The 243793-nt window shown below is 48.2% G+C and overlaps 2 protein-coding genes across 10 annotated transcripts; one reads left to right on the forward strand and one right to left on the reverse strand.

Moving 5' to 3' along the window:
* Positions 1–61156: 61156 nt before the first annotated feature.
* ZNF618 (zinc finger protein 618) lies at positions 61157–226393 on the forward strand. Of its 9 annotated transcripts, none has more exons than XM_037059104.1 (16): positions 61157–61318; positions 153594–153637; positions 171281–171540; positions 182928–183005; positions 183614–183652; positions 188220–188309; positions 189227–189262; positions 189356–189433; positions 195992–196051; positions 196606–196695; positions 207719–207958; positions 211526–211609; positions 213698–213742; positions 214723–214800; positions 218193–218294; positions 218907–226393. In XM_037059104.1, exons 1-16 carry the CDS (start codon positions 61286–61288, stop codon positions 220421–220423), a joined length of 2874 nt encoding a protein of 957 aa, XP_036914999.1. In that variant the 5' UTR covers positions 61157–61285; the 3' UTR covers positions 220424–226393. The 9 variants fall into 9 exon arrangements, with proteins under 9 accessions (XP_036914999.1, XP_036915000.1, XP_036915002.1 ...); XM_037059105.1 differs by having other exon boundaries at positions 211529–211609; XM_037059107.1 differs by lacking the exon at positions 213698–213742.
* A 2788-nt stretch (positions 226394–229181) lies between these two features.
* On the reverse strand, positions 229182–243117 carry AMBP (alpha-1-microglobulin/bikunin precursor). Its single transcript, XM_037059114.1, has 10 exons — positions 242783–243117; positions 241381–241523; positions 239535–239611; positions 238584–238700; positions 237977–238078; positions 237129–237175; positions 232140–232221; positions 230706–230873; positions 230209–230382; positions 229182–229354 (listed from the first exon to the last, which is right to left on the reverse strand). The coding sequence occupies exons 1-10, from the start codon at positions 242894–242896 to the stop codon at positions 229323–229325; spliced, it is 1056 nt and encodes a 351-aa protein (XP_036915009.1). The 5' UTR covers positions 242897–243117; the 3' UTR covers positions 229182–229322.
* Positions 243118–243793: the final 676 nt, after the last annotated feature.

A 243793-nucleotide genomic window follows, 5' to 3' on the forward strand; every position in this document is an offset into this window, starting at 1 on the left:
CTGCTCCTGTCCCGGAGGGTTGCTGTAGATTGAATTGTGTTCCCCACGAATTCCTATGTTAAATCTCAAACCCTCAGCATGACTATATTTGGAGATGGGGTTTTTAGGAGGCAATTAAGGTTAAATGAGGTCATAAGGGTAAGACCCTAACCTGATAGGACTGGTGGTCTTCAGAGAAGATGAGAAAGCGACCCCTCTTTCTCCAAGGAAAGGCCACGTGAACACACAGAGAATAGGTGGCATCTGCAAACCAGGAAAACAGAACCCGAACCCAATGGGCTGGTGTCCTGACCTCAGACTTCCAGCCTCCAGGACTCGCGGAAGATACATTTCTGTTGTTTGAGCCACTGAGGCTATGGTACGTCCTGGTAGCCCAAGCTGACTAAAGGGTCTTGTGATCTTTTCAAGCTTTAAGACATGAAGGCATTGTGGCAAGAGGGAAGGACCCATCGCCCATCTTACGGGTGGTTGGATGAATGGATGGGTGGGTGGATGGAAAGCTGTGTGTCTGTCTAATTCATCCAGAGTTAGGGACAATGTCCGCAGATCGACGCTGTTGTGGTGACGGTTCCGTATCCATCTTGGCAGCTATTCCATCATTTCCCCTCAACTTCATGGATGACTGAGATCGTGGGGAAGAGGCTTCCACAGGTGGCGAAGAATCCAGATGGTTCTCAGTGAGCAGTAGCCTTGAGTGCGTGGTCAGCAGATTAACATGCAGTCCTGCCCCCTGAGGCGACTCTCAGAATTGTTCGTGACTAAGCAGACACGCGGAAGGACCACAACCTGAAATGACTCTGATGTGTGCCTTCAGTCCTATAAACCCCAGCTCTGATGTTCGGGGCAGGGTGTTTGGGAAGATTAACCGCTGTGAGAATCCTTCTGGGGGCACTGGATCCAGGTCTGGCTTGGGAGTTAACAACCATTTTCTGCATGCCTACTGTGGGGAAGGTCCAACAAAGGATGCTGGGGACACAGAGGTGAACAGAACCCCTTCCTGTCTTCAAGGAGCTTTGAGTCTGGGGGAGGCGTATGAAGCCTCCACTGTCTGTCCTCAGAAGCTGGGCAGGCTCATTGAGGGTCTCTGCTGACCGCCGCCCCACCCTACCGGCAAACCAAAGGAAGATACATCCCTTCTTTGACAAGGAACAGAGCACCAAAGGGGACAGAAGACCATGTCCCTGAGGACAACAGGCTCCAAACCCAAGAACAGCTTCCAGCGTCATGTCCAAAAGGTTGAATAAACAGAAATAAAGGGTCAACACTGGAGAAAATTAGGACAAGTTTTGTGTTGGGGGGTGTAGGGTGGGGCGGGAATGAGGAGTTAAACAGGAGGCAGGGTCCGAAGAAGCAAGCGGGCAGAGGGACAGAGCTGCCTTTTAGGGCATCAGACACTGGGATGGGCAGGAGGCCAGATCAGCTGGAGAGCAGTAGCAGCCACTGCTTGCCGAAGACCGTGTACCCGGCACACGGGGCCACGCCACATGCATAAGATCAAGCCTGACAACGCCTGTTCAGCCCAGCGCCAGGTCTGTGGAGGGAACTACCGTGTGACCTGGGTTGCATTTTTCCCAATTTTTTCACTGAAGATGAGAAATTAAAGGTCAGAGAGCTAAAGCTTCAATCCACCGGTCACACCACACATTGGCCTGAGCTGTGATTCCTGCCCAGGTCAGTCACGTAAGGTCTGAGCCCTTCACCTGCCTTTCTGCTGCCTCCCCAAGGGGCGGCTCCGGAACAGGCAGAAGCTCCACCAGGCCTCTCTGAGTCGACTTCTCTTTCCTTGTCTATGAAATGGGTTGTTTGGCGATTGGGGATGGAGTGAACTGATGTGATGAAGAAGCACTTGTCAAAAGGGGCGTAGTGTCCGACTTGGCCAGCGTGACTGCTAGTGGAAGCAGTGCAGGGAGAACCGTCGTGGTCGACATGACAACAGCCCTCAGTCTGTGCCCGTCGCCGCTCGGAGTCTCACTCCTGCCTGATGTGATCCCATTTGACTGTTACCCCAACCCTAGGAGGCAGGGACAGTGGCCTTCACTGTATAGGCACAGGCCTTGGGAAATGTCCGCGGCACCCCACAGTGGCCCTCTGGGTCGTCTGCCTCCGCAGCACAAGCTCCTCCCCACTCCGGTCTACATGGCAGAGCAGAGAGAAAGCCGGCCCGGTGCCCAGAAAGGCGGTGAGAAGCCTGGCTCTGTCTGATGGTTCTGTGCCCTTTGGCAACTCACTGAACCTCTCTGGGACTATTTATCTCTTAAATGGAGATTTAAATGCAAGTGATCAGCTCACTGGGGCTGTTGGGAGGGTTTTAAGACATGATGTTCATAAAACACTCAGCCCCATGCTTGGCACATGGAAGTGCTGGATGAATGGCAGCCACTGTCAGGAGGAGGTGGAGGAAGGCGACGGGGAGAAAGAGGAACAGGAAGGGGAGGAGACTGAGGATGCCCACGACCTGCTCTGACTTGCCTCTATTCCTGGCCTCCTGCCTCGGCTCAGGTGAGCCGGTCTGCCAGGCAGCCATGGGTGAGACAGGCACAGCCACCCACAGTCCCCAGTCAGGGGCTCCTCTCCATGCCCTCCTGCCTCCCTGCCGGCCTCTTCCTTTGTCCCAACAGCCCCAGAGCCCAGGCCATCGTCTGGGCCTATAAATCAATAGGCTTTCTGTGGCCATTTGCAGAATCAAAGGCATCGTCCACTCCAGATAATGCATCAGGCCTGAGAGGCCAGGGGCGGGGCTGTCATGTCCAGTCGGTGAGGAGCAAAATCTGTGTCTCCTCCCGGGCCCCAGTGCTGGTGTCAATGAAGGCTGCCGCCTGGGTCCCCTGCATGAGCTAACACAGGGCAAAAGGCATAGGGCAAGTGACTGTAGCTGCTGTGCATGTGTGTGTGTGTGTGTGTGTTTAGTTACAGAGAGAAATTTGTTGGGCTTTTTAATTTTGTTTGTGTTGGTGTGTGTGTGTGTGAGTGCGTGTTTTTCCAAGAGGCCATCAGCATTCCGGTAGCATCCTGAGAAATTCATCAAATTATTTAACCTTTGCTGGAATAAATAATACATGTGCTTTCTCAGGATTTATTCTGATTAAGCCGTTCTGGAGCAGTGCCAGGCCTGAGCCCGCCCCAGGAAAGGCAGGAGGGTGCTGGTGGCACAGGACGGAAAATCAGGAGGCCAGCTGAGGGCTGGATGGGAGGGGGCCAAGGAGGCGGGAGATGGACCCCCGTGAGCCCCTCCAGGATGGTTGGATGTAGAGGGAGAGGATGAATTTTGACAGCTTCCGTCTCCCCACCTGCAGGCTGTCTGCCTCCCTCTTGGCCTGCAGAAGGAGGCGCAGTGTAGAGAAAGCTGGACTTGGGATTCAGAGCTATGGCTCAGACTGCCAGGTGACTGCTGCCTGTGTGTCCGGGAGGCCTGGCTTTGTGTCCCTGCTCTGCTCTCTGCTAGCTGCGGGCTCTGCCCTCTCCTGGCATCCCTATCCCGATGCTCTTACCCAGATGGTGCCTGTGAGGTACAGCATCTACTGCCTACTGAGTGCTCAGTAGGTATGAGCTCGGCACATACGAAACTGCTGGGATGTGACCAGGTCCTTTAACCTACACAAGAACCGTTTTGTATGGCTCAACCCATTCATCCATGTAGTGAGGAAGACCACGCTAACAACCTGTGCTCTAGTCTGCGTGCCTTCAACAAATAACCTAATTTAACTTTAGCCCCATGAAGACTGCACATCATTTTACATATGGGGACACTGGGGCCCGGAGAGGTCAGGGGACCTGCTCATGGTTGCCCAGCTGACAAGGGGGCCGAGCTGGGATTTGAACCCAGGCTAGCCCCAGAGCTCCTCTCAGTGACACAGGGTGATGTCACTTCTACTTTGCCTTCCCTGGGAGGACGCTGCCACCCTGCACTGGGGTGAGGAAGGCACAGAGAGAGGCTCTAGCTTTCCAGATTTGGTAACCTACATGGAGGGTAAGTAGTCAGCGAAGGCGATTACTAAAAAATCCGAGCCCATCAGTGACACGAGATTTGCAGGAACCTGATTTCAGGGACAAGCTCTAGATAAACTCCTGGGACACTGGAAGAAAGAAATGGTAAGGTTTGGGACTTTTGCACACTAAGCAGTGTCGGGGGATCCCAGAAAGTTTCCCAAGATCACCCAGGAGGCAGCTGTAGAAGGCGCATCTCAAGCAAAAGCCTGTGGATTTTAGTAAAAGGATCCGCCTCCTCTGCTTGTTCTGGTCCGTGCTGAGCACTCAACATAAAAGCAGATAGCTCTTAGAGGCTGGGATTCCGCTGGGGTTGCCATGTTGAACGCCACCAACTGGGGAAATTAAACAACAGAAAACTGTGTTCTCACACTCCTGGAGGCTGGAAGTCCAAGATCAAGGTGCCAGTGGAGTTGGCTTCCGGTGAGGCCTTGCCTCCTGGCTTGCAGATGGCCTGTTGCTGTGCCCTCACATGGCCTCTTCTCTGCACATGGGCACTTCTGGTGTCTCTTCCTCTTCCTATAAGGACACCACACCAGTCCTAGTGGATTAGGGTCTCACCCTTTGACCTCATTTAACCTTAATTACCTTCCTAAAGGCCCTATCTGCAAACAAGCCACCTTGAGGGTTATGCCTTCAACATAGGAATTTTAGTGGAGCAAAATTCAGTTTATAGAGGTTAGTACAGGGGAAGGCTGGATGAGGCTGACCTGACCCCAGAGTAAGGGGAGGGGCCCAGGAACCAGGCCACCCAGCCTACCCCAGACTAGAGGCTCCGTGGCCCTAGCCAAGTCCCGTTTCCTCCTGGGGACTCAATTTCCCCCACTGCCGAGCGGGTGGTCGTCCTTCTCCACAGTCCCTCTAAGCCGTAACGCTCTGCAATTCTCTAGGTGTCCACACGGCCAGGGAGAGTAGGCAGGGGCTCTGGAGGCCCTGTGTGTGGGTTCAAATCCAGCTTCACCACTGAGCAGCTGTGTGACCTTGAGCAAGTGGCCTGATCCTGCAGAGTTTATTTCTTTATCTGTCACAATGAGGGTGGTGGTAATTCCCACCTCTAGGCTAGTAGGTTTGGTTAACAAGAGGATTCTGACAAGGTTTCTCACCTGGCTGGTAGTGGGGACTCCCGAAGCAGCAGCTGGTGGTCAGCAAGTCCAGGGTGGCAGAGCGCTGGTCTCAGACTCAGATGGCACAGAGGAGCGTCCCAGGCAGGAGACAGCAGGATGCTGGCTCACCCCGCAAAGCTACCTGGGGTTCAAATCTCAAAGCTCTGGTCACAGAGGACCGCAGAGGACCTCAATATTTCCACAACTGCCTGGTCAGCTCCGGTCTCTTTCTGAGAAGCAGAAATGTAGGGTTGGAAAGATTCTCCATTGCCCAAGGATAACCCCAAATAATCTTTCTTGAAACTACATATCATTTTCCTCTTAGAGAAACAAAATCTCTAATTAGAGTTTTCTCTGAATGGCATCTCTTTGAAAAAAAATTAAAAATGTATAAGCCCTCCTGTATCCTGTATGTATATTTCATTGCTGCATAATTGGGATCTTTGTCAGTAACCTAGGTAGCGGACAATAGCCTTTTAACCCGCTACAGATGCGAATGGAGGGAGACGTTTTCCTCCTCTTTGCTCCACAGTTCCAGCCAGAGACTAGAGAGCTCCCTAATAAGTATTTATGTTGAAACCCTTTTTGGGGAGCGTGGGGAGAAAGAGCAGCTGTAGCACAGTTGAAAGACGGGGCTCTGATTACAGTGTGCCAGCAGAGGGGGGGGGATCATTTTTAGAGCGAAACAGTGTTAATCAAGTTAATCACAAAACCCGTGCTATAATTGCTTCTGCTCTCAGACAAAATTTTACTTTTATCTAAATTACTAAAGTGAGGAGAGTGCAATCCACTCTAATTTAGCTTTTGAGCTAAAGAGAAAGCGTGTGTGGAAGGCTGGAGAGGTTTTTAAACATCAGGAGAACCCACGCTATGGAATTCAACTCTCTTTCTCTCCCTCCCTCAGTCCTTCTTCCTCCAACTCAGCTTAGCCCAGGAGCTCAGGTCTGGGATCTGCCGCTTAGGGCTGTGTGAACAAGTTACTTCACTTCTCAAAGTCCTCAGTTTCTTCGTCTGTGAAATGGGGCTGATACTGGCACCCACCTCCACACTGTGTGGCGGAGTAGGTGGAGTAACAAAGACAAAGTTCTTAGAACGGGGCTTGGTGGAGACACGCACACATGCAACAACACTCAGGAAGGGCCAGTTGCTATTCTCACCCCTCAGTTCTCCTTCCTTCTTTTGCCTCCCTTTGCCTCCTCCTCCTTCCTCTCCTCTCTCCCCCGACTCCCACCTCCTGTCGTTAAACACACGCTCTGTAGGGGCGTGACCTGTCTTCAGGGAGCTCATACTCCGGTTCTCGATTAGTTCAAGTACAAGGCGAAAGTGACTACAGAGAAGTATTGGGGTTGGGACCGGAGGGGATCCCTTTTTCTGACGGGGTAATCAAGAAGGGCTTCGTGGAAAAGGAGGCATTGTAGCTGGGCATTGAATGACACTACGGATGGGGAGTTAGGAGGGTGAGGAAGAGAAGACTGGGACCCACACGGCAGACAGAAGGACCAGCGTCAGCAGAGGTCTGGAGGGGGACGTGCAGGAGCAGCCAGTACAGGGACGCTGAGACAGATCTGTGTGGTGTCGCGTGGGACTCCGCCGAGCATGGTCCTAAGGACAGGCTGAAGCTCTCGCTCTGGCCCTGTGTGGCCTTCAAGTTTCATCCCGCTTCCCTTCCTCAACTTCCAGGAGACCCCAGGCTGGATCCCACGATCGCCATGCGTTGAACCATACATAGTCCTGTTGTTGTTGGCTGGCCTAGCCCCCTGCCCTCCACCAGCTTCCCTCTCTCCTCTTTGGGTCTCCCCAATTCACGCTTTGTCCAAGGAGGAGCTGATGTCACCCAACTTGCCCAGAAACACAGATTAGAGAAAACACACACAATTTAACTGGCAATTAAACAGGCTCCCCTATGTAATTAGCGTCAAGACAACTCACAATTACTACAGGGCGCGCCTGTGCAGCCGAGGCTGCACATTTGTATACAGCGACAATTACTGGGCTCTGATATCTTAACAGGAAGCTGAGGAAATCTGTGAAGCCATTTCAAGGAGGCAGGCCATCCTATCCCTCTGCACTGAAAATAACTCCTTTGTAAACGCAACTGTAAGATTGAAGAGTGAATGCTGGAGATGATGCCGGAGAAGAAAACTATTCTGTTGGGAGTGGCTGCTGTTTTGGGATGACTGATTTCAGGAGACTAACTAGCTGTGCCGTATTAGGAATAACAAACACAACTGATCGAGGGCCTCCGTGTGCCAGGCCCATTCATACTTTAGTGCAGAATGGCTCTCTTACAGCGAGGGGGAGCTGAGATAAGGGGGTGAAGCAGCTCACCCAAGCTCGCAGAGTGTACAAGGTCAACAGCAGGATATAAACCTGGGTCTGACTCCAAACCTTTGGGGCAAGACCATCTCACAGGCAGCTGCTCTGTGCTGCCTGGCAGAGCTCACATCCAATGGCAAACCTTCATTAGCAAAGCACGAGGCAGAGGCCCAGAGGGGGATGGATTGCCCAAGTCCAGCAGCAAGAGCGGGGCTGGATCCCAGGTCTCCTGCGCCTTACCATCTGGTCCTTTCCACTGTGTCCCTTGGTGTGTATGGAAAATGAAGTCTGGAGGGGGTCGCCGAAGAGTGACCCCACTGGTAACTCCATCTCTCCTGGAACTGCTTCCCTCCCAGGGAGAGGGAAGCCTGAGATGGCTTCCGGGTCATCAGATTCCATTAACTTAACCCAGACGAGAGAACACCTGGGAGCACTGAGCACTGAGCCATGCACTGGGCACTCAGCAAGCATTCTCCCTCCTCTTCCCTTCTAACCCTTCGAAATGGGCCCTGTAAAGTATAGCAACTATTCCCCTAAATGAGGAACCCAGCAATCAGGAACATTTAGCCAGACTTAATACACTAGCTAAGTTCACCAGTGAAATCTAATAATCCAAACCATTAGGGCAAATTGGTGGCTGTATCAGTTAGCTATTGCTATGTAACAAACTTTCTCAAAGCACTCAGGAGCTTAAAAGCAACAATTCATCTTCACCGACCCATCTACTGGTCACCTGAGGTTTGGCTGATCCAGGCTGGGCTGAGCAAGGGAGCCTCTTTTTCTCACTGCAGGTCTGTGACTTGCTGGGCACCTCCGCTCCACGCACGCCTCAGGCTCCTTGGACCAGCAGGCTGGCTGCAGCAGGATCTTCCCATGGGGATGGCAGAAGCTCAAGGGTGGGGACATAAACACGTGAGGAAGGTCTGGGATTGATTCTGGCACAGATCAACTTCATCTACATGCCATTGACCCAAGCAAGTCACACGGCCGAGCCCAAGGCGCATGGTAAGAGTGTGGGTGCAGGGAGGGGTGCAGAACTGAGTAGGGGCGAGAGGCACTCATTTTACCACAGTGCAACCAAACAGTTAAGTCATTTGTTTGTTAAGGAATAAAATCAGTATCTGTATCTGATGAGAAAGGACTAAAGCTTTAATTTATGACTCTGACAAATGAGAATAATTACCATTAGCTCACAGGGCTGTTATGAGATTTAAATAAGATCGTCCCCATAAGTTACTCAGCTCCGTGACTGAGGAGTCGTCTGCACTCAACAGCCATCACCAACCCCAGGGTGACAAACTTGGTCTGGTTCATCCACACTGTCCTTCCTAGGAACCCCCTTCATCCCAGGCAAACCGGGACGGTTGGTCACCTCAACTGTCCCCATCACCAAACTAATATGTCATCATCTACATTTGTCAGGCAAACTGCCAGGACCACGGGTAGACAGTCTGGCTTAACCCTTCCAGCCACCCTACTCAGCAAGAAGCCACTGTTTCGCTGCTGTGTCTAGCTCTCAGGCAGCGTTAGCAAAGAATATAAAGGATAAAAGGTGAACTTTTTAAATGGGCTCTTTCTAGGAGCTAATCATCTAGTAAAAAAGATTTTTAAAAAGTACACACGTAATAACAACAACATTACAAGAGAGAAAATGATCCTGGTAAGTCCAACTTCCCCGAGGATGATGAGGCTGGGATTTCTCAAAATTAACATTCACGCTTTTCCAGGCCGTGGTCCAGGCCTGCTAGAACCTGGGCTGCAAAGCAGGAGGGGAGCGTGAATGGAATGCGCTTGGGTCATCCCCAAACCATCCCCCCAGTCCATGGAAACATTGTCTTCCATGAAACCCATCCCTGGGGCCAAAAGGGTTGGGGACTGCTGCTTTGTATCCTGTCTTGTTAGTCAAGGTTAAGAGTTTGGCTTTGGAAACTCAAGGAAAATTATGTCTGACATGAATTTCCTTGACAAAAGGAATTTGACTTAGTTCTCCCAACGGGAGTCTTTTTTATAAATATCTTTGTTTACAAATTGGAAAACCTTTACCTGAGCTGAGGGCTGGTAGAAGCTGTTCAACCATTCTGCTCCCCGAAATCTCGGGAAAGAAGAAGAATCGGTATTCAGGGCGCTCTGGGTATTGTCGACACTCCCCCACTTACTTAGAAATAAATACTGAATCAAGTTATCCGTCCCCATCACTCATCTCTTTCCTTGCAGTGGACCCTTTAATTTGATGTTTTCACTGTTTTTGAAAAGTCGTGGCTGGAGTAACATGTCACCAGGAGCACGACAAGCAAACGAAGTGGCTGCCGTGGGGGGCCAGTTTTGCCCTCGGCTTGGATGTTTCCTGTGGGAGCGAAATCTCAGAGGGATGCCCAGGTGTTGCAGGTGTATTGTGGTTTTCAAGAACATCCTGAAATGAGCGTTGGAGTCAATGCCTCATGACCTCTTCCTGTGGATACCAGAGGGTTCCATTTGCCAGATCACAATCCACGTGCCTTTTAGTTAAGGGAGGAGCTTAATTCCTGCTCCTCCTCACCAGAGCTCTGGCTCCTTCTCAGAGACTCTGGGTTCATTCATTCGTTCACCAAACTTTTACCAAGGAGATAGACAGGCCTTCTCTGGAGAGACTAAGCTGGACACACGCCTGAATACTGACAAGGCAATGCCAGCCCTGGGAGAGGTATGGGGGAGCGCATAAAATGTGTGACCAGGGCTGGGGAGGGAAGGGGACAGGAGTCAGGGAAGACTTCTCAGAGGAGGTGGTATTTGAGTTGAACCCAGCGCATCACACAGCGCTTTCTACATAAAAGCAGGCATTGTGCAGAGGAAAAGAAGGTTCTGAATCCCACGCTTGCTTCTTACAGCTGGGGAGCTACAGGCAAGTCATCCAAGTTTCTGGGCTGAGGGTCCACATCTACAAAGTGTGTGGTGACGGCTGCACCTAACTCATGGAGGGATCATGGGAATTCAGTAAGATGTGTATTGTGCGTTCAGAACACTCAAGCAGTTATTTAACAAACAGGCACTAAGAGCTCATTTGATGCTGGGCACCATGCTGCGCAGAGGGATTCTGTGGGGGACAGAGGCAGACCCAGGCTCTGGGATGACCACACAGCACCTAGTACGTAGGACAGGTCCGGTAAATGGTAGTTGTTGTTGCACCCACTAACCCGTGGAGTCAAAACAGGGCCCAGAAGGAAGACCACCCACATGGCCACAGATCCACCAATGACCTCCACCCTCAACGAGGGGCGTTGAATCGAAGTCACCGAGGCCACTCCACATGGGAGTGAGAGCATTGGGCTCTTGAAAGCAGGAAGGTAACCCAGCTGCCAGACAGCAAACTCCAAACACATGTCAGGCTCCAGGTGGGAAAGAAATTTTGGTGGGGGAGGCTCAGCAATGTTCCCGTTCACCCCACATCAATGATTCCCTGCCCCCCCCACCCCTTTATAACAGTGGCAGTGATGGCCGCTGGCCGCTGAGTGCTCACAACATGTGCTCTCCTGGTCTGATATGAGCCCGATACCCTGTGAGGGCCTTTATTTTTTGTAATTATATTTTATTGATTAGGCTATTACAGTTGTCCCAGTTTTTCCTCTGTTGCCTCCCTCCACCCAGCACCCCCCACTCCCTCAGGCAATCCCCCCACCCTTGTTCAGGTTCATGGGTTGTGCGTGTAAGTTGATGACTCCACTTCCTATACTGTACTTTACATCCCCATGGCTATTCCGTAACTACTAATTATGGACTTCTTAATCCCCTCACCTCTTCACCCTCCTATCTGGCAACCATCAAAATGCTGTGTCCACGATTCTGTCTCTGTTCTTCTTGTTTGCTTAGTTTGTTTTTTAGATTCCATTATTGATAGATATGCATGTATTGCCATTTTATCATTCATAGTTTTGATCTTCCTCTATTTCCAATAAATCCCCTTAACATTTCGTATAATAATGGCTTGGTAATAATGAACTCCTTTAGTTTTTTCTTGTCTGGGAAGCTCTTTGCCCTTCGATTCTGAATGATAGATTTACTGGGTAGATCAATCTTGGCTGTAGGTCCCTGCTTTTCATGACTTTGAATATGTCTCGCCAATCGCTTCTAGCCCGCAAAGTTTGTGAGGTTTTTTTAAAAAAACCCGTAGCTCCCACGGTTTAGCAGACATCAGACTCACCAGGAGGGTCTGTAAAATATTCTCAGATATTCTGATTCAGCAGGACCTCAGAATTTGCATTTCCAGGCAATACTGCTGGCCTAGGGGTCACTGGTTTATAGCATTATTCCCATTTTACAGGTGGGGAAACTGTGACTTTGAGAGGTAAAGTGACTAGCCCATACACACAGCTAGAAAGAGGCAGGGTCCACAGCATGACAAGCCGACATGGTCTGCTTAGGAGTGAGGGGTTTTCTGGGATCTGAGCCTTTTGGTGCTAAAATCAGGACAGCAGCAGGCAAACTGGGGAACTGTTTTTAATCCTAATTTCAACCCAGGCCTGAATGACCTCATGGTCATGTCCAGGCAGCACTGTGGATGTTACAAAGGGCTTTTACACACATTAATACTGCTGCTAAGATTATTAATAGCCACTATTTATTGAAAACTAATTATATATTGCCAGGAACCATTCTAAGTGCTTTCTGTATCCAAGATCACTCTGAATTCTCATAATAGTCCTAAATGTAGAAATTATTATTGCATATTACAGTGGTAAACTGGGGCCTAAGAGCGAGGCAATTTGTCAGGCTACAGAGCTTCTCCCCTGAGGCAAGGCCCTCGCCCTAGGCTGCCCAACAGTCTTGAGGTCACAGGATGGCCTGGGTGGGGAGAGAGGCCCAGGGCTTTCTCCATTGCTCAGCCCTCAATTTCCAGAAGCAGGTTGGACTCAGGGAACAGGGTTCTCAGGATAAGCGAGACCAGTCCTCACCTTCGGCAAATATCTCCTTAAAGCTTCCAGAGGACCAGCTGGGATGGAGCATGAACCATGCCTGAACCATGGTCCCACGGGCCACCTGAACTGGACCCTTTGCTCAGGACTGTGTCCTCAGCCCCTGCGGGAATTTGGGCATGTTACCTCCTATCATGGTTCATTTCGTGTGTCAGCTTGGCTCGGCCACATACCTACATATATGGTCCTGGGAAAACATTCTTTAGAGGAGATTAACGTTGAAATCAGCCAACTTTGAGTAAAGCAAATTACCCTCCGTAATACGAGTTGACAGTCTCTCTAGGAGAAGACTGATGTCCCCCGAAGCAAAGGTAATCCTGTCAGTGATCTGCCTTCAGATTTGAACTTCAGCTTCAGACTCGAAAACTGCTCTTCACCGGGTTTTCAGCCAGGTTTTCAGGCTGCCAGGCCGCCCTACAGATTTTGGACTTTCGGGGAGGGGTCCTACCCGGGGTCTGTCCCCTACCCCATGCCTATGGATATGTGTGACACCTGGGCTGGAATCAGAAAGCCAAGTTCAGTCAGGGCCACATTTGTGTTTCAGAGACTCTGTGGAGCATTGGGAATAGGAGTGACATGCTCACTGATTTATTCAGCACACGTTGTCACTGTTGTCTCCTCTGAACAAGCATCGTGGCAGATGCTAGGGGCCCCGAGGGAGTAATTCAGAATGGAATGACCAAGGAACTGGGTAGACAAGGAACAAGTGAATAGATAATGACCAATGGTGCCAAGTGTCAGGTAAGAAGACAGGAGCCAACAGGAAGTTCCTCGTTTCTAGGGAAACCTCCCAGCTCACACTTGACAAAAGAGGAGAAATAGCCAGCTCAGGAGTGAGAGGAAGGGTGTGGAGGGAACAGCATGTGTGAGGGCCCTGAGTCAGAAGGGAGTCAGAGAGACAGAAAAGATGGTCCAGAGGGGCAGGAAGGGAAGTGTGTGTCAGGGAGGAGGCTGGAGAGCCCAGCTGGGACCCCAACACACAGAGTCTGCGGGTCTCTGTCAGAACTTGGGATTCTATCCCGAGGGCGCTGGGAGGCATTGAAGGGTTTCAAGCTGGGGACAATAGGGTCTACTTGAGAGTTGCTCTTTGTCTCCAAAGAACCTGGGTGTTCTGGTGGGTGGAGGAGTGGGGACCGTGGAGCATGGTCCCTGGGAGCCTGCCTTACTTTCAGGCAACTCCCAAGTGCACACTGGGGGGCGCCTCCGAGGGATGGAGAGCCAGAGCGGATGGCAGGGCATTCAGCTGGGTCAGGAGATCTGCAGAACCCAGGTTCCCCACTGCTTCCCTCCCCACCCGCGCCCTTAGTTGGCTGGGCCCTGGAATTGAGTTGTGGCATCCAGCCGCGTGTGGTGCGTGATTGTAATTAAGGGTCTGTCAATGTTTCTCCTGGAAAGGCAATTTTCCGCGGGCGTCTGGGTTTCTGCCTTTCTTCCCTGGGTGTGGAGGAGTCCAGGCAGAGCACGCTGACTGTGCATGCGAGACTGATCTCGGGGTCGTTATGTGAGTGTTAATGTTCCGTTACAATATACAGTAATGAATTGGGACTTTCAGAGTAATAGCGGTTTGTGCTATGGGCCAAAATGAGTGTATTCATCTTAATTTTTAACCTCTATTGCCTTGGAGAAGCTTCTGTAATTAAATGTTTGGTTTTGCCAGTGAAGAAGAGGAAGGCAGTTTCCTCCACTGGGTAGAAAGGGCCTTCCTACTTTCTCCCGGCAACAATCCTGACGCCACTCCTTACCCACAGGTGCAAGAGAGTCAGATTTCAGTCCATTGCGAAGAGGAAGGGATGATGACCACACTCATCTGGCCATAGGCCCAAATTCTTTTCGAGGTGGTAAGTGCCCCATTGCTGGTGGTATTCAAGCACAGCACGTAAACCACTGAGCCATAGAAGGGGAGCCAACATTAGCGATGGGATTAGTATTTTCAAGGTGCAGGGATTGCTGGATGGGACTTGCACAGGGGCATCTTTTAGCATAAGCCGCAAGGAAGGTTATACGGGAAATATATCACGGATTTCCAGAATTTTAATGGCGCCTGCCAGCCCACCAACACAGCGTCCTCCTCTCAGGTGACTCACGCACTCTGCTCCCTCCCAGTCACTCATCCCTGGGAGAGGCCATGCAGTTCGGTTGTCCGTGTCATTGCATCTACTTCCAACTAACAGAGCCAAAGGTTCTATAGCTTAAGTTCTCAACCTCAGACTTGTTGCTCTTCTGACTTGCCCTCCCAAGGAAAGTAGGCGAGAGAGCTAAGAAGAACTCAGGGGAGTATGTCCCTTCTGTGTTTCCTATAAGGGGCAACCTCGACACAGGATTGGCTCTGTGCCTCCTTCCCCACCTCAGGAATCAGATTCCAGCAAATGTCAGCGTGTTTTGGAATTCCTAGAATTCCTTATAGAAAGCTGAGGACTTTCAATGGCTTCCTGGCTGTGTGAAGAAACTGAAAGGGAAAGCTGGGCTCCTCTGGGGAAAAATCTCCATGACCCCATGCTGACCTTTGTTCAAGGAGCTTTCTTGTTCCTTATCCCATGTGTGACCCGCCCCCCAGAGGCTCCTGCCGGGAGACCCCATCCATAAGGAGTGTCCTGCCTATTTGCTTTCCTGTCTCTCTCCCTCTAGGCCTGTGACTTCTTCACTCTCCGTGCCTCCGCTGCCAGCTCAGTGCCTGGCACAGGGTAAACACCCTGGAACATTTGTGGGATGGATGGACGAGTGAATGAATGAACTGCAACAGAGGTCGGAGCTGCTTTGCTGCACCCCTCCCCCTGTCTCGCCTCCCGAGGTCAGTTCAGACAGTTTTCCAGCCTTTCCTCCCCCTCCCTCTTCCTCATTTAAGAGCCTCCGATGGCCCCCAAACCATAAGGTCTGGTGCACATGCCATGCTCCCGCGCTGACCAAGCCCTTTCATATCCATTATCTCATTGGACCCGCCTGTTTTAAAGTCAGGAAACTGAGGCACAGATTTCTGGAGCAGGAGATGACTGAGAGAGGACGCCAACCCTGGTCCTCCCGTTCCAAGTCCAAGGCCCTGGTGACGACGCATCCACACATCTGCCATGTCCAGGACCGTGTCCTCAGAACACGGCAGATCATTTCTGTCTCGTGTGGACCATGCCCACGACGGTCCCCGCCTTCCCTTCCGCTGTCCTCGGAACTGCCGCAGGACTCGTTTGTCAGGGCTTTTCCTCGGTAGGCAATTACCTGAGTTCATATGGTTAATTGAAATATTCCTTTTCCTAGAGTTTTAATTCATCCGGCATAGTTTCAGGAACCACAGATAATAAGACCTAATTTATAATTAGGGCTTATCAAGAATCAGCTAATTTCTAGACCCCTGATTCCCAAGGAGGGAGCGTGCAGGGTGGGGGCCCTTCTTCCCTTTCCAGGGAGTTGCTGCCCACAAACTCCAAGAGGCACGTGGGGGGGGGGGGCCTAATTGGGAGCTGGCCCTCCATCTCGGACAATTTATTAATTGGATTATGGGAAGTCTCAGGCCCCAGGCACATCCCGAGGAGGCACCCTTGCCTTCCCTGGCTCACTGTGAGAATATTAGGCACAAAGATACAAGACCTGAGTTTTGCTGAGTCTTTCAGGAGCTGGGAGCTTTTAAATAAGTCCCTGAGTACTGCCTAGCCTCAGTTTCCCTGTCTATACCACAGCCAAGATCACCCTGCCCTCCTGGCCACTCAGAGTTCTCCTGGGAATTTCATGCGATGACGGGCCGGTGCATTTCAGAAGCTGTCGTAATTTCTTCTGGGGCACCTGTGCCTGGCATGGGCCTGAAAAACAATCAGAAAACAGTGTCCCATCCCAGGCACCTGTGCCTCAGGGAGGCTGAGGCTGGCCAAGATCTCACAGGCAGGTTGGGCTCTGCCTTTGACCCCGGCTGATCTTCTGCCTGGTTTCTTGAGGCTCTCCTTGCGCCTGCAGGTCCCAGGGGTCTTGGATTCTTGTCCCTCTGTTGCTTACCTCTTGCAAACTCCGTATGTCCCTGGAAGCTACTCAAACACCCACTCACCTAGACCGAGTGTTGGGAAGGGGAGACAACTCTGGAATCATGCAGGGCTCACTTCAAACCCGTACTCTACCCTTTACGCACTGTATGTCAAGTTCTTTTAACCCAAAGAGTGTGACAAGTGACAGAAATCTAATTTGAATGATTTCGAGCTAAGAAGAAATATTGACTATGGATCTAAAAATTCTAGAGGGTCCAGCTTTAGGTATGGCTGCGTCCAGGTGCTCAGTGATGGTGAAGAGCTCTTTTTCTCTCTCCAACTCCACTGTGATTTTCTCTATATTGACTTCATTTCTCAGTAGGTTTTCAGCAGTGGTGGGAAGGATGGCTGCGGCCAACCCTGGTGAGGAAGAGGAGGTAGAAAGAGCTCACTACATAGACTGAACAGGATTTCCATGTAGCAGGAGAGAGTGGTTCTGTAAAGACAGGGACACTGGGAACACAAAAAGCCATGTATCTCAAGCCAGTCACTCTCCCTGTCTGATCCTCTGTGTTCTTACTTGTATAATAGTATTTCGATAACAATGTTGCAGGACTGATATATGAAAATCAATTGTATTTCTATATACTAGCAATGAACAATCCAAAAAGGAAGTTAGGAAAACAATGCCACCTATAATAGCTTCAAAAAATATTTAGAAATAAATTTAACAAAGGAGTGTAAGACTTTAACACAAAAAACTATAAAACATTGTTGAAAGAGATTAAAGAAGACCTAAATAAATGGAGACATCCTGTATGCATGGAAGACTTAATATTGATAAGTAGTAGTTACTCATCAAATTGATCTGTATACTCCATGCAATTTCTGCAAAATTCCACCTGCCTTTGCTTCAGATATTGACATGCTGATCTCCAAGTTCACATGGAAGTGCAAGGAACCAAGAATAGCCAGAATACTCTTGAAAAAGAAAAGTAAAATGGGAGAACTCATAACTTCAACTTTCACTTGCCAATTTTAAAACTTTCTACAAAGCTACAGTAATCAAGACAGTGTGGTACTGGCCTAAATATAGATACATCAATCAATGGCATAGAATGAAGTGTGCAGAAAGAAATCCACACATCTGTGGCCAACTACTTCTCAACAAGCACGTCAAGACGATGAAGTGGGGAAAGAATAGCCTTTGTAAGAAATGGTGCCGGAACAACCGGCTCCCCACATGCAAAAATACCAAGCGGGACCCCTACCTCACACATTATTGCACGGATCATAGATGGAATGCAAGACCCAAAACTACAAAACTCTCAGAAGAAAACAGGTGTAAATCTTTACGACCTTGGAAGAGGCAATGATTCTTAGATATGGGGCCAAAAATATAAGTGACAGCAGGAAAATAAATCATACCTCAAAATTTTAAAAAATTGTGCTTCAAAAGACATTATCAAGAAAGTTACAGAGATGATGGGAGACAATATTGCAAATCATATATCTGATAAGAGAATTGTATGCAGAATATATAAAGAAATCTTACAATTCAATAATAATAATAACCCAATTAGCCCTGACTGGTGTGGCTCCATGGGTTGGACGCTGTCTCACAAACCAAAAAGTTGGTTCGATTCCCTGGTAAGGCACATACCTGGATGATGGAGGTTTCTCTTGCACATCAGTATTTCTCTACCTTCTTCCCCTGCTTTCCTTCTCTGTAAAAATAAATAAAGTAATTTTAAAAAGGTAACCCAATTAAAAATATTTATTGTTAAGTGATCTTTAATTAGAATATTTTTCTTCGGAGCTCTTAGCTCGCTGGGAACTCCACTGCACCGCTGTGGATGTCGTGAGGGTTGCGGCATCGACATCGCAGCCCACAGACTGACCGTCCCCAGGATCTCTTTAGTGGTTCCAGAGAGTTCTCTAGCCAAAGATAGGTGCCGCACCTGTTGGGCAATGTTGACGATCTCATCAAAAGTAATATTTCCACTGTGCTTAATGTTTCTTTTGTTGTTGTTTTTTGTTGTTGCTGTTGTTTTGCTTCTTTCCATCTCGTGGTGGTTCTTTGAGGGCTTTGAGGATCAGGGCAGAGGCAGAAGGCACTGCCTCAGTCTGGGCCTGTCTGTTCTGAATGGTCAGTTTCACTGAGATCCTCAGATCCCTCTAGTACCGGTTGCTTTGGCAATGTCATCACCCACTTTTTCTGGAGACAAGCCCAGGGGGCTGATCTTGGGGGCTAGGGCGGTCGTGGCACCGACTTTCCCGGCCGCTCACCTTATGGTCATGACTTCGATCTCATTGGAGTCGAACTTCGGTGGCTTGGTGGAGGTGGCTGGTGTCGGATGAACCTGGATTTGGGTTGATGGAAGAAAGTTGCACCTTCACCGCCTCAGAGCTGAAACCCAAAAGTTAAAATTGGGTTTTTAAGCAGATATCAAAAGATACGAATATACATTTCTCAAATATGTGCATCTTACAAAGAACACATGCAGGTGACCGCCGGGCACCTAAAACGGAGCTCAATGGAGCCTTCGTCATCAGGGAAATGCAAACCCGGCCCGTGGAATACACTTCACATCCACCGGGACGACCATAAGCAGCAAGATGGGCAAGAAGAAACATTGCCGAAGATGTGAAGAAACGGGAAACTTCACATGTTGCTACTTTGGAAAGCAGTGTGGCAGTTCTTCAAAAAGTTAAACATAGAGTTACCATGTGACCCAGTGATTCCACTCTCAGCAATTCTCCTCCCAATTTCAAGATAATGGAGAACATGTGTCCACGCAAACCATGTGTATGAATGTTCACAACCGCATTATTCCTAACAGGCAACAAATAAAAGCTGCCAAATGTCCATCCACTGAAAACTGGATAAACAAGATGTGCTATATCCATACAACTGAATATTATTCAGCCATAAAAAGGCATGAAGTACTGATAACGTGATACATGGAGGATCTTTGAAAACATCACGCTCAGTAAAAGAGTTTGGTCACTAAAGGCCACATATTCTGTGATTCCATCTATATAAAATGTCCAGATCTGACAGATCCATATCAGGAGCGAGGAGATAAACAGTGGTTTTTAAGGGCTGGGGTGGGGGGAGAATAGGGGTGACCGTTAACAGGTGTGGGGGTTCTTTGTGGGGCAGTGGGATGTCCTGAGATTAGATAATGGGTACGGTTGCACAGCCTGGAAATATGCTAAAACCACTGACCTGCACACTTTCAGAAAATGAATTGATGGTGTAATGGTTAATTTTATCTGTCAACTTTCCCGGGACATAGCTGCCCAGATATTTGGTTGCACATTATTGTGGGCGTATTTGTGAGGGTGTCTGGGAAGAGATGAGCACTTGGATGGGTGGTCTGAGTGAAGCAGTTCGCCACCCCCACCCCCCCTGTGGGTGGCCAGCACCCAACCCACTAATGGCCTGACCAGAACAAAAAGGCAGAGGGCTGAGTTCTCTCTCTCTCTCTCTCTCTCAATCTGCTTGACTACTTGAGCTGAGGCATCCATCTTCTCCTGCCCTTGAACCAGGACTTACACCATAGGTAAGGTTCTCAGGAATGGGAACTTGTACCAGAACCACAGCACTGGCTTTCCTGGGCCTCCAGCTCACAAATGGCAGATAGTGGGACTTCTTAGCCTCCGTGGTCATGGGAGCCAATTCCTAATAATAACTCTCTTTTTAAATATTTCTCCTAGAAATATACATACATTTACATACTTGTTATATCTATACCCATATCTCTATCTATATATCTGATTGGTTCTAGTTCTTTGGAGAACTCTGACTAATAGAGACAGCATGTGATTTATACCTCAATAAAGCTGTTATTTTAGAAATTGGTAGCAAACATCCACCATACACGGTAATAGTGGAGAAGAAATGAAGTGTTGACTCAAGCTCCTAGCAGAGTGCTAGGCACACAGTAAGTGCTAAGTGTTAGATCATTTTCCTTTCCAAATGAATACTCTGGGCTCCCCTCCCCATCCCCTCTGGCCCCCAGCCCTCTTTAAGCCGTTCCACCCAGTTTCCAAGGCACAAAATTGAGGCATTCCACAAAGAAGGCTGTGCAACGCTCGACTACTCACAGAGCAGCCAGGGTCATGATTAAGATGGCTGGGCTGGTCTTCCCTGATATTAATGAATAAGATATTCATTTCCCTAAGAATGCATCAACCTCTCTAGCAATCCTGGGAACATAGAGGGAGACAGATGCAGCTCTATTAATCCAAACAGGCCTCACATCCACTTTGATTCAAAGGTTTCATTCTGGTCGCTTTCCATGAAGAGGATGGTTTATTAGTTGGCGATGACAGGCTAAGTGAATTCAGGTACTGGGTGTTTGGCTAAGGATGACGATGAGGCTATTTTAAGTCACTGGAGTTCAAGGGTGTCTGCCTCAGAGCTTTTGTTTAAATTGATTCGCAGTCCCCCACACTTGACCTTGCTGTATAAAATAGGTCCAAGGGGGGGAAATAAAAGAGCTCAATTCTAGCCAAGGGAGCAGACATGTCCCAGCCCGCCTGCCCCTCCCCCACGCCAGTGAGCCCACACGGCCTGGCTGACCTTGAGTGCCGACTTTGACTGTGACACAGCCACCACTCAGCAGTCACAGGCGTCAGAGAATGGTCCAGCAGGGTGATCCCCAGAAAGGAAAAGGATTACTCATGGTCATGAAATGAGTCAGACAAAGACAGGATTTTAATCCAGGTTGCTGTACCTCAAACTCCTTGAAACTGTTATAAAACTATTTAACCAGTTGCTACTACATTCCAAGTACTCTCTAATGCTTCATTTATGTTAGTACCCTTAATTCACACAACAGCCAATGAAATTAAGTACTGTCTGTAGCCCCATTTTATAAATGAAGAAACTGAGAGTGCTTGTTTTCCATAGAACTTGAATAATTTGCACCAAAGTGGCAGAGATGGGATTTGAACCCAGGGGCTATAACACTAGAACCAGCCTCTTAGCCATTACACTGTACTGCCTGTCTCTGCTTATTGCATTATGAAAGAAAATGAGATCAGATTCTGCTGGGTCTAAGCTGGACAGTTCAGCTGCTGCACGGACCAAATTAACCTCGTAACTGCGGCATCCTCAAACCACCTCCTGTAGAGTGGAGCCGGAGGACGTCGCTCTTTGGAACGACTTCCCCGACTAGTTTTCTGGAGTGTCCAAAGCAGGACTGGCTAACCAGTATGAAATGGGCTACACCTTACAGTGTCTCCTGGAACTGACCGACTCAGCTGTTCCTCCCCTTCTCACCTCTGAACAGTCAGATATCTGCTCCCCTGCTCCTGTCTTTCTGTCTTTAGCTAAGCAGCCTGCTGGGGTTTGTTGCTCAGGACGGGCAGGAGCACTGGACTAGGAGTCAGGGCATGGGTGTGAAAATCCTGTGTGTCCTTGAGTGAGTCACTTACCCTCTCTGGCCCCCAAATTTTTCGTGTGTAAACTGGACATAAAGGTATCTGCTTTTCTCACAAGGCTGTTGCAAGGGTTCAGAGAACCTGCATGACATGGGTGGGTTTTGAATGGTGGAAAGGACCAAGGGTTTAAGCGGGTATTACGGAGTCCACAAAAGATGGAGTGTAATGAGAGGCACTGGCCAGTAGGTGGCAGTGCTTCAAAGCAGCCTGTGGAATGCCTGAAGGAACTTCTGATTAACCCATCTTCCTCAGGTACATGAACCTTAGCTCCCCACCCCATACACACACCTAAAAAGGGGAAAGTGAAGTTCAGAGAGCAAAAGTGCCACTTCCAAGGACCCACCATAACACGCTGGCAGAGCCAGGATCAGACCCAGGTTGAGCTGGTCTCTGAATGTCTTCCTTCATTCAACTCCCATTTCTTTCTTTCCTACTGGGTGCGAATGCTTCTGTGAGAGCTTTCCCCCCTGAGTTTTATCGCTCAAGGCTGGGGGAGTCCCGCCCAACCTGGAAGCCCGCCACCTCCGACCGCCTGCACTTAGTGGGATAAGTACTCACCCAGCCTCAAGTGGACATCAGCAGAGAGAGGTGATGGGCTAGAGGCCAGGAGACCCTTGTTCTAGCCCCAGTATTGCCTCCAGCTTGCTTTGTGGCCTTGGCCTCCATTAGTAGGTCAGGAAATCAATTCAGTGGGTGTTTAGTTGTAAAAGGATTTTTAAAACACTAGTGTGTATCTGCCATCGTGTAGCTAAGCACTGTTTTTTTAAAATTGTTCCACTTTTACATGTGCGTGCATGAAAATCCAGTGTGTACGTGTGTGTGTGTGTGTGTAGTGGGTTCTGCTATAAAAGTCAATTTGTCTCGTGTGTCACAGCCTCACAGTTCTGAGAATCCCACCTAAGGGCTGTCCTAACTCTTTCTTCTTCCACCTAGTGTCTCATGTCCTTTGCTGTCTTCTCATCTCCAAGATGGCCCTCAACCTGCCCAGGTCCCTGGATGCCTTTCAACTTTCAGCCTCAGCAGAGGCAAGGGTTAGCAAACTCAAATCCCTTATTTAATACACTGATATGTGCACAGTACCGTTTTATCCTCAATGCAGTCGGTCTCATGTGCTAGATAGTCCCAACTTCGGATGGAAAAACTGAGGCTTCAGGAGGTGATGTGACGTCCAAGACCTGGCAGCTAGCAAATGCTGGAGGCAGGATTTGAACTAGGGTCAGCCTCACCCTCAGAAGTTGCTGAGTCCGCTGCCTGGAGCACAGAGAGGGCTTAGGGGCTCCTCCTAAGGAAAGCAGTAACCTGTCTCACCAGCGCTTCCATTTCTCTTATTCCGAGTCACTTTTATTTTCTCTCTCTCTCTCAAGTTTGATTGAATTTACACTTAATGAATCCAACTTTGTCATTGAGGGGATGTTGGAGCAATAAGGCTTGACAAGGCTTGAGTGATGATGCAATTGGCTGCTCAGGGAGCCCTGGCAGGCCGCTGCCTGGAGCCTGGAGCCCTCACTGCGGCCTCCCCAGAGTTCTGGTGCACCACTCAGGCCCCAGGGATGCAGCCTGACTCCCTGAAAGGAGCATGGCTGGCCCGGGGCCCATCACTTTATTTAGGCCAATAGTTCAGAAGTATCCTTCAGATTAGAATGGGTAAACCAGGTTGGGGAGGGGAGGTCATCAAGATGGGAGAAGTGGGTGCCAGTTCTGCCACTGACCTGCTTGCTCCACGCTCTTGGGTGAGTCACTTCTCTTCTCCGGTCCTCCGTTTCTCCATCTGTAAAATGGGGCAATGGTCTAAGTTTGCCGTTGCTTTATAAATGACAGGAGGGAGGCTTAGGCTCTTATTGGAATTTTAAAAGTGGTTGTTTTACAGCAAATGAAACTACTTTGAAGTCCATCTCCTGTTCTTTTGTTTGCTGATAGTCAAGGGCAGCTCCACAGTCTGAGGTCCCCTCGTCCTGGGAGGAGGGGGTGTGGGAGAGAGGGAGGGTAATCATCTTTGCTCAAGGAACAGAATGAAAGATCAAAATTTTTATTCAAGTGATCTCACTTCTGTTAGGAAAAACAATATATGCTCAGGAAAAGGGTGAGTAGGAGAATACAGCCGAATATTCAGTCAATTTCCCCCTAATTCTTATCTGAAATTTTAAACCTTTTTTATCTTTAATGAACTAAAACACACATACAGTGGAGTGCACAGCACATGAATGTTGAGTTTAACAAATCACTGTCAAGCACACCTGCGTGCAATGACCTTCGTTGTCACCCCTCGGAAGCCTCTCAAGTGCCCTTCGCCACAGAACTGTTCCTGTCCCGTGACAAGCGGCTTTTTGTTTCTATTTGTCACTGTCTTACTACCTAAGTGAGTGTTCCTAGAGAGTAGTTTGTCCCATTTCTGAAATTTATAGTGATGGAATTATGCTGTATTTTGTGGGTGTGTGTTTGTCTTCTCTAAACCAACATGTTTTCAAAAAGTACTCTTGTTTTGCCTGTGGCTATAGTTGGTGCATTTCTGATGCTATGTAGTAATACATTTTAAGTCTATACTCCAACTCATTTACCCGTTCTAATGTGTCAGTGGACACTGAGTTGTCTTCCATGTATTTTTGACTTTTCTACAGCGAATGTGTCATTTCAGGTGGACTATATGGATGTCCATAGTAGGTGTTCAATTAAGATTTTTCAACAAATGGCCCTGGCCAGAGTGCCTTGGTGGGTTGGAGCATTGTCCCATAAGCCTAAAGGCTGTGGGTTCAATTCCCGGTCAGGGCACACGCCTGGGTTGCAGGTTCAGTCTTTGTTTGGGGGGCCAACCAATCAACATTTCTCTCTCACATCGATGTTTCTCTCTCTCCCTCCTTTCTTCCTCTCTAAAATCATTAAGCATGTCCTTGGGTGAGGATAAAAATTTTTTTTGAAATAAATGCATGGAAAGTGATGTCATTTTTATTAATTATAAAATAAGTTTCCATGGTACTAGGGTGGTTGAGGCTATGAACAAAGATAGAGCAAAGGGGGAATTTTCCAGATTTTCAGATTTTCCCTGGAGCTCAAAGGAGACACATCAGGTTAAAGAAGATTGGTGGATGTCATCTCTATTACCTAGAAAAGCCTCAAGCATATCTGGGTGTCCCATTTAAAATAAGAATAGGGTAATATTGAAAATGAAGAAAAACTCCAACAATCGTGGTTTTAAATGAACGATTAGAGAAAATTAAAATTTACAGAAGGCATTGTAGTGAAGTAGACACAGCGATTAATTAGGAATCAGAGGAGCTGAGTTTAACTCCTGACTCTTTCATTGGTGAGCAGTGGGCCCTTGAAATAGCCATCCTAACACCTTTGCCATTTCAGATTTTCTTTCTTTATGTATTTATAGAGAAGGGGAGGGAGGGAGAAGGAGAGGGAGAAAAACGTCAATCAGTTGCCTCTTTCACAGGCCTAGCTGGGGACCTGGCCTACAACCCAGGCATGTGCCCTGACCGGAAATGGAACCAGCGAGCTTTTCGTTTTTCAGTAGGACTCCCATCCCACCAAGCCACACCAATCAGGGCACTTCTCTCAATTTCAGAGCCTCAGTTTCCTCATCTGTAAAACTGGGCTACTCCCTCAAAGAGCCGGTCAAGTGAAATGGCATTAAATGACTGCGTTTTGTCGATCTCAGTAGAAATCGTGGAGATTTTCAATGAAACCACAGGACAGAAAGCAGATCTTTTAGAATGTCCATTGCCTAGCCTGTAACTTCAATTTCCTTCCCGTCTAGCACAGACCACCCCCTGCCTGAGACCAGAGATACAGGAATGGGGAGGCCCCGTCTGCCTGGGAAGCAGGGAGAGTAGACCAGTGTGGAAGGACAGTGGCCCCTGTTAATTAGTAGGAAGCTGACTTAGTTGGAAAGGTTGGGAGCAGGAGCGAGAAGAAGAGACTCCCTGGTCACTCCTGCTGTCCTGTTAGCACTATGAGGGGAGGGACACTGGCCATGCCAATCCCATAGCTGACACTCCGTCCTGAAAAAATAAAAGTAACAACAGTATTTTTCTAACCAGATTTTGGAAGCACATCCTACCCCACGCCCCTCACCTTTTTGATCAGAGATCTTTTAGAAACGCTCACAGAGGCTTTGAATCCTCCTGAAGTTCCACGAGGTCTGGGAAGGCCTGGCGGCAGCCTTGCACTTGAGCAGAGCTCCTGACCTTCCTGTTTTTGAGGAGTTGATCTCTTTGGCAGTCTGGGGAAGCCCTGAGATTATTCCTCAAAATAATGTTTTTGTTTTTATTTATTTATTTATTTATTTAAAAGATTTTATTTATTTATCTTTAGAGGGGAAGGGAAGGAGAGAAGGAGAGAAACATCAATGTATGGTTGCCTCTCGTGAGTCCCCTGCCGGGAACTGGCCTGCAACCCAGGCATGTGCCCTGACTGGGAATCGAACCGCGATCATGTGGTTCGCAGGCCTGCGCTCAATCCACTGAGCTACATCAGCCAGGGCCAAAATAATGTTTTTAAATGAAAACAATGCCTATGTATTTAAGTGCCTATGTATTATTTGATGAAACTATTTTATAGGATTGCAAAGAAAAATCAATTACATTGAAATAAAGTTTTCAACATTAAATCAACAAATATGGAAGATAGTAATAGATGTATTTCTTTATTAATACATTAAATAACAAGCTCTAGCAACAGGCCTAACAACCGACACGACTTTGAGATGATGATGAACTGAGATGATAGTGCAAGGTACCTGCAACAGCTGTACTGTGGTAGGAAAACATCTGGGATTTTTATTGGTGACACATCACAGTTCTGCTAATGTGACCGTGGTTTGTTGCTCACATCTGGAAGGGAAGAAAATGTTCAATTTCAGGTATGAAATTAGTGAAAATAAAGAAAAACAGATATGCATATTTTCCCCCACCCAAGGTTGCAGGCCTCCTGAATGGTAACCGCGCCTCAAGTTAAGGGCACCAGCAGGTATTTGAAACTTTTAGTTCATAACGAAGTGGCCCACACTGCATCCCTGGGTCTTTTTGGAAAAGATGTCTCCTTTTACGGACACATGAACGCACACAAAGACTCAGCATCTGTGGAGCCCAAGGTGGTGGAGGGGCACAGAGCAGGGCAGAGTTGAGGACAGGGAAGGTCTTACAATGTAAAAGACACCCTGAAAGTATGAATGTTTGGGTCAGGTATCCCAGATACCCTCCCCCACCACCCTGCCTCTCTGACACCACAGCCCCCAAGTCCATATCACACTCTACACTGGACCACCCAACCACGGCTCTCAAACAGGCCATTTTAAGACCATTAGAAGTAACTCAGCTAGTACACAGAGGTAAATTCTGTTTTAGATGCTTTGTAAATGAACACACACACTGCAAACCAGTGACCTAAGCTTACTGCTTTAGGTCTCAGAAAACAGGTTTCCCTCCCCCACCGCTACCACAGACACAACCCTGAGGATAATAGTAGGCAGGAAAGAAAGAAAGATAATAGCAGGAATAAACAAATTAGGAGGCACAAAAACAGTGAAATCAATAAATAAAACCAAGAGCTGATTCTTTGAGAGAGCTAATAAAAAAAGACCAACCTCTAGCAAGTATAATAAAAAAAATGAAATCAGAAATGAGAAAGTGATTACAATGATTCATCAAAAAGATTAAAAATATTGAGGGGGGTATGATACATAATTCCTTAACAAATTTGAAATTATCAATTAAACAGACAATAGTCCACAAAAATATAAAATAGTCCAATTCACGCAATAAACAATGTAGGCTAGATCAGCAAATGAGAAAGACTCTGAGGGAATGAGAAATTTATTAAACAATGACCCTCCCCACCCCCTGAAAAGGCTGCTCGCACCCACCCCAGAGTCTCTAGAGAAATCTATCCAAATGTTACAGAACAATGCATTTCCGTGTTACATAAATTATTCTTTAACATAGGAAAAATGGCTTTTTAAAAAAACTGCTAATTCATTTTGCAAGGCAAACACAGTCCTGATTTGAAGCCTTGATACAGAATTTTTTTTTTAAGGAAACAGGATCCAATATCGTTTGAGAGTACAGCCCCAGCCAATAGTGTTCAGGAGCACGTTAAGAGACAAAAACGCCATGGCCACAGAGGTTTCTCCAGCAAGGCAAGGGAAGTTCAGCCCAACGCAGCACCCCAGATCGATAGACTGAATAATGGGGACCATGTGATCATCCTAACGGATGCCAAAGAATGCATTTCAATAGATGTCAAAACAGTTTTAAAAATAGGAATAGAAGGATATTTCCTGAACATAAAGGAGACCTATTAAAAACCAACCCAGCATCTTTTAGAATAGAAAAACATTAGAGATTTTCCTGTTGGAAAAGGGAGCAAAATAAATAAGCTCTCTATCACCATTATTATTTAATATATATTGATATATCTTGCTGATGTAATAAGACATGAAAAAGAAACCATAGGGATAGTTATTAGAAAGATAGAAAGCTTCATTAGCAGATGACATGATTACGTCCTTTAGGAATCTTATGATCTCATTTAAGCTACCATTAGCAGTCATACAAAAGTTCAATAACTGGCTAGATACGAATACATAATAAATATTTTAAAAAATCAATAACTTTCTTAAATAAATGCAATAGCAAGGCAGGAAACAAATTTTAAAATGAGACCAGGTTCACGATGAAATATAATTAATTATATATTAAGACATTAACATGGCATACCAAAAATTTTCAAATTTTCTTAGGAAGTGTAATAGAAAAATGTACGTTTCTCAACTGAAAGTCTAAATACTTTAATTGTTTGATTGTGTGATTCGAATCTCAAAATGATACAAAAGGATTTCTTACAGGTTTGACAGCGTGTGTTTTTTAAAAGAACAGGCAAAATAGCAAAGAGCATTCTTTAAAAAGAGCAGTGATAAAAGAGAACATTTAAGTACGTCATTAAAGAACAGTAGCTGAAATGGCGGGGGGGCAGTAAGTAGAGCAAATCAGATCAGTGGCTTGATCAGGCCAAGTGTCCAGAAACAGACACGATGACATATAACACAGGCGCCACAAAGTGTGTGGGGAATGAAGTACCAGGTAAGGAAGGAGCTGGATGGTAGGTAATCAGAGAAAGTAGTTTATGTCTACACATTATACTCAATACTGATCTAGAAGGGATTAATTTTTAAAGATTATAGAAAACGCAGTAGAAGATAAAATGGTATATTTATTCCATCTAAGAGATCATTATAATAGGCCAAAGAAATATAAGAAATAACAAGGAGGAAAAAGAGAGAATAAACTACATTAAAATGCTAAATATATGGATACACTAACTATGAGAAAAAGAATACACTCAGGAAAAGATTTGTATCATATGGCTTTTTAACTATTTAAAAAAATATGATGTTTTTGAGACTCTAAAGAAAGTTAGGACTCTTTCACATATATCTACAGACATTCATACCCACAGAAACACATAGGAACACACAAGTACATGCACATTGTCACACACATACACACATAGACACATACACATAAATGGTAGGTACACTTGTATAGGGCTGGTAAACTCCTTAAGCCTCTCCTTGGTCCCAAGGTTGAGAATTACATCTACATCTGCATCTACCCCTGGCTGCTATGGCTCAGTGGATTGAGTGCTGTCCTGTGAACCAAAGGGTTGCCGGTTTGATTCCCAGTCAGGGCACATGCCTGGGTTGAGGACCCCAGCTGGGGGCTTGTGAGAAGCAACCACACATCGATGTTTTCCCTCCCTCCCTTCCCCTCTCTCTAAAAGTAAATAAATAAAAATCGTTTCAAAAGTAATAAAAAATTTAAAAGAATACCACACCTAGACAGAACAGAATACATTAAAATATGTAAGAACACCCGAAAGCCAAACAAACAAATGAGTAAAAGGTATGACCAAACAATTTACTGAAAAGAAAATCGAAATAGTAAACATAAAGGCAAATGATCAATAGGCATAAAATATGCTGCAAGTTTTGTCTACTAAATTACCAAATCGGTATGACACTGATTTCAAAAAGCAAACTAACGCTGATGAGGTTTCCGGAAAAATGCCACACTGCTGGTCCCTTTTGAAAAGTCACTTAAAATACCTAACAAGAGCCCCAGAACATCAATACTTCTTGACCTAATTGCCCCTTTTCTGGGAATTCATACTGATGAAGTACATCTGACGAACAAAGGTGCCCAACAGCGTTCACCACACCATGTGTGCATTGTGTTCGTGGACGCCTCTAAATCGTAAAAGGAGGCAGCTAGACAATGTTGGAAATCCACACAACGGAATGATGTGTTGCCATTAGAGTGAAAATGATGAAACTAAAATGATAAGATATGCTAAGTAAAAAGCAAAATTGTATAGTCTGCATTATAAAATGATGGTGAATGCTAAATTTATTTTTTAATTTTCCACGATGTTAGACACCCAAAGTCATATTCCATGTGAGGCGTGGAGAGGACACAATACTATAATAGAACCTGAGAAAGAGAAGAGTCTTCAAGAGCTCATGGGGCTGTGACTCAAACCCAAAACTCTGGACTTCATCTGGCTGCGCACACGAGCTGTTTGAGACAAGGAGGGTCCTAGGAACTGCTGTGATGAACTCCAAGTTCCTTTTCCTTCCTTTCTCTCTCCATTTTCTCTTCCTTCTTTTCTTCCTTTCTTTCTCTCTTCTTCTCCTTGCCCCTTTTTGGAGAACTATGTCATTCTTATACTTTACGATCGTTATTCAAGTCTACTATCTCCCCAGTGCCATCAAACACATAAAACGTTCAACATATCTGTGTCAGTGTTGGAATGCAAGAATATTTAAAGTAATGTGGCATAAACACACACAAAATGAGGGAGATAAAAGTCCTCACATCTTGTGATGCAATCCTGCTCTAGAACACAAACACCACGCCCGTCTTCCACAATCACTGAATCTCTAGCATCTGGAACCATATTTGGCACATAGTAACTGCTCAGTAAATATCAGATGGGTGGATGCATGGATTGATGGATTGAAGAATGAGACAAAGGACCACCTAAAAAGCAAAGAGTAGCAAGCCTGAAAACCTAAAACTCTGGATAGATCATGATTGTGGAGGCCCATAAGGTGGTCAAGAAGAGCAAATCAAAAGATACTAGGAACTGCTACACTCAGATGTTAGAAACAGACCCACACTCGGAGCAGCTGACAACAGCATTTGCCCACCTCCCTGTGAGGTACGCTGAAAGGTGGTGCACGGAGGTGGACAGTCAGACTGACTAGAGAAGAGGCATGGCGTCCCCTGCTAACTCCAGTAACAAAAGCAAAATATGCTCCGTTGAGCACTGAATGTCCCTGACCCGTAGGGCCTTTTACACTTCCCACTGGCATCTGGACCTTAAACCTCATCCAGTTGCCTGGAGTCAGGGGCAAGCATTGCAAGTGAGCCAGGGGGCAGTGAGAAGTGAGCTAATCTCTGGCCCAAGAATAGCTTAGAGAACTGTCTTCATGCTCACACAGATGGGGGGTGGGGAGGGAGGGACGAAAGGGTATACTCTACAGAGAAGTGAGCTTCTGTGCCAAATGACTGCCTCACCATCAGTTACAAAGTACACCACATGATACACCAAAGGCCCCAACTCACCAACCAAACCTTCAAAAACGGAAAATTTCTCTTTTCCTCCACATTGGAGAGGTAAAGAACTGAACTTGTTTCTACTCTGACAGACTTCATTTCCAAATCCAGACCTGCCTGCAAAGAGTCAGTAAAACAAGGACAATCATCCAGTTGCTATGTTCCCAGCACAAAAGAAGGAATTAATGCAGATATACAATCTGAACAAACGTTCCCTAATGCTATAGACTTACTCCAGGAAGCAGAAGGAAACATTGTATATCAAATACATATTTTCCATGAGAGTGGAGAATATATTGCATTTATGAAAAGATAATTATCTGAGATAAGACAATTTTACTTTAAGATGAAAACCGTGATTACAGAATTTTTAAAGGTAGTAGAGGCAGTGAAGAGCATATTAAACATTGAAGAAAACTGCATTAATAATTTAAACTGTCCGTTGAAAAAAATCTGCTAGAATTCAGAGAGATGCATAGTGAGATGAAAGAAGATGAGCAAAAACATCAGAGTAAATCTAAAAGCAGTAATAGCAGTTTGAGAGAAAAAGCACTCACCCAAAGCAGGTAAAGTTAATTAAAAGAATCCACATCTAGACACATCCTGGTGAAATTTCCAAATGTCAAACATACAGGAAAGAAGTCAAGAATGAATAGGTTCTGAATTTTAAAAATAGGATCAACCAAAATAAAAATAAGAGAATACATATAACTTCTGAAAGAATAGAAAAAAATAAAGTAGAAAATGTGAAACATATAACCAAAGACTGGGAAAGAAAACAAGAAACAGTATTAAATACAATGACAAAATTAAGAAAAAAGGTATCAGTCTTCACAAAAAATGTAAACAGGTCAAACTTCTCTATCAAAAGACAAAGATTAGCCATGGCCAGTGTGGCTCAGTTGGTTGGAACATCATCCTGTAAACCAAAAGGTTGCAGGTTCGATTCCCAGTGGGCACATGCCTAGGTTGCGGGTTCAGTCCCTGACTGGGGCATGTACAGGAGGCAACCAATTAATGTTTCTCTCACATCAATGTCTGTCTGTCTGTCTGTCTCTCTTTCTCTCCCTTTAAAAAACAAAAACAAAGATGACCATATTGAGTGTAAAAGCAAACTCCACTTAAACCAAAATAGTAACGTTAAAATAAAGGAATGGGTAAAAAATATTTATAAGGCAATTGGTAGTTTGCGAAAGGAATATAGGGACAATATGGACATAAAAAGTTGAATTCAACCCAGATTTTTAAATAGGATAGGGCTAAATTATTTGATGCAAGTAAAATCTTCATTTATGATGTCATGAAGTTTAGGCACTCAGTAACACAGCATTACAAAAGACAAAGCAAACAGCCATGCTGAGAGGTTTTACAAACACTACCCACACTTTTACTTCTGAAATGATGGAATAACTGGAATCAAACTAGCCCTTCTCTTGCAAACATGCAGAAAACTGAATGGAATATATGAAGCAAGTTATTAGGCAAGTCTGACATCCAATAAAAAATTACCAGCCATGTAAGGAAGCATAAAAATACAACCAACAATGAGAAAAATCAGTCCATTGAAACTGACCCAAAACTGCTATCAACAAGTATACAAGGACATTAAAGTGTATTATAACTGTATTCCATATGTCCAAGGAGCTAGAGAAAGTAGAGAAGTAAAGTGTACATGTGGTTGATATTAAAAATGACCCTACTCAACCTTCTAGGGATAAAACTTGCAATATCTGAGATGAAACATACAATGGTTGGTTTAACAGCAGTTAGACATTACATTAAAAAAGATTAATGGAGTTGAAGACAAAGCAATAGAAACTATCCAAAATGAAAATAGAGGATGCATTTTATGAAGTTACTACTACTCTTCTACTAAAACCAAGAAAAGACCAGTACCAAAAAAAACCAAAAAACAAAACACAACCAAAACCCTGCAGAACACTATACCCAAATAAAGCTTAAGTCAAGAACAAAATAAGAGTGCACCTACAGGCTAGAAAATAATTACAATAACACCGTGTATCAAAACTTAGGGACTTTGACGTACAACTCAGAGGATAATTCATAATTTTTAATGTTGTTTGTTATGAAACAAATAAATAGGTGTTTGTCAAAAACAATGAGAGGCAAGTGTTTACTTTCCTGACTTTCCGAGGATAGTAGTGGATAGTAGTTGGACCAAACGATAGACAAAATAAAAAGGCTTAATAGGAGAATCTGGGGAATGAGATGTACCATTGGGGCTTTGAAAAGTCCTTATATTACAGTCAAATTTTAGCAGGCTTTTTTGGTGGGGGAAAAAATGACAAGCCAATTCTAAAATTCACATGGAAATGCAAGGGACAAAGAATAGCCAAAATAACCTTGAAAAGATGAGGACATATAATTCCCAACTTCAAGGCTTAGTAGGAAGCTACAATAGTCAAGACAGTGTGTTACTGGCACAAGGAGAAACACATAGATCAATGGTATAGAACTAAGAGTCCAGAAATAAACCCATACATCAATGGTCAAATGATTTCCAATAAGTGTGACATGAAAATTAAATAGACAAAAGGCAGTCTTTTCAACAAATGGTGCAGGAATAATATGGGTAAGAATGAAGTTGGACCTTTACTTTACACCATATACAATAAATTAAATCAAATGAATTAAAGAGAAAATATAAAGCTAAGTTATAAAAACTCTTAGAAGAAAAGGTGTATATTTTGTGATTTTCTTAAGCAATATTTTCTTAGATATAGCATCAAAAAGCTCAAACAACCAAAGAAATAGAAAAATTGGACTCCATCAAAATTTAAAACTTGTATGTTTCAAAAGAGACTATCAAGAAATTGAAAAGAAGGCCCTGGCTGGGGTAGCTCAGTGGACTGAGCGTGGGCCTGCGAACCAGAGGATCGCAGTTCGATTCCCAGTCAGGGCACATGCCTGGGTTGCGTATCAGGTCCTCAGTCAGGGGCATGCGAGAAGCAACCACATATTGATGTTTCTCTCCCTCTCTTTCTCCTTCCCCTCTCTCTAAAAATAAATAAAATCTTTAAAAAAGAAATTGAAAAGATAACCCATAGAATGTAAGAAAATTTTTGCAAATCTTATAATTTATGCCTGATAACTAACTTGTATCCAGAATATATAAAGAACTTCTTTATATCTAACTCAACAGTAAAAAGACAAATAACCCAATAGGCAAATGATGTGAATAGGTTATTTCTCCAAAGAAGATATACTTTAGGGAAATGTTAATAAAACTTTAATGAGATACCACTCCACACCCACTAGGATGACCATAATTTAAAAGGTAGACAATAATAAGTGTTAACAAGGATATGGAGCAATTGAAATCCTCATACACTGCCGAAAGTAATGTAAATTACTTACCTCAAAGGATTAAACATAGAGTTACCAGAAACTCCACCCAAGACAATTAAAAATATGGATTCACACAAAAAAACTTGTACATAAATGTCCAGCATTATTTATAATAATCAGGAAGTGGCAACAACCAAATGCCTATTAAGGGTGAATGGGTGATAAAAATGTGATATAGCCACAATATGGAATATTATTTGGTCACAAAAAACAATGAAATATTGATATATTCTAAAATGTACATGAATCTCGAAAATGCTATGCTAAATGAAAAAAAGACAGACATGAAAGGCCACATGTTATGTGATCCCATTTATATGAAATCTCCAGGATAGGCCAATCCAGAGAGACAGAAAGTACATTAGTGGTTGCCAGGGGTTGCGGGGGAGGGAACAATGGGAAGTGACAGCTTAATTGGTGCCAGATTTCTTTCTGGAGTGATAAAAATGTTCTGGAATTAGATAGTAGGAATGGCTGTAAAACTTGTAACTATATTAAAAACAAGTGAGTGGTTCATTTAAAAGGGTGAGTTTTATGGTATTTGAATTATCTCTCAATAAAAACATCTACACCATTAGGAATAATAAAGCAGTTTTAACCAAAGATATAGAGAAAAAATGCTATTTTTAAGGACATATTTCATAGAAATTTTAAATACAATGCTCAAAAACAAAAAAAAATTTAACGAGCTAGATAATTTTATAAGGATATCCCTTCCTGGAATAAACTGAAAAAGAAATGGAAAACTTGCATGAACTAGAAACCATAGCTGAATTTGAGATGACTGTCCAAGAGTCATACCAAAAAGCCCTAAATCTCCATTGTTTCATCGGTAGACACTGCAAATTCAAGTTTGATAACACACATAGAGAAGAAAACTAATAACCAGTCGTGCTTTGGGTTATGGATATAAAATCTCTTAAAAAATAAAAGAATGATTGGATCCAGATGTACATTTGAAAAAAAATACCCTACCACCAAAAAGAGCTCATTATAAAAATAAAAGGTCAGTTCAATAAAAATTCACTACTATAACTAATCATATTAATATGTCAAAGATGGGAAACCATAGTAGATTATATACTTATGCAATATAATTTTTTAAAACCTACGTCAAATCAAATGTCTACTTTATGCTTAATGACATTGCAATAAAAAACAGAAAGGAGAAAACAAAGCCCTTAATTATCATTGTTGCTTAACTTCATTACGTAAGTGCCTGCCGAGGCAATTAGATGATAAACTATACCAAAATGTAGTTTTTCATTTGCTATAATGGGATACATTAAAATATTTAACAAAGTGTTTAGTAATACAAATTCACTAAAAATGTTAAAATTTAGTCCCTTTTTCTCTCTAAGGAAAGAAACTAAACTCTGTATATCATAAAATTGCCTGTAAATTAATAGCAGTTATAGTTAAGTTTTTTCATCAAATCATTCTAATAATCTCCAAACCATTTGTTGATTTTTTAGAAATTGTTGATGCAATTTTTAAAACAACACCAGCATAATTAAATGATGTTTTCTCTAAGCTATCATCTGACACAAAGGCACACCAAACTCTTTCAACAACTTACCATTAATTGGTAGTCTTTGAGACTTGGTAAATGAGTCTCTCTTAAGGTCCAAAATATTGCTCATAGTTCTGACTCATCTCTAAGCTTCTGCTGAATTTACAGCAACTAATTTAGAATTCTTGTAGCCTGTAAAATATTTGGCTTTCCATGTATTTAACTTCTATTATTAAATAAGCCATAAAATTTACTATAATATTGCACTTAATTACAAAAGTCACTTATCAATCTTCATTTACTTTTAATTCATAGAGCTTCATAAACATTATTTAGCCAAATGACCAAAGCAACACGAATAGTTTAATAAATTAAGTAATACAGTTTATTAAAGAAAAATACGTTAAAATTATTTTAACTTTCGCCACCACATGACTAATGCACTTTTTATAATTTATCAATTTAATGTATTTTCTTTTTAAATTAATACTGTATCTTATTTAAAAGGGCATATTTCTTTAGTTCTATAAAATCTTAATTTTCCTTTAGTTTTATATGTTCAAACAGTTTTAATTTTGGGGCATTAAGCTATCCATTATAGTTTAAACTTTCCATTAAAATAAAGATGTTTTTGATATTTTAATTAACAAATTAGCTTAAAGTGAAATCCCTTTTTCAAAAAGGGCAATCTTCCAATTGTTTGCTCCTCTCACACAATTTTTGTTCAATTGATAAACTTGATATCATTCTCAAACTATGACCCAAGAGTTATATTTCTCATTGTCTCAATTCCAAATCCTAAGATATATTATAAATTTGTCCTGACACTATATGATGATAAATTAGGAAAATATTTACAATTACTTACTCACTTTATGCACTTTATTGCATCATCCAGGGATAATTGAATTCAGCAACTTGGACAGTGCCAAAGTAAAACATCCAAAAAATTTTCTAAATTTTGGCTGAAAATGTAGACTCTCTTCCCTAATTACTCACAGGCACTGTTTATATAAAACCTAATAAGGTTTTCATGGAAATATTTCTTACTGAAACCATTTTTCTTATGTGTCAGCAATAAATTTTGATAAATTATTTCAGATGTCATTCCCTCCTGCTTCATAAGATCAACAAAAACCATTAAATTATCTTCAAAGCCTTGAATTTCACATCTTAAGTAAATTATTAAAACTATTTTATATGAAGAAGTTGAGGCTTCATCAATAATGATTGACATTTTACTGCCTTGATTTATACATTTTCCAAAAATTCATTTTCTCATTTCAGTAGATAAATATTTTGCAACAAGCAAGTACATAAATTCAGATTGCCGTAAGTCTATATTGATATTGCTTCTCTTTGAAGGTCTGTTAAATAAATAGTCCATGTTTGACAATGTTCAATTATTTTTAGCCATAGGAAGACAAACAACCCACTTAAAAAATGAGCAAAGGACTTGAACAGACACTTCTCTGAGGAGGACATACAGAGGGCCCAGAGACTTATGAAAGGATGCTCAGCATCACTAGCTCTCCGAGAGATGCAAATTAAAACCACAATGAGATACCACTTCACACCAGTCAGAATGACCATCATAAACAAATCAACAAACAACAGGTGTTGGAGAGAATGTGGAGAAAAGGGAATGTAGCGCATTGTTGGTGGGAATGCAGACTGGTGCAGCCACTGTGGAAAACAATATGTCATTTCCTCAGAAAACTAAAAATGGAACTCAACTGCCCTTTGACCTGGAAATTCCACTGCTGGGATTATATCCTAAGAACCCTGAAACACCAATTCAAAAACACCCATGCATCCCAATGCTCATAGCAGCACAAATTACAATAGTCAAGTGCTGAAAGCAACCTAAGTGCCCATCAGTAAGTGAGTGGATCAAAAAACTATGGTACATCTACACAACAGAATACTATGCAGCAGAAAGATTAGAAGGAGCTCCTACCCACTGTGACAGCATGGATGGAACTGGAGAGCATTATGCTAACTGAAATAAGCCAGGCATTGAAAGACAAATACCACATGATCTCACCTATAAGTGGAACCTAATCAACAAAACAAACAAGCAAGCAAAATATAACGAGAGACATTGAAATTAGGAACAAACTGAGAGTAATTAGAGGGGAGGTGGTGGAGGGATAATAGGGGGAAGAAACATGTGTAAAGGATACAAGAACCCCCAAGGGGGTTGGGATCAGTGGTAGGAGGTGGGGACAGCTGGGGTGGGGAAAAATGGAGACAACTGTACTTAAACAACAATAAAAAAGATGGTACTTTATAGTTTTTCATTTGCTTTATCAATACCTTGATAATTTTTTCAGAAAATTTTATTATTGACAATGTTTTCTATATGAAACTTATTTTCATATTTTTATAATTTTTCTCATCAGTAAGAAAAATTTTCCTATATTTAAACTATGAGTTTTAACAGAACATGTTGCCTTTCTGAGGAAATGTGGAAGTACTGTCTTCCAACTTTTAATTATACAACTTCTGAGCACTCTTTGATTGTCCAGGCCACACTTACACACTAACAACATAAAGCCACTCGTACTATTTTTTATTAAAATAATCTAGTTGTTTTTATTCCATTTACACAAATTTTAAGTTTCATTTTGCATTTGTTTTACATAGTGCCAAACTGTATCCTGGGTTCTGGTTTCTACGTAACATCAGAAGCTATTCCTGATATAGTTCATTATTAATATCATTTCTTCTTTGTACTCCCACAGTCAGAAGACCCTTTACTTACAATATTTTTTTTTTTTAATTTATTTATTTATCTTTAGAGGGGAAGGAGAGAGGGAGAGAAACATCAATGTATGGTTGCCTTTGGTGCGTCCCCTGCTGGTAACTGGCCTGCAGGGAACCGGCCTGCAACCCAGGAATGTGCCCTGACTGGGAATCAAACCGCGATCTTTTGCTTCGCAGGCCTGTGCTCAATCCACTGAGCTACACCAGCCAGGGCTACTTACAATATTTTAAAAGAATCTTAAGAGACTTATCCAAACTCCTCTGTATCTTTACTCTGGGCTATAGGTTTACTATTTAATTAGAAAGCCTTAAATTTAGAAGCATCAGAACACTGCACAATCACTACTTCCAATGAATTATAGCATACTGCAAAGAAAACCTAAAACTATTTAGAAGTGAAAACTAAACTATTTAGAAGTAGAGGCGATTACAAAATTTGGGCATAATAATGAATGAGGAATTTTTCTAAAGCAGTGGTCCTCAAACCGTTTGGTTTCAGTGCCCTTTTACAGTGTTAAAAGTGATTTAGGACAGCCTTGGACCTTTGTTTATGTGCATTATATCTACCGATACTTATGATGTTAGAAGTTCAGACTGATAACTTTTTATATTTTGAGTTCAGTTAAATATAACAATAATCTATAGAATGTTAACAGAAATAACAATTTAATGAAAAGATAATACTTGCCAAAATAAAAAAAAACAGTGAAAAAGGGGTCATGTTTTACATTTTGCAAATCACTTCAATGTCTGGCTTCAGAGACTCCAGGTTCCTCTGTGTTTCGTCTGTTGTGATCTCACACATCCACAGCCTCTGAAACACTTAACTCGTGTGAGAATGAGTGTGAAAAAGGCAAATGACAACTTAGTATCATTATTAACAGTATGGTCCTCACAGACCCTTGAAAAGGTCTCAGAGACCCCAGGGGTCACCTACCTGCCCACAAGTTGAGACCCACTGTCCCAAAGTGTAGAGTCCTTCCTAAAGTGTGGGTTGTGCCATTGTTCTGCTTCTATGAAGTGGGCCAAACCGGCTCCTCTAAGCATATGAGAAAAGATTTGACCACATAATATAAAAAGTACATGAAAATAATGAATAAAAGAAAAGAAGAACAAAATGGTAAGAACACGTTGAACACTCTAGCAGAAAAGTGAACAGCAGAAGGTGTTTGTATAAACATGTGACCAGTAAGCATCAGAAAAGATGCTTAACTCAGTTGCAAGTTAATAATAAACATAAAAACAAGATATCAGTTTCCAGCTACCACACTGGTCAAGATTAAAAAAGATGATGACATCTATTGGTTAGCGAATGGAGAAAGGAAACTGTAAGCTGGACCAATGGTTTGGAATAGGGTGGTGGATTTGGAAGGATTTAGTCAAGTTCTTAAAACATTCATAATCTTTGATGCAGCCCTCCCATTGTAAGGAAATATTCAGGAAGGTTCATAACAAGGAATGTTCAAGAAGCTCTTCACAATGTTGTCTCTATCAATAAAAATATCAGAAAATGGTCAATCATAAGGGTTTGATATATGCATATGTATCATATTATAAGAGTATAGCATATTCATATGGTGAAACACTATGCTTTCATTAGACATGATATAAATATGTATTTATTGACTTGGAGACAGGTCCATGATATAATAGTGAAAGCACAATTCCAGGCAGCTCAAAGAATTCGATTTCATTGTTTCTGAAAGTATATTATTTACATATTTATATTATATATAAGTGTAAAAAGTGTTGAGCTTTACAATAAAATACCAACACTCATAAACTTTAGAAGTAAGCTTAAAGATGGGTTTACTTTATTGCTGATTTTGCTTTTGCACAATTTTTTCAACATTGGACATGAATGGCTTTCACAACAATAGATCTATGTTTTAAATCTTCCTTAGGCTGCCACCTCACTAAGTTTGGTCCTCAGTACTTCAGATAGGCAGAAGGAGTGGCGCAGGCTCTTGGAGACTGTGTTGTTTGTGGCTGATACGAATGGTGTAAACGTGCATTGAAGGAAGGCTGGGTGGGTGTCTGGGTGTCTGGTGGGGCGGGAGCCCATGTGCCGCCTCCTTGGGCTTTGGGGAAAGCTCCCTTGGAAGCCCCAGACTACCAGCCGATTGGGAGTTACCTATGTATTGAGTTGCCCCATTGCATGGCTCTGTGGCTCTTCTGTCGTCTCTGCTGGGGCATCAGACACCAGTCCCTGAGAGTGTGGGCTCCACACCGCCTGCTCAGCCCTCTGATTTCATCATTTGTTTTGGTAATGCCCAACCGCCACTCTGCTTCAGGTCCCACAGTGCCCCTGAGAAGGGCACCTATGCCCATGCTCAGTTCAGGACTCAGATGTTCCATCCTCACCAGGCCCGTTGCTCAGAGCACCACCAAGAGTCACAGCCCCCTACACTATGATGGTGTTGAGTTCTCCAACTATTGTTGTTGAATTGTCTGTTTTTCCTTTCAATTCTATCATCTTTTTTTGTTTCATGTATTTTAAGGTTGTGTTATAGGCATATATATATATGTGCAGATATATATATCTGCTAGGCATATATATATATAGGCATATACAGGCATATATATATATATGCAGATATATATCTGCTATATTTTCCTGATGTATTTATCCGTATATTATTATGAAATGGTCCTATTTGTCTCTACTAATATATCTTACATTAAAGCCACCTTTGAGTCTAAGGTGTGTCTTTTATAGAGAGCGTATACTTGGATCACACTTTTTCTTTTTTAGTCCAGTCATACATTCACTTCCTTTTCAGGAGTGATTACTCTGACTGAGTAATCAGACCATTTACATTTTGATAGATAGGCTTTACATTTGCTATTCTTAATTTGCTTTCTATAGCTCTCCTATCTTTTTTGTTCTTCTGTTTCTCTTTTACTTCCTTATTTCATAGCAAATAAATATGTTTGTGTACCATTTTAACTCATATGTTTTCAATTATTTTCTCATTGCTCACATTGGGATTATAACATGTATGTTAATTTTTCATACTGTACTTAAAATTACTCTGAACTCCATTCTGGTAAAATACAGCAACTTTGCTGTGATATATAATATAATATTTGCTGTGATATATAGCTCCATTCCCGCTCTTCCTCCTTTGTGCTGTCATTGACATATACATACCTGTGGGTAAACCTAACAACACAATGCTAACATTGCTTTATACAATCTTATATATTTTTTAAAAGTTAAAAAAATGAAACAAACAATAGAGGTAGATCTCATATTGACTCTTATTTTAACTCTTGTTACGTATTTATCATTTCTGATGGTTTTCATTTCTCCTTGCAGATTAAACTACCATTAGGTGTCAATTCCTTTTGGCTTAAAGGACTTTTTATTGGATGTGGTAGGGCAGGGAAGGTCTGAGAGCCATCAATTCCCTCAGCCTCTCTGTTTTTTGTGTTTTTTTTTTGAAATTTGGGAGTATATTTATTTAGCTTTCACTTTTTAGGGAGTTTCGTTTAATATAGAATTCTCTGTTGACAATTCCATTTTTTGTTTTTTTAAAAAATATTTTATTTATTTATTTCTAGAGAAGAAAGGGGAAGGAAAAAGAGAGGACAAGAAACACCATTGTGTGGTTGCCGCTCGTGCACCCAGCACTGGGGACCTGGCCCACAACCAAGACGTGTGCCCTAGACTGGGAATCGAATCAGCGACTCCCTGGTTCGCAGGCCAGTGCTCAGTCCACTGAACCACACCAGCCAGGATGGTTGACAGTTCTTTTCTTCAGTACTTTTAATATGTCCTTCTCACTCCATTATTTTACATGGGAAGTCAGTAATGAAAGATATCGCTGCTTTTCAGTACGTGCCAAATCACTTTTCCCATTGTCTTGTCTTTCAGCACTTTGACTAGGAACCATTTAGGTGTGGATCTTTTTGTGTTTATCTTACTTCAGATTTACTGAACTTCTGGTATATCCAAATTAATGTTTTCCTTAAATTTGGAGTTTTCTGCTCCTATTTCCTCAAAGAAAAAAATTCCCCCTTTCTTCTCTCCCCTTGCATTTTGGCACTGCCATTGCAGGCGTGCTGGTAGGCTCCATGCTGCCCCACAGGTCTCTGCTACTCTACTCATTTTCATTCAGACTTTTTCCCTCCCTTTTCTTCACTGTCTTCCAGGTCACTGATTCTTTCTTTGGCCATTGTGAATCTTCTGTGAAAGCTCTCTAGGTGAGTTTCCCATTTCAATTATTGTATTTTATTTCTGAATTTTCATTTGGGTTCTTTCAATAATTCCTATCTCTGTTGAGATTCTGTATTTGTTTCTTTATTATTGCTATGCTTTTATTTAACTTTTAAACACAGGATTTTTCCAGTTTTTTTTAGAAAACATATTTAAAGCTGCTTTGAGGTGTTTATCTGCCAGTATGATACCTGGAGGCACTCAGAGCCAGTGTCTTTTGTTTCCCCTGTTTCCTGAGTATGGCTCACACTCCAGTTCCTCTGCATGTGTCATATTATCTTTTGTTGTTGAAACCTGAACATTTGAAATAATGTATTATAACAAGCCCAGACAGTACTTTTTCTCCCTGAAAGTTATTATCCTTAACTTTCTTATTTGTTTGTTTAGTAACCTGCCTGAGCTCAGTCTGTGTCCCCAGCAGTGTGCAGCTGCTGATATCTTTGGCCAGGTGTTTTGTTTTTTCTTTTTAAGCTTGGCTTCCTAAGGGTCATCCCATACCTATGCAACTTAATAGTCAGCTAATCAGATAGGTCTGTGCTGAAACGCCTCAAGCAAGTAAGGCTCCCATTCTCTGCTGAAATAGGTGTATAGTTCAAAGTTCATGTCATTTTAAAGTCTACCTGGCATTTTATTTTCCACTGGCCCTTATACACGTGTGAGCAGCCTTAGGGCCATTCAGGATTGTGTGCATTGATTGTGTCCTCTCTGGCTTCTGTTGCTTATATGTGTAGCCTCAGCCAGGAATATGGTTGGTGCGACCATGACCATGGTGTCAGACCAGGAGAGCTATTGGCCCTCCCTGCTCACCTGCCACCCGGGTGACTTCTTCCACCAATGCTGGTGGGTGGATCCTTACCATTCCAAATTAAATGCATCCCTCTGATCTCAGCAGTGCAGCTGCCTGGCCTCATGGCCTGCTCCATCCTGGCAGAACCTCAGGACCAAATAGGCTGGACGGGGGTGGAGGTTCGGAACAGCACAGGCACGAACACCACGGTTCCATTGTCTTATAAAAGTTCAATAGATTTTCGAACACAAATGCTTCTTGGGTTGGTGTATGACTTAAGCTGCTTTCCAGAGGATTGGAAGGGTCATTTTGTCAGTTTGTCCAACTTATAGTTACTCTTTGAGAAGAATATTTGCTGATGTCCTTATTTGTCCATTGCCTAAAGTCTGAACCTGAGGCTATAATTTTAGAATCAGGTTAAATGTTCTTAGCATGTGCTCTTGATACTATACCATGTGGTCTCCATTATGCTGATTTAGCATCTGACAAGTTTTTTTTTTTCACAAGTATTAACTTTATTTAGTGCCCAGGACAATCCTATAAAAAGTTTTTATTACCCTAGTTTTAGAGCTAAGGCGAGTGAGGCATAAGGGATACTGAAGAGGGTTATTTGCAAGTGAGAAAATTTGGATTTAGAGAGGAGAATGCTCATTGGCCAAGGATGTACAATGAGTCAGGGACTGTCGGATCCGGAATCTTGGTCTGCCATTTCCCAGCTAAGGGGCTTTGTGAATCACCCTGCTGCACTCCTTAGGGGGATGATGGGGGATCAGAGTACCCCTCCTCATTCCCCCACCCTTCACCCCTATCCAGACTCTTCCCTATCCCCACGCCCATCATGGCCTTACTTGTGTAAAGCAAAAGCACAGGTCAAAGGGCACTAGGTAATTGGAACTTCCTGTCCCTAGAGGGCGCTGCTCCTTCTAGAACCTGAGCACAGGTTGCCTAGAAAGGTGACTTAAATGTTAAAAGCATTCTGGATTACGGCAATTGCGTGCATTCTTTAGTTCTAATTATAACAGGATTAATGTGTCTTTAATAGGTGACTATTAATAATTTATATTGTTATCTTTATAATATAGTTCTGTTTAACATGTCCACTTTCGTCACTTTTCTCTGGGACTTTCCCTCAACTCCTGGGTTTTATGGTTGGAGTTGGTAGCAGTCTTCGAGATCCTCCATGAGTGGGGAGTCAACAAGGCAAATTTTAGAGAAATACTGATCTGTTTCCAATGACAGGAGATGCCACAGACTACAGTATTGAAACGAGTAGATATCTGTGTATCATAGTTGCAAATATAAAATAAAAAGCCTTCTCAACATCTCTGAAATTCCTCCAGCCTCATAAATTAGGCTATTGGATTCTTCTGGTGACAGATCTCATCTTTTTGCTGTGGCTCACCTTGACTAGAAAGCCTAATGTTTTGTTTAAATAAAACTTTCAAGTTCAACATGGTACGTGGGCCGAACACTCTCTGGTTGCCCGTCAAGACCCACTCTCTCTCCTCTTTTCTACTTTGCTCTGTGCCCAGGAGGCTGACCTCGGAGGACTGCATTAACTAGCTCCCTTGCCCTCTGGCTTTCAGTAAATCCGACCAATGGGAAGAACCAGCAGGAAACCCATGCAGGAAGAGAGAAAGGCTGTATTTATTTCTCCAGCTCTCTCCCTGCTACTGTGGTTTGGCAGAGATCATGCTCCTCCTATTGGTGGCCTTCTCCTATAGCTAAAAGTCTCCCAAGGCCCAGGTAAGGGCTTTTTCTCTTGCCCTTAGCCCAGGGGTACAAACGGTTTTGCTAGTCTCTGCTGCTTTGCCAGCCCTGCTGCTTTCCCTTAACACTGCCCTCGCTTCTGTAAGTAGGCATGTGATGAACGCCCCTGCCTTCCACTCCTTTTGAGCGCTGAGACCAGCTGGGTTTCTGACTGACAGAGCAACCCAGGATGGATAAGGAAAGTGGGGAGTCCTGACGCTTTGCTCTTGGTCTTAGCTCCGGTTCTCCTTTGACAGGTGGTCTTGGGTAAATCCTTTTGATTTTCTGGTCCTCCTCTGTAAAAGGATCGGCTGGACGAAATTAGAGTGATTTCCAAGTTTTTTCCTCATGTACCTCCAAAAGGTACGTGAATTCCAAAGGAATTCTAAAAAACCACATAATCTCATATTTTAAAAAGTTGCCATCACAGTTTCAAATAGTTGTAAAGGTTGTAATGTCCTGCATATCATAAATATTATTTTATTTAAAAATGAAGCCATTATATCACTTTTTAAAATATAGCCAATGGAATTTAAATACCATAGTCATTTTATACCCACCATCATCCATTTTTAAAAAATACATGAACAAACTCTTAACAGCTAGAAATGTTGCAATGTTCTTCTCTCTCCTTTAAATCATTTTTCCATTCTACCTCCCCCACGGAACTTTATAGGAATGTAATATATTTCTCTGCCTGTGAGTTTCATGTAGATCATTGTGGCTAGTCTCTAAACCAAAACTGTTCCTAGATGGTAATCTTAAAATATTTGTATTTCCTCTGATTATAATGCTGTAAGGGTTAGGCTTGTTTCTGAACTGACTCATCAACATAATTAATTCTAAGATAGAGTCGATCAAAATTTTGATAATTGTTAAACATAAAAAGTAAAATTAATGAGCATCTGTCTTTGAATTAGATGGACAGAAGAGGGGTTGTGGTATCATGGTAAAAGGAATCCCTGCTCCCCAATATTTGGAGGGACCCCAGGTTTGGTGTCTTGATGCCCCCCTGCACCCCACCCTGGCCCAGGCTTTTCCACCCGGGGCAATGCCCCACAGTAAGAGTTGGGTGGGTGAGGGATCCACTTTTATTTTGTCCCATGGGAGATGGGAAGGTAGCTGAGAAAGGAGACTTAGGAAGGAGAGCCGGGTTCACCTGTTCACATCGAAGTTCTCCGACCGGTGAGATGTAGGAAGTCACCCACAAGGGAGCTAAGAGTCTAGAAATGGATTCTCTCAAAACTCTCCATGTAGGCGACTCCTTGGAAATTGTATCTCCACTAGATGCACCTCTGAACCGGAATGCCACGGGGCGGGTGCCCCTGGCTGGGAGCGTCCACTGAGTCCCGTTTACTTTGGAGGGTCGGTCTGGAGTCAGGGCGCCTCCCCAGAATGCGCTGCTGTGACTGGGACCACACCCTTCACTGAAGCTTCAGGTCTCCCTGTCTCCTCACCTGTAAATGGGGGATGCCTACAGCTCTGTCTCGTGGGGAGTCTTTAAGAATTAATCGAGGTGATGTGTGGGAAGCACCCGGTACGTGGTTGACAGTACACCCAGAAGGCACCCTAGGGTGGTGGAGGTGGCGCTCAGCTCTGACCTACCTGCTGAGTGTGATCTGCTTTCCTTGGTGTGAGCCTCCCACCTCAAGGCCGTTGTACGTGTCCTGATGTCTCTCAGGTGAAAAGCAGAGTGATCCACCCTTCTTAGCCATTTTGGGTGGCGGGGGTTGGGGGGAGTTTTGCTATGTATAGAGCCTTTTCCCAATATTTCCAAAAGATATCAGTCAGTATTTATCCATAGATGGAGACCTCTGCTGTCTGGGGAGGTGAATCATTCTAGTGCACTCTCCTGGGAGAGGGAAGGGGCCGTGGAGCAGGAGGTTCAGAGACCAGTGGGGCTATCTTCATAGAGCTCCCGGCTTCTCAGAGAAAGAACTATAATCAGGCCATGTGAGCCCAGAACAGGACAGTTCCTGCTTCCCAGGAGTGGGAATGAAGCATATATCCACCTACACCCTCCTGGCAGAACCAGGGTTGCCTAGGGGTCAGTTCTGCACCGGGAAAGCCAATAGTGGAGTTTTTTGCCTGAGAGACAGAGCCAGGAGGCATCGATATGCCAAGAAGTTGCTGGGTGAGTCAGTGTTGCCACTGGCCAGCTCTGATGTGACTTCTGTGCTAACCCCACTGCCCAGACACCGGGCTTAAACAATGGCTGCCCTGCTGACTGCCGCTTTGCCACCCGAGTGGGAGTGGGAGCCTCCGAGGGCTGAGTTCTGAATTCTCAGTTTCCTTCCCTACTGACACAGAGGAAGGCTACTCCTTTCCTTCATAAAGAAGCCACTCGTGCCTCTCGCCCCGGTTTGGTTTCAACCTCTTCACTCTCTCCCAGAGCACAATTTTAATTTATAAAGTCTTGGGCAGCTTTAGCTAAATGACTTTTTTTTTACTTTGAAATTTAATTTTGTTCTGACGTTTTTTGAGAAGAAAGAAGACGGGTGATAAATGTGGCAGACTGATTGTATCAACGTCCCCAGTTCTTTATCCCGCCCTGTGTCCGTGCCTTGGGCCTGGTAACGGTGCAGGATTCTGAGTCTGGGCCCAGCAGCATGACTTGTTTGGGCCAACAGATGCTAATAAATATGATGTAAACAGAAGCTTGGAAAGTGCATACACAGTTGGGCCTGTCTGCTTTTCTCTTCTGCCATTGCCAAGTGGAAGTGCTTGGGCTCGCCTGTTGGAGGATGAGAAACATGTGGACCAGGCCCAGGTGGCCCTAGTTGTCTCAGCCACAACCAACACAGATCAGCGAAGAGCCAGCCAACCCCAGCCATGTATGTGAACAAGCCCAGCCAAGGCAAGAAGAACCTTGCAGCTGACCAGGAGGCTCATGAACTAAATTTGTCCTTATTACTTTAAGCTGCCGAGTCTCAGCACTATTAGTGATGCAGCCCTGTAGTGGTAAGAGAGAATAAGCTCAGTGGCAGACTCACCCTCCAGCAGCAGTGTCCGATGGAACGCTGAGCCCTGTGCAGCACTTCCCAAGGTCTCTGCAAGTGGTGATAAGGGGAGGAACCTTATCGGGGGGGGGGGGCTGGCATGCTCCCACTATGCAGGAGGGAGGTCTACATCAATGAGATTCAGGGTAGCAGAGTAAATATGAGTGCAGGCCCCATGGTCGGACTCCAGGGCCCAAGGCCCAGATGCACGTAGGAGCTCTGTGTCCTTGGGTGAGTTTATTGGACCCCTTTGGTTTCCTTATTTGTAATGCAGGGAAGATAATGATACTACCTACCACATCAAGTTGTAAGAAGATTAATGGTTTTAATGCCCTTGGAATAGCTCATTGTAAGTTGCAGGCCAGTATTTGTTAAATGGATGAATGAATGAATGAGTGAATGAATAAATAAACTGTGACCTCATACCCGCAGGCTAGCTAGTAACGCCTGGGGAACCTCTGGATTCCATTTGCCTTTTGGTGGGAAGGGCACATGTGAATGGTGGACAAGCTGCTTCTCATTTCACAGAGTCAAACACTGACTTCTGGAGAATCGAGTGCATACTCAACGGCTCTCAAAGATCTGGAAAGAAAGTTTTCCTTCGGAAAAGTTCACTCTATTGTGTGACTATCCTGGGCTTAGGTAACTCGCCTTCCCAGGTTCTCGGGCAACGTTCCACATGAGATTTCAAGAAGGACCCCAGAAACTATGTTATCCGTTGTTTAAGAGGCTGGGAAGGACTTCCGGTCCAAATTACTGAGAGGAAGGTTTTTGGGGCAGAGAGATGTAATCCTCAGCTACTTGAAAGACTCAGCTGAGAATGTTTCTTGCTCTGAAGACTCTTCAAAGTCATAATATTTTGCAATATTTTTTAAAGAAATAGATGCAGGTCAAAATGTTATGGCCCTGCTCTGGTAGGGAAGGCACAGGCACGCACGCATGTGTGCGTGTGTGTGGAGAGGGGTCTGTTCTTCTGAGTGAGAGTCTCTCCTCGGCCCAGGGGAAAAATGAGCTTATCACCATCCTCTTGCTGAGTTCTCTGACCTGCTCTTCCCTCCCTTTTTTCCCCCACCACAGACATAGGTCCTTACCAGAGCCTTCACGGACGCATAGTTATAGAGATCTGAAATGTCTGGAGCTGAAAGAACAAAACCACCCCCATCCACCCCAATATGGGAAGCAGAGTGCCCTTTATCTAGAATTTAATCAGGTTTGTGTTAGCAATAACGTTAAAGCTTTAACAGGAGCTCCATGTTGCCAAGAAGGGTACTGTTGGTGGGCAACTCTGGGCAAGATCCCATCCACTTTTGGCATGGGGTCAACAAAAGGTGAGGGGAACCTGCCCGTGGAGGGTGCTCTTACAGAGTGAGAAGGGTCTGAGGACCCAGCAGTGATGTCAGGGGGTGAGAGATCACCTCTGTTGTGGACCCTGGGAAAGGTCCTACTTAATGAACCACTAAAAATGGCACCTCCTATTCCACTCTTTATGCTTGTGTTATAAACTTCCCCAAAGTGTAGTGGCTTTAAACAACAACCATTTTATTACACTCCTGGATTCCGTGGTCAGGCATTTGGACGGGGCACAAAGGAGATGGCCTGTCTCTGCTCCGCCATCTCTGGGACCAGCTGGGAAGACTCCAGGCTGCGAGGTTAAGTCACAGTCTGGGAACTGACATTATCCAGAGTCTCTTCAGGCACATGGCTGGTGCCACAGCTGGAGACCTCAAAGGCTGGGACTGAGAATGTTATCTGTTGCTATATAACAAATTATCACAAGCTTAACAGCCTGAGACAGCACATGGTGATAATCTCACAGTTTCTGTGGGTCAGGAATCTGCTTTTGGGTCTCTTGTAAAGCTGCAAGCAAGGGCTAGTGTGTCACTGAAGGCTCACCTGGGGAAGCACCTGCCTCTAGGCTCACTTAGGGTCAAGCTCACACGGTTGTTGGCAGGACTCAGTTCCTTTCGGGACCTTGGACTGAAGGCTGAATTTCAACTCTAATTGGCTGTTGACAGAGGTTGTCCTCAATTCCTTGCCACATGGAACTCCCCGGCATGCAGCTTGCTTCGTTAAAGCCAGCAAGGTGGAGAGTCCACCGGGCAACAGAAGTTACAAACTTATATAACAATTCCCTAAATGACAACTTATCACCTTGGCCATATTCTACTGATTAGAAGCAAATTACCCATCTCACCCTCCCACAGGGGGAAGGGATTATGCAAGGGTGTGAACACCAGAAGGCAGCCATAATTGGAGACCGTCTTAGAGTCTGCCCACCAGGCTGCCTACCGGAGTGGCTACTCGTGGCCTCTCAAGGTGACTTAGCCTCCTCACACCATGGCAGCCTCAAGGAAGTCAGGCTTCTGAGAAGACGATTCAGGACTCCAAGTACGAGCTGGTGAATAAGGTGGAAGCTGCTTCGTCCGCCAGGCCTCCGCCTTGGAAGTCACTCAGCATCACTTCCACAGTGGTCTATTGGTTGAAGCAGTCACAAGCCCCCCCCCCCCCATATTCAAAGGGGAAGAAATTTCTACTCCAGTTGTTGATGGTGAGAGGCAAGATCACATTGTGGGAGAGAAGACAGGATGGGAGATCTTGTTGTAGCCATTTTGGGATTCTCTTGGGGAAGGAAGGGATGACACAATAAAATGTGTGGCCTGCCATGGGGGACCATCAAATTTACTAAACAACGATGCCATCAACAGTGAAAATGAATGCTGTAAGTAATCACGCTGGGACAACAGGCCCAAATCAGAACTGTTCAGGGAAAAGTTCTGCCTCGTCTGTCCAGCCCTGCCCACATTCTCCCTGCTCCTGCAGCCTGGGTGGAAGAAGCGCCGCCCCATTGGCTGGACTTTGCCTGGGAGCTGCTGGGGAGGGGGATACTTGGTGTGATGAGCACTGTGGTTCTTCACAGCAATGGGGCTAAGAGCACCACAGCGGAGCCCGAGAAAATAAGGAACAATTTAGTCAGGAAGGTGACCCAAGAAGAATGTAAGGCAAGTCCCTTTTTCAGTTACTTAAATTGGTTTAACAAAACAAATACAAAGAATATGTATTGGTTCACATGACTAAAAATTCACACAGCTTCAGGCCTGGCTGGATCTAGTGGTTCTAACGATGTCATCAAGACTCTGTTTCCTCCCATCTCCAGGCTCTGTTTTCCTGTGTTAGTGAGTTATATGCAGGCAAGCTCTTTCCACATAGTAATCCATGGCTCCTCTAGACTTAAGCTATGTTCTCTCAGTAATCTCAATGGGAAAGGGAACTTTGCATTTACATTCTTAAAACTGAATCTCATTGCCTTGACCTGCTATGTGACCATTGCTGAACCCATTTGGGTTCATACACTGATTGGCCTGGCCTGGGTCATTTGCCAATGGTATCCAGGAGTGAGTTACGTGAGCAACTCCACACAAAATACAGACTGAGCATGGTGAGGGTTCTGTTCTACAAGGAACATTATTATCCTATCACTACAATGAGGGGGCAATTGAGAACAGATGCCCTCTATAGCCCTTTTCCCAATCAACTAGAAGAGAGTAAGCTTTAGGAGGGAAGAGAGCAATCGGCCTTTAGATTATAACTGGACTGAAGTTAATCCCAGCATTTACTTCTCATGAAAGCTCTGTGAAATCAGTTCTCTCTTCACACTTTGACACATGTAGACGTGGCAGCAGATGGAAGAGTAGGAGGGGACCTGTATCAGGAACCTGTTACCACAATAATGCTGTGTAACAAACCACCCCCAAATTCAGTGCTATAAAATAATATGCCTTTACTTAGCTCACGAGTTTGTGGGTTGGGGATTTAACCTGGGTGGTTCTTCTAGCCTCCTCTGAGTTCTCTCATACTCTGGGGGTGTTTGGCTATTGGCTGGGGGCTCACACGTCTGATGGTCACCTGGGGCGACTGAGTTTTTTCACCTCTCTCTCCTATTCTTCCAGCAGGCTAGCTTGGGCTTGTTCTCATGGTGAAGGCAGAAGTGTAAGCACAACCCCAGTTGCACAAACACCTTGAAAGCCTCTGCTTATGTGAAATCTGCCATCATCCCATTGGCCATCTTGTGGCCAAACTCAGAATTGAGGGGTGGGGAAATAGGCCCCACCTTTTCAGTGGGAAGAACTACAAACTCAGGTGACAGAGAGGGATCGCTGCAGGGAGCTGTGCGGAGTTGAGGCTTCTGATGCAATCAGTCTCTCATGAACGAAGCGGGGAAGTGCAACATCCCATGATCCTTTGAGGTTGCTAAAGACAGATGTATGGGTCTTGTTTTCAATAGTCCTGGATGGATTAAAAGTCAAAAAGGATTCATCATCATTTCTACCTTTATTAAAGTAGCTTTTCAAGTGTTCCTTTGTCATCTGCTATAGAAAATATTACGGTGGTTCCTCAAAAAATTGAACATAGAATTACCATATGATCCAATGATTCCCTTTCTGGGAATTACCCACAAGAGGTGAAAGCAGGGGCTTGAACAGATTCTGTGAACACAAAGGTTCACAACATTATTATCCACAATGAAGCCACAAGGCAGAAACAGCCCAGTGGATGAATGGATACACAAATTGTGGTATATACATTCAATGGAATATCACTCAGCCTTACAAAGGAATGAAGTCCTGACACGTGCCACATCATGAATGAACCTTGAAGACATTATGCTAAGTGAAATAAGCCAGACACAAACCAACAAATATCGTGTGATTCCCCTTACAGGAGGTACCTAGAGGACCTCGAGGAGGTCACGGAGAGCTGTGTAATGAGTACAGAGTTTCCGATTCGGATGGTAAAATGTCCTGGCCATGAACAGGCATGATCATCATATAACAATGTGAAGGTACTTCTGGTCACTGAACCACAAACTTAAACAGGGTTACAGCGGTAAATTTCATATTATACGCATTTCACCACAGTGAATGAAAAAGTTGTCTCTTCCATTGATGTTGATATTTAAGAATTTGGTTGCACAGAGAACCCATTGGCTAACGTTTTTGCTGCCTAATCTAATGTATGTAATAGGCTGAGTTGGCCACACGGAAACCCTTAATTTTGTCCCTCCCCTCATGGACCTCATGGTCAAGTTGGGGAAGTGGAATGTTAAAATAATCCTCATTAGCAAGGCCCAGAGGGTTTACAATTATTGTATAACGCAAGGCAAGTTGGGTGCCATGCCAACCAATGGGCCAATGACTGCTAAGAAGTGGAAAGGTGGGGGCTTGTTAAAAATACAGGTATTTGGGCCCCTTCCCAGACTTATTAATTCAGAATCTAGGGTCTTGAGAGTGTAAGTAGAGGCTGGGATATCTGTCTTTTTAACAAGCCCCTACCAGGGGATTCAGAGGCCCACTCAGGATTGAGAATCCCTCTAAAGCACACACTGTAAAATCAATTTAAAAAAACTGTTTGAAGGATTAAATCTTATTGATGACACTGATAATTGCAAAAATTTTTTCCTTGGTGGAAATAAGCAACAGAAAACAAAACTGACAAAGACTAAAGATGCACACAGTATAGATCACAACTGACTAAAAATTGATGGCAGAACCTAAATCTGCTTTGACAAAATGTAGATCACAAAATCTGCCTGGGAAAATTGGACCTGGTAGGAATAATGGTCACAAAAGAAAACTCATGTTGTTAGAACAAGATAATCAGCAAAGTCCGATGTGGGCAAACCACCGATCAATGTATCAAATTTTGTTGTCAAATACAAGATGAAAATGATTCATTCTGATGAAAGTACAATGATTTCTGTGTAGGCTTCTAGCTTTTCAAACATTTCAGATACATTACTTTTCTTAATTTTTATTTGAAATAATTCCAAAGTTAAATAGAAGAGTTGGAAAAGGAGTATACAAAGAACTCTTGCACACCCCTTACCCAGATTCACTAATTGCTAATACACAGTCACATATTACTGTTTCATCACATGTACATGACATACACACATAAACAGGTGTATGTATAGATTTGCATGTAATACATACATCATTTTTATTCTTGAACCATTTGAGAGCTGGCAGATGTCATGTCGTTTTATACCCAAAGTGTGCAAGAACATCATCTTACACAACCCCCAAATATTTGTCTATTCAGAAATTTAACACAAGTACAGACTATTATCTAATATGCTACCACATTAAAATTTCACCATTGGCCCCCATCATGTTTTTTTTTTACAGCATTTTTTTTCCCCACTCAGATCTAGGGTCCAGTTCCAGGCCACCCTTTGCCTTCGGTCGTCGTATTTCTCCAGTCTCCTTTAATCTGAAACACTTCTCAGCCTTGCTTTGTCTTTCATTATGTTGACACTGTTGAGGAACGCAGGCCGGTTGTCCGGTAGAATGCCCCGGTCTGGATTTATCTGATGTTCCCTCCTGGTTAGATTTGGGTTATACATTTCTGGCAGGAGTTCTATGTAGGCACTGTTGGTTCTTCTCAGTGCCTCCCAACGGGAGGTACATCATGTCCATCTGTCCATTTACTGGTGAGAAAGACATTCTGTTTCACCCTCCCGGGCTCACTCTCTTCGTCTGCGCATGGAGACCACTGAGGAGCGCAGTGATGGCGTCATGGCGCACACATGCTCCACCCACTTGGCAACTGTGCCACAAGGACACAAGCCATTGAGATCCCATCATGGTTAGCAGTGTGATCACTAATACCTAGGATACCTACTGTGTGCTGGCATTCATTTTCTTTTCTAACCCCCATATAAAACATGCATGCATATGTTATTAGTCCACTTAACAGTTAGGGCAACTGAGGCTGAGAGACAGGAATGTGATGTGCTCAGACTCCGCTGGCTGGAAAGGGGCTGAGCTAGGATTCGAACCCAGGGTGCCCTGAGTCCAGAGCCTGAGCCCTGCACTGTGCCACACTGTCAGATCTTCCCGTTGACAATTTACCTTGTGGCAGGAAGGACAGATTCATGCTCCACTTTGGGGGCCTCCAGGTGACATCAGGAGAAAACGAGATGGGTCAGCTTCTGCCATTGTCCTTCCATGTCCTTCCTCTGCTGGCCTGAGTTCTTTTCCATTCTGAGATTCAGCCGAACTAAGGTCAGGATGGCTGCCATGCTGGGGACATAAACTGCTAGACCGGGGCAACTGTCTCTGAGCTCACTCTGCTCCCTTCTCGGCTGGACAGTGCTGCTCCAATGAGGCGACTCCATCGCCCCCCCCCCCGGGAGGCCTGAATTTCCTTATGTTTGTGTATATTAAAGCGGAAACGGGCTGGCACTAGTACCAATCACGACCATGTGTTGCTGTGGCCAGTGGGGCTCAGTTGGTTGGGAGTCCTCCTGTAACTGAAAGGTTGTGGGTTTGATTCCTGGTCAGGGCACATGCCTGGGATGCAGGTTGGGACATGTATGAAAGGCAACCGGTCAGTGTTTCTCTCTCACACCAATGTTTCTCTCCCTCCCTTCCCCTCTTTCTAATATATATATATATATAAATAAAAGAAAGACAATTCCAGGGCCAAAGCAAGATGACTTAGAGAACCTGTCGCTTTTGATTCCAGTCACCAGAAAGTTCTACAGGGACAGCCAGGGCACCGCGGGGAGAGAACGGTTTAAGTCATACTGGGCTGCCACGGGCTGGTTTGGCCAAAGACTTGAGCCTCCAAGTTCTTATCCTTAAAACAGGGGTGGATCGTACCTTGCCGGCCCACCTCAAACAAGTGTATCAAAAAAAGAATACTGCCATCTTGTTTGATAAGTCGCTAGGAGATTTTACAAGGCTGGATGGTGTGGTGCTTTCCCATTTTATAGAGACTTGGGGAGCCCAGGTCTTCCTGGAGGGGTTGTCACAAGTAACCACTTCCCTCCTGGTTTAGGCTTAATAAAGAAACCCGGCTTGAGGAAGAAGACACTGTTTTGTGAAGTCCCTGCCTGATTCTGTTCCACACCCTTTAGAACCTACTGTTTCATGCAAAAGGCATTTTCTCCACCAAGATCTACCCACAAGGTTTGAGCCAAGCCCCAGATTCTCTTTGCAAACCCAAAGGCCATTATGATGGCAACTCTTGTCTCCTTGTTCTCCTCACTGCCTGTGACATGAGCTGGGCATATACTTAGCACCCTCATTCAACAAAATCTCGCCATCGTCCAGCCCCCCTCCCCCGCCGTTACCCAGATGTCTCCAGACTCCAGTAGGAGGAACCCTACCTTTTGAGTGTGCCCGCGCCTTGGGCCCTGAGCCTGGCGCTTCACACCCCTGACCTCAGCGAATCCTCACAGGCCTCAGTGGGGCTCAACATGTGAAGGGCTGCCCTGCCCACCGTACCTCCTTCCCCTGGGGTGGGTCTCGGAAGTCTCTCTGTGCTAGGGGACCCTGCTCCCCTTGGTCATTCATAACCGGCTCCTGTGGCACCTGCACCAAGCTTGGTCAATCCCATCTCTACCCTGAGAATCTGGACCAGAACCCAGAGACACCGGTCAGCCGCTGTGGGCCCTGAAGGGACGCTGGGGCGGCCATCTAGACTGTGAGCCCAGAGAAGCAGAGGATGCCCACCTGGGAGAGGTGGTGAGGGGGTTCAGAGGATGAGAGGCAGAGACAGAGAGAATGAACTGGGGCTCAGATGGCAAGAGCCCCACGGCCCACTGTGCTGACAAGAGCAAGCCCGTTCCTGGTGGCCTTCTAGTGCCTAGCTCCCAACCTCCTCGAGGCTTCGTTTCATTTTCCCTCCTTGGGCACCGCAATCTACCTCCTAATTTAATAACACCTTCTTCCTCCTTCTTCTTTTCTTCCTCCTCCTCCTTCTTTTTTTCCCAGTTCAGTGCAACTTTGTTACCACTGGTTACAATGGAAAGAATGCTGGTACAACTGATAGGTTTTAAATCCCCATTTTACAGACACAGAACCTAGGCTCAGGGACGAAGCCACCAGCCCAGGCGCACACAGCTAGTCAGAGGCAGAGGCGGGAGACACGTGTCTCTGTGAGTCTGATTGCTGACATGCGTGGAGTACGTTCTTTATGCCAGGCATTTTCCAAGAGCTTTACATGTGTTATCTCATTTCATCCTCAGAGCACCCCCATGGGGGAGATGCTGTTGTCAGCACCATTTGACAGATGAGGAAATGGAGGCAAGGGGAGGCTGAATTATCTGCTCAAGATCATGTAGCATGCAAGGGCCAGAGCCAAGGTTGGAACCCAGGCAGTAGACAGGATCTTAAAAATTAAGCAGAATAGGTGTTAACGCGGCAGTGCTGGTTCTGGGGGCAGCAGGCTGGGCATGGCAGGGGCCAGAAGTTTCCAGAATTTGATAAATGTAGGAATGTTGAATTAAATTATGGATCCGTAGGGAACGGGTAAGCCCTTGGAGGTCCCTGCTGGACTATGTTTCTACCTAATGTAAGTGTCTGTTCTTGGCATCTCTGACCAATGGTCATTCCGCTCTGCAATATGGTACCTCTGTTCCATCATTGAACAGGTCTGGTCTTGTCCCCTGGGCTCTCACTAAATACTCGGCTCCTCTCCCTGTCCTTCCTCCTCTAGTTAACCCTTAGTTAACCTTCTGGACGGGGATAAATCACAGCTCTTGGGCGACTGTGGAGTTTCCAGTACGGTTTTGGAAATACGTGCGTTCACTTAGAAACTTGATTTAAACTTGGAAACTTGATTCACTTAGAAACTTGTCTTGAGGAAGACAGCAGGCTCAGCTCTTGTCCCCTCAGCATGCCCTTCATGGCCCAGGCAGGACAGAGTGAAGAAGGGACAGACCCTTCAGGGCTGAGACCCCTGTGGCAGACGTGCCTGTCCAAGCTGGCATTGAATGCACTCTGGGCTCTCCAAGGGGATGTGCCGAATGAGAGAAGGCACAGCCCTGTGGCCTATGGGTATTAGAGAAGCAGAAAGGGCTTGTGATTCTGGAAAGAGGAGGCCGAGAGGGACCCGGAAGGATTTCCCTGGCCAGAGGTGCCTAGAAGCAGGCTGCAGGCAGGTCATTCCAGGTTGGTGTAACTGACCCTTTTGAAAAAAATGATGAAAGGGAGAGATTTTTCTCCCCTCAAAGTGTGTACATAGACCTACATTTGCTTCAGACACAAATCGCTTCACTTGTGAGTTCCCAAACCTATTCAAGGTCTCTATTTAAGAACCTGAGCCAGAGTGGCCCTGCCATCTGATTTCAGTCCCGAGAGGAAGGGTGCTGCTACCTAGCCTTCCAGCAGCATGTTATTCCTCCTGGAGTCTTCGCTGACACCATAGGCTGAATAGGGCCCTTCCTCCTTCTCCTGCACCTGTACATTTTACTGTATTGCAGTGGTTTTTTAGAAAAATGTGGTCCTTAGACCAACAGCTTTAGCATCACCTGGGAACTTGTTAGAAATGCAAATTCTGGGTGGGGCTCAACAACCTGTCATTGCACAGGTTGTCCCTGCAATACCGAGGATCATTCAAGTTTGAGAAGGGCTGCTGCAAGCAATCCTTGGCTCTATCATGTGTCGGCCTTACTACACATATAAAGTGCTGGGCACATAGTAAGTTCTCAATGAATATTAATTGCATCACGTTTTCCCCGACTCCCAGCAAAGGCTTCCCCGCCCCCCCACCTTAATACCCTATAGCTCTGAGTCCGGTGACTGAGATACGTTATTTGGGTCCAGTTTCTTTCTATTCTAGGGTCTAAGATCGGGCTTAGCTCCCCTAGGCAGAGGGGAGGACTTGGCCTTGAGGAAGGTGCCCAGAAACCTTCACACAGGGATGAAGCCAGAGACATCAAGGCTGGTCATCTGTCCAGGTGACAAGTCCTCAGCCACCTGGTGGACGAGAGGCAGGCAGGCAGGGGGCTGCCTGGCCATTGCGTACATGCCCAGGGCCCATGGGAGCCCAACTCTGCCAAGCTGTGCAGGCTGCCTGGCTCCCCTTGGTGCCCATCTTACAGAAGCTTTGGCAAAGGCTGCCGAACCTCTGCCAGGAACATCCTTGCCAGGCTGGCAGGGAGGGAAGTGGACACTTTTTTTTTTTGTAATGGCTCTCCAAAGTTTGAGAGGTAGGGGAATGGTTAGAAGATCCCTCTTAACCTCGAGCAGGTGTGTGTGTGTGTGTGTGTGTGTGTGTGTGTGTGAGAGAGAGAGAGAGAGAGAGAGAGAGAGAGATCCTGGTAACACTGTCTCTTAATGCTATGACTCCTATGCAGGGCTGCGCTCCCACATTTTCATTCTTCAGAAAGAGGAAATGTCTTCTCTACAGTCCCTCTGTTTCCTGACATTTAAAAAATAATAACTTTTCTAGGGAGTGCACAGAAAAAATTTCTGTAAGCTTTTTTGCCTCATATCCGATCCAGCGTTTTACATTTATTATTTTTAAGGTGGGGTAGCGAAAACATACCTGTTTATCCTTAATTTTCAGTGCTTTTATTTAAAAAAATAGATAGCTGTATTTTTCTCTTGGTCAGTGGTGGGGGGTGGGGAAGAAAGCATCTTATATGAGCAATTTCTAAAATTTTTACTCTAAAAATTAATCTTTTGTGGGAGATGTAGGCTGGACCCTGTAATCCCTCCTGTCTCCTTAGGGAGCAGATCCTTCACACTTAACTTTTTTTCTTTTTTTAAATTGACGTTTTGGGGCAGATGAAGAGGAGGACAGAAAAAAAAATCCCCTTAAAACTTCCCAAGTCACAAGGAGGCAGTTCCTCAAATAAAGAAAAAATCTGATTTTGTAGAGTGTTGGATAGAATTATTCTTGTTCACCATTCATTTCACATAGAACAGTTTCTCAAGTTTTTCTTTTGAAAATAAACTTGGTTGGGGCACATAGGAGGGGGCTACCCCCCTTAACCTTTAACCTCTCTTATCTCACATAGGGCCATTTCTTCAAACTTTTATTTTTTAAATCAACGTTCATAATTTTTTTTTACTGGGGTAGGTAGAAATACTCTGCTCACCCAGCATTTCATGTAATTATAAAGCAGCTCCTCAAATATTTATTTTTAAAACCAATCTGTTTGGGCGTCTAGAAAGAGCCCCCTTAACCCCTCTTGTCTGACATAAGGCCAACTCTTCAAACTTTTATTTTTAAATGACATTGGATTTTTTTGGAGGGGTGGCAGGGGCGATAGAAATACCTTCATGGAGTCTTCCGATTCTTCCATAAGGCCAGCTCTAGAAAGTTTATTCAAAATATCAATCTGACTTTTTGGGGCTGGGTAGTGGGAGTAGAAGAGTTCCCATTAACCCCTTGTGTTCCACGGAGAGGCGGCTCCCCAAACTTTTTTCCCAACGTGAAAATGACTTTTCCGAGGGGCTGCAGAAGGCGGGGAGGGCAGAAGGGCGCTGGGGGGCGGGCCCCGGGGGCGCGCGGAGGGCAGGGCGCGGCGCGGGAAAGTTTGGGGNAGGGCTGGGCGCCCCCCCCGCGCGCCCCCAGCGCCCCCGCCCCCCCGGCCTGAGCGGGGCGGGCGGAGGAGGGAGCGGCGGCAGCGGCGGCAGCGGCGGCGGCATTGTGCGCGCACCAGCAGCCCGGCCCGGGAGGAGCAGGACGCGCCGGGGCCGCCTCCTCCCGCACGGACCCATGAACCAGCCGGGCGGCGCGGCGGCTCCGCAGGTACGACGGGGGGCCGGGGGCATGCACCGCGCGGGGGACCCCGGGGGCCCGGGGCCCGGGGCGCTGCGCCACTTCATTGCAAAATTTGCCAAATGCAAAGTGCCTGGGCACGTTTGCGGGCTTTTTGTGGGCACTAACGGGAGGGTCAGGGTCTGGATAGCCCCCACTTCGGGCGCCGCGGGGTGCGAGGAGGGTGGGGGAGACGATGGGGTCTTTTCGGACCCCCAACTCGGCGCCCTCTCCGGCCCCGGGCTCGGACCGGAGCCCAGAAAACAAAGCGGTTAGAGAACAGAGCAGCCATTTCAGTTTGGACAATTCACATTTTGCAAAAATGCAACCCCTTCCAGCTCTCCCCCCTCCCCTCCAAATTTGCAATTTCTCCCTGACCCTCTCAGCGCTCCGGGTTCCTGATGACCCCCCGGGAGGTTTTTCCTCTCTGGACCCCCATCTTTGCAACAATCTTTTTTTTTAAGGCCATATTTTCCTTTCTCATTTTTTTTCTAATTTTTCTTCAAACGGTAGTTTTTTCCCATTAAAATGACGCCACCTAGAGGATACTATTTTGTAAATAAAAAAAGAAATTAAAATTGAAAAGAAATATTTTTTATTTCTTATTTTTTCAAAAGTTTGCTCTACAAGGCAGTGCAGGGGAAAGAGATTCTTTTTTTTTCCTTTTTGGGGTGAAAATTTTCACTTTGACCTTCCCGGGAGCATGAAGACAATTTTTATTTCTGAAGCCAAATCCAGATAATATGTAAATGAAAATTAAGCTGGAATTTGAATGAATTCAGTGTTTGAAGGGATGAAAGCAAAAAGCCTCCTAAAACCAAAGTCATTTTGGTTGCCTAACTCATTTTAGTTTGAGAAAAAAACTAACTGGAATGAGGCAAAGAGGGAAATTGTTGAGTTTAGGGAAAGCTGGGAGAAATTGGCTTTATGAAGTAATTAGAAATTGTACTTCATTGTAATTTGGAACTTGTGTAGCTTAGCCGGCAAAAAAGACTAATTTCACCATTTGGGAATATTTAAGTTTTTCCATTTCCAAGAAGGAAGGGTTTAAAAGAGAAAATAGACCCTAAAATGTTGGCTTTGGACACACCCAGAAATTGTAGGTGGTTTTTTTTTTTAAATTTTGCATTTACATTTTACTGCATTTAAATCCCAAGGTTCTGAAGAAAAACAGAAACTGGAAAAGTTAGAGTGAAATCCTCTCATTTTTTCCATGTGTATGTTGGGTTTTGTGTTATTTTGTTTTGTTTTGATGGAATAATTAAGAGTGTTTTCTGATTTTGTTTTCTGTAAGGTCTAGGCATTTCTTTTTGTTGTTGTTTTATTCAGAAAATGTCAGACACCTTTCCTGAGCAATATTAAGTGGAAAAAATGTAAATGCCTTGCATTATACAAATTGAGTAGCCCACAGATTTGTAGGAGAGACCGCCATTAAAATAAGATATGCATAATTAACATTATTATGAAAAAACTAACAGTGGATTCACAGGAGCTCATTTTTTATGACATACAACTGAATCAGTTGATAAAGACAAGGGTTGAGGAATTCTTGGAGGAAGAAAATTTTCCCTTTTCTGTGGTTGCTCACTCTTCCAATTTGAAAAATTTATTATTTTAAAATAATGCAGATTGGTTTCAGACCTCTCTGATTGTGATTTGGGCTGGGTAGTTTATTAACACTCGCTATTTTTATTTAACAAATTTGATTACTTTCAAAGGGGAAGAAAAATCCATTAGCCTTTATCTTTTAAGGGTGTTTGTGATTTTTTTTAAGCACAAATTTTACTGACTTAAGAAGGAAAGATAAAAAGGGAAGGACAGAGGAAGGAGATGGAAATTCTGATTCTTATCCACCTTCCCTTTTGGAACACTTACTTTGCTGAAAAAAAATGAGGTAAAACACCAATTCAACTGATTCTGGCATAAAAATTCAATTTTATTTTTGAAGGAAAAAAATCAAAATACAAACAAAAGCCAAACCCAGGGTTCTTGCATTTGGAACACGAAAGCACATGTGCAAACAGCATTTGATGTATTTTTTGGCCTTAAAATAGATCAAGTGAAGGTGAAACAAAAAAAAATTTTTTTAGAAGGCAAATATTGACTGAATTAAAATTTAACAGGTGAAAATAAGATACCCACCCAAAGTTGGAGGGTTATTTGTGATGAATTTACTATCTGATTGAATTTGTTGGGGGTTTTGAACCAAAAACAAAAACAAAAAAAGTTCTCATTTTTCTGTCCAAAATGGTGGGGGGGGATATTGTCAGCATTTGCAGCGTGGGGTCTTGGGTGCGGAGCTGATGGGAGAGTCATGCAGGGCTGGGGCAGGAAGCCCTGTGCCCCCTTCACCAGTCACCAGATGTGTTGGAAGAAATGGTAGCCCCAGTCCATGGATTCCCAACCCTGTTTTGTAGAAATTCAGATTTCTAAGGGGACATGAATTCTGTGAAATATATTTGACAGTGGCAGAGGTTCGACATTTCCCATCATCGCCGTTGCATTTGGGAGATTTTATTTTTTTAGTAACAAAATCCTTCAGGGCTGACTGGCCACATTCTGACATATTTGGAATGAGCCCTTTTTTTTTTAAGTAGCATAATTAAAATTTTTTTCTGTTGAATTATTTAGGCCGATGTCTAGGACGGTCAAAGAATTTATAATTTCCAAGGGCTCTGGTGGCCTCAAGAGACAGTAGGCCTGAGTTTAGCAAGAGATAGAGGAGAGCTATGCCCTGGGCTGGGGAGGGTAGGTGGGCACCCCTACCAGGCATCTGAGAAAAAGTCAGGGTTGTAGATAACAGGTTATTTCTGGCACAAGGAATGAAAATAATTGCAGCATGTCCCTTTGTGTGTCCTGCTCTCCTGACACGCAACTCGGATTCCTTCGTTCCATTCTGCTGAAATTTTGTTGTCTCCATTTTAAAGGGAACTCCTGGCCAGAAATTGGAAATCATTTTTGTTTTGTAGACCTGTTTTTCCCTTAAAAAAATTGTTTATTCTGATCATGTTTGTTGTAGAGGAAATAGAGGTGCATGATGGTACTGTTGGAGGCGGGGTCAGTTTTCTTTTGTTTCTATTGGCGTCTCTCAGGATTGAGATCTGACCTGGGCCTTGCCTCCTTCACCTCCTGTTTTAGATGGAAATGTGACCAGAAATGGATATATGAGCTAATTTGTATTAGCCCGTGTCTGCTCACCACACGCTCTTAGAATATTGGGCAAAAAATCTGGCAAATTGGACTTGAGGGGTGGTAATTTGATGATGGGCTGAGTTATTTTGGTGAAAGGTCATTTATACTCACTTTCACAGTAGAGACTCTTATTACTTAATGTTTTGCTTCTCTGCCTAAGGAGTTTTTTTTTTTTTTTCTAATAAGGTTTGAAATTTCAAGGGCCTGCTTTATAGCTTGACTTTGGACCAAGCAAGGAAACAGGGTTTGCTTATACTCCAGTCCTGCACAGTGGTGAACTTGAACAAGGCCTCTTGCTTTTGCAGAAGGAAAGCAACAAAGATGGCTGGTCAGTGGAAGGCTGACCTCTCCCTGGTCCTAGAAAATAAATAGCCAATGGTTTGTTTCATTTGAGAAACAGAGTTTAAAAACTCCTTCGATGTCAGATACAGTTTTTCTCCCTACCTTTGACTCGGCTCTTGGAATGCTGTTTCCTCTGACCTCAGAGCCCTCCTGTGGTCTCCCTGGTAGGGCGATAAGAACTTCCTTGCTGGGTTCCACTGGATGTGTAAACCTGACTTTTCATGGTCATGGTAAAATTTGAATTTTTTCTGTGTCCTTGAAATATTTTGTGTTGGCTGTGTCTTCTCTCTGCTGAAGTAAAGTGAGGTACGTTTGTGGGTTCACAGGAGCCCCAGCTTTCTCACAGTCTTGCTATATGACCTTGGCCAGATCATTTATTCCTTCTGAGCCTCAGTTTTTGCCTTTGTAAAATGAGAGCTTGGGATCAGAACAACGATCATGTGTAAGTAGGTTTCATTGCTGATTCTGACTCCAAGCTGCCTGGATCACAGTGTTGAGAAGGATTCTGAGGTCACATTCATACGCCCATATTCTGGAGAGAGGGGTGCAGTGTCTATCCACAGAATGGGGAGTGTACCTCTTATTCACCATACCCGGGCTAGGCTGTGTCGTGGCCCATTAGTGGGTTGTGAAATCAATTTAGTGCATCACCATCAGCACAAAAAAAACAGCACACAAGGGAACACAAAACAGCAGAGGTGTAGCACAATACTGAAGGTGATGTTGTCTGGTGAAACTTCTGTTTTATTTATACTTGCTGACGTCTGTCATGATAAGAAATGGAATTGCTCTGTGAGTCGCAGTTAGAAAGAGTGTGAAAGGTGTGGACTGCGTGATCCACCATGATGTGCCGCAGTTACACTGTATGCTTGTGCTCCAGTTCCTCATCTGTTACCCTAGCTCACTTCCACGAGAACCCTGTGGGGTAGGTGTCCTGTGCCACATGTGTGTCCCCTGGTTGAGCCTGTCTTCAGAGCCACCTGTGAAGTCTCAGCTGTGGGGTGGTCAGGCTCGCCCCGCCTACTGGTTGGCCTTGGATGAGACCGTAAGGGACGGGTGTTACAGGGAAGGCTGCATCTCTTCCAGATTTTCTTGCTGGACAGGAGATTTTGAATCGCTCGGAATCCCTGTCTTGGTGGGAGGGAGGACTGTCATGGTTACTTTTATTCCTCACTTATACTTCAGGTTGTCAGAGGACTCTTTCCGGAGTTAGAGTTCATGTCTATGCTGTATTTAAATTTTAATCAGACTCTGTATGCGTGTGTCTATATTTTTGTGTGCATGCACTTCCTAAACCCTCTAGAATTGCGGTATGAGTCTCTTCATCTTTTAAATAGACCAGTGGTGTCCAATAGAAATATGACTCGAGCCTCATATGACTACATATGAGTCACATATGTAGGTTTAAATTTCTAGCAGTCCTTTGAAAAATGTAAAAAGAAACATGAAATTCATTGTAATAATAGAGTTTATCCCAATATGTCGACAATACTGTCATTTCAGTATGCATTAACATAACAATTATGAATGTGATATTTTACATTCCTTCTTTGGGGCGCGTTAAGTCTTTTCTGATTAGCCGCGTTTCATGGGTTCAGCAGCTGCACATGACTAGTGACTTCTGTACTGGTCAGCACCGGGTTAGACCAGTATTCCATCTGGTCGTTCCTGGGTGGTCTCAGAGAGTTGGTGATACATCTTCCAAAGCTCTTGGTTTTGTTGATGGGACTTCCTTCCTGAGCCCTATCTGCTTGGGAGGCATTTCTGATAGCTGATAGCGGTGATGAGTCCCATCCACTTAGCCTCTTCTGGCTGAAGCGGTCCATACTTCCCTTTTATTTGTCCCAAAGCAGTCTTCTGCCAGGGTTAGGCCAGAATGCTGTAGTTTAAAGTGACAGACCATGGCTAGGAACTTCAGCATGTGTGCCATTGAAGTTGAGAAGTGCAGGAGACAGTCGGAGGAGGCAGGTTTTAAGTAAAGTATGGCCTGAAAGGATGAAGAGAAAAGAAGGCAGCAGGTGGGTAGGACTGGGGTTGGGGTTGAAGAGGAGGAAGAAGAGAGGGCAAAGGTGGTTTGTCAGTGAAATTCATTTCTGAACTAAACATGAAACCACAAGGAAATTCCCCCAGGGTAGGCCTTTAGGTCAGAAGCATAGACATTTTCTGACATTCAGTTGGTGAAATGGTCAACCAGATTAGGGACTGAAAATCCAGCCTCATCGCACGGTGAGCTTTGTATTGCTTTGGGGAAGTCACTTCTGGTTTTGGAACCACAGCTTCTGCATCTGGAAAAAAGGGGGTAATGATCTTGACCTTGAAGGGTTGTTTTGCAGTTAAATGAAATGCCACATGTGAAAACACCCAGCCAGTCCTTAGAAAGTGGGCCTTGGGAGGTTGGTCAACACCTGTCCGATATCTCTTGACCCAGTGGCCAGTGGGTGTCTCCATTTGGGGAGATTGAGTCCCAATAACAGCAGGTCCCCCAAATAAAACTCCTCTGCTTATCTTTAATGGGCAAAGTTAGGTAGCAACAGAAAAGGTATGCTTTCTCGGTTATTCTTTAAGACAGACCAGGATAAGACATCTTGTGGGCCTTCCGCATCTTTCTTGCCCAAGGTGTTCTCAATGATTTCATTCCAGGGTTGCTCTAGCTCCTCCGAATAGTTCTGGGTTTGATTCAAAGCCCATGGCACAGTGTTTAAGAGCCATAAATCTTAATCCTGGGCAACTGTGCCCCTTTGAGCTTCTTCTGATGCTGGGCCTCCTGTCTCTAGTGCCCTTTCCCTCATTCATCTCTGCTCAGTGAGCAGCCAGACCCTCTAGGGATTGCCTGCACGTGCTCTCCTGTGGAGCCCTCGGAGCCTCCCCCGGTAGAGTTCGTCTCTCCCCGCTCCGCCAGCTTCCAGAGGCCCTGGACTCACAGATGAGAATTGGTCGGTTGCATTTCTGTTTCTCTAGCCAGCTCGTGAGTTCCTTGAGGGTAGAGATCATGGGTTATTCATTCTAGGGTCTGGCACAGAGCTGCAGCTCCATAACTATTTGCTGACTTAATTTGATCTTTTGGAAATAGCTCAGACTAGTAGGGTTTGAGCCCAGTGAAGAGTTGGTGGTCGCTTTGAGTTTGGCCGTTTGGTCAAAGCCTGTGTTGAGGAGGGAGCCCCAGCACCTTTTCTTAGAGCCGCCTCCCCTGGGAATGATAAAGCAGAGGGGGCTTGTTGGATGGGAGTAATACTTCTCTGACTTCACATGTCTGGGGGAATTTTTAAAAAGTTCCCACCCCCTTCGCTCTGCTGTAGAAGCCATTTCATTTAAGTGGCTTGGAGGCCATCTAGGACCAACATCTGGATGGCCGACTCGCAGGTGGGGTGAACGGGACTCAGCGTTTCTAAGTAGGTGGACATGGGGGAAGCCTCGAGGTGGAAGGGGTGCGACGGTCCTCTGCGTTTCCTGTAGGAGCCGGTCTTCCTGGCCGTGGGCCCAGGACCTGAATGTTATGGGGCCATTTGCAGAACCCCCAAGGCACGTGGGCCCCTTAAACATGAAGTAAGTAACTGTGTGACTTGATGGGCAGCCAGACCCCGTCTTTGGTTGGTTTCTGGTTAGCAGATGCCAAAGATGAAGGGAAATTTACGGGAGAAAACTGAGAACGTTCTGTTTATTTGCTTAATCTTTTGGGGGTAAGTTTTATAAAACACTGCCATTTTTAACACTCAATGTGTGGATGGGCTCAGCAAGTGAGCACAGGAGCCCGGTTTGAGGGAGACCTTATTCCTCAGTGGTCGTGTTCCCATATGCTCCCGTTTCGGAAATTGGGGTGTGTGTTACCATCGATGGGCTCTGTCAGCACGCTGTTTCTCCCTCTTATTTTTTCTTCTCAAAAAGCTGTTATGACATTGATGGTGTAGCTAGCATCTTCGAATTGAGGGAATAGAGTGTCTTGTTCATGTTCCTGGTGGGGTGGATTGTGACATTAGGAATCTCCAGTTACACATTTTTGTATATTTTTTTAACCTCACTTACTTCCGGGCTTGGCTTCTCCACCTGTCCAGTGAGGCAGGGCTTCACCGTGGGAAGAAGCTTCTGGGACTCTGAGTTAGCATCCCTTTCTTTTTATAACTTTGCTTTTCTAAAAGGTGTACGAGGCCAGTGGGAGGAAAGAGGTGATGTGTTGTACACAGTGGCCCTTCTGAACAGCCACATGCATGGGCTGTCCTGCCAGCAGCAGAACAGGAGTTTCCNCTGTTTCTCCCTCTTATTTTTTCTTCTCAAAAAGCTGTTATGACATTGATGGTGTAGCTAGCATCTTCGAATTGAGGGAATAGAGTGTCTTGTTCATGTTCCTGGTGGGGTGGATTGTGACATTAGGAATCTCCAGTTACACATTTTTGTATATTTTTTTAACCTCACTTACTTCTGGGCTTGGCTTCTCCACCTGTCCAGTGAGGCAGGGCTTCACCGTGGGAAGAAGCTTCTGGGACTCTGAGTTAGCATCCCTTTCTTTTTCTAACTTTGCTTTTCTAAAAGGTGTACGAGGCCAGTGGGAGGAAAGAGGTGATGTTTTGTACACAGTGGCCCTTCTGAACAGCCACATGCATGGGCTGTCCTGCCAGCAGCGGAACAGGAGTTTCCAAGGGGGGGGGGGACATTTCCAAGGGTGGGAAGAGCAGATTGAAGTTCAGGGGCAAAGCTTGGCTCTTCTCTCTGCTCCATTTCCCTGCACTTGTTTTCTTTGTCTGTGAAGTTGGGGTAGAGGTGATGGTGATGATGATCCAAGGAACGGCACAAGATTCTTGTAAAACATTGTGAGGGATGTGAGGAGAAAAGCTTTGGAACAGGCAAAGTGCTTTTCATGTACAGTATGTTATTTGTACACCGTCTAATCCAGGAATGGTAAATACTCAGCTCCGCTCCCTATTTCCAAGCCCGTGGCAGACATTGCTAGTTGATCATGCCAGTCTTTTGCATTGAGTCTGGCCAATGGCCTCAGAATCCTCCTTCGTATAGTGCTACCAGTGAGTGGTGTTTAGCATGGGATGGGCATAAAGCCAGTTTGTCATTTTCGATCTAGTGCCTGTCTCTTTCTCAGAAGTGCGGTGGAACTGCTTGTCCAGAACCTCGGTGAATAGGCAGAGGTGGAACTTCCAGCCTCAGATTTTGCAGAGCTTTCTCCTTACTATTTGCACATACATCGTGTCAAAAGGAATTAAAGCTAATTTGGTCTTGAGAAATAGAGGCTCCTGACTGTTATAATTAGATACCCTCGGGGCTGTCATCAAAGCAGGGCTGGATGACCTGCTTCCCGGCCTGATCCCGGAGTGATCAGGTTTCAAAGGGGAGATACTGGTGGCTGGGCCACTGGGTGGGGCAGGCGATGTCCCTTGTTCACTGTTAGAGTGCCCATGACGTGACAGAGGGGCAGGGAAGGCCCTGGGGTTCCTGGAGGGGGTCCTGGGTTTGCCCTGAGTTTGCCGTTTGACATACTGTACGTCCACAGATCAGTTTCTCAGTCTCTCACAGTCTTTATTCTGCATCGGGGAAATGGGATGGAATAATCTTTCACAAGAATGAAATGAAATAACCTATTTGAAAATGCCTTTTAAACCGAAGCCCTAATATGTGTTATTTTTTAACACACGTTCATTTCTGTAACTAGCACTAACTATTAGTGCTCTGTTGGGTAAATTGTTTAAACCCAGAGTCACAGATGGGTGCCCACCAGGTACTTTGGACGTCGCTCTAAGGTTTAAAAAGTTTGGAAGTTTGAGACCTTGGAAGGGTGTGTGCTCTTCTGTTTGATCTGTTCCCACGCTGCTCCCGCTTCAGCCACACGTGTGACCTGCCTGGCCCCGGGAAGCACTGGCGTTGGGGTCCCCTGACACAGCCTCTGTTTGTCTGTCTGTGAAGTGGGAGAACAGTCCACCTGTAAACCCCGCCCCAGGCTTCCTGCAGGCGTCACGCAGCAGACCCCAAAGTGTGGCATCAACAGTGAAATGAAGGCCTGGAGAACCATGTTGGCGGTGACAACTCCTTTCTTTTCTTAAAAGGGAGAGGAGGGAGGCTGAGGTGAGGACGGTATTGAGTCAACAGAAAAAGGATATAAATATTTTGGCTGACAAAGCAGAAGGAAGCTTCATATATATAAGCTAAGGAGAATAAATGGAGTCAGGTGGTGCTTGGCTCCCCAGTCTGCCATAGAAAACACAGGAAAACCTGCTTTCTAGTGAAATAAGCTCTGTGTCAGGGGTGAAATCTTCGATTCCCAGGGGCCAGCCCTGGTCCTGGGGTGAGGGTGGATGTTGTCTGTGGGGCAGGGGGGCTCCCAGGGAGAAGCAAAACCTGATATCTTCCCCATGGATGGAAATGACTCCTGTAGGGTGGAGGAGGCCTGAGTGTCTCTCCCCCTGCAAGCCCCCCGGGCTTGCTGGTGACACTCAAAGTCAGTAGCTGTTTTGGCCAGCTTACTGGTTGTGTTATTGTCCAAGACAGCACGCCTGAAGGCTGAGCCATTCCTACCTCTCAGCTTTGAGCCTGTGCCAGACAAATCCCCACCAGCCCCAAGACTACGGTAGATAATTATGGATATGAATTTTCATAGGGTGACATTTTGTGGAGAATTTGTGTTTTGTTTTATTTTGAGCTCCAAGTTCTGTGAGCCAGCCGGACATAGCCGGGGCACTTAGAATACCCAGGAAGAACAGGTGAAGACATTTCTGGATGCTGGGGGGAAAAATTTTTTTTGTAATGTTATCAATTGGGAAAAATAACTCTAAAAATTTAAGTGTGTTTATACGGTACTTTCTTATAATGTATGCTGGAAAAGCAGAAAGTGAAACTGATCTGGAATAAAACTGAAACTGGCCTGAAATGATGCCTCAGGGAAAAGAAACTTCCCCTGGGTGCTGCTGCTGGCTTGAGGTGGAATTTGCTGGGGGCTTGCCTCCTTTTTTGGATCAGAGGAGTCTAGAGCTGGAAAGGTGGACAGGGACTATCTGAGCTTGTGCCGGCCAGTATGCGCTGGTGACCACAAGGCACAGGTGTCTCTTTGCTGTTGAACTGCGGCCACCCTGGATCGGGATGTGCTGTGAATGTCCAGTCGGCACTACTTCCTATCGGCTTTGTAGGGAAGAAATAAAGACTGTAAAGGATCTCCGTAATAATTTTTAAAATATTGATTACAGGTTGAAATAACATCTTATATAGTGGGTTTAAGTAAGATGCATTATTAATATGAACTTCACTATTTACTTTCTTTTTAATCAACGAGGTGACTAGAAAACTTGAAATTCCCTATGTGGCTTATGTTGTATGTCTATTGGACTGTGTGGATTGAAGCCAACCTGTTCCCCTCAGAGATGGGGAGTGACTTGCTCAGAAACACACAGCGGCTCCACCAGGTGACAAACTGGACAGATTGCAGGACTCAGTCTGGGACTGAGAAGGATGATGAGTGGTGTAGGCATCACTATAACCGGGTGGTTAGAATGAAGGGGTAATGGGAATTTATGAAAGACACAGGGTGGGGGGAGGGGGGAGGGGAAGGAGAGAGAGGTGGAGGGAGGGAGAGAGAGATCGAGATGAGTAATAATTCGAGAGGGAGTTTAAGTTCTTTCCCACTTTGCTCATCCATTCCCCTAAACATTAATTAAACACTTAGGAAGGAAGAAAGTGAATCTAACAAGGTCAGCAAGAACAAATCTGAAAGATTACCCCCAACAATTTCTCTGCTTGCCAAAAAATTTCAAAATCTGTTTTCTGCAAAGTCTTTGGATTTTAACGGGTTTTTCTGAAAGAGAGCACAGTGCAGGGCATAGAAACCCAGGTCACATTAGGGACTGTGGATTTGGGGGTCCTGGGGGGTCTGGAAGCCATTCTGTTGGGAAGTTGTGTCTGTTTTCTGTAATGGTTTGGGAGGCAAGGCTTCTAGAAGACCCAGAGGGCACACTGCCATAGTGGGCAGAGCCGGTAGGGTGGGCAGGTCAGTGGCAACCCTGACCACTAACCTGGTAGAGAGACTGGGGCAGGCGGGGCTAGCCCCAGAGGGAGCAGGGAACCTCACTTGAACCTGGGTCTCTAACTTTACAGCCCAGTTCTGCGCTTAGTGCTTTAAAAGGAGTTTGAGCCCTGTGTTAGAAATTCAGCCTTCCAAATTTTAATTTTTTAATTGGGAATGCTTTCTGTCAAAAGGCTTATGTTTGGGGTTCTTATTTATTTTACTTGATTTTTTGCAAAATAGAATTTTTCTGCCTTGAACTCTAATCATTACCCATTTACTGAGTGTTTATTATACGCCAGGTTCTGGGCTAAGCATTTAACATCTATTATCTCATTTAATCAGCCTGGAGACTAGGTTTTTTTGTTTGTTTGTTTGTTTGTTTGTTTTTTAATACGAGGGTATTGAGATTCAGAGGTGAAAGGAAGTGCACAAGATTACACAGCTAATCCGTGGCAGTTGGATTCAAGTTCAGATAGTCACCAAAAGCCGGCTCACAACATTCCCTTGAGTCTTCCAAGCCCTGGCACCAACCCAAGAGCAGAGAAGACTTTAAGATGGCTATCCCCGTTTGGTAGTTGAGGAATAACTTGGGCCAGGTGTGCAGTTGGCGACTGGGCTGGGACTTGAGCCCAGGTCCTTCAGATGCTCCGCCTGTGCCCTCGGGGGTTTGTAGCGAAGCACGGTGTCTCGGGAAGTTGACGTCCCCACTCTGTGGGGCTGGGGTCCGGACTCCCAGGCTCTCATTCCTCAGCTCCTAGCCGTGCCCCACCCAGCGGGTTGTGTGTTCCCTGAGCGCAGAGCCTTGAATACCACATTTGAAAACAGTTGCAGAAGGTTTGCTGTAATTAATTACATTTGACATACTTGGAATCGGGGCTTCCTGGATTCAGAATGCAAATTTATGCCCAGACAGATGTAAGGTATGCTTGCAGCCAAGAGCTCTGGCAAGTCCCAGCCAGGGCCTGTGGCATCGCTCGCTGCCCTGGTGGGACTGCCGCCGTCACAGGCGGTGGAGTGGCAGAGGCAGCGCTCAGACTCCCGATCCTGGAGCCCCCCGCAGGCTGCTGGAGGAGAGTAACCTGGGTCTCAGTCGGAGCCCTGCTCATAACTCAACCATGGTTTGGGGTTGTTTATTTTCCCTTTTGGGGCCTCAGTTTCTCCTACTGTCCAATAAGCACTTGGATTAGGTGATCTCAGGAAGTATGTGCTGATAATTTGTTCAGGGGCGGTAGGACAATTACTCAGAGTTGGAGTTTGGAGGGTAGGTTTTTGGAGAAGTAGCGTGGATAAATAGCTGAGGTGAGAAAGCCCTGGAATCGGGAGGAGAGAGCAGGCGGCTGTTGGAACGGATGAGAGAGGCGTACAGGGCCTCATGTTAGCACAAGATGTGCTGATTTCCAGGGCTTCTTGTGGAGAAGTCATCCCTTCAGCACCGCTCCATCCTCCCCTGCCACACGCTTGTCCCCCGTCTCTGTTAGACGGTTATTGCCTTGTACCAGATCACCCTGCAACGTAGCGGCTGAAGACGATAGTAATTATTTATTGTCTCTCGTGGTTTCTGTGCGTCAGGAACTTAGGAGGAACTCAGTGGGTTGATCTGATTTAGGGTCTCTCTATGGTTGTGGTTATGTCATGGGTCCGGCTGGGTCATCTTAACGTCTTCTCTCATGTTGGGTGCTGAAAGCTTGGAAGACTTGAACAGCTGAAGTTCCTCAGGTATCCATCTGTCCATCTGTATCTGTATCCATGCACTTTCCAGCATGGCCTGACTTCTGTATGGTGCCGTGAGGCTCCAGACTGCGTGTTCTAAGGGAGAGAGAGTTGAGCATGACTTAGCCTTGGCAATCATGCAGCCTTAACTCCCACCTTAGTCTATGGGTTGAGGTGATTACAAAGACATACCTCAGTTAGGGGGGAGACGTGACCCCCAGTCCTCCATGGAGTTGTGCCAACCTCATGTTGAACATGTCGGGTAGGATATATATTCATGCGGTCATCTTTGGAAAATACAGACCATACTGTTTGTCTATCCATCAGTCTGTCTGTCTAGCTATTTACCTGTCCATCCCTCTCTCTGCCCAGCCCCCATCCACCCAGTTTATCTTTCCATCCTTTAGATGTCTGTCCTTCCTTGTGATCATCTGTTCATCCATCCATCCCATTCATCTGTCTCCTTCAATTACCTGACACATTTTTGGCACCTAATACATGACAGGTATAGTTAAGTTCTTTCAGTAATTAGCTCCAATGGAAGAACGAGACTGATATTTATTGAGAACCTACTCGTTATTAGTCCCCTTACCCTCAAAATAACTCTATGGCATAGAATTATTGTCAGCTCTGTTTTACAGGAATCTAGGACACAGAGAAGCTAAACAATCTGCCTGAGGCCATTCAGCTGGTTAGTCTCAGAGCTAGAACTTGAACTCAGGACTTCCTGACCGCACCATCCCTTGCTATCTCCATTCTGAAATGGCTGTCCAAGAGTTGATTCTCTCTGTCTCTTTTTTTTCCAGCTAAACCCCAAACCTTTCTTTTCTGATTAATTAAAATAACACATTCATTACAAAAACTTCCAAGCAGTATGGAAAAAGTACGCTTATTCTTTTTAAAAAATCACCCCAAATCCTATGGTAAAGGAATAACCAATCTTCACATGTTGGTGAATATTAGGCAAGCCCTCTCTCTGTTTTATACAAACTGGGAGTGTGTTCTGCTTGTTGCTCTGTAGCCTGCTTTCTTTTTTTCTTTTTAAACTCGTGGATCTCTTCATTAGTAGATCTGAATGAGAAAAATATGTATATATACACATACATATATTCATTCATATTTATATATCCAGGTATCCCCAAGTTCATTGCCCTGTTGGGTTTCGGTTACTTCTGATCTTTCTACACAATGTGTCTCACCGGGACGGCAGCCTTCCTGGTTCATCTCTAGAAGGATGAGTGCCGAGTCGCGTGTGGTCCCCTTGTACGAGTGGCACAGACTGCACTTCTGCTTGGAGATGGCCGGTGCCCCTTTCACACGTGGTGCCCTTGCCTTGTGTGGCCGGCGTTCTGCGTCTTTGATGTCCCAGTGGGTAGACAAATGTGATCAAACAGCTATTGGTGTGTTTTTATTAGCCACTTGCATTTCTTCCTTTGTGAATCTCCTATTTCAGCATTTTGCCCTTTTTTTCTCTTGGGGGTGCTCATCTTCACCTTTATTTTTTTCCAAGGCTCTTTGAATTTTATAGATAGGGACTCTTTGTTATTTAGGATCCAGGTATTTTTCAGTAGAGTTATTTCTTTAACTTTGTCAATGTCATCTGGTGGTGGTGGTGGTCAAATAAAATGTTTATGTTTTTGGGTTTTGGAGTCTGTCTGTATCGTTTGGGCGTTAGGCTTTAAAAGACTTTCCCACACTAAGAATCGGTAGTGAAAAGGCTGCCTACAGAATGGGACAGAATATAACCAAATCATATAGTTGATGATTTTCAAGATACAGGAAGAACTCCTACATGCAACTCCGCAACAACATGATAACTTGATTACTTAAAAAGCGGGCAAGGCTCTTACACAGGTATTTGTCTAAAGAAGATACACGAATGACCAACGAGCATGTGGAAGTATGTTCCACATTACTAGTAATCTGAGAAATTGAAAGCCGCAACAGGTAATTACCTCACCCCCATTAGGACAGCCTCTATCAAACACAAGGGCAGAAAGTAAGTAGTATTGGCGAGGATGTGGAGAAGTTGGAACCTTTGCGTACTGTTTGGTGTAGCTGCTGTGGAAAACAGTTCCTCAGAAAATAAAAAATAGAATTACTATATGATCCAGCAATCCTACTCCTGGGTGTATATCCAGAAGAATTCATAGTAGGATTTCAAAGAGGTATTTTTTAAAAGGCTTTTTATTTTTAAAAAAATATCTTTTATTTATTTATCTTTAGAGGGGAAGGGAAGGAGAGAAGGAAATATCAATGTATGGTTGCCTCTCTTGAGTCCCCTGCTGGGAACTGGCCTGCAACCCAGGCATGTGCCCTGACTGGGAATCGAACCACAATTGTATAGTTCGCAGGCCCGCGCTCAATCCACTGAGCTACACCAGCCAGGGCCTCAAAGAGGTATTTGTTCACCTACATTTATTGCAACATTATTCACAATAGCCAAGAGGTAGAAGTAACTTGTATCCATTAATAAGTGAATGGAGCCCTGGCTGGTGTGGCTCAGTGGATTGAGTGCTGTCTGGCAAATCAGAGGGTCACTGGTTTGATTCCCGGTCAGGGTGCATGCATGCCTGGGTTGCAAGCCAGGTCCTGGATTGGGGGTGTTTGAGGGGGAACCAGTCGGTATTTCTCTCCCTCTCTTTCTCCCTCCTTTCCCCGCTCTCTAAAAATAAATAAAATCTTAAAAAAAGAAATGAATGAAATGGATAAACAAAATGTGGTATACACATAAAACGGAATATTATTCAATCTTACAAAAGAAGGAAATCCTTGTTTTATGTCCTACAATATGGATGAAGCTTGGGGACATTGTGCTAAATGAAATAAGCCAGTCACAAAAAGACAAGTCCTGTATGATTCCACTCACAGGAGGTGGGTAAAGCAGTGTAACTCATGGAAACAGAAAGGAGAAAGATGGTTGACAGGGGACCAGGGGAATGGTGAGATGTTCAGTGGGTGCACGGTTTCACTTCTTCAAGATGAAAGATTTCTAGAGATCTGTCCTACAGCACCGAGACTACTGAGCACTACTGAACCGGACATTTAAAATGGTTAAGGGGATAAAAAACGTTAAACATGTATGTAACCTAACAAATCAACAGTTTGTTGTCTAGGGACATAAGTAGTCATCCTTTTTTGGGCAAGGATACATTCCACGACCCCCAGTGGATGCCTGAAACCACGGAAGGCACCAGACCCTTTATACGCTCTTTTCTCTATACAGACACACCTTTTCGCCTAAAGGAAGCACTTTGTGGCTTCTCTCTGGCATACCCGAATTGCCAGCATCAGTACTTGAACTTGACGACTAACACTAAGTAAAATAATTGTGACTTGAACACCAGTCCTGCAGTGCCGCGGCAGGTGACTTGATGACTGAGAAGGCTACACAGTGACAGATACACGGGTGGTGTATACAACCTGGATGTACTCACCTTCTGGGTGGGATGGAGCAGGCCCTTGAGACTTTGCCACACTACTCAGGATGGCATGCAATTTAAAACTTATGAGTTGTTTATTTCTAGCACTTTCCATGAAATCTTTTCACCGGTTGACTGTGGGCAACTGAAACTGGAAAGTGAGACCGATGGTTAGGGGCACTCAAGAAATCTCATGCCTGTATTCCGTGCAAGAAGTGTGTTATGAGTTCTCATAATGGAGTTGTTTCTAACATTAAGACCCTGGGAATAAAATGGAGAATTTATAAAGATACCCTTATTTCTTCTATGACTTTGTATAAGTTTTGTTTTCTTACATCGAAATTATTTATCTGTCTGGATCGTATTTATTTTCTAGGAGAGTTGTAAGGATTAAGCTTTTCTCCCCCCCCCAAATGGCGAGCTATTTGCTGTAATTGAATGACCAGCCAATAACTGAATGATCCATCTTTTAACTCTTGAAATGCCATCTTCATCTTACATTAGATTTCCATATCCTTGGGTCTGTTTCTAGACTCGGTTACATTCCCTGCGTGTACAGGGATCATGCTTTTTCATTTGATCACCTTAAAATAAACGTTAACACTAGAATTGTGTCTTATGAACACACTTATAAAATAGCATATGAATGGTCACATGGGGCGCTCACCAAGTTGGGGCCGTTTTCCCAGTGAGCTCCTTCACTGCACAGACTCCTTGCTACCGAGTGGGCTCAGGGCCATTATGGATACAGAAACAGGTTCAGTGAGTGGGTCACTTGCCCTGGGTGGCTCATCGGTGCTCTCATTTACCATGTCTGTGAAGTGGCAGCGTGGAGTTTGGAGCCTGGGTCTGTCCTGCCTCAGAGCCTATGATCCTCTAACAGGATTCCGGGTCTCGTGGGTGCGTGGATGTGTTTCCTTAGGGGCCACACACACCCTCTCTTCCATGCACCCAGCACAGAGTGGCGCTAGTATGTGCTTGGGGAATTGCATGGGAAGCAACAGTCATGGCTTATTTGAAGCAGGATTTATTAAATGGATTATTCACTGGCTGCAGTTAGATGTATGCTAACATGTGTTTTAATAAATTAATTTTAAATAGTTAAACTAATGATATTACAGAAAAATCAGAAACTAAGGAAGTAAAAAGATAATGCTGAGTAATTCTAGACCCCTTATATTCACTATTAAAATGTGGTGCATTTGAATCATAATATATCAGAGTATTTGCCTACTACCTTTTCCTTCTGTCTTTTCTTTGTCTTCCTAATCATCATTTTTTCAAAACTGCATGATAGTTACAGAAGAGAATGAACATAGTTTTTTTTAAATCCTCACATAAGGATATATATATATATATATATATATATATATATATATATATATATGTATGTATTAGAGAGAGAGGAAGGGGGTGGGCAGAGAGGGAGAGAGAGATACATCAACATGAGAGAGAAACATCGATTGGTTGCCTCCGTACACACCAGGACCAGAAATCAGACACTTAATCAACCTAGGTATGTGCCCTGACCTGGAATCGAACCTGCAACCTTTTGGTGCATGGGATAATGCTCCAAGCAATTGAGCCACCCAGCCAGGGCCAAACATAGTTTATTTAACATTTAGGTCGGTTCTCATTCTTCTCTTATACAATTACACTGTAAAGAACGTCTTTATAAATAAAATGCTCTGATATTTTAAAGCCATCCCTGTTGGACATTAGTTGAACACATTTCCCCATATCCTGCTCTTTTTGGGGTATTCATTGGTCATAGGCTCTGGCAACCTCTGTTGATTTGGAAAATAAATATGGTAAATTCTTTTTAGTATGTGTCATTGACTGTTGTGAATGGGGTTCACATTCAATGAAAAAAATCTAGAATATACACAGAAAAAAGAGTCCACAATTGTACACCTCTCCATGATATCTTAATTTCATGTTTAACCTTCTATCAGTTATTTACACAAACATTACTGTATTTTTCAGACCATAAGACACACCTAGGTTTTAGAAGAAGATAGGGACAAAATTTTGAAGCTAAAATGTGGTAAAATATTTAATAACATAAATAACATAATATTTCACCGATGCAAATGTAAACAGAACTCAGCAGCATTAACAACCGTTATTCCTCCCAAATTTGGGGGGGAAAGTTATGTTATAGTCTGAAAAATACGATAATTTTTCAGTAAATTATTTTTAATCTCATTAGCCAGAATTCTCTAGTAACTCATTCTTCTGCATTTTGGCAAGTACTCCATTTTGAGATGATGATCCTTACTCTTTTGAGATTCTAAACATCTTCTGAACTTAAGCCATCTCCCAACCATCTATTAAATATTTGTTTTAATGAGTTAACTTTATGAAATTGTCACATGTAGTGACCACCGTGCTGGGACAGTTGCTGCCCTTGATAGGTGCCAAGGTGCTGAATCAATGTGAATTCTGTGTATAGACATCAGTCAAGTGCTGTAGGAAGCGTTCAGTGTTCGAAGACTGGTTGCCAGGGGTGTTTGGTGGAGGGAAAGGTGAAGGTGAAGGGAATCCAGGGCAGCTTCCTGGAGGAAGTGGCATTTGAGCTTGGCTTTGAGGGACAGGTAAGATTTGAGGGTCTAAAGATGGGTCTGTGGGAGGAAAGGGCTGGAGTGGAGCATTTTGGGCCAATGAAATAGCATGAATCATCAAAGAAAGGTGAATTTAGCTATAGTGAATTTTTAGTGTTGAGTATACCGGGGTGGGCAAAAGCAGGTTTATAGTTGTGAGTACACAAAACAGTTTATTCTTGCATTGCTTATTTATTGCGTAATGATTGTTTTGTATTAACTGTAAAGTTGCTTTTGCCAATCCCCATATTTTGTTATAAATCTAATTCTTTGAAAGCTGACGAATCACAAAATTGTGCCTGAATGTGGTTATCCTTTATGTGGGCCCACCAAAACGTTCACTTAACCAGAACTCTTGTCTCTGAGGGGGTGGGGGGTAGGTGAGAGGGTCAGAGAGAGAGAATGTGTGTGTGTGTGTGTGTGTGTGTGTTTGTGTGTGCGTGCACGCCTTAAGGGGATGATGAGGATGGGGAAAGTCAGGGGAAGAAACCTAGTCTTAGGTAACCTGCCCTCAAGTCAGGACAGTATTTTAACCTTGCAAAGTGATTTTGCAGTGGTCTCATTGCTTCCCCCAGTGTCCTGGCAGAGCTTCAAGGCCGGGACTCGTTCGAAGTCTCAGCAAGGCGAGGCAGCGACTGTCCCTCTGACTTTCGTGACTGACCCACAGGAAGAGGTGCGTTTTATGTCACCACCTGATGCACTCGTGTGTACTCTCGTAAGGGAAAGCAAAGCAGGGGACAGTATTCAGCTTAACTACTTGTGAAGCATTCTGATGTCTTCTGTTCCATTTTATTTAAGAAAATCGTGAGGAGGGTTGGGGTGGGGGAGCAGTGGGGGGAAAAGGTAGACAACTGTACTTGAACAACAATAAGATTTTAAAAATGGGAAAGAAACGCTGACTGTGGTTCATTTAAATTGATATTAAGACCCAGCAATGGCTCATCACCTGCTGTTTGAAAACTGCTAGCCTGGGGGCCCCTGAAGAAAGCCTGGCCACTGGATTCTCCTGCTAGGACCTCCCAGCTGGGAGCAGGTAGAATCCAGAGGCCTTTTCCAGTAGATAAGGGACAGGTCAGGTCTGTGTGGCCTGTCTGGCTCCCCAATCCTCACGATTAGTATTGTGACTTCCCATTTAAGACGTGAGTATGTGAGGCAGGAAGCTGCAGAGCCACCTGTTTCCTAGGAGTGATTAGAAAGCTCAGGTTCCAATGAGCCCCAGAAAGCAAAATCATTATTGGAGATTATCTTGGGTACGTATAGGACTGTAGGTCTTCTTTTTCTCTTTTGGCATGTATTCTAACTTTTCTTTATTGAATGTGAACCCCTTTCATAAGAATAAAGTGGGTCAATAAAACATTTTTGAGGGGTTTGCTCTATTTCTTTTTCAAATCAGCAGATTTCTCAAGTTTAGTACCAGTAAATGCCTACGTGTGAATGGTAGACATTGTGTGTGTTTATGTTCTTGTGTGTATTATGGAAATTTGTTAAACTAGTATCTACCCATGCTCCAATAATTCCTCTTTGGGCATATATCCAAAGAAGAGGAATCAAAGTATACAAATATAAAAATATTCGATACTCAAAGATGTCAGTTACAGTGTAATTTTACAAAGGCTGAACAGGAGGCCTGGCAGGAGTGTGCCGTGGGATGAAGTGCCATGGGACTAAGTGCCGTGGGACTAAGTGCTGTGGCACGTGGTGCTGCTCTGGCCCAGGAAAATCAGTTACTAGGAGCTGCTCAGGTAAGTGGCACAGCCCAGTGGCTGAGGAAGTGCACTTCAGAGGCAGATTACCAGATGCGGAACCCAGATTTGCTCCTTTCAGCCCATGTGACTTCGGGCAAATTATTTAACCTCCCGTGGCATCAGTCTTCTCATCTCTAACATGGGTAGATTGACACTTAGATGGGTAAAGACGAAGAGCACTAGAACAGTGCAAAACTGTCACTAGGGTGAAACTGTAATTATCCATAAAATGAAAAGGGATTGGACTTCAGAGATGTCCCAGGCCTTTCACTATGATTTCCAGCTGTGGTTGGTTGGTGTCTGTTCTGTGGGTAGACCATGGTGGGAAAGAGATGCCGAGATTGGTTAGTGACGTCTGATTACAGACACCCCCATCACATGTGGGGGTGGCCTAGCTGACATTTTCTACTCTTGGGCTGGAGGGCTTCATGGGCCCCACTGCACCCATGGCTTGGTGCTTCTAAGGGTTATAAAAGGACTGAGAAATGACCAAAGATGGGTGGCTTTGAGGCCCTGTTTTCCAAATGTATGCATTAAAATCTCTCAAAGCTCTGGTAAGTATAAGAAGGTGGTACTGGCATAGGCATGGACACGGGTACATGAGCTAGATCACAGTCTAGAAACAGACCCAGCTGTGTGGTAACATGGCTCTGGTACCACCCTGTTTTGGTTAATGTTGGTTTTAGATACATATATATATATATTTTAAGATTTTACTTACTTTTAGAGAGTGGGGAAGGGAGGGAGAAAGAAACAGAGAAACACCAATGTGTGTGGTTGCCTCTTGTGTGCCCCCTACTTGAGGACCTGGCCTGTAACCCACATATGTGCCCTGACTGGGAATCAAACTGGTGATCCTTTGGTTCTCAGGCCTGTGCTCAATCCACTGAGCTACACCAGCCAGGGTGGTTTTAGATATTTTAATGTTAGGTAAACGTCTCTCCTAATTACTTTCCTCCTCACAACTTTCATTAGTCTCACTCATATTCTCCTAGATAAACTCGAGAGTCATCTTTTTCTGACGTAGAAATTGTCTGTAATTGTAATTGTATTGCATTTATGCATTGAACTGAGCAGGAAGGACATTCTCACCATACTGAGTTTTTCTGTCCAGTGACGGGGTCTGTTTCTCCCCTTGTTCATGTTCCCTTGTATGAGTTCCCTGCAGTCAAGTTTCCTAGTTTTCCACATGAGTTTTGGACATTTCTAAGCATATTCCTAGATATTCGATATTTTTGACTGTAGTTGTAAATGGGATACTTTTCCTCATTGTATTGTATATTTTGCCTAATTAATGCAAGTATGTAAAAAAGCTACCGGTTTTAATGTTGCTTTGCTAGTGGAAAACTTTCAATGTTGGCTTTTTAGTTCTAGTTTCTTGTGATTTCTAGGTAAGTGATAATATCAGATGCGAACAAGACTCATTTCCCTTCTTCTTTTACAATATTGTGTTGTTTTTTCTTGTATTATGAGTTGACTAGAGCAATTTGAATAATGGCAGGGATAAGAAATAACAAGTATTCATGTATTGTCTAATTTCTCTTTGTGGGAAGGATTGTACTGTTTTGTAATCCAGCATGAAGTTTTATTTTCGTTTCCGATATGTATTCTTTATCGCTAAGTAAACATCCTTGTGGGTTGCTAAGAGCTTTTTCCTTTTTAATTTTAATCAAGATGGAGGTGAGTGGTATGATTTAGGTGTGATTTTTTACTTTTCAGTATTTGAATTTTTATTTTGCAATGGAGTGTGAACCATCCCCTCCCCCACTATAAAGCTACTTAGTAATGAGAGGGGGGGAAAAGGGATGATGAATTTTTAACAAATGCCTTTTCATTATGTACCCAGATGGCCATATGGTTTTCTTACTTTGATCTGCTGATGTGATGAATTATATTAATAGATTTCCTAATATTAAACCATCCTAGAAGGAACCCATTTTGTTCATGGCGTTTCATTAGTTTAATACATGTTGGGTCTGTTTTGCAGTGCGATTAATTAGTGAGGTTTTTATTTTTAGTGTGCTATTTTTGTCGTTTTTTTTTTTATGGGGGTTATGCTGGGACAGTGGGTATCAACTGGAAATCTTTCCATCATTTTTAGTGATCTGGAACAAGGAGGATGACATTTCAAATTGTGTACCTGTTGGTGGCAGCCACCGCGATTTCTGTGTTGAGGAGGATTCTGAGGCCCTGTCATGTGTAAACAATTGACAGAGTAGGAAGTGAGTGTTTAAGCGTGCGTGCCACATGTTCATCTGCAGCCCTTGCCAGGGACTGTTTACACCGCCTGGGGATTAGCTAGCTTTTGAAAGTTTAAGAGGACTCGCCTTTATAACTGCCTGTCTTGTTAGGCTTTTGGAGATAATTATTTTCCACTGTAATCCTTTCGTCAATACTTTTTTGGCTTTTGCTTTTTTTTGAAGTTGTTTTAGTTATTTATATTTTCTTATCTTTTTTTATTTCGCCAAGAATTTGAACTTTCATTGAACAGATTTTTTTTTTTTTTAAGAATTGGCCTTTGCTTGGTTATATTTCCTAATCTCATTTTCTTGTAGTTGTCTTTTTCCTCTTTATTTTTTGTTGAATACTAATATCCAGGCCTATTTTTTTCTTTTTTACATTTCACCTCTTAAAATTTTAAAGTCATTTGTCAATTCTAATTACTTAAAACATTTCCATATTATTATGTGTATATTAAATAAATCTGTCCTGCTTTCTTTCTAGATTTTAATTTTTGAATTGAATTCTTAGCTCTTCAGATATATTTTGCTCTTTTTTTTTTAAAGGGAGGGAGAGAGAGAAACATCAGTGTGTGGTTGCCTCTCACATGCCCAGTACTGGGGACCTGGCCTGCAACCCAGGCATGTGCCCCAACTGGGAATCGAACCGGTGACCCTTTGGTTCACAGCCTGCGCTCAATCCACTGAGCTACACCAGCCAGGGCGTATTTTGCCCTTTAATAGCAACAGTGCTTAATCAATGAATTTTCCTCCAAGTGCACTTTTGGTCACATCCCATGGCCTTACTCTAAAGTACTGTGACTATTTTCTCCCTGAATACTCTATAATTTTAGTTTTGCTGTTCTCTTTAGAGTAACGATTATTCGAAAGTATAAGGTAAATGTTTGTGTGATCCCCTTCATTGCATTAGTTTTTATTTTTATCCATTTTTAGTTTATTGTGAGAGAATGTTGCTAGTGATGACTTTGCTTTTGGTAATCTATAGAAATTTTTACATTTCTCTCAGAATATTAGCTTTTATATATGTTCAATTTGCTTGCAAAAGAAGTAAATTCTGTTTTTTTGAGTTTATTGTTTGCTATACACATATATTTCTCAATTTCATATATCACTGACATTTTTAATTACATTTTCAGATTCCCTGTAGAGCCCTAATCATATTGTTTTTCGTTAATTATTTCAAGAATTTGAGAATCTGCTAATATCCTTCAGTTCTATAATGTTTCTTTTGGTTTTACCTTTTGTTCATTATATGTTGCTTTATAGCTTCTTTATTTAACAGAACTATACCTGCCTGTTACATTTTATTTGGTATACATTATTACCCTTAGTCTGTAGAAAATAAGCTCTCCTTGACCTGCTTTATGCTTTCTACTTCGGTTGTCGTTTTTCTAATTTTGTAATGCATTTTCCCGCTCTCACCTTTAATTCTAGTGATTTCTTTTATAGAAAGCACTTCCTGCTTTCTGTAGTTGGAATTTACCTGGTATAATTTTATGTATTTATTTTACTTCTAACCTTTCTATGCCCTTTAAAAAGTAGCTATATTTCTTTCAGATAGCATGTAGTTTTTTATACTTAAAAACTCAGCTTGAGTGTCTATGTTTTTAATATGAAATTTACTCCTATTTATATATATTGCAATACCTAATGGTTTTTTTATATCTGTCATCTAATTATAGCTTTCTTTTTTTCTAAGTATTTATGTAACTAAGAAGGTACTTTTGGTTCCTTCCCATGTGAATGGCAACTTGGATGAATTGAGAGCATTTTGGGTTACACATTTTATCTCTCAGTGTTTATCACTCCATAGATATTCTGCAGTCTTATGTTTGTTGTTCCTGTTGCAGAAGATAAATCAGAGGCCACGTGGTATTTTACTTTCGTGGTCGATTGCCCCAGCCCCCACCCTACCCTTCCTGAATTCCTGTAGAATTCTTGCTCTCCACGCTCCATAACGATGGTGGTTATATGATTACAGCTGTTTCAGAACAAAGTTCCATAAATAAAACGGACCATCATAGCCGAAGGTTCGGTACACAGTTGCATCCATGTAACTCCTGCCCCTATTGAAACAGAACATTTCCAGCCCAGACTGTTTCTTTGTGTCGTTTGTCAGGTGCTGCTTCCTCCCACAGAGACCACGTCTGTTCTTGTTACCTGCAGGTTAGACTAGGTGACCTGGTCTAGGACTCCCAGTACCTCCTGTTTTCATGCTCCTGTGGTCAGCCTCTGGGGATGGGGAAGAGAGCAGGAGGTGTTAGTGGTCCTCGTGCCCTTTGCCTCACAGGACTCCCCTCTTTCAGCTTTTTGCAGGTCTGGAGTTCAAAGTCAGGTTCTTTTACCACTGCCTTTGGTTTTCGTTTTTATTCTGTCCTGCTAGTATTATAAAGGAACCTAGTGAAAAAGTCCCAACACTTCTCCAACATTTAAAAATCATTGCATTGCCCTGACTGGTGTAGCTCAATGGATTAAGTGTTGGCGTGTAAACCAAAGGGTCGCTGGTTCGATTCCCAGTCAGGCACATGCCTGGGTTGCAGGCGAGGTCCCCAGTGGCCGGTACAGGAAAGGCAACCACACATTGATGTTTCTTTCCCTCTCCTTTTCCCCCTTTTTCCTAAAAATAAATAAAATCTTTAAAAAATCTCATATTATACTTAACGCCCTTCTTTTGTTATAAAAGCAGTTATTCATATATTAAAAGTTTGAAATATAGAGAACTAGAAGAAAAGAAACCCATCACTGTTATTTAACTGCATAATGGCGATGAGCATTGCTCTGTGTTAACTGTATCTTTTTCTGTGTACTTTATTCCTTTGTGTGATTTAACCATCATCACAGTGCATAAAACTGCATGTCCTGTTTTTTTCACTCAGTGTTGAAACGCCGTTATTTTTCCAACTACGCTATGAATGGCACAGTGGTCATTTTTTGTTGGCTCTGTAGTAGCAGTGCTAGGGGTTGTCATTTGTGCCTGGCGCTGTACTAAGTCTCGGGAGCCCATTGCATCCTCACAACATACATGTGAGGTGTGTGCAGTTACTCCCATTTTACAGGTGGAGAAATTGAGGGCAAAGGAAATGTCACGCATTTGGTGAGTAGGAAGTCCAGGGATCCAACCTCCAGATAGTCTAGCTCCTGTCTTTAACACTGATGCATAGTGTTAAATTCGTCATTGCTACGAGTGCACCGGGGAGTGATCTCCCCCCTCCATTTCACAGATGTGTAAACTGAGGCACAGAGAGGGAAAATGACTTGTGAGGTGAGGCTACAACCCAGGCTCCTGTCTCCTAGTACCATCTTCTGCCCCTGTTTCTGGAGACTCTTCGTTCTTCCTTGGGGGTTCCTGCTTTGTCTCTAGTTCTTCCTCAGGGTAGAATCATCCCCTCCTTTTTTCCAAGCTTCTGGTTTTTCTTGCATTCTCATTGTCATCCTTCCAAACAGCCCTCAAGTCTCCTCACCTCTCTGGGTTTTAGTTTTTTTGTCTTTGAAATGGGCATCTCCTCTCTCCGATTCCTACCTGGGCTGCTGTTGCTTCATCCCCTCTCTTGCGGACTTCGCCAGCCCAGTGCTTTCCCAGACACTTGCAGGGAAGTGCACTTGCGGCTGAGCTAGCATCTGCTTCCCCATCTGGTCCCAACTTTTTCCTTAATTACCCACTGAATTGGCTCTAACAAAACGCTGACAACTTGAATGAGACATTAGCTGATACATCAGTGCTCATGCCAGAGCCTCATGGGCTTTTCCAGGATGTGACAAACCAGGTCCTGTGAAGCCCCGTGTGCCGTGGCTGGAGTCCCCATCCAAGCTGAGTGGCGGGCCCTGCCAAGGTACAGGGTTCTTGTGGAGTTCCTAAATGCCACCTTCTAGTGGCCGGACCCAGGCGTTCGTGTTATGATTGGAGCTGGGTCATAACACGGAAGTTTGGGGTTTTGTCCTCTCCTGTCCCTCCCTTGGTCCCTAACCCTTCATGTCATTTGTTCCGAATTACTCTTCTTCAGATGCTTTTTGTTTTGTTTTGCTGCAGCTCCACATTTCTGACCGGTCCGGAAGCAGCAGGGCTAAGTGTGCATGGGGGCGCTTCTTGGCCTCCGGTGCCTCCTGCAGGCCTTTTGGGGCCTGCCTGTTTTTGCATCCGCGTGAGGGGGTCCAGTGACGTGTAACACTGGCTTTGATTCTGACTTCTGTGACCCTCAGAAGAAAAGGCAGGACTTCTCTTTTCTCACTGCCCGTGGGTAGAGTCAGAGGCTGCCTGGCGGGGGTGAGGGGCACGGGCTCCAGGGCCAGCCAGTCTGGATGCAGGTCTTGACCCTGCCACTTCCTCCGGGTGACCCTGGCCAGGTTGTCCAACCCTTTGTGTCCCGGTTTCCTCTTTGTAAACTGGAGATCAGAGAGCCCCGTGAGTTCATTATAAAGATTAAATGAGGCGGTACTTGTAAAGCACTCAGCACGTAATCACTCCAATGTTACCTGGTTCCCCACCACCCCACGCCCCTTTTAAAGCTCACCTGTGGCAGGTTAAGTCAGTTATACTCAGTTTAGGGTGCACATTCATTTTTGGCTCATTACAGTCCCCCTTCTTGCTTCATCCAGCTATTTCCTTGCATTCCCATTTTCCCTCCAGCTCCGCTCGTCCTCATCGCCAAGCCATTCGTCCTGCGTCTTTACCCTGCATCTTTTTGTTTACAGGTGTTCTTGCAGAATGTGTGCCATTGTTCCGTGTGCACGTTTAAAAACTCACATGCGTGTTATGGTGCCTCGATGGCACTCTGTTCCTGACTTTTGTACTCAGCGGCAAGTGCGTGGGGTCCATCGTGGTATTTTTGGCTGCTTGCCGGAGGCAGACCCCTCATTTTACCCAGTCGCCTCTCAGTGACGGGCGGTCAAGTTCCCTTAATTTCCCCCACCCCTAGTACAGCCGAAGTGACATCCTTACGCATGCGCCCACGGGGACTTCTGTGAGACCTTTGTTACCATGTGGCCCCAAAGGTGGAATGTAGCATTGAATGAAAGGGAGAGTATTTGAAGGAAGTGATAGGAGTCGATGTTTTCATTCCCCGAATTGAGTAAATCATAAACAGTGCTTGGCCAATGAAGAAGTTGGCTGTTGGGTTCGCTTTGAATCCTAGCCAAGGACCTCTTCTGTTTTGTAACTGCGTAACTTGAAGTCACACGGATACAGATTCTTTGGAAACAACTTGGATAATAAAGAAGTAAGTAGGATAAAGAGTAAAAATAGAAAGGGCCCCTCCACATTGCCCCCATCCTCCTAAGCCCCATTTCCTGTAGGTAAGTGCTAGTGATGGCGGAATATTCATGCCAGGTCATTTCATGTTGCATCTGTGCCTGTACGTCACAGGCACAGATGCGAACCATTCCTGCTGCGTGATAGCTCAGCTTTTCTCGCTTTGTGGGATGTCCTGAGGCCTTTCCATATTAGCCCCAATAGATCTGCTTCAGTTTCTATCTATGGTCAGTATTTCGTTTTGAGGACTGGTTTGTATAACTACCCTAGGTTTGTATAACTAGTGCCCTTCTGATGGGTATTTTGCTTGTTGCCAGGTCCCTGGCTACTATAACCAGAGAACCACCCCTTCTTGTGCTGGTGACGCATTCTTGTAGCTTTTGCACTTCTTTATTTTTGAAAGGTATTTTTGCTGGCTATTGCATTCCAGGTTGGCAGTTGTTTTTTTTTCCTTTCAATACTTTAAAGATGTTGCTTCATTGTTCTTTGTTTTAGTTCTTGGTTTTAAATTTTTGATGAGACCTTGGCTGTTATTCTTATTTTTGTTCCTTTCTGTTTCCTTTTTTAAACAATTTTGACTGTTTTTTAGATATTCTCTTTGTTTCTGGTTCTGATTTGATTGTGATATGCCTGAGACTAGTTTTTCTTCAGCTTGTCGTTCACTGAGCCTCTGGGTCCACAGGGGGAGACAAAAGGAGGTCTACAGTTATCCATGCCGAAAACTATATCGTGCCAGAATGAATAATAATAGGGTAAACTCTGCGTTTCAGGTTTGCCCACCCCCGTATAGTTTGCACCAAACCAGAAACTTGGGGTCGTTGTTTTTTTAAATTATCTCTCCTCTCCTTACTCCTACTCCTTTTTTCTTGGGCTCCAGTTGCATGTGGATTTGACCTTCTGAAGATGTTCCAAAGCACATCCATGCCCTGTTTACCTTTGCTTATCTTTTTTCTCCCCCTTTCATTGTCAGTAGATTCTTTTACTGTGTCTTCAAGTTCATCCATCTTTTCTTTGTNCTGCGTTTCAGGTTTGCCCACCCCCGTATAGTTTGCACCAAACCAGAAACTTGGGGTCGTTGTTTTTTTAAATTATCTCTCCTCTCCTTACTCCTACTCCTTTTTTCTTGGGCTCCAGTTGCATGTGGATTTGACCTTCTGAAGATGTTCCAAAGCACATCCATGCCCTGTTTACCTTTGCTTATCTTTTTTCTCCCCCTTTCATTGTCAATAGATTCTTTTGCTGTGTCTTCAAGTTCATCCATCTTTTCTTCGTTAGTATCTAATCTGTTCTACATCCTAGACCTTGTATTTTTCATCTCGAGAAAGTTTGATTTGTGTCTTTTTACATCTCCTGTGGGCAAGCTTTCTCTAGCTTGCCCATGTTTTCCCTACATTCTGAAGTGTATGGAGTATGTTAATGACTTTAAAATCTATCATCTATGTCATTTCTGGGTCTCTTCCTATTAATTTGTTTTTCTGCTTCTTCAATGCGTAGTCCTTTTTGATTGGCAGGCACTGTGAATTTTACACCATTCGGTGCTGGCTGTCTTAATATTACTTCAGATGTGTTTGTGTTTTGTCATGTAATTGCTGTTGTATTAGTTTCTTGTTGCTGCTCTATCACGTTACCACAAACTTACTGGCTGCCGGCCACATGAATTTATTTTCTTATAGGTCTGGAAATTGGAAGTCCCAGAGGGGTCTCTCTGGGCTCACATCAAGGTGTTGTCAGGGCTTCGTTCCTTCCGAAAGCCCTAGGGGAGAATCCGTTTCTTTTCCAGCTTCTAGGGGCTTCTTGCCTTCCTTGGCCCGTGGCTCCATTTCTTTATCTTGAAAGGCAGCAATGTTGGGCTGAGTCCCTGCTGTATTGCCACCTCTCTGGTTCTCTCTCTTCTGCTTGCTTCCTTCTACTTAGAAGGACCTTGGCCTAGGGCCTAATCAGGTAATTCGGGATAATCTCCCCATCTCAAGGTCATCTGATTAGCAAACTTAATTCCCTTAGCATGTATCCTACAGAGTCACAGGTCTGGGGATTAGGAGGTAGACTTCTTTATTGGGTTTGTGGGGATGGGGGGGAGGGGATTAATCTGCCCACCACAGCAGTTAAACTGTTGTGGATGACCAGAGCAGTCTTTAGATCTTTAGAATAGAGCAGGGTTTGGCAAACTGTAGCCCAAGGGACAAATCTGGCTTGCCACCTGTTTTTATAAATACAATTTTCTTGATACACAGCTATGTTTATTCATTTATGTATTGTCGGTGACTGCTTTTAGTCCACAGTGGCCCCCCAAAACCTAAAATGCAGTCTGGTCCCTCACAGAAACGGTATCTGGTCCCTTGTCTAGAGATGGGTTTCTCCACTCTTGGGGGCGTATCTTTCTGAGTGCTCGATCTGATGCCCTTTGTATTATGAGATTTCTCCACTTGGGCTGTTGGGAATGCGAAGTTCCCTTAGCCCCGCGTGAGCTCCAAGCAGCATCCTGCCAGGTTCCTTCTGGTGGTTCTTGTTCCTGGCTCAGGCTGTTCCTAACGTGCCTGTGAGAATCGGTGCTAATGCAGCTGAAGAATCTGAGCTCGCTCTCTCGGCACCCCTCTTCCCTCTGGTTCTCCAGCCTGCATAGCTGGGCTTATTTCTTACCACAGTAGAGTAGTTCCAGTGGAAAGAGAGCACCTTTCCAACAGTTTCAGCCAGAGTCCCAGGGAAGGCTCTCATTGGCCCGGCTTGGATCACAGGCTCATCCCTGAGCCAGTCACAGTGCCAGGAGGATGTTCTGTTATGATTGGGTGGATGTGGGTCATTTGATTCTCTTCTTGGAGTTGGGGGCTGGAGAGAGCCCATTGAAGCCACTTAGATCATGGGTTCCTGGAAGGGTGAGATAGTCTGTTTTGAAAAAAGGGATGCTGAGTGGGTAGAAACCAAACTGTGTCCACATCATGCCTCTGGCTTCTGACAGCAAGCCTAGCCACTCCAGCCCTTGGAGCTCCATTGTTCCTGGTTCTCACAGGTCTCTTTGGTGCCTGCTCCCCTGAGTGGCTTGCCTCATTTGATCTTGGTTTGACAGTGGCATCTGCCCTTCCCAGGTTCTGGCCATTAGCTCTTCTTTCTCACCACCTGAGGCAGGTGAGGCTTCCTGGCTTTTGCTCTCGCTTGGTAGAACTGAGTCTGGCCTAGAACGGTACCATATTGACATGGAGCAGATTGGAGGAGATGTCAGCACGGGAGCCCCAGTTCCTCAGCCCCAGGGTGGAGCTGAACCGCTCCTAGGAGGTTCAGTCTGGGAGAGCAAAGGAACGTGTGTGTGTGTGTGTGTGTTGCATGGTGAGAGAGAACCTACTGTGCTGTGCCCATTCCATATCTGAGGCTACTGAGCAAGTCTCGTCCCCCGTCATCGGCACCAGGAAACAAGGGCCCCGAAGGCTGGGGATGCCCCTGACCTCCCTCTTTCCTCATTAATAGACGACTTTTCTGAGGGCGATCAGGGACCTCCTGCACTAGGGTAGCCGGCACCTGCCAAGCCTGTCCTCTGACCTGCTGTGTCTGGATCCTAGGGGGTGGGTGAGAGGTGGGTGAGGTCGAGAAGCCGAGCTTTCCACAGGTTCCCCAAGCAGCGCTCACTTTTGCACACTACAGGGGGACTGCCTCACTCGGGTAACTCTCTTCGCGTGGGCTGCGTTTTTCCTCACCTGGTTTTTCTTTGAAGAATTTTCCTTTCTCTGGAGGGGTCTGTTTACCTAGTTTATCCAGTTTTGAGGGTTTCCCGGTTTCGTATTTGAACTGATCCTTTCAGAATTGGGGAAGGGGGGGTGAGGTCACTATTTGACCTTGGGGGAGCCAGTCTGAAGTGTGGGGGCCCTTTCTGAAGGTCAGCATTACTTTCTCCACCTAGTGCGTTCTGTGTCCAAGACACACACTGGAGATAACACGGAAAGGAACGCTGACGCAGAGTGTGTCTACATTCCTTACTGCGACACGCTGACCCCCAGAGCCAGCCACCCATCAGGATTGCTCACCAGGCTGGGGAGGCACAGCTGGGTCAAAGGAGTGAAGTCTTCGGCTTGGAGAAGCTCGGTGACTCGTACGGCAACGTATTTCATTTGTTCTTGAGTTGAGACCCTAAAACTGTAGAGAAAGACAGTATTTTTACTCACTATGAGATTTCAAAAACCATTTTAGCCAAAGAACCCTTTTGTGGACGAAATCTTAACATGGAAGCCCAGCTTACATATTATGCTTACAGTGTATTACATAAAAATTATTTTTAAAATTGGGGAGGGAGGTTGAAGTCATGACTGTCATGGGCCCTTGGCACTTTTGCTCTTGTGGGCTCCTTCCTCCATAAAAATATGAAGAAGTACATTTCATAACTGCATCGGTTATAAAGAGTATATTAACATTATATGTTAAACATTTTCTCTGACCTAAAAGTTCAGCTTCTTTATTCTGATTTTAAAAGAAATTAAAGCATGTTTGTGGGACCCTGGTGCTGGGGAAGGCGGCTGAGGAGACAGGTCCTCACCTACCTGGCCGCCCCCAGGGTGCCTCTGGAAGCAGGTGTAGGCGTGGAACCCGGCTCGAAGGCCATCCATCCCACAGACTCATCCTTTGTACCTTAGCAGACATCGCCCGTCAGTTTGCATCACTGGGGAAGAGTTGTGAAGTATCACAGTGAGGGCGGAATGTGAAGTCATTCTCTCCCCTCCCCCGTCCCTGGAACCCAGGTCTTATTCTTCAGTCTGTTAAGCATCGTTCCTACCAACCGATTACCTGTCTAGCTTCAGCTTGAACCCTTCTAGAGACAAGGGCCTCATTACTGGGTTTGAGTTCTTTCTGGTCCAGCTCTGTAGGACTTTGTGGCTTATCCCCTACGCCAATGAATCCTTTAGTGCCTAAGCCACTTCTGGGCTGGGATAGAAGTCGGGAGACTAGGATTTGAGGCACAGTTCTGCCCATCTGCTGCTGTGTGACCCAGGCAAGGACCTCTCCCTCTCTGAGCCTGAGGTGCCCATTTAGGAATGGAGTGGGTTGGACATGATGGCACCTTCCACATCGCTGTTGTGTGATGCTGAAGGGAGACCAAGACTTGTCCTGAGCAGCTGGTGGTACCCATAGCCAGGCTGATTCTGGGATGTGGAGGGCTTGTTGGCTCTTGTTTGGAGGTCTGTGTCCCTGTTCTCCTGGGTCCAGATGGAGCACTATCATGTTTTTTTTTTAAAAAAAGATTTTACTTATTTATCTTTAGAGAGGAAGGGAAGGAGAGAGAGAGAGAAATATCAATGTATGGTTGCCTCTCATGCATCCCCTGCCGGGAACTGGCCTGCAACCCAGGCATGTGTCCTGACTAGGAATCAAACTGCAATCCTCTGATTCACAGGCCCACACTCAATCTACTGAGCTATACCAGCCAGGGCGTATCATGGGTTTTTGACAACCAAAAATATGGGGACAAGGAAGGGGAATGGGCATGTGGCTCGAATGACCGCTCTACTCTTTGTCCCCACTCTGCTGCTGATTGACTTTGCCTGAGATTTAGGAAAATTTGGCCATTCCAGAGCCCAGTGGGCAGCCATCCAGTGCCCATGCCGGTTGGGGGAGGGGGAGACAGGAGGCTGGTGTGTTTTCTTCCCTGGAGCTTGCTGGGGTGAGTCGTCGCAGAGTGGGAATGATTCTTCCCCTGGCCATCCTGTCCAACCTCTCCCAGGCCTCTGGTGCTTAGAGGAAGGGTGCTCCCATCCATGCCCTGCCCTCTGTGCTCATGGACCGGACTACTTTTGTGACTGCCCCCTGCCCTGCCCCTGTGCTTCCCTTCATCCTGCCTGACTAGATGGCTCTCCTAGACCCACCTCCACACCTGGTGCATGTTGTTCCTCCTGTGGGGGGCGTTGGTGTGATCGCTTTCCAGCACACCAAAAGAGTGGGGCGCAGGATGAGCCCCCATTCTGCCCTCTAATCCAGCTGCTAATCCGTGCCCGGTGTTTGCTCACCTGGTTCCTGCTCTCCACATTGTAATTATTGATTCCTGCATGTCCGGCTTACCTACCACCCGCTGGGGTGAGCTTGCCACTGAGCACCAGCTTCAGGGGCTTAGAAGTTCCTGGAAACATTGACTTATTACTGGCTTAATGAGTGTGTCTGGGAGAAAGCGTGAGCATGTGAGGTGCTGCACAGGACATCTGCGTGGCACCGGCTGAGTTCTTTCTCTTGGGTCTGTTTTTTCAGGGTTGTTTTGTTTCTCACCGTTAGTTTTGACTTAAATAACTCATCTAATGAAATGCCAAGGCAGAAGTGGGTTTCATAGGCAGGTTTGGCTGAAACTGCCTCCCTCCATCCTTCCGTCTCTCTCCCTTCACACCTACTGTGCGCAGGACCAGCCACCGAGAGAAGCCCAGATTCTGAGTGAATTCCAAGTTAGTGAAGAACCTTCTGCTCTCTAAGTGGTAGCTTCTCACTGAATCTTTGTTTAAAACAAAGTTTGTTTTACTTCATTATAAAAAGTAGCACATGCTCTTTAGAGAAAAAGTTGGAGAACAGAAAAGTCTGAAAAAGAAAGCCACCTATAGCCCCTACCAGATGCTTGCACTTTGGATGTTTTGATTGTCTTCCTCCCCCCCCCCTCCGCCTCTTCCCCTTCCCCCTCACCCCTCCTTCTTCTTTAACCTATAGGTCCTACAGTTAAAGTTTATCTCCTGTTTTAAAAAAAGCTCAGCGTTATACAGTGAGCATTTCCCAGTTTCATGGGTGCTGCATGGAGTGTCTGTACTCTGGTTTTACCCAGCAGTGCCCTGTCTGGGGGGTGTCGTACTGCTTCTGGCTCCCTCTTACATAATATAATGCTGTGCAGGAGACTAGCTCGAAGTGGATGGGCACGTGTGGGCTGTTTCCCAGACTCCTCACCCAGAAGGAGTGTCAGTGACCACCCAGGGCCCCCCCCCCCCCGCTCCAACTCCAGTGTGTGTAAGTTTCATCTGGAGGGCTGGTGAAAGCAGCTCTTGGGGGGCCCCACCCCAGGGGTCCCCATGCAGTGGGTGAGGGGGATGCTCTGGAGTCTGCATTCGCCCGGCCTCCCAGGGGGCTGCAGGTTCGGGGACCACCCTTGTCCTTGTCGTGGCATCACCCAGCTCCCCTTTGAGGCTGTGGAGATGAGCCAGTGGGGGATGGGTGGCCAGTTCCCAGTCTAGGCCAGCGGATAGCTCCCATGCTGGGACACTGCCCCTGCCCCTTCTGCCCCTGTCACCTGGAAACCTGCAGGAGAAGGCAGCGTTCTTTCACACAAGGGGGTCCCCTCCATCGCAGTGTTGCTGGGGTGGGATTTCAGCCTCTCAAGACAGGCAGATGTCGGGTACAGACGAGTGCTCAGCACTGGGGTACAGGTAGGGTCAGGGTAAGAGCTAGGGTAGGAAAGAAACTGGTGAAGACCCCGATGAATTATCTTAAATGAGAGTGACAGCCTTTCTAGGACACAAGGGGTTAAACAGGCGGCTGGCACAGCCTCCCCGGAGCCAAAGGGGGAACTCAGGAGTAAGTCACGACTGCTAATTAATTCAATTAAACTACTTTATAGGCTCCACTGGTGTCAGTAAATTGTTAAAGTCTATTAAAAATTGGTGGAACGTGATGAGGGTTTGGGGCTGCCTTGTCACCTTCCTACAGTTCTTGCCCCGCAGTGGGGTGCACTAGAGGAGGGGGAGTTGGGGGTCCTGTCTTGAGGCCGCCGCCGCCCTGCTGTGCAGGCTGAGGCAGATCCCTCCTCTCTCAGGCCTTGGTTTTCTCATCTGCACAGTTCAGTCACAGACTGGCTCTCGAGCACTCACCTCCCCCTTCGGCGCCAGAGTTGGGATTTCCCAGTCCCTTCTGGGCAGAGGCAGCTATCACTGCCGATTCGAGGCCTCATTTTTGCCCTTCCTTCACTCCGAGTTCCTCTGGCCAGTTTCTAGGGTGGATGGAAGGGCAGCTGACCCAAGGTGGGGGTGGGGAGGTGCAGGCCCTGGAAAGAGGGGCATGAGGAGGGTGGCTTGCACCTAACACCTACCTGTGCTTCACCCATGCTGTGCTGAGAGAGGGGGAAGCTCATGGCTTCTTCCGCACCTGTTCCACGCTGGGAGTGGTGTCCTCTTCCACCTGGAGGGATGAGGATGCTGAGGCTCCCCGGGTCAACGCAGCCTACCCACAAGGAAGTGGTAGAGCTGGAATTTGAATCAGGGCTGCCGCACCTCAACGTCCCCGGGCCTGACCTCTTCCTTCTGCAGATGTGTCTAAAACTGCATCTCCCAGCCAGACCTACAACGTGCAATATTGCAGTCGTGAGGGAAAAACACCAGAAGTGTTCTTGTTCTCTGGCCAGTCCCCAGACAGGAGGAGGTAACATCCCTGCCCGTGGAGGTGTTCAGTGTGTAAGGATAGCTGGAAGATGGCTGAGATAGGCCTCTTAGAACCAAGCTCCTGCGAGGAATGGTGGGCGTGGCTGCTGGTTTCTAGTTTTAGAGCAGTTTGTGGTAAGGGCAGCGTGGGAATTCAGGAATTGCTCTCTGGTGCGTAGACACTGGGACGGCTAGCTTGTCTTCCGTCAGACCTCATCTTGTTCAGCCAAACAATAGGCTGGGCAGGGCCGGTGTTGAGGGAGGGTGGCTGTGGTCCTGGGTTCGAGGATAGCATCAGTCATTGACTCATCAGCTGTGGATCTGTTCTTAAGCAAGTCCATTCCTCTCCCAGTTCTCAACGTTTAAGCTTGTTCCCTCATTTCCAAAAGCTGTGCAGGCAGTGCGCTCCAATTGTGGTCTGTAGGGAGCGAAGAAGTGGGGAGTGGATTTAGGACTAGGTAAACCTGTGAATGGAGCTTGCTCTGCCATTGGACCTTTAAAGGCTCTGAAAAGTCCCGCGGTAAAGAACTGAGATTGCCCTAGTTGGGTAGCTCAGTTGGTTGGACCACCGTCCCATATACCGGAAGTTTGTGGGTTCAATCCCTGGTAGGGGCACATCACATGTACAGGAGGCAATCTATCGATGTCTCTCTCTCTCTCCCCACACCCCACCCCTCTTCTCTCCCTAAAGTCAATAAACATATTCTCCAGTGAGAGTTAAAAAAAAAAAAAAGAAAGGAGATTAACTTTGTTTACTCAGCCTCCCCGAGCCCAGCCACACTTTTCCTCCCCAAACACACCTTTTGTTTAATGACCTGCTGGCTGGGGTGAACAGACGAAGTCAAGTCTCAAATTTTACCCCAGGAGAGAGCCGCGTTTTTAGGGGGTGGTTTCTCTGGTTCTTTTTTCCCTGAGAACATCCATTCAGTAGATTGGGCCCACCAGCACTTGGCAAGGTGGTGTCTAAGCCCCTGAGGATCCCAGAGCCCTTCCATTGCCAGGCCTTCAGGATCTGGAATGTGCACTGCCCGGTGTTCCCTTTGCGGGCGTTTATCTGCAGAGCACGCTGTCGGTGGGGGTTGGAAGTCGCGTGAACGCGTACTACAAAATCCCAGTGACTCGGAGCTGCCAGTTTAAGAATTTGTGAACTGCAGCTGACCTTTTCAAATGAAGGGTTGCCAAGGAAAACGCTAGTGTAAACCAGATCTTCAGGGAAAGAAGTCCAAAGTGTGTAAGGACTGAACAATCTATTTTTAAGCCATCTGAACGCTCTCATTGGAATATAAGCACCATGCTAATTCTAAAACACCTTTTCTGTTCACAACTGGTATCAACGAGATGGGGGGCTGGGTGGAGGAGGGGAGCAGTGTTTTCACGGTTAGACCAGAGGCGAAGCTCTGGCCACAACAGCCGACTTAGTTGCCTGTCTAAAAAAACTCAGATCTCCCGCTTGGTTCTACCGCCCGGGTGCCTGGGCAGGTTGGCCGTGCGCTCCCTCCCACTGGCGGCACTCAGCAGGAACAGGTGGCACAGGTCTCCCAACTCTGGACCCCAGCCTAGTTTGCTCACGGGAGGTACTGGCTCAGCCCCTGACCCACTGAAGTTCACAGCCCTGCCTTTCTTAGAATAATTTCCCCAGTGTTGAAGAGCACAGCAAGTAATTGCTCATTTCTTCTCCATTGACCGTGGAGGCATTCCTCTGCCTTATTCAGCAAAACTTTCCAAGGTAAACAGTTTCAGCAACAACAAGCTGTGATTTATTGAGCGCCTACTATATGCATCAGGCTCTGCAAGAAGCTGGAATTGGTGTTGAGAACAACTGCCTCCTGGAGCGTGCCATCCACCACGGTGGCCATTGTGGAGGGCTTCTGGAAGGTGCTTTTCATCCACCAGCCGCATGTCACCTACAGCTTCTGTCCTGCCTGCCCTACGTGGGATGGGGCTTTTGAAATGGTGGGCGTGGCCCTTGCTCTTGACCGGCCATAGTCAGAGAGACAGGATGAAGGGAGAGGTGAGCTCCTGAGAAGTCAGGCTGTTGGCTCCTTTTTTTTTAGCTTCGGGGCTGCTGCGCTGTGGTGGGAGGAGAGAGGGGCCTCAGATGGGACAGGGGCGGGGTCAGGGACACCTGCTAGAGGAGATGTGTGACCTTGTGATTGATATTGAGGAAAATGCGGAGAGGAAAGGAGAGGTCATCCTAGGCTCTAATGAAGAGGCAGGTTGTAACTGGGGAGAGGCTTCATATGCAAATGGTATTTCCAGATGCCTAAAACCTCTTCTGGGGGAGGATGCAAGTAGCTGGTGGTCTAGTGAACAGTGTTTGGGGGGCAGTGAGAGTGTCTGGGGAGGGGCGGGATGGAAGGGGTGCGGGGGTGAGGAGGAGGAAGGGAAAGAGAGCAGTTGGTGGACAGATGGAGAGACGAGCAGCCAGATCCTGGGTTCCCTGTGGAGGAACCTGAAAACAAGGTGGAGAATGTTGCCGCCCAAGGAAACGAGAAGCAGGTCTCAAGCCACACGAGGGCACAGGCTGTGTCTGTCTGTCCATCACCGTCCTCAGTTCCCAGCACAGGCCTGACATAGCAGGTGCATGTTGATGCTTCAGTGTGTGCGTGAGTGAAGGTACTTAGTATTTATCACATTTATCTTTATGCAGTGTTATGAGGAGACATTATTATTCCCTTTTACTGACGGAGATGGGCTGTTACTATATGCGTACGTGTCTGTGTACTGTGGCTTTGAGGGGAAGCATGGGATCGCCAGAAAGCTTTTTTCTGGTAACAACACTGTGAAATACTGATCAATTTGGTTCCATTGTGTGACCCAGGGACAATTTTACTAGCAGAAAATATGACCTTGTTATACGGCTGTAATAAAAAAAATCCCAGGTTGAGCCAGGCCCAGAAAACCAAGCCGCCGACCACGTGGACAGGACTAGCCGATTCTCCATCTTTTTACCAGGGTTGGTTTGCTGTTCATTCCTTCATGGTACCAATGAGGAGCTCGTTACACAGTGGCGGTAACAAGTCCCAGCAGAAGATTTGTAGAAAAAAGCTTAACACCGAATTCAATTTGCTGCACTCCTGCAGTTAGGAGTCGTCCTCTGTTGTTTAGTTGTGGGCGTGAACTGTTCCAGTCTAGCCTGGAAACTGTTCCCTGGGGCAGTTTTTTTTTTTTAAGTATTGATTTTAGAGAGAGAAAGGACGGTGAAGAGAGAGAGAGAAGGAAAGAGAGAAAAAGAAACATCAACTAAAAAAAGAGAAACATCAATTTGTTGTTGTACTTATGTAGGCATTCACTGGTTGGTTTTTGTATGTGCCCTGACTGGGGATTGAACACGCAACCTTGGCGTATCAGGACAATGCTCTAACCAACTGATGCTCTACCCAGCCGGGGCCCCTGGGGAAGTTGGGAAGCAGAGGCATGGTGTGATGAATGGGTATCATGATACCGCACCAGATATGCATGTAACTGTGAGGATATGTAAGGCGTGCAGGTAGGTGGCAGGTGATCCCGGGTAGATGGCGGGGAGGTGAGAACTGCTGTCTCCACGGTCCCTCTCAGGAGGAGAGCATCTTGCCCCGCTGACTCTGTTGTGTTGCAAGATGTGTGCCTTTCATACAATACGGTCCAGTGATTTGAGCCAGCATCTTCATCTGGTGCCCGACCTGAGCAGCATCGCTCCGCTCCAACTTTTCATTTTGAAAGAATTTCAGACTTGCAAAAATAATATAGAGAGTTTCCATATACCTTTCATCTAGCTTCCTCAAATATTAACACCTTACAGAATTATTGCATAATGCTCAAATTATATTAAGAAGTTAATATTAATGCAGGAAATTCATAATTATGCAATGATATGAGGTAATCATAAGACCTTATTCAAATTCCGCCAGTGGTCCCACTGGGCCCTTGCTTGGTCTAGAGGGACAGATCCTTGGCCTGCCTCTGAGCGCCATGCCCTTGACCCTTTTAAAGAGTCCCAACTAGTTACTTTGTAGATCACCCCTTGGGGGTGTGTTGGATGTTGCTGGGTCACTGACTCGGGTTATACAGTTCCGCCAGTAGCACCCCAGGGTGAGGCTGTCCCCTTCTCAGTGCATCACAGCAGAAGGTACAGGGTGTTGATGTGACTCATCACTGGCAATGTGAACTTGGAACTCGGGTTAAGGTGGTATTTGTGAAGTTCTCTGTAAAGCTACTCTGTTACCCTTCATATTAAGTATTCTGTGGGAGGTACTTTGTAACTATGCAGGTATCCTTTTTCCTCATCATACTTTTTGTGCACTGATTTTGGCATCCGTGGATGATTCTTGCTTGCAATAGTTATTATTGTAGTGCTTTCGAATAGGAACTTCTTACTTCTTACTTACATTTGAATTCTAATGTAAAAAGAGCTCTACTTTCTCATTTACTTACTCACTTATTTGTGGCAGTGTAGACTCCTGGGTGCCTAAACTGATACAAACATAACAGTTTTAGACTTATTATATGGATTATAATGCATTGCTATCATTCTTTGTTGCTCAAATTATTCCAGATTTATCCAGAGCCCCACCTTTGTGCAGGTTCCTCTGCCCTAAGGACAAGTCCCATCGTCTTTGATGATTGTCTTACACTCTCCAAGTGTCCCAGCCGCATCGCGCACTGTCCCTGCTTCAGTTCAGGTATCCACCCTGATTCCACAAAGGAGGGCAAGTGTTTTTGTCATCTCGTTGTACCCCTCACGCTCACAGTGTCTGGCACGTGGTAGGGTCACAGCAAGTAATCTCCAGATGCATGGACTGAATGAGTCCTGGAAAGGGAGACTGAGTAGGCCAGGGCACTGAGGCTGCAGCCCCCTCCTGGGGAGCCTGAATTCGAGAGCTGGAAAGTGGGGGGAGGGTCTTTCCCCCGTTTCCTCTCCTTGTGCCTTAGGGTAGGGGCTTACCAGTCTCGTTTTGCCCCTCGCAGCCTGTTCTCAGCATTGTGCAGTCTGAAAAGCAGCCTGGGGCATCCCCGATCTTGTAGAGCAGAGAAGGCCAAGAGTGTAGAGCAGCCAAGGGAAGCAGGCTGGCTGGAGAGTGAGCTGGGGCTGGCAGAGCCCAGACCTGCTCCCTGACAATGACTCGGTGAAACAGCCGCCACAGCGGGCCGGATGCTCCAGTGGTGGCTGGCAAGGGTCTGGGGCCCCACTGGTGGGTGTGCAGCTGGGGGCTCCGAGAGCCACTTCTGGCCTCCCGCGATGCATGGGCCTCGCTTGAATATTTTATGAGTTTTTCTTTATAAAAGATTAAAACTCAGTCACATTGGCTTTGGAAAAGGCTGTCTAATCAGATTTTTATTTATGAGTTGGTTGTGTGTGTGTGTGTGCCTCTGAAGAGGAAAACTGGCCGTGAGGCTTTCTTGTCATCCATTTGGGCAGACCTTTATGCTGGGAGCGAACTTGGCCAGTGGCAGCCTTTTCAGAGTCCAGAGGCCTGGCTGGCTCTGGGCCATTGTGGCCGGCGTCCTTTGAGAATGGTGCTGGTCCCTTCGCGAGGGAGAACTTTCTCCAGGGGGAGTTGGGGATACTGATACCGCCTTGATTCAGAAGTTCAGGTTTGCGGAGCTCTTAGCCATCTGCATTCTCACCGATTCTGCACAGTGGTCCTGGGAAGCGGGCCAGGCAGGGATGGCTGTCCCAGTTTGTCGATGGAGAAACTGAGACCCAGAGAGAGGGAAGTGACTGCCTCTCCATAGTGCTAAGGAGTCTGGAAATCACGAACATTTGAAAAAAATGTCAGCGCCTGAGTGGAGCTGCAGGGGTACCTGAACACCAGCTGCCAGCCTCTCATAGCTCTCCTGGGTCGTGGGCAACAGCCTAGGTGTTCTGCAGTTGAGGGAGCTGTGGGAGGGGCAGGAAGAATAACGCTGTTTGCTTGGAGCAGGTCACCTGGGAGGGGAAGGCAGTGAGAGCTTGCCCAGAACCGGTATTTGTTGAGCACTTACTCTGGTGATCTTACTGTGGGGCAAGGGCAGGGAGAGATTCCAGCAGATGTTGGAAGACCACCTGTCAAAGACAGCAAGCCTTCTGTGGTCTTTGGTTAGGGATGCTGGGGGCCTGTTTGCTCAGCCTGGGGTGTAGCCAAGCATTTGCTCAGCCTGGTGCACCTCTAGCTTAGCACTCAGCATAACTAACTCCCTCCAGGGCAAGGTGGCCCAGAGCAGGAAAGGCACCCACTCTAGCATTCTTTTCCATCGTTTGCTCCTCATCTGAGAAGTCTTTATCAAGCGCCTGCAGTAGGCCAGGCATGGTCTAGGCATGTTCTCTGGGATGAGTGAGACAGCAGGACCCCTTGCCTGGTGGGGTTCAAGGTAGTGTAGTAGGCAATATGATACAGGGTGGGGCAAAAGTAGATTTACAGTTGTTTGTGTGGAAAATAATACAGTAATTAGCAAGTAATAATACAAGAATGAGCTCCATGTTTCTTGCACTCGCAACTGTAAACCTGCTCTTGCCTCCCTGTACGTATGGGCTCTGATGGCGGAACTCCAGGCTCATGTGAGAGGCACCCTTGTCTGCATGCTGTGTGTGTTTCATCCTCAGGACAGCTCTGGGAGGGAGGGGCCGTCGCCATCTCCATTTAACTGATGAGGACACTGAGGCTAAGCGGTCGAGAGCCAGGGTGGAGCCCATGCGCCTAGCTGCACTGCAGGGAGGGCGCTGCCCAGTGTTTCGGTCAGTCCCTGGCGGAGCTGGGCTGGAGCCGGGCTGAAGCCTTCCCATCACCCCACCTCCCCACCTTGCGGCGATCTGAGTGAGCAAGGGTGCTGAGGGCCTGCGGCCAGGGTCCCTTTCCATCTGGGCTGGGCAGAGGCCTGGCACCTGGTTGGCCCTGGCTGGGCACTGGGGCCTGTGCAGCTGTAGGTCCAGAATAAGGAATTTCTGTTGGAAGAGCTCCCAGGTACCCCTGGGTCCTCCTCCCTTAGCCCTTGGTACCCCAGGGTCTGGACAGACCTGGTTCAATCAGTGGCCGTGAGGATGCTGAAGAGAGGCCCAGAGGCCTCCCAGCTGTGTGTGTGTGCGCGTGTGTGTGTTTTGGGAATGGGGATCCCTGCAGAGTGCAGCTCATACCAGACACACTTCTCTCTGCTGCTGGGAGAAGTCCTATAAGAAGGCACTAGAGTCGATTTTGATTTTTCACTTGTTTTCAGCCTCGATTTACTTGCTTATTAGATGGGGATAAGCAGGCTCACATCATAGGGTGGTCATTAGCTATTCATATCCGGTAATGGATGTGAAGTGCCAAGCACAGTGCCTGGGATGGGAAGAGCCACAACAGGACCATTTGTGGAAGTATTGATGGGGTTTTAACCGGCGGCGGGGGTCTGCAGGGAGCCACGGGGCTAGTTGTGGCTGTGCTTGGCCACATGTTTGCATCCCACCTGGCTGAGGGGAGAACTCTCTCGCCAGGTAGACTGTTTCCTGGGTGGGAGTCAGCGTGAGTCCATTAGGAGTTGTGTGGTGGGCTTCCCTTGTTAGCACGCAGGCTCTACCCAGGCAGAGACGGTGGCTCTCCCTTGGTGGTCCTGGCTGAGAGCCTGGCACAGATCAGGCACTCGACTGCTTTGCCTTTTTTAAAACTTACTTGAACGTAAAGCTTCATTTATCATGAAGGTTTAGCATCTGTCAGCCCAAGGCTGGAGTCCCGAGTCTTGTTTCTTCCACTGAATAACTGGCCAACGGTAGGTAAATCACTTCCTTCTCTGATCTGTTTCCTCATCTGTCAAACTGGGTCAGTGTTGTGCCTTGAGATTCTGCTCTGAGGCCAGAGATCCAGAGAACTGCTCCTTCCCTTGGCCTGTGGGGCTGCGGGTGTTCCTGTCCCCATCCAGTCCGATGGAAGGCTCCTTCCTGGTGGTAGCAGCTGAGAATCCAGCCTGTTTTTCCAGAGTCACAAAACACCTGCTTCTGAAGGAGAAACCCCAGAGGCTGGTGGGGTCAGGGGTCACAGTGCTCAGAAGCGACAGAATTGGGAATGTGCTGTGACCTCCCTCGAGGGGAGAAGGGAAAGGTCTTTAACAGCGTGTGGTTGGAAGGAGGAATGAGGGACAGCCAGCTCTCCATTCTCCTTGGGGGAACAAGACTTTCTGAATTTCACACTATCCTGAAAGTTTCCCACAAATCAAATCCTTTTTTTTTTTCCGGACTACTTTCTGCATAAAATATTTTTATGACAAAGCTTTTTACAAAGCAAGAAATGCATTCTGTAAAGTGAATCATCACCTCTGACGTTTCCTTTGTATAAAGCTGGCCTTTCTTATGTTGTGATTTTTTTGCCTTTTTTTTGCTTCTATTATTATTTTTATTATCCAATGTAATACATGTTCACTACTGAACAGTTAGGTAGTTCAGGTGAACAAAAAAAAAGGAATAAAAAAATCAAAATGGCCCATAACCTTCCCTCCCAGAGGTAATCACTCCATGTGTTGGTATTTGGTGTATTTATGTACATACTGAAAAGACATAGGGCATGTACACAATTTAAAGGCTTATCATTTCAGAAGTGTTTACTGAGTGCCTACTACGTTGCACAGTGCTAGGGAGAATTAAGGCCCAACAAATGGTTCAGTTCCTCCAGGAGGCAACTTATGTAGACAAAAAGAAAGAAGTAAAGTGGAGTGGAAATGGGACTGAGGAAAGGCCTGAAGTGGATGTGAAGGTTGCCGTGGGCTCTGAAAGCTTTGACCTGACTCAGCAGCCGTGGTTGGGTGTGAAAGGGGCTGCATGGGGCCGAGGGAAGGTGATTTGGCAGCTGCGGGGAGAGCTGTGGGGAGACACTGTCTGGAGAAAGTGGTGGGGATCGGTGGCTCTGTGTGTTGGGGAACAAGGCTGTGTCTGAGAGAGTGGTTTTTATTTTTACCCTCATTCTAGGGTATGTTTGTTATTTTTTAAAAAGAGATTTTAGTTAGTTATTTTTAGAGAGGGGGTAAGGGAGGGAGAAAGAGAGGTAGAGAAATACTGATGTGAGAGAAACATCGATCAGTTGCCTCTTGAACGCACTGGACCGGAGGACTGAACCCGCAACCCAGGCATGCTCCCTGACCGGGAATTGAACCAGTGATCTTTTGCTTTATGGGAGATGCTCAACCAACTGAGCAACATCAGTCAGGGCCATTTGTTGAATTTTTTTTTAGAGAGAGAGGAAAGGAGACCGAGAGAAAGAGAGAGAAACATCAATGTGAGATGTGAGAGAAACATAGATCAGGTGCCTCCATTGAACCCACAACCAAGGTATGTGCACTGACCAGGGATCGAACCCATAACCTTTTGGTGCACTGAGTGATGCTGTAACTGAGCCACCCAGCCAGGGCTTTGTTTGGTGTTTGTTTTTCATTTGTGTGTTTGGCTTATTTTTAATTTTTAATTTTATTTTAATTGTTTTAAAATAAAGTATAGTTTTCTGCCTTTTTGGCTTCTTTTGTTTTGCACATGCATTTCCAGTTCTGGCCCCATTTGTTGAAAAGACTATTCTGTACCGAATTTTCAAAGATCATTTGACTGTAGATGTGTGGGTTTTTTCTGAGCTCTCTCTTCTGTTCCATTGATTATTTGTCCCCTCTTTCACCAACACCATAGTCTTGGTTACCGTAGCTTTACAGTGAGTCATTGATTATTTGTCCCCTCTTTCACCAACACCACAGTCTTGGTTACCGTAGCTTTACAGTGAGTCTCAGAGTCTGGGTAGTGTAAGTTTCCTGACTTTGTCCTTCGTCAGTACTGTGCTGGCTACTGCGGCCTTTTGTCTTTCCACATACACTTTAGCATCCATAGCCTTAAAATAACTTGCTGGGATTTTAATTGGGGTTGTATTGATTCTATAGATTAAATTTTTAGAATTGGCATCTTAACAGTATTGCGTCTTCCTTCCATGAGTATAAAATATATCTTCATTTATTTAGGCCTTTAATTACTTTCATTAGGGTTTTGTTGTTTTCTTCATATATCCTGTACATATTTTGTTAGGTTTATCTTAATTCTTGTTTTTCTTGGTGTTAATATAAGTGGTATTGTGTTTTTAATTTCAAATTTTAATTATTCATTGTTACTCTATGAAAACTATTGACTTTTTAAATACTACTCTTGTATTCTGCAACCTCCTATAATCACCATTAAGTCCAGTTTTAAAACATTGTTTTTTGGGGGGATTTTGCTATCAATAGTCATGTTATCTGTGAATAAGATACTTTTATTTTTTCCTTACTGATCTACATATCTTTTATTTCCTTGTCTTTCTTATTGCATTAGCTAGGATTTCCAGTGATGTGAATGACTGAATAGGAGTGGGGAGGAGGGGACATGTATCTAGTTTCTTACCATTAAGTGTGAGGGCAGTTGTAGGCTTTTTTGTATGTGCTCTTTATCATGTTGAGAAAGTTCCTCTGGTCTGTTTTCTAATATTTTTTTTTTTTACCATGAATGGGTATTGGATCTTGTGAAATGCACATCTCTTGATATGGGAATGTACTTCTTCAGGTGAATTGATTTTCGAATGTTGAGCCAGTCTTGCTTACCTGGAATAAGTTGCATTCAATTGTGGTACACATTTCTTCTTAAACATTGCTGGATTCAATTTGCTAATATGTTGTTGATGATTTATGCATCCGTGTTCAGGAGAGATACTGGTTTGTGGTTTCCCTTTCTTGTAATGCATTTATCTGGTTTTGGTATTAGAGTGATGTTGGCCTCACATAACAAGCTAGGAAGTATCCCCTCTGCTTCTGTTTCCTGGAAGACAAAATAGAGAATTGGTGTCATTTAAGGGCTTGTTAGAGTTTACCACCAAAACCGTCTGGGCCTGGAGCTTCCTTTTTTGAAATGTTATTAGTTATTGATTTGGTTCCATATACGTACATAAAAATATGAATATGCCTATATATGTGAATATACAAATGTGTGTGTATGAATTCACATATTCACAAATGTGAATATGTATGTATAGGCATATTTAGATGATTTCTTTCTCCTTGTGTGAATTTTGGTAGGTTGTATCTATCAAAGAAATGGTCTGTTTCATCCAGATTATCAAATTTGTGGGCAACAAGTTATTCATAATCTTCCTTTATTATCCTTTTAATGTCCATTGGATCAGTAGCGATGGCTGGTTTTTCTTTTCACTTCTGTTGTTAGTAGGTATTTGTTTCCTGTCTTTTTGTTTTGGTTAGCTATAGGTTTATTAAATTTTATTGATCTTTTCAAATAGTTGGGCTTTGGTTTCATTAATTTTCTCTGCTGATTTCTAATTTGCAATTTCATTGATTCCTGCTCTAATTTTTATTATTTCTTTTCTGCTGATGCTTTAAGTTTATATTGCTCTTCTTTCTCTAGTTTCCTAAGGTGGCTGCATGGATTATTGATTTTAGATCTTTCTCTTTTTTTATGTATTCGATGCTATAAATTCCTTCTAAGCACTATATTTGCTACTTTCCACAAATTTATTTTTATTTTTTATTGTTGTTCGAGTACAGTTGTCTGCCTCCCCCAACTACCTCCCGCCACCCAGCCCAGCCCTCCCTCCCTCCCCTGATTCCACCTCTAGTTTCCCCAAATTTTGGTAATTGTGTTTTCCTTTTCATTTAGTTCAAAATATTTTAAATTTCTTAGAAGGTTAATATTTTAACCTATGCATTATTTAGAAGTGTGTGGTTTAATCTCCAAGTATTTTGGAACTTTCTAGTAAATCCTTAAAAATTTAGCTAGTTTTTTTGTTATTTATTTCTAGTTGAATCCATGTGGTCTAAGAACGTATGTTGTGTAGTTTCTGGGGTTTTTTTTTTTCCTTAAAGCGTGTTAAGGCGTGTGTTATGGCGGAGAATGTGGTCTGCCTTGGTGACTATTCCATGTGAGCTTGAGAAGAATGTTGTTTTCTGCTGTGGTTCAAGGAAGGGCCCTGCGAAGGTCAGGTGGGTCCAGCTGACGGATGGTGCTGTGCTGTGCCGTTTCACCGCACCCTTACTGATGTTTCCCCTGCTGCATCTGTCGGCTGTGGCGGATGATGTTGATAGTGGGTTCGGCCGGTTTTTTATAGTCAGTTCCGTCAGTGTTTGCCGCACCTTTTGATGCGCTGCTGGTAGGTGCATCCATGATAAGGGTGTTTTGGAGACTTGGCCCCTTTGTCATTGTGTGATGCTCCTCTTTATTCCTGACAGTTTTTTGTGCTCCGATCTCTACTTTGTCTGCAATTAAAATAGCTACTTTAGATGTTTTTAAATTTATTAAATTTACTGGGGTGACATCGTTTAATTAGATTTCTTTTAATGAGTATTAGCATGGTATGTTTTTCTCTGTGTTTATTTTTAAACCAGATGCATCTGTCTTGATATTTAAATTGCAGTTTCTGTGTACAATATATAGTTGAAATTTTTTTTATTCAGTCCACTCTGAAAGTCTCTGAATTGGTATAGTTAGACCATTCCCGTGTAACATGATTATTGATATAGTTGTATTAATGTCTACCATATTTGGAACTGTTTTTTACTTATTATCCTTGTTTCATATATATATATATATATATATATTTGTATTTCACTTTTTTCTCCCTTCTCTGTTTTTTTTTTAAGTTTTTATTTATTTGTTTTTTAGAGAGGGAAAGGGAGGGAGAAAGAAAGGGAAAGAAACATCAGTGTGTGGTTGCCTCTTGAGCGTCCCCTACTGGAGACCTGGCCCACAACCCAGGCATGTGCCCTGACTGGGAATCGAACCCTTTGATTTGCAGGCTGGCACTCAGCCACTGAGCCGCACCAGCCAGGGCTCCCTTCTCTGGTTTTAATTGAGCATTTTATATGATTTCATTACCCTTCCCCACTTTTATCATCTCATTTTGTTAAAAGAAATTTTTTAGTGTTTGCCCTTGACTTTACAATATACATTTACAATGAGTCTAAGTCCATTCTCAAATTACACTACACGGGTTCACAAATAGTGCAGGTGCCGTAAAACAGAGTGTTCCCAATTGCTCCCTCCCCTCCTTTGAACACTGCTGCCATTCATTTCACTTGTTTATGAGCTGTAATCACCCACTATATTGTTGTTACAATTTTGGGCAAATATTTATATGTTAAGAACAAAAAGATGAAGAGATTGCATTTTACTTTCACTTATTCCTTCTCTAACACTTTATGTATATCAAGTTTCCGACCTATGTTATTTTCTGTCTCTCTGAAGAACTTAACTTTTTTGTAGGGCAAGTCTGGTGACACAGTCCCCTAATTTTTGTCTTAATTTTTTCACTTTTGAAGGATAATTTTACTGGCTCCAGATTTTTCTAGGTTTGTGGGTTTTTTCTTTTCAGCATTATACCATTCCACCACCTTCTTGCTTGCATGGTGTTTGCAGAGAAATCTGATGTAGTTTTCATCTTTGTTTCTGTATGGGTAAACTTTTGCTTTGTTTTCTCTTCTAGCTTTTTCAGGACTTCCTGTTTATCTTTGGTTTTTCTGCAGTTCAAATACGATATGCCTATGTGTTGATTTTGGGGGGTATTTATTCTGCTTGGTGCTCTTTGAGCTTCCTGGATCTGTGGTTTGACGTCATCATTAATTTTGGAAAAATTTCAGTCATTATTACTTCAAATATTTCTTCTTTTCCTTTTTTCCTTCTCCTTCTGATAGTCCCATTGCATGTACGTTACACCTTTTGTAACTGTTCTGCAGTTACTGGATGTTCAGTTCTGTCTTTTTACATTTTTTTCTCTTTGTGAGTTTGGGAAGTTTCACTTGTAGCATTTCCTTTGGTTCTTTGCTACAGTTTCCTCTCTGCTTATAGTCCCATCTGTTCTTGCATGTTGTCCACCTTTTCCATTATAACCTTAGCATAGTAATTACAGTTATTGAAAATTATTCCTGGTTTGATCTTTCCTAAATTTGTGTCTGCTGTATCTCACCAGATTTTGAAGATGTGTTTTTGTTTTGTTTTCGCCTTTTAGCATGCCTTGTAATTTTTTTTTTGATGTTGAAAGCCAGAGATGATGTATCTAGTAAGGGAACTGATATCATCAGCCCTTTAGTGTCAAGCTGAAAGCCACACCTGATGTACTGGGTGAAAGATAAATAGGTCTCTAGTGTGAGGTTTATGTTTATCTGGCTAGCAGTTTGGTTGTGTTAACAGTTTGCTGTAGCCGTAGGTGTCTGTGACTAAAATGTTCTTTGGTGTCCTTGTTTTTGTCTTCTCTCTTCTCTTTGGGTTTCCCTGGAGATTCCTTAAGTAGGAGCAGGAGCCTCACCGGTCTTTCAGCGACAGTCCTCTGTTGTTATCCAGAGGCCCTGGTGGTGTGGGAGGAGAAGGATTTCAGGATGGTATGATTAGTTTTCAGTGTTTAGTGGCCCCCGCGCCGTGACCTGAACAGGTGCTTCTCAGGTTTATCTTACCCACTGTAGGTGTGACGGGAAGTCCAGAGGGCACTGGCGTTGGGGATTTCCTTTCCCCCATGTCAGGTAGGCCCTGGTAAAACTCACTCTGGTTAGACTCTGGCACACAGTTTACTTTGAGGGTAGGCCTTTGTTGACTAGAACAGAACCCTCTGGGTGTATTTCAGAATTGCTCCTTTTCCCCTCCCCATGCCCGAACCACAAGGAGATTTCTCTTCTGTCTTAACCCTGAGGAACCAGTGAAGCTCCTGGAAAAACTCACGGAAGGGTTGGGCCCCCAGGAGTTTTTCTCTCCTGAGCTAGTCCATGCCCAGTCTCCAAGTGCTCCTCCTACCAGTTACTGGCCGCCGTGGCAGCTTCGGCCGTGTGGTAAATGTTGACTCTTCACCTGCGCACCACCCCACTTTGGGGGCCAGTGGTTTGCCCTGTGACCTCAATTCTCTGCTGGATCTAAGAAAAGTCGTCGATTTTTCAGTTTGTTGAGCATTTTTCTTGTTGTGGGATACCGGAGTGATGACTTCTAGGCTCTTTCTGTGTTGAAGTGGAAGCCAGAAGTCCAGATCAGCTCATTCTTCTTTCTCTTTGAGTGTTTCCTTTTAGGCACTTTCTGCCGACTACCTCCCAGCTCAGTGACTCAGCAGTGTCTAGTCCGCTGAGGAGCCCGTCCAAAGCGCTCTTCGTTTTTGATGCTGTGTCTTTGATAGATAGCATTTCCTTCTTTTTCTTAGAGTTTTCATCTCTCTGCTTATGATACCCATCTGTTCTTGCATGCTATCTAATTTTTCCACTAGAGCCCTTAGCATATTAACCATAGTTACATTAACTTGTATTCCAAAATCTGCATGATAGCTGAGTGTGGTTCTGATGCTTGCTTTGTCCTTCCAGACTGAGTTTTTCCCCCTGCCTTTTAGCGCTTTTGTTACAAGCCAGACCTGACGTGTTTAGTGAGAGGAACTCAGAGCGTGATGATTTTAGTGTGAAGCTTTATGTTTATGTGGCTGTGGGGTGCTGTGGGGCTGCGTTTAAGGTTCGAGGCAGCTGTAGGTTTCATAGGCTTCAGTTTCCTCTTTGTTTGTCTCCCCCTTGCCTGCTGTCTTTGGGTTTCCCTAAGATCTCCTCCTTAAATAGAATCTGTGTCTTGCAGCTCTCAGTTGTAATCCACTGTTGTTATTCTCTAACCTTTTTTTAAAAAATCCTTACCCAAGTATATGTTTGTTGATTTTAGAGAGAGAGGAAGGGGGAGGGGAGGGAGGGAGAGGGGGAGAGAGAGAGAGAGAGAGAGAGAGAGAGAGAAACGTTGATCAGTTGCCTCCTGTCAAGTACCTTGTTGGGGATCAAACCCACCACCTAGGTATGGGCCCTGATTGAGAATCGACCACACAGCCGTTTGGTGTCCAGGACGACACTGTAACCAACTGAGCTGCCCAGCTATGGCTCGCATCTTTTTGATGTAGTGGTAAGATATTAGGGGGAGGAACTGGTCTGTGTTCTTAGGATTACATCTCAGGCGATTTTAGTGGGCCTGAGCCCCTGGGCTGTATTTCTGAGCCTTTTCTTTTTGTCCTTTTATGTGTGACATAAAGGCTAGGGGGTGGCATGGCCCAACTGCCCTTCCCCTAGGACAGACAAGTCTAAGATGAAGTCGTATTTCTTAAGGACAGGCTGTGTTCTGTTCTCAGAATTTCAAATGGTTACTGCCGCGCTCCTCCCCACCTTTCCCTCTGAAGCAGGAACCTGTTGAGGCTCCTGAGGTTGAAGCTCGAAGGTGTGGTGGCTCCTCTAAGACTGGGTCCCTGGGATGTTTAACTCTCAGGCTGGTTCACACTCCGCTTCTAGCAATTAAGCAATTACAGTAGGCGTTCCTACCAGTCACTGCTCCACCTTTGGCTGCAGTTCCCAGTAAGCTGTATTTCTCCGCTTTTGCCTCTCCAGTTTTCAGGGTGGTGGAGTGCTCTGTGACCCCAATTCTTCAGTCCATAGAAAGTTGTTGATTGTTAGTTTGTGCAGCGTTTTTCTTGTCGTGAGGACAGCAGTGATGACGTCTGTGATTTTTCCGTGGGAGAGCTGCAACTGGAAGTCCCTACCTGGTGGATTTTGATGCCCTCTTATTTCATGATTGTGCTGGGGGGCTTGGCGCCCTTAAGTTTGCCTGGAGGGGGATGGGAACACAGCCAGGGCCTGGGCATGGAGTGATTCCTGCTGCTTTCCCCTTTCCCTGCTTGGCCTGGCCAGACGGATTACCGCCTGGGCTTTGTCATCCTCCTGCCTCTCCTCTGGGGGACGAAGCCGGGCCTGGCTGCTCTGGGCCTCAGTCTGTCCAGTGGCGCAGTGAGAACCATGGGAACCCTTCCAGCACTCTGGGCTCTCACGCAGCCAGCGCAACTCTTACTTGGTGCTTCACCAGAGATGAGGGAATGATTTTACAAGTTTGTTTTTACGGAAGTATTTCCCGATGTCAGCTTTGTGTTTGTTGTTGCTGTTAAATACAGGCATACCTGGGAGATATTACCGGTTTGGTTCCAGACCATTGCAATAAAGCAAATATAATATAGTGAGTCACAAGAATGTTTTGGTTTCCCAGTGCATGTAAAAGCTGTGTTTATGCTCTACTGTCTGTAGTCCTTTAAATGTGCAATGGCATTACGTCTGAAAAGTGTACATACCTTAATTTAAAAATGCTTTATTGCTAAGACGTGCTATCCATCATCTGAGCCTTTGGCGAGTCATCTTTCTGCTGGTGGAGGGTCGTGCCTCGATATCGATGAAAATGCAGTGTCTGTGAAGCAGAGTGGAGTGAAATGCCGTAAAACCAGGTATGCCCATAATAAAATGGCTTCCTAATAAGAACAGTAGGGATGGCGTCACATGGGGGCGAGTGAATAACCAGTAACTCAGCGTGTTTATCCTGGACTTCCGTTCCTGCGAGGAGTACGTTTCTAAAGAGAGAGCATTTCCTCTGATAACAGGCCTGGCTTCCGGGGCGTCCCCGTGTCGTGAGGGGAGGCGGGTGCTCCCGGGGTTAACCAGGAGCTGGTGATAAACCAGGGGTTCACTCACTCATCCTTGTGTGCAGGGGACGCCCAGGGCCGGGCAGTCTCTGTAGGTTCTGAATCCAAAACTCAGAATTGCCTTCCTTGGGTAAAACTGAAATTTGGGGGTGGGGAGAGAATCGAATCACATGTCTGGGTTATCTTCTGTTTATGTTCTTAGATATGGTGTCACTGAAGTCATTTAATGGCAGGAAGAACACTGCATGTGTTTTGCTTGCTTATAAAAAGGTTTCTACATTTAAACCTGCAGTTAGTTTACATCATTATCCTAATTATTCTTCTATGCTGGAAAATTTTTTGTAAATTTATTAAATTTTAGACACGCATTGAACTTCATGGTAGTGATTTTGTAGGTTCCAGGAGTCTCCTATTTTTTTTTTAAACCTTTTAAAAAGATGCAGGTTGGTCCTTGCATGGACAGGAAGTTATTGTCATTGTAGTTTAGGGTTTTTTTGTTCTTTTTTGTTTTTTCCTGTTAAAGGTGTAATTTCCATCTTGTATCCCGGCACCTGGCCTGGTACCTGCAAAGGAGCACTCATTAACCAACATGTTGATTGAGTTAGTAAGCGCAGCCGCATGCCTGCATTTCTGCCCATCAAAGCTTGACGACAGGGTGCCTGGGAACAGACAAGGCCCTAGGCCTTAGCCCTCCTCGCTTCGATCTCTCATCTGTCTTGGGACAGTGGCGGTGCCCCCCATTGGGCAACAGTGGTGGCTGCTGGTGCCAGTGGTGTTGGTATGGAAGTGCCACCTCCCTGGGCTGAGGTCTGGTGGAGACTCAGTAGGATCAGTTTTCACGTAAAATTATTTCTCCTGCCTGGATTTTGGCCTTGTTTGGGGTAGGAACGGGAAGTAAAGACCAGATTAGTACCGGCATGTATTTTACATGAAAATGTGTGTTCGTCATTCTACCCAAATCAGAATCCTGGGGGGATGTGGAATTTTGCTTTCTCAGGATAAGATGTGAGGACGGTGAAGGACTGAGGAAGTTGTGGAGTAGGAGCCTGCCGTGGCTCTGTGTTGAGGCGGTCAGTGAGCGCAGGGAGGTGCCGAGAGTGGAGTGAGTCGAGGAGGGGATAGGACGTGCCTCACTGCGAGGCAGCCTCGCTCAGTCATTAATTCAACCAGTTAATTGCAGAGCACCTGCTGGGTGCTCAGCACGAGTTCTGGGTGCTCAGCGCAGGTGAACAAGATGTTCCCTTCCCTTGGGGAGCACACACAGTTCGGGAAGATGGGCAATTTGGGAGCACAGAGAAGGGGTGCCTCTGCAGAGGCTAGGGTGTCCGCAAAAGCTTCCTGGGTGAAGGGATGTTGCAGATTGAATGAGTGGTGTTCAGATGGATAGGAAAGCAGCCATCGAGGTGGAAGGGACAGCCTGTGCCAAGGCTCAGAGGCACATGAGCAGATGGCACATTAACAAACTGAGTGATGGTGTGCTTGGAACAGGGGAGTGTTGAGGGGCGAGGCTGGAGAGCCCGGAGGGGCAGGTCGTCAGACATTTTTCATGTCTGGTGGGGGAGTTGGGGCATCATCTGAGAGTGGTGAGGTGTCAGGGAAGGGGTCAGGAGTGACTCGATCAGGTTCTTGGTTTAGAGCTGTGCTGTCTGGTGCAGTTGCCACTTGCCGTGTGTGGCTGTTGAGTCCTTGAAATGTGACTGGTCCAAGTGAAGACCTGCTGTAAGTATCAAATACACACCCTCAGGTTTCTGGGAGGGAGGAGAATGGAAGCGAGCAGACTGGGTGGGAAACTTAGAGGAGCCTGGGTTAGAGGTGGTGCTGGGTGGGTGAAGGAGAGATGGTGCGGAGGGGTCAGATATGGGAAGGACCTCAATGTCAGAGCCAACGGGACTTACCAGTGGGTTGGAGGTGGAGCGTGAGGGGAAGTGGATGACTCAACTCCACTGCAGCCTAGACGTTTGCAGAGCACAGGTGATTGGTAGCGCTGTTGCCCGATGGGGGTGAGACACAGGGAGAAGCAGGTAGTGGTGGTGTGGGCAAAGGGGAACCCTCAGACATGTGACCGGAGTTACGATGCCTCTGAGGTGAGCTGAGTATGAAATCAGTGAGTCCTCAGCATACAGATGGTGCTGGACTCTCTGGGACTTGATGAGGTCACCCAAGAAGTGTGGGCACAGAGGATTCCCCAAGCTGAGCTCCTAAAAGTGGGGCAGGGACCAGCCAATGAGGTGGGAGGAGAACCAGGAGGTGAGGGTTTCTCACAACCAAGAAACAAGAGTTTCAGGAAGGGGGGAAGAGATCCGCCATGTTAGCCAAGATGAGGACCAAGGACAATGCCCTCTGGGTTTGGCAACAGGGGAGTCGGTTTACTGGTGACACTGGGGAAAGTGATTTCATTGGGGGGCTGGGGGTGGGGTCAGCTGCTTAGAATGGAGTGGAGTTAAAAGAATGGGAGAGAGGGGGTGGAGCCAGTGAGCATAGACGTGAGTTGGAGTTTGCTGTAAATGGGAGAGTTAGGTGGAGGGGCGCATGGCCCTGGCACGGTTGCTGGGGTTTGGTCTGTGCTGGGACCTGGTGGAGAAGGGAAAACCCATGTTGCCCGAGAGAAGGGGAAATTGCTGGAGCAGTGGTCTGATTTTGGGGAGAGGGGATGGGACCAGCACCCAAGCAAGGGAAGGCATCGGATGGAAGGGGCATGTTTGGGCCAGTGTGTCCCTGGCCTGTGGTGGAAAGAAGAGTCGTTTTCTTCTGATTGCTTTTGTTTTCTCTGGAAAGTAGCCACCTTTGGAAAGCAGGTTGTTGGAGGTTTGAGGAGAAAGGGGGACGTCTCAAATACTCTGGCAGGAAAGGGAATTGAGGGGGTAAATGGCTGGGTTACTAAGGGTCCACTGGAGAATGGTGGTCCTACATTTAAAGCAGACATTCTACATGGTTGTGTGTGTTCCTCCAGGACGGGGTGGGGGAGGAGCTGACTTGGGGTTTTGCTAGGGGGTAAAAGATTATGCCAAGGGTGGGTACCCATGGTGGCCTGGTCTAAGCTGGGGAGGATGGCAGTGAGGGGGGCAGGGCAAGGGGAGATAGGCTGGGAGGTCCTTTTGGAGTGAGGGCTGGTGGAGGAGTCTGGGAGTCTGAGGACAGGGTGCCCAAGACTGACGGGGGGGGGGGGGGGGGGGTGGGGGNGGGGGGGGGCGTGGTGCTGTCCTTGGTGGTGACCAGGTATAAATATGGGCACCGGTAGTTGAGCTGGTGGAGGGGATGGATGGGAAAGGAAGGCAGGCCGCTGGAAGAAGGGAAGTTAAGGAGCTGATTGGCCAGTCATGGGAGCTGTTCCTATTGTTGAAAGTGGAGACAGGAGTGTGATGGAACTAGAGAGCTGGAGTGCTGGAGGCCACACCCCTTGGCATATTTTGTCTGTAGGTGGCGCTGCTCTCAGGGCTGGGGGGAGGGGTTCAGCCTTGCGACCCCGCGCTGCACGTGGCACAGAGTGCAGTGAGGAGGGCGCCACAGACGGAGGCAGCCCACCCCAGGCCGAGCCTTGGCTCTGCCCCCAGTGTTGCCTGTTGGTCCAGTGACTCCCACTCATCTGAAAAGTCGGGGTAGTAATTGAACCAACCTCATCCATCGAGTGTAAGGATTAAATGGACAAAATGCACAGAGCGAGCCTAAGCCTGATTCTTGGTTTATGGTAAGTACCCAAAGTCTGGTGGCTCTTTTCACTGAAGCAGAACTGTCCTTAAATGAGGCAGATTTGTTCCCAGAAAGGGATTCACAGGTGTGTTCCCCAAACTGGGATTGTGGGAACAGGAGCCCAGCCTTCCTGGGGCAGTTTGAGGGAGATACCCTTTTGGTCATGTGTATTCTGGCCCGTTGGTTAAGCATCGGTCTCTGGGCTCCAGGTGAGGAATCAGATAATGGTAGAAGCTGGATTAAGTTAATTCCCGAGCTGTGTGTGGCTCAGGGCATATGTGAGGTGTGAGGGAGACCTTGGCTGTGAGGATGTGCTGGGCCTTGGCCTGAGTGTGGAGAGGCTGGGGCTGCTGGACATTCCTTGTACAGCTCTTAATGCTTTGTAAGCTTGTTTGCTACAGCAACTCCATGAAGGAGCCGTGTTGGGATGAGGAGGAGAATGGGGCCCAAAAGGGTTGAGTCACGCTCTCACGCTCAGGAGCCCAGCCCAGCCCCTCCCCAGGTACAGGCCTGAGCAGCCTCAGACCCAGCACCTAGCTTTATGAATGGCCACATGGCCAGTTGGCTGGCGAGGGATAAGGGAAAGTATGGGTGGCCTGGCTGGAGCCCCTGTGGCAGGTGTGGGGCCGGGTCCAGGGTCCCCTGCCTGGTGGGAATTGCACTTTGTGGCCCAGGCCTTGGGGCGGTGAACTCGCCATGGCCATTCTGCCCTTTCCAGCTAGTTCCCCTATGGAGGAAGCAGATGGACCTTTCCTTCCAGATGACACTGTGGACAATTCAGCAGGTGCACAAAGGGGAGCATCTTACTAAGGTCAAATGAAAGCTGCCAGTCCAAGGGCAGGTCCAGGAGAAGACACGGCCACTGCCCTCTGGCCAGCTTCCCCTGAGGCTGCATTGGGATGAGAGTTACTCGCAGGGACAGAAGCTCCACTGCTTCTCTGTCTGGCTCTGGAAACCCCTAGCACTGTGCCCTGAGCATGTCTTTGTACCTTTGCCCCAGGCAAGGAGCACTACCCCAGGACTGGAGTTGGAAACCTTGAATTTACCTCCCTCCTGCTGGCTGTCTGACCTTTGTACAAACCAGTTCTTTCTGGGCTCTCAGTGTTGCTTGTGAAAAAAGAGGGGGTCTGGGGGCCTCTCTAAAGCCCCCTTAACCTCCTCCCTTGTCCCCTTACCCCATTCAGTCTCTGTTAGTTTCATCCTTCATTGCTCCTGGATATTCAGTTGTTTGGGCTACAAGCTTGTTGAGAATGGGGTGAAGTCACTCTGATTCCCCACTGTGTCCCCGGGACCTGGCACACAATAGCTGCTCAGGTGTTTGCTGCATTGATCACAGTCATGCTTACTTGCAGCTCTGAGCATTCTTACTTGGAGTCTCAGCAGAAGCAGATTGGGCCTGTTCTTCTTAACATCCCAGGGGAAGGTGTAGTTGGCTTGAGTCCACAGGCTATAGTTTCTTTCTCCTCCTCCAGGGGAAGTCTCTCACATGGAGCGTGGTGCATTGAGTGCTTTATAGGAAAGGTGATGGATGCTGCCTAGTGGGCAAGGGACAGGCTCCAGAGGCAGACAGACCTGGTTCAGATCCCTGCTCTGCCTGACCTACCATGACCTTGAATGACTCACTCCCAGAGTCTGAATCCCTGTTATCTCTGCTTGAAAACAGGAGTAGAAAAAGTTAGCCCATGGCAGTGGTATGAGGATTAAATAAAATAAGTGAACTGCTTACTATGGTAACAATAAATTGACATAATTTAAGAAATGTATTTGTCGAAAGAGTGAATGGGAATCTTCTAGAATCCTACTGCTCTTGGATTTATTTTCTTTAGTTTGTTATGTTGGAATTGCAAAAATGAAGGCTTTTCTGCCATGAGCAGCTTAGAAGGATGAGAACTGGTACAGAACTCAGGGTCTGGGAGGAGGCTGTGCCAGTGACTGAAGGTCTCTCTGAGCCTCCTCTGTGTTCTGGGAATAATAGAACATATATCATTGGGTTGTTTCTAAGGATCAATTGAGATATAATGCGCTCAAAATGCTTAGAACAGAGCCTAGCATATTGGTGCTACTTTTTGTTGTTGTTTTGCTTTGTTTTCTGAAGATGCTTAGAAATACCTTTTCCAGTATTATTTTTTAATTTAAACTTTTTTAGTGTTTCTCTTTCCTGTTTAGCTATCTAATCCATCTGGCATTTATTTTTATGTATTTTTTCCAGGTGTCTCACTCTTACCTATTTATAAATTTTATTTATTTGTTCTTGCCACATGTGATTGAATTTAATAAAACTTTCCACAGAGAGTTGCAGTCCTCTTCCCCGGCCTCAGTTCCCTTCTTCTCCAGAGGTAACATCAATCTAGAGTTGGGTGTCTATGATTCCCAGACACGTTTTATGACAATTCTTCATCTGGACAAAACCACAACTTTCCCAAGAGATCTTGCGACGTACATTTTTCCTTTTAAAAACTTACTTTGTCATAATTTCAGGCTTACAGAAAAGTTGTAAGACCCGCGTGGGTAATTCCTGTATCACTTTCCCTCGGATTCCCTAGGTGTCAGCACTTCCTCATTTGCCCTCCCTGTCTCTCTCCCCCTCCCTCCTCCCCTTCCCTCTCCCCTCAGCTCTCTCTGTATGTAATTTCCCCCCTAAACCATTTGAGACAAAATTGCAGGCATGATACCCCTTTACCCGTAAATACTTCAGGATGTATTTCCTAAAAACAAGAACATTTACTTATATAACCACAATGATCAAGATTGGAAACACTTTCAGCAGCGTCTGTTCAGCAGCGTCTATAGACTTTATTCCAATGTCACCATCTGTTCCAGCGATTCTTGTGCAGGGAGGGAAGACCCTGGATCGCAGGCCGTGTTCAGGTGTTCTGTCCCTTCAGTCTTTTTACAGCTGGATCAGTTCTTCTGTCTTCCTTTTTGCCTTCTATGACCTTCAGTGTTTTTGTTTTTCTTTCTTGAGTATGGGTCTGTTATTTTGTAGAACGCCCTTTAATTCGGCTGTGTCTAATGTTTCCTTATTACTAGATTCAGGTGAAGCAGTTTTTGCTTGCGTTCCCAGAAATGATGCTGTGGCCTCTTCAGTGCATTGTCTCAGGACACATTATCACTATTGAATGCCACTGAATGTGCTCGTCTTTGCCCGTAGACTTGAAGTGACACATTTACCATTTTCTGAGTTCTCAGAGATACATGGGTCTGTCTCTGGACCTCTTAGTCTTTGAAATTGATCAATTTACCTAATTCTGTGTCATTTTTTTCCAGCTGTTTTAATGACTGTACCTTCAGTCTGCCCTAGGTTTGCTGCTTAGTATTTCATAACTTGTGTTACTCGTGGGAGCGGTATTTTTCTTCCCATTATATTTTTTTAATTGGTGATTGTTAATGTGTAGGAAAGCCACTGACTTGTGAATGTTTATCCTGTGTCTGGTTGCTGACTTGTAATCTAATAGTTTTTCAGCTGATTCTTTTGGATATATTTTTTAATGTAGACAATTATATCTGCAAATGATAGCAGGGTTGTCTTATCCTTTCCAATATTTATATTCTCATATCTTCTTTCTAGTCCTTTTATAATGGCTAGGATCTCCAGAACAATTTAAAAAAATTTATTTTAAAGGTTTTATTTATTTTTTAGGGAGAGGGGAAGGGAGGGAGAAAGAGAGGGAGAGAAGCATCAGCATGTAAGAGAAACATTGGTTAGTTGCCTCTCTCATGCCCGCAACCCAGGCATGTGCTGTGGCCAGGAATCAAACTTGTAACCTTTTGGTTTGCAGGCTGGCTCTCGACCCACTCAGCCACACCAGCCAGGGCTTCAGAATAATTCTGAATTACATGGTAGTGAGAGTGGGCACTTGTGGTCATTCCTGACTTTAACTGGAGTACCTCTGTTGTTATATTAAGTGTTGGAGGGATGTTCTGGAGAGGCAGTCTTTAAAGAGGCGAGTCTTTCTGGAGGCTTGAAAAAATTCCTAGTGAATTATATTGATCTTCCTTTTAAATCTCAGTCTATCCAAAATGGCCTGGGTTGAAGTTTATTATTTTTTAAAAGATTTTATTTATTGATCTTTAGAGGGGAAGGGAAGGAGAGAGGGAGAGAATCATCAATTTATGGTTGCCTCCCTTGAGCCCCACGCTGGGAACTGGCCTGCAACCCAGTCATGTGCCCTGACTGGGAATTGAACCGCGATCGTCTGGTTCGCAGGCCCACGCTCAATCCACTGAGCTATGCCAGCCAGGGTGGTTGAAGTTTCTTTTTTAGAGTTGTATTACTTAATTTAGTGCCATGTCTTACTTGCTAACATTTAAGGAGGAATCTTGGATCTGTATTTATATAAGATTTATCTACAGTTTTCTTCCTTTTAAATGATCCTTGCCCGGGTTTCATAGGAATATGCTGGCTTTGCAGGAAGAATCAGTCTGCTCCCCTCCCCTCAGCGATTTAGAAGATGTAGATATAATCTGTTTATTGAGGATTTGGTAGAATTTGCCAGTAAAATTTTTGAACATTGCCAGTAATTTATAATTCAGATTTCTTCCTCTGATTATTGGTCTATTAAGGCTTTCTATTTGCTCTTGAGTCAATTTTGGGTAATTTTTATTATTTAGAAACTGCTCTATTTAAGATGCATTTAAAATATATATAAGTATCAATTGTATATATATATATATATATGTATATATATATATATATAGTCTTTTTTCCTTTCTCTTTCCCTGTGTCCCTCTTTCCGATTCTTTAGTTATAGCCACCTTCTCATTTCTTAATATTTTTAAATTTTATTTTCTGGAGGTGGAGGGCATTAGCTATTTTATTGGTAATTTCAAAGAACTTGCTGCCTTTGCTTTTATTATCAAATTTTTGTTTTCCATTTCTTTAACTTTGGATTATTTTTTGTTCATTTTCTACTTTCTCCTGGTTTCTTTTTTCTTCCTTCACTTCTTTGCACGACTGGTTTGGAAGCGTCCTGTGGCTTTTGCTGGATCGTGCTCTCATTGTCCACGTTCTCTCATTGTCCATGTTAAAGGTCTGCTGTTTGTTTTCATTCCTTTAAAAATAAACTTCTCTAAATAACCTTTGGGCTACTTTTCCATTTCTTTGTTGTTCTCTTTTTGTTTAGTTTTAAGTGTTATTGTTTTGTGGTCAGAGAATATGGCCTGTGTAATTTGTAATTTAAAATAACATTGAAAGTTTCTTGGTAGCCTATATCACATCGATCAGTTTGTAATTGTTCTAGGGCTTTTTGAAAAGATGTTTATTGTTTTATAATTACATATAAAATATATGAAACTAGCTAATTGTTTTTCAAGTTCTTTATTGCCTCATTTTTGCTTTTGGTTTTTTAATTCTCTTGATCTGTGCATTTCTGGGAAGCATGTTGCATTCTCTGTCCTATTATAACTGACTGTTTTTTCCATTTCTTCTTGTGCTTTCAACAAGTTTTGCTCTAGGTAGTTTATGGATTATAAAAGTTCATTATTGCAGGTTCTTTTGGTGGTTGAATTTTAGATCAGTTTAAAAAATCTTTCTGTTCTTTATAATTCTTTTTCTTTGTTGCCATGGAGTCTATTACCACTTCTGCTTTTTGACATTTTGTTAATTTTTCGAAGAAACCTTTTTGTTTTAAAGTAATTTAAGACCTCACAAGGACTAGTAGACACAGTGTCCCCTCTCCCCGCGTTCCTCACGGGTAAGCCCTCTCTAACATCGCTGTAAGCCTTTCTGTCATAGCCTTTGGGTCTTTTGTGTTAGCTGCTGACCTGCCTACAACTGCCCCCTCCAACTTGTTATATCATGTTTTTCTTACATTGTTTTTATTTAATTTTTTTCATTTCACAGTTTGTATTTGATACTCTTCTGTGTTCGTTTCAGGTGTGCAACCCAGGGGTTAGACAACCATATGCTTTGCAAAGTGTCCCCCCAGTGTTTCCAGCATAATTATATACAGCTGCCACCGTATATAATTACCACAAAGTTGTTGACTGTATGTCCTGTGTATACCGTGTTTTCTAAGGGGGAATTTATATACCGTTCATTTTCATTGTGATTGCTTCTTTAAGTTTCAACTTCTTTTTGCCACCTTATTTTGCTTTTGGTCGTCCATGATGTTTCCTCCTGATTTGGTTGAATTGCTAAAGTTTTCTTTAGTTCCCCCTTTTCCTTCTTCTTATTATTTTCTCTTTCTACTCCTGATGCTTGCCCCACCCCACCCGCATTGGTTTGGAAGTCGTCATCTTATTTCTCATTTGTCACTATGATTACATTTTTAACAAACATATTTGAACTTGGACGAGACTAAATTAGTGTCTAATTACTCTCACCCTCCACACAGATAATTGAGTCGCACTTACAATTTTCTTTTCCTTTCTAATCAATCAGTTCTTGGTTAATGTGATGTGGAATTTTATTTCCAGCTTTTAACAAAACCTGCATTGTGTTTTTTGGGAATTATGTGAGCGTTGCATTGAGACTGCATTTCTAGTCAGTTTAGAGTTAACTTTGTTTCGTTGGTTTCCTTTTTCTTCCTTTTAAAGTTCTGTTTTCTTTCTTGGATTCATTTTCCTTAGTGTTTTTTTTTTGAAAAGGTGCTGGGGTGGCCCCAGAATCTTTGTGTATCTGAAGAAGTCATTATTTTCCCTCACACTGGAGTGATGGGTTGGTCTGTGATTGTGTTCCAGCTTCAAAGTCCTTTTTCTCAGACCCGTGTAGTAGCTATTACACTCATGTCTTGCCCTCGATCTTGTGGATGAGAACTCTAATGCTAGATTGAGTCTTGTTTCTCTATAGGGTTTTTTTTTAACCTCTATGGAAACATTTAGAGTTCTTCTTTGTTCTTGGAGTTGGGAAGTTGTATTGGGGTGTGTTTGGGTGTTTTGTTTCATTTCTTCTCCTCACTCAGCACTTGATTTTTTTTTGCTCTGAAAACTCCAGCTTTTACTTCGGTCCTGTGCTGTGGAGACATGAGTCAATATTGGGTGAATATCAGGTCTCCAGGGTGGAGAGACTGAGGCCTCAACAGCCACAGACAGCCAGATTGCTTTGGGTGTAAGTGCTGCTGGACCTGGACAGCTGGTCGACCCAACCCTCTATGCTTGCCTCACGTTTCCCATCTGGAAAAGGCAGATGAGAACAGCTTCTACCACATAGATTGTTGGGAAATGAAGTGGGACCCACTAGCAAAGCACATAGGACAGTGTCGGGGCCCAGAGTAGGTTGTCAGGAGTGGGGACTGCTCTCTGTGTGTTTCCTGGGAAGCATGAAAAATGGAGGATGATGGAGTGGGCATTTGAGCTGGACTTTGAAGGATGGACAAGAATGGACCTTCTCTGAGCCTTAGTCTCCTTACTCAAAATCTCAAAGTGATGGAACTCAATAAATTCATTGATATAGTTCTCCTTTTTTAAAAATTCCACAGAGGAATGGCTCGGTGGGAGGTAATTTCTCACCCCTGAATCTTAGGTTGGGTCTCTTCTCCCCTTTTCTCCTTTCCCTTCCCCACCCCTCTGGTCTCCTTGTCGCTCCCTCTCTGTCTCTTGAAGGGCTGCAGACTTGCCTGCCTGGGCCTGGTTTGACGGAATAAATGAAAGGTTAGATGTCCTTATGCACGATCTGTATCTGGCATGTCCTCTGATGTCTCCTCTGAATTCATTGCTACTTTCCTGGGCCATACGCTCACCTCTCTGTCTCGTCTCCAGCGGGGTCTCCAGCAGGGTCTCCAGCGGGGTCTCCAGCGGGGTCTCCAGCGGGGTCTCCAGCGGGATCTCCAGCGGGATCTCCAGCGGGGTCTCCAGCAGGGTCTCCAGCGGGGTCTCCAGCGGGGTCTCCAGTGGGGTCTCCAGCGGGGTCTCCAGCGGGGTCTCCAGCGGGGTCTCCAGCGGGGTCTCCAGCGGGTGCTCGGGACGTGCTAATGGAGCCGTTGACGCACCAGGGCTCCATGTTTGCTGCATGGAGCCATGACTGTGGCTCACTCTGCTGAGCAGGTCCCCTTGCTTTTGCTGTTTTATAAAAGATTTTATTTGTGTTGAATGACAGTCGGTTCTTTCAGGAAAACTAGAAGAACTGGTTTAGGGCCATTGTGAAACTTCATTTTAATAGCAACAAGACAGGGCTCTGGCAACTTCAAAAAGGGCAATCAAGATTTTCCTGTTTGCTCAACAGAAAAAGTGACTTAGGGTGGTTATATGGGTTCAGAGTCACTCCAGATTCCATATAATTTTCCACTTCTGATGATTTTTTTAGGCTCTGAGGTTATTGGTGAAAGTGTGGTTTATTTAGAGGGGTGTTCTAGGTTGGGTTTGCTAAGGTGATGATGGTCCCGGGTGAATCTTCAACTGTCACCAGAAGAAACTGCACTGGGGAGGAGACAGGAGTAGGCTGTGATTCCAGCATGTTCTCTCTCCTCTTGGCACGGTTCTCCAAGCAAACACTTTTGAGCATCTTTTCTGCCTGGCACTGATGAGACAGGAAAGAAGAGCAGGGTGAGACCCTTGCCCTCTCGTGGCTCAGCGTTCGGTGGAGGAAGCAGGTGGGGAATGAGTGATTGCAGGAGAGTGTGGTAAGTGCAGACTGCACCCAGCCTGGGGAAGCCGGAGGGGCCGGGACAGCCTGAGGGTGGGAGAACAGCATTGGACAAGAGCGGGAGGGGCATTCTGGTACAGAGGTTCCGAAGCACGGAGGATATGCTCGGCGGCTCCAGTGCAGCTGGAGGGCAGGCAGGGCACAGACCCACACGCGGTGGATGGGGAGCCATTGCCACTCAGCTTCAGCTGAGCATGGCCATGTCAGGACGTAGGCACAGTGTGGCCAGATTTTTTTTTTTAGAGAAGCTGTGAACCTGGAGCATTATATAAAATTTCCTAAATTTCTAATTATGGCAACTAATAGAAAAAACTATTTAAATATGCCCTCCTTTGCCCTTTCCAGGCCACATTTGTGAAACCTATTTAGGGGATGAAGAGGGACTTGGGCTCCCCCTGCCCCCTGCCCATGACCTGGGCCTGACTGTGGCCCTTCCATTGCCAAGTCAGGAAAAGAGAGGAAGAGAGCATGGCCTTGAATTTGGAAATGGAGTCCAGGTGACTTGGGAGAACATCTTTTCCTGACCTGACTTTACTGTGACCCAGGGAGTGGGGGTCAAAATGGTTGTAGATTTCTTTCTCCTTGTAACTTTTTTTTTTCTTGCTAAATCTGGGTGGGCAGTGTGATGGTGATGGTTGGGGCTGGTTTGCCTCTTCAGAACCTTCGGTCCTCTCTGCCTCCACCCTGCACAGTTCTGGTTCTCTGTGGGATTTCTGTCCTTTCCACCCTCGGGGAGAACAGGGAGAGGGCTGATGAGTACACTCTTGGCCCTAAACCAGCCACCATAGCCGTGAACACTCATCTTTCCCCGACATAGGCGATTACATATTTTATTGAAAAGTTTTGTTTTACAATACACAATGCAGAGATGGCCAGTAGATGTATACTGCTAGCCATACATAACGTTAAATTTTGTAGTAGCCATAATAAAACAGGACAAAGAAGCGGGTGAAATGAATGTTAGTAATATATTTAACCCAGTATCTTCAAAATGTTATGACTTCATGTAATCTATATAAAAATTCTCAAGCTATTATACTTTTTATTTTGTATCAGGTCTTTGAAATTGAGGTGTATTTCCCATAGACGGCACCAGGAATGTGGACTGGCCACATTTCAAATGCTCAGTAGCCACGTGTGGCCAGTGGCAACTGTATTGGGTGGTATGGACATAGCAGGTGAGCAGAAGTGGTAATCGACCAGGTACAGAAGAGTGTAGCGTAGACCCCCCTTTTCTGTGGTTTGGCTTTCTGTGGTTTCTGTTACTCATGGTCAGCCACGGTTTGAAAATATTAAACTGAAACTTCCAGAAATAAACAATCATATGTTTTAAATTGTATAGTGTTCTGAGTAGTGTGATAAAATCCCATGCCATCCTGCTCCGTCCCGCCTGGGACGTGAATCACCCCTTTGTCCCTGCTGTGTGTGCAGTACAGTAAGATATTTTGAGAAAGAGAGAGCGAAACCACATTCCCATAATCTTAACATAGTATATTGTTATAACTGTTCTGTTTTATTATTACTTACTGTTAATCTCTTACTGTGTCTGATTTGTAAATTAAATTTTGCCATAGGTAGATGTGTACAGGAAAACACACAGTGTTTACAGGGTTCAGTACTACCCATGGGTTCAGGCAGCTGCTGGGGTCTTGGAATGTGTCTGCTGTGGGTAAGGGGAGACTGCTGTGTGCAGGCCAGTTGCAAACCAGCTGTTGAGAAGGGCACATCTGGTCGTGCCTCTCCCCTGCCTGAGCTTTGGTCAGCTCTCCACTCTCCTCAGGATGGAGTCCGCTGGCTCTGTCGCCTGTCCAGCCCCATCTCACACCCTCCCTCCGTCTGCCCCACCAGGCTGGCCGTCTCTTTCCTCGTCATATGCACCAAGCACCTTCCAGCCTTCCTGTAGCTGTTCCCATGGCACCACCCCCTCCCCATCCCTTCCCTTTGCTTGGATTATGCCAAACCATTTCTCAGGTTAAATACTAATTTTTCAGGGAGGTCTTTCCCGATCCCCCTGCTGCCAACTGAAGACTAGGTTATTTTAACATTTGGTGCTGACAGCGTGTAGGGAAGAGGGGGCTCTTTCTTCTCGGCACCTACCTCTATTACAAGTGTCTAGTTATCAGTGAGATAACTGGCCAGCGTTTCGTTACCCGTGGTGGGGGGCGGTGGTGCTCCAGGAATGGGAGGCCCTGAATGCTTGCTTTGTTTGCTTGTCTTATCCACAGTGGCTCATGGTGTGGCTGAGGAAAATAGATGATCAATAAATGCGAGATGGATGATGCAGGGCTGAGATTCAGTCTTGTGGAGTAACGGGGGACCTGTGAGAGCCCCAGAGGGTTCAGACCCCAAACAGTGAGCCCCGGGGCTCACCCCTGTGGCCCGTGCTGAGCCCCTGCTTTCTCACGAGTAGGGCCAGCCTCTCCCTGTTTCTCTCTTGACTGGCTTCAGTTGCCTGTAAATTATATTTTTGGTGGCTGTTAATAAAAATATAGGGCTGAGGGAAAAAAAAAAAGACTTCTCCTAATAGAATTTTATTAAATGGCACTAGTTTAAAAATGTCTCGTAAAAAGTTAATTAATTTGGGATTTGGGGATGAAAGGCGTGATATAAATGTCAGTTATTATTATTACAATTTCAGCCTCACGCTCATGCTCTTGATCCAGCCCCTGATCTGGAGTTTCTCCTGCAGCCGGGGACTGGCAGCTCCACTGAAATGCCAGAGGCAGGTTTGAGCTTTGGCGATCCGTTGGGGACAGAGGGGACTTTGCCAAGGCAGGCTGTCCTGCCTCTTCATCTAGGATAACACGAGGCCTTGAGAGCTAATGCCACTGACTCAGGGCTGGGAGCTGTTCCGAGCAGGATGGTCTTGGGCGCCCTGGGGAGCTCCGGTCGAAGCAGCTGTGAACATGAAGGTCACGTGCCCAGCCTGAGTCCGGTCCTGGAACCCAGGGGTGGATGGGCTCCGAGAGATTAGAACCCACTCTCAGTTAACAGAGAGAGAAACTGAATTTGAAGAAGGGTGGTGGCATGCCTAACCCAAGATCACATAGCAGGTTAATTAAATTTATGGAGAAAAAGGCAAAGAAAGCAATTAGTGAAGTGGGGGAAACCTTCCAAAAAAAAAAAGATTCAGGCAATTTATAGATGACAGGTCTAGAAACTCTTTTCCAAGGAAACAGGGAGTCCTGGGACTTGGTGCAAGTTCGCAAAGACAGACAGCCCTTTGCACCTCCAGGATGTCCCACCTTCATTTCACTGACTGCAGACCTGACCCAGTGTGTAATTACTTGGGAGAGGTGGGGGGCAAGCTGGGATGTTAATCGTTCCCACAGTGCTTTCTTCTCTGTGCCAATTACGGGCCAAGGAGTAAGGATCTGTGTGTGTCAGTTTCCTCATCCTGCTATTTTCATACCCCCTGCAGGGGTGTGATGGGGACCAGATGGGTGGGAGAGTGTGTGCTTGTGTGCCGTGGAAGTGGTAGCGGGGGGACTTCTGCACTTGGACCTGTCTGAGCTCACTGAGCTGAAAGGGAGGCCAGCATGTGGTTGTCAGGGGGACCTTACTGGACGCCTCTTCCCACCACAGGATTCCTGACCAGGCGCTCCTTGTTTCCAATGGTAGGGCTCACCCACTCCTTCTCTGCAGCCCATCCATTCCTTTTTGCGTGGCTCTGGGGAGGCCTGCTTCCTCCTGACTGTCCGTGCTCTATAATCCTGGTTCTGTTGTGAGGATTCATCAATGGTGTCTCTCTGCTCCCCTTCCAAGTGGAGGCTTGCCATTTTCCCATGCCACCGTTCACTTGTATCGTGTAGGTAGAGAGCCTGGTTCAGAGGAGGGGCTCAGGGAGGGTTGGTGCAAGCAAGCAAGCAAGCCAGCCCGCACCTATTTGACTGTCCTGAAAAAGGATCTGTCCAGGGGCCTGTCAGTGAGTCTGTACTCACTGGTTGGTTGGGATTGTCCAGGGAACTGAACTTGGGAATCAGATGGAACCGAATTTGAACCTGGGCTCCTCCCCTCACACGAGATACTTCATCTCAGTAACTCTGTTTCCTCCTCTGGACAATTGAGATGTGGGATACCTACCCGTAGCGTTATGGGAAGGATTAAAACAGGCGATATGTATAAAGTCCTTCACACACCGCTGTGCACACAGTGGACGCTCGCATGGGGCAAAAGATGGTAGTGCACATGACATTGAAGTGATTTCCTCAGGATGTCATCTTGGCTGTCCCCAGTAGCTAGTTCTTTGAAGTGTCCTATTACTTAAATCCCCAAAGTCCAACACGGAGCTTGGCACGTAGTCTCCTTCGAGAAGCTTCCAATTCCCGTGGTCACATGCCTTCTCTGATTATTAGGTGAACTGAGTTGAACAGAATGGAGAGTTCTAGCCTGTGTTTTGAGGCTCAGGGTCAGGCCCTTGGGAAACCCTGTTTGGGACCAGGCCTTCCACGTCTCCCTGTCTGCTTTCTGCAGCTGAACTGCCCTGATGTGGAAGCTTTTGCCCAAGTACGCGCGGTCTCCCCACCTTTGAGACTGTGAAAACAGCTAATAATGATCTTGGGTAGAAAACAAGTGCCACAAGATGATGTGTGTCCTTTTAACCCAGTGATTCTTTATGTTTTATTGTAAATAAAACTGTTACTCTCCAAACTCTGCCCCCTCCCCCAAAGAAAACCACAGGGGCCTCAGACTTTTGAAGGCCTTGGAATTGAATCCCTGGAAGAGATTCGGGGCAAGTCCGGGACATCCCCTTGGTCATCATCTTGTTGCTCCTGACGAAGGGCGTCTGAATAGCAGCCTGTTTTCTTCTTGGTCGATGGCAGAGCCTGGCTGATCGCGTGGAAGGAGACACTGCCGCTTGCTGCTCCAGGAACAGAGCAGCCGCCCCCACCCCACGGCTTTATTGGATTTCAATGAGCCTCTCTGCTCTGGGTCATATGTGCAGTGCAACCTCATAAATGGCGCGGTGGAATTTTTGCTTTCTTTGTACTGAGGGCTTCAAGCGCACTCCATTGCCATTGTCAACCTTGAGTGGAGAAAATGCAGAAAACATAGCAGAACTCATTTCTCTCGGGCAGCCCTGAGACTTAGACTGTGTCTGTTCCACCGAGAGGCGTGAGCTGGGGTTGGCAGGGCTGCTGTGTGTGGGAGAAAAGCAGAGACTGCCTTTCCAAACTCTGGGGCCCCTGAGTGGCTCTTTTTCTGGAAATTCAAATCCTCACGCTTTTCTGTGGAATGTTTCAGGGCCCTAGAGGAGTATTGCTGGACCTCACAGCTTTGCAGTTGTCAGATCAGAGGAGGGATCCCAGGAGGTGTGTGGCTGTGGGAACTGGAAGTTTCTAGAAGGACTGTGGAGTCCCTCTCCTCCGACCCTGAAGCTAATAAGTGGTTTCAGACCAAACATTACTGGGTTAAAAAGACATCATTTCATCAGACCCACCTGGTGGTTGCCAGTTAAGTGCTTACTCTGTGTGCCAGGATCCATTCACACAGTTTCGAGTGCCCACTGTGTGCCAGCGTAGTGCTAGGAGCCAGCTGTGCTGGGGTGAGCAGGCGGCAGCCCCTGACATCATGGCAGTTACAGGTGCCAAGACTTCAGCGGGCGGTTTCCTCCTGCAGGTGAGGTGTGGACACAGGGTCGCATCTTTCTGGTGATGTTATCTCCGCACTTAGCAGCTTGGTGGGGAAGCTTCCTGCCTTCCCCGCATTTGGGAACTGGAAGTGCTAGGATCCGCTTTCCGTCTTCAACCCAAGAAGGGAAGCTAAAGGCCCGTGGGGCAGTGGATCTCTGCCAATTTCCTCAGCCTCAGAGTGGCGGAGGTTAGGCTCGCATGCAGGTTCTCCGGGCCCCAGTTCAGATGTGCGCGTGTGAGACGGGGCAGTGGAGAAGGCGGCCCTGCAGCAGAGCAAGGCCACTGTGGTGGCCGTAACTGCCTATGAGATTGCCTTGCATTTCACTTCTGCATTGGAGCTTCACATTTCCCACATGGAGGTAGCTTTTGGTTACTGCAAATTGCTACCTGTAATTGGAAAAAAGTAATTAGAGAAGGAGCGTTTCCTTGCCGCCCAGATACAAGGGCTGGGTCTTCAGGGTAGAAGTCCCATAACTCAGGGGGTCAGTGGCTGGGAAGTGAGAGGGTCCTCTGATGTAAAGAAAACATTTCTCCCCCTTACTGTCCCTCCAGATTCCTTAGACCCCTTTGCTCTCCGTGGTCTGGAGACAGGAGGTGTTTATACAGTCACTCAAAGGCATCTGCTTCTTCCTCATCCCGGTTCCTCCGGGTCCCTACCCCAAGATCATCCAGCTTGAATGCCTCAGTGGTCAAGGTGCTCACTATCTTACAGTTGTCCTCCTGACCTGGAGGAGAATGTTCCTCTTTGCCCTGAGCTCAGAGCTGCCTCCCTCTAATTACTGTCCCCAGAGCCGTGTGTTCCCCCTGCACAGAGCCACCCTCCCACAGTGATGGGCAGGTCTCTGGCCCGTGCAGCACAGCTCTGTTCACTGCCACCGTGCTCCCCCTGCCTGGGAGAATCCTGCCCGACCGTGTAGAAGTGTGTCACTGCCAATAATAGTGCAAAGGCTGCAAATCCGAGGGCCTTCTAGGATCCTTTCCTGATTAATTAGGTCAGCGTCTCCAAAATCAATTTCCAGCAAAGTCGCGTCGCCTGGTAGCGCCGTTCCCCGCCCGACTGGTTGGCGGGGATGCGATTCCCTGGCCTCTGGCGCAGTTCAGGCCTCGTCTGTACCTGAGAAGAAAGTCACAGTACCCATCTCTTCTGTGATTATCCTGACTTTTTATTTTATATGCCCTCCCCCTCAAATCTTCTATTAAACCCCCGTAGATCCTACTTCAAACAGGCAATTAAACTAACAACGTAATTATATCCCTCAACGCTAATTGTAACTGGTTTAGGGGAAAAACAAAGAGGAAGAGGCTTCAAAATCTCTGGAAACTAAAAGCAGCCGATGTGATTCCCAGGTATGTCTTGTCCCAGTGCGTTTCTGTGAGAGCCCTGGCTGCCGGGGGCTGCTGTCTGTGTCGCACAGCTGTGGGGTTGGCCCAGGTCACCCTCGGGACAACCTTGGGCCTGTGTCCACTCTGCTGCACATGTGCTTGTGGCACTCCTGTCCCCGTCCTCCTCCGGTGTTCTGTCTCTCGCTCTCTTTTCCCTGACTCTCCTTCAAACACTTTTATCCTCTGAGAGAAGAATGAGCAGGCGAGGAAGTTGAGGTGTTGGAGAAAACTACATTTCTTTAGTTCTTGTCAACTCCCCATTTTCCCCCATAGCCATGGGCTGCTGGACCATGGCATTCCCCCTTGGGGAGGCGGGGGGAGGCTGGGGGAGGCCTGGAAGAGCTGGCCCTGGCCCCCCAGGATTTTAGCCTGTGTGTGGGAAGGATGCAACAGGAAGACATCTCGTGCCATCTCATGCTTTCTCAGTGTTTCTCAGGTCTCTTCTCTGGACAGGCCCTGTGTTCTGTGAACAAGCTCTGGACCCTGCCTGGGGGCTGCCCACGGGCCAGGGAAGGGGGCAGGCAGGCAGGGAGTAGAGCAGTGGGACTGTTGGGAAGAGTGTACATCGAAGGAGATCCAACTCTGCCTTGGGTGGCCAGGGGGAGGTGGGAGGTGCGGTAGGGCAGAGTGCGCAGGTCGAGAAGTTTCCTGGTAGAAGTGGTGTCTACGATAAGACTTGGCTGAGGGGCGGGGAGGAGGAGAGTTAGCTGGGCAGCAGGTGCAGGAGCCCTGGGGTGGCCGGAGTACTCGGTGTGAGGACTGTGCCGGTGGCAGCCGGGAAGGAGTGTGCATTTTACCTCCACAGGGAGAGGGGGCCTCTGTGAAGGGCTTCAGGAGGGGAATGACAGGGTCAGACTTCTGTGGCTGCAGCTGAGGGGTGGGGACTGTTGGATTGGAGGGCTTCGAATGGTGGCTGGGAGGCCCGTTAGGAGGTTTTCGAAGGAAACCTGGGCAATTTTTCATGAGTGCCAGCCTGTCTGCCTGCTGTGATGGGGATGGACTAGCTGTGTGACTGAGGTGGTCACTTCTCTGAGCCTCCCTTTCCTTACCAATTAAAGTGAAGGTGGTCATGGTTACCTTTCCATATTGTAGGCAGGGCACACACATCAGAAATATCCACATCTGTAAAGGTTCTAGATCCATGCTGGACACAGAGTAGACATCAGAGTGGTGCTTTTGAATAGGGAGCATGTACCAGATGGTCTGGGACACTTCTTCCAAAATAGATGCACCTCTCTTCGGTGGGCTGCGGTTTTTCCAGAGGAGGGATCTCAGGTGCTCACACTGTATGGGTGGACTCCTCTTGGGCACCCTAGCAGTACGTGGTCACTTTTGTGTTATGTTTGCCCATCTTTGATATCAAGTCCTGAGCCTTGGCCTCAGACCTCAGAGCAAGTGTGGGTCTATGCTATTTTCCTTGTCTCAGAAGTCGGGTTCCCTGGGCACAGTGACAATTGAATGTGCAAATGATGTTGCCCTTAGGGTGGGTGTAGCTCAGGTCACCACCTCGGAAGTCTGTGCACTTGGGGCCCCACTTCCTGTTAGCACAGGTTTTCAGGCTTTCATGGCACCCAGTTTGGGCCAGGTATTCTGTCCCTGGGTTTGACGTTTTCATTAAAATTTCCATTAACTGTTTTTTTTTCCATTTTTTAAAAGCCAGTGAGCAATTTATAGATTCATTAACTTTTTACTACACTTGTGAAGCCAGGAAGAGGGGAATGAAGGAAATTAAATATTCGGTCCGCAATGTTTCACTAAAAGATGGTGGCCTTTAAATATGGAGGATGAAAGGCTGGGTAATTGGGGCTGGTCTGAAGAAGTGTGAAGAAGGTTTGAGCTCTTCTAGAAGGATCCAGAATTGGAATATCCTGGTAAGGAACACCACATTTTCCATCCTCCTCTCCCCTTCCGCTTCCCCTTCCCCCACCACAGCAGATCCATCCTTTGCTTGTAGCCACTGATTATTTTTTTACCCAGATGGCTTCCCAGCCTTTGGAGACACAGCCCCCCTAGGGAGCTTACTGCCTCCGGGCAAACTGTGTGCCTCTGAGCGTTGGTAGTTCTTTCTCGTGTGGTGCAGCCGGACTGTGTATCTCTCTCATTTCCTTTCCTTTTGGGGGAGTTAGGTGTGGCACAGTGGCCGATACAGCACATGGGCTTTGGGGCCAGACAAACTCGGTTACTAATACGAGCCCTGTTCCTTACAAGCTGTGTGATTTGGGGCAAGTAAAGGTGACCTCTCTGAGCCTCAGTGTCTTTATGTATAAAATCACAGTAGTATTGGGAACTCTGGGAAATGAATACACGTAACAGTATTCTTCAGCACGCAGTGAAGGGGTGAGGATGCAGCGAGGTGGTCTACTAAAGATGCCCAACCTGCACTTGAACTCCAGAATGTGCCGTGCGGTTGGGCCGCCCATCTCTGAGTGTTCTCACTGGGACTCAGTTCCCGACGGTGCAAGTCACTTTGCCTCTCGGGACCTCAGTTCAGTTTCCCCACTCGTAAAGTAGATGAGTAATTCCTAGTTAATGAGGATGTTTGGTGAGTTCAAACACATTTAATCAGCCTTTTATGTCACTGGCACGTAATAGAATCTCAGTATACTCCAGCAGTCTGTAGTGTTTGTGGTCTGTTGTATTAAAAAGGCTACAGGCTTCAAGATCATCTTCCCCCAACAGCCTCCTAGAAAATCTCAGTGTTTGAAGGTAGTCACAAGGTCAGCTTATTCTGCTCCCAGGTGGAGTTTGAATGCCCAGAGTTCTGAACTTCCTTCTGGGTGCTGTGTCCCTGGGTCCAGCCACCATGTCAGATGGCCACCTGCTCGAGGACAGCCTGGAAATACATGTTGTGTAGAGTCACAGGTCTTCAGTCTGGAGAAGGATGTCATCCCAGGAAGTCACCTTGTCCCCAAACCTGCCTGTGTAGATAGATGGGCAGCATGTGGAAATTATAGTGAGTTTTCCCTCAGAAAGTCGTAATGATAGAAAGCTAAGTGGGAACAAGGGGGAAACGTGTATTTTTGAGCCACCCAGGGCATGCGCTTTTGGGGGTACTCTATATGTGCATGTGAAATTATACATATACATAGTTTTGATTCTGTTCTTGTCATTCACGTTAGCACTTTTCAGGTAGCTCTCCACCATTTTTCAGGCAGCTCTCCACCATTTGTGAGCATCCCTTCTCATGGCTTTGTAAGTAGATGCTTGTTGACATTGGTGTGCATATAGTTTGTCCCCCAGTTTTCATTGTAAATAATGCAGTGGACATCTGTGTGCATGAATCCTTCTTCCTTCGTGTGGTATTCATAGAGTTTGTTCCTGAAAGTGGATTCCCAGGTCAGAGGGTGTGAGAGTTAGTAGGTCTGTTGTGATAGTGCCAGGTTCAAATTATAGAAAGGTGGCAGTGGATGTGACAGCCAGGGCCACGTGGCACCTTTGGAGATGGTAGTAGAACTCCATTTGGGAGAGTTGACATGGCAGAATGCTGCCTTCTCATCCTCTGTCGTAGCTGGGTTGGTGGCTGCTGACTTGTTTTGTTTGCACAAGGACTTTGGGTCAAACAATGAGCTTGGAAGCTCGAGTATTGATTTGTACATGCCCAGCCTAAAACACATATTTAGTGACTCTGATTGCAGAGCCCCACACTGGGCCTGACAAAGGAGCTGGAAGACTAAGGCCCATGAACAAGACTTGAAGATTGTGTGTAAATATATATGACCTTGAACACATTTAGTAACAATGTGTTCAAGGGACACAATGTTATCAGTGAGAAGGGACTGGATTTTGTGCACTGAAGGTGTTGTCCGTGAAGCCGGGAAGGGAGAGTCTAGCCTAGTTTTGAGTGACATGTTGGGGGTTGCCAGGTACAGCTAGGGGAGGTCAGTGCTTTGGATAGACTTCTGAGAAGTATATAATGTCTTCACGTGTCCCTTCTTGACTGTGACGTCATTTGGCTTTCTATAATTTCCCGGCTTTAATGAAGTGTGGGCATTTTCCATAGTCTGCATCGGCTGTGAAGTGTGCTAGCTGTCGAGCTTGTGGCAGGCCGACTTTGAAGTGGGTTAACGGCGATGGAGAAGCAACAAGGCTAACAGGGAAGACTGCAGTAGCCATTGCTCGTATAGCACTTGGTCCATGCCGGGCTCTCTTCTAAGTGCCTCACGTTTACGAACTCTTTTTATCACTTAACGATTTCATTAAATCGATTCAGTTCATGAAAGGAAAGCAGGACCGGGGGTCTTGGAAAGGGAGGCTGGAACCAGGGGAGGGAAGGAACTCAGTGTTTGTCTTGGAAGAAGACCTGGGTCTGCCTTGCATCCCTGCCAGTGCCTAGGGACTTTGGGCAAAGTCACTTAGCCTCCACTCCCTCCCCTCGGAGATGGAAATCATGACACCCACCTTGTAAAGAATTAAACGAAGTAATGGGTGTAAAAGTCCCGTCAATCACTGAACGAATGGGGAGCATTGATAGAATGTGTTATTCCTACCTCACCATACACTCAGCTCTGGGAACCAGGGTCATCTTCCCCTTTAAGGATGCTGTGTAGATGCTCTCAGTGTGTTGGGCCATGTGGTAGGCACTAGGGAATCCAGAGGCATGCCCCCCCTGCCTCCCACCTCTAGGGAAGATGTATGGTCCAGCTGGGAAGACAGGTCATAAAAAGATGACAGAGTGTACCAGCTGGTTGATCAATACCATTTGAATGGTCCAGGCAATAAGTGCTTTAAGAAAATAGGGAGTGGGGGGAGATGGGCCATATGGCTTGGGGGAGGGGCATGGAGCATTCAGTGAAGGGAAAGTGCCCTTTCTTTCTCTGCAGAATGTGGTTCGAAACCAAGCCTTCCACCACAGCCAGGACAAAGGCATTTACAGGGTTGAGGCTATGCCTTGTGGGACATGAATGTGCTTGTCTTTTATGATATGGTTCATAAAACAGCGCTGTAAAGTTCCAGTGTGAATCTGTAGTAGTGGCTCTGAGGGTGGGAGGTTCTGGGGCCCTAGGAGTGCCCTCCCCGAAGCCAGCCCAGCTGGCAGCCTCCATGTCTGATCCTGATCCTGATGAACGTATTGTTCTAGATGAGGTTAGGAGGTGCTTCTAGAGTAGCCACTGGGAGCTTGGGTCTTCTGAGTAATGGCTTAGGGGCAGCCAGCCTTCCACATTATGAGTTTCCTGGGAAGGCTGGGAGTAAAAGTGTGCTGGCAGGCCATCCAAGCATCCCATGTGTTGGGAGACGGACGGGTTGGCCAGGCTTCCACTTCTCACACTGTCAGGGCTCTTTCAGCAGAGCCATGATCCTACTGGGCGGTGTGGAGGAAGTTTAGATGCCTCTGAGGAAGTTTCAGCCCACACAGGGAAGCTGGACTCGGGTACCTGGCTACCTGGGTGAGCTGTGCAGGACACTGCCATCGAGAGTGGTTGCGGCTCACATCAGACCTCACTCAGCCCCATCCCTGCTTCCCCCTGCTGTGTTCTGTGTTAAGGGAACTACATTTCCCTGGTGCCCTTGTTCTCTAGACAGAAAAGTTGAGGCAGAAGGATGCACAGCAGGCCTTTTGGGAGNTCCTACTGGGCGGTGTGGAGGAAGTTTAGATGCCTCTGAGGAAGTTTCAGCCCACACAGGGAAGCTGGACTCGGGTACCTGGCTACCTGGGTGAGCTGTGCAGGACACTGCCATCGAGAGTGGTTGCGGCTCTCCAGCAGTCCCCTGGTGTGAGGCAGTCACCTGTCGGTCTGACCTCACTCAGCCCCATCCCTGCTTCCCCCTGCTGTGTTCTGTGTTACAGGGAACTACATTTCCCTGGTGCCCTTGTTCTCTAGACAGAAAAGTTGAGGCAGAAGGATGCACAGCAGGCCTTTTGGGAGGTGGGTAGAAGGGAAAGGCCCGGGGCATTTCTCCCCTCTCATTCTGTGCCTCTTTCATTATTTTCTGTGTTGCTCCAACCCCTCTGTGATCCATTCCCATTGGGCAGCCCTTGCCGAACAGCTCCAGCTTCTGGTAACACCATCTCTCCCCTTCCCCTCCCCAGGCCTAGAGGTGGTGGTGGCGGCAGCTTCCTCCCATGAGAATCCTTGCTTGTCTTTCTGTTCCTTGTTTGACTTCTCAACCCATTCCTCACCTGTGTGCTCAAATCCCTCTATTAAATTGCCTCATTTTAAAGACCTAGAGTGGCTTCCATGTTTCTGGTCCAGACTGTGTAGGACGTACCACCCATCTCAGGCCTCTTAGGACATTTGGCTGTTCCCAGCCTGACAGTTCCAGGGAAGCCATGGTAAGATCAAGAATACCCTGATAAATTCAGAATTATAAAATAATTTCAAAATAGTCTGGCTGTCTAGATTTCTCAGCAGGTGCCCATCGGGATGTGTAGAATTACAGTCTTTCTTTTCTTCATGGGACTTTTATTTTGTAGGAAAATGGGTGACTCCTTCCTTTCCAACTGCGAGAACTATTTTGATTTTTTAAAAATTCATGCAGTCATTCTCCCCCTCCCCCACTTGCCTGGGCTGTTGATCTTGTGATGTATTTATAGAGATTGTGGTTGGCTGACCAGGAGTTATTTTGCAATAGGAATTTGTAAGATTTCTACTTTGAGCATGTGTGGCAGAGTTTTCTTTTTTAAAAAAGAAAAAATTCCTTCTTAGGACATCTACTTTGCCCTTCTGTAATAATTTCCCTTTCAAACCAAAGTGAGCCTCGTGTTTTACACTTAAATTTTCTTCTGTGTGTATTTGTCTCTGGTCTTCTCTCTTCTCTGAGATTTCTTTGCTCTGAATTTTAAAAGGCCACAGCTCCTAAGGAATGTTTTTGCAAAGGAGCATGCATTGACCAGAAAAAGAGTGCTTTGGGGGTCAGGAGACCTCAGTTTATCTATAAGAGGAGGGTGTTGGACTAGATTAGAAGCGGCTAGCATGCTGCCATCCCTAGCTTTACCATGCTCACCGCAGACATCAATAATCAATCACAGCACTTTTCCTAGCTGAGCCCTGATGTGGCCTCAGAATCCTCAGCACATTGTCCCGGTCAGCCTCTTGATTAGAATTGGCATTGCAAATAAAACCTGTGTGTGCTGTGCTTGGACTGGACGATTTCCGAGACCTCATTTGCCACCATGGTTCTTCTCTCAGGTGATTGTTCCTATAGGTTTTAAACCAGTTGGCCTTGGTGAAGCCCCTTTCATACGCAGCACAGCCCTGGGTGCTGTGGAGCCACAGAGGAGCTGTTCACACAAAGCCGGCCATGCTTTTTGAACTTGCAGTTTGGTTGGGAGCAAGGCTGCAGAGAGCAGTGGTGTCCTCACTGCCACACCCTGGGACGTCGAGGAGGTTGTCCCTGGGTTTAGGGAGGACTTTCTGGAGCAGGGCCTGGGATCCAGCCAGTCAGAGTGGATGGCAGTCCAGGCAGGGGGACAGCATGAGCGAAGACAGACACAACAGAATTGACACGTTTCTGAACTTGGAGGGTCCTCAGAGTCCGTCTGGTCCACATTTTTTTTTTTGCGAGGGAAACTGCAGCTCAGAGTAAAATAGGGGCTTGCCTGAAGGTAAATAAATGATATAGTAAAAGTTTAATAAATGGTAATTTTTATAGCACATTCACCATGTGCCAAGGATTATTTTGAGAGCTTTACATCTGTTAACTAATTTAATCTTAAGTAACCTTATTATCCCCATTCAACAGGTGAGGAAACTGTCAGAGGCTTAAGTGACTCCCCCCTGCCGCCCTGCGCCCTGTGTTACAGGTCACATCAGTTGTCAGTCGTGGAGGCAGGGTTTGAACCCCGCCGGCCCCATTCCAATTTCTGCTCTGGGACCCGCTGTGCCAGCTAAATCCTGCTGGAGGGACCAGGGTATCTGGGTGGTTCCTTAATGTGTTAATTCGACTCACCACCACCATTGTGATAGTGATACCACTCAGATCTGTGGCTCTTGTAGCGTCAGTCATTAGCACTAGCGGAGAACGTGATAGACTTTCAGCCTTTTCATCCACCCGACAGCGGTGTTTTTGTGGGCTTTTCCCTCATTTTACCTGGGAATGGTGACTGGACTTGAGCCAAGCCTCCGAGCTTCGAGTGGCCCAGACAGAACTTGAACTCAGGTCTGCCCCGACTCCACATGTCCCAGGTGGAAGGTTTCTGAGGGGCCGTCAGTCTAGCAGCCTGCTTGGACAGAAGGATAGATGGAGGGCCAGAGGTGGCCTCTGCCCGCAGTCCGAGGAAGGGGTCTCTTGGCCAGGGTGGGTTGCTGGTCTTCCCCAGAGGCTGTCCCGACACTGACGTCACCTTGGCCAGGTCACAGGAGCCCTTCACTTTGTCCCTTGAAGAGGTTTGAGTAGCAGTTTTTTCCCCTCACTGCCTTACTTAAAAAATACCTAAGGGGGTGACTTTTAAAAACCCTGTCCCCCAGTTCTGGGTTCACTAATTTGGAGCTTGTAACTCTCAATAAACCTATTTATAATAGGGTTTTCCCCCCATGAAGTGAAAAAAGTTTTCCTTCTTTTTTTAGCACCCCCCCCCAACTTCCTGCTGATCTGAGGCGAATATTTATCATGTATTTAATGAGTAATCTGAGTCTTGGCTTGGTGGGGCTGTACCAGGACATGGTTTATGACTGATCTGGTTTTAACTCGCTCCAGGCGGTTTTCCCTGGAGTTTCTGTAAAATCATAAACCTGGAGAGAGAATTTTTGTGGAATTCAGTCACATGACGTGCTCTTTTGTAAATTGAGAGATTAGCTCTATGACTGTGAAAAACTGAGACATTTTTCTTTAAAAAAAAAAACAAAAACAGAGCAGCATTCATGCACCCAAAGGAGCATGTCCACTCTTCGAGACAGGGAGAATCACTTCCCAAGGTCACCCCTGCTGGACCCGGAGGCAGCACAGCATAGATTTGAGAACATGAACTTGGAATCAGCATCTGAGCCTCTTGCCAGCTGGTCCCTGCGCCCTGCAAGCCTCTAGTTTCTCATATGGACAGTGGGGCTGGGGGCGGTCCCTACCACTTCGGGGGGGGGGGGTTGTGATGGTGCATGCAGTGTCCGAGCCCAGGCCTGGTGTATAGGAGGGGACCAGTAGATGCTGGGCACTCCGGGATTGCCAGTATCACCCTCACCTGGAGCCCTTTATGCTGGATTAAGAGTCCGAGGTGACACTGTGGGTGTGAAGGCCCTGCACTAAGCAGGTGACTGATTAACTCGGTCCTCACAACAGGCTCTGAGGTGGGCACTGGCATCACCCCCATTTCTCAGAGGAGGGAACTGGGTCCGTGAGACATCACTTGCCTGAAGGCCCATAGTGGGTGTCAGGGTGTTTGACCCTCCTGACTCCCAGTGACCACCATTCCTTCTTTCTAGGTCCTTTTGCATGGTTTAGTCTTGGAGCCTGAGGGCCTTTTGGCTGCCTGTCCTAGGGAGGGAGACCAGGTCTCAGCTGACGCTCCTTGGACCCTGGCCTCAGCCCCCTAATTGGTCTCAGTGACTCCATACTGCCCCCCTCTGGCAGCCCCTTTGCAGATGGAATTCTGACTCCATTTCTCCCCTGCCTGAAGCCCTTCATGTGGAGTGCAGGGTGGAAGAAAACTCCTTGTCGTTTCTCTGCCACTCTTCTATAAATGTAAAATTATTTCAGTATAAAAAGTTAAAAACAAAACCCCAAACCCAAACCCTTGCTGAGCCTGACCACAGGAATAACCTCACGTGTTTTGACGGGGCTTTAGGCCCCTTTGTGACCCAGCCTGGCTGGGCGTGGAGAGTCTACACACATGAAACACCCGGGAACAGTCACAGGACCTTTAGGTCCAGGCGTGGACCGTGGGCTCCGGCTGCGGTGGCATCCGGGGCGCCCTGGGAGGAGAGCAAGGCTTGTGGTGGGGGTGCTGCGTCTTACATGGCAGCCCAGGGGAGGCCGCTGCCCCTCCTCCCCGAGGCCAGGGCTCCCCGGGTGTGGAGGCGGATTCGCCTTTTACTTCTGTCCCTCCCAGGTGCCCAGGGCTGTGGCCCCAGCCTGTGCCCGGAGGAGGCCAGGCCCCCTGCACACTGCAGCTGTAGCAATTGAATGGACTTTTTAAACCAGCCATTGATTGGCGACTGCTGTATACCAGCTTCACCCTGGGTACTTTCCACCCTCTGTCTCAGGTGATCTTTGTCACTCCCAACAGCTATCAGTCCTGGAGCTGGCTCTTCTCCACTGCTGTCTCCGGACCGTTGTCACTCTTTCCTTGGAAGGTGACAGTGGCTTTCATGTTGGGCTCCCTCCTGCAGCCAGCAGTTGCTTTCAGAGGTGCGTGTGCTATGGTGGCCAGTGAGCCCGGGGATGAAACAGATGCTCCTCCCTAGCCTGGTTTTCAGGTGCTCAGTAATTAGTGGCTGTTGATGGTGGTGACAAAGAGCGATGATGGTAATAATGTCAGCATGAAGGTCCTGTTCCAGTCTGCGTGGCTGCCCACCAGAGAGAGGAGAAGAACCTGCCTGTACCAGGAGACTCTAGGAAATAGGGCCCGCACTGGTTTCGTTCCTGGGAAGCCTGATTTATTTGTTGACACTTGACTTCAGGCAGCAAGGGCTTGGGAAGAGGCAGAAGGCCACCGGAACCAAGAGGAGTGAAGACTTGGTTCCTTTCCCATGGCTTTCCCTGGTAGTTGGAACCTTGGCCAATCGGTGATGGCATCCCTGGGGCTTCTTTCAGCCTCGGGGCTCCGGCCTGGACTCTGGGCAGGAGCTCTCTGGTGAGCCTGGGCACGTCAGGGCGCTGGTCCCTCCCTCCAGGGGTGAAGGCCCTCAGAGAAGTCCACAGCCCTGTGGGGCTCAGTGCCCCAGACAAGGTAAGATGCACCCTTCTCCTTGTGCCCTGGTACCCAGCTTGTGTGGGTTTCATTTGCGTCTAGATTTTACATCTCCCCATGGAGGGGGAGCTCTTGATACCCTGTTCTAGCATCCATCCCCTTAGGGAAGCCCTTCTGACCCTGCAGTGTCATTGGGTCCTGTTGTCAAAGGTGCTGATGACATTCAGGCTTCTCTCTTCAGAGCACACAGCTCAGTCCGTAATTATAAATGCGTAGTGTGCAGTAATGAAGCAGTCACTGCTTGTCTTCCTCACTGTTGTTGTTGCTATTGTGTCCCCAGTAACTGCCCTGCTGGCTAGCACATTGTAGGCACTTAATAGGTACTATTTGGGTGAATGATTAAAGAACCATGTCTGATTCATCTTAGTGTCCGTCTCCAGAGGCTTTGCTCAGTGTCACACAGCTGTTAGGAGCTGCATAAATATCTGTTGAGAAACAGCATCACCCATCTGAGTTCCCTTGTTCTTTTTCTTTTACACTGAGAGCTTCTCTGGCAGCTTCCACCGCCCCTCAAGCTTGGAGCCCAGGGTGGTCAGTGTCCCTGAGTTCACTTGGGAAGGCAAATACACAAAATTCAAACCCAACCACCACGTGTAGAAACACACCGCTGGATGGTGATGTAAGAAGCAAGGTCTGCTTAGGGGTTCTATAGCACATTTAGTTTCTTGGGAATGGAATCCTCTTCCTAAGTTGCAAAGCTGCTGCTGGCACAGTCACCCTTAGTAGGTGTGTTTCAGGAGCACCTGGTGGATAAGGGCGGGGACCGCTGTGCTCAATTTGGGGCCGTGTGGTTAGAGAGAAAAGCAGTTCACCCACATTGTTTAGGGCCAGGTTGGACTTCTAGTTCTGGAGATGAAGGTGTGTTTCTATACATGTGAACTCCAGCCAAGCAGTTGGCCAGCTGTGTGACCTTGGGCCAGCCACTGAGTCTCTCTGGTTAATTCTTGATCAGAGGGGGTTAGTTAAACTCTAGTGTCTTGTTGAGGTTATTGGGAGGGTTCAGGGCAGTGCGACAATCAGTAAAGTGCTGGCTGTGCTGGTGATTAATATTTGCATGCACTGGAGAGATGCAATTCCTTTTCTCTTGGTGCTAAGGCACAAGATTTTTAGACTCTTTCTCGCCTCTTTCTCTCCACCCCCACATCCAGTTCATCGGCAAGTCCTCTGGGTTCTATTTGCCAGTACATTCAGAGCCCGGCCCTTCCTCACCTACTCACTGCTACCACCACAGTCCCAGCCACCCTCATCTTCTACCTGGGCTGCTGCAGCGACCTCCTCCCTCACCTCCACCCTTGCCCATGGTCTCTTCTCAACACAGCAGCCAGAAATGATCTTTTTAAAATGAAAGTCAAATTGTGTCCCTTTGCCAAAACCTGCCAGTGGCCTACAGGGCTGACCTCCTGTACCTCTTCTCATTCTCAGCCACTCCCACCCGTGGATCTCCGCTCCGGCCATTTCCTTTCCCAGACACCCAGTGGCACCTACTCTGATCACTTTACTGCCACCTACGGCTCCTTCCTTGTCCCCAGCCTTCCGATTACCTCCTGCCTTTCTCTAGTTTTCCCCTCCAGTGCCCATTAGTTTCTCGCATGCATATGTCTTCACTAATTAATTTATTAGACCTAATGTTTCTATCTCTCCCACTTGAAAGTAATGGCTGTGAGGGCAGGGATGCATCCCAGCTGCCCAAAACAACATCTGGTGCATAGAGGGAGCTCAGTAAGTACTTATCCAATGAGCACATGAACTTTCTTCTGATTTGAGTCTTGTGCCTCAGTGGGAAAAAGAAGTTCAAGTTAAATGTGGAGATTCATTGACTGTTGGAAAGGGAAGAGATAGGTAGATGATGCTTGAGTTGCTTTGGACGCACTCATCCTCCTGTCCTCAGGCAGGTGCTTCTTGCAGGTGTGGAGCCTCTTCAGGCTGCCAGGTCAGGCGATGTGGTTTCACTCCCTGCTGGGACTGAGCCACCTCCCTGCAGGGTCATTTGGATCAGCTGGTAATTTAGAACAATTTATATATTCGAATTAACATGCATATATATACGTATGAAATACACACGTGTTATGGAGTAACATGCATTTGATACTTGTAAATGTAACATTCGTGTGAATTATAGTGAGAGAGGAAACGAGACTCCAGGGGCATTTGAACATGCAGAGGAGTGCCCTTCTCTCTGGGTTCACACTCACTCTTCTCTTCTAAGGACAGAGAGGAGCCCCAGAAGCAGTGAGCATTGGGGGGCGAAGTTGTCCACCCACAGCTGAGTACAATGCTTGACGCATAGTAGGCTTTCAAGGAAATATCTGTTGAATAAATGAAGGAGTGATTGATTACTTAAGATCAGTTGTTCTATTTCATCCCAGTGGAATTGCCAATGCATGTAGTTCATTCATCTAAGCAACCTCATTATCTGTATTTCCTGAGAAGTAATAACTAACGGATTCGACCATGTTTGCTGGCTGTTTGCTCTGTGCCGGGCCCTGAGCTGGGTGCTGGAGACCTGGCCACATGCGCACTGTGGGCTTTGTCCTGGAAGAGCACACGGTCTGGGGGAGACTGGCGCCCCAGGAAACGTGGTCCCCAGCCCATTGAGGTGGTGAGAGGTGCTGGTGGTGGTGCGTTAGCAGCGTTGGAGAACAGTGAACAGGGACAGTCCAATCTGGTGGGGGAGGAGGGAGTCACTGGCGTCTCCAGACAGGAAGTAATTTTTGAGTTTCAGTGGGGGAGGGCAAAGGCAAGATCGTAATTAGACCACCACAGAAATGTGCTGCACCGGGTCCTGGGCTTGACTGGCCCAGGCGGCGCCATCTTGGGGCTGCCCCCTCTAAAGACGTTGGCCCTCTCCATCCCCCCAGAGCTCAGGGGGACCCTGAGCCCCCATATTTGCAGTGGCACCTCAGCCTCCCCGAACCTCTGGCTCGGCTCTCTTATCGAAGAAAGGCATTTCATTCTTTGAGATCAGGCAGCCAGGACCCAAGGAGCTGTTTTCCTCCATTGTGCAAGCATGACAAATCATTAATTTTTGATTGATTTGCTTAGAATTATGGGCGCCCCAGCATTCTTTCTGCCGCTGAACAGCTGTATAACAAATGAATATATCAGTGCGCACAAAAGATTGGAGATCTAAGAGAAGCAATTACATTGGCCACCCTCCCCCACCCTCACCCCTTCCAGGGCAGTGAAGGGAGGAAATTTTTACCAGAAATTCCTCAAGTGGCTTAAGGAAAAAAAATGCCTTTTTATAATTGAATTAAATCTTTATCTCTTCATCTTTTGCAGCAGATTTCCAAACACACCAGTTCCCCACGTGCTTGGGTTTCATCCATCCAGGAAGAATCTTTAATAATGAAATTTCAACTTGTGAATTAAAACCAAAAGGAAAAAAAAAAAGCAAATTCTACCCCTCCTCTTTGCTTTTTTTTTTTTTGGTCGCTGCTATTCCTTTAAGATTTTGGAACCGTACCAGTGCACTAAATGTGACCTCCATAACTTTTAAATTAAGAATTTATGCTGGCTTGAAATTTATGAAATATTTCAGCATGAAAGAAAGCCTTTTTTCCCTCAGGAAAATTGAGCAATAAATCACAGCACTGTGGATTTACTGCCCTAGAGCCAGCGAGAGATAGGATTTTTTTTTTTTTTGCTTCATTCTGAAAAAAAAAATGTAATCATATAAGACAGCTTAGCTGCTATCCTCCCACTCTCTAGAATTTTTAATTTCAGCTGTTTCTGCTTGGATTTATTTCCAATATTCCTGCTCGGCTTTTCAATTTCCTCAGTTATTAAATTTTAATTCAGTGCATTAGCATTTAAATTAAAAAAGGGTTTATTTTATCGAAATCGTTGGCCAGCCCCCATCCCGTAGCACACGAATTGCCTGTTTCTGCCATTTGCACAAAATGTGAAACGCAGCTAATGTATTACAACTTACATTTGCACAAATTTAGAAATAAAATTTCTGGGTTTGAAATAATATTTTCTTTCCAAGAAAATCCTTAATAAGAGAATGGAAAAGAACAACTTAACATTCATTGGGGAGGGAAGAGGAGGGCCCAATGAAACCAAAAATAGCCTTGCCCGGGTCCTATGGAGAAGCTGGTGTGTGGAGAATGGAGGGGGCCAGGAAAGGGGGAGGGTATTTTGAGGGTGAGCTGGGGGCTTGGAAACCTTCACTCCCACCTCTGTGAGAGTGAGCAGGAGGGTCTCTTGTGGCCCACTGTCCCCCAGCACGTTTCATTTGCCATAGAGGGGTTTGCGCCAACTCCATGTAGAAGGACAGAGATGGAAGTGGAAGGTGGAGAGGATCTGATTAAACTCTCATGCTCCTGACCCTGCTTTTACCTATGCAGAAGTGCAGGTCCAGAGAAAGGAAAGAGTTTGCCCAAGGCTTAAAGAGAGACCCAGGCAGAACCCGGCCAGGAAGCTGCATGTCTTCTAGGAGCACACGGCCCAGCAGCTGGAGAGTTTCCATTACTTAAGCGATTACTATACGTACCTGGCCTGTGCTTAGTACTTTGCCTGCATTGCTGTATTCAATGTCATAGTTGCCGGCCCTTGGGACAAGATCTCAGGAGTGAGGGAGGGTCTGATGGGCACGCGTAAGGTGCTGACTTGCAGCACGGGGTTCAGATCAGGCCGGAGACAGGCAGGGAAGAGCCCTGGTGCTGTCGCGCCCAGCCCTGCTGCTTGCTCACCCCCTGCACAGTCTTATCCAAGTCACTCGGTCGGTCTTTCTGTCCTTGAGTTTCGTGGAGCCAATAAATGATGGCTTTTGTAGCTGTATCTAGGGTTGTTCATATTGATTATTATTACAGCTGTGCCCATGTGAAGTACTTTGACATGCACTACTGTATTTAAGTTATCTTGTTTAAGTCTCATGCCAGCCCCACAAGGTAGGGCCTGGGATTGCTGTTGCCATTTTGCAGATGAGGAGACTGAGTGTGTGCATGGCGAGTACAAGTGACTTGCCTTGGAACGTACAGCTAGAGAGTGGCAGAACCAGGGCTCCAATGCAGACCCCCAACTCTAAACCCTGTGCTCTTACACTTCAGTTCAAATCGAGAGCAAGTCGGATTCCACTGGGTAAAGGTGAACCTGAACCTGTGGTTCAGGTTGGATCACGTGAAATTGCTTAGGGCCTAGGAAAATGGCTGTGTCAGCGGCCGAACTGAATTCGGACAGTGGTGGTCAACCGCTGTGATCTGTTGATTGGTGAGGACACCCACGGCGCTGGCCTGGCCCCTTAGGGATCTCTACAACTGAGAGTAGGCGCCTCCAGCCCCGTGGGCCTCTGCTGGGGCTGGGAGGGCCCGAGTGGTACTTCCCTATCATTGCCGTGGGTTTAGACCCAGCCAGGCCCAGGTGCTGTGACGTCGACGCATGCTGCCTTTGACATCCCCTCTAGTGCTCATCTCCGTCAGCTCCTAAACGGATGTTTCACACCCCCTCCTCCGCCCCAGGCGAGACGGGCATCTCTCAGCGCTGCTCCTCCGAGGTTCCACTGTGCCTGTGCTGGGCCTTAGTCTCTGCCAAGGGACTTGTTTGGACGACTCTTTGAACATGTTCAGCATTTTGTCTTTATTTTATAAAAATGTGTGGAAAACAAATGAGTGTTGCTAGCAGGGAGACAAAGCTCAAGTATCCTAAGCATCATAAAAGGGAAATGTAACTGGGGGTGATCAGATGCACCCAAAACTGAGAATCTCCTCCCCAACCCAGTCACACAACCGCTATCCTTGAACCGGTCAGCTCTGTGTGCGGTTATGAAGGACGGAGGAGGACAAAAAAGACTACGTTACAGTGACGTATGAAATACTAGGGATAGGTGCACAGAGTTGAGTCTGGAAAGTGAGAGGCTGGGATTTTACGGGATTTTTAGGCTCTCTGGGGCAGAATTTCCACCCCCCACCCCTTGGGCCTCTTACCGTGCGGACAGGCGAACGCCGTCTTCCTGCTCGCTATCCAGACAAGTTTTGAGGGATGCAAGTGTCAGGGAGAGGCTGTAATTGATCCTGTTCTTTTGCGCGTAGTGAAATGATATGCAAACCATGTTCTGCTTTGTTTCTCCTACTGAAATAATACACCGGCATGCCATTAATTTCTCCCACCCAGGCCTCGCATTTCCGCCTGCCTACTTGTCCTTCCCCTTTCCACTTTCCTTGTCTGGGCAACAGGGGTGGGGCGAGCTCACTCCATTGCCCGATTGGCCCTCCTGCATCTTGGCAGGAGATAAAACATCACCGAGCTGAGTGGGCCATGGGCACTGGAGTGGCCCAGGCCTGGGCTTATAGCTGTGGGGTGTTGGATGAATGACTTGCAGACCCTCTGTGCCTCACCTGTAAAATGAGATGTGTTGGGGGACCTACTGAGAGGATTTCATAAGAGGCATTTAATGTTCTACACTAGCACCTGCTGGGAAGTTCTCCGAGAGAGCGAGTCCGGGTGCCCACAGGGACAAGGCTGGAGGATAGGGTATAAGGTGGGAAGGAGGGGTGGAGACTGGAGAACCAGGTATACCACCAGCCCTAGCAGACTGTGGGGATGTGGGACTATGTATTGCCGGATTAACTGGTTTTTAAAGAGAAGCTGAACGGGGGGTGGGGGTGGGGGGAGGTGAAATCCCTTTATTTTTATATATTTACTCTTTGGATCCAAGTCCGCCATCTGGTTTTGCCAGTTTGCAACTTCCCGTAAGCACTCATCAAAAGGTAGCTGCTACTGTGTTTATTTTACGTCCTCAATCCTTCATGCACAGTCCTGAAATTGGAAAAACTTGCAGAGAAGAGGGAAAAAAAGAGTTTTTGTAACTGTTGAAGTGGCAGAACTTGACCAAAGGGAAATGAGGCCAGTCTTCATCTTCATTTACCCCACACAGGGCTGACTGCATACGTGTCTCTATAGAAATATCAGTGTGCTTGGACACCGGGGGCTCCCCAGGCCCCGCCAGGGTGGTTTCCGAATACAGAACATGTGCCAACATTGCCTTGCTGAGATCGGAAGGATTCTGAATTTGGAAACAAATGTGTGCCGCAGGGTTTTGAACCCACATTATTTGAGCTAGGATCGCTGTTATTTAAATGTTTTCACAAAGCTAAGGACTGTGGGTGGGGGGGAAGATGGAGACAAGTGTACTTGAACAGTAAGGAAAAAGGAAAGCTAGGGAATGCATCTCCCACCAGGGATCGTGGAGAAACCTGGTCAGCAACCTCCACACTGAGGACCCCCCAGCACTAGCCTGGCAGTCGGGGACCCCAGGTATCTGTTGTTCAGTCCTGGGGACCCCAGGTATCTGTTGTTCAGTCTCAGTGGCCTGGAGACTTCAGGCCACTCCCTCCCCGTCCAAGGCCTCAGTGTCTCCATCTGAACCAGAATTTGATGATTTCTGGGAATTTCATTTGACCAGCCTTATTCCCCCACCCCCCAGCCCTGAATAAAGAGATTAAGATCAGCCACTCTCATGGCTCCCCTGCTCAGAGGGTCAGGGGGACAGAATATTTTAACATAACAGGATTTCCCCCCTTGATTGGTAGGAATAAATCTGTGGCTACTGTTTTATTGGAAATCCCAACTGAAAATAAAAATGGTGCAATTCAATCTCAGATTTAGCTGGTTACTTACTTTCCACTGAGTCCCCAGGGCTCTGTGGTTGGTGGGTTTGTGTTGGCAGTGGGTGCTCAGCTGGATTTAAAGGGCCAAGCAAGTTTGGGTTGGGGCTGTGCTGGCTCCCCATTGCCACTGGGAGCAGATTTTTCCAGCCTGGAGGAAAGGAGCAAGGGGTTGGGGCTGGCTGGCCCGTGTGTCTGGGGGGAAAGGCTGGTGCTGAGCAACAGCCTGGCAGTGGCAGTGGGTAGAGTCTGTGTCTTCACCCTTGGCTAATGGCGTGTGTTTTGGGTTTCTTTTGCAGGCTGACGGAGCCAGTGCGGCTGGAAGGAAAAGCACGGCGAGCAGGTATGCCCCCTCTCCCAGCCCCTGGCCTCACAACTAACAGCCACCTGACTCTGGTCCTTCCCTTCCATTCGAAATGATGGGCAGTCCAGGCTGGTCCCCTTTGCTGTGAAATTTCCCTACTTCCCTGGAGGATGTGCAGTTGTGGGCAGCACTTCCCAGCCCTCCTGGTACCTTCTGTGGGCACCTGTGACTGGAACCAAGGATGGCTTAATCCCGAACTGGCCTTTGGCTGCTCCTGCCCAAGTTGGGGGGAACTTCAGGGTGAAACACAGGACTGGGCAGAAAGACCCGGGCTTGAATTTTTGTCTCATCTCCGGTGTCACGAGCTCCAGGGGAGCCTGTCCTATCCTAGTCTGGAATGCAGTGGCCTGGCTTGAGTCCTGTGCTTGCGTGTTCCCCTGGACCAGTCACTGCAAAGCTGGGGAATGGAATATCCGGGTGCTGAGCCAGACCAGGGGTGTATCCTCACCCTTGGAGCCGGCAGGCGGTGGGAGGGGTTGCCCCCAGCTGAAAGCCGGGCTCCTTACCAAAGAAAGCGGGAATTGATGCCGGACGAGCCCACGGACCGGGTGTCTCTCGCGGTGGTAAACGCTGCTGCTGCTGCTGCTGCTGCTCCCTTGAGTGGGCGTTGAAGGCGAGAAGTCAAGGAAGAGACAGGAGAGATGGCCGTCTGGGCCACACACATCATCTGGTGCAGCCTCTAGGATTACACCCTGCTGCAGTTGGGGTCAAGCAAAGGAGATTGCCCTTCAGCCCATGGAATACTATTTTTTTAAAAAAGTTAACAGATTTTTGTGGAAAAAGGGGGTTCTGTGGCCAAGTAAGTTTGAAGGACAGTGGACTAAGCAAACTCAGCCGATTTCTTCCCTGTGGAACTTTCCAGAGCCTTTCTTGTGCTAATGTGTGTACATGAAAACACCCGAGAGAGGTGAGAATGCCAAGCTTCTCAAACTTATGTAACCATGGAACCCTTTTATGAAGGTTTACCCCATATACCCAGTGTCCTTGGGACAGGCCTGGGAAAACCTGGGAGCTGTAGAAGAGTAACATGTGTTTCAGGGAGATCACCCTGGCAGCTGTTCACAGGGTGGAGTGGAGGCCGTGACACAGGCTGCAGGTCACTGTGGCCCAACCCAGCCCCCACCTCCCCAGAGTCAGTCTCCCCTTCGCTTGGTCTGTTGGCTTCCTGACCTTCTCTCTGTTTCTCTAATACCCAACCCCGGGTCAGCCAAGTAGACCCGTAAAAGGTCAGGTAGTAGGCCCTGGTCTCTGTGGCAGCTTCTCAACCTGGCTCACAGAACGCAGAAGGTGCTGCAGATAATGTGGAACCACACAGACAGCCACGGTTTGCCAGCCCCTGGCCTTAAGAGCCCTTGCAGCTGCTGTTCCTTTGCCTGGAGTGCTCTTCCCTCTGATCTTTCCATAATTAGGGTCCTTTCATCCCTCAGGTCTCGATTCCGTCCCCCTTCCCCAGAGAAGCCTCCCCTGACCTCCTTCTTCGAGGGCCCGTGGCCTATTTACGCTCTTTAAATATTTCACTTATTTGTATACTTTCTTTCCCTCTAGAGCCAGCTCTGTGGGCAAGGGTCATTCTGTCTTGTTCACCGCAAGGGGCTGGCCTGGAGCAGGTGCTCAGCGAGTGAGGGTGTGCTGGGTGTTTTGGATGAGGTGGGGGAAGATGTGGGGGTGTGGGCTGGAATAGAGCAGTGGGTGCCAGGCTTGGGCCTGTGAACACAGGTGCTGACCTGTGTCATGACCAGCAGCTGCCCAGCGCCTGTGTTTTCCTCCTTTGCCCCTCGAAGAGGATTTTGCCTGAGGACAGTGTAGGCAGCTGTGGCCTGTGGGGCAGTGGGAGTCTTGAGATGAGAGGTGCCTGGAATTGCTTCCTGGAAAGTCAGGGCTAGAAAGGGCCTGGGGCTTTGGCTGGCCCCTCCCTGTTGTTGAACCTGTAGGAAGGAAAGGCCCTGCTCAGGGTCGCTTGATGAGTAGTAAGTAGCTGTGTCATGCCTTGAACCTGCCAAAGCCGGGTGCTTTCTCCACTCAGAAATAGTGGGCTCAGGTGAGGGTCTCGCAGGCCTCTCCCGCCACCCTCCCACATTCATCAAGCCCCTGCTAAGTTAGGCCCAGTGCTGTGTGCTGTGGACTCAGATGGATTCGAGGCCGGTCTATTCATTCAGTGGACATTTGAGTGTCTGCTGTGGGGTGGGCACTGTCCAAAGTGCTGGGTCTACCGCAGTGAACAGACGAAGCTCCATCTGTTTCTGATGACTCAGGCAGACGTGGTCCTTGCCTTCATGCATGAACCTGTTCCCCACCAGCATATCTGCCTGTTGATCAGAGGACAGCAGGCAGGTAGGTTTCTCTATAGTCACAGCAGCGGCCCTAAGCTCTGTCTCTAGTCTTTGCAGCGCTCAGCTTCAGGGTGGGGGAAGGGAGAGGAGTGCTGACATAGATGAGAGATGCTTGTCCCAGGCAGGGGAGTAGGCGGGTGGCATGCGTGCTGTCTCCTGGCTCCCCCTGACTGGCCTAGGCTTGGATGTACTCAGTTATGGAGCCCTAGTCCAAACCTTAGGATCGTGCGTAATTTGAAGAAATTTCTAATAATAATGACTGCCATGCAGTCAGCACTCACATGTCAGGCTCTGGTTTAAGGGACTAACGTGAAATAACTTACTATTAATTTATGTAATCTTTATAACAGCCATGAGAGGGAGGTACTCTTGTTATTCTCACTTCACGGATGAGGAAGCCGAAGCATGGAGGAGTTTGTGGCTCAGGCTGCCTGGTGGGAAGCGCGCCGCACAGCCAGGACGTTCCCTAGGTCTGACTCCTCCGATGCACAGGCTTAGCCGCCACGCCCTTCACTTCTTGGTATGATGTGATCAGTTAACAGGTGGCAGCAGAGATTGTTAGGGGCCAAGGGCTGTGCCAGAGGCTGGAGGCTTGTCAAGAAGGCAGGGACTCCAAAGGAGCTATCAAGTGAGTTTATATTGATTCTGTCATTAAAGCTAATAGACTACCTTTGAAAGAGCAAAGCAGTAATGTTATATAGTGACCCAGCATTCACTCAGAAGTGACTTATGTATTAAACATCAAAAGAATGTCAACATAGGCCTTAGCTGATGCTGGTGAATCCGACCCTGGCCTTGGGTCAGATCGGCCAGGTGGGGTTTAGACCTGTAGACCTACTTTGTGGAGCGTTAGACTCACTTAGCCCCTCTTTCAGACGGGGAGACAAAGGCCTGAGGCTTCCTGAAGTCAGAGGGAGGCTAGCTGGCCCTGGTCAGGCATGACCTTGAAGGCCCCGCGACCCCCTGACGTGGGCTTCCACTGTCAGTCCCAGTTGTACCACCACCCAGGCTGTTATACACCGGACTCTGCTTACGTCCCAGCACCTACTTTTTGGCCCAGAAAGCCTAATTTTGTTACTTCTCCAGAAGGGTTCTGGCTAACCCCCAAAACCAACTAATTCCTTAGCTCTGGCTGCTAAGGAATTAGTGTTAAATGGAGGGGGACAAGGGGAGGTGGTGTTCCTGATCCTAAGGGACACCTGAATGTGGTTTGGTTTACTTCCCTGTAACCCAGCCTGGGCCGATTTTACAAGACCAGCGATCCCAGCACTTGAGGTTAGTGCTGACCTGGTGAGCAGGTCACACATTGCGGAGCCAAACTCCAGCCAGACGTCACATTTATTCTCAGGGGTGTGGAGGCTGCGGGGGCCTTGACTGGAAAATTCTAAGAAGTTTTTATAATCAGGTAAATGCAACTATGGGCCTGCTGTAATGAAGAATTATGCCTTTTTTTTTTTTGTAAGTTGAAGCTTTTCAGAGTGGAAGGTCCCTAGAGATAATCTAGTCTGGCGCTCTCATTTGAAGATAAGGAAACCAGGCATAGAAGAGGTTAAGCGACTTATTTGCTGGCTGTGTGTACCAATTGCCTAACAGGTGGTCAGGACAGAGTAGACAGGGAGATTGTCGGGGTGGGAGGAAGATGAAAACCCAGTCTTGGTCATTCATTCCACAAATACTTAACTAAGCACCTGCTAAGTGCCAGAGTCTGACCTAGTGCTGGAAATGCAGCAGTGAACAAAGCAGACGGAATCACTGGCCTGTGAAGCTGATGTTCTGGTGGGAGTGGCGGGCACATGGTACATACGTAAAACATGTGGTCTGTCATGTGGTAGAAAGTGCTCTGGGGAAAAGCAGGGAGGAGGAGGATTGGCAAGCCAGAGGGAATAGTGTATCACCAGGAAGGTGACATTTGAACAAGAATCTGACAGAGATGAGGGACTGAGCCAAGCATTCACGGGGGAAGTGCATTCCAGGCAGAGCAATAGGTGCAAAGGCCCTGGGGCAGGAAAGTGTCCGTCATGTTGAGGCAACAGCAAGGAGACAGATGTGGCTGTGCAGGGCCTCAGAGGCTGTTGTCAGGACTTTGGCCTTGATCCTATGTGAGGTGAGGAACCACTGGGGATTTTGAGAGGGTGGCATGAATTTGTTTTGTTTTTTGTTTGTTTGTTTGTTTTTATCTTTAGAGGGGAAGGGAAGGAGAGAGGGAGAGAAACATCAATGTATGGTTGCCCCTCATGCCTCCCCTGCTGGGAACTGGCCTGCACCCCAGGCATGTGCCCTGACTGGGAATCGAACTGCAATCCTCTTGTTCGCAGGCCCACGCTCAATCCAGAGCTACACCAGCCAGGGCATGAATTTGGTTTTAAGAGGATCATTCTGGCTCAGAGGAAGAATAAACGGCAGGGGTAAAGACGTTATAAGACATGTGACCAAGGGCTCAGGATAGGCAAGGATCTTAGAAGCTAGACTTGGAAGTGTATGTCTACAAGGTTATTTTTTTCCAGGCCCAAGGAATCCAGTTTCACAAAGCATTGTATGTGTCCTGCCTCCCAAGCACACGGCCTCCTGCTTGGTCTTGGGATAGCGTGGAGCAGCCTGTGGCTCCCCGTGCCTGCTCCATGCCTGCCCTGCTGGGCATCTCTCTTCCTCGGCCTCTGCCCAGCCCCACGAAGGGCCAAGCAGCTTAGTGCAGTGTTGCAGCCCAGGCTGCCTGGGTTCAGAGCCTCATCCCCACCGTGCTGGATTCCATTCCGAGGGAGAGGTAACAGTGGGCTGGCAATTGATTTCTTGCAGAGACTAGACGTTGGAGAGGGGGCAGGAGGTAGGGGTAAAGGCGGAGCTGGAGCCCAGATTTGTTGAGGGGCTACCACAATCCACCTACTGTACGATGCGGCTTGTCCGTATCGCATTTGGTCCCCAGGCAGCGGTGGGCATCCCTCTTCATCAGAGGGGACTGAGGAGTAGGCTTGTCCAGCATCGCCCCAGTAGTCAAATGGCTGTGGGCCTGGTTGAGTCTTATGGAAGCCAAGACTTTTTACTGGTGGACCATGGAATTTAATGACCACATGTCTGTGGCTGCATCATTATTTTTTGAATAATATATTCTTATGGTTTAGCACTTTGGGGTTCAGCAATGAAATGAAAGTAGCCCTAAACAAATTAACTACATTTGCATAAAAAGTCATAGTACCAGTGGGCCCAATGCGAGTCGGTGGCCAGTGTGGTGTTAGCAAAATGAATTGCGTGAGAGCTCAGGGTGTATTTTATAGTCAGGGTGTGTCTTCCATGTTGACTCTAGGTTTATGTGCTTGTTGTTGGAACTTACTTGATTTCCAGAGATGTGTATACTCTGGGACAACATTAGACCGCAGAAATCATAAATTGCAGGCAACTCTGAAAGTTCGATTCCAAAGAGGGAAATGGAGTTCAATTGCTTTTTTGGTGGGCAGGGTTCACTTTCTGCTTTATTAGTTACTGTCAAAGCTACACTCTGCAAATAGGGAAGATTCTTGAAAATTCACACATCCTTGGGTCTGCCCTGTGGAGACAGCCACAGAAATGCAAACTTAAACCATCAAAATCGGTGCATCGTTTTTGCCAAGTGGCACTGAGGCCCTTGAGCTTGGGGTGATCCTGCGGAGTGACAGGTCTCTAGGGACCCTCTCTCTGCTCAGTCCACCTCTCAGCTTGAGTCTCCCGGTTGCGTTCCTTGAGCAAATTAAGAAACTTCTTGTGACGCTGAGCACTCAGCGTCTTGAGAAGCCTCAGAAGCCTTGCCTTGTCCTGAGAAGTGTGGGTTTGAGAATGGTTACTAGGACAGTCCGACCTGTTTGCTTTGTGAAGCCCCCAACAACAGAGGCCTTGGTCTGAGCAAGTGGCTTGGGAAATTTCCACAACCGCATCATCTCTCTGGCTCTGCCAACGAAGGAGAAGAACCCTCTGCCCTGGCTTCGGCTTCCTCCGGGTTCCATGCAGCACGTGACGATGGTTAAGAACGTCAGGATACTCCAAACCCAGCCGGATCACTCCCGCCTTGCCCTCCTGCAGTGAACTTGGCTGTGGTGTGTGTCCTCAGCTCTCCCCTTCATCTCTGCTGCAGGGAGCGGGTGCATGCCCTCCACTTCTTTTGTCTCAATTAGGCCTAAAAACCCCTTTTCCACCATCTGTGAGGGCTGCATCGTCGCCCAAGAGCTCATCTTTTCCATCGTTTTACCAGACTTTTTGTATTTTGTCTGGCAAGTGCTTGGAAGAGATGAGAGAGAAAAAAAGCCCTCACATTTACGAAGCCCTACTGTGTGTGGTGCCACATGGGGCACCTCTGTGCAGCTCTGTGCTTTCATCTCCCATACAACCCCTAGTAGTCAGTGTTCTCATCCCCGGCTGACACCCGAGGGGAGAGCGCTGCCGGCAGGTTAGGAACTTGGCAGTCATCCATGCACCTAGTTTATCGTGCCAACACCTTGGGAGGACCTGGACTGTGTAGTGAGGAGTCTACTTTGTGTGTCAGGGGGCAGTGGGCAGTAAGGGACCAGGGCTGAGTCCTCGCCCTTGAGTGTGTGAACAGAGCTGGCTGTGCCTTACAAACCTCAGTCTGCCAACAGCTGGCCTCATGGACTAGTGGGTGGAGCATGGAGGGGAGGTGCCTCAGAGGGACGGCAGCTAGACAGCTCTGGGCATCATTTGTCGGTGTGGGCCGGATGTTGGAGGGGAAGTGGTCCTGTTGGGGAGGACCTTTCACTCCAGGAGAAAGGGGCCAGACGAGTTAGTTACCCAAGAAAGGGATGGCAGCTGAGGCCCAGCCTCCGCAGGAAAGAACGTTGGTGGCAGAGGGCCTGTATTTATTCTCTGCTTGTCCATCATCCAGCATGAGGTCCAGCGTAGGGACTGCCTCCCTCTTCACTGATTGAGTTACCTGCCCTCTGGGGTCTGCTTTGGACCCATGGGTGCCCTGGAAGATGCAGAACAGTGGGCACGTGCTCCCGTGTGGCCTCTCCCCTTCCCCACCTGCCGGGGAGTGGATCCTACCTAGGCGAGAATCCCTGAGTCTGCAGCATCCCGGCAGTCAGGTGAAGGGAAGCACGGGGAGGTGGGTCTTCAGGGAACAGTGTGCCTTGCTCGTGGATCCGAATCGTGCCACTGCCAGACCCACTGGAAGACGAGGCCTGTGCTTTCATTTCAGTCGCTGCTAACAGTATTTCTTCTCGGTGACCTGGGCCAGCCTTCCGGGTACCAGGACACCTGCAAAAGAAATTTCCAGCTTTCCCCAGAGGGCCCCCCACCTGCTAAACATCAGAGTGGGTGGCTTGACAGCATTGCTCATAACTCCTGCTTTTCTCTATTTTAGGCTTATATTAACCAGGGAATTAACTCTTAATATTTAAATCTTCATGCTGTCTTGCTGAACTGCAGCATTACCCAGCGCTGTGGCTGACTGACACCATACACTGAAGACAATTGAGTGCCTAGGAATTTTCTCAAACTAATGGTAAATTTATGCGTTGTAGGTTATTTTGAATTTCTAGACTGTTAAGAGTTGTTTAATAGGTTAATAGTTTTAATCTATTAATCTAATCTTTTCTACTTGACTATTTATTAAAATATATCAGTGATACATGACAGTAATGGGAGTGCGGATAATTCCGAGGGTTATTAAGGGCCGGGTGGCGGCACGAAGATTCGAAACACGGGCGGAATAGTAAATACAGATGCAGGCCTCCTCACTGGGGTTTGTGGAAATGAGGGTTTTGTCCTAGGGTCCCTCTTTGGGTCCTTCCAGGCCAGTGGACGCTTTGCCCTTTTTCTCTGCTACGCTTTCTGTCCTTGCAGCTAAAAGCAGGAGCCTCTTTCTATCTGAAGGACGTGTGCAGGCATGGCAGCCATGTTCCAGCACGTCAAGGAGAGCTGGAGGTCGGCGGGGAAGGCGGAGCCAAGCGCTCTTCTCGGTGGCGGAGATGGAGGCCCTCGGTTTAAGCCTCCAGCACATGCCCCGTCCTGTCAGGGTACGGAGGTTACCGTGGGAGGCAAGGGAAATTGTTCCCTGTCTCTTGGAGCTTCTGGTCATTTGGTCACTTATTTGTTCATTCATCCGACAAGTGGTTGTTGTTATTTTCTCTCCCCTTGAGAAGAGAAAACAAAAATCATCCACACGATCACAAGCTCGAGAGTCGGAGCTGGGCGGACCTGGCTGAATCCTGCTTTTGTGCCTAGAGGGCTGTGTGAGCAGGGAAAGCGCACTCTGCTTTTCCGACCCCAGGATTTCTTATCTGTAAACAAAACTACCGGCCGTGTCAGGCGTCGTGGAGGACGGTGAGACAGCGGGGGAACATGTGAAGCCCCATGCCTGGGACCGCAGAGCCATTCAGCAGGCCTGAGTCGCTCTCGTCCTTATTTGCATCCTCTGTGTCATCACCGGCAGCACCTGTCACCGTGGGTCGCTTTCTGTGTGCATCATTCATCGGGCATTAGCTGACGTCAGCCAGGGGCCAGGCACAGGGGTACAAAAAGCAGGGGGTGGATTCCTGGCCTCTGGGGGTCTCCCAGAATCTTGCAGGATGAGTGGGCAGATGCCGGGGGATGGGGGCAGAAGCCTGTTAGAAGTGGAGGGGGCATTCCTGGAACCACTGGTGTGAGACTGCAGGCCCCCTAAGACCTCAGCTCCGCCCCCCATGCCCCGAGAACCCAAGCCTGCTAGCCAATGACAGAAGGGTGACCCTCGAGAGTTAGTGTCACTTTGCAGTATCCAGTCACGGCATGGTACACCTTACAGTCACATGCGTTATATGTCAACGACATCTCAGTAAACCTGGAGGGGGAAGGAGCTGATATTGGCGTTGTTAGCCGGCTACTGTATTTCAGCATTGCAGGAAGTGGGAAGAGTGTGTTACAATTGAGAAGGCTTCCACTAGAATGGAAATACGTGACTTTGACACTTCAGGAATAAGCGTCACTTCCTCAGTTGGCTCCTGGGAAGCATCTCCAACCCAAGTCGCACCCAGGGAAGATGGGTGGGACATGCTGTCTTCAGTTCTGAGTATCAGTTGAAGCTGTGAAACCCCGGACAGTTCTCTGGCGGGTGGTTTTGGAGGGCGGCACCTCGGAGGCTGCACTGGCATTGGCCCTTCTGGATCACGTGACTTAGATCCTTAAACGAATGAACCAGTGCTCACTGATCACCTCCCACGTGCCAGGTGCTGCTGTGGGTGCTGAAATGTGACAGTGAACTGACGAGATAAAGTCCCTGTCCTCTTGTAGCTCGTGTTCTAGTTGGGGTGACGGACAGTGAAGAGGATGAGAGGTAATAAGTATGGAAGATAAATGGAGGATCGGCCAGTACTGAGCAGGACGCATGCAGCAGGGAAGGGCTAGGGAGTATCGGGGGCCCTGGGTCAGGCAGCCAGGACTCCTCCACTGACACTGGGATGTTCGAGTAAAGCCCTGAAGGAATGGTGGGCTCCAGCCTTGGAGGCATTGGGGGAGGGGGAGAAGAGTCCAGGCAGAGGAAAGAGCGAGTGCAGAAGTCCAAGGCAGGAGCTTGACTGTGTGCTCAGGGACCAGCTCACAGACCTGGGTGGCCAGTGAGGGGGAACAAGAGAAGGGGGGATGCTAGCAAATGAGGTCCTGGGCACATGGGGCATGTCACAGAGAGCCCCGAGGGTCAGGTGTGGACCGTGGCTGTTACACCGGGTGAGGTGCAGGACCATAATGGATGTTGAGCCGAAGAGTGACTGAGTCTGGCTTATTTTCATAGCATTGCCAAGGCTGCTGTGGAAAATACCAGTTTGGGGGTGCTGGGCGGGGGTAGGAGCAGGGAGACTGCCCGTGAGGTTGTTACAAGACGAGAGGAGAGAAGGCAGCTGGACGACAGTGGTGGCCATTGGTGGGTGCTAAGGAAGATTTAGATTCTGGAAATACTTTGAAGGTGGAGTTTTTACAGGATTCACTGGTAGATTCAAGACCAGGATGATTCCAGGGTCTGGGCTTGAGGACCTGGAGGGATAGAATTGTCAGTGAAGGAAACAGTGAAGACTACAGTTACTTGCTGGCAGCGTCTTAGACTCGGGCTAGTGGGGAGAGCCGTGGGGTGGGAGTCAGAAGAACCATTTCCTGATTTGCGGGGGAGGGCACGGCAGCGGCTCTGTTTGGACCTGTTACGTGTGGGTGGGCATCCCAGGGGACAGTCAGGCAGGCAGCTGGTGATGCAGGTCTGGAGTCCAGGGGGCAGGTGCAACCTGGAGATGGAGTTTGCAGTTCATCTTCATATAGTTAATATTCAAAAGCAGGAGTCTGGAGGCGATGACTTAGGGCACAGGGGGCAAACACAAGGCCCACGGGCCGAATCCGGCCCTCCACCTTGTTTTATCCGGCAGTGGTGCCGAGCTCTTGCTTAACTGTTAAGGAATAGTTACATTGACACAGTCCTAAAATTACATTCGGCCCTTTGAAGGCAACCGAGAGTCTGATGTGGCCCCGGCGAAAGTGAGTCTGACACCCCTGACTTAGGGAGTGGGGGTAGATAAAAATAGCAGAAGTTCTAGTGCTGATCCTTGGAGCATGTCAGTGTCTAGGGGTTGGTCTGGTAAAGACTAATCAGCAGATGACAGAGAAGGGGCCAGAAGATGAGAGGCCCATCCATGAGCAAAGTGGGGAAAGAGTTGGATGGAGGAGAGAGGGGGACTCGTCCAAGGAGGGGTTCAGTGAGGACCGAGAAGGGACTGTAGGAGTGAGGAGCGTGGAGGTCACGGGAGGCCTTGGGAAGAACAGCACTGGTGGAATGAAGGAGAAAATGCCTCACAGGGCTTAGGAAGCATTGCCGAGGAGGGTGGGGCTGCCAACATCTACAAGTAGATAATTATTTGCACTCAACTCATTGGTCGGTGTGCAGATGGGCTGGGTTGGAGGACTGGGCTGGTGGACAGCCCCTGCAGCAGGGTAAGTACGGCCCCTGAAGTCATGGCTGCATGTGCGTTAATTCATTCAACACCCCATGCATCCGTGTGTTCACGGAGAATGTGCTTAGGCACAGCTTGAGGCCAGTTAACCCTCATTCCTAATGAGTGGAGTCTTTAATGAAGTTGTATTCTAGTGGGAGTTAACCGAGTCATTATTTACACAGTGTGATTAGAGATTTTTCCCCCCTAAGTTATTTCAGGTGGCTGAAGTACCGGAGTAAATATGCAGTAGCCATTGGAGGGAGTGGAGGGGTCCTCAGGCTGACTTTGGGGTGCAGATAGATACACTGATCCCCACCCTGTGCAAGGAGATAGGCGCACTCTTCTGGGTAGAGGTCTGACCTTGACCAGGGCCTTAGACACCAGAGTCTAGCTCACTCACACAGATGAGAAAACCGAGTCAGGCAGGCAAAGAACCACAGCGCGGCATGCCGAGGACTTTTCACAGCTACCACGACTTGGTGGTACTTGACAGAATGTCAAGCATTAGCCCTTTTGGTGGAATGATGTAGAAATCGTGCCTAGAAACAAAGTTGTCTGATTCCTGAGCAGCTGGTACCACCTGGGACTCTTCTTCCAACATGGCCAGAAATGGCATTAGTTCTTGGGCCTCAGATCCACCGATTTGTTCCTTAGTTGCATTGCCTCAGGCAGGACCCGCTCCAGGATGGGAGTCAGAAGAATTGTTTCCAGACCACACTCAAAAGCTCATCACTGGAATTTGTGTGACCTCAGGTGTGCCATTCACTCACTGTGTTGACTGAGCACCTGCTGTGTACCATGCCTGGTGCACAAGCAAGATGCAGATGTGAAGGGGGCTGTTCTGTGCTTCGGTTTCCCACCCTGGGCCACAAGGCTCTTGTGAGTGCCCGATGTGATGGGGTGGATCTAAGCACTTGGAGAACCATCTGGTAACACCCAGAGGAAGGGATTTGTTTCTGAAAGCTCCCCAGGCAGGCTCTGTGGCACATTGGACTGGCCAGATGCAGTAACAGGGACGAGTGAGAATGAAGCAAAAGAAAGCTGAGGGTAGTAGAAGGCAGTGTTTGCAAACTTAACCACGTTGGAGCTATTTCTTCAGATTTGGTCTTATGGAGTGTATTAGTTTTCTGTTGCTGCTGTAACAGATTACTACAAACCGGTGGCTTAAAGCAATAGGAGTTCGCTCTTTCACAGTTCTGGAGGCCAGAAGTTCAACATGAAGGTGTTGGCAGAGTCGCACTTCTCGAGGCCTCGGGGAGAATCATCTCTGCCTCTCCAGCTTCTGGGGGCTGCAGCACTCGGCGACTTCCTGCCGCATCACTCTGAGAGCTTTCTGTGGTCATGCTGCCGCCGCCTCCTTCCCTGTGCCGTCCCCTCTTCTGTCTGTCCAGTCTCTCGTGTGTCTGTTACAAGGACTTGTCCTTGCATAAGGCCCCTCCCAGATAATCCAGAATGATCTCATCTCAAAATCTTTAAATTAATTGTATCTGCAAAGAGCCTTTTTTCCAAATAAGGTCTCACTCACAGGTTCTAGGAACTAGGACGTGGGCATGTATTGGGGAGAGCACCATATACTCCACTATAGGGAGAAAGCCCAAATATGTATGTATTAGGCCAAGCCGTGCATATCAAAGAGAGAATAGGGGTCTTGGAGCCCTACGCAGTACCGCCCTCCTCATTCAGGCCTCCTGGGTGTTTGGGGGCCACTGCTGTGGGGCCCCTAGGCCTTTAAGGGACACAGTTTGCGAACCACGGCGTTAGTGGAAGGTGGGAGCTTTTAGGGAATTCCTTGGACCAGGACCCACTTGGTCTGGCTTCTGTCCCAGCATTCTGGCACGAGTGGTAGCCAGCCACCGCAGACACTGTGTACTTGCCGAGAAATATCCTTTTAGTGCCGACTTCAGATTTTATGTTGAAGTGTGATTTGGGTTAAATATAAAATTCATAGCATATCTTGAGCAACTATTTTGTAGTTATCTATATATAAATCTGTTTCACAGAGACACAAATAGAATAGATTGTGGAGTGTCAGCATGTAGATAGATTCCGAGTGCTTTTCCCTAATATACCTAATGATTCGTGCTGAGAATATCCAAGGGCTCCACTGTACATTTAAATGGATATAATTAAAATAATGAGCTCTATTTTAAAAATGATATATGAAAAAAAATTTTTTTACAGAAGTTAGAAGGAGCTGCGCCACTAACTCAAAGTGATATAAGTACTCCTGCAATTTCACTGTTATTAGGACACCTAATTAAATGCACAGCATCTGAGAAAAGCGACGTTTGGGCTTGTAAATCTAAAGCGTGAAGCCGGGGGAGAGAAGCTGCCTGTGTGCCCAGCGCAGTGAGGGTGCCGTGGTGTCCCCGTTAAGGGAGTGTGTGTTGTGTGCCCTGGTGCCTGGGGGTGAGAGGATGGCTCACGTGGCTGCCAGTGTAAAGTGTAAGAATCCCCTGTGCAAAGCAGGTGGGACGTTCAGAGAGGGGTCAGCTCCATCTCCAGCGAGCAGGGCAGGCTTCCTAGAGGTGGAGTTGTCATCCGTTTCATGACAGGTGCCAGCCCCCTGGCTCATCTCCTGCTCCCGCCCTGGTGAGGGTCACGCTGCCCCTTGAACGGACAAGGACACCGAGGCTCAGAGAAGGGAGCCTTCTGCCCGAGGTCACGGGGTATGCGGGTGCCCAGCCTTTCTGACTTTCAGTAGCTCCTCCCTCTGACCAGGATGTCACGGTGCTAGTGAGGTCCTTGAGAGCTGGAAGGGATGCCAGGTCTGTTCCGGTGGCGTGATCGAGTGCTCCGAGGACTCAGGCTGAGCTTCAGAACATGGGCAGTGAAGAAAGGGCTGAGGGTGTTCTGGGCGAGGGCCTAATCTGTCCCCTCCCCTCTCCTCCCTTCCTCTCCCCTTCCCCATGGGCAGGTTGGACATCCGCTGTGGTGGGCTCCTTTGCTGGTCCTGGGAATCACTGTCCTTGGAGCAGCCAGAGTCAGGGCCAGTGAGGGCCAAGCCAGGGATAGTCCTCAGTGGCCTGCCCAGCACCCCACCCACCCTCAGACCTGTGGGGTATGTTCTTGCCGGACTGGCACTGAGGGTCGGACAGGACCCCGCCTTCCATCTTCATGCCTAATGAGCCTCAGAGTGGGCAGGACTGGCTGACCATTAGCACCCATGTGGTCTCACCTAGGGAATGGGATTTTCAGCCTCTTGTACAATGGTTTCCACCAGCACGATCATGTCTATGAGTCGATTTAGACAGGGTGTTCCATTTACATTTTTGCAGTTGGTCCTCACAAGGCCTTTTGAATAGGTGTGGGGGTCCCTGCTTCACAGATATAGAAACAGGCTCAGAGAGTCAGGGCCTCGCTCAGCGACACCAACCAGGAAATGATAGTTAGAATTTGAACTCCCACCGGTCTACCTCCCCAGCTCCTGCACTAGAGCCTGTGCCAGGTAAGCCCCTTCCCTTGCATCCTGGGCACACTCCCCTGTCCCACCCCTACAACACAGCAGATACCCATAGGACATTTCCCCTGAGGCCACTGTCCTAGGTCCCAGGCAAATATTGCCTTGGCATCTGCATCACAGTGCTGACGAGTAGGTGCTGTGTCTACCCATTGTATGGGTAGACTATTGTGAAGACTGAGACTCGGGGTGGGGGGCGTGAAGCCACTGACGTGGTAACCCACAACTCCAGCAGGGCAGTGCTGAGATTTGGCCCTGGGATGATCTGACTTCAAACTCCAGCGCCCTTTCCCTCTCAGGTCGTCACATCGCATCCCCACCAGGCTGTCGGCCGGCCTCCACTCCAGCACCTCGGTGCCAGGGATTTCCTTACTGGGAGATGGGGTAGACATGACCCTCTTTTGAGGGGGGTGGGCACCAGACCTTACTAGGGGGCCTATAGCTGGCGAGGTCTTGTGGAGTCAACAGCAACCAGAAAAGCCAGGAGCCCCCTGTCCTCCTGGACACCCCCTAACACCTTGGTCCTAACTCTGTTCTGGATGCAGAAGGGCAAGAATGGGCAACATGGGGTGCAGGTGGGCAGGCCTCCCTCTGAAAGTTTCCCCGCCAGGCTGGGTACGTCGCAGCTAAGAGCCGGGATGCCTGCATCAGTCTGGGTCCCACTTCTTTGTACCCGTGTGACTTCCGACAAGTTCTTTCACGTTGTGCCTCAGTTTCCTCATCTGTAAAATCGAGATCATGCCAGGACTTACCTCTCAGGGCAGTTCCTGAGAGTGAGAGGAGTCCGCGTGTTAGAACAGTGCCTGGCGCACAGAACACTCTCTTGGTGTGTTTCTCAAATAAATAAAAGCAGTGAATGCTGAGGTGATTGGCCCACCTGGTTTTATGTTCCCCACTGAGGCGAAGGGCGTGTGGTCAGACGGGGTCGGGCCCTGATGTGGGGAGCACACGAGGAGGGGGTGAGCCCGCGGGTGTTGAAGACGTTCTGACAGTTTTCATTGTCGGTAACAGTAAGGGCGGCTGCGCCTCAGGAGCAGTTGCAGGGCAGGCACCGCGCTGAGTGCTTTTCGGGCGTCAGTTAATTGAAATCCATGCGCGAACCCTGCTAGCTCCACTTTGCAGGTGTGAAAAACTCCAAGGTTAGATGGCTGCCTCAAGTCACAGGGCAGGGGAGGGGCCGGCTCGCTGGCACTGCCTCTAGCTGGTGTTCTGTCCACCTCCCTTTTCCTCCTGTCCCGTTCGCCCGCGTCCTGGCCTCCTGTATCAGTCAGCTCAGGCTGCCACACAGAGTGTCATGGATGGGGTGTTTTCTCCCAGGTGTGGAGGCTGGACGTCTGAGATCAGGGTGCCAGCAGGCTCGGGTTCTGGTGCCAGCCCTCTTCCTAGCTTGCAGATAGCCACCTTCTCTCTGGGTCCTCACACAGTGGGGACAGAGTCAGAGAAAGATCTCTCTCTTCCTCTCCCCTGAAGGCCACAGTCCTATCAACTTAGGGCCCCACTCTTAGGACCTGTTTAACCTTGATTATTACCTTGTGAAGACCCTCTCTCCAGGGACAGTCACATTGGGGATTTGGACCTCACCAGATAAGTCAGAGGGGTTGAGGACATGATTTAGTCCATAATACCTCCCTCGTGGCCTTTCCTTTCTCTCTCTCTCTCTCTGCTCAATTTCTCCACCCTGGGAGAGAGCTGAGGGCTGGAAGGGACAGCAGACCTGATAAAACCCATGCTGTCTTGAAAGCTCCTCTCTGGAGACCCGAGAGGAAAAGGGCCTTGTCGAAAGTCACACAGCAAGTCTGCTGTGGATCCAGGATCAGAACCTGGACCCCTGCCTCCCAGTTGGTGTGCCAATGAGTCTTGCCTGAGCGTGCCTCAAGGCTGGGCCCGAAGATAACCATGCAGACGTTTCTCTGGAGCTGCGGGGGAGGCTGGGCACGGCCAGGCAGCAGCCCCAGGCTGAATGGAGTGTGACTTGATTTCCCAGTTTTTGCACACCTTGGCTTCCCCACCTCAGAAACAGGAGCGATGGTGACAGTCACCGGCGGGAGGGCTGAGGGTCCCTTACAACAGCACGGTTGAGGAGTTGATGGCAGGCACCTGGCTGAATGCCTTGGCTTTCCCTGGACGGACTAGTCACAGCTCTGTGTGTGGCCCTGGGCAAGTCACAGCTCTGCCTAGGCCTCAATGTCCATGTGCCCCGTCCACCTCAGTATTGACCTTGAGGGTGTTTTCTGATATTTGAAGAGCCACCTAGAGGCCGGTGTGTTGATGTGTTGGCTTCAGGACATCTCAACCAAGTTAGCCTTTTTGGCTTATAGTTTCCCCATCTGTGAAACTGGAGCCGGGAAGAGCCTGGAAGAGATCCCCAGGCCTTCTGCCAGGGAGTGAAGGGAACAGCACCAGCCACTTAAACCACCCGTCAAACCACTTAAACCTGCGCGCTCCAGGGGCGGACGGAGGGAGTAGCAGCACCAGCCTCAGTGGGCGCTTGTTGGGAATGTGGAACCTCGGGCCAAACCCCGGACCTGCTGGGCTAGAATCTGCATTTGACCAAGAGTCTCAGCTGATGTACGTGCACATTGAAGCGTAAAATTGATTTCAGTCAGCCGGAGCTTCTGTTTTCGGGCTCTTCTGACCCCAGTGACAGGAGTTACTGGGCACGTTTAGAACTCTTTGGCCCTGCTTCCCCAGCTGTAAAATGGGTGGAGCTGGAGCCCCAGGCTTCCCGAAAGGACCCTGCCCCCCCGCCCCAGGGCAGCCATGGGCCATGTGCTTCAAGGACAGGTTCATGTGAGAGGAGGGTCTATAGCTAAAGATTTTGCAGCCCCCTGGGCTGGTGGAGTCCCAGGTAGGTCTGAGGGTGGGTCTGACGTCCAGCCAAACAGACTGTCCTCTTTTCCAGGGAGCGCTTGAAGCGCAGCCAGAAGAGCACCAAGGTGGAGGGGCCAGAGCCCGTGCCGGCCGAGGGCTCACTGAGCGCGGAGCAGGGAACGATGACGGAGGTGAAGGTGAAAACAGAGGTGCCCGATGACTACATCCAGGAGGTGATCTGGCAGGGCGAGGCCAAGGAGGAGAAGAAGGCCGTCAGCAAGGATGGGACGGGCGACGTGCCTGCCGAGATCTGCGTGGTGATTGGCGGCGTCCGCAACCAGCAGACCCTCGGTGAGTGAGTGCCCATCTGAGAGGGTTGGGGCAGGGACCAGAGTCCTGTGGAGAAGAGGCCCCGGGTCTCTGCCCCTCCCTGGCTGAGAGTCTTCCGTGGCTGCTCTCTGCTACCTCAGGGCAAGAACTGGGCGCCTTAGACTACCTTTGCCTGCATAGTTCTAGTCTGGAGCTCTTTTCTTTCCATCTCATGTGGCAAAACCCTGCTCATCCTCTGAGACTTTGTTGAGTCAAATGCCTGGAACTCTCTGCAGACTGGTGAGTCCCTCGTGCTGTGCGGCTCTCATGCCCCAGGTGGGCCTAGCACAGTGCACATAGCTAGTGTCCCACTAGCCTGTGTGTATGTCTTCCCCCTCTGCTTGACTGGAGACTCCTGGGGACAGCTCCCAGCACAGGTTCTGCTCAGAGCAGATGCTGATTCGGTATCTAATTGGAGACAGACTGTGCCTTCCCCTGCGTCTTCTGATCTGAGCCAGGCTCAGAGGAGCTTGTGGCAATGTGCTTCTTAGAAATCATCTCTCTCCTCACTTTCCAACATGAGCCAGGGGATCCCCCTCAGGGGCTGCCTGCACTCCTGCCAGGCTCACCAAGGCCCGGCAGATATGTTTATTTAGCGTAGGAGAGACGAGCCAGACAGGCAGGTGGTGGGGATCGTGTCCAGCTGGAGTGCCTGCACCTGGCACACAGAGGGGGTTGCTCCTCAGCTGTGGCCAGCTGTAACTAGGTGGGGAGACGGGCTCAGTGTGGCCAGCTCTGTGGACATACCACATGCCAGAAATGAGAATTTTCATGTGAATTCTTTTGGCTCCAAATGTTGGCAACTAATTGGACTTTTGAAATACGCCAAACAAAGCATGCCTGTGGGGTGGAGTCACTCCATGGGCCCAAAGTTTGCAAACCCTGGTCTGTAAAATAAAGTCCATGTGCCTCAACCTGGCATCAAGGCCTTGCCTAGTCTGTCTCCGCGTGCCTTCTGATTTGTGTCCCACATTAATCGTGTTCTTAGAAGCGCCACCATTGCCCTCTCCTGCCTGTCTTTCCTGGTCCAGCTCTAACTCACTGCTGACGTCTAGGGTCATGTCCCACGTGTGGCATGCAGGGACCGTGGGGAAGTTCCCCTCCATCTGTTCCCCCAAGTGTAGACTCTAGTCCTGCTGCCTTTTTGTTCCCACCTCTGGTAATCAGCCTTGAGATCCCTCTTCTGCCTGTTCCTTTGCTGGATTTCACTACCCTCAGCCCCACCTGGGTCACTGGGGCATCCCACTAACCACCATGCCTTTGTGTCTCCCTGCCCTCACCTGCCCTCCATTCTGGTTGCTAGGGGCCTTGGCCGAAATAGAACTCTGAACATATCATGCCCTGATTATAAACTTGGCATTCCCCCACTGTGTCTAGGGTCAAGGCCGTAGCACAAAGAACCTCCGTGACCTGAGCCTTTTTACCTCTTTTCTTAGTTCTGATCTTCCCAGACCTTTTAATGCAGCACAGTCTGTTCTTCCGCAGCATTTCCTGCCCTTTGCCCTTACTGTTCCCTCTCTCTGGAATGCCTTTGGCCATTTCCGCCTGCCCCAGTCCACCCCAGCCTTCAGGGCCAGCTTCATTGCCACCTCCTCCCAGAGATCTTCCTTGGTCTCATCTGGTCAGAAGAGGTCTGTTTGTACCGTCTCTCACTTGGGCACTTGGCATTATCTGCTTCGGACTAGAGGTGCCCTGTCCACGCTTGTCTCTGCCATGAGACTGGAAGCTCCTGGAGACTGGAGCTGCAGGACCTGTCAGACCCATGTCCCTCTGCTCTCCGCTCCCCCTCCCCCCACAATACCTAGTAAGGTGCTGCCTTCTGGGAAGCAGTGTTGACATGGGTGCCCTAACTGTCCCAGTGGGGCTAGGTTATGCCACAGTAGCAAAGACCCTAAAAACACAAAGGGATTGTGGTAGCTCGAAACCACCAAAGTTTGTTTCTTAGTCACGCTGCATGTCCATCATGGGCCATTCAGGAGCTCCACTCTGCTCTGGAACCAGGTGAGGGGCAGCCATTACATGGAACGATGCCACCACGTGACCAAGGGAGGAAAGAAGGACTCACACTGGCAAACAACTTGCTGGGACACAGAAGTGAGAGGAGCTCATTCCATGCAGTCATTGGCCAAAGCTAGTCACATGGCCCACCCAACCTCAAGGAGGCTGGGAAATGCCATGCCAGCATGTGATGGAAAGGAAATGAACCAGAAATATTTGGAGGAGAGCCGAGTGACTTAGCCTACTGCCCTATGAAAGAAGACCCTTCCAGGGGCCTGTGTCCAGCCTCCGTCCATCAGTATTCACGTCCCACGGCCAGGGACTTTTAGCCACTAGATGCTCCTTAACCGAGGAGAGGGCATCCCAGCTCATGTTGGGGAGTGGGGTTTTTTTAAAGACTCATTGGACCCAGTATGCCCTTTACTAGGAGAGGCGCGGTAGGGTAGTGGAATTTGAATTTTGGGATGGAGCCGATAGGCTAGACTCGGCGGGGAAAGCCTAGAGCAGCCATGCCTCCCTGAGCCAGCTGCCTGCACAGTGGGAGGCCCCAGGGCCCTTGGCCCTTCTCCAGCCACCACACTGGTGACCAGCTCAGCTGGTGCTCAGCAGCAGGGTCCCTGGCCTCACTGTCTGTGCCTTAGTGTCCTCTTCTGTTAAATGAGGCATGCTCCGTGTCCTGGCCACCTGTGGGGTGTGGGAATCAAGAGAGGCCAAGGAAAGGAACATTGCTGTGTGAGGAGAGTGAACTCTACTCCTCGGACTGAGAGTGAATCCAGGCTCCGTGACTTATGCTGTTGTACCTTGGGCAGGTTTCTTGACCTCTCTGTGCCTCAGTTTTTACTATGACAGGTTCACTGGGCTATGTGAGGATTCAGTAAACGTAACACATGTAAAGCACTCAACACTGTGCTTAGTAAATTGTTAGTACTAGTACTAGTGTTAATAGTATAAAATAATCTCTTCAAGGGGAAAGAGTAGTAATATTTCTGCTCCCCCCCCAAGTTCAAGAAATAAGCAGGTGTGATATAGAGGGGGGGAAATGGGATGGAGGAGAACCTTGGCACTGGGTGTGGTGTCAGAAGACAAAGATCTAACGGGTCCTCAGTTTTCTCATCTGAGAACTGGGCAGGCTTGTCCCGTCCCTGGGGCTCCAGTACCGACTCCCTAGAATTCAGGAACTTGGAGTATCTCGTGACGTTTCTGAGTTACCGGCTTTTGGCGCATCCTCGTGAAAAGGTGTAACAGCCACATTGACAAGTTAGAAGTGGACCCACCACGGGGAGCCCTCCTTCACCAGACAGGCCCAGCGTGTTCCCTGCTGGCCATGGTGGCCGCTCGTCCCGCATCCTCCCAGCCCGGCCTTCCTTTTGGGTGTAGTGTCTGCCTAGGTTCAGTCTCAGAGGATTGTGGGTTGTCTGCAGCACCAGGAAAGAAAAGCATTTAACAACAGAACAAAAAAGTCAATGTTAGAATTAAATCTTGTGAATTCATGTAATCGGAAGATGGCGAGTAGATTTTATCTTGAGGGCTACGTCCACGTAACTGCTGCAGGCTCCCAGGAGCCTGTGTTTAAACCTATGAAGGGGGCACAATCCATTATTGATGTGTGCTGTGGATGTGGAAATGGGCGGTGGGGGTACACCCTACTGTAGATTTGGCACCCCTGTCCCCATCATTTTATGGAAGGGCAAACAGGCTTGCAGTAGGAAGGCTTGAGTCACACAGCAGGTTGGTGACATTTTCCTCCACTTTGTGGAGGCCCCGCTCCACCTCACAGCACCCCCTCCCACCCACTGCCGGAAGGGGACGAGACTCCCAGGGATCTCGCCTGGGGTGCAGTGCTGGTTAGAGCCATCCCTTTAAATGAGCTCGTGCCCTGTGTGCTTCTGTGCCCTGGTGGCCAGGCAATCGAGGAGTTAACATGTTCCCGAGGCAGCTGGCAGGGGAGCATGGGCCTCCACAGAGCCAAGGGCCTCCCAAGTGCCACGCGTAGGGCTCAGAGCCGGGCTCTGTTGCTGAGTAGAATAGTGGTCCTGTTTGGTCACCCAGTGCTGTGCCACGAGGGAACCTCCCGTTTGCCTTTTCTCTGAGCTCCTACCCCGCCCCATGCGCTCATTGGCCCTGTATCAACCATCAGACAAGCAGTGTTCCCAATGACACAAATATTATCTGAGGCACTTCCCATGGACAAGCCTGGGTCATGGACATGTGGATAGCATTTGGCAGCGTCTCAGGCCGGGAGAATCAGGAGGGGCATCTGTGCCCAGGATGCTGGCTGCCAAGCTTGCATTAATTGCTGCGACCTCCCCTTTGCCCAGCAATTCCTTGGGCTGAGAAAAAGGGTACCTCTCACTCTGGGAAGGAACGTCATTGCCCTCGAAGCCAGTGTATGGGGCTTAGGGGCGAGGTTTTGAGCTTCCTTACTTACAAGAAGAGCAGAGATAATACCGACGTGGACAACTTTGTTGGCTAGAACCGGAAGTGAGTTCACAACCGCCTCTTCCCTTCTGACAAGCTGCGTTCGGAAGTCTGCACAGCAGCCGCCCCGAGGAACAGCAGAACCACACTTGAGGTTTCTGGAGCTTCTCTGCGAGGAGTGCTGGGACACACAGGGACCACCATCGCGACTGCCTGGTTCCATGTTCGTGGCATCGCTTGTTGGTCACGGCATACTGTCCTAACAGTGGACCTCAGAGTCCTTCTCAACACAGTACACCAGGAAGTTGCCGCCAATCAGCCAGAATTGAAAAATCTATAGTAGAAAATTGCATGCCATCTTTGTCCTAGATGGTGAAGGCAAGGCAGTCTGGGTTGACGACAACGAGGACCTTCCAGCCTTTGGGACATTTTCTGGTTCAGAGAGAGATGAATGCCCAGGTCCCATCACAAAGGTCAGAATGTGCTGCCAAACACTGGGTGCGCTTCTCTGTGCTGCGAGACTCTGGTCTCTAATCCAGAGATGTTACGTAGGAAGGAGCCCAGGGAGAGCCCCAGGGGCCTGGAGACCTGGTGGTCAGGGCTCCCTGGTGGTGGTTAAGGAGGCCACCAGGGAGGGAGGGAGCAAGTGGCCCAGCTGGACTCCTCCTCAGGTGAGGGGGTGAACCAAGAGGTTGATTCCAGAGAGTTAACTAGCTCAGATTAGGGAGCAGCCTGAGGGCAGAGTGAAGGGCTCTTTGTCCAGGGGAGGGGGCTGTGGGCCGGACAGATGGTAGGATCCAAGTATTTTGGTGGGAGGAGATGGAGCAGACACACTTCAGGTAGCCCCCGCCAGTATGAGGAAGTTACCAGGACGTGATTTCAACTCATTAAAAGTAAGTACTTTGCCTGGCTGGTGTAACTCGGTGGATTAAGCACAGGCTGCAAACCGAATGATTACTGGTTCGATTCCTAGTCAGGGCACATGCCTGGGTTGCAGGCCAGGTCCCCAATGGGGGATGTATGAGAGTCAACCACACATTCATGTTTCTCTCCCTCTGTTTCTCCTTCCATTCTCCTCTCTAAAAATAAAATAAAATAAAATCTTTAAAAAGAAAAAAAGGAAGGACTTTGTGATTATGGGGACCACAGCAGGGTGCTACGGTAGAACCCTGTGAGGGAGTTCCCATCCCGGAGATGGGTGAGCAGAGAGGGTCCCTGGTCAGGGTGTGCAAGGGGAGAGACTGGATCCTATGAGGATGTTTCTAGGCAGCGAACCGTGAGCACCAAGGGATGGAGGTGTTGTCACACGTGGGGGGCTGCCCAGGGAGGAGGGAGCTCGGCCACAGCTCCGGAAGGAGCAGCAAAAGAGCAGACAGCCATTCAGACAAGGCCACGTGGGTTTGGTCTGTGACAAACACAGCAGAGAAGGCGCCAGGTCCTACTTCATAGTGCCAGCTGACAGTTTCAGTAGGTTGTTGGCAGGGCTTGGCGCCTCAGCTTGCCAGGACTGGCGCTCGGCGCTCGCGGCAACCACTCAGAAAGGAGGGGGTTGGCCACCCTCCCAGGTGCATCTTGTCTCTGATGAAGGCTCTTCATCGGGAGGTCCAAGGTGGGAAGGGGATCTCAGTTGGAGGGTCCCCATGGGTACAGGCCCCAGGGCTCTGAGCCAAGAGACTCGCTGTGTGCCTTGCTCCGGGGCCTTGCACGGGCCCCTGAACCTCCCTGAGCCGTACCGTCTCGATTGATCAGTGGGTACCCCACAACGCCTGCCAGTAGGTGTGTTGGGAGCAGAGTGAAGTAAAGGGTAGGAAAGAGATTTTAAAAGGGGACAAAAACGCAAAGCAGAGACCAGTGGTATTGGCGGAAGCCTTAGACATTGCCACATCTGGGGTTACCTCTAGAGTGATCGGAGTCATGGGCCTCTGGCTTCACGCTTCTGTCCAGGGGCCTCTAAAAGAATTCTGAGAAACTGTATTCTCTTTCACATGTTTGAGTGGACATCTTACATTTTAATTCAATGTGTAAGTAATTACAGAGGATATCATTTCTGGAGTGTTGTGTAAAAAAATGTGGCCTTTGGAAATAAAACTGTGAGCCTTTTAGATGCATCTAGGATAATCGCAACCCCTCTGCTACTTGCTGGCCGCCATCATCCTTTTCAGAAACATAGGGACAGGCCCATCTTTACCAGTCGGAAATTTTACATCCTCCCTCCTTCTCCTTGAACTCATATTTCCGGTCCACTTCCCTCACAGGATTTTATCCTAATGTAATATATTTTTTATGCTTGAGAGTCTTTTATTGATCACAGTTTCACACTCATCTCCCACAACAAGATGTATGTAAATTGAAATAGAAATTTCTAAAAAAAAATTGTTGGGCTCATAAAGCTCTATATTTTAAAACATTTTTCCAGGTTGAGTTATTATTAGCATACAACTTGCCAAAAACAAATTTAGAGCAATCGTAAATGTACAAGTAAAAAATTATCGAAAATGCACCTTTTCATAAAATGGATGGGGCTTTATTTCTTTTTCAATTGGCTCATGTTTCTGCGAATTAATATTTCTTATATGTTGAGTGAGACAGGATTTGGCATTAATTTAATTCCTGTCTTTTGGTTTTCCTGAGTGTTAAGTGCTTAGAAAGCTCAGTCACCGAACTGAGGAGCTGAGGAGCTGAGGAGCTGTGGAGTTTTGTACTAGCAACATCATCTTTTTTTAAAGTACATTTTTAAGTATTTGTTAAAATATGTTTTATTGATTATGCTATTAATCAATAGCATACTTCCCATTTTTTCCTCCCTTTATTCTCCTCCACCCTGCACCGCGCCCCCCCCCCATCATTTCCCACCTTAGTTCATGTCCATGGGTTGGTTGTACATACAAGTTCTTTGGCTTCTCCATTTCCTGTACTGTTCTTAACCTCCCTCTATCTGTTTTGTACTTACCGTTTATGCTTCTTGTTCCCTGGACCTTTCCCCCCTCCCACCCCTCTCCCTTCCCTGCTGATTACGCTCCACGTGACCTCCATTTCTGTGATTCTGCTCCTGGTCTAGTTGTTTGCTTAGTTCATTTTTGTTTTGGGTCATTCAGTTCTTTGACTCCAAGTCTGCCGGAGATTACATGGGGGTTTCTCATCATGGTCCATTTTTCATGGTCTCTCTTCTGACGACCCCGTTAGATCGTCAGTTCTGTTGAAAACTGAGACTCAGAAAACACCCAGTTCACAGGAGTTGTTCCCAGTCAGTAGATCCCCCCACTGTCTGAGACTGATGCCGGTATTTGAGATCACGCCTTTGCCGGGAGCCCTGAGATGATCATCCCCTATGCGGGACACCAAGGCAGGATTAGGTGGACAAAAGAACCGTCTCATTTGTAATGTGGGAGAAGGGGGAAGGTGAGAGGGGAGGGGGAAGGGAGAACCAGTGGGGGCGGGCTCTCCTGCCTGCCTGCCATGTTCTGCATCACGTTGATTTTGGGAAAGATGCGTTGGGAGTTGATGGTTGGGGACTGGTTATCCTAAAGCTGCCTGTGGTCGCACATCCCTAGGGGCTTTTCTCTCAGCTTGGAGGATCCTGATTCAGAGGTTGTTTGGCCTGAGGCCAAGTCCCGGAGAGCCTCAGGAAACCTGCTGGTCCTTGACTTACCTCTCCAGGCCCCTCGTCCCCCAGCAGGCTCCGGCCACTCCTCAGCATCTGATCTGTAAGCCGAGGCTGCTGTGATGGTCCGCACTGAGTATAGGACTGCCCATTGGGAGACAGAGTGATGGCCCCATTTGCGTTTTTCTTTTCCCCTTCACCCACTCTGGATTTCTGCCTTGTTGCGTTTCTGTGTGTCCTGAAACGTGTCTGAGCTTATCAGGAGCTAGCTGGGTGCAAATGAGAGAGTTGGAGGGTTGCTGCCCATGTTCCTTGTCCTCAGGAGACAGCCTGCGCCGCCTCCGTGTTCAACTCTCTCCTCTTCCGTGGCAGCAGGCACTAGGCTCCCCCGGCCTCTGCTGGTCTCACCTGGCCTGCCCAGGGCTCTCAGGGAGGGAGCTAAGCCAGGTTTTCTGCTGGTAGCTGTAGAAAGTGCCGGACAGTGCTGTTGGTTGGTGCCCGAGGATCCTTGATGTGTCACTGGTGACAGCAGGATGGGGGAGGGGGAAAGGCTCGCTTCCAAGTGCTGGCGTGCCCTGCCAGCTGCCCTGGCCTCTCGATAGTGGACTCTGGGAGTCCCGTGGCGGTACCAAGCATGGTTGGCGTGTTCTGGTGCCCTGTAGCATCAGGGGCAGCCCCATGATGGAAGGGGATTTACAGCTCCTTTGGCACCCGGAGGGGACCTGGCATGGTGGCAGTAGGATTGCCCTGGAGCCTGGTGGCTGCCTTTGAGCCCAGTTCCTTGCAAACCATGAGCTAAGTAGCCCCAGCCTTGGACCACCTGCCCCCTTACACTTAGAAACTCATCGTTGAAGTGGGTGCTTAGTTGTCCCAACCACATGAGGACTTCCGGGAAGGTGGAGGACAGAAGTGAGACCTGGGTGTCCTCGGTAAGTGTTAATGCGAACAAACACCACCTCCTCTTGGTGCTTCCCCAGGGGCCGACTGCGTGGCGGGTACGCACACTGGCTCTGGATCTAGACAGATCTGGGCGATATGTGTCACCCTCCGACCCCCACTTCCCTCGTCTGAGAATGGGGGGAACGATTGCCTTTGGCCGCTGGGCTGGTGAGGATGAACTGAGCTGATGTGTGAGGGGGGCCGGAGTCCAGACCCCACTGGTTGGCAGTGTGAGGCGGGCAGGTTCCTGCACACCTGGCCAGCTTCAGCTTCCTCACCTGCATATTGAGGTCAGAGGCCAGGCCTGTGCAGCACCTGGTGCTTAGTGGAGAGGGACAGTGACGGAGGACAGAAAGGTAATTGGGGAACCCAAGAGTGAGGAAGCATGACTGGCAGGAAATCAGGCAGTGGGGGACAAGGGTCTGCCTCGGCTGAGAGTCCCCAGAAGACCCCTCAGTGAGCAGCCCACTGTACCCGCCTGGGGTACCCGGTGGCCATGGCACTGGGTCACTGTTATTCGGTGACAGATGAGTAGAACACCATAAGTTTATTGAGCCCCTGCTTTGTGCCAGTCGTGGAGCTAACGACAAAGAGATACACAAATTCGATCTTTGCCCTTCACGTGTTTACATTCTCCCTGTGAGACAAGATGCATAAAATCACTGGGTGACAGGCTGCTCGATCCCACACCAGTGTGAGGGTGATGGCATTCCCCTAAGTGCCCCACAGTAGTTAGGCGATAATGCCACCTGCGTGTCAGCCGACTCGCGTGCTGTGCCTCATGAATCCTGACCTCGGTGCTGAGACACAGAAGTCACGACAGTCCTGTATTTCAGGTGAGGAAACTGAGGTATGGGCTGGAAGAGGCCTGTGCCTGAGATCGGCCAGCTGGGGGGGGGGCAGTCAGAGCTGAGAGTCAGACTCCAAGTCCAGTGCTCTTTGACTTGACCTGACACCTCATCCACTCACCGAGTTCCTGCTTCACTCAGTCTTCACGTTGGTGCCCTCGCGTGATCCACATTTTCCAGTGAGAGACAGACTGCAGGCCGGCCAGGAAACGGTGGAGCCGAGACTCTGTCTGAACCAGTGATTCTCATACGGAGACCCTTTTAAGAAGGCAGATTCCTAGGCCACTAGCCTGAGCCATTCTAGCATGTTAAGCCTGGAGTGGGGCCAGGGCCTGTGTGTTTACGTGTTAGGAAGGATGGAGCCGGGGACCAGGTGGTGTCAGGCCTGTGTGAGGGATGGCAGGGCCTCCACTCTGTGACCTCTGCTGGGCAGGGTCCCATGGGCTCTGCCTGGCCTCCCGCTGTGGGTCTTAGCCCTGTGCTCTGCATGGTAGGCTCCTCTGCCTCTGACCTGTCTGAAATATGCCCGCTGGGAACTCGGTCCTTTCAGTCTGCCTATTCTGGGGGAGGAGGACCCAGCGCAGGGCTGGGGTCAAGTGCTTGTACCGTGTTCTCTCTGCTCGTCTGAGGCAACAAGACAGATCCTCCATGGAGGAGGGGGGTCCTCTCCCTGTCAGACACAGCTGTAGTAGGCCCGTGTACTTTCTGAGGTTGTGTAGGGCCACACCTGCGGGGTAGGCACCTTTAGTCCCAGTTTACAGATGAACATACTGACTGAGGCTTAGTGTGAATGAGGAAGTTACCCAGGTCGTGCTGTTGGTAAGTAGCAGAACAGGGACAGGGACCCAAACGTGTCTGATCTGAAGCCTGTCCACTCAACGCCTGTCTTGTTCTGGCAAGGACAAGTAGCTAGACATTCTACTGCGTTCCAGTGGTGATCTCATTACATGGTTGCAATTTATTCCTTATCATGAAGGAGGACTTTTACCTTCATGGTCTTTTTTCTCAGGGAATAAGTATGGGAGTTGCCTTCTCCGCCCTGCTGGTGTGGCTCAGTGCATTGAGTGTGGGCCTGAGAACCAAAGGGTCACCAGTTCGATTCCCATTCAGGGCACATAACCTGGCTTGCAGGCCAGGCCCCCAGTAGGAGGTGTGTGAGAGGCAACCACACACTGATGTTTCTCTCCCTCTCTTTCTCCTTCCCTTCCTCCTCTCTAAATAAAGTTTTTAAAAAATTTTTTTTAAAGAAGTTGCCTCCTTCATATTGCAGATTTGGAAACTGAGGCCCAAAGATGGCAAGTGAGTCTGCCGAGGTCACTCAGAGAGGTAGGGGTGGGCACGCCTCTCCAGGAGGCACACCTGGAACTAGACCCAGGCCCCCGACCCCCAGGTCAGCGATGCCTCTGCAGGTCTTTGCTGCCTCCTTGCTTACTGGGGACATTGGAGGAGCCCTGCCCCTTGAGGCAGAGTCAGTGGTCCCTGGAGACATCACCGTGGGTACTGGGGCCATGTGGTTGTATGCATTGGGTGCTGGCTGAGCGGTTCCTTTCCTTCCTGTTTTCCAGGGTCCTATGAGTGTGGAATCTGTGGCAAGAAGTACAAGTATTACAACTGTTTCCAGACCCACGTACGCGCACACCGAGGTGAGTGGTGTCCCTCGGGCGGAGTTTAGGGGCCACGCCCTCCTGTTCTCTGCCCGTTTTTCTGCCAGGGCCCCACCTGGGTAACATCAGAGGAGGAAAGGCGTATCCTCCTTTACATGGGAGAGTGCACAGGGGTAGGGGCTGCAGGACATGCCACCAGGCTTCTGCCCCCGGGGCCCCCTGCCTGCTTTACACAGGCCTGCTTCCTCCCAGAGTGCTTCAGTGCTGCCCAGTGTCATCTCATGTGCTCCCCGTGACGGGCCTAGAGTGGGGACGGGTGGCTGTGTCCGTTCTGAAGATGAGGACACTGAAGCTGAGGGGACAGGAGGGCTGGCACCTGACCCTCCCTGAGCCTGGCTGATAGGGTCCTTGACTGATGGCAGGGAGGCATGGGGAGGGACTGAGAGGCCCAGTGCTCTGCCTCAAGAATTGGGGAGAGTGTCCCTGTGTGTGGCGTGGTGGGTTCATGTGCCTGGCCATTGGTCCAGCATCCTCACCTCCTTCTCATTCTCTCTCTCTCTCCCCCTCCCCCCTCCCCCTCCCCTCCTCTCCCCCCTCCCCCTCCTCTCTCCCCCTCCCCCTCCTCCTCTCCCTCTGGTCTCTCACAGACACCGAAGCCACCTCAGGGGAGGGAGCCTCCCAAGGCAGTGAGTATTTTCCCCTCCTTATGGGTTTTCAGGGAGCTGGGTGAGAGAGCAAGGGGTAGGAGGAGGAAACACTCACCCTCTCCCCTCCCCAACCAGCAGGGACCAGAGGGTTCTTATGGAATTGCAACACAGTACCTTGAAACAGCCTTCTCCAAAGCGTGTTCCATGGCATACTCATTCTAGGAAAGCTAATGGGTGTTCTCTCAGTAAAGGGTTCTCTGGGCAAAACACCTGGGGAAATCTTGAGTTCCGCTAAGATGAACATGTTTCTTGCTACAGCCTTCTCAGGTCCCTCATTGGCAAGTTGCACAGGTACCTCTAAGAGGGGCCCAGAATATGCAGTTTCTTCTGTTCTTTTGACTCCCCTCCATGGATTGGGCTCCATAGCTGATGTTTGGGAACTTCTGCTTCAATGAATTAGTTATCTCTTAAGCACCCATGGGAACCAGTGAACTGGGGTGCGGTACCCAGAGCCTGGGATATGCAGAGCCTTGACATCTGGGGACAGTGTTCTCTTCACTGCTCACAGGCCCTGCTTGCCTTCCCTCCAGCTCTAAACCCACAGGCCTGGTAAGCAGCCAGCCAGAGGGGTGCAGGCTGGGGTGGAGCTGTCCCCACCCAAAAACCTGAGCTCCAGCACCCAGCAGCTTCATGCAGTCCCAGGTGTGTCCCAGCAGAAATGTGTGTTCATTCATGTCCACCCTGAGCTGTGAGCTGGGATGTTCTCAGCAGCACTAGTTGTAAAAGCTCCAAACCAGAGACCTCCCAAGAGAGTGCCCAGCTAGTTAAAGTGATAAGTAAGTCACGGAGTGTTCACACAAAGGACCGCAGTACAGCAATGAGGAGCAAAGACTTAGAGCCACACACAGCAACGTGGATGGCCCACCGACCACAGGAGCAAAGGTAGCCAGCACAAGAGTCCCTCCTCCGAGTTCTGCGTGTAGGAAGTGCAGAAATGGGGACACGAAGTCGCACTGCAAGAGTCAGAATCCTGGTTCCCCTTAGGAAGGGGCTGCTGGGTCCCGACAGTGGAGCGGGTGCTGGGTCCACCAACTCCCCATGTTTTGGGTTTGCGAAAATGGAACAAGCTACACACTGAGGGTTTGTGCCCTTTCTCCGTCAGGGCCAGCATGCTTTTGTAGGTGACCATATACTGATGATTTGGGACTTTGCAGGCCACCAGACATCCCTGTCACAACTGCTCGTCTCTGCCATGTTGCACAGACGTGAACTCCTGTCCTACATGTTTGTTATACCACCATAAAAACATTTCTTAAAATATAAACAAACATGACCCCCTCAAAAAAAATAATCCGAAACTGGCGTCCGGGGCTAAAGCAGGACCTTAACTGCACTAGGTCCGAAGCACACCTCCTGAGGCGCTTTCCCGTCCTCTTGCTTTGGGTTCTTACCCTCGTGGTGGGCAGGCAGAGCCGAGGCTACTCTTCCACTTTCTGGAGAAGAATCCGGGCTCAGGTTGGCTGACAGCAGCCAGAGGGCCCACGTCTGGAAGGAGGCAAAGGCCTGCCCCTCCTCCCAAGCCCCACCAAGACCCTGCCTGGCCCCAGGCTCCTTCTCCTTCAATAGCTCCCTTCTCTTCCAGCTCCCATGGTCTGCCTGTGGTCAGCCTCCCATTTCAAGACCTTCCCCATTTATCTTTCCTTCCTCAGCTATTCTGGGCCCCTGGCCTCCCCAGCAGCCCCTCAATGATGGGTTGTGTTCTGTCTGACTTCCGTTGTTCCCGCAGGCCTACTGTAGGCTGTTAAGAACTCTGTAGCCAGGGCTATTTTTAGTCCTTCCATCGCTTCTCCCTTCCTTCCTGTGGCGCTTTCTCCCCGTGGCCAGCGTGCTTTATTTTATTCCCAGTGCTGCAGCCCTGCCCTGACCCAGGCCAGCAGTGCCCGCTCAGAAAGCCTGGTGTCCTCACACCCCAGCCTTGTTGCAGGAGCCTGGCCAGAGAGTCCTGGAGCCAAAGGGTCCTGTCGAGAGCACGTCCAGCCCACCCATGGTGCGGATGAGAGTACTGAGACCCAGAGAGAAGTCATACAGCTTGTTAGGGGTGGTGGTGGGCACAGAAACCAGGTCTCACACCTCTAGTCCAGGAATCTATCGTTTCTTTGTTAGAAAAATTACAGTCCTACGTAGAGGTATCTGCCCACTTACCCATCTCTTAGCTAACAAAAAGACTAACTTCACATCTAGTTCTCTTGCTGTTTTCACATTGATTCCCTTAGCATTGTACTCATTTATTCTTTATTACAACTCCGGGAGGTGAGGGAACCGTCGTCCCCATTTTCAGGAGAAGAAAGCCATGGGGCGGAGGTTCGGGAGCGTGTTGGTGTTCGTCGTCCTCGTCAGCTGTGGAGTTGGGTTTGAGCTCGGGCAGGCTGCCTCCCAGAGTGGGTCTTTGGTGCTGTTTCCAGAGACAGCCCGCTCTCCTGGAGTTCTGAGAATGTGCTTTCACGTTCTTTCTTTAGGGACGGCTCTCCTGTCCTCATCCACTCCTGCCTTGGGTGGGTCTGAGAATGTGTTCCCTGTCCCTTTGAGACGTAGTGGTGTGAGATTTCACACCCTTGCTGGGTGGGTGCTTCTCAGTGGCAGAAACTAGGGGCTCCCCCTTTGATTGGAGGTGGTGGAGGTGGTGGAGGTGGTGGACGTGGCCTGGCTGGCTGCAGAGGCTGTGTGTGCAGGGACGAGGCAAGTGGGGCAGGCAGCTGCAGGGGGTGACCAGTACTGGCCGGTGTGGGAAAGGACTTTCAGGGGCAGAGCCCCATCTGGAACCCGCAGACCCCAGGTGGCCTTGACTTCTCCACCTCTGTTCCCTAGGTGTCCCTCTGTTCCCTAGGCACCCAGAGAGGATTATGGTCTGGATGGGACTTGATGGGGGAGGTCATTGTCTAAGCTGGTTTCCTGGCCAGGGAACAGGGTGGAAGCCTGAGCCAGGCTTGGAATCCTGGGACTACCAGCCTGGGCGAGGCCCGAGGATTCAGGTCATCCACTACTCTCCCCTCCCCTCAAATTAGGGGAACGAGGGGACACTGAATCCCGAGATGGAGTGGCACTGGCTGGCTGTCTTGGTGAGGTCAGGCAGGGCCAGGCCTTCCCCCCGCACCATACCCTGGCTGGTTCAGGCATATGGGACAGACTAGTAGGAGGGTGGCCTGCTGGACCCTGTCTGATCCCCCCACCCTCAGAGTGTCTGCATGTGCGGAGGCTGTGTGCATACCTTGCTCAGGGACCAGTTAGTCTCTGTGGCCTTGTTACCTGGCACTTTCAGAGACTGCAGGTGCAGTGCATGAGGTGGCAGAGGTGGGGAGATGACTGATGTCATCTGTGTCCCAAAGTTCAGCTACGTAGGGACCAGAAACCTTCACACAGAATTGCCCGGCATTGCAGCTTGGGCATGGAGGGGTCTCATCTGATCCTGTCCTTGGGTGTCAAAAAGCAGAAGAAGGGCCAAGAGGCTGGTGCCCCAGCCCAGGGGTGGGGGGGTAGCTGGACAGGGCAGGTCCATGCATCCTGACTCAGCCGTGGCTTAGAATTAAGTCAATACTTGCATCCTGGTTGTTTCCAGCCCCAGTGTGTAGCCTGAGCAAGCTGCGCACCCTCTGTGCACTGGGCATCCTTAGAAGGATGGGGTGGCCGGGCCATCCCTAGATCAGCCCAAGAAGTGCACATGCAAGGTTTGTGTGGGCAAATGTTAGTGTTGCCAGTGTGCAGAGGACGACTTCCAGTGTGAGTCCAGCCTCTGGCTTTGGGTGGACCTAGGATTGTCCAGACTCGGGCCCTGTGTTTGTTATCTATTGCTGTCTGGCGTATTTTCCCCAAACCTAACTACTTAAAGCAACAAACAGGGATTATCGCCTGGTTTCTGTGGTCAGAATCTGGGAGTGGGTCCTCTGGTTCTGGGTCTTATGTGAGGCTGCAGTCAAGGTGTCAGCCAGGGTCACGGTCTCCTCTCAGATCTCAACCAGAGCAGCAGCTGCTTCCACACCCACTCCTTGGTTTTTGGCAGAGTTGGCCTTTCCCACGTTCTCGGATGGAGGGCCTCAGTGCCCCACTGTTCACCGAGGCTGCCAGGTGGTCTCCGAGGGGCAGCTCACAGCATGCCCGCTAGTGCAAGCAAGGCCGTATGAGCCAGACAAAGTCACGGTCTTCTGTAACCTAATCTCAGAAGTGACATCCCTGGACGGAGAAGGGAATGTCACTTTACTGCATTGTCTTCTTTAGAAGCAAGTCCTGCCCAGGCTCAAGGAGAAGGGAACATGCAGCATGTAAACACCAGGAGACCGGGGTCCTTGGGAGCCCTCTTCGAAGCTGCCTGCCCCGGGCCCGCTTAGCTGTGGGGCCAGCCATGACCTGAGCTCCCATAGGTGGGACTGGGGGTCGGCTTCCCAGTCCACTTATGTAGAGGCCCCCTAACATCCCCTGGAACTGATTCTCCATGGAGTCAGCCATTGGGGTCAGTTTGAGCTAGTCCCTTCTTTGATTTCTGAGGCCAGGTGAGCTGGCCCCCAAAATCCCACCCCAAGTGACTTAAACTCTGGTAACCACATGTTCCCCACAGACAATTTCAGGTACACGTGTGACATCTGCGGGAAGAAGTACAAATATTACAGCTGTTTCCAGGAGCACCGAGACCTGCACGCAGTGGATGGTGAGTCAGGCCCCTTACTCCTTGAGGGCGAGTCACAAGAAGAGAGCACCCCAGCACCACCCAGGGCTGCTTATCTGGCCCCCCTTCCCTCAGCCCTTCCTCCCTCCGACCCAGAGGAAGGTCATGCGGGGGCAAGACGGTGAGGGGAGTGACGGACCCCGGAGGGTCCCAGGGGAGAAAAGGTCTCCATTACCTTCCACATACATTTCTGATCAGGGTAACCCAAGCGAAATTGCCAGTTTTGTAGATCATAATCAGTCTAATACCCACCATTTTGTATCAATTCATTATACGATTTCATATTGAGTATTCACATGCTCTGATGAAATTAAACCAATTTTTTAAATGAAGGATGATATTTTAGTGTCTTAGATTATAGAGTTAGAAATTAAAACAATAAATTTAGGTAATTTGTTTTTAGAAACTTAAGAATCCTAGAAATAGAGCTTGGACCTGGGAAGGATCTTGGGGCCCCTCCGTAGCCCCCTCACCCGAGCCCACCTCACAACCAGGCTCACTTCCCACTGGCTCATCCTTCCTCTTGCCGGCTTTCCCACCCTCTCCTGATGTCTCCCTGGCCCCTCAGATGGGTGCTGGCAATCAGACATGGCAGACAGAGAGGCCCGCCTGCTCCTGCTGGTGGCGGGGGGGCGGGGGGCGCGGGAGGGCAGAGGTACCCTGCTGTGGGAGGAAGAGGCATGGAGACACGGGCTACGTCCTGGTTGGGATGTACTGCCCTGTGGCCCCTGGGTTTCTGGGGCATCCCTACTAGCCAGGGCAGCTCTCCTAGGCCCCAACGGCAAGCTGACCTGGACAGGGGCTGGGAGCAGTGGGCACAGGCACCTGTGGGTGAGCAGGGACTAACAGGGCTCCTGTTTGCTTTCCTTCTGTGGCTGCTGCCTCCTGCCCGGACACAGTGTTCAGTGTGGAAGGGGCCCCCGAGAATCGGGCAGGTAAGTACTTGGTGGCTGGCCACCTCTCTGGTCCCCAGCTGGGATCCTGAGACCTGGTCACCAGGGCGCTAAGGACCATGTGTTCTCCCACAGATCCCTTTGACCAGGGTGTCGTGGCCACTGAAGAGGTGAAGGAGGAACCCCCAGAACCGTTCCAGAAAATCGGGCCAAGTATGCGGGCCTCTCCTTGGGGCGGGGGCTGGGTGGGGACACAGGAAGGGGTTGGTTGAGGGTGGCAAGGTGAGTTCCGCCGCTGGAAGAGGGTGGTGTTACTCATCCGGTAGCAATGTCTCGGGCCAGCGAGCCACTGGCCTTCTTGTACCTCACTTTGCCCACCTGTCAAATGGGTCAGTCAATGTTAGGATTTCGCTTTTGAGAAGCAACAGGATGGCACAGGGTCAAGGTCAGGACAGTGAATGTAGCACATGCTTGGTGCCCTGGCAGTCTGTTAGCCGTCCTGAGCCTCGGCTCCTCACCTGTGGCATGAGGATGACATATCCCCACAGGTTTGTTGGGGGATTAAATGAGATCATGGATATCAATCACCTGTTAATTAGCACAGTGCCTGGTACATAATAGGTGCTCGGAAAATAACTCGTTATTGTCATCTGAAGGGGTTTATCAGCTAGTGAGGCTGTCCAGGGGAACTGTAGGCAGATGCTCTGTCCTTGTCCCAATAAACCCCGGAGGGCAGGAGCCAGGCACATGACCTGCCTGTTCCTAGCACACTTGTATTGAGTGTTGTGGGGACACAGCAGTGAGCAAGACAGACGTGGCCCTCCTTTTGGGTGATGCATGCGACGAGGAGGCCCATAGGTCAGTCAGCAATAGTTACTGCGTATCCAGAAGCACAGAGGGCTGTGGGTGCCAGGAGTGCCTGTCCCGCCTTGGGAATCCAGGAGGCTTCGCATGGGGACCAGGCTGGGAAATGAGCCCCTGCTTCCCACCTGAAGGCAGGAGAGCAGCACTTTTCTGGGAATTGAAAGGCAAATAGATTTTTTTGGTTAAGATTTGATTTATTTTTTAGAAGGGGGAAGGGAGGGAGAAAGAAAGGGAGAGAAACATACATCAAATATGTAGTTGCCTCTTGCATGCCCCCTACTGGCAACCTGGCCTGACACCCAGGCATGTGCTCTAGACCGGGAATCAAACTGGTGACTCTTTGGTTCAGAGGCTGGCACGCAGTCTGCTGAGCTACACCAGCCAGGGAAAGGCAAATCGGTTCTGAGTTCAGGTTTTAGAGAGCCTTGAATGCTGGACAAAGTTATCTAGACTTAATTCCAAGTAGAAGGAGCTGAGCCTGGGAAGAGCGCACTAAATGGGGAAGGGACGTAATCTGATTCGCATTTTAGGAAGACCATTTGGGGGTAGAGGGGAGCGTCTCACATGTGTCTCATCTGGTCAAGTCCTTCAGAAATGTACATTCTTGCTTCTTCCTCTGTGTCCTATGCCTCTCTGCCCCATGAAAGACCCTTATTGACTCTGCCTTATCACAGTAAGGATTAAGGCAGCTTGTGAAGTATACACATACACATAGAACAAAAGGGTGTGGAACTCTGATGGAAGAGAAATTGAGGGAGCACAACAGGGAAGCCCGAGGTGCACCTCGGGATGGAGCTTGGTCCCAGGCCCTTGGAAGGCACTGGCCAGATGCCTGAATGCCCTTTGTTGTTTGTGCTATTACAGTTGTCCCCACTTTCCCCCCTTTGCCCACCTCCACTCAGCCCACCCCCCTCAGGCAGTCCCCACCCATGGCCCATGTCCTCAGGTCACACATACATGTTCTATGGCTCTCCCTCCCCCTTCTTTCATCGGGGTCCCCCCACCCCAGCTCCGCTCCGACGGCTGTCAGTCTGTTCCATATATCTATGCGTCTTGTTCCTCTTTCCTCACAGGGGATGATCCTCTGCTTGCTTTTTACTCTTAAAGCACTCAGGAAACCGCAGATGTGATCATATCTGTAAATCGATTAGCACGCTGATTGTGATATGCATAGTAAACATTCAATGAACAGTAACATTAAAATTATCTTGAAGATAAAGAAAATGATGAGATCCTCAATACGAAAGCTGCCAGAAGGTAGACTGTGAGAACACCCTGACGAGTGTCAGACACGTCCCGTGACGGACAGTCGTAGACGGGTCAGGACAGGGAGCCTCAGCACAGCCCTGCCCGTCCATTCCTTACCTAGCGCTGTAATCGTGGACATCAGCTGCGGAGTCCAGCAGGCTCGGGTTTGAGAGCTGGAACTGCCAGTTCACTAGCTGCTTACACTCTCTGAGTGTCTGCTGACCGATCTGTAAGTTGGGCGCAAGAACGTCCATCTGTTCTGCAGGATGAAAGTGTGAAGTGTCCAGCCAGCACCTGGCTCACATTCAGGGCATCACGAATGAGTCATGCTGCCAAGAGATAGACAAGAATGGGAGCTTTAGACCCGTCCCAGACGTGAATCCCAGCTTACACCTAATCCCTGCGTGACATCCTGCAAGTTCTGTAATCGCTCTAATTCACCATTTCCTGAATTCAGAAAGGGGGTGATGACAATACAGCACCTCTCAGGATTGTCATGGAGATGAGCCGAGATTATGTTTATAAAGGAATTAGTCCGTGATGCTTACATGGAAGCGTGAAATAAGTGGTGCCTATTAATTACCCTGAAAGGCGCAGAACAAGATGCAACTTGTTCTGTGTGTCGGTAACTAAGCCTTACAGACAACCTGTGCTAGGACCTGGGAAGAATGACCCCCGATGACGTGGAGTAGGGAATTGCGTTGAGAAAATTAAGCTTGACGCTATGGAAGTGAGGCTGCTAACATAGTGTGAGGCTGTCCCCTGTTACCACTCAGGAGCTGCCTTGTGAGATAAGAATGCTGCTTCCTGGGTTTCTGCCACTTCTTTAAGTAGGCCAATGCCACAGAACTATAAAAATAGTGTGTAGAATAGGAGGAGCCAGTAGCAGTTATAGGTGGGGGAAGAGAAAAACAACCTGGTCGCAGTGCATGCTGGGAAGTATGCCTTCCACAGGCACATCAGCGGAACAGATTAGAGAATTAGGGACTTGAGGAGGAAGCCCAAGGCAAGAAGGAGCAGAGGAGTCCTACCAGAAGGAGCTGGTGGTCTAAGGGGTCCTGTGTGGCAGCTTGCTCTCAGCTGCAGATCTGAGAGTTATTACTGTGATGGTCTTCCGTGATAATGGGAAGATTCAGAGCAGTTCATTCATGTCTACTGAAACAGTAAGTCTGGATTCGTGTATAGGTTACTTGATTTTTACATGTGGATCAGGAAGACTCACTTCAAAAATAAATTAAAAAACGAGCCATGGGAACTATGAAATTCTACATAACAAGGCAAAGAGAACTTAGGAGACTCGGGGGGAAAGCATCCCTCTGAAAATGGTCTACCACAAAATCTAGAAGAAAATTGAGTTTGACAGCCACAGTTGATTCTATGGCCCATCTTAGTCCACTTGGGCCGCCTTAACAATGGGTAGCTTAACAGCAATTTATTTTCTCACAGTTCCGGAGGCTGATAGTCCACTATCAGGGTGCCGGTTAGGGTTGGATTCTGTTGAGATCACTTTTTGGCCAAATACCATCACATTGGGAGGTAGGGCGTCAACATCTGAATTTATGGGGGACACCGTTCAGCCCATAGCGTGAACCCTGTGAAAAAGGAGCCTGGAGTTGTATGGTAAAAGAACGACAGGATAAGATGGGAAAAGGAGGCATGAGACAAGGAAAGATTGCAGAGAATATATAGAGAAAAATATAAGAACAGAACTGAGACTTCCGTTGTAGGGAGTAAAGAGCAGAGTCGATCTATGGAAATGGAATTGATGTGAAGGGCAGATGTGAACAGATGAGGTGATAAGAAGAAATCATGATAAATACGGAGAATGGGGAAGCAGTTCCAGGATTGCTGATGGTGTACCAGGGGGACAGAAGCAGTACTTCATAGATACAATAGAAGAAAAATTTGCTCAGCTGAAGGAAGGTCTGTGTATGTAGATTCAAGGGCTCATCATAGGTCAGGTGGAGGGATGTAGAGACCCGCAACTAAGTAGATCTTAGTGACTTTTCAAAACCATAAATATAAAGAAAAAAAGTACGTGGCCCTTTAGAAATAAAAAAAGCAAGTTACATACAAATGAATCCACAATGCACTTGCCTCGGTCTTCTCTGCAGTACGAAATGGCAAAGGTAATGAAATAGTTTTGAAGGGAAAAGGTTGTAATCTAAAAATTTTATATCTAGACAAATTGTGATTTATGTATGAAGGAAGAAAGCCAGGACTCAAAAGCATACTGTATCTCCTGTGTACTCATCTTCAAGAAGTTATTTGAAGTTATGCTCCAGGGAACTGAGTGGTAGAGCACACTTAAGGGCTCAATTACGAAGAAATAATTCACAGTACGAGAGCACTTGTGGTGAATACCAAAGCCAGGTAAACCAGAAGTAAGTTTAAAATACTGCAAATCTGATCGTTAAATCGAGTGCAAAAGGCAGCGCTTATTCTCAAGTATTAAAAGGGAGTTCTAAAAATGCAGGAAGGGAGAAACGCTGAGGGTTTCCTTTAACCAGCAAAGGTTGGTTAAAGCCGTCCTCCTCCGAGCACGGTCCCCAGAGCGGCAGCCTCTTCGTCTCCTGGAAGCTTCCTCACCATGGGAATTCCCAGGGCCCGCACCAGACCTGTGGAATCAGAACCTCCAGGCTGGGTCCCAGCGACCTGGGTTGTAGCCATCTCTCTAGGTGGTTCTTACACATGCTAGAGTTTGAGAAGCACTCAGTTCAACTTGCGTTCTCAATGGTAAGAGATGTGAGCATATCGTTTCCTGCTTGATGACAGCATGTAGGGAAACATTCATACTGTCCAAAACAGTGTATTGGAGAATAATGGAAAGGCAAAGAAAAGAGTTTATGCATCCGACAACTGAAACTTCGAGGAGACAAACCAGAAGGGTGGAGCATAAGGGGAAAAAATCATAGAACAAGTGAAACCAAGTCAATTACGGCAAGAAAAGGAAACAGCATGCTCTTCTGTATTAAGAAGACAAAGATTCTCAGGTTAATTTAAAATGATCCAGGTATTATTGGCTTATTAGAGACATACCTAGTTAATTCATTATCTTTTCTCCTTCTGAGGAAATTCATTGGTGCTTCCTTAACTAAGCCTAATTCCCTGGTAGAATTTTCTTAGGACTGTGCATGTCCCCTTTAAGAGCACCCAGCATGGTAGCAGCTTTACATTCGTACGATTCTTTCATGTTTTCTGTCTCCTTTCCAGACTGTAAGCGCCTTGACGGCGGGAACCACGACTGTTTTTGCTCAACACTTTGTGCCGGCATTTAGCACAGTACTGTTTAATGAACAAAAGGACAGGGACATCCAGGGAGGTGTCTTTAGGCACATGCAAACAAGCAGAAAGGAGGACCTGACAAAGTAATTACCAGGAGTTAATGACATTCATGCCAGGCGGACTAATAGGACTGTATAATTAAATATCAGAGCAGTCGTTCTTAAACTTTGCCGTGCGTCGGAATTTTCCGAGGGGTCTATTCAAACACAGGCTGCCGGAGCCCATCCCTGGAGCTTCTCTTTCGGTGCGTCTCGGTGAAGTCCTAGGAATGGGCACTTGTGACCGGTTCCCAGGTGACGATAGTGATGCCGCTGGCCCGAGGACCTCACTGTGAGTGAGAAGCACTGTGCCAGAGAACAGGGCAATGTGAATAAGAGAGGGTCATCACAGTGGAGACTGGGGTCTCCTGAGTTGACGAATAACCTCCAAAGCCTCTGTATTGAGAGAGAAAAACCATAAACACAATTAAGAAGCCAATTTGACTCGAAATACTTGGAACTTAACATACAAAAGCTTGGTGCCCTAACCTACAGAGTTCTTAGTGATTTAAATGAGGTAAGTAGGCCCACAGAAACATTATGGTAGACACAGAGAAGTCATGAATGAAAAGCTGCACTCAGACGTGAGAGAGAGTCAATTTCCGTACAACTCCAAGAGGTGGAAAATAAAACCAACAGTGCGTTATGGTTTCCCCCATCAGGCACAGTTTAAGAAGATAATAATACTTAACGCTTGCTACAGTGTATGGAAACAGTCATTTTCACATCTTTCTGATTAAGACAAAAATTGGCCCAACCTTTTGACAGATAGTTGGTGCCGTAGTTATCAAAAACCTTAAAAATACGGAGCCCTTAATTTATCCCATGGAAATAATGTGCAAAGATTATGCACACTAATCTTTATCTTGCAATGATGTGCAAAAATAATGAGCAAATGTGCAAAAACTTCTACAAGGATGTGGCTCACAGCATTTTTTATATATGAGGGAAGTTTTTTTGAAACAATCTAAACGTCCCCTGGTTTAGAGAGACTGGCACAGCAAATTCTAAAGTCCACTGGGAACCATGGGGCCGATGAATGCAGTAGAGATCGATTCGCAGTTTATTGATTGAGCAAGATGTCCACAAAGTGTTGTCGATTGAATGCACCAGGTTACAAAGTGGATATAGATCAGGGCTGCTGATTCAAGGCCTGCAGGAGCCAGACAGGTGATGTCAGTATAATGGGAGAGAGGGGTGGGGTTGGGGGTAGGTTTGCAAGGTGCACGTGCACCCAAGGGGTAGCTGCTGCTTTTTGTTTGGGAATTGTAGATGATTGAAATTTCTCTTATTTTTTAAATTTTGTATTTATCAGTATTTTATAATTTTCCCCCAGTGAACAATATTACATCAGAAATTTTTAAGAAGAAAGAAGTTAGGCAGACCCAAAAGAGAGGTAAAAATAAAGTCTGGTGGGATCTGAGAGGAAGAAGTGACCTCTTCTGCTGGGGGGTGGGGGGGTGCTTGGGGGCAGGGGAAGGTCCTAGAGATGAGGGGATCCAAGTGTGGCCATTGCAGAGGGCAGGGCAAAGGGGCTGATAGACAGGTTAGCACTGGAGGTCACCTTGGGTCAACACACATTTCCTGAGCACCGGGGCCTGGGGGTGGAGCGATGAAAGAGAACAGTGTGTGCCAGGTACTGTTCTAAGCACTTGACATATAAATTTAATCCTCACAGCAATCCTATAAGGTGGTCCTATTATTATCCCCGTTTTACAGATAGGAAAACTGAGGCACAGAGAGGTTAAGAGATTTGCACAAGGTCACAGCTCCAGCTCCCAGTGGCAGAGCTGGGAATTGAACTCAAGTAGTAGTTGACTCAAGTGGGCTCCCAATCCTAGTTTGTCGTCCCAGAATGAGAAGGAGTTTGTGGGGAAGGAGCACGCTGCTGCTTCTGGATGGGAGCTGGGCACCCAGTCCCACATTTTCTTTTCTTTCCTTCTTGGACAGAAACCGGCAATTATACCTGTGAATTCTGCGGAAAGCAGTACAAGTATTACACGCCCTACCAGGAGCACGTGGCCTTACACGCCCCCATCAGTGAGTACCTTTTGTTGTTGGGGGAAGGGGTGGGCCTGCCACAGGCCCAGGCTCTGGGGTATTGCTAGGGGAGGGTAAAAATAAAGGCAATCTTGGGTTGGGTTGGTCTCCTAGCCAGTTGTGATGGTGGGGCGTTATGGGGGGGAGGAGCTCACCTTAAGTCTAGTAGCTAAGATAGATGGGAAAGCCCCACCCTTGGGCCAATAAAGACTGAGTCCTCCCTCAGTGGACTCAGAGCGTGGGCACCACTCACCCAAGTCCTTCAGTGGTCCTGTCCCAGTCTCCTCTAAGCACCTCCAAATCATGCTCCTGAATCCTCACCCCCAAAGCTAGTATCATGGCATGCAGCCTCAGTCGGAACCCATACACAGCCTAATCCAAGTGAGGGATGGCCAACTGGACAAGCTCCAGTTGGGAGGCAAGCTCCCTCTTTGCCTTTAGTGGTGGACAGGGTAAAAAGCTAGAAGGAGTGCTGAATCAGGACTTAGAGCCCCGGGTGTTAATCCCAGTGAGGTCATGGGCTTGCATGTGACCTTGGGCAGGCCCTGCCCTATCTCTGGACCCCAGTCTCTCCCTCCTGTTCTGACCCAGAAGGGAAAAGGTTCTAAGGACCCTTCCCACAGGGACACAGTGTCCTTCCTTCCTCCTAATTTCCCAGCTCCACTTCTGGATGTTGGAGCAGGCTCCATCCTTCAACCCAAGTATACGATGAGCTAGGAGGCCCTCAGTCCTCAACCGGAGTCCTGACAGGGGCGGGGCTTAACCACCTTGGCAGGGTGGGTGTTTAGGAGCAGGTGTGGGAGTACCCCTGCTTTTGTTTCTGTGGGTGGAGCTGTGTGGACCCCACTCCACACTCTCCGGGTTTTGGGAGACCTGGGTCCAGAGACAGGAAGGAGTTATGCGAGGTCAGCAGGGGGTTAAGATGCCTATAGTCTGGGAGGCCCAAGACCCTTTGGAAGCCCTGAAAATAACACAGGCACGTGGCGCTCCCTGCCCAACATCATTTGGGTGGGCAGGAAGGTGTCCAGAGCTTAGAGGGACAGTGCAGGCAGCTTCCCCAGGAAGTTCCCCTACTGGGCAGAGCAGCAGAGGCTGGAGGGCTCCCAGGGACAGAGCCTGGTCTGAGGTCCGTAACTGAGTTAGGCTTCTTGTCCTACCCAGCCTCTGACTGGTGAGTTTACCTGCTGGGTTTCCCATCTGTGCAAGTTCTTGAGGTCTTTCCAGGCCAGGGGTCTGGATTCTGGGCATCTCCAAACCCTCTAGTGTGGTCAGACCAGAGGAGGACCTGTCCTGCCACTGGGGCTGGGGATATACGGGGTCATCTAGTTCCCACCACATGTTCGGGCGGTGGGGCACTGGGGGGAGGACACAGTTTCTGCTTGGTGGGCATGCCCCATCCACTCGACCCACTAATGGTGCTGCTGCTGAGTCATCAGGGCTGTGGCAGGGCTTGATCTCCATGGCCTGGACCCTCTGGGGACTCCTCCCTCTGGGCTGGGACTGGCAGCTGTGCGTGGTCATCTGTCCTGCTGCCTGGAGAGGATGCTCCCCAGAATGCACTTCAGTGTTAGTTACAAGGCCAGCCTGCAACCGTGGTTTTAGCCTTTGGAAGGTGCCTTCAGTGCTGCTTCCTCTCTTCTCTCAGACTTGTGGAACTAGTTGGGTAGAGTCACGGAGTCAGTAAGAGGGGGAGCTTGGCTTTGAACCTTCAATGGCAAGCTCCAGGGCCATTCTCTTAACCGTGAAGCTGTGCGGCATCATGTCAGATGGGGCAGCACAAGGGGCTGCATTGCACGCACCCTGGTTTCTCCCTTGACGTCTAGGTGCTTTGCTCCCGAAGGGCTGTCCACTGTGTCTCTGTTCCTCATTTGCTTTTCCTCTCTGTTACGAACTCTTGTTCTGTGTCCTTCTGCGTCTGTTGAGTAAATCTTTCTTCTCTCATTCACTGAAGTCCGAGGGCTCTAGGATCAGCTAAGTTTAAATTATAACATGAGAGATTTAGGCCAGATCCCAGAGGACTGACTCTCCAAGGCTGACCAGTGGCCTTTGTATCCAGAGATTTGTATGTTTGTGCATTCTGTGTGGAATTAGGGGTTAGATTTGACAGCTTCCCGTGGTACCCAGGGCCAGGCCTTGAGAAACCCGGTCTGGTGAGAATGTCCAGAGGGACCTAGGCTGCCTGCAGAAGGTCTTACAGATGGAGTCGTAGTATGTACTCCGTTGTGTCTGGCTGCTTCCACCAGCAAAATGTTACTGAGATTCGTACATGTTGTCATATGTGTGTCAGTTATGGTTCATTTTGACTACTGAGCCATGATATGAAAAAAATACGGGTTTGTCCATTTGCTTGTTAATTTGAGTTGTTTCTAGTTTAAGGCTGTTGTGAGTGAAACTGCTATGAAAATGCTTGTACAAGGCTCTGTGTGGACCTGTGTGTTCATTTCTCTTGGATAAATACCAAGGAGTGGAATTGCTGGATCCTGGGGGAGAATATCTCCCCCTCCCACCAGTCACAGATTCCACGTCCTCGACAGCATTTGGTGGTGGTGGGCTATCGAGTTCTGGTGGTTCTGGGGAGTGGACTGTGCTGTCTCACGTTCATTTGTGTCTCCCTGGTAACTAATGATGTCGAGCATTTCCATTTGTTTATTGGTCATTTGTTTCTTTTGCTTTGGGAACTATTCACGTCTTTTGCCCATGTTTTGGTTGGGTGGTTTGTCTTTTTATTATTAAGTTGCAGAAGTTCTTTGTATATTCTAGATCCAGGTCCTTTAGGAGATACATATATTGTGAATATTTTCTCCTAATCTTTCGCATGCCTGTTGATTTTCTTACAGTGTCTTTTTTTTTGGTGAACAGTCTTTCATTGCGATGACATCTAATGTATTATTTTTTTCTCTATGGTTGGTGCTTTCTGGGTCTCACTTAGGATATTCTTGCCTGCCTGAAGGTGGTGAAGATATTCTCCTTTATTATCTTTTAGCAGCTTTATAAATTCAGCCTTTGCATTTAGGTCTGTGATCTACTTCAAGTTATGAGTTGATGGGAGGTATGAGTTGAGATCCATTTTATTCCATATAGATATCTAGTTGTTCCAACATCGCTTGTTGAAGTTTGCCTTTTCCTCATTATGTTGCATTGGGACCTTTCTTCAAAATCAATTGAATATATAAGGAAGTGAGTTTATTTCTGTCCCATTGATTTCTTTGTCTGTGGTCTCATTTGCTGGAGTTTGATAGTAAGTCTTAACTCAGGCACTCTCTGGGTTGCTGTCCTTTTTAAAGAGTATTTGTCTGTTTTAGGAACTTAGTGTTTCCTTATAATGTTAGTCAGTCTTCCTGCCATTGTCTACGAGATATCTAACTTGGATTTTGTTTAGGATTACACTGAATCAGTAGACCATTTTGGGGAGAATAGACATAATAATAATGTTTTCCAATCCATGAACATGGTATATCTAAGTATTTATGCCTTTTTATTTCTATCAGCAGTAGTTGCTACTTCTCAGCATCGAGTTCTTGCACATATTTCATTATATTACTTCTAAACATTTCATGGTTTATAACATTACTGTGACTTTTTATTTTCCAATTGTTGTTGTACATGTAAACATACTTGGTTTTCGAATATTGAATTTGTAACCTGCAGCTTTGCTAAATTCACTTTTCAGTTCTACTAGGTTTTTTTTATTTGTAGATTCTTAGGATTTTCCTTGTACGTACGATGCCATGTACTGGTAAAGACAGCTTCATTTCTTTCCAAGCTGTATTCTCATTACTTTTTCTTCCTACCTGTGCTAATTAGAATCCCCTGGTACAGTGTTGCATAAATGAGAGAGTGGCCATCTCTGCCTGGTTCCCCCAGGTGGGGCTCAGTCCTGCGTCATTCCACACCGTGTTAGCTGAAGTAGGTTTTCACGGATGCCCTTCGTCAGTTGAGGAAGTTCCCTTCTGTTCCTCGTTTACCGAAAGTTTTTATTACCGATGGGTGTTACATGTTTTTTGGTGCATCCTTTGAGGTGATTCTTACCTTTTGTTCTGATGACTTGAGTTACATGGATTTATTTTTGTTTCCTTAATAAGTCACCATGCCTGTACTTTATTAAAACACATTAAGACTAAATCAAACTGAAGAAAGTTACAATGTTGGGATATTTCTTTTTTGTCAGAAAAATGACTTCTTTCTTGTTGGAAGCTTCTTTTTCTTGAGCAGGTATCGAAATTACTTTATTTGAAATTCCCTAGAATTTCACCTGGATTTTAATTGCCCCCAAAGCAGACCCTTTCGGAACTGGAGAACTGGGATTAGCAGAGGACTTTATACTCAGTCAGTGGTTTGTTAATGATGGTCATAAACAAAAAAAATAAACATTTCTGGTGAAGTCTTTAAAACACTTTTATTGAGGTGTATTGTTATGTAATAAAGTGCCTGTGTTTAAAGTGTATAGTTTGATAAGTTTTGACCAGTGTGCACCCACAAAACCATCATTGCAATCAAGAGTATGGACACAGCTATCACTCCCAAAAGTTGCCTTATGCCCTTTTCTAATTCCTTGCTCTCCACGTCCCCCTCCGCAGGCGATCTCTGATCTACTTCCTATCACTATAGATTCCTTTGCATTTTCTAGAATGTTGCATGGATGGAATCTTACAGTATTCACTCTTTTATTGGTGTAGGGGGATGTCTGGCTTCTTTCACTCACCACAGTCGTTTTAAGATTTGTCCGTGTTTGCATGTATCAGCACCTCATTCCTATTCACTGATAGGTAGTAGTATTCTGGTGTCTACATACAGTGAGTCCTCACTTCTACTCGTCAATAGGTTCTGTAATTTTAAGTGAAACTGCACAAAACAAGTTTTACCATAGGCTAAATGATGCAGCAAGAGTTAAGTTCCGCCCTGGCTGGTGTAGCTCAGTGGATTGAGCACAGGCCTGCGAACCAGAGGATCACGGTTCGATTCCCAGTCAGGGCACATGCCTGGGTTGCAGGCTGGTTCCCTGCAGGCAAGCCTCCAGCAGGGGATGCATGAAAGGCAACCATACATTGATGTTTCTCTCCCTCTCTCCTTACCCTCTAAAGATAAATAAATAAATAAAATCTTTAAAAAAGTGTTAAGTTCCTACATCTCATCAATGTTATAATGAAATAACATTGAATGAAATTACGTCGTTTGAGGACCGACTGTGTAGGTAAGCNTTCGGAACTGGAGAACTGGGATTAGCAGAGGACTTTATACTCAGTCAGTGGTTTGTTAATGATGGTCATAAACAAAAAAAATAAACATTTCTGGTGAAGTCTTTAAAACACTTTTATTGAGGTGTATTGTTATGTAATAAAGTGCCTGTGTTTAAAGTGTATAGTTTGATAAGTTTTGACCAGTGTGCACCCACAAAACCATCATTGCAATCAAGAGTATGGACACAGCTATCACTCCCAAAAGTTGCCTTATGCCCTTTTCTAATTCCTTGCTCTCCACGTCCCCCTCCGCAGGCGATCTCTGATCTACTTCCTATCACTATAGATTCCTTTGCATTTTCTAGAATGTTGCATGGATGGAATCTTACAGTATTCACTCTTTTATTGGTGTAGGGGGATGTCTGGCTTCTTTCACTCACCACAGTCGTTTTAAGATTTGTCCGTGTTTGCATGTATCAGCACCTCATTCCTATTCACTGATAGGTAGTAGTATTCTGGTGTCTACATACAGTGAGTCCTCACTTCTACTCGTCAATAGGTTCTGTAATTTTAAGTGAAACTGCACAAAACAAGTTTTACCATAGGCTAAATGATGCAGCAAGAGTTAAGTTCCACCCTGGCTGGTGTAGCTCAGTGGATTGAGCACAGGCCTGCAAACCAGAGGATCGCGGTTCGATTCCCAGTCAGGGCACATGCCTGGGTTGCAGGCTGGTTCCCTGCAGGTGAGCCTCCAGCAGGGGGCGCATGAAAGGCAACCATACATTGATGTTTCTCTCCCTCTCTCCTTACCCTCTAAAGATAAATAAATAAATAAAATCTTTAAAAGAGTGTTAAGTTCCTACATCTCATCAATGTCATAATGAAATAACATTGAATGAAATTACATTATTTGAGGACCGACTGTGTAGGTAGCACAATTCCCTGTGTTCACGTATGGATGGACGTTGGGTTGTGCCAGTTTGGAGCTGATACAAACACAGCTCCTGTGAGCACCTCGGTGTATGTGTTTGCATGGACCACTCCTTCCATTTCTCCTGGGTAAATGCCTGGGAGTGGCATGGCTGGATCATGTGGTAGGTAGGTTTGACTTGTAAGAAGTAGCCAAATTTATAAGACAGAAACCTGTACTTGAACAAGAATTAAATAAAAATTATATTTAAAAAAAAAGGGAAAGCACTTAATGTTAGATTACATTATTGTATTTTCCAGGGTTAAATTTGTAGCTTAATCTTTTCTAAAGTGAAATGAATAAATACATAATTTAAATTAAAAAAAAAAAGTAGCCAAATTGTTTTCCAAAGCAGTTACGCCATTTTACATTCCAACTGACTGTGTACTTTTCTTTGCATGCAATGTCCTCATCCGAGTTGGCTAGCAGGGTAATGCTGGCCTCGTAGAAGGAGCTGAAAAGAGAATTCCCTGAGTGGAGTGTCAGGTTACATCGACTGGTGATACTGTTCACATCTCTTCACCTCTTCAGGCTTTGAAAGAAAAAGGCTTGTTCTATCAAATGCTGAGAGAGGAGCGGTAAAATCTACAACTTTAATTGTGGATTTGCTCTTTCTCCCTTCAGTTCTGCCAGGTTCTGATGCATGTATTTTGTAGCTTTTGTTTTTAGGTGTACCTACTTGGGATCATTGTGTCTTGATGAATTGATCTTTTTAAAATGGCGCAGTGCCCCTTATACATCGGGTGATACCCGTTGTCTGAAATCTCCATTATCTGATATTAATATAGCCACTGTGGCTCTCTTAGAGGTACTGTTTGTATGGTGTATCTCTTTTCATTCTTTTCTTTTGATCTGTATGTGTTTTTATACTTGAAGCGTATCCATGTAGCTGATTCCTACTCCTTTATCCTAAAAAGGCAATCCCTGCCTTTTAAAGATTCTTTTAAAAAAATAATTAATTTATTTACTTATTTTATTTTTTAGAGAAAGGGGAAGGGAGGGAGAACAAGAAGGAGAGGAACATTGATGGGTTGCCTCTTGCACACCCCCAACCAGGAACCTGGCCCACAACCCAGGCATGTGCCCTGACCAGGAAGTGAACCTGCAACCTTTCAGTTTGCAGGATGATGCCCAACCCATGGAGCCACACCAGCCAGGGCAGTCTGTGCCTTTTAAATGAAGTGTTTAATCTATTTACATTTAATATGTTTGGGGATATGGTTGGATTTAAGTTTACTATCTCGTTGTATTTCTGTTTGCTTCATTTCTTCTTGTTCTTTTTTTTTTTTTGGTCTTGCCTTCTTTAATGTTAACCAAAAGTTTAAAATTTTTTCTCTATTAGCTTTATACCAGTACCTCTCTTTCTTTAGTGGTTGCTCTGTAGTATGTAATATGTATCTTAATGGGTTCCCATCTGCCGTGAATTTATGTAACGTACCACGCATAACGCGAGAACCCTCTGTCAGTGTATCTCCACTGCTGCCCTCCTGTCCTTCGTGCTATTCCTACATGCGACCAGGAAGTCCTCTGTCACGCATGCGCCTCACACCCAGACTCACACGTGGAAGTCTAAGGTGTAAACCCAGCAGTTATTCTTTTTGGCTTTCAACAGTCAATTATTTGTTACAGTAATTAAGGAATGGAAAAATGCTTTTTATGCTTACTCACATACTACTGTTTTCTGTACTTTTCTTTGTATAAACCTTAGTGTCCTATATTATTGTTTTCCTTTATTCCCTGAAGAACTTTCTGTAATATTGCTTACAGTGTAAGTCTGTTGGTGAAAGATATTCTTAACTAAAGATGTTATCACTTTCCCTTTTGAAGGATATCTTCTGTGGATATGAAATTCCGGGTTGAGAATTTTTCCAGCACCTTACCCATGTCATTCATTTATATGCTGGCGTACGTTGTGTCTTGTGAGAAGTTATTCTGATTGTTATTCTGTACCGAATATATCTTTTTTCTCTGGATTATTTTAAATATTTTTTATGTATTACTGGTTTTGGTGATTTGACGATGGTGTACCGTTTTCTTTGGGTTTATCTTGCATGAGGTTCCTTGAGCTTCTTGGGTCAGTGGATTGGTATTTTTCATCGAGGAAAACTTCCCATCAGTACTTCTATCGATATTTTTCTTCTCCCAATTTCTCTTTCCCCTCCTATTGAGACTTCATTTGTATGTAAGTCGGAGGGTTGGGTGCTGCTTAGGATCAGCTAGAGCTCCGTCCAGGGCTTCAGCCTCGTTTCCTCTGTGTTTCACTGTGCATTGTTTCAGGCACCCTGTCTGCAAGTTCCCTGATCTCTCCTTCTACAGTGTCCTAACTTTTTCATTAGCAATATCCATCAAGTGAATCTTTCACTTCCACCGTCGTATTTTTCATTTCTGTAACTTGCACCTGGTTCCTTTTTATATCATTTCCCTCTTCATTATGTTCATGTTATCCTTTAAATCTTCAAGCGTATGTATGTAATAGTAGCCGTTTTAAGATCCCCGTCTGCAAACTCCATTATCCCTGTCATCATTTCCTTATGTTTCTGTTGACTTTTTTCCCTCTGGAGTATTACTCACATTTTCCTGCTTCACTGGATGAATATTTATATTTATTCTGTGCTGCACATTGTGGATACAGTGTTGTCGAGTACCTGGGTTTTGTCATCTTTCTTTGAAAAATGTTGAATTTTTGTTTTAGCAGGCAGTTAATACAGATTTCCTTGATGTGTCAAAGGCTTGTTTTTAAGCTGTGTTGGTGCAGGTATGGAGTACAGGAGCCCCTTCTGATGCACGGTTTAACTTTCTACAGTTGTAGTTACCCATACTCAATCATGGCATAAAAATATTAAATGATGCCCTGGCTGGTGTGGCTCAGTGGACTGAGCACCAGCCTGTGGACCAAAAGGTCGCCAATTCAGTTCCGGCCAGGGCATGCAAGAGGCAACTGATGGATGTTTCTCTTGCACATTGATGTTTCTCTTTCACCCTTTCTCCCTCCCTTCCTCTCTCTCTAAAAAATAAATAAATAAAAACCATTTTAAAGAGGAAATATCAAATGGAAGGTTCCAGAAATAAGTAATGAATTACTACGTTTGAGGCTGTGTGGGGTTCTGAGGAGTGTGATGGAACCCCACGCCGTCCTTCCCTGTCCCTCCCAGAGAGTGGACACCTCCTTGGCCCAGATTGTCCATGCCGTGCGACTGTCCAGCCCTGAGCAGCCCTCTCGGCTATCAGATCAACCGTCACATTGTCACAGGGCTTGTGTTCCAAATCAGCTTGTTTTAGTAATGGCCCCGCGTGCACTCACGTAGACTTTATTACAACTGTTCTCTTTTATTATTCTTGTGGCTGATCTCTTAGTGTGCCTAATTCAAACACTAAAATTTATCACAAATATGTTACACATAGCAAAAAACACAGTATATCTAAGATTCAGTGCTCTCCACTGCGGGTGTCCCCTGTGGGTAAGGGGGCGCAGCTACAGTCTTCATGCTAAGGTTAAAATAATCCTCCTAAGGCCCGGCCCTTCTGGGTCTCCGCTGAGTGCCCAGGTTGCTCAGCAGGGCCTTCTCTCTGGAAGGTAGGAACTCACGCATCCTCTGACCTCGTGCAGCCTCTGAACTCCGACTGAGCTCACAGCCCCCGGTAGCTGTCGGCAGCCAGGCTGTGCAGCGGCTGTCTGCACACAGCAGTTTGGCCTTCAGCCGGAGACTTCAGGGGGTGCCTCTGCACATTTCTGGAGGGGTTTTTGTTGGCAGTGTGTTTTTTTGTTTTATTTTGTTTTTCTGTGTGATTCTCTCTCCTTTGTTATTCTGCTCTGCAACTTCCGGCCATCTCAGAAGCCCTGACCTCTGATCACCGCCTCCTCGTTCAGGGCGGTTACAGAGCTTCCTTTGTGCTTCACCTCTGGGCTGCGGCCCACGATGTCTCTCCAGGCAGAGAGCGGGAGTGGTCATGGAGGTCACGGGAGGTCTTCTTTTATGATGCATCGTCCCGCACCTCCTTCTTCTCAGGGCCTGAAAACTGTGGTTTCATGTGTTTTGTCCAACTTTACAGTTGGATTTGGAGGCGAGCTAGTCCTACACCAGTTGCTCCATCGTGGCCTGAAGTGTAAGGTCTCCACTTCTCTTCCTGAGACTAAAATCCATGAGGAGGGTTTCCCAAACTCTCTCGCATCTGTCTCCCATTCATTTCCACCAGCCTTCGAGTGAGCTATTCCCATGTGCCGCAAATTCGCTCTACCCCCTCCCACCCAGTGAAGGTTTCAGGGAGGCCCCCCAACCCTGCGTCTCTTCTCCCTCTTGGTGGCATGGTTACTTTTCTGTGGATCCTTATCTTCTCTGAATTTTTGCTTCAGATAAACTTTGAGCTTTACAGAAAGGAGGGACCACTATGTTCTCTTATTTTTAAATACCTCTTATGTGCAAATACCTCATTTTTTTTCTTACAAGAGCAATCAGCAGGTCTGTCTGAAACTCTTCCTTTCTTGGTGAAAAGCTCAGATGGGAATTCTAGTCTGATAACGTTCCCGGTGAGAAGGCCAACAGGTGATGCAAACTACGGAGTAAAATGAGTTAGGAGCCTAGGAAATCCATCCTGGCTCAACCCCAAGCTTCTGTGTGCCCCTGCAGGGGTGCCTGTACCCCTCTGAGCCTCTGCACCCCTGTCTACCTTACCCCCTCGGGGCCAACGGGAGGTGAACCTGTGGGATGGGCTTCCCTGGAGGAGAAGCTGGGAAAGGTCCTAGGCTCCCGGATGGAAGAGAGGTTTCTGTGGACGGAAGAGAGGTTTCATCCCTCGAGCAGGGGGATCTGTGGCGTGAGAAGCCACTTTCTCGGCCAGCTCCCAGGGCTCTTGGGGACTGAGAGCGTGACCCTCTCAGGTACTGCCCCCGGGTGGGAGCCACCGGACGATCCAGACACGGGCTCTGAGTGTTCGCATCCGGAGGTCTCCCCGACTCCACGCTTCGTGGCCACGAAGACCCAGACGAACCAGTCGGGGAAAAAAGCGTCGGCCTCCGTGGTCCGATGCTCCACCCTCTTACACCGCACCCCTCCAGCCACCCAAACCCAGACGTTCCGCACTCCGAATTCGGGATCTCCGGCAAGCAAGGCAACTGCAGGTACCGACGGCCTGTGTCACCCCACGGTTCCTCCGCTCCCCGCCCTCCACCCACCTGCCACAGCTGTGCCCGGGGTCATTGTTCCCTTGCAAGAGCAAGAGTGGGGGTCCCCTAGTTCTCTGGGGCAAATCTGGGTCCGAGCTGTGCCTCCGGGTGGCCCTGTGACTATGACAAGCTACCTGACCTCTCTGAGTTTGTTTCCTCATCCTAAATCAGAGGGCTGCACAAGATGGTTTGCAAACTTTTTTTTTAAACAGAAGAATATTTCTTCCCAAGTTATGGCCGACAGTGTTTTCAAAAAATATTTTTAATTACTTGCCAACATTTGAACCTTAGGAGGTTTTGTGTAAGACTTGAGTCTAGCAGACATTGACAAGTCAGATCTGGCAGTTCGGGGCCCACGTTCCTGCAGGGCAACAATCGTCTTGGGGCTGAGCCACAGCTACCTCTTTCCATAGAGCATGTGCTCTCCAGTTTTCCACAGTCCCCACCACTCCCTCCTGCCTACCCAACACAGTAGCTGTGTGGCAGGTGTCATTTCTCATTGTGATCACAACTGTTGTCTGTCTCACATCCAGCCCAGTTCATCTATTTATGTCCCCTGCCTGGACTCCCCACCCCGTGGCATGAGTTTGCATCCCCCCACTCGAAAAACACATTTCTACAAAGAGCTGTTCTCTCTGAAGCAGAGTGGCTGACCTGGAGCTCTGTTTTCTCGGCCTCCCTCTACCAAGCACTGCCCGTGAAATCGCTCCATGAGCTGTAGCCCAGCAGGAAGCCAGCGGCTGCAAGCTCCAGTGTTTCCGAGTCCATGCAGAGAGGGGCTCACACCCTGGAAGGGTGAACAGGCAGTCATAGGTTCACACCGCATTTCTCCCAGGAAAACCAATAAGATGCATTGTGTGCCGAGTACCAGTTATCAGGAACCCTGATTCATACCCGGATGGAGCGAGCCTTGGGCCACACACCTGGGTGTGGAGGGTATAGAGTAGCGTGCTGATGGGGTCCTTCTGGGCCTTTCCATTGCTCTCAGGAGGCCTGCAGCCCTCCATTAGACACCCAGGTGATCAAACCGAGTTCAGTGAACCAGTCGACTGGACTGGTGACACAGCCAAGGGACTAGCTGTGTCTGCTGTTACTCTGTGGTTTAGGGGGACACTGTTGGACAAGGGCGTGGTTCTTGAAAATGTTGAAGATGAGCTATGATGCTTAGATGTCCCAGAAGGAGAGTAAGGACTGAACCTTGATCCTCATGGATTTCTAGGTACTGCGTTGAGAAGAGCCAATAGCCTTTAGATTTTTCTAGAAACGGACCGCTCGTCATCATGGGCTCACTGGTGACCGATGGTGGCTCAATGAAGTGATGGGCTCATGGCTTTCAGATGTTGCTTTCTACTCCTGTCCTCCTGGGAGTCTTAACATCTGTAGTTTCTGCAGGGACCTGCCTGGAAGGGGCTGCGTGACCTATGTCAGCTCTTGGACCTCAGTGTCCCCAAGTAAGCACCCAGCAAGCCACAGGACTTGCTTCTAGCTGCCTTTATGGGACCTGGAAGACTTGGGGCTGGGGGCTCACACCTGGGCTTGCCAGGTTGCAAGCAGGAACCTGCACGGGGGAGCTGCCCATCATCACCACCTTCCTCATGCTGGGACAGGCAGCCCTTCTTGTGGGGGTGTGCGGGCCTGCGGCATAGCCCCACTGGTTTGCGGCCAGAGGTGCTGTGCCTGTGGCCGGGAGAGCTGATGAAAATTTGCATTATGAACTGATTATCAAGAAACTATAACCTCGGTTGTCCTGAGTTCTACTAGTTAGTTGGTTAGGCTGCACGAAAACCCTCCTCAGAGGGGCCAGCCTTTCCCTGCACACACAAGGATCAAGATGGAAAAAGGATTCGCTTGGGAAAAGGAAGTGTCTACCTTGAGAATGAAGTCTCCGCCTTGTGCCGCCTTAGAGGGTTACAGCATGTTCAGCCCCAGGAACCTGCCAACCTCACTTTCCTCTTTCTTTTTTCCATCTGTAAAGCAGAAGAGACAGCATGGACCTCATAGAGCTATTGGGAGGATTAAGGGAGAACATGGGTATAAGGCATCCGGATCAGTGCCTGGCACGTAGTAGGTGCTCAGTAAATGAGTGCCCCTGCCCGTTCCCAGGCCAATTTAAAGATGACTCCTCAAAGGCAGCAACCATGCAGCTCTCCGCCCAGGTGCTCTGTTAGACACATTTGGAAGAGAAGGTCGTCCTCGAGGTGGTGTGGGCAGCCTTTGTTAAAAGGAGGTGGTAACAGGAGGCATGGCTGGGCAGGGGGCGGGGCTCTGAGCAGGACCAGTGGGAGCCCCTCTGGTGTCCTGTCCCACCACCCCAGTGACCACCCAGAGCCCCAGCCCCCACAGTCAGGGGGCTTGCCCTGCTGCCATGGGGTGGCAGACCAGGCAACAGTGACAGTTCCCAAATTGAGTTCCTGAAATCTCCATTTTTCAAGGGATATTAAGGAATCTGATAATGAAAACATAGGCTTCGGTGGCTGCATTCATTTGGGAAGGCTGGGTTAAAGGAAGCAAAATGGGCTCTCTCTTCCGCTGAACCTCTCAGGGCCTTTGACACCTCCTGCAAGTTGTTTCTCCTTAACAAGGGAGCTGGGTCAGCTGCTCATCCCAAAGTGGCTTGTTCCTCAAGTCTTTCTCTCCCGGAGCATCCAGCGCCCCCGAGTTGTGCCACAGGCTGCTTGGAAAAGCCGAGTCCCCTTCTAGCATGGATGTTCTGCCTCAGCACCTTCTGCGGCTGGGGGAGGGGTGGGCACTAAATTAGTGTTTTTCCACCAGTTGGGCGGTTGGGCGCCGTCTTTGTGCTCCATGGTTTCCAGACAGTGCCTGGGAGAGGGTGAGTCACTAAGGAGAGCGCCACCTGTAAGCAGAGGTGCCCAAGAAATCACTCGGGAGCTCCCTTTCCCTGAACTACAGTCAGATGTCACCTGATCTCTGGCCTCCTGGGATGTGGGGCTGCCCCCACTCTGCCTGGGGCGCCTTCTCTCCAGGGTGCCTCCTTGCCATCCAGGGACCACTTGGCATGTGGAGATGGACTAGCTGTCTGGCCTACCCACTCTGCCAGGAGAGAGTCTGTCACCCTGCCTGCTCTGTTGTGGGGCTGAGAGAGCAGAATCGGGCCTGGGGACTAGTGGGGGGCAGGTCTAAATTCCTCACTGTCACCAATGTGGCTCCCCAGGGGCCAGCAGTGGGTGACCCAGGCCCATGTTCTACCTGCTCTCTTGGCTGGACTTCATCTGTGCGCTCCTGGACAGGTCACCCACACATCCATCCCCCCATGCCTGGACCTCCGCCCCCTCTGGGCATTGTCCAGGGGTCTCCTGGGGCCCTAACAAGGTACCAGGCAACTCTGCTGAGCTTGAGGAGCCGGGAGTCCTGCTTTGGGGCCCTGGCCCTCCCCAGACCAGAGGCTGAGCGGCGCCCAGGTGCCTCAGCCTCTGAGCTGCCTCTGGCATGCTGCCCCGGCTTGGGACCTGGTGCTGGTCCGTCACCATCATTTTTCTTTCGCTCTCTCCTGTCCCCAACCAGCAGAAAGCGCTTTCAGTCGGAGAGTAGAAAGCAAAGCACAAAACCACTTTGAAGAGACGAATAGCAGTTCCCAAAACTCCAGCGGTGAGTGTGCCCTGTGGCAGGTGTCCTGTGCGGAGAGGCCGCTGTTGCCGCCTGTTCCCACCCGCAGTGGCGGCAGCAGGTGCTCTGTGGGTTGGGGTCTCCGAGGGGCACGGTGGTGGTGTTGAGAGGAGGCCAGGGCCAGGCAGGAGCCCAGGGGCCTTTTCTTCCAGGGACATCGCTCTGGGCCTCAGGGGCCAGTCGGGGACCGTGGCCCTTCCTTGTCTCTTCCCCACAGAGAGAGGAACTTTCCTTCCCCATAGTCTGCAACATCCCACTTGGCCCCAGAGAGTTGGGCCCCAAAGAGCCATTCCTGTTTTTAGGGTAAATATTGTAGGTAGTTTTGTTCCAGGAGAGGCAATGGGGTTCAGTAGAGAGAGCTGTGGCCTAATAGCCTGAGGCCCTGAGGTCTGGTCCCACTTTGCACCAAAAGCCATCCAAGGGTATACACTTCTAGCTTCCACCAGCCCAAGGTTTGCCTGAGGTTCATGGTAGTGTTTTGGCGCCCCCTGGTGGCTGCCTTCCCATGACCCGGGCAGGGCTGAGGGTGCCTTAGAACAGAGCAGCTGAAGGCCACTTCCCCGAACAGAGCTAGATCAGCCTGGCTGGTCCATGAATGGTCACCAGCAACCTCTGTCCAAGAAAGGCACAGCAAGGTGATCTGCACAGTGACAGCCAGGACAGGAAAGGAAAAGAATTCTGACACTGGTCATATTAAAGTAACACACACGTTCTTTTACATAGTCAAAGTTTCATTCATCACAGTGGGTTTCAGCTTGTGCCCAGCCTATCCCGGGCCCTGCTTGGGTCTAGACGAGTGATGGACACAGCTTGAATGTCCATCAGGGGGTTTCTGAAACAGTTGGGAGCCCAGACCTGCATGGGGAGGCTTCTGTGCAAGAAACTGAGCTGCAGCTCCCACCTGCAGCCGAGGTTCCCGCCTCAGCTCGACCACCTGTGAGCCGGCGCCGTGGGCCAGCCTTTTCATCTCTCCTCCGCTGCGAAGTGGAAGCAGCGGACCTGGCCCTGTGCTGGCGAAATGTTCGGCGAGCATCCTGCACAGATTCCGTACCCACTCACGTGGTGCGGTGTTTGGGGGTTTTTTTCTTGTTTTTTTAAGTAAGTCAAGTGGTTTGATGGAGCCCTGAGCAAGGGAGTGAGGTAGGCTATGGGAGCCCCAAGAAAGTTGACACGATCCCCTAAACTGTGGAGAGCACACTGACTTTTCCACGCTCCTTCACGCTTTTGAAACATGTAATCCAACAGCATCTCCAAGAGGAGTTTGCTCTAGGCCACGCGGGAACAAGCAGGGTCAGGACTGGAACTGCGGTCTCCTGGAGCCTTTGCCCAGCCGGCCAGGCTGCACCCCCGCCTCTCCTTCCCCCAGAGCTGGTACTCCGAATTGGGAACCCACAGTGTCGAGGGCAGCTGCCACTTACTGAGCGCTTACTATGTGCCTTGCATGTGTTCAAAGCTGTTTGTGTCTTATTTGTTTTCATTTTTACCCAGCCCCGGGAGGAGGGTCAGGTCAGTGTTACGTTTATTTGGGGGGTAAGAAAACAGGCTCAGGAGCAGCATCTTGTGGGCCCAGGTCCCCAACTTGTACATGGTGGAGCCAGAATTCCAGCCTCATGCATCCAGCCCCACTCTGCTGCCTCCTGCTGAGGCTCCCCAACAACAAACACCAGGAGGGGTGGGGCGAGCCCCAGCAGGCAGAAGCCATTGGAAGCACAGCCCTCGTTGGAAGCACAGCCCTCGCTGTGGCTGCTCTGCTGTTGTCTGCTCTCTGCCAGACGCTCCCATTCAGTGCCAGGACCTAGAAGCGAAGCAGGCAGCCCCCTCCCCACATGGCCATTTCTCATTAGACTCTGTGGGCTCAGGTTTTGAGAGGTGAGTGTGTCCTAGAGGGATGGCCCCGGCCGATCTTGCCCAGCCCAGTGTCCCAGGCCCACCCAGGTTTTTGAGTCTGGCTCAGGTGCCCCCCTCCTCAGAGGGTCCCATCTGGCTCACCACTTAAACACGGAAGTAGTGACAGTCATCTCAGAGCACCGGAACTGGATGAGGCTTAGCTAAACTGTTTCTCTTTTGCAGAAACTGCAAGTCCCCTGATTTCCAATACTTTCCCTCTCCTACAGAGTAAGTGATGGTCCCACCGGGGGGGCTGGAGAGGGCAAGGCAGGGCAGGGAGTGGACACAGTGGCCACACGCTCTCAGGGCCTCCCCAGAGCCCCTGACCTTGGGCCACCCTCCCAGGCAGGCAGGGCAGGAGGAGGGTCCAGCGCTGGTGGGTGGAGGAGTTTGGATGGGGCAGGAGGCCGAGCCCTAACAGTGGCAGCCTGCCTCTGCCCTTGGCCCTGGCAGGAACACAGACCTCCCCGTTCCTGCTCACCACAGCAACCTCAGGATACTGCCTCTGAGCCCCGTGTCAGCCATCCTCTTCCTCCACCTTTTTCTCCTGTGCACCCCTCTTCTTCTCCCTCATCTCTGCTAGGCACTCACTCATTTACTGGGGACAGAGACGAGAAGTAAAGGCCCACCGGCACGCTCCCTCCTGGTCCTGTACCCTCTGACCCTCCTTTCCCTCCACCCTCTGCCTCTCCTCTTCTCTGCATCTTACCCTGCTTCTTGCTTTCTGTGGCTTTCTCCATGTCTGACTCTGTTCTCTTGCTTCTTCTTCCTTGCCTTTCCTCTGCGTCCTTGTTTTGGGTTCACTCATACATTCATTGGTTCCCTCAGCAAACAGTGACGTCCGTGTGCTTCCACAGGCAGACAGATGGGCTGTGGAACCCGTAAGACACGGTCTCTGCCCGAGGGAGCGCCCGGTCCCTCCTCCAGCCCATCCCCAGTGCCCAGAACAGTGCCTGGCACACAGTAAGCACTCAATAAATGGCTGCCTGACTGCATCAGACGGTCTCTCTATCTGCACGTCCCCCTGTCTCCATCGATCCGTCCGGCCCTGAGCCTCCCCCTCACTAGTTAGGGACAGGGGCAGGTCACGCCGGGCCCAGCGCCCCAGTGTGTGTGGGGGTTCCCAGTTCCAAATCTGCCCACAGCCCAGCAGGGAAGGCGTCCGGGGTCATTCTGCCCCTCAACGGCAACTTCCTCTCTCCCTGCAGAACCCTACACGTGCGGCGCCTGCGGGATCCAGTTCCAGTTCTACAACAACCTGCTGGAGCACATGCAGTCCCATGCAGGTGAGCGCCGGCAGCCCACCCCACCCTGCCTCAGCCCTGCAAAGGCAGAGGTGGCAGAGCCAGCCTGAGGGACCCAGGGAAGGCCACGCCTTCCCAGGAAAGGGTCACAGAACATGGGATCTGCCCTCAGGGAGCCCCAGTCGATCCATTATAACATGAGGTGGGGGGCTGTGTGTTCTCAGGGGGCACAGCAGCCTCAAGGGGAGCACAGAGAGTGGGCACAGAGCTGAAGAAGGCTTCTAGAAGGTCCTGGCTCCTGGCCTGAGCCGAAAGGCCAAAGAGGAGCTGACCAGGAAAGAGACACGAAGGGGCACGCTGAGCGTGGTTTGAAATCAGGGTAAGCAGAGGCAGGAGAAGCGAGCAGGGGAGGCCTGAGCTGGGCCAGCTGGCACTGTGCCCCGTCTGGGCACAGAGGTGTCAGTCACCCGCCAGGAGGGCTGGGGAATGCACAGGTGTCTACGGCCCAGCCCGACTTTTGGATAATGTACGTCTGGTCCAGGGTGGCGGGACCGAGGACTTGCTTTTCTGAAGAGTCCTCAGCTGTGCCGCTGCTCTAGCCCAGGGACCAGGCTGGAGAGGTGCTGCTGCGGAGCTGGAGGGAGTAGCCTGCTGTCCAGACAGCCTTCGTATGCCTGTTCTGCCGTCTGGGCAGCTTGCAGGGTTAACACCCTCACTCTGGAGCTCTCTGCCTCAGACCGATACCTCTGATCTCGGGTTTCGTCCCAGCAGCACTCCACTGCGAGCCTCCTTTCTGTGTCAGCCAAGGAGACGCCATTTGCTGTAACAGATGAATGCCCAGTTCCCAGTGTTTACTGTAAACACATATTTCTCAGCTCCCTCACCGACTAACACTCCTAACACTCCGAGTGGCCCAGCCGGGTGGCTTTCCACATGACGAATCAGGGACCCAGGCTCCTTCCTGGTGTGGCTCCACCCTCCCCCGGGTCTTCGGAACCCTCTCCCTTTGACTGGGGAGCAGGGGGAGAAGCGTGCTTCCTTCTCTACCACTTCAAATGACAAGTGACATGTGTCACAGATGCTCAGATTCCAGGGGCAGGAAAAGTGCCCGGAGCCACGACCCAGGGAAGGGATGCAGGAATCTGGGGGAGGCAGCTAGCTGCCCCTGACACCCCCCTCAGTAATCCCTGGAGGCATTGGAAATTAATGGTGTGAGACCGGTATGGTGATTCAGTAATGGTAGCTGCTGCTGTTCCTGCTGCTTTGACTGTTACTGCTTGGATCTCTCTTAGGTTTCAAATCTCACGTTGTCTGCCAGGTCCGGCCTGACCAGCACAGAGTAGTACAGGACTAGGCACTCATTCATCCATCCATCCATTCATCCATCCATTCATCCTTTCATCCATTCATTCAGCATGTATTTACTGGGTGTGTGGTGTACACTAGGCACCAGTTTACAGGGTTTGGAGAAGCCTATCATTTATTTCTAATGGACTTGTTAAAATCAGGACAGAGTTGGTTGGCCGCTAAGACGTGAGCCCCATGCTCTGGTGTGCCTCCATGGTCTGTGACCATGGGCGGGAAACTTTGTCCCCTGCTCTGAGCGTCTCCGTCACTAACACAAGGGCACATAAACCTGCCATATCCAGCTGCCCTTCTCACACCTGAGGACTCCTTTTCCCTTATCACACCACGCACTTGCCTTTGCCAGCCATCACCCTGCACCAGGGAAGGCCTGGAATGCCAGCATGGGACATTTAGACTTGACCTCGTGAGGCATCGTGACAGCAGGTGGAAGGCTGGCAGCTCAGGGACCGCTGCCCGAAACACCCACCACCCAGCTCCCTCTCACCTCCCCCAAACCCCCAGCCCTGCACCTGCTGCTCCACCAGCTTCAGGAAGCGTCGGCCAATTAGGGAAGAGTCTGGGTGCCTGGGCTTCCACCTCCCTCAGGCAGTAGGGCAGAGGCCATTAAAATGCAAATGAAGGCTGCACCTCCTGGTGGCCCCACCTCCCTGGAGCATCTCCCCTTGTTTTCCATGAAGAGCTTTGGGCTGCTTTGTTCTGGTCCAGTGCAGGCAGAGAATGTGGGAGACAATCCAGCGCAGAGCCAGGCAGATGCCCAGCCGGGGCTGAGTTGGGATTAAAGGATTCACTCCATACAGAGAAATTAAACGTCATGATCTGCGCAGTTCACAGCGCTGCTGATAAGGGGATCAGCCTCGAGTAACACCAATCTCGTTAAGAGGCTGCTTACTGGCACAGGGTGATGCCCGCTAATAAACTCCCTCTCTGTGCTGTGGGAAACCCTGCCTCGCCTCTCGTAACAGTCCAGGGGCCTGTGTTGGCGGTGACGATGCTGAGACCGCCAGCCAGCGTTCGGAGAGTGAGCAGTTCGTGCCAGGTGTGGTTATCCCATCTGACCTCCTGAACAGGCCTGTCATCGAGCTGAGATTATCCCACTGTACAGATGAGGAAACTGAGGCTCAGAGAAGGAAATCACTGGTGCAAAGTAGTGCCGCTACAGACGTGGTTGCAGCTCCTCCTTGGTGCCAGGACGCAGTCTGAGGATCTTAGATGCATCAGCTCAGTTGACTCTCAGATGGCCCTCTGAGTTGTGTTCATGTCAGCACCACTTTACAGATAAGGAAACTGAGGCACAAAATGGCTGTGCCATTGGCCCAAGGCTTTGCAGTCACAGTGGTAGGCCAGGATCCAGAAGACCCTCTTGGTAACCGCCCTCTTCAGTGGATAAACAGATAGGTAAGGTGGGGTCCCCTCAGATCATTCCTCCCAGGCCCTTTTAAAAGGGCACTGTGGAGGACCCCAGTCAGGAGAGGCGTGGGGACCCCCAGGCAGCAGGCAGATCGGCATTTACAGTTCGAGGACTTTGGAAAGGCCACGCCTAATTTCTAAGCTCTCAGAACCACTTTCCTTCTCAGAACCTGAGTCTTCTCACCTATAAAGGGGGCTGACCCGTGCTCTCCACGGGCCGGATGCGAGTTCTGGAGATGACGCGTGACGTAGTCGGGGCTGTGGCACATTCTAGGATGAAACCGGACAAGAGCTGGCTCCTCTTTTTCTGTCCCCTGCCAGAAACTGCCACTTTCTCCTGCCTGCCTGGGTCCCTCCCTGGGAGACAGCCTTTGCTCCAGCTTTACGTCCACCTGGGCACTGTGCTCTGCTCTTTCCCGTATTATCTCTTGCTGCTGCCAGCAATTGTGTTAACATCTGTGTGATTACTTCCTTCTCCCCTTGATGAAAATGAGGCCTTACGAGCATAAAATTCGTGCCTAAGGAGGAACCAGGATTTGGAGCCGGGCCTCAGTCCCAGAGGCCATGTTTGCCTTCACCCGCCTCACTCCAGCTCTCGTCTGGTGGTCCGTAGGCCTCTTGTGCTTTAGGGTGACGTATTACCCCTGTTATGCCTGCAGCGGACAACGAGAACAACATCGCCTCCAACCAGTCCCGGTCGCCACCTGCTGTTGTGGAGGAGAAGTGGAAACCCCAGGCCCAGAGGAATAGCGCCAACAACAGTAGGTCTCTCCTCCTGGAGGCCTGCCCCACGCACCCCCAGACCCTGCTCTGCGTGTTCCTTCCGCCCCTCATCCCATTACCTGTGCCTCCCATGGGCACAGAAGCCACGTGTAACAGCTTCCAAAGCACTTTCACACCTGCGACCTTGTTGGTGTGAATTACGACTTCATGGGAGGGCAGCAGAAGGCCCGGGGAGAGGAAATGATCCGTTTGTAGTCAGGGAGCACAGATGAGTGACAGAATGGGAACTGGAATCCACTCTCACAATTTCTTTTGCCTGCTCTTGCCTGACATCGTGGCCTCACATGTTTTATTCACTCGAGATCCCTTTATTAGAGGCCATTGCTATCAGGAGGAGGAGGTTAGACTAGGTGACTTCCAAAGTCTAGGTGAATGGCACATGCAGCAAGTATGTTGCACACGCACCACTATGTTCTATTCCCATGCCCCTGGCAGGCATTACTAGTCGGTCAGTTAACAATCATGGAAACCTATGCAATGAGGTCGGTTCAGAATTGCTCATACTAGATGCTTAGAGTATTAGGCTGCTGCCAGACCAAGGAACCTCACATGCCAGGGTTAATCACATCTCTCCTTGTGTCCCCTGCCAGCCACGACCACTGGTTTGACATCCAACAGCATGATCCCCGAGAAGGAGCGGCAGAACATCGCAGAGCGGCTGCTGCGGGTGATGTGTGCCGACCTGGGTGCCCTGAGCGTGGTAAGCGGGAAGGAGTTCCTGAAACTGGCCCAGACGCTGGTGGATAGTGGTGCCCGATACGGGGCCTTCTCGGTCACTGAGATCCTGGGCAACTTCAACACGCTGGCGCTGAAGCACCTGCCGCGCATGTACAACCAGGTGAAGGTGAAGGTGACGTGTGCCTTGGGCAGCAACGCCTGCTTGGGCATTGGCGTCACCTGTCACTCCCAGAGTGTCGGCCCCGACTCCTGCTACATCCTCACTGCCTACCAGGCTGAGGGCAACCACATCAAGAGCTATGTGCTGGGTGTGAAGGGAGCGGACATTCGCGACAGCGGCGACCTGGTGCACCACTGGGTGCAGAATGTGCTGTCCGAGTTCGTGATGTCGGAGATCAGGACAGTGTACGTGACGGACTGCCGGGTGAGTGCGTCCGCCTTCTCCAAGGCTGGCATGTGCCTCCGCTGCTCAGCCTGTGCTTTGAACTCAGTGGTGCAGAGCGTGCTGAGCAAGCGGACGCTGCAGGCCCGCAGCATGCACGAGGTCATCGAGCTGCTCAACGTGTGCGAGGACCTGGCGGGCTCCACGGGCCTCGCAAAGGAGACCTTCGGGTCGCTGGAGGAGACCTCGCCGCCGCCCTGCTGGAACTCGGTCACGGACTCGCTGCTGCTGGTGCACGAGCGCTACGAGCAGATCTGTGAGTTCTACAGCCGGGCCAAGAAGATGAACCTCATCCAGAGCCTCAACAAGCACCTGCTCAGCAACCTGGCGGCCATCCTGACGCCGGTGAAGCAGGCGGTCATCGAGCTGAGCAACGAGAGCCAGCCCACCCTGCAGCTGGTGTTGCCCACCTACGTCAGGCTGGAGAAGCTGTTCACGGCCAAGGCCAATGACGCAGGCACTGTCAGCAAGCTCTGCCACCTCTTCCTGGAAGCCCTCAAGGAGAACTTCAAGGTGCACCCAGCGCATAAGGTGGCCATGATCCTGGACCCACAGCAGAAGCTGCGGCCTGTCCCGCCCTATCAGCATGAGGAAATCATCGGCAAGGTGTGTGAGCTCATCAACGAGGTTAAGGAGTCCTGGACTGAGGAGGCTGACTTTGAACCCACCGCCAAGAAGCCCCGCTCCACCACTGGTGAGAACCCTGCAGCTCAGGAAGACGATCGGCTGGGGAAGAACGAGGTGTACGATTACCTACAGGAGCCCCTCTTCCAGGCCACCCCTGATCTCTTCCAGTACTGGTCGTGCGTTACCCAAAAGCACACGAAACTCGCCAAGCTCGCCTTCTGGCTCCTCGCCGTTCCAGCCGTGGGGGCCAGGAGCGGGTGTGTGAATATGTGTGAACAGGCCCTTCTAATCAAAAGGAGGCGACTGCTCAGTCCAGAAGATATGAACAAACTCATGTTTCTGAAATCCAACATGCTTTAAGATGTTATTTCCGAACAAAAGAAAAAGAGGAGAGAAGGGTAGGGGAAAAAAATACACAACACTGTCGCAAACAAAGAAAAGGAATTTAAGTTCTAAACACTGTGGACCTCATTATAAATGCCCCCTGGAAACTTAAGTGCTTTTTACAGTGTGTGTGTGTGTGTGTGCGCGTGCACACAGCTGCACCTGTGTGGGCGTGTCCAAGCGCACGTACCTCGGGGCTCTGCTCATCTGTGTGGCCACAGAAGCTTTGTGCATGCACGCGCGCACACACACACTACCCTGGTGCATGCACACACGCCTGCTCGTGGGCACGTGTGCATTAAACTGGGCGTGTCAGGAAAGCTGAGTGGGAAAGAGGGAAAACGCTTCACCTCCCTTTCTCAGTGAGGGGCTTTTAAGACTCCGTTTTCAGGTGTGCAGATTGGTAGAATGCTGATGTTGCAAAATGTTCAGGCAGCTGAGATCTGAAGTGACTTGACGCTCTCTGTCCCTCACCCTGCGGTCCCCCTTTTCCCTCACACCCCTCCCCCAGCCCCTCCTGCCCCTAATGCTCCCCGCCCCTCCCCTCCCCTCCCCGGCTGCCCTGCTATGGACTCTCCAAACTGCATCAGATGGACAGTTTCTGCACTGGACTTTGTTCTCGTTCACCTTCAGGGCATTGAGCTGCCGCCTTGGAGACACTTTGGGTGTCCGGGGCGGCCGCCTTAGAAACACACCTATCTCTCTCCCCAGAGCAGGAAAGGAGACTAAGAATATAAAGTTGACTTTTGGCTTTTTAATGTAAGAGAAAGAAAAAGACATATTTCAGAGAAGTACTAATGCTGTCTCCACTCCTTAATATTTTCTCCTAACTTTTTACCAGTTTTTACTTTTTTTTTTGTCTGTTTTGTTCTTTCAAATTTAATTTAGACTCTCCTAGGAGGCACTGAATGTCTGTAACTTATATGTTGAAGTCTTTTTTTTAATTGCTCTTTTTGTTCCTCAAGTCACACTGTAAACTAGCTCATCTCAGTGGTATATTCTCTCTCCTAAGGTTTTTATTAACCTTCCCTGTACAGTCCCGTTTCCGTGTATTTGAACAGCAAAGACTGTGAACTTGTCTGTGCTGTTCGGAGACCAGGAGTGGGGTTGGAGTCACAGGTTCCGCAGGTGTGGGGTCCGCTGGAAGCCATAGGGTAGCACGTGGCTTCGAAGTCCCGAGTGCGAGGGGAAGACCCGCCCTCCTGGCTCGCTGTGTCTGGTACTGAGAATGTCTGATTTCTATACCCAGAGTGCATTACACTACTCACCGCATCACTGACACTTCCAGCTCAGCAGGGACTCCTGAGTTGGTCCCTGTTCATGTCTGTCACACCTCAGACCCACAGCCTCCTGCCCTCCCTCCAGGACAATAGTTGAGCATGGTGCCTTGTGGGCCAAATGATTGATGTCTTGAGGGTGGAATGGCACCCGGGCCACTTGAACTTGATGCTGTGAAAGATGTCCTTGGGCTTTTCTCTCCTTGAGCAATTTAGTTTCCATACACTCAGTCCCAATGCTGAGGGCAGCCCCTCCCCTCCCCCCAGAGGTGGTTCCATCAGGATCAGTGATCAGCCCCTGCAACCCCACCTCTCTGGTGGTCCCACGTCCTCCGGTGTCCATGGCTGTGGCACAGAGATGGTCACACGGTGGGCTTCAGGCTGAGGAAGACCACCACTGCAGGGGGCCGTTCACGAAGGCACATTTTACCATCCCTTCCTAGTAATAAAGCATTACTCAACTGCAAGATACCTCGACTACAAAAAGCACTGTACAACAGTCCTCTGCCCCCGGCCCGTGGCAGGCTGGGAAGCGACGTTGGTGAGAAAACTGACCCTGGGGGCCCAGCCCGCTCGCTCTGCCTCGTGAGAACTGGCGCCCCGAGTCTGGGACATGCTGCAGCGCATTCATTCAAGTGGGCCGTTTCCACATTCTCTCCAGCAAGCCATGGTCTCAGTGGCCACCCTGCCGCTTTCTCTCCCAGAGAAGTTTCCTCTACAACAGTTCCAGCTGGGGTCGCGCCATCAGAAGATCCTCCGTTTGCACTGGACAGTCACCTAATGTCACTTCCTAAAGGGTACCGGCAGATCTCGGTCAGACCCGTGGGGGCCTTCCGGAAGGTGGCTGCAGGGGTGCGGGGGAGTGACAGATGCCTCCAGCTAACGGTCCTTCCAGCTGTGCTTTGCTGCTGGTGATGGGTCCGAAGCCGGGCACTTGAACCACACCGGGAGGACCCCAGCCGCTCCCTTTGTGTGGTCGGTGGGACCAGCCTAGGAGCCTGTCCTCTCTCTACTTAGAGCAGAGCTGCGCTGGTGTCGCCCCGTGTGAGGGCCAGTTAGTTAGAAAACAGGCATTTCATTTTCTTGTAAAGCCATCAGAGACCACGTCCAGATGTGCATTGTGAATCTTTGGGACATGGGGTGCCTGCCCTCCGGGATGGAAATGTGAGTAAGTCTCACTTCAGTTCTAGGTCTCTGAGTCATGGGCGTCAGCTCCTGTTCTGTTTTTCCATGCCACCTTTGGACGGGTCCTTAGGATGGGTTTGGTGTCCTAGGACAGGCACGATCCCACTGGGTACTCTGACAGCTGTCTCTCAGGGCTGCCTCAGCCAAACGTCATAACGAGGTGGCAGGTACCATTAGTCTCGAAACCTCTGGCTCCTCAGAAACTTGTGTTGCCCACAGGAAAGACTGTGCCGCACAGGCAGTTCCCATAGCGCAGGGTCTGCCTAGCCAGCAGCTTAACAACCCAAAGATCTCCCAGGCCCAGCCTCTGGCTCCCTGATTTACAGCAATATCCACCTTGTTGCAACTCTAGTTCAGCCAAAGGACTGAGGTAGACTCTTCCACTGCATCACCAGGCACTCAGCCTGGCACGGTCCTGCGGAAGGGTTTTGTCTTCTGCTTCCTACTTCCCACGACTGCTAGGGCTTTCCGCCACAGGCCCTTGGCAGCTGATGACCAGAAACCATTTTTGTCACGTTCTGGGTGGCTCCAGGTGTTCGCCAGCTGACTTGGACACGACTCATCTCAAGCCATGTGATTCCCAGGACAGAACGGGTCTTTGTTCTGTCGTACACAGACCCAAGAGGAGACTGCAGGGGTTTGGCCCCTCATCTGAGATCAGTTGGCTTTACCACTCAAGCCGGGGACCATGCCTCGTGGGTGGTCCCTCAGGCTGGGAGTAGCCCAGGGGTCCCAGCTCCACCAAGAGCAATGGTGCCATCCTAGGTGTCGTGAGTGGATGCCCCTGGCCAGGCACCGTTTTCCCCTCCCTGAGCCTAGGTCAGCCAGCCCACCTGACAGCCTCGTGCTTGGCATTCAGAGAGTGGCTATTGGCTGGGGAAAGGGTTTGATGGCACATTGGGAAGTTATGGGGCTCCAGAGTTCCAGGGAGGAGTATTTGCTTTACACCAGGCCCAGAGGCCACCAGGAGTTCTCTCCTTCAGTTGGTCCTTTCCTGCACTTCCAAGAAATACCAGAGAAAGGGTACATGGCATGTTTTCCACTGTGAGGCCGAACTTCTGTCTTTCAGAGTCCCCTGTGCTTGCAGGAAGCCACTCGCCTCCTCCTGGACAAGGCTCCTTGGAGAGCGGACACCTGGGGAGACGTCAGGGATACAGCGCACACCCTCTGGGCTCCACAGATTCACAAGCAGGGTTCGAAAGGAAGCCAGGATGCGGATGGAGAAGGATGACCCTGTGAGAAATGGCCCAGGCGGGGACAGGACCTGGATATTGTCGTCATGAGGGGTGTGCTTGCAGAGACAGGAAGAGGAAGTGCACAGGGCACGGTGGACAGCCTTGGGAGGAGCTGGAGCGGGTCTGTAGCTATGCCCTTGCCTTGGGAACTGGCCAGCGCCGGTGTCCCTGGGGTGTCCCTGAAGAAGGGCTCCCAGACAGGCTGCTGCTCCCAGACAGGACCCACAGGCCGAGTAAGGCTCAGGCTGTCCCCTGGAGACAGCACGGGGGGGAGGGGGCTCCTGTCTTGGCCCTGCCCCAGCCCCCTGTGTCCACCTGGGCCAGTGGGAGAATTGGGGTGGGGCCTGCCCCTCTCTTCACTGTGGCTAATGTTTGCTAGGCCAGTTATGGTGAACCAATGATACGGTGTTTTTCCTCCTTATGTTTCCCTCCCAGTATCCCCTTTTCAGGGTTTTCTGGAGGATGATGTGGTTTTTCTTTGGCTTTCATTTGGGTCTGAGGATCATAGTCGGTAGAGGCCAGTCTTTCCCAGAGGGGCCCTGGGGTTTCTGTGTGAGAAAGCACCTGCTCCCACTTGAATGAGGGCGAAGATCCTGTTTGTATTCATGGCCCCACTGCCATCACCATGGTGTCGCTTTAAAGATTCAACTCCTGTACTGAGAGAGAGCTGTGAGGTTTGCAGTTGAGTGTCAGCATCAGGACCCTGAGCGTCCTACCCATCTAATGCGTCCCACCGGGCACCTTGACTCTTCAAACCAAAGTTCCTTACAGGGGCGCAACCCAGCCTTGACTGCAGCCTCAGGGGCCTGAGATCCTTGTGGCACTTCCCAGGTTGGCCAGAGACCTTGGGGTCTGAGACCAGCTGGAAGGAGGCACTCCTCCCACAACCCCAGTGCCAGCCAGCCCCTGCCAGGGGCTCTCCCTCCCGCCCAGTCAGGGCGGCCGGGTTCCCAGACAGTGAGTGAGCTCGTAGACTGGCACCGGGCTGACTCAGCAGCCAGGAGACAGAAGGACCTGCGGGGCAGAAGGCTCGGACCCACTGGGCACACGTCCAGCAGGCCATTCAGATCCCAAGCATCAGGAAAACACTTTGTACAACCACCTGAAGCCGAAATATTTTTTAAAAAGTATAAATTATTTTCAGTTCTCTTCTGATCCTACCTTCTTTTCCGCACAACTTCACATCGGTGATTCTTTCACATCAGGTAAATCTTGAGAAAGCCTTGGTGCCCCTCCCTTCCGCGCCCTGCTCCGTAACCACGTGCGTGCACCCCCCCATCCTTTCTCAGTAGTGAAGACGTTCTAGGCAATACCATAGGCACATTGGACTGTGTCTCTCTCTTCGAGTGCAAGAAACTCAAAGTCATCTTTAAAAAATACAAAAAAAATTTACAAAAAAAACAAACACAAAAAAATATCTTTTTTAGGCCAGAGTTTTCTACAGGTATTAATGAATATTTTTCTTAATCCTTATAAGTTTTATGTGTTTAATATTTCTTAATACCGGTAGCATTAATTTATACTTTTGTAGCAACACAATATTTTTATAAACAGCCAGTGCTTGGCTCAAGTCTCCACGAGGGGTTTGTGCAGGGCCATCTTGGGACCCTGTGTACCATGTACTGTATTAAAAAAAAAGTTACCTAGTGTCACCCTTGCTGTGTTAATTAAGAGAAGGCGTTGTTTGTGGTCTCCCGCGTCGGTGTGGATCCAGCAACTCTGCAAAGAGTCATTGTGGGGGCGGGGGTTAAGTTGATGGTTCTTGTGTGATGTGTGAGCCCCCGAGACCGAACTTGAGGGTTTATTTAAGGGTTTTCTGTTTGTCCTTCGGGTTTTTTGTTTTGCTTTGTTTGGGTACCGTTTCTCCATTTACAGCCAAATGGATTTCGTGGTGTTTCAAACTTTTACTGATGTCAAATGGAGGAAAGGGACGGAAGAAGGAACGATTTTTACAAAGTAATAAAATTTAAAACTGAGCTGTTTAAACGTTGCTGTTTTTAACTGTTCTTGTCCAAAAGTGGGACATTCCCAGGGAGAAGAGGAAGGTTCCACTTGGTTCCTCAAGTCACCAAAAGCCCCAGCCCAGAATTCAGAGCCCCTCTACCCCATGAATTCTCGCAACATTGTTTCCCGGTTGGTCAATGCCAAGGCAAAAAGACACCCTTTTAATGGTTAGAGAGGATCAGTTGCTTAAATGATTTCATGTCAGTGTTGTATTTATGGTTTTACAATAAAACGACCTTTAGGAAGATGGCAGTGCGTGGTGTTATTTCTTGGGTTTGGGGCTGGGCCATGACATCCGGCTAGGAGCACCTTCTGGTGAGGAGAGATGGACCAGCAGGCTCGCTGAGGGTGACAGCCAGAGTCCCTCCCCAGGGGCACACTGAGGTCAGAGTTGCCTACCTGCACCGGACGCAGCTCAGCCAGTGCCTGACACGCGATGGCGGGATGCGGCCAAGGGCGGACGTGGTCCCTACAGGCCTGGCTCCTGGAGCGTCGTCGTTCCGTGGAAGAAAGGGAGGGTATCACTCAAGTCCCACAGACCCAGTGCCTGGGGGACACGTCCAAGCCCACCTTGCCTGGTGCTCATTCCTGTGCCTCTTGTGTGTGATGTCGGTTTCCTGGGGAAGAGTGTCTGTGGCTTTGCCAGGTTCCTGGTGGTGGCTGTGCACGCCCTCCACAGTGAACTGCAGGGACCAGACCTGGTGGACTCGTCCCCCTGCAGGCCTGGTCCAGCGCCTCACATGTCAGACAATGCTTTGCTGGAGTCCTGCCGAAGGCACATCAGACTGAAGACGCCCCTGGAAGGCGCCCTGTGGCCTGAATGAGGAGGGAGAGGTGACAGCCCCTCCTCCTAAAGCAGGCCTGGTGCTGCCAGACGCCATTCAATGTGTCCAGGTAATGGGGTGCCAGCCCCCAGTGCCTCTCTGCATCCCTGTCTCTCACTAGACCCAGGCTTGGGTCTGGGGGACAAATTCCATCACATTGCACTCAAGATGGGGCAGGTAGGCTTGAGCAGGGCACCAGCCCTGCCCTCCAAACCACCCTCCTGTGGGCGTCTCCTGCTGTTCAGTATACTGGGTGGGCACCCCTCAGCGAGCAGCTGAAGTTTAATCATGGGGTTTCTGTGGGTCTCAAACAGAAGTGCAGACAGGGTCCTCCTGTGGCCAACAATTCCCACACCTCAGAGCATCACAGACAAGGTCCCGGCCCAGAGCCCACAACCAGCTAGAGGCCCAGCCTGTGGGTTTGAAAGTTTGAAATAGAATGTGCGTTAGCCAGCCACGTCTGTTGTGTGTGGGACATGAGCGTGACCACTTGGGTGAGGAGAGTCTTCAGCGCAGCCACCCACTTGCTGAGGACGCGTCTGGGCCTTCCGAGGTGGATGCCACAGCTCGGATCTGGGGTCACAGGTGTGCTCCCGCCCCCCACTGCACCCCCAAGGGATAAAATCGGGGTCCAAGGGAAGTTTTTGTGGGGAAGGTCTTGGTAAGTGTCTCAGAGACAAGTGGCTGGGTGGGGCTGGGGGTGTGGACAGGGTGCAGGCCCAGGGCTGTTGAAACTTACGGTACTTTTCTAGAGAATTGAGAAATGCAGGCTTGTGTGTGGAAGTTCAGTTTTTCAACGGGGAGCTCAGAACCGTGGAAAACACCTTCTAAGCCCCACACTGCATCCAGCGGCTGCCCGGCACACCTGCAGCTTGCCCCCTCTGCTTTAAGCCTTTGGTCTTCAGGTGGCTGCCAAAGATCCCTCCGCAGAGGGGCACCTTCAGACTGCCCTGGGTGGCTCCGGTGTGCAAGGCATGCGCGGGTGGGAGCGAGGTGTCGGCCGTTTGTTGGGTCCAGGCTGAGAGCCTGTCTGTCACTTCCCCCTGTGCCTGCACCCCACGCATTTCTGCCCAGACTAGTCCTGGCTCTGACCCCAAATGTGTCTCTCTGAATAGTCCTCTCTCCACATTCTAGACTTAGGAGGAGAGAGAGGGAGGGGGGACTTGATATGTTCTGACCAAGGGGGTACAAGCTTTCTGCACCCAAATCCATCCTTCTGGGTTTATCTGCTCCACTGAAAAGGATGTGGAATGTCCTGCCTTCTTCCTTGTTGGTGGGTCTCTTAAGCAGATGGGTTAAGGGCATGGGCAGGACCCCCGACTGAAGTCGCCCCCAGCCCTAATCAGCCCGTGGAGAAGAGGTGTTGGCCCCATCTGGGTTTCTGCTGCCCCAGTCAGCTCCATGTCAGGACACACACTGGGCTCCCCTCCCAGCAGCAGCCGCATCCAGCTGGGCTCTGGGTGGGGGAAGCTTGCACGGAGTGTTTATAAATGGGATGTTTGTATATTCGCTGTGTCTGCACTGGAGGCGGCTGGAGTTGCGTTCTTGGGTCAGGTCGTTGCTGAGCCCCTTCGACGGCCTGCCAGTCCTTCAGGGAGGGGAAGCCAGCCAGACTGAGGGCTGCTGGATCTGGTTCAGGGCCCTGCTGGTCATGGACGTGATGTGAAGGTCGGTGAACATTCTCATTCTGGGGCAAAGGGCAGAGTGAGGATCCCAGGAGGTGGGAACTCAGGCCTGGTGGGGGAACTGCCTGAGATTTTCAGTTTCCAGCAGCTGGTGCTGAGGACACAGCTGTGGCCGAATTGGAGGTTGGGGCAGGTTCCATGGGACAAAGGACCGGGGAATTATTTCAGGCACTGACCTACCTGGGCACACGAGGGTACAGTTATCCTGACCCTGGGTTGCTGGTGACACGGTCAAACCTCTCCTGGAAACAAGTACCCAGAGTTTTCCCCTCTTTTCTAGCTTTACCAAAACAAAGCAACCCTCTTTTTATACTATTGTTGAGTACATAGAACTGTGGTTTATGCTTCATAATTTGCATCGCCAATTTCACATACGGAAGATAATTCTATTACATTTCCAACGCACACATTGTTCACTCCCGGGAAGGCTCTGTGCTCACGCCCTGCTCCAGCTTCGTCTCCCTGCCCTGCCCTGCCCCCGTCTCCTTACATTTACACTGGCAACGAACAGTCAGGACATGGAATTGCAGGGGTCTATGATTTGCTTTTTATTTGAACCCAGGTCTCTTGGCCCAGCCTGCCCAATGTGGGGCCCTGGAACAGACACTGGCCCGCAGCTTCCCTGCCATCCTCTGGCCCTGGACCTCTGGCCTGCGACTGACCGGTCAGTTGGAGACGCGCAGCAGCTCCTCGTCTCCTGTGGACACAGAGGCTCGGGGTGTAGGTGTGGGGCTCGCCCGAGGGTGCGTGGGAGGGGCAGGTCAGGGGAGGGGATACCTGGTGGAGGAGGAAAGGGCGCTGGGGCTGAGTGGGAGCCTGAGGCCAGAAACTGCTGCTTGCTGAGTGGCTTGCTGCCCCCAAGTGCGTTCCAGAGAACGATCAGGTCTGTTGTCCCTTCTGATTTACGTCAGATGCCATTTCCCAGTGGGGGAATAAGGCACAGTCATCTTAAATGGCTGCTGCTGCCTGCGATGCCGTAACAGGCATTCCTTGGAGATACTGAGCGTTGGGGTCCAGGCCATCACAGGCCAAAGCAACCATCACAGTAGAGTGAGTTATAATCTCTTTGCTGATGGAGGGCCTTGCCTTCAGTTTGTAAAAACACAGTGTCTATGAAACACCATAAAGTGAGGCGTGCCTGCCCTGTCACAGCGCCACCGTCATTGTCAGTAACAGCTGCTGTTAGCTGGCTGGGCATTGTGTGAGGCGCTGTGCAGGCTGGGAAATAGGTGCCTTGTCCCACTTTCCAGAAGAGAAAACTGAGGCTGAAGTTGGCATCTGCCCAGCGTGGCCAGCCTGACTGTGGCAGTGCCAGCATCAGCCCGGTTCTGCCACACTCCTCAGACAACCCTGCACACCCTCTGCCTGTCCCTGGTATCCTAGGTACCCCATCCAAGCTGGGGTAAGGCCCAGAGCTTGGCCCCATGTTAAAGATGGGAAGCTGAGGCCCAGAGAGTGAATGGGCTGGTCACCCAGTACAGAGTCCAGAACTTAGCTCTCCCAGCCCCCACCTACCAGGGCTCCCCCACGTGGACCCCAACAGCCTCCTACCATCACCAGGGGCGCCACAGTACTCCTTGCACTCCTTCTCCGAGTAGAACTTGTTGCCGTTGCCTTGGCAGCCCCCGTAGGTAAAGAGGATGCACTTTCCCTGGACGGCATCAAATGCCCAGAGCTGGACGAAGCCTCTGCAGGGGCCACGGACTATGGGGAGGTTGCAGGCCGCTGTGGGGTGGGAAGCGGGCACACAGCATTAGTAATCCTCACAATCGGCTAACCTGAGGCGAAGGATCTAGACCAGGGGACCCTGCTCATCTAGAGCACGGAGGCCCTCTCTTCTTCCGTCTGCGGAACTGGCGCCCGTGATAAGAGACAGCGTGCCTAGGGTTGCCCATACCCAAATGGTAATCCCTGAGTTCAGGGAACTTGCCCTGGAATTCCACCCCTGGAACATCCTTTCCTAACTACCTGTTCAGCTGGCAGGTGGTTGGTTGGGAGAACAGCATTGCGAGATGCAGCCTGCATAGAGGCAATGGGCCCGAACTCACCCACAGTCCGGCAGGTCTGCAGACAGTCCTTCTCAGTGACGAAGTTGTTGCCGTTGCCCAGGCAGCCGCCATATTGGAAAGTCTCACAGGCCATGGACGAGCCATTGTAGAAATACCTGTTGACCATCCCCAGGCAAGGACCTTCTGCGTAGCCCAGTTGGCAGGAGTCTGGGGAGGGGCAGAACAGTGGCACTTAGTGCTTATTGCGTACCTGTCACCAGGCTGGACACTCAACCATGCATCATCTCATTTAGGTTTATCTCTGCACTAAGAGGAAGGGTTACCAACTAATTTCATAAATGAGGAAATTCAGCCCTGGCTGGTGTGGCTCAGTGGATTGAGCACTGGCCTGTGAACCAAAGGGTCACCAGTTTGATTCCCAGTCAGGGCACATGCCTGGGTTGTGGGCCAGGTCCCCAGTGGGGGGTGCGTGACAGGCAACCACACATTGATATTTCCTTGCTTCTCTTTCTCCTTCCCTTCCCCTCACTCTAATAATAAATAAAATATTTTTAAAAAATAAGTAAATGGGGGAATTGACTCTTAAGAGGTAAAGTGACTGACCCAGGGTCACACTGAGCTGAGGTTCAAAATCATGTCTGTTGGACTCCAAAATCAGTGTTCGTTCCACTCCATAACACGGGGAGTTACCAGCGACTCACAGACCCACCAGGTGTTGGTCTTGTCTGCCCGAAGATTCTCCCACACTCACCAGAACCCCGGCCGCCAGCCTGACCTCTTGACCGAGGTCCCCCTATGCCTTTGCTCTCCTTGTTCCTGCCCCTGGAGTGTATTGCTCTGCAAAATCTACCTGGATGCCTGGACACAGCATGAACTCCCCTTCATGCACGCAGTCCTTGAACTCCTCACCCCTCCATCCTCTGACCTACTCCCTCCTGTCAGCTGACCCTCCCTTTTAGGTCCATCACTTTCTTCCCTGACCATCTCCACCACTTGAGCAGAAGTTCCCCAAACATGTGGGTGATGTATCTCTGTGACCCCAGTGCCGGGCACTGGGTCTGGGGAGAGCAGGGCTCAGTGTCTGTGGAGCAAGGTGGAGAGAGTCTTGTTCATAAACACTGTCAACTGCACAAAGCATACTCATGTCCTTCCCCAACCTTGCTCCCACAAGAGTCCTGGTGGTCAGCTCAGCAGGTTGTTATCCCATTGTACAGATGAGGCAACCAAGGCTAGGAGGCCACACAGCGGGACAGACAAGGCGAGAACTGGCTCCTTATTGTGGACTGAGACCATGCCGTATCTCCTCTCTCCCCTCACAACCCCTGGCACAGGGCAGAGTACTTGATTTGCCTTGATTCTAGGCCTAGTTCTTGACTCTAGTAGAAAAATGAGAGATTTCATGGTTGTGAGGACAGTCAGGGTGAGCTAACCACAGGTCCTTCCTCTCTGGAATATGGCAGAAAAAATTGTTACCTTCTTTCTTGGCAAAATCAGTTACTAGTTGCCCAGCCCCTGATCCTTCCTCTTCCTGGGGCAGCACAGCCCGCCGGGCTCTCTGGGGGAAGACAAAGAGGCTGATGAACTATTGCTCACCTGCACCCTTTGGAACACATAAGCCGGTTGTTTGGGGAATCAGGGTGTGGACAGAAGCATAGCTGCTAGACGGGTGAGTGGCCTGTTTTCCTGAAGGCATCCACCTGGATTCCAGAATGGGGATCACAGGACAGATGTCTGGTCTGACGTGAAAAAGCAGAACCTTGAGGTATAGAACAATGCCTCGCCTCCAACGTCTAGTTGAAGTGTCAAAAGAATATAAAAATGGAAAGGAAATCTACTCTGGAGTTAGCAACCAGGGAAGGACAGTACTCCCACACAAGAAGCGTGAAGGCAGTTTGTACAGAATAGAGCACGGGTGTGATGGTTTCGCCGGAAGGCTTCTTACAGTGGCAGCTCCTTACAAAGGGGGAGCTATCCAGAGTGAGGAGACGAGGCCTGAAACTGAGCCTAACACTCCCAGCTGCGGTGGTTGGCTTGCGGCACAGGGCAAGCTGCCAAAGCTGCCAACGTGGCCTCTGAGTATAGAGTCCCCTGAGGCAGGATTCCGTGACAATTTAAGAAGGGATAAACAGGGAAACTCAGGCCACCAGACAGTCTTCCTGCCCACAAGCAAGACCTGGAGTTGGCAAAAGTAAAACTATAGTGACCTTCAACTTTTTCCTTCTCCTTTTAAGATGCAAGTGGAAGCTGTGATCAGGGACTCCACTGTCTGCCGGAACCCAACTCACGCTGGTCGCATACAGGCCATCCTTGGTGAGAATGGAGGAATAGGGGGGAATCTTGGGACAAATTAAATAATGCAGCTGCTTTAGAATCCGATTGAGCTGTAGAAACATCTCCACCAAACATAGGATGACAGTAAGAAAAAAGCAAAAACTTAAACCATCGATCACATTCAAGATGACATTGCATCAATATAACAGGAGCCAGCAGTTACAGAAATGAATAGCACGAGAGAAGAAGGTTATAGAGATGGAAAAGATGTTGTTGAATTTAACTACACAGTGGAAATAATAAACTACAGTGTAGAGATTATAAGAAATTAAATTCACATAATAGGAATTCTAGAGGAGAAGCAATCTGTATAGAAATAATAGAAGAAAATTTCTCACTTGAAGAGAGACTTGAGTTGTCCACTTATAGGAGCCCAAAGGAATGAGGCAGAATTAATGAAGAGCCCCACCCATCCAGACCTTTCCTAGAGACAAAGGAGAAAGAGCCCAGGGGTCCCTGGAGAAGATGATGACAGTTAATGAAAGGAGCTGTGGAGTAATGTCTAAGGTTATAAAAGGGAAAATGTAACCCAGGAATTCTTCACTCATCCAAATTGTTGACCATGTGATATAAACACAGGAAGGCATTCGCAGCCATACCAGGATCGAGTAGTTTCCCACTCATGTATCTTTCTGGAAAAAAAATGACTTATGGAAATATTCTCACCAACTGAGAAGGGAAAAGAGATGATGTGATAGCAAAGAAATGATGGTAAACTATAAAGCCAATAAAATGCAGAGTCTGGGTCAAATTGTTAAAGTGGTTCATACAACTTAATGTAAATGTTAAAAGTAATTCCTGGGGAAAGAAAGAAAATATAAACATCAATCTCAGATAATATCTACAAAAATCGGGATGTTGAAAACTTGGAGGAAAGCAGGGGTGTGTACCTCAAGTCTCTCTTTTGCAAGGAGACTCATTAGTTATTGTTTCATTCTTGACATTAATGAGAAAATGCAGATTCTGATGTGATCCGGATGGAGATGGCAGACTGAAATGTCCCTTGAAGTTGCTCTCTCTAATACCTAACAATTAGCCAAAAATGAACTAAAACACACCAGCCCCCAAATGTTCATCAACATCACCCAAACAAGGAAAGGGGCATAATTTAAAGCAAAAACTAAAACTGCTGATCAGGGAAATCAATCAGATATTCTGGAGCTGAACAGGATGGTCAGCAAGGGTCAGCTCCTAGTCCTGCCCTCCAGCTTCCAGCTCTGGCAAGTCATCAAATTTCTGATAAGGCTCCCTAATATTCCGAAATCCCGAGAGGAGAAAATTGAGGGCAACCCTGTCATTTTCCTCTTCTGCCAGAGGAGCAGTGAAAATGACTGCTAGTGGGAGGAAGTTTAGAGGCTGACTCCCTGTGAGTGGAGGTTCTGGGACTGTGTGCTCCAGGGGGTGTCCCCCTGGGCCCAGTGCATGTCACTTCCAGCCCAACCAGCAGAGGGAAGCCCACATGGGACACTTTGCAGTCCTTCCAAAGAGAAGCAAACAAGGGTATCCCAACAACCTTGGACTTCAGAAGAGTAGATGGAACACCAAAACCCAGACCTTACACTAATTTGGGGGGACAGGAAAGTAGGGTCAAAGTTAGTGGGAAAAGCACCAAAGAGTAAACGAAACCCTACACCCCACCAAATTAGAAGTGAAAGTCTAGCTAAAACTGACTCCCAAGAGCAAGATAAAAAGAAATGATACAGAAACAACCCAGACCCGCTCTCCCTTTGTCCCTTCCCTTCCACGGGTGTTGATTTAAGGCACCCTGCCTGTGACACCTTCTTAGATGGAAAACAACTCAAGGGACAGAAGGCAGCTCCTCAGTGGCCTCAAGCTATACAACGACTTAATACGAACAGGCACTTATGAAAACAAGACTCAAAGATGAAATGGTAAATAACAGACTAAGATGAAAAGAAAGAAGCAGGTCTAGATAAACAAATTGAGAACCCAAACTCTATAATTCAGAGCGAGTGAATAAGTTAGAAATAGTAAGGAACAGAATGGATGCTGCCAAATGGGACGACTGTCCTAGGAGAAAGACCGGTGATAATACAGATGAAAGTAATTTGAGAGGAACTAGATGTGGAAGACAAAGAGGCCCCGGCAGGAAGGACAAGTGCTCCCAAGCAGAACCCAACAAAGGGGATGGAGGAAGAATCCCATGCAAGGGAGTTCCCTGAAATACAAAGAAATCTCATCTAAGCATGTTGTATTCCAGGAAATTCAGATATGGAGTTCTCCACACAAAGACCTGGCCTTGCTAAGACATTGACACCTCAAGGCCAAACTTTGTCCAGGCATCTGGACAGAAGAAACAAAGTGCTTACAAGGAGAAGAAATATCAGGTTGGCCTCTGACTTCTCACAGCGATCATCAATACTTGAGAATAATGGAGCAGGGCAGATAAAACTTCCTCTGAGGGGGAGAAGACAAACTCAAGAATGTGACACCCACTGTCATTCAAGTTTGAAGGACACGAGGAGACAGTCTCAAAAAAGAAGAATTCAGAGATGAAAACACCCATGAACCCTCCTTGAAAACACTGCGAGGTAAAGAAATGGCACTAATTAAGAGACTAATAGAAATAAGTAGCCCAGGAATGGAGAAGCTATGGTTATATTCACTACGGGTGAGTGTAGGAGCTATTAAAATACAGAACTACTACTGAACGACTGGGAATTATGGTGACAGCGGTAGCCTGGGCAGTGTAGAGGAAAAGGGGACAGGAGATGGAATGAAGTTTGAGAGTACTAACGGTTGTCTTTCAAGTCACAGACGCAGCAGACGCCCTCTAAAAGTAGGTCTAGTGATGCCGGCCTCCTAAGAGATTTTTCATAACCTTGACTCTATTCAGAGCCCTCTTTAAGAAAGAAATCTTTTGGGGTGGAGTAATACCTACATGAAGTTCAAGAAGTCCACTTCAGTTTTTAAAAAGGAAAGAAAACTACAACCAAAGCTTTTAAAAATTAGAAGTAGCATTTGCACTATAATCCCACCTCGTAACAGTATCTCTAAGCCTGTGTCTCTGTCTAGCCCGCCTTCCTGCCACCTGGGCTGCCCGCGTGCGTGTCCAGATTCCCAGACTGATGTGAATGCTGGTCATGCGCGGGTGGTAGCATTTTTTTAAACGTCCATTTTTTTAAAATACTTTCCTGCCTTATTTTAATTCTTTATCATGAATATATGTTAGTTTTATAGAATGGATGGTAGTTTTTCTTAAAAATGTAGAAGCCAACAAATAATATGTTAACTGTTAATTCTATGCAAGAATAAAGACTTTTTTTACTTTCTTGTATATTTTCAATGTTCAAGAATACATTTCTAAACATTATATATGTTTATATACACACATAGATTTATACATGCATCAGCAGAATAAATCACGATATATAATTTTCAGCTCAGTGGATTGAGTGCAGGCCTGCGAACCAGACGATCGCGGTTCGATTCCCAGTTAGGGCATATGCCTGGGTTGCAAGCCAGTCCCCAGCAGGGGTCAGTTCCCAGCAGGGGACACACAAGAAGCAACCATACATTGATATTTCTCTCCCCCTCCCTTTCTCTTCCCTTCTAAAGATAAATAAAACCTAAAAAAAGATATATAATTTTCAGATAAAAAAGAGGGAAAAATTAATGAATAAATCCTAATCAATATGGCAAAAAGCAGCAGAGTAAAACAGGAGAGTAAGGACCCCTCCCCCCTAAAATCAAAAGGCAGCACAGGAGTCCTGCCCTATGTTCTGAGAAGCGGCTTGCTGTCAGGTTTGCTATTTTTTAGAAAGATCAATTAATTTTATTTTCACTTATTGAGCACCGTTAGTTCAGTATTAAATGTCTTACTGCTTTTAGGCATTGCGCTAAACCCTTTTCTAACATGGCAATGAATTCCAGCTCTTGGAAGGACTAATTACCCCGTTTCGCATGTCACAAAAGTGAGGTCCAGAGAGGGCAGCCACTAGCCTCAGTGGCAGAACCGAGGTTGAGGCCTGGTGGGACCACCCTCAACGCCCCAGCCTTTCACGGCTGCCTTCCCTCAGCCCCTCTCACCGACCCCACCCCCACCACAGCAGGGCCTAAGCAAGGGCAGCAAAAACAAGCGGGCAGAGGGTAGTGGGAAGAGGTACTCACCGGGGGCGAAATGGGCTCTGGTTCCTGCTCCCCGGGGACACACTCTCCTAGGTCAGAGGACAGGGCCCAGAGGTGAGGAAGAGGACCACACTTGGTGAGCATCCTAGACCGGGGAGGACTTTGCTTCGTCCACACTGCTGCCCATGTGTCAGGTGGCCATCACACTGAGAGCTGCCTTGTGCATTGGCCTCTTCGTGAATGGCTCCACCCACACTGTCTGCTGGAGGTCGTTCATCGGAAAAGCTACAGGCTGGTGGCGGCACCGTCAGCACCATCACTGTCGTCTCCACCCCACCACCAGCAGTTCGTCAGCACCATCACAGAACAGCGGTGGCTAACATGTGTCAAGCACTTATGAGACCCCAGGCACAGCACTATTGTATTCGATGACTTTATCTCCCCACAGCAGCTTATAAGGAAGACATTATTATCCCCATTTCACAGATGAGGAAAATGAGGCTCTGGAAGATTGACCAGCCAAAGAAAGCCAGCCACACTGCTCAACATGAACCCAGGTGTTCAAACTCTGGAGGCCATCCTCTTCGTCCTTACCCTCTGTGACCTCCTTAGAGGCACCTAAGGATTCTGGGTATAACCTCACTCAGACTCATAGCAGCAGAGTGAACACTGAATTAGTTCTAGTCCACGGTCTGCCAACCAGGTACACGCTATGTGACTCGGAGTAAATCCGGGGGCCCCAGCTGCCTTCTCCGTAAGGAAAAAGGGGGACTGTAGCTCTGCTTATCTCAGTGTTATAGGAAAGGCCCAGGGGTGAGGAAGACATTCTCTGGGGTCCCTGAAGGTTGCAGAGGAGGCAGAGTGTGAAGTGGGGTGGGGGTGCCATTTACCTCTGTCAGCCATTGTGAAGATGGAGTCTCTGGGGATGCCCAAGCCCAGGGCAAACTCCCTGAACTCCTCCAGCAGGCTTTCCCGAAGCTGCGGCTGCCGCCCTGCGAGTGGGGAGCAGAGAAGATACCTAGAACCTCAGGGTCTGGGCTGGTAGGACCTGAGGTCATGTTGCCCCGTGATTTCCATTTAAAAGAAGTTGGAAACTGACTGGTCCAATTTGATCTCTTTAATGCATTTATGCAAAGATCAGCTCCAGGAAAGGAAGGCGTGTCCTCTCCCAAGCAGCCACCCAGCTCTCCCAAATCCCCACTGAGGGCTCTTCCCCAGGTTTCTTTAAGGGCCTGGAGGCTCTGGAATTCTCTGGGTCTGGAATTTTAGAAATTAAAAGAAGAGGATCCTGCCTCAAATGTGAGACTGAGCTCTTCCTCCTTCAGAGAGAGTAAATGTTCTCACCGATCCTGTAACTGAAGTTTTTTCAGAAGGAAAAGGTGAAATCCTGTTCCTCCCCACTCTGCTCCACTGTCCCTGAATCACAGGTCTCCTCCCGCCCGTGGAGGAGCACTAGAGACGCTCCTCCAGCGAGCATGTCTAGTTCCGGACCCTTACCATAGAGCTTGGCGGTAATAGTGAGTCCATGGCGGGGGCTGAGTTTCTTGGTCAGAGTGATGGCATACTCATCATAGTTGGTATGGACCACATAGGACTCCAGGGTGAAGTTCCATTCTGCATGGGGGATGCAGGGAAGCAAAGGGCTCGGTGGTCAGGGGCTCTTCTACCCTGAAATCCTTCACCAATTGACCCACGCATCACCTGCTTAGCCACCCTGTCTACCCATCCCTTCCATATATACTTCTTTGTCTATTCACCCATCTCTCTCCTACATGGAGTCACTGTTCATTCATCCACCATCATTCCATCTATCTTCTCCATATGTCAGTCCAGAAGTTTATCCATTTTCCTTCCTCCATCTCTCCTTCCTTCCTTCTTTCCCTCCTTTCTTTTTCCTCCATCTAGTCATCAATTTATCTAATAGATGATTGATTAACTCACCTATCTTCCATTCATACATACGTACATTCATTTACCCAAATCTGTGTATTCTCTCATTTATCCAACCACCCACCTACCCAAACCCCTAACACAGTGATTTGATACACAGAGCATATTCAATAAATGTTTGCTGGATAAATGAATAAATTCATGTCCATGTTCCTCTGTCACTTAGCACCGTGCACACCGTACATGGTAGATGTTTTGCAAATTTTTATCAGCTGATTGCAGGTGCCTAACAGGAAGACTGATGAAATCCTGATGTTATCCTCACATTCACACCATCCATCTAATTCTGGATGTGCATGTACATAAGGCAGAGAGAGAGAGAAAGATAAAGAAGAAGGAGGAGGAGGAGGAATTTGGGGGGAAGGTTGGATGACATCTCAGAAAAAGAGGAGAGATTACAGGGGGAAAGAAAGCTGAGACACAGGAAAGAGGTTAAGACATCGAGGTATTTTTTTCGCAAAGGAGAGAACTGCAGGTATCTCCTTTGACCCAGCTTACTGGACTTGTGAAAGCGGAACTTTCCATCGGTGTCTGTTTTCTCAAAAAACCCAGACAGCTCCTCGCAGACCCCGTTCCTGGAAATGAGCAAACCCAAAACAAAGGTGGGTTCTGGTGGAGACCATGGTCCCAATACCCTGCTTCTCCTCCCAGGTCCTTCTCAAATGTCTTTCTTTTCTTTTTTTTTTTAACTTGGAAAGTAACATTTTCAAATACCTTGCTTAAAACACCCCCCAGCCCTAGAAGTCACCCATTTCACATATGAGGGACCAGAGGGACAGAGAAAAGAGGGAACTAATCCACGCCATCCCTCGGCAAAGTGTGCACTAGAAATCAAATTGGTGCACTACACGGCGGCACTGGGAAGTCAGGGTGGTGAATTAATGCGTGCATTTATTACTCTGTGTCTTCCTTTCCCTACTGCCCTTGTCTGTGAAACAAAGGTAGGGATAGTTTCTACCCCGCATTGTGGCCGGGAGGATCAAACGAGACACCCTATGTAAAGTGCTTGGAGTAAGCACTATGCACATCTTAGCTCTGACTGCTCCGATGATTATCATTTGAGCATCTATGTGCCGTGCACTGTCCTGGGGATACAGAGGAGGGCAAGACAGACCCTGTCCCCATAAGCAGCTTACAATTAAATGGGACAGGTGGGCAGGCATGAGGTGCTCCAAGAGCACAAAGACAAACCTGTAACCTGAACCTTTGGGGGTCAGAGAGGACTTTCTCCTTCCTGGAGGAAGGGGCAGAGAACCCGAATCCTGAAGGACCCCTAGGAGTTGGCCCAGGGAGGTGGGGAGAGGTTTCCCCGGGAGAAGGAACATACGGGTGCAAAGGCCAAGGGGTAGGAGAGGATGGAGGATTCCAGGACCTGAAAGCAGGCCCACAGGGGTGGGTCACAGAGCACAGGAAGAGAGTGGGGCGGGGAATGGTGAGTGTGGGGAGGCGCCTGGGAGGCTGCAAGAGAGGGGTTGAATTTTGTTCTCAGCAGCAATAGGGAGGAGGTATATAGAAAGGTTTAAGCAGATTTGAGTTTCTGAAAGGTCTTTCTGGTTGCTAGGTGAAGACTGGATCGAATGGAAGGTTCGAGATTAGAGGTGGGGAGAAATGCAGAGAGGCTGTTGTAGACGGCCAGGAAAGGAAGAAATGTGCCTTGGGCCAAGGCTGGCGATGAGGAAGAGGGGAGAAGTGAACAGAGGGGAGGGCATTGGGAAGAGAAAGGACGAGGCTCAGCGACGGGTCGAATGGCCCACAGCAGCAGAAACAAGACTTTAGGCCACTGCTCTCCCGCCCAGGTTTCCAGACTGGGTCCCGGGCAGGTCCAAGTGCCCTCATTGCACTAAGGGATGTGCCGGGAGCAACAGCAGGTTGAAAAACAGCCATAGTGTTGGAGGCATTGCCCTTGAGGCACAGATGGGATGATTAGAAATGACACCCTGGCTATGGCTGGTGTAGCTCAGTGGATTGAGCTTGGGCTGCAAATCAAAGGGTCACTGGTTCAATTCCCAGTCAGGGCACATGCCAGGGTTGCAGGCCTGGTCCCCAGTGGGGGCCACGTGAGAAGCAACCATACAGTGATGTTTCTCTCCCTCTCTTTCTTCCTCTCTTCTCCTCTCTCTAAAAATAAACAAATAAAAAAAATTTTAAAACCACCCTAGAAACAATGCCTGGTAGGGGAGCAAACAGCAGAGAGATCTCAAGCTCAGAGCCCAGGGTCAGAGCCCAGGGCCTGGCTGGAAGGAGAGACCTGTAACTTTGCAGAACACGGTGGTGACTGAAGCCAGAGTGGGGTGCTGGGGGGCCCTGGTCCCTCTCGCCTCTCCCACCCCATCCCCAAGCTCACCGCCAACGAGTGCTGGTCGTGCTGATCTGACTCTCTGTTGCTCCTTCTCTCAGCAGCAGCGTGCTCATGGTCAGCCTGTCCTTGAACCTCACCAGCCATGGGCATGTGGAGCCTATGGCCAGGTTGAACCACTTCCCGTAGAACTAGGAGACAGCCACAACGCGGAGGGTCTGGATTTGGCCTCAGACCTCAAAGGAGACTTGGCAGACTTGCTCCTCTCCCTCCTCTGAATGAGTAACGCTTTTAAGAGATAACATCTTATAGCTAATCGGAGGCCACACAGCTTCAAGGGAGGATGGAGCCCTAATAACAACCTCGGGCATTATGGCAAGATTAGAAAGGAGATGTTCAGGTGGGGCCCCACCTGCCCGGGAGAAGGTTTACTCTGTTCTGATCTGAGGTCTGTGCCTGTCACTTGGATGGGGTCCAAATCCTTGTGCCCTGAAGTCATCACCAACCAATGCTCTCCAAGAGCAGGAGTCAGGGGACGGGGTGCTCACCACCGTGCAGGCAGCCCAGGGCCCCATGTTATAAAGCCCTTTCCTTGAGCTGATGCAGGACAAGCCTAACACCTCCCTCTCCTGACTGCACGTGGGAGAGTTAAGAGAGCCCCCACATCCCTGCGGGGGGCCAGTGAGCCTGCGCCTCTTCCCCATCGCAGACCACCTCTGGGCCCTGCTCCTCACCACCCCTCCACTCATGGCCCTTCGTTGTCCCTGAAAGTAAGTAAAATCCATAGGTCACCACAGCAAGGGCCTGAGAGCCCCCCATACCGATGTTCAGGTTGACCCCTGGGTGGACAAGGTTCTGTTTCATTTCACCCAGTGATTTAGGCAGAGCTGGGCCTGGAAGGAAGGCCTAGGACTCCCCGCACACAGCGCCCTGGTTCCCGCCAGCCCCGAACTCTGGCCTGCTGTTCTTCTCCCCATAACCTCACGGGCCCGCCCTGTGCCACCCAGACCTGTGAGGTGGCTAACAAAGATGCCGTGCAGTGAGGTGAGTGGTTGAAGGGTGAGGGCTGGGGTGGGGTGAGCAGGGAGAGTCCCGTAAAGCTGGGCTTTTGGGGGGTGGGGGTGGCTGAAGGGCAGCAGTCAGCTCAAAGCCTTCTCGGGCGGGGGAGGGGGGGTCTTCATAGAACCATGGGTTCCTGGGAACCCGAGAGGACAGGTTTGAAGGTGAGGGCATTTGACTTGGGATGTCAGACAAGAGTCCCACAGGCTGGCAGGTGCATTAAGTTGTCGCTTCAACAAATCCCAGATGGTCAGAGCAGGAAAGGCCTTTAGGGACCCACCCCTGGAGTTTCAGGTGGGGAAAATAAGACCCCAAGGCAAGCAAAGCTTGTCCCCTGAGCAAGGCCCAGCTGCTCAGACCCCGCCATCACCCCCAGAGAAGCCAGCCTTACCCTGGACAAGTTGAAGTTCTCTTGCACTTGGATGTCATCCGGCAGTGTGGGCACAGGGTTGGCAGTGACCGCCAGGCAGGCAGTCAGCAGCAGCAGGGCCCTGAGACTCTGCATGGCTCTATCTAGGGAGTCCCTCAAGGGCTCAGTCTGGGGACAGAGGAGCTCCCTGCCTGAGCCACCTGCAAACTGAAGCTGGGGAAGGGGTCAGCGGGTCGTAGTGACTTTGGTGTTTGTCCTGCTCAGATAGGGCCAATCAGGGCCTCGAGGCCAGGTCTGATCGATCCCTCATAGCACCCTGGTGGGGGTCAGTGGTCCGAAGGGGCCAGGGTGTCTGTTTCAGAGGCGGTGTTGGCCAAACACAGCAGGGCCCAGATGCAGCCGAGGCAGCGCTCACCCCCAGAAAGGCTTCCCCAGAGACTCCTGCCTGTCACAGGGATATGTGAGGAGGCAGGGCACAGCTAGCACTGACCTTTCCTGCTGAGTCATTGCACCCAGACCTCACAGTCCCGAGAGTCGGGAGGACAAGCCAGAGTGGGCCCATTTCTCACATGAGAAAACTGAGGCGCAGGGAGGAAGCGACTTATCAGAGACTGCAGGGAAGTCTACAATATCTTGCCCACAGCGTTCTGTCTCTCACCGCGGGTTTCCCATGGCCCCCACAGATCACAGGAGGAATAATGATGGTGGCGACTGTAATGACAGGTCCCGTGCCCAGAGCACCTCCCATGTGTCAGCTGTGCTCCGGCACTTAACACTCACCCACCACCGCCCCATGACTGGGGTGCAAGTTTCCCCCTCTCAGACAGGGAACTGGAGTCTCCAAGAGGCCAGTGACTTGCCTGGGGTCTCACCTGCGGTAAGGGGCCTCGCCGAGGGAGGCAGCATTCAGCGTGGTTGGGAGCATGGACTCAGGAGCCAGACTGCCTTCTGCGCCACTCGCTGGCTGTGTGGCCTGGGTGGGTGACTTTACTGCTCAGTGCCTCGGTTTCCTTCTCTGAAAGGGGGATAATA

Source organism: Sturnira hondurensis, unplaced genomic scaffold (genome assembly GCF_014824575.4).
Source record: "Sturnira hondurensis isolate 20B ecotype Veracruz unplaced genomic scaffold, ASM1482457v3 Scaffold0010448, whole genome shotgun sequence".
NCBI classification, from domain to species: Eukaryota; Metazoa; Chordata; class Mammalia; order Chiroptera; family Phyllostomidae; genus Sturnira; species Sturnira hondurensis.

Excerpts from the sequence above, each read along its gene's own strand:
- AMBP (XM_037059114.1), bottom strand. The coding sequence starts at position 242,896 with ATGCAGAGTCTCAGGGCCCTGCTGCTGCTGACTGCCTGCCTGGCGGTC. Across the intron at positions 239,612-241,380 it reads ACGACCAGCACTCGTTGGCG|GAACGGGGTCTGCGAGGAGC; the intron begins GTGAGCTTGGGG and ends GCTCATTTCCAG. Across the intron at positions 229,355-230,208 it reads CTGTGGCGCCCCTGGTGATG|GAGACGAGGAGCTGCTGCGC; the intron begins GTAGGAGGCTGT and ends CTGTGTCCACAG.
- ZNF618 (XM_037059104.1), top strand. The coding sequence starts at position 61,286 with ATGAACCAGCCGGGCGGCGCGGCGGCTCCGCAG. Across the intron at positions 196,696-207,718 it reads GGCCTTACACGCCCCCATCA|GTACTGCCCCCGGGTGGGAG; the intron begins GTGAGTACCTTT and ends TGACCCTCTCAG. Across the intron at positions 211,610-213,697 it reads CAGTTCCCAAAACTCCAGCG|AAACTGCAAGTCCCCTGATT; the intron begins GTGAGTGTGCCC and ends TCTCTTTTGCAG.